The following is a 237,285-nucleotide window of genomic DNA, read 5'->3' as shown; positions in this document are numbered from 1 at the left end:
GAGACACACTCTCAGCCCTCCTGAAACCTCCTAGGCTGGAGGGTAAGATAGTCATGAATCACATAAACACACAAATAAAGGTAAAATCCCAACTGCATTAAGTGCTGTGTAGGAGAAATGCAGTGTGTTGAGAGTTTATAATGGTGAAATTTGACCTAGTCTGGGAGATTAGGCTTTCTTGATTAAGTGAAATTAGATCTAAAACCTTAAGGTTAAATGGGAATTAACTTGGTTGAGTATGGGCAGACAGAAAGAGGAAGTGTTCCATGCAGAGGAATCAGTAAGTGCAAAGGCCCTGTGGTGGGAGAGAGGAGGTTTCATTCAAGGAAGTAAAAGATAACCATGGCAGCTGGCATGGAGGACTAAGGGAAGTGAGGTGAGGGATGAGGGTGGGGACTGACCATTTAGGACCTTATCTCTCTCTCCCCTGTTATTTCTTTAGAAGAAGGAATACTCTTCTAGAGCAGCTTCTCCTTATAAGTCCTGCTCTAGTATATAGTGTAATATGTAATATTATGAAATACTATTTATTTTCTTGGCTTAACATTTCAGGTTTGCTTCATCATTCATACTCTGTGCTTTGGTCATAAATATTACTGTTAATCAGCTTCCTGCTCCACCTTCCAACCCCAAGAATTAGTGAGTTACTTCCCCCTTCATGCTGATACTTTCTTTATTCACACTTGTTCCTCATACTATCTGGTTTATAAGTTTTGTTTCAGTGACTTATTCTTTTATCCCTTAAAATTTCAAAAAGGATATATTTGCTTTGGATGGTAGTTTGGGAGTATCGATTTAGCTATTACATATGCTTATAATTCATGACCCAGCAATACCATTTTTAGGTTGTATATTCTACAGCAGTGATTTTCAAAGCATGGCCCTTGGACCGGCGTCATTAGCATTACCTGAGAACTTGTTAGAAATGCAAATGCTCAAGTCCCACCCAGATCTACTAAATCAGTGGTGCCCAGCAATCTGTGATTTTAAAACCCCACCAGCTGATACTGATACATGCTAAAGCTTGAAAAAAATCTACTCTAAAGAAATATCCGCATACATTGTATCAGGTAACTTTTGCTGTTAGAACAAGTATTTATTTAGCTCACAGGTCTCCAGGTTGGCAACTCTGGCTGGACCCAGCTAGGCAGTTCTGATTTCCTCTGGCTCAGTCACTGTCAGCAGTCCGCTGCTGGGATAGCTGGGGGCTGGCTGGCGTAGGATGCCCTCAGCTGACACAGCTCAACTCTGTTCGGTGTGGTCTCTCTTTCCCCAACAGCCTGGCCTGGGTTTGATCACCTGGTGGCTGGACAAAACTCCAAGGGATAGAAAGCAGAAGCATTCAAGGCCTCTTGAGGCCTAGGCTTGAAATTGGCACACTGACATGTCTGCTGCATTCTACTGGCTGAATTAAGCCCAAGGTCATCCTAGATTCAGGGGGAGGAAAAAGGACTTTACCTGTTGGTGGGAAGAGCTGCAAAATCAAATTGCGAAGTGTGTGGATACAGGGAGGGTGGAGATTGTGACTTTTTTTTTTGCCATCTTCTACACACATGCATATAGAAACAATACAAGGTTATTGCACCATTTTTGAGGATAACAAAACAATGAAAACAACCTAAATACCCTTCAGTAAGGGAATGGGCAGGTTGTGGCACATACATACCAAGGAATACTATGTATCCATTGAAACGAATAAGCTAGGTCTCTTTCTGGGTCAACTAGAAATAAAAAACTTTGTTTTTTGAATGAAAAAAAGGAAACTGAAGAGCAATTGGAAAGAATACCATTCATATATATATATATATATATATATATATGTATATATAAAATAAGCACCTCTATTTATTTATTTATTTAGGCTGCACCAGATCTTCGCTGTGGCATCTTTTAATTGCGGGATTTTAGTTGCGGGATCTTTTAATAGTTGCAGCATGCAGGCTTCTTAGTTGCGGCATGCATGTATAATCTAGTTCCCCGACCAGGGATCGAACTCCGGGCCCTGCATTGGGAGCACAGAGTCTTACCCACTGGGCCACCAGGCAAGTCCCTACCATTCATATATTCTTAAAACCTACACAATATTATATATTTCTGGTGGGTACATATAATACATTTATGAAAGTATTACAGGAAGTCTAGAAGTATATACATCTAACTTATACCAGTGATTACTCTTGGAGAGTGGGAAAGGAGGCAAGAATTCAAAGTGGTAGTCAGAGAGGATATTAGCTTTATCTGTTAGGCTCTCATTTAAAAAACACATTTATATGTATTCTGTGAAATTAAAAAATAAAACACAAATTTCGTAGGAAGCTCATTTCAGGATAAGTCTCTTCTTTGACATGTTCTTCCAGGTCGTTATGAGATTCTGTCATTCACTCAGTCACATTTAGTGAAGACTGCTGTGTTCTATGCACTGTACTAGTCGCCAGGAGCACTCAATCTTGCCAAGTTCCCATGATTTTAGTCTCTAAGTCCTTCATTTTCTGACCCTTGTCTTCAAGTCGTTAGCAAGAAATTCTAGGTTTTTTTCTTACTGCATCATGGAGTTCCATGTTTATCAGAGAAAAGAGCTGTGAATGGTGGGGCTTAACCAAATCTGGATCTGGGAAGATGCATACCTCCCAGCGAACCTTGTCATGATTAAATAGATAGATGTCATCTCTCAGGAGGGATCACATACTGTGTTAGCATTGCCATTTTCTTTTTTTTTTAAGTTAATTTCTTAATTTATTTACTTTTGGCTGCGTTGGGTCTTCGTTGCTGTGTGCTGGCCCTCTAGTTGCAGCAAGCGGGGGCCACTCTTCGTTGTGGTGCGCGGGCTTCTCTCGCTAAGGAGCACGGGCTCTAGGCATGCGGGCTTCAGTAGTTGTGGCACTTGGGCTCAGTAGATGTGGCTCACAGGCTCTAGAGTGCAGGCTCAGCAGTTGTGGCACATGGGCTTAGTTGCTCTGTGGCATGTGGGATCTTCCTGGACCAGGGCTCGAACCCATGTCCCCTGAATTGGCAGGCGGATTCTTAACTACTGCACCACCAGGGGAGTCCCAGCATTGTAATTCATTTTCATCCCATCCCTATACCCTCTTGCAAAACCTACTCCGAGAGCTTGCTCCAAAGCTTTTATTGAGCAAAGGATAGAAGTTCATACATACTTGTCACAAATGACTGGATGACAGGTAGACCCTTACTCAAGGTAGGCCAAATCAGTTTCTCTGTCCCAGAACTTTGTAACTGTGGTACAGAAATTCTGGACAGTCTTTCTTGAGTGGTTGTGCTGGTGGTATGTACCTCCATCCTCATCACTCTTACTCAACACAGTGCTAGAAATTCTAACCGGTACAATAAGGCAGGAAAGAAAGTAAAGGGTATACAGATTAGAAAGGAAGAGGTAAAACCATCCCTATATGCAGAGAATATGATTATCTAGGTAGAAAAATCCCAAAGGAATCTTAAAAACAAATAAAACCTCATAGAATTAATAAGTCCAACACGGTCATAGGCTATAAGAAAAGCATACAAATACTAATTGGATTTCTATATAATAGCATTTTGGACACCAAAATTTTAAGTGCAATACCATGTTTTATCACTCAAAAAAATCCCAAAAGTTTTAGGTGTAAATTTAACAAAGTACGTACAGGACTTGTATCCTGAAAACTACATAACAGTGATGAAAGAAATCAAATAAGATCTAAATAAATGGAGAGACCTACCATATTCAAGGATTGGAAGATTCAACATAGTACAGATGCCAATTCTCCCTAAACTGATAGATAAGTTTAACACAATTACTATAAAAAAAGCAAGATTTTTTTTGTAGATACAGGCAAGAATATATTAAAATTTATATGGAAAGACAAAGAAACCAGAATAGCTAAAACAATTTTGAAAAAGAAGAATAAAGTGGAAGAAATTAGTCTACCTGATTTCAAGGCATATTATATAGCATAGTAATCAAGACTGTGTGGTATTGACATAGAAAAAGACATATAGATCAATGGAATAGAATAGAGAACATAAAAAGAGACCAATACAAATATGTCCAACTTATTTTTGACAATTATGCAAAAGTAATTCAATGGAAGAAAACAGTCTTTTTAACAAATCATGTTGGAACAATAGGACACTCATAGGCAAAAAAAGCCTCAATCTAAGTCTCACGCATTATACAAAAGTTTACTCAAAATGGATTATACATTTAAATGTAAATGTAAAACTATAAAACTTTTAGGAAAAAACTTAGGAGAAAATCATTAGGGTCCAGGGCTACTGAAAGAGTCTATAGAATTGACACCAAAAGTATGATCCATAAAAGGAAAAATGAATAAATTGGACTCATTCAAAATTAAAAACTTGCTCTGAGAAAGACTCTGATAAGAGGATAAAAAGACAAGCTACAAAGTGGGAGAAAATATTTGCAAACCACATATCCAACAAAGGACTAGTATCTGGAATATTTAAAGAATTCTCAAACCTCGACAGTATAAAAACCAAACACCATGATTAGCACATGGCCAGAAGACATAAAGAGACATTTCACTGAAGAGAATATACAGATGGCAAATAAGCACCTGAAAAGATATTCAACGTCATTTCACTACAGAAACAAAAAGTAAAAGTACAATGGAACATTAATACACATCTATTGAAATGGCAAAAATAGAAAACAGTGACAATACCAAATGCTGGCAAGGACGCAGAGAAACTGAATTACTCATACATTGCTGGCAGAACTGTAAAATGGTACAGCCACTCTGAAAAATAGTTCGGCAGTTTCTTTAAAAAAAATAAATAAAACGTGCAACTACCATATGACCCAGTACTTGCAATTCTGAGCACTTAGACCAGAGAAATGAGGACTTATGTTCATACAAAAGCCTGTACACGAATATTTATACTAGATTTATTCATAATAGTCCAAACTGGAAGCAACTCAGATGTCCTTCAACGGGTGAATAGTTAAAAAAAATTGTGGTACATCCGTACTATGGAATACTATTCAGCAAAAAACGGGAATAAACTGTTGATACACACAACAACCTGGACGGATCTCTAGAGTATTATGGTGAGTGATAAAAGCAATTCCCACAGGCAGGTATGTGTATGATTCCATTCATTTAACATTCTTGAAATGACAAAATTATAGAAATGGAGAACAAATTAGTGTTTGCCAAGGGTTAAGGAGGTGGTAGGGGTGAGAGGGAAGTAGATGTTGCTTTAAAAAGGCAACATGAGGGATCCTTATGGTGATGGAACTTTTCTGTTTCTTGACTGTATCAATTGTCAGTATCCTGGTTGTGATTAATGTACCATAGTTTTGTAAGATGTTACCATGGGGAAACTGGAAAAGGAATACACAGGATCTTTCTGTCTTATTTCTTAGAACTGCATGTGAATCTACAATTACTTAAAATAAAAAAGCTTATTTAAAAGTAAAAGAAAAAAATTTTAAAAATTAAAGAAAAAGTAAAAGATGTGGTAGGAACCAGGGTGAGTATTCTAAAACTCAAATACAATCATATCTATCCCCTAATTGAAATGCTTTAAAGTTCCCTTTACCAATAGGAGAAAGTCCAGATGCCTGTGGTTAGGCATGTTGATATACTACTGAGAAAAACTATTTTTCCCCAGGGGAAAAAAAAATTCCACAAAGGAGTGAACCACATTATCTCCCCTGCCAAGAGGGTAGCCAGACCTCTGGGTCCTGAAGGTCTGGGCTTTCCTTACCTACCAGGGGGGTAGCTAACAACTATAACTAGTTGTTTGAGAGGTCTCAAGACCAATGAATTATATAAGCAGAGACAGTTTTGTCTTTCCTAGCTATCTAATTTGCTTGGCCAAATCCCTTTCCAACTGGGTAGAGGGGAACTTCAGTGACATCTCTTTCTGGTCCAAAACCTTTTCAGCAATATCTAGCTATTAAAATAGTGTATTTTCAAGGACATATTCAGTTGCTTTAGGTACTATTTCCTTGGCCAAGTTCATTTCAATGCCCCCTCTCCTAGAGGTGGGCAGGTGCCTCCCCCATGGAGGCCTTGGCAGGGCTTGAGTGGAAGCTGTGCAGGGAGGGGCGTCTGCTCCCTTTCTTTCATCTCCTGCTTCCCTTCCTTCCAGTCCCTCACACCCACACCCCCTATCAGGAGCAGGTGTGGGGAAAGGAAGCAGACTGGAGAATGGTGGTTGGTGCAGGTTCCAAGAGTATGGCCTTGAGTCTGGGCCATGCAGCTGGCAGAGCCTTGGAGAACCTGCTCCAGAAGGCATGACTGTGCATCCTGACCAGGAACCACCGAAGATCATGGCTTTGCAAAGCTCAGTGAGGCCAGGAGAGGCTAAGATGCACATGGAAATAAAGTTAAATGGCATAATCAGAATTTGAATTGGGGTTCACTCCACAGTCTGCCCACTTCCTTGCCTGGTTTTCCTGGGAATTTGTGCAAAGTAATTCAGGCAACAGAGTGTGCATTCCACATGAAAATTTGCAGAGGAAGGAAGGTCATAACCTCCGACAGCCTCCATCCCCCTGCCCAGCACTTCTGTGTACTGTCTTTTCAGCCTGTTTCTTTACCTCTATCTTCAAATAGAGACAAAATAGCCAGGGACAGTACTGTAGGATTTCAAAGCTGGTAGGCACATTAGATGTTACTTAGTGTGGTTTCTGTGAGATAGGGCATTTGGAAATGCACAGAGCTTTTTTTTTTTTTTGCTTATCATAATGTGGTGGTGGTGGGGGGGATGATTTTGAAAGTCCTCAATCTGTGAGACAGTTATGCTGACAAAGATTCTCTCCTTGACCAAACTCTAGCCAGCCTCTACTGAGCCCTCTTCTTGACAAGGCCTCAACTTTGACTGTAAAGACTTGAACTAACAGTTTCTAACCGTTCAAGGGCCCCCTGAAGTGTCTGTCTGAGAAAACCCAAGGCTGCCAAAATCAGGTACTGTTTGCTTCAGCAACACCGGATGATAGGGTCCCTACCTCCCAGTCTCTATGCGAGGGCAGGAGCCTAACTTCAATTAATAATTAATAAGCCTAACTTCAATCAATAAGCCAGTTAGCAAATTGAGATGGCTTTCATGTGGACTAACACCCTTGTCCAGCTTTTTGTAATTTTTACTTCCCTGACAGCTCCTTCCTACTTCCTACTTCAGCTCCTTACTATTCCCCCATTTTTACTTCCTACTTCAGCTCCTTCCTACTCCCCCATTCCCTCTGCACCAACAGAACTGGTGCTCAGCTCTCCCCCTACTGTCAGTAGTTTCTGAATAAATCTGTTTTCACCACTTTAACTTATGTCCAGCTGTGTTTATCTCTGACAGTTCACAAAAATTGTTCTGCCGAAAATACCACCCTTGAGAAACAGGGATCTTGTTTCCACAAGGTCTCATGGGTGTGTTCACTTTGTGATAATTCGTACACTTATGATTTGTGCCCTATTCTGTCTATATCTTATACTTTTTATACTTTAATGTAAAAGTTCATGTATAACAAAATAAAAACATGAAAAAATTGATTAAAAAGGATAAGTTAAGAAATAATCCCCAGCAACCACTGACACGTTTTCTGTCACTATGGATTCGTTTGCATCTTTTAGAATTTTATATTTATATATGAAGTCATATAGTATGTATGTAATCTTTTTTTTCTTTTTGACCTGGCTTCTTTCACTCAGCATAAGTATTTTGAAATTAATACACGCTAGTTCGTATATAAATAGTTTTTCTTTCCTTTTTACTGATGAGTAACATTGCATTGTATAGGTATACCACGTTTTGTTTATATACTTACCTGTTGATGGACATTTGGGTTACTTCCAGGTTTTGATTATTACAAATAGAGCTGCTACGAACATTCATATACAAGTTTTTGTGTGAACATAGGTTTTCATTTTTCTTGGATATACACCAAGCACCTGGAATTGCTGGGTCATACGATAACTCTGTTTAATCTTTTGAGTATCTGCCAGATTGTTTTCAAAGCAGCTACATCATTTTAATTTTCTACCAGCACAGTATGAGGGCTTCAATTTTTCCACATCCTTGCTAACACTGACTTTTTGATAATAGCCATCCTTGCAGGTGTGAAGCGGTATCTCATGTGGTTTTGCTTTGCATTTCCCTGATGGCGAATAATGTTGAGCTTATTGGCCATTTCTACGTCTTCTTTGGAGAAATGTCTATTCAATTCCTTTGCCCATTTATATAACATTCTTGAAATGACAAAATTATGGAAATGGAGAACAGATTAGTGGTTACAAGGCATTAGGGACTGGGGTGGGAGGAGGAGAAAAGAGAGGGGCGATGTTTTATAAAATGTCAATATTAAGGAAATTGATGGTGATGGTGATGGAGTTGTTCTTTATCTTGACTGTGGTGGTGAATACATGAACCTACACATGTGACTAAATTACATTAATTAAGTACACACACATTCAAATGAGTACAAGTAAAACTGGGGAAACCTGATTCTGATTGGTGGATTGATTTTATATCAATATCCTGGTTGTGGGCTTCCCTGGTGGCACAGTGGTTGAGAGTCCGCCTGCCGATGCAGGGGACACGGGTTTGTGCCCCGGTCCGGGAAGATCCCACATGCTGCGGAGAAGCTGGGCCCATGAGCCAATGCCGCTGAGCCTGCGCGTCCGGAGCCTGTGCTCCGCGATGGGAGAGACCACAACAGTGAGAGGCCCACGTACCGCAAAAGAAAAAAAAAAAAAATCCTGGTTGTGATATTATACTATGGTTTTGTAAGATGTTACCATTGGGGAAAACTGGATAAAGGATATATGGGATTTCTATGTACTATTTACCAGTACATGGGAATCTACAATTATCTCAAAAAATAAAAAGTTTAATTAAAAACTGCAATTTAAAAAACCCTTATGATCAATTCTTTAACAAGATGTAACATCCCTTTCTGTAACAACAGAAAGTCAAACTATGTGAGGCAAAAACTGATAGAACTGCAAGGAGAAATAGATGAATCTACTATCATAGTTGGAGACTTAAACAACTCTTCATCAGAAATAGATACAGCAGGAAGGACCTAGCTGAACTCAATAACACCATCAATCTACTGGATATAATGGACAACTCTAGACAACATCATCCAATCACAGCAGAATACATATTCTTTTCAAGCTCACAGGGAACATTCGCCCAGATAGACTACATTCTGGACCATAAAATACAAAACAAAACTCAACAAATTTAAGAATAGAATTCCTACAATGTCTGTGTTCAGACCCTAGTAGATTTAAACTAGAAATTAATAACAGACAGATAGTTGGAAAAATTCCCAACTACTTGGAGACTTAATAATACACTTCTAAATAACACATAGATCAAAGAAGAAATCTCAAGGGAGATTTAAAAAATTATTGAACTAAATGAAAATGGAAACACAGAATATCAAAATTTGTGGGATGCAGTGAAAGCAATGATTACAGGGAAATTTACAGCACTGAATGCATATATTAGATAAAAAGAAAGATGTAAAAATCAATCTTGTAAACTTCCATCTTAGGAAACTAGAAAAAGAGCAAATTAAATCCAAAGTAAGCAGAAAAAATCATAAAAATTCAAGCAAAAATCAATGAAATTGAAAACAAAATTAATAGGGAAAAAATCAATGAAACCAAAAGCTGGTTCTTTGAAAAGGAAAATAAAATTATCCTCTAACCAGGATAACTAAGAAAAAAAGGGAGAAGATGCAAATTACTAATATCAGAAATGAAAAAAGAGAGTTCACCACAGACCCCATGGACATTAAAAGGATAATCAAGGAATACTATGAACAACTCTATGCCCACAAATTTGATAATCTAGATGAAATGGACAAATTACTTGACGGACACAATCTGCCGAAACTCACACAAGAAGAAACAGACAGTCTGAGTAGGCCTATATATATATTAAAGAAATTGAATCAATAATTAATAACCTTCCAAAACAGAAAGCCAGGCTCAGATGGGTTCACTGGTGAATCCTAGCAAACATTTCAGGAAGAAATTACATCAATTCTCTACAATCTCTCTTAGAGGTTAGAAGCAGAGGGAATACTTCCTTATTCCATGAGGATAGCATTACCCTAATATCAAAACCAAATATATTACAAGAAAAGAAAACTGTGAACCAATATCTTTCATGAACAAATAAGCAAAAATCCTCAACAAAATATTAGCAAATTGAATCCAGCAATGTATAAAAAGAATAGTACACCATGGGCAAGTGGGATTTATCCCAGGTAAGGAAGGCTGCTTCAATGTTCGATTTAATGTAGTCTATCACATCAATAGGATAAAGAAGAAAAATCACATGATCGTATCAATAGATATAGAAGAAGCCTTTGACAAAATTCAACACCCATTCATGATCAAAAGCTCTCAGTTAACTAGCAATAGAGGAGAATTTCCTCAACTTGATAAAGAATATCTACAAAAATCCTACAACTAACATCTACTTAATGGTGAGGAACTCGAAGCTTTCCTGCTAAGATCAGGAACAAGGCAAAGATGTCCCCTCTCACTGCTTTTCACATTGTACTGCAAGTCCTAGCTAATGTAATAAAGCAAGAAAAAGAAATAAATCGTATACAGATTGGAAAGTAAGAAATAAAACTTTGTAAATTACATGATCATCTATATAGAAAATGTGAAGGAATCAACAACAACAAACTCCTGAATAAGCCATTATAGCAAAGTCACAAGATACAAGGTTAATATATAAAAGTTAATTGTTTTCCTACATACCAACAATGAATAAGTGAATTTGCAATTTAAAATATAATACCATTTGGATTTCATTTGTGCGTGTGTGTGTGTGTGTGTGTGTGTGTATCTATTATAGATTTTTGCTTTGTGGTTACCATGAAGTTTTTGTACAGTAGTCTATATATATGTGATTGTTTTAAGTTACTGATCTCTTAATTTCAAATGCATTTTAAAAACCCTGCATTTGTGCTGTCGATTCGTGTTTTTGATATCATATTTTATATTTAACTGTTTTGTGTATCCCTTAACTGCTTATTGTGGATATAGATGATTTTACTACTTTTGTCTTTTAATCTCCCTACTAGCTTTGTGTTTGGATGATTTCCTACCTTTTCTGTATGCTTGCCTTTACCAGTGAGTTTTTCATTTTCTAATTTTCTTATTTCTAGTTACGGAAGCAACCTAAGTGTCCATCAACAGATGAATGGATAAATAAGATGTGGTATACACACACACACACACACACACACACACACACACACACACACACACACACATAATGGAATACTACTCAGCCATAAAAAGGAACAAAATTTTGCCATATGCAGCAACATAGATGGAATTGGACGGCATTATGCTCAGTGAAGTAAGTCAGACAGAGAAAGACAAATCATGATATCACTTATATATGGAATATAAAAAATACAACAAACCAGTGAATATGACATAAAAGAAGCAGACTCACAGATATAGAGAACAAACTAGTGGCTACCAGTGGGGAGAGGGAAGGCGGAGGGGTAATATAGGGGTAGGGAAGTAAGAGGTACAAACTATTAGGTATAAAAGAAGCTACAAGGATATACTGAGCAACATGGGGAATATAGCCAATATTTTATAATATCTATAAATGGAGTATAACCTTTAAAAATTGTGAATTACTATATTCTACACCTGTTAACTTACATGATATTGTACAGCAACTATACTTCAATTAAAAAAAAAGTTAATCTAAAAAAAGTAATACCATTTACATTAGCACCCCCCAAAATGAAATAATTAGGTATAAATCTAACAAAATATGTACAAGATTTTTATGAGGAGAACTACAAAACTGATGAATGAAATTAAAGAACTAAATAAGTGGAGAGCTATTTCATGTTCATATATAGGAAGGTTCAATACTGTCAAGATGTCAGTTCTTTGCAACTTGATCTATAGATGCAATACAATCTCAATTAAAATCCAAGCAAGTTATTTTGTGGATATTAACAAACTGATTCTAAAGTTTATACGGAAAAGCAAAAGACTCAGAATAGCTAACACAATAATTAAGGAGAAGAAAAAAGTTGGAGGATTGACACTAACCGACTTCAGGAGTTGCTATAAAGCTAACATCAAATATTGGTGGAGATACATTTGGTAGATTACTCCTTTCTGCCCGTGGACGCCGCCGAGTAAGCATCGTTGACGTCTCTCCTCCCCCTCCACTGCCGTCATGTCTAAGTCAGAGTCTCCCAAAGAGCCCGAACAGCTGCGGAAGCTCTTCATCAGAGGTTTGAGCTTTGAAACAAGTGATGACAGTATGAGGAGCCACTGTGAGCAGTGGAGAATGCTCAAAGACTGTGTGGTAACGAGGGATCCAAACACCAGGTGCTCCAGAGGCTTCGGGTTTGTCACATATGCCACTGTGGAGGAGGTGGATTTGGCCATGAATACAAGGCCACACAAGGTGGATGGAAGAATGGTGGAACCAAAGAGGGCCGTCTCAAGAGAAGATTCTCAAAGACCTGGTGCCCACTTCACTGTGAAAAAGATTTCTGTTGGTGGCATTAAAGAAGACACTGAAGAACATCACCAAAGAGATTGTCTTGAACAGTATGGGAAAACTGAAGTGACTGAAATCATGACTAACTGAGGCAGTCGCAAAAAGAGAGGTTTTGTTTTTGGAACCTTTGATGACCACGACTCTGTAGACAAGATTGTCATGCAGAAATACCACACTGTGAATGGCTACAACTGTGAAGTAAGGAAAGCCCTATCTCAGCAAGAGACGGCTGGTGCCTCATCCAGCCAAAGAGGTCGAAGTGGTTCTGGAAACTTTGGTGGTGGTCATGGAGGAAACTTCAGTGGTCGAGGTGGCTTTGGTGGCAGCCGTGGTGCTGAGGGATATGGTGGCAGTGGGGATGGCTATAATGGATTTGGTAATGATGGAAGCAATTTTGGAGGTGGTGGAAGCTACAATGATTCTGGCAGTTACAACAATCAAACTCCAAATTTTGGACCCATGAAAGGAGGAAACTTTGGAGGCAGAAGTTCTGGCCCCTATGGTGGTGGAGGCCAATACTTTGCCAAACCCCGAAACCAAGGTGGCTTTGGTGGTTCCAGCAGCAGCAGTAGCTACGGCAGTGGCAGAAGGTTTTGATTACTGCCAGGAAACAAAGCTTAGCAGGAGAGGAGAGCCAGAGAAGTGACAGGGAAGCTACAGGTTACAAAAGATCTGTGAACTCAGCCAAGCACAGTGGTGGCAGGGCCTCGCTGCTACAAAGAAGACATGTTTTAGACAATACTCATGTGTATGGGCAAAAAAACTCGAGGACTGTATTTGTGACTAATTGTATAACAGGTTATTTTAGTTTCTCTTCTGTGGAAAGTGTAAAGCATTCCAACAAAGGGTTTTAATGTAGATTTTTTTTTTTTTGCACCCATGCTGTTGATTGCTAAATGTAATAGTCTGATCATGACATTGAATAAATGTGTCTTTAAAAAAAAAAAGTATTGGTGGAAAAAACAGACAGCTAGATCAGTGGAACAGAATAAAGAGCCTAGAATTTTTTGCAGATCTAGAATAAAAAAAATCTTAAAATTCATGTGGAAACATGAAGACCCTGAATAGGCAAAGCAATCTTGACAAAGAAAAATGGAGCTGGAGGAATCAGTCTCCCTGACTTCAGACTATAATACAAGGCTACAGTAATCAAAACAGTATGGTACTGGCACAAAGACAGACTTACAGATCAATGGAACAGGATAGAAAGTCCAGAAATACACCCACACACCTGTGGTCAGTTAATCTACGACAAAGGATCCAAGAATATACAATGGGGAAAGGACAGTCTCTTCAATAAGTGGTGCTGGGAAAACTGGCCAGCCACATACAAAAGAATGAAATTAGAACATTCTCTAACACCATACAGAAAAATAAACTAAAAATGGATTAAAGACCTAAATGTAAGACTGGATACTATAAAACTCTTAGAGGAAAACATAGGCAGAACACTCTTTGACATAAATCACAGCAATATCTTTTTAGATCCACCTCCTAGAGTAATAAAAATAAAAACAAAAATAAACAAATGGGACCTAATTAAACTTCAAAGCTTTTGCACAGCAAAGGAAATGAAAAGACAACCCACAGGACTTCCCTGGTGGTGCAGTGGTTAAGAATCCACCTGCCAATGCAGGGGACACGGGTTTGAGCCCTGGTCCAGGAAGATCCCACATGCCATGGAGCAACTAAGCCCGTGAGGCACAACTACTGAGCCTGCGCTCTAGAGCCCGCGTGCTGCAACTACTGAAGTCCGCATGCCTAGAGCCCGTGCTCCGCAACAAGAGAAGCCACTGCAATGAGAAGCCCGTGCACCGCAACGAAGAGTAGCCCCTGCTCGCTGCAACTAGAGAAAGCCCGTGCGGCAACAAAGACCCAACGCAGCCAAAAATAAATAATAATAAATAAAATATATTTTAAAAAAAGACAACCCACAGAATGGGAGAAAATATTTGCGAATGATGTGACTGACAAAGGATTAATCTCCAAAATATACAAACAACTGATGCAGCTCAATATCAAAAAAACAAAAAACCCAATAAAAAAATGGGCAGAAAATCTAAATAGACATTTCTCCAAGGAAGACATACAGATGGCCAAAAAGCACATGAAAAGATGTTCAATATTGCTAATTATCAGAGAAATGCAAATCAAAACTACAATGAGGTATCCCCTCACACTGGTCAGAATGGCCATCATCAAAAAGTCTACAAACAATAAATGCTGGAGCGGGTGTGAAGAGAAGGGAACCCTCCTACACTGTTGGTTGGAATGTAAATTGGTACAGCCACTATGGAGAACAGTATGGAGGTTCCTTAAAAAACTAAAAACAGAGCTACCACATGATCCAGCAGTCCCACTCCTGGTTATATATCTGGAGAAAACCATAATTCGAAAAGATACACACACCCTAGTGTTCATAGCATCATTATTTACAATAGTCAAGACATGGAAGCAACCTAAATAAATGTCCATTGACAGATGAATGGATAAAGAAGATGTGGTATATATGTATCATGGAATATTACTCAGCCATAACAAAGAATGTGATAATGCCATTTGCAGCAACATTGATGGACCTAAAGATGATCATACTAAGTGAAGTAAGTCAGACAGAGAAAGACAAATATCATGATATCACTTATATGTGGAATCTAAAAAAAAATGATATAAATGAACTTATTTAGAAAACAGAAACAGACTCACAGACTTAGAAAACAAACTTATGGTTACCAAAGGGGAAAGTTGGGGGAGGAGGGATAAATTAGGAGGTTGGGATTAACATATACACACTACTATATATAAAATAGATAACCGGGGACTTCCCTGGTGGTCCAGTGGTTAAGAATCTGCCTTCCAATGCAGGAGATATGGGTTCAATTCCTGTTTGGGGAACTAAGATCCTACATGCTGGGGGACAACTAAACCCATGCACTGCAACTAGAGAGAAGCACTTGGGCTGCAACTACTGAGCCCGTACACTCTGGAGCCCACATGCCGCAACTACTGAGCCCAAGCACTCTGGAGCCCGTGAGCCACAACTACAGAAGCCCATGTGCCACAACTACTGAGCTCTTGCGCTCTAGAGCCCATATGCCACAACTAGAGAAACCCGTGTGCTGCAACTAGAGAGAAGCCTGCAACAAAGAGCCCCACACACCACAACAAAGACCAAGTGCAGCCAATAAATAAATAAATAAACTAAAAAAAAGTAATATACATAAGGACATCTAATAACCTAAAAAAAAAGTACCACATAGAAAAGAATATATATAATAGATAACCAACAGGACATACTGTATAGCACAAGGAACTCTACTCAATACTCTGTAATAACCTATATGAGAAAAGAATCTGAAAAAGAATAGATATATGTATATATGTATAACTGAATCACCTTGCTGTACATCTGAAACTAACACAACATTGTAAATCAACTATACTCCAATAAAAAATAAAAATTAAATAAAAAAGAATAAAGAGCCCAGAAATAGACCCACATAAATATAGTCAACTGCTCTTTGACAGAGAAGAAAGGCAGTACAATGGCGCAAAGAGTCTCTTCAATAAACAGTGCTGGAACAACTGAACATTCACATACATACATACATAAACAGACAGACCTTACACCCTTTACAAACATTAACTCAAAACTACCTAAATGCAAAACTATAAACTCCTAGAAGAAAACATAGGAGAAAACCTAGATGATCTTGGGTATGGCAATGTCTTTTTAGGAACAACACCAAGGACATGATTTTTTTTTTTTTTTTTTTTTTTTTTTTGTGGTACATGGGCCTCTCACTGTTGTGGCCTCTCCCGTTGCGGAGCACAGGCTCCGGACGCGCAGGCTCAGCGGCCATGGCTCACGGGCCCAGCCGCTCCGCGGCATGTGGGATCTTCCTGGACCGGGGCACGAACCCGCGTCCCCTGCATCGGTAGGCGGACTCTCAACCACTGCGCCACCAGGGAAGCCCCAAGGACATGATTACATGAAAGAGTTTATTGATATGCTATACTTCATAAAAATTAAAACTGCTCTGTGAAAGACAGTATCAAGAGAATGAGACAAGCCACAGACTGGGAGAAAAAACTTGTGTAAGACACATCTGATAAAGGACTATTATCTAAAATATATAAAGAACTTTTAAAACTCAACAATAATAAAACAAACAACCCAATTATAAATGGGCCAAAGGCCTTAATAGACACCTCACCAAAGAAGATATACAGATGGCAAACAAGCATATGAAAAGATGATTCACATCATATGCTGTCAGGGAAATGCAAGTTAAAATGAGATCCCACTATACACCTATTAGAATGGTCAAAATCCTGACTACTGACAACACTAAATGCTGGCAAGGATATGGAGCAACAGGAACTCTCATCCTTTGCTGGTGGGAATGCAAAATGGCACAGCCACTTTGGAAGACAGTTTAGGAATTTATTATAAAACTAAACATACTTTTACCATATAATACAGCAATCACTCTCCTTGGTATCTACACAAAGGAGATGAAAACTTATACTCACACAAAAACCTGCACATGGATGTTTACAGAAGCTTTATTCATAGTTGCTAAAACTTGGAAGCAACCAAGATGTCCTTCAGTGGGTGAATGGATAAACTGTGGTACATCCAGACAATAGAAGATTATTCAGCAGTAAAATAAAAAATAAGCTATCAAGCCATGAAAGGACAAGGAGGAAACTTAAATGCATATTACTAAGTGAAAGAAGCCAGTTTGAAAAGGCTACATACAGTGTGATTTCAACTACAGGACATTCTGGAAAAGGAAAAACTAGAGACAGTTAAAAGATCAGTGGTCACCAGAGGTTAGGGGTGAAGGAGGGATAAATAGGTGGAGAACAGAGGATTTTTAGGGCAACGAAACTATTCTATATGACTATAAATTTGACCAAACACATAGAATGACCCTAAAGTGAACCCTAACATAAAGTGTGGACTCTGGGTGGTAATGATGCGTCAGTGTAGGTTCATCAGTTGTAACAAATGTACCACTCTGGTAGGGAATGGTGATAATGGGGGAGGCTATGCATGTGTGAAGCAGCGGATACAAGAGAAATCTCTGTACCTTTGTCTCACTATCGCTGGTAACTTTAAACTGCCCTAAAAAAATAGTCTATTTTAAAAGGTTTAGGGTGCAAATGAAATTGTGATGAGCACTGAAGTGAGTTCAAATCCCTGCTCTGGTACTAACTGTATAAAAACAACAACAGGGACTTCCCTGGTGGCACAGTGGTTAAGAATCCACCTGCCAATGCAGGGGACACAGGTTCGAGCACTGGTCTGGGAAGATCCCACATGCCGCGGAGCAACTAAGCCCGTGTGCCACAGCTACTGAGCCTGTGCTCAAGAGCCCGTGGGCCACAACTACTGAAGCCTGTGCACCAAAACTACTGAAGCCTGTGCTCTGCAACGAAGAGTAGCCCCCGCTCACCGCAATTAGAGAAAGCCCGTGTGCAGCAACGAAGATCCAAGGCTGCCAAATAAATAAATAAATAAATAAATAAACCCAACAACAACAAAAAACACCTTATCACCCTGAAAATATTTTCATGTCTTGTCTTGAATATGGTTATCGCACAACTTCCAAAGCCCAACTCAATTCCCGTCTCCTGCACGTAGACTTCTTTGATCAATATAAGGCCTAAATGCTCTCTCTTCTACCTCAGTCTTCTGTTTTCTAATTATTGTTTACGTTGTTTATTCTGGTTTAGACTGCAAAGCATTGAAGGCATAACTCTGTCTTACACATGTTTATGTCCCTCACATGCAAAGCACGGGATTTGTTTTGTGGTCTGATGGGTCTGAATTTGGGTGATGAGTTCCAAACCTCAGTTTCTTCGTCTATAAGTTAGGGTTAATAACAATAACATTGAAGGTTTGTTGTGAAAGATTAAATGTGCTTCAACCTGTAAAACGATAAAATATAAACCTTAGAAAGTGGACTGAGTAGGAGTAAAGATTAGAACTGTTTATTCCCCTCTAATATCATTTTTGGTGAAAGTAGAAAAGAAGCTGTCAACTACTGAAGCCCCTAGTTCTTTTCCTGCTACATATGAACTAATCTTTCAGCTTATGTTTGTATGGTTATTTTCCTCCAGCATCTCCTTCCCTCAAATTGTCAATTTAATTGTTTAGTCACTGCCTCAGTGATTAGAGACAAAATAGGAATTCAATTTCAATCATCTGAAGAGCCAGCCTATGCCTCTCCTGGACTGGGATTGATGGAAGTTTAGCAAATAGTCCTGTCTTGAAATGTCATAATGACTTTTTTAAAGAAAGTAATCAAGTCATACATGAATACATTCTCACTGTAGTAGTGGGAATCTTAAAGTCTTGGGAACTGGGACCAACCCTACAGCCATTCCATGCCCTTCCTCTACAGATCAACAGGAAGTCGGAAACATGGCTCAGGAGCTCTGTTGTTGCAGCTGACTGTGTCCCCCAAGGGCCTGATGGGTGTTCCCACTTCACTGCTGAGCAAGTTGTGCAGAAGGGATCCAGCGGAGGACCTCTCAGTCACGTGATTTCTCCAGTGGCCTTAGTAACAACAAGTCTCAGACAGATTTACCTCCTGGAGAAGTAGACAAGGGTTTTTTTTTTTGTAGGTCCACAAAGTAAAGGATGAGATCCCGGACTGCCGTAGGTATCTATTTCAGTCTCACAGCTCTAAACAATTTCCCGTTGCAGATGTTAAAATATCCAGAATCCATGGAGAACAGAACAGATGACATCACTCATCATGCCTCTGCTGCTCTGAGGGCTTTCTGCAATTCACAGGGTTTGACAACACCTGTATGGAGCAAGCCTGCCTGTGCTTACAGGCTGCGTTCAATTCACAGCAGCTTGTAAAACTTTCTATGGAGAGTCGTTACAGGGCCAGACTTTTATGCTGGGGATGCACAAACATGAACAAGCACCAGGGACTCTCATGAGCTCTCCATTAGTAGAGGCAACAGGCGCAGAGCCTCTGCACATGGTCGACAGGCTCCGTCCTGCACTCGGGTGCCTGCAGAAGGGCGAGTGAGCTGAGATCCAGCCTGTGCTCCTATTGCCAAGCTGTGTGTCTAGCTCTGGAAGAAGGGGTGCCTTTTTCCAATATGCACAAGTGAACAATGTGTGCTCCCCACAGCCCTGGTCTGAGGTACAGCCTTAGAACTCATTAATACAATAAGAAAAGTGCTGTAATAGAGGCAGCTATCAATAGCTATGAGAAGGAAGGAAAGAGTAGGTGACTCTTCGTAGGGAAGGAGTTAAGGGGAGTGACAGAGATTGAGGGACATTTCATGAGGGCCTTGGAAGAGGAACAGGAATTTGCTCGTAAGAATTAGTGAAAGAAAAGCAAACAGGCAGGGGAAATAGAGTGAGCAAAGATGCAGCGCTTGAAATAGAGTGAGCAAAGATGCAGCGCTTGACATTGCAACATCTGTTTCTAGAACAGGGAGTAGCTCAATCTGGCTGACGGAGGTAGGTCAGAAGGTAGGCAGAGCCAGATGGTGCCAGGCTTCTAAGCCACCCCGAGGTTGCTGGGCTGCAGCCCATAGGCTGGTGGTTCTCAAACTCTGGTGCGGTCTGAAACACGTGGAAAGTTTGTTACAAGTGTAGCTTCCTTGGCCCGAGTCCCGGGCATGGGTTCTGATTCAGTAGGTCTGGGGAGGGGTCCAAGAATGAACATTTAAAATGATTTTCCTATAGGATTTTGATATAGTGGTCAGAGGAGAAACAGTGCTTAGATAAAAGGGTGTTCAGAGGAGTTTAGGCAGCAGAGGGTTTGCTGGGCTCACTGGAGCAAAGATTGCCAGCTGCCAAGTGGAGAGTGGGACAGCTGGGGAAGTCTCCTTTGCCAGTGGGACAGCTGGGGAAGTCTCCTTTGCCAGTACGTGCTCTTAGAAAGCTATCTCAGAGCCCAGCCCTTAATTAACCTGCACCCCCCAAGCGCAAAGGTCAGGTAACAACTTAAAATGTGAAGAAAGCAGACATTAGGGACAAAGGCAAAGATTTCAGGCCCAGCTGTACCACCTGTGGGTTGGGTCACTTCATGCTAATAATTATTTCCCCTCTGAGTCTCTGTAAACCAACAGGACCTTGGAGGCCCCTGTCAGCCATATGGTATGAGGCTTTGATCCCTCCTAGTGAGAAGTTCATTGTATAAGAGGATGCTGGATAAGGCTGGAAAAAAAAAAAAAGACTCTAGTAGTGGAAGTTGCAACAGAGTCAGAGTTGTTTTGGGGAAGGAAAGTTCTTTTTTCCTGAAACCTTCTCAAGCCTCTCTGTGCCTCACGGCACCCAGCACAGTGCCCTGCACCTTGCAGGCACTCGACACATATGGCTTAATGATGAATAGCATCAGGGTGTCACAGTTGGCTCTTCAGGGCTGAGCACATCTGAAATGCCTCCTCTGTGCTTTATCCAGTCAATGATCAGCAGGCATTTCATATGGTGACCCTCCTATTATCCAAACTTATTAATTAGGGCTCTCAATTATCTGGGTGCTTTAAAATATTCTCAGGTAATGATAACAATAACCCTGGGAGGCTGTAACATTTAGGTGATTGGATAGGGGAAAGAAGTAAAGATTTAAAATATATATATATATATATATTCCTTTTTTAAAAAATTAATGTATTTATTTGGCTGCACCGCGTCTTAGTTGCGGCACACAGGATCTTCGTTGCCGCGTGCGGGATCTTTGTTGCAGCACGCGGGCTCTTTTCATTGCGGCATGTGGGATCTAGTTCCCTGACCAGGGATCAAACCAGGACCCCCTGCACTGGGAGTGCAGAGTCTTAGCCCCTGGACCACCAGGGAAGTCCCAGAAGTAAAGGTTTTTTTTTTTTTTTTTTTTTTTTGCGGTACGCGGGCCTCCCACTGCTGTGGCCTCTCCCGTTGCGGAGCACAGGCTCTGGACGCGCAGGCTCAGCGGCCATGGCTCACGGGCCCAGCCGCTCCGCGGCATGTGGGATCTTCCCAGACCGAGGCACAAACCCGTGTCCCCTGCATCGGCAGGCGGACTCTCAACCACTGCGCCACCAGGGAAGCCCCCAGAAGTAAAGGTTTTAAAAGGTGATGAAAACTTTTTCTTGGGCTTAAACAGTCATTACTATATGCAGATTTTGGCTTTAAACTTTGCCAAATGGAGGTAGGTATGTAGGTTATTTGAAAGTATAATACAAAGCATATACCAGAAGAAGCAGCCTTTGGTTTGCTGCAGAAATGGTGTTCCTTCCCATCCCAAATCCAAAGACAATTATAAATTTCCTTTGTTTATCAGTTTGCGAATTGGGAGAGCCTGCAACTAGGAGGCCGTTAGTCCAGAACACTGCAATAGGTATGTTAAGCTCACTAGTGGTCAAGGAAAGGTTAAGACCAGAGTGCGAGCTGTGACCAGGAAGCCCATGCATTTAGCAGATGCTCCTCAAGTGAGGCAGAGCTGTTGGTGTTCCACCCACAGTTCATGCCACCCCTGCCAGCTGTTAGTACCTGCATCCCTGTGTCTGAGGATTCTCTGGTGCCAGAAACTGTTCTGCGCATGAGTGCAGCAGTCAGGAGGTATTGGAGAATTAATTGCTGCCCACCCTCCCGCCCCCCAGAAAAGAAAGATTAGGTATACGCCCCAACTGCCTTGCCCCTTGGGTGGGATAACTGTCTCCCAGAGTTTCCCAGGGGGTTAAGCCCCAGATGAACCCAGTGGTAACTTACATGATCACATATCCTTCCTCCCCCTACATCACCTCTCCACTGGTATTTCCTGGGACCATCTCCCAGACAAACCACCTGTGCTGCCATCCTTGTCTCAGATACCATTTCTGGGGAAATCCCAACTAGACATCAGGTCACTGGGGGGGTGACACTGAGGTCATTGATTGGTAGTCAGGGTGCTAACAAAAGACAGGGCCACCATAGGGCTTGCAAAGCTACAGAGGAAGTAGCTGAAGAGTCCCACGTAAAAAAAGCTGAGCACGGGGAAGGCTCACGGCGGAGGTGGGACGTGGGAGGAAGAAGGGGTAACCTTGTTTGGATGCCTACTCTGGTCCTGATCCTGTGTTTGGTGTTAGACATACATTACCTCTATCAATCCGTATAGCCACACTATAAAGCAGGAAGATGTCACCTCTGTTTTACAGGTTAGGAAACCATGACTGAAGGAAGTTAAGTAACTTGTTGACAATCTGTGACTGTCAAGTGGCATGGAGAAGGGATTTGAACTCAGGCCTTTCTGGTGACAAAGTCTGTGCTCTATTCCCAAGAGCTCACCTAATAGCCCACACATAATGAGTAACTATCAGCAACCAGCGTGATCTCTACAAAGAAGAGCCAGTGGTGCCTCAGGTCAGGCCAGGCTTCCCAGGGTGGAAGGAAGGAACTTAGGGAAGTTGAGGTCAGCCATACTAGTTCTCAGCAGATCCAGAAATTTGTTCTATGCCTCTAACAGTGGTCTGGCCCAGGAGAACTGAATGAAAACAACTAAACTCTCCAGAGACTCATGTATGATCCAGGTATTAAACTGTTGATCAGATACTCATATTACCTATTGTATTAGTTTCCTACGGCTGCTGTAACAAATTTCCACAAACTTAGTGGCTTCAAACAACACAGATTTGGACCTAGAGATTATCTTACTAAATGAAGTAAGCCAGACAGAGAAAGACAAATATCGTTGTCTTATATGTGGAATCTAAAAAAAAAAAAAGTGATACAAATGAACTTATATACAGAACAGAAATAGACCCACAGACATAGAAAACAAACTTACAGTTACCAAAGGGAAAAGGGTGGGGGGAGGGATAAATTAGGAATTTGGGATTAACATATACACACTACTATATATAAATAGATAACCAACAAGGACCTGCTGTGTAGCACAGGCAACTATACTCAATATTTTGTAATAAACTCTAAGGGAAAAGAATCTGAAGAAAGAGACATATATGTATAACTGAATCACTTTGCTGTACACCTGAAACTAACACAACATTGTAAATTAACTATACTTCAATAAAAAGAAAATAAAAACAACAACCCCCCCCCATAGATTTATTATCTTGCAGTTCTGGAGTTCAGAAGCCTGAAGTCGGTTTCACTGGTCTAAAATCAAGGTGAGGGTATGCGTGCATTCCTTCTGGAGGCTCTAGAGGAGAATGTTTCCTTGACTCTTCCAGCTCCTAGAGACGTCCCTCATTCTTTGCGCCTTTCATCTATTTTCAGAGCCAGTAGCATTGCATCTTCCCATCTCTCTCTGACCCTGTGCTCCTGCCTCTCCCTTGAGATTACATTTGGTTTATCTAGATAATCCAGCATAATCTCCCCATCTCAAAATCCTTATTAATCACATCTGCAAAGTCCCTTTTGCCACATAAGGTAACATATTGACAAGTTCCAGGGATTTAAACGTGAACATCTGTGGGGGCCATCATTCAACCTACCACAGTGGGCCAGTTTTTCTCTCCACGTAAGGGAAGGCTCCACGTAAGCCTAGTCTATGACCAGAGGCTGTTTGGGGAACCTGAGACAAAGCCTCGTGGTGTGGATGGTCTCCACGGTCAGAGTCATCAGTCAACCATGAGCCAGCTGGGCACCACTCCTCCATCCAAAAAAAACAGGGAGTGGGAACTTCTGGTACTCAGGCCTCCCTTCTCATAGATGCCATGCACTTTCATCAGGTAGACCACACACTGATGGTCGGTTACTGATCTCTACTTATAGATTTCGCTGGCTCCCAACTCCCCGACCAGGCCTGTCTACAAATCATTTTTTACGGTTGCTTGATGGCACCTGTCTCACCCTGGGTCCCCATTAATTGTGCCCATTAACGTGGTCTGACAGACCATGTCACAAACCAGTCTCCAGAGCCAGCGTTTAACCCAGGTATGCCCAGGGCCTCACTGCTCCCTGCCCTCTCTCCTTATCTCTCTGACTTGACCATATACTCCAGACTCCAAAAACCTCTCTGCCCTTCCTCTGTGGTTCTGACAAGCTGTTAGGATTTCTTTTTTCCCTGGATTCTGTGCACAGATAATCTCATCCATTATGTGTTGATTTTTATGAGTAACCCTGTCTTGAAGTTTTGAGAAGAATTTACTTTACCTTCAAATGTACTGACCTTTTTAAAAAACAACAACTCTGATTCATAGTTGTATGTATTTTCCACTCAGTGTCTACCTCTCTGAAATTCATCCAAAGAATGTTCCATGAGAACCTGTTTATGTGCCAGGCACTGGGTTAAGGGTCCCGGGATACGACAGTGAGCAGCTGTGCCCCTGCTCTCACGGAGCCTGGAGACAAGTAGGGAAGATGGCTCTTAATCAAATAATCACACTCATGAGTATGTATTTAAAATGGAGGTAATTACTCTTAAGAAGCATGGTTAATGAAAACTTAAAGAGATCTGCCCAAGATAGGGGGGTCTCATGGGAAAGTTCCCTCGGAAATGCCATTGGAACTGTGATCACTGGGTGAAGTGGAGCGGAAAGGTTGGGGGAAGCATGGGAGGTTAATGCAGCTGCAGGCAGAGAGGGATGGACCGGGAGAAGGGTCAAGATGCAGAGGCAGGCAGGGGGCAAGGGAAGGGTTTTGAGTGTTAGCCTAATAAGAGCAAAAGGTTTTTAGCAAGGGGAGGGTGACACAATCAGGCTGGGGTGCTGAAACCATCGTTCTGGTTAGAGCACGGAGAATGGAGATTTTGTGGGGAGGGGAGGGCAGAACTGGAGCAGAGGGAGCACGGAGGAGGCTCTCAGGGTAACAGAGGCGAGACATGAAGGTGACTTGGCTAGCGTGGTGGCAGTGGAGGAGAGAAGGGGCTGCTTCCTTGGAGGTAAAACCCATCAGGGCATGGTGAATGTTTAACAGGGGCGGCAAAAGAGTGGAAGATTTCAGAGATGAAACCAAAAGCTTAGAGGCTTACATAAACTCCTATTAACTGAATTCGTGTTTACATTCAATTGCAATCACTTTTAAAATGACCGAAATGCTCGCTGTTGTGTATTTTACGACAGGCCTAATGAGAACAGCTGCATTCAGTGTGAGAGGGTTGCCCATCCTTATGAACCCCAGAAATGACCACAGTGGTGGCTTCTGGAAGAAGATGACCTACCCAAGTTCAGGTCCTTGGGAGGACAATATGGTTGACGATCAGAATCCCTCTAACAGGCTTCGTAGTAGGGGGAGAGGCTGTCTCTAAAACCACACCACCAGCCAGAGTGGGCTGACCTTAGACTGAGAGACTTACAGTAAATGAGAGAATTCTGGGAATTCAACCCCAAGAATGTTGGCCTCCTTCCCCACTTGTGACTGTCTTTTTGAACTGTAGGGTTTGGCAGTCATTCAAACCAAATAACTCTGGGGTGCAAAAGCAACGGAGTCCAAAACAATCTCTGGCTCATTGTTTCAGCTTAGATGTCTTTATTGGGCAGGTCTCTGAATCCTTTTCCTTTTCTCAGTTACAACAGATTCTCTGGGCTAATGAGAATCTGCATGAACATATTTTTCTCGATATGCTTTTCTATAACAAGGCATTTGGTTGCTTCACTGGGACAGAATTTCTAAGATTTCAAACTTGAGTCTCTGGTCCCAAGCATCCTGGTGGCACCACTTGGACGCTTCTAATTAAAGTCACTTGTTAAAGTGAGTGGGCTCTTTTGGAACATCCTGTCAGATTCTACTACTCAAGGGTCAGAGACCTGGCCTCCCAGCTTAGCAGAGGGGCAGTGGGGAGAGCAGTGTGTATCCTGGGACGAACCCTGAAGGCTCTCAAGCAGGAAGCATGGCCAGTGAACTCCGAACTGGGCCATTACATTCAATTACACATTATGAAAGGGGAAGGAATGAGGAAAACAAATTAATGCTTAATAACAATTGCATCCAACGCACATCTAACTCCGAAATCTCATAGCTGAGATCTATGTGCACCTGAGCCCTGACCGTCATCAAAACCCTACTTCATTATTAACAACTGTGATTCTCAACCTGCCCTTTGCATCATGGAGGTAGAGGTGTGGGAGATGAGGGTTTCAACAAACAAAGGTCTTAGGTAATGATCTCAATCATTGACACATGATAGGTGAGTCATCCAAGTCACTCCATTTGTACCTTCCCTGATCCTATAAGGCAAGCTATGGCCACTTCAGCTCTGTTCTGTCATCTGTTCTACCTGTCCAGCACATTCTTCCCCCCAACAAGGCACTCACCTCTGTTTCCGGTTGGAACCCAGTCCCTATTCCCTGTCAATGACCTGCTTGGTCAGTGCCTACACCTCCCACTGGGGATTGTGGGCAGCTACTTAGATCCTCATAGGCAATCTATCAAGTAGGAACTAATGTGTTCCCCATTTTACACTTGGAGAAATTAGTGCCCAGAAAGGTTAAGTGCTCCATATAAGACCACACAGCTCTGGATTTTACTGCTTTTGATTCTATCATCCAAAGACTCCAGTATTCTAATTTCAGCTGTTAAAAGAGCAAAAATTATTACCCACTTACTTGGATGGTGAGGATTAAAGAGATACAGATGCAAATTTAGTGAGACTAGTATAAATAAGACGAGTCATTGGGAGCCACTGAATAAATTGTGGGTATATTACCCCCAAGTGTTTTGTATTAATTCTGGCTGCCATGACAACATACAGTAGACTGAGTGACTTAAACAATAGAAATTTATTTACTCACAGTTTTGGAAGTTGGAAGTCTGAGATCATGATGCCAGCAAGGTTGGGTTCAGGTGAGACTCTTTTCTTGGCTAGATCACACGGTGGACCTCATGTTTCTCTTATAACTATACCAATCCTATAGCATCAGGGCTCCACCCTTATGACCTCAGGTAACCTTAATTATCTCCTAATGGGTTCTATCTCCAAATATAGCCACATTAGGGATTAGAGCTTCACTTTAGAAATTTGGGGGGACACAAGTCAGTCTATAACATGTTTCTAGAGAAATCACTAAATCTTGAAAAGAACACAAGTGTCATCTTTTTATTTGCACATTCCTTCCCAATAAATCCTTTCTCTGCTTAGTCTCCTTTCCTGAGGTAGTGAGGAGGGAGGGGCACCTTTTACCCTCAGGCTCCAGGAAAGCTTATCCAAACAGACTTTAATTGTTCCTTTCAAAGGTTTTTCCTGCCCTTAGGTTGGTCATCACACAAATGCCTCAGGGATTCCCAGAGAAAGCGCCCCAAATTCTAAGAATCTGGCTTCTACCTTGGATTCAACAATCTGTTGAATCCCGGCCAATCTTTCCATCTTAAGGAAAGGTAAACACTAACGGGGGGGGGGGGGGGGGTGGGGGGGTGGTGGGGTGGTGGGGGGGTGGTGGTGGTGTTGGTGGTGCTTTTCTTATCCCCAGAGCCATTTTACACTCAAAGTAAAAAGGATGCTAGAAAACAATCCCAAGTGCAGGCCTGAAGGCTCATCCCAGTGACAGCAATGGCCTCCAGAAGCATACTCCACGGTGTGAGGTCAAAGGGTTAGCTTCTCTCAGGAGAGATCAGAACTTCCCAGCTTGGGCCTAAGAGGCTTTTCTTATTAAGTTGTTAGAATCTGGGCTCACTGAGAAAAAAATCTTAAGAGGCCTTTAATCTAATACTTTCTAGAAGCTTAAAGTGCAGCTATGTCAGCAGGGCCCTCCTGTGAAAGGAAAGTTAGAACATTTTAGATCGTGAGGGACTTGAGTCACAGGTCAATCACAGTTAGGAATTTTCTAGAACGAGCTGGGCAGTTTCTCAGAGATCTGCACCATCAGGATGGGGTGAAGGGTGAGAACCTGTAGCAAGGAAGCCCCGTGGTCCGTCTACCTCAGGGCGTCCACTTTGGCTTCAGCTGGCAGACCAGAGGGTAAATCTCATCTCTGCTGCTCACCACGCTGTTACCAAGCTACCCTGTTAGACCCTCATTTTCCTCAGCACAACCCTGCGTGGGAGTGTTTCCTTAAAGTTTTTGGAGGGGCCTCCTTAATTTTGGACCCTAGGTGCCTCACTCCCCTCACCCTTGTTCTGCTCTGGTTACTAGTATCTGAATCACAGGGATCTGTGAAGATGAAATTACATAGTGTGTGCAAAGTGCCTGGCACAGGTGTGCATTCACTAAATGTTACGTTTTCTTTCTTGTCCTCCTTCTTAAAATATCATTTTAGGAGGGACTATCCCCTTACCTATCACCTTGCATCTGAATAATGATAACCAACATTTATTTAGCTCTCAGGTGCTGAGCACTGCGTTAACAGTAATGATCATCTGTTGTGTTTTTTCTATATGTCAGGTGCTTTACGTGCATTATTCTCAATAATGCACTCAAGAAGCTTATGAGGTAGAGGTTATTATCACCTCCAGTTTACAGATGAGGAATCTGAAGTGAGAGATTAAATAATTTGTTTAAGGTCTATTGCTAGTGAAGGATAGAACTTTGGCTCCGGGACCAGGCCCAAGAACAAAATTAGAGACTAAGACTGTTCTTGAAAGGGGAGAGAGAAGAATGAAAGAATGAAATGCTTTCTTAACCTTCTTTGGCAAAAACAGTTGCACCTTTACCTCCCAAGAGAATCGCTGTATTATGCTGTGGGATAGGTAGACATCCCACAGCATAGACTCTTATTTTACAGAGGAGCTGAGAGGGGTGAAATTTCTAGTGTAGGGGCACCTAAAATTTCTCAGCAGGTGGCTACGTGTCCATGTGTGTTTTCCACTGATGACAATGGTATTTTCAGGTCTGTGGGTTCATGAATATTATACCAGTCTCAACCACAGCCAAGGGCTGATTTTCTGCTCATGCTTATCTTTCTTGGGTCAGGAATTCTTCATGGTGGCATAGGTTCAGGTATGTATTATTCTGGATTTGTGGCTCTGTATGTATTTAATATGTTTTGTTTTTACAGCTGTGTAACAGTTATAAGCACAAGCAGTTTATACATAATTCCATGTTAGTATATATTTAAGTAGCATTCAAATAAAATTAATTTTAGTAAGTCTAGAGGGCTACAAGATATTTCCCTTTAAATGTACAAAACCACAAACCCCAAATAATTAAGAATGACATTATTTAAAGATGTTTTGTTAAACAAGTGATTTGCCACTAGTAACGTGATAATGATGCTGATGGTGAAACTTGAGGTTGCGAAAGGATAATTTTGAAAGAAGTTAAAATTGTGACTCATGCAAATATAAAATGAATGTGTGTCAAAGATTTTACTGAATTCATCAATTAATGAGGGAAACAGGAAGATATAAAGACCGGTGTAGAAAGTGTTTGAGAAGTTATGTACTTCTCAGTAATTTAGTAAAGGAATATTAGGATACAATTGCTGGGTTACATTCAAAACTGGTTAATGTCCTCTAAGGCAATAGATTAAAACCTTTGGAGTTACCTTTTCTACTGAGCAAAACTAATTTCTACTAGGCAAAAATCTATAAGCTAACAAATAATTTCTCTAAGTCTGGGAACTTTAACAAACAATGACTCCAATTAAGTACTTTACCCTAGTTCAGTGGTTCTAAATCTGGTCCATGAGACCCCTCAGTAATCCTGGAGAAGCTTTCATCACCATCATCATAATACTAAGACATTATCTTTTTCACTGTGTTAACACGTGTATTGATGGTGCAAAAGAAATGGTGGGTAGAACTGCTGTCACTTTCACACAAATCAAGGCAGTGGCACCAAACAGAACTAGTAGCCCCTGTATTCTTCATCACCATGCACTCATGGGAAAAAAAAAAAAAAAAAGCTTGTTTCACTTAAGAATGTCTTTGATGAAGCTGTAAAAATTATTTCCGTTAAATCTTGACCGTTGAGTATAAATCATTTTAATACTCGGTGTGATAAAATGGAAAATATACATGAGACATTCAAAATGCATCATGAACTCCTGAATTTTAATGTAACCAAATTTTGAAAAGCTCATCAATGTGGTTCTAGATTCTACCTTGCAATTGATGTTTAAGAAACTACCATTTGTCAAATTTTAGTGCAGTATCCAAGAAGAACACCCACAATTATCTAAAACGTCTATTAAAATACTCTTCCTTTTTTCCAACAACGTGTATGTGTGAGGTCACATTTTCTTCAAATGTCTGGGAGAGGGAAATTTCCGCCCCCCCCCCCGCCCCTCTTGATTTTTGTGGCTGGACTAATAATAATGTCGACACAAGACAGATTAAGAGGAACTTCCCTGGTGGTGCAGTGGTTAAGAATTCACCTGCCAATGCAGGGGACACGGGTTCGAGCCCTGGTCCGGGAAGATCCCACATATCGCAGAGCAGCTAAGCCCGTGAGCCACAACTACTGAGCCTGAGCTCTAGAGCCCGTGAGCCACAACTACTGAGCCCAAGTGCCACAACTACTGAAGCCCGCGCGCCTAGAGCCCGTGCTCTGCAACAAGAGAAGCCACCGCAATGAGATGCCCGCGCACCGCAATGAAGAGTAGCCCCTGCTATCCGCAACTAGAGAAAGACCGTGCGCAGCAATGAAGACCCAACGCAACCATAAATAAATAAATAAATAAATATTTTTTAAAAAGACAGATTAAGAGGAGAAAAAGAAACAATTCATGCGCACAGAGGTCTCATAAAATAGGAACAAAGAGGTGGTCAAAGCAGGCGGCTTTTATACTTTGTAGACAAAGAGACAATATATTTGTGAGGAATTGACAGGACAAAGAAACTTAGTTTTTGGGTGCTCAATTAGTAAAGAATATCAACAGAATTTGGGCTTGAGGTAGTAAATTAAAGAAACAACAAGGTTTGTTTATACAGGCTTCTCGGCCCCAATTCCCTGTCTGGTAATAAGGATGTCCTGCCTCCAGATGCAGGGAGTACACCTTTCACAGGAAAGATTTATTTCCTGCTTTCAGGGAAGCAGAAAAGAGTGTCCCTCTTGCACTGGCCATTTCCTAATTCAAAATAATCAATATGCCATTGTGGCATAATTTGGGGCGGCCCGCCCTGATCCCAACATAAACCAAAACAATATATCAAAATGGGTTGAAGACATAAGCAGACACAAGAACTTAGCTTTTATTTAGCCAGACACCAAATGGATTTGCAAAAATGTAAAACAATGCTACTCTTCTCACTAAAGTTTTGTTTTGCAAAATATATTTTCATTAAAAATGTTAGCTTTGTTAACATATAATGGGTTTATTATTGCCACTTAAAAATGAATTAGGAAATAAATTTCTCAGTTTTAGTTTCTAATACATAAATATTGATAGATACAACCCACACAAACAAAAGCTCCTTGGGATTCTCGATAATTTTAAAGATGTACATAGATCCTGAAACCAAAAAGATCATCTTTGGGCAGGCTGTCATGTGTGACACCTTTTTTGTATATCTTTTCTTGACAGCGTTCTTCTGTTTTGGGCATGCCTATACCCCAGGGGCTGGGTGATAACTCTGCCTACCCACCAGTTTTCTGGTTGAATGACTGGGTAAGTGATCGTCATACAGTGTTTTGTGATGTCCTTTGGTCTCTACTTGTTTACATGTTAAATCTATCTCTATTCTTTTTTCCTCTAGTTCTGACAATTCAAATAGCATTACTTGGCCCCCATCCTATCTAAACGCAGTGCCCATGTGGAAGCTGAAGCTGTGTTATGGTACTCAGTGGCTATACAGATGACCCAGAATCTGCAAACATTAATCTTATTTCCAATAGGCATCAAGTGAAAAGATAAAATGTGGAGGTCCTTACAGAGCACTCACACATGCCTGAGGGTGAGTCTGCAGGTCCCAGGTGGAGAAGCCCGACAGCGGCCCAGAGTCACTGGAAATCCTGCTGTTCTTACCACCTGTTGTGTGGCTACTGAGTAGCTTCTTAAGAGCTGTACCTAAATACCGTCTTAAGAGTTATTCTTATTTCTATGTTTTGGGGGCTCAGTCTGAAATGTCTTCTTCTCAGCTTCTTTCATCACTGAAAAACCAAAGATCTAAGTCCAGGTCCACCATTAGTTCTTCCTCCCAAAGTCTCCATCAGGCCCTTCATTAAGCCTTGTCTCCCTCTCACAGATGCCTCCTTGCTCTGGGTGCAGAGGTCCTGAGTCATCTGCCTTCAGCTGTCCCACACTCTGCCTTAATTAACCACCTTGCCATTAGGTTCTCCAACAGGGCATTGTGTGCTTCTCCCATGTTCTGGAAACACTCGTGTCTTACAAGACGAATCCAGGCAGCAGATAGTATCTTCATTTAGTACTCTGTCCAAAACCCAAGAAGGTGAGAGAGCGAGTTGGTACCCAACCTCCCTTTCAGAGGATGAGAACAGCCAGACCTGCCGCTGGAACCCACATCACAGCCAGGCCTGTAATGTGTAGTAGAGTGGATAGTCCTGAAATCGTTTACAGGTACTTGCCAGAACCCAGCCAATGAGAGTTTCAGTTTTGCTGAACTTTTAAACCAGTAATACAAATTGCAAATATTCTAGAAGGACTATTAGACCGGCAACATGAAAGTTAATTGGAATCCAACTGCTAGCGTCTAAAACTAGTCAGAAGGAATGTTCAGGCAAACAGAATCTGGTGTGATGTTTTTAGCTGCTGAGTGGGAGCCAGGCCTCTTAGCTTTGCTGTTTGGGTCAGTTCCCAAGGGAACTTGAGTGGAAAAAGCCCCCTCTAGTTTTCTCAGTTTTACGTTGCTCATTTGCTAGATGCCTTGCCTGAAAGAAGTGATGTGAAACTTGTGAACCAGAATCTTGGAAATGACTCTGGCAGTCTCAGATGGGAGAGACACTTTCAATTATGAAAGCTTTTTCTCAAAAAAAAAAAAAAAAATCAGATATCCTTTTCAGTATTTCACATTCTGGTTCAGATACTCAATAAAATGCACAAAAAATGACTTGAGACTTAATTTTGATAATTTCAAAATCAGTAGCAAAATATAAAGGGAAATGCTTTACTAAGTAAAAAAATTTTTAATTGTTAAAAATGTTAATGTAAGCAAAGGTTGATTTTAGACATATGGGGATGCTTAATTGTTCCCCATCCTGGCTTGTCCTTTATATAGCTAACTTTTTTTCTGGTAAGAAGGTAGACTGGGGGCTTCCCTGGTGGTGCAGTGGTTAAGAATGTGTCTGCCAATGTAGGGGACATGGGTTCGAGCCCTGGTCTGGGAAGATCCCACATGCTGCGGAGCAACTAAGCCTGTGCGCCACAACTACAGAGCCTCCGCTCTAGAGCCCGTGAGCCACAACTACTGAAGCCCATGTGCCTAGAGCCCATGCTCAGCAATGAGAAGCCCACGCACTGCAACGAAGAGTAGCCCCCGCTCACCACAACTAGAGAAAGCCCGCACGCAGCAATGAAGACCCAACGCAGCCAAAAATAAATAAATACATAAATTTAAAAATCTTTTTTTTTTGGAAGGTTCATGCCTAAATCATCAAATTTATTGCTCAAGGAGATTCCCAAATAGATACAGCCAAGCATTTCCTTAATAAAGCAAATGTGCTGAATTCATTTCTGGACCAAATTTCACTCTCTGGGGGAAATCAATTTCCTCAACTCTGAAACACTGTTTGATAAACTGTCTATGCTTTCAGGTTTTTTTGTTTTTTTTTTAACATCTTTATTGGAGTATAATTGCTTTACAATGGTGTGTTACTTTCTGTTTTATAACAAAGTGTATCAGTTATACATATACATATGTTCCCATATCTCTTGCATCTCCCTCCCTCCCACCCTCCCTATCCCACCCCTCTAAGTGGTCACAAACCACCTAGCTGATCTCCCTGTGCTACGCGGTTACTTCCCGCTAGCTATCTATTTTACGTTTGGTAGTGTATATATGTCCATACCACTCTCACACTTTGTCACAGCTTACCCTTCCCCCTCCCCATATCCTCAAGTCCATGCTCTAGTAGGTCTGTGTCTTTATTCCCATCTTACCCCTAGGTTCTTCATGACCTTTTATTTTTATTTTTTTCTTAAATTCCATATATATGTGTTAGCATACGGTATTTGTCTTTCTCTTTCTGACTTACTTCACTCTGTATGACAGACTTTAGGTCCATCCACCTCACTACAAATAACTCAATTTCGTTACTTTTTATGGCTGAGTAATATTCCATTGTGTGTATGTGCCACATCTTCTTTATCCATTCATTTGTGGATGGACACTTAGGTTGCTTCCATGTCCTGGCTATTGTAAACAGAGCTGCAACGAACATTTTGGTACATGAGTCTTTTTGAATTATGGTTTTCTCAGGGTATATGCCCAGTAGTGGGATTGCTGGGTCATATGGTAGTTCTATTTGTAGTTTTTTAAGGAACCTCTATACTGTTCTCCATAGTAGCTGTATCAATTTACATACGGGCACCTTATCTTTGATAAAGGAGGCAAGAATATACAGTGGAGAAAAGACAGCCTTTTCAATAAGTGGTGCTGGGAAAACTGGACAGGTACATGTAAAAGTATGAAATTAGAACACTCCCTAACACCATACACAAAAATAAACTCAAAATGGATTAAAGACCTAAATGTTAGGCCAGAAACTATCAAACTCTTAGAGGAAAACATAGGCAGAACACTCTATGACATAAATCACAGCAAGATCCTTTTTGACCCACCTCCTAGAGAAATGGAAATAAAAACAAAAATAAACAAATGGGACCTAATGAAACTTCAAAGCTTTTGCACAGCAAAGGAAACCATAAACAAGACAAAAAGACAACCCTCAGAATAGGAGAAAATATTTGCAAATGAAGCAACTGACAAAGGATTAATCTCCAAAATTTATAAGCAGCTCATGCAGCTCAATAACAAAAAACCAAACAACCCAATCCAAAAATGTGCAGAAGACCTAAATAGACACTCCTCCAAAGAAGATGTACAGACTGTCAACAAACACATGAAAGACTGCTCAACATCATTAATCATTAGAGAAATGCAAATCAAAACTACAATGAGATATCATCTCACACTGGTCAGAATGGCCATCATCAAAAAATCTAGAAAACATTTTTTAAAAAGAAAAAAAAAAAGAAGGTAGACCTGGGGACTTTCCTGGTGGTCCAGTGGTTAAGAATCCACCCCCGCAATGCAGGGACGTAGGTTCAATCACTTGTTAGGGAACTAAGATCCCATATGCCACGGGGCAACTAAGCCCACGTGCTCTAGATCCTGCGTGTCACAACTAGAGATCCCGTGTGCCGCAACTACTGAGCCCGTGTACCACAACTAGAGAGAAGCCTGTGGGCCGCAATGAAAGATCCCGCACGCTGCAATGAAGATCCCACATGCTGCAACTAAGACCCAATGCAGCCAAATAAATAAATATTTAAAAAAGAAGATAGATTGTAGAGAGAAAATATCTTATTTCATCTTAAAAGCAATTGTATGAAGCAGATATTATGATTGTCTTTGTTTTACAGATGAAGACAGATTCAAAGAAGCAAGGTCTTGCCTCTAGGTTCATGGCTCAGAAGCATCTCTGCACTCTGATTGGCGCCCTTCTACTTCTGCTAAGGGCTTATCCTTCCTGCATCTGAAATTGAAAGGTTGAAATTCTCTTACCCAGGCCACAGAAGGGGTCTGGGGAAGACAGTGGTGAAGATCTTGATGTTGGGGAGAAGCCTTGGCTGGAAAATGTGTGAACAGCAGGTGGCAGCAGTGTCCTTGGAGTTTGTGGTTGTCCCCTACAGTCCTTGGAAAGCAAGGTCAACAAGCACCAATTAAGGTGCTGATCCTAATGCCTGACCTCTGATCTTTGACCTGCCTCCCACCCCTCACCTACCTCCTGCTGAGCCAGGTGGACTGTCTGACTTCTAGTAGGGTGTTTCCCTTTCTCTCCCTGAGGAACTCAAAGGGGAGATTGGGAAAGATGACCCAGAAGTCATTTACAATGGAAACGCTCCCACTGAGATCATTAATATCATGTACAGTTGTGTGAACTTGGCATGTTACCCTCCCTGTTCCTTGATATGCTTTTCTGTAAAATGAGGATAATAATGGCCACCTGCCTTGAAGGCTCATTGAGCTGATTGAAGGAACATAATATATACAGAGCCTTAGAACAGCACAGTGAATATAACACATGCTCCTCATTCATATTATTCTTTATAGAGGGCTGTATCATTGCAGTGGGCTTTCATACATCAACATCTCACTCCATCCTTCCTCCACATTTTGACACGCAGATATTACACATTTAACAGAGAAGGACTCTTAGGTTGAGCCAGAGGAAGTAATATTAGCATGAGATGAGGAAGCCAGATTCCTCGGGGGTGTGGGACCACATGCAAGTTACTTAATGCTTTGGAGCCTCAATTTCTTTTTCTGTAAAATGGTGATAATATTACCTATCTTGGGTGTCGGTTGTGAGAACTAAATAAAACAGCATATACGAAGCCCTCTGGTATAGTTCCTCTTAGGTAGTTACACTTAAAATCATTAAAAGGATGTCTTAAAACATATAGGAAAGTGTTGAAATAAAATTCACGTTTTAAGGCAAGACAAGAAAAATTTAAACGTAAAACTTTTTCTCTGCCCTTTGGCTTCCTCCCTCCCCTCTAGTGTGCATTGTGCACCTGCACTACGTGTTAACCAGACTTCCCCGACAGCAGAAGTACCTACTCAACCATAAAGATCAATGTTTCTCCTTCTGGTGCCAGCTATGTAACTCCTTAGAAGATAACATCCCTTTCTCAATCCTGTAAGAGGTCACAGTGACCCACCACTCACCTTGTAGATGCAGACATCTTTGGTGAACTTTATGCACCATGTCAATATATCATCACTTAATGCAGAACAGACTGGTTAGACTACCTGGGGAGATACTGGGCCACAGCTAATGGAAGTTCTCAGCTTAAATACTTACTTATGATCTTATTCATGTTACCAGCTATATTACTTGTATTTTGCCTATTTTACAAGATTATTTCTTGCATTATCAAATATGTGACTGAGGCTCGGATAAAATTAATGATGATTAGATGACTTGAAATGATTGGCCAACTATATAGTTCTATATGATCAAGGATTGTAATGGTGTATCTCTTTATGGGAAGAAGCAACAAGAGGGAACCATTTCCTGGACCGTAACAGACTTTGGGCTACTGTTCACAGGGCCTGGTCCAGTAATAGCACATTGAGTGGCCTATCAATGAAATCCTCACCTATCCTGGGAATGAGCACCTCTAGCACCGCGGGACAAACTGGTCACCAAATGCCTCCCAAACCTTGGTTGAAATTAAGACCAAAAGGGAAGTGATTGTAAAATAAAGAATGTTGCCCACCATCTAGTTCTACACGAATCAAGTCATTAGCCACTGCAGTTGCTGACGTACAGTACACCCGAGAAAGGAATTCAGAGTGAAGATCTGGAATGAGGCACTCTGTGCTCTGGGAAATCTGGCAGAACGGGCCTTTAGATAGTTTGATATTTTAAGGAAAAATTTTTTATGACCTGGATTCTTGCATCTTCCCATACTTAGAAAAGTACTACGATCATCAATTAAGCTGTCTGTTTCTCGTGACTAGCAGCAACCTTCTACTGAGACGTGTGCTTGACTGCACATACCCTCTTCCCCCAAATCACATTACTGACCTCTCCCCTTACCTCTTCAGAGCAGTTTCTCAGAGTAGCCAGCTGCCTCCTGGGCTATAGTCCTCAGCTTGGCTCGAATAAAATTTTCCCTTTCTTTCTTAGATTGACCATTGATTAATTCTTTCCATTGACAAAAGTTATAAGGAAAAAAAAAAAAGTTATAAGGAAGGCAAGTAAAGTTACTCACGATCCGACCACCCAGAAATAACCCCGTTATTATCATGATGTGTTTTTTCTTCCCCCAGTGTTTGTACATAACATGGCTGAGATCACATCACATATGTACAAGTAAGCTGTCCCTAAGAAAGTGGCAGAGCTGGGCTGACACCCCAGGCAGGCTGGGTCCAGGTCCAGGCCTTCCTACGTAGCCATTTCCCTGCACTGCCCCTATAAAGTTCAAGCTTATATCATTTCAAGAAACTGACAAAAAAATATTTAAATGTTTCGAGTTTGAAAATAAAGCACGTAAAGAGACCAGAGTTAGCCAAAATAATCCTATCGTATAGTTAAAGGCTGGAATTTTGCCTGGAAAAGTAGTATTTCATGTGGAAAAAATGTTAATTTCTACTATGTCTGTGTAGTCAATATTTTAATTGTTAAAACATTACTGTTCAAGCTCATAAAATGAGCAAACTTGGTAAAACTAGTAAACTAGTCAGTTAACAAAGTGATTAAATCGACAAATGGAGTGAGTTGATTATGTTGCAGGTGGGGTTTTAGGGGGGTGCTGAGTTTTGGCAAATTGGCTTGCGTTTATTGGAGATGGAGTATTGCTTAATATATATACTTGTTGAGTGAATGAATACATGAATAAATGAATGAATGAATTTTGCCATAAAAGAAATAATCTTCCCCTCTAAAATTCAACGGCTGTACATGACGTCTGCATTTTAGGAGCCTTGAGGGTTGCCTGAGACAGAAATTCTGGTTCTGGGATCGCATGTACTCACTGCGTGCATACTCCTACTCCAAATACTCACTCATGGCCTAACTGGAGGCTTAGTGGGAGCCGGCGCTTCCTGTGGGCTCGGAGCTCAAGCCCACACACCTTGAGCTTGGAGTCAGAAGAATGAGGTTCCAATCTCGATCAGCTCATCCGTTGCTAGCCCCAGAACACTGGCCAGTCAGTTCACTCCCAAACTGTTTCCTCACCTGTAAAATGGGCATAATTCTGACACCTGCCCCACCTTGTTCCCAGCATCACAGGGCGCAGGGAAGTACTAGATGAATGTTAGTTCACGGCTGTGAAAACGATTAGACTTCAGGGTCTGAAGGGACCCTGGTGTGACGGAGGTAGCCCTGGGAAGGGGTGGGGTCTCCTTGGGGAAGGAGGGCCACTGCTCCCCTTTGCTCTTTGGCTGCTCCTTTCTGATCACTGACACCCATGATAGAGAGACACACAGACCCATTAAGCTGCCTTCCCCGGGTCACCTACCATGAGAAGCAAACACCAGCGGCCTTACAGCCAGCATCCCCTCACTGCTACTTCAGGGCTGAGATCCTCTGCCCAGAGCCACTGGTGGTGGGGTGATGGGGGGCCTGAGTCCTCCCATGGTTACCCCTGGGGCTCCTCAGGCTGGCCTCCCCCTTCTCCACCACTCACAGCTCTGCACCCAGCCTGCGAGGCTTCCAGTGGGGTATCTACTGGTCCCACCTTTGTGGCCTCACTGAAAGAAACATGCAGGCAAAGAAACCTGGCTGTGGAGGGCTGGGGCAGGGAGAGAACACAGCTGGGTGTGACGAGGAAGGGCATGGCACAACAGGAGCCCGGGAAAAGGACCAAGACAAAAAATGAGGGGGGGAGAGAGAAGTCTGGAGAGCACTTTTTATTTCTCCTCCCTTCTCTCAAGTGTAAGAGTGAAATCATTAAGGGGGAAAAAAGGAGAAGATGGCAATCAGTGTCGGCTTTTAGTGCTTGAGTGGGTGACAGTACATTCCAGCTGCCACCAGGACACCTACCACCGCTAAGCGATGCTACACGTCAGCCAGTCCAGGCCAGAGGCCCCCCAGTGGCTCCTTGCCTCATACCCAGGTCTCCTGACATGTGTAGGCTCCCTGCCACCAGCCAAGTAGTAAGTTATCACCTGCTCATTTTGGGTCACTTTCTCCTCCCTGAGTTACTTTAGCACTAGTGGAGACTTAATATAACAGTTCACTACACTTGTAAGGTGCTTCTTCCTTCCAGAGAGCTTTATGCTCACCATATCTAAAAGCTCATCTATCTGGATAAAGAAGAGGTGATACACACACACACACACACACACACACACACAGGAATACTACTCAGCCATAAAAAAGAATGAAATGTTGCCATGTGCAGCAACATAGATGGACTTGGAGGGCATTATGCTCAGTGTCAGACAAAGAAAGACAAATACTGTATGATATCACTTATATGTGGAATCTAAAAAATACAACAAACGAATGAATGTGACAGAAAAGAAGCAGATTCACAGATACAGATAACAAGCTACTGGTTACCAGTGTGGAGGAGGGGCATTAAAGGGATGGGCGAGTGAGAGGTACAAACTACTGGGTGTTAAGACACGCTACAAGGATGTATTGTACAACATGGGGAATATGGCCAATATTTTGTAAATGGAGGATAACCTTTCAAAATTGTATAAAAAATAAAAAATTTAAAAAATGATTTAAAAATGCATAACACATTGTATATAAAAGATAAAAAATAAAAATACAAATGAAAGCTTATACATCTGACTAGCCCTTCAGGGTTGAAAGGACTTGTGTACAGATGGACTCTGAATTGGAAGGCTCTGAGTTCACCTAATGCAGTTATTATCTGACATCAGCTGAGGCCCCCATCTCACTCCTCATAGATCTGGTTCAACTTGGCCTACACCCCAATTCCAGGACCTATGACCAGGGCTGGTTTCAGACCATAAAAAGCCCCAGGGCCTTTTAATTACGGAGTCCACATTCCACATCATATCAAACACATTAGCATATACCCACATTTCACATGAAATATAATATTTTTTGCTGTGGAAAAAATCAAAAAGGTTTTCTTAATTTTGCTTTGGAAATTATTTAGCTACCAGTTATTCACTGACTATATGACTGACTATGATTTGTGGGCTGTCATCACACACACACAGGAAATTTTATAGGGTGAGAGAATCAAACCGTCGCTTTCTTTTCAAATGTAAATAATTTATAAACACTAAATTGAAAAATGAATGAAGTTGACATAATTTTATGTCTTATGGATGCTTCATTAAAATGTATTACTTTCAATTTTATACTTTTTGTGTTTTAGATCCATTAATTTTTTTCTCATCTCACACGTTTTCACAGGCTTTTGAAAAAGCTGGTCTGCAAGAGGCCCTGTGCCAGCGGGGCCTACTGGCCAGACGGCCCTGACTGCTGTTGCTAAAAGCCCTTCCCAAGACTCTGACCCGTCCCTCACCTCACTTCTGGCATCTTCTGATTCTTTGCTCTTGCGTATCTGCTCATGCTTCGGTTTCAGCTGGTATCGAAACTGGTCACAGAGCTCAGCTCCTTCGTTGTTTCCTACAAAATATCCAACCACACTGAACATTTCATGAAGTGGGAGATGTGATAAATTCTGAGGGCCGTGGAGAGAGGTCACTCAAGTCCCTCGCAGCTTCCTGCCATCTGGTCGGCACTACCCTTTCCACCCCATGTCCACCCTCTCTCACCCCACATCCTCCAAGCTGCCTGTGCCAGCAGTGTGGCCACCCTGCCCAGGGCTGCTCTCCAGGGAGCCTAGGTCACACTGTCCCCTTCCCTTGTCTGGCTGCTTCTCTCTCAAACAGCAGACTTGCCAGGAATGCCTGCACTCTCCAGGTCCCTTGAATTCATCTAGTATTTTCACAATAACTTGTGAAAATCTCCTTTCACAAGTATTATCTGGTGCATCCATCCCCTGAGAGCACCTGGGCAGGAGCCCCTGCTGGCCACTTCCGGGATGGCGACCTCCCATCTCTCAGGTCAAGGCTTTTGCTTGCCTTTTTCACCGTTAGAAAGTAATTAGATCAATCTGAGCTCTGGCTTCATTGAAACTTTACTCCCGCTCATGGTCCTGCCTCTGGGTCCTCTGACCTTCAACACACCCCTGAAACAACATACCCCTGTCTCCCCAGGACAACTGAGGAGTCAGGTGGCAAAGTCCCAACTGAGACGTAGGCCTCTCGACTCCCAGTCCTGGGCTTTCTCAGGGTCTCTTTCCCTTCGACTGCCTTTTATTACTCAGCTTTCTTCCGGGAAGAAATGCAGTGTACTGTGAATCTCCTTCAGCAAATACAGACTCTTTGCTTGTTTGAGCAAACAGGGTCACAGAGGTGGGATGGAGCAGAGGGTGAAGGGGTGGGCAGCAGGGCCAACTTCTCTGTTAAATCATGGGAGGTGCAGTGCCCAGGGCACATGACACTTTAGGAGGCCCATGAATGTGTCTTAACTGCTTTTAAAATCAGAAGAAAAAAAAATTTTAGGTTGAAGAAAATGTTTTAATATATAATATTAATATATTTGTCTTCATACCAATGCAGACATAAAATAAAATTTAAACATTTTTTATGGAGGAAGGAGCCCCTAAAAGTCAGAATACCCAGGGTCCACAGCAGTTATAATGTGGTGCTGGTGGGCAGGGGTCTGTCTCCTCACTGAACTTGACAAGTGAAGTCCCTTTAAAGGGATGGTTGTGCTACTCGGGGGATGGAAAATCGGCACCTCCTGAATTATGAGTGACTGTCACTTCCACCAGGTGAACCAGATGAACTAATTAAAAAGGCTGATTCTGTCATCTGGGTCAGCATGGATTGGGTTCAACTGCCCAATCGTCTTGTAAAGCCATGGCCCACACTGTGGGGGAAGCGGGCTCAGCTTTCTCTGCCTGGGGGACGTCTGTCTTCTCCCTTGGACTTTCACTCCCGTTACAGCTCATCCCAGGGTTCCCTGAAGGACAGACGGGCAGTCCATCAGAAGGCCTTGGAGCCTTGCCTGGCCCGTCCTCAAACCAGCCACTCCCACTGGGCCCCTCCTCTCCTCCCTGAAGCTCATTAGCATTCTCAGCAGAAAAGTAGCAGAAAATGGCAAAAAAAAGAACTTGAACTTTGCACAGGCCAGTCCTGTGCTCCGATCCCAGCTCTACCACTTCCCAGCTGTGTGCTTTCTGAGCCTCAATTTTGTTTTCATTTAAAAAGGGGATAATATTACCTGTTCATATAGTTATTGCAAGCGTCAAATAAGAGAACCTGCGCGAAGTCCAAGGAACCAGTTGGAGCTTATGGTTGGCAGTCTGCGAGCAGAGTCTAGGGCATGTGTTTCGAAGCTGTATTTTTATACTTTCTGTAAAGAAATACTGATAGCTGCATCAAAGATGGTGCTTCCTCTGTCTGGCATATAGTAGTTCCTCTCACTCCTTTTTAATGACTTAGTCCCATCCATTAATAATCCGCCTTCATGGTTGTACCTGCCACCCACCTCCAAGCTAGTATGGTGGTATGTCCCAACTCCACGGGCACAGAAGCTCCCGCACTCGGGACCCTACGGGACCTTGCCCTGTATCTCTTTATCTGGCTACTCATTCAAATCTTTTTTATTTTTTTGCTGTGCCACGCCATGCGGCTTGTGGGATCTTAGTTCCCCCACCAGGCATTGAACCCAGGCCCCCCAGCTGTGAAAGCTCTGAGTCCTAACCACTGGATCACCAGGGAATTCCCTCATATCTTTATTATAACCTTTATAGTAAACTGATAACCATGAGTAAATATTTTCCTGTGTTCTGTGAGCCATCCTAGCAAAATTTTTAACCCAAGGAGGGGGTCGAGGAACTTCGATTTATAGCCAGGGGATGGTCAGAAGTAGGGGTGACAGCCTGGGACTTGGGATTGGCAAGTGGGAATTGTCCCCCTGGAGTGGGAACAGTCTTGTGGGACAGAGCCCTTAACCTGTGGGATCTAATGCTAACCCTAAGTACATAGTGCAGAACTGAACTGAATGGTAGGACACCCAGCTGGTGTCAGAGAATTGCTTGATGTGTGGAAAACCCATACATCTGGTGTCAGAAGTGTTGTGTGGTACTACTGGGATTTTATGACTCTTGACAAAGGCAAAGTCTCTTCACCTCAGGAAAAGATTGGGGATTCTTGGTTTAAAGGTATTTCTTGATATGTACCACATTACACTATGAAAACGGCAGATGGAAAAATTCACTGGGGGAGGCAGAGTGAAAGCCTGTAGCCTTCCATTAATTCTCCTCCATCCTGAAGGTGGACTTGACTTTCAAATTGCTCACCTGCAATCCGGAGGCTGGCTAGAAGGCTCCCATCCTGCCAGTGGCCTGTGAATTCTCATGCGGCAGTAAGGTGGGAAGGGAACACGGAGCTCCAAGACTAATACTGCTGAGAGCAACAGGATGCCTCCGGCAAATCCAGGAACCCTAGAATTCCAGAGAGCCAGGGGAAATCACAACTTTCAGGCTGGGATCAGACTTCATCAACTTTCCCGACTGGGAAGTGATGTCACACTTGAAAATCTCTGCGCTGCCAACTCAGCCTAAGTTCACATTCCTTCGAGCTGACCAGCTGCAAAACCAAAAGTTTGTGGAGAGAGTCCATGTGGGGCTATGGGGGTCAGAAGGACAGCCTCACACTTACTGCTAACCTTGAGGGTGGGGTGGGGGACAAGAGGAGAAATGCCAATTCTGGAATCCCTATCCTTGCCTGTTGCTGCCCACCCCTACTCCTTGCAGTATGGAAACCATTTAGCTGCAGACAGATGATTTCCCAGGCATATTGTTGGGAGTACCTAGAATAAATCACTTCCTCCTCCGGCCCTGAGATAACGGTCCCTCTCTTGTAGGGGCATAATTCAAGCAGTCTGCCTCCAGGCAGCCGAGACTGAGATTAAGCATGGAGTGCACCACCGCTGACGGCCTGAGCCCCAAGAATTATGAGCAGTGAAAAGACAAGATAAAGAGGAGGTGCCTCTGCGGTAACACAGTGCCTGCTTCAAACAAACCTGACTCCAAAACTCAGAGAGAGAACATTGTCATCTCTCCACACCTAAATAATTATTTAAGTAGAAATATAAAAAATCTTTAAACCATGATTTTATTCATAAGATTTCTACTTACACATAACTTTCTGGGAATCTATGTAGCTTCTAAAATGAGTGTCTCTTCCTCACTAAAATTAGGTTGTATCTAGTGATTTTGTAAAAAAATACTGGAACAAGCCAATAGGATAAGTGCTGGAGTACAAACAGCCTCCTCTGAGAGTAGGGAGTCAAACTTTTTCTGTAAAGGAGCCAAATAGTAAATATTTTAGACTTTGTGGACACTAAGTTTCTGTCATAGCCACTCAGCTCCACTATTGTAGCACAAAACAGCCACAGACATCACAGAACTGAATGGATGTGACTGTGTCCCAGTAAAACTTTAAACACTGACATTTGAGTTTTATATAATTTTCATATATCATGAACTATTATTCTTTTTCTGAGCTTTTCTCAACCATTAAAAAATTTTAAAGCCATTCTTAGCTCCAGGTTGTAAAAAAACAGGCAGTGGCTTGAATAGGGCCCACCAGAGATAGTCTGCCTGGTTTACAAAATCCCCAAGGAAAAAATGCAATGAAGGCAAAGTTTTGTTTTTGGTTAATGTAATCCTTTCCCTATGGGCCTGTTATTTTAAAGTAAGACAATGCGGGGGGGGTGTAAATTAGGAGTTTGAGATTAGCAGATACAAACTACTATGTATAAAATAGGTAAACAACAAGGTCCTATTGTATAGCACAGGGAACAATATTCAATATCCTGTGATAAACCATAATGGAAAAGAATATGAAAAAAGAATATATATGTGTATAACTGAATTACTTTGCTGTACGGCAGACACTAACACAACCTTGTAAATCAACTATATCTCAATTAAAAAAAAATTCCACTCCGGGGGAAAAAAAGAACCACTCAGGGCTTTCTCTGGTGGTAAAGGTACCCCTGCAACCCCACCCTGAACAAAACCAAACCTTCCCGCCTCCTCCATGAGAGCTGAAATCCCTTTAACTGGGGCACGTTCTGGAAGATGGCATATCAAATTAAAAGCCACAAGAAGGCTAAAAAAAGAAAAATATAGTAAGATAAGTGGGTAAGGAAAAGGAAAGTCAAAGGAACAAATTATCAACACAGGAATTTCAAGAAGAACAAGGGAAATAGTTTGAAGAAGGTCCCTCATTTGCCGCCTTGTAAACAACTACTGACTTTATTACCTTCAGGGAGAATAAGTTTCACTTCTAGTAAATTCAACAGACTTCTATTGGCCTCTATTATATTCCAGGAGCACACTAAGTACAGAGATGATGAAAAACAGCCCCTGCCCTCTGACAGGGGAGAACTGCAATTAGATAAGGAAAGGTCCTTTCCATTGAGTGATAAGATTCAATCATTCATTGAACAAAACATTTACTGAGCACCTGCTACTACATTCCAGGCCCTGGGTTAGGTGCTAGACATTCCAAGATAAATAGATTCTGGAGATGTTTATGGTAAGCACTATCTTCCTCGCTTTCACTTTGTTATCTTTATTTTCTTGAGGGACAAACAGGGGCACAGAGGGTCAAGCTGGCTGTCCCAGATGGAACATCAAAGAGGGAAACCAAAGAGTGACTGGTGTCTGCCTTAGCAGGGCTGGACTAGGCAGAGGTGAGTGAGGCCTCCAGGGTGCAAAAGCCAAGGAGGCCGGGCTTCCCTGGTGGCGCAGTGGTTAAGAATCCGCCTGCCAAGGCAGGGGACATGGGTTAGAGCCCTGGTCAGGGAAGATCCCACATGCCGCAGAGCAACTGAGTCCGTGTGCTACAACTACTGAGCCTGCGCTCTAGAGCCTGCAAGCCACAACTGCTGAAGCCCGTGTGCCACAACTACGGAAGCCCGTGCGCCTAGAGCCCATGCTCCGCAACAAGAAAAGCCACCGCAATGAGAAGTCCGCTCGCCGCAACTAGAGAAAGCCCACTTGCAGCAACGAAGACCCAACACAAAAGAAAGGAAGGAAGAAAATAATAAATTTAGAAGGAAAGAAAAGAAAAGAAAAGAAAAGCCAAGGAGGCCTTCATGTGCACGTACTTGCATGACCTCAAGAGTGGGCACCTCCTTGAATTTTCCACCCTAGCACTTGCCTCCCTGTAGCCCTGACTGGCGCCTTAGCTCCCTCGGTGCCTGCTGTGAGCCTGGGAGGGCTGGAGTCGGCACTTGTGAGTTTAGGTTACCTAAGATGCCCCAATTCCCTGGTGAGGAATTACTTCTTTCTCACTGTATCCAGTCTTGTGGAACTTCCCCAGGGCCTCATCCCCCCAGAGTCCAGGCTGGTGTGGGCATCACATGCTCCCTTCTGGACTGCGCCTCCTGGGCTGAATGAGTTGGTTCCTGTTTCTTCCCACCACCTACAGTCTCTCTGAGTAATGCCAACATTCCAGTACAAGTGACACCTCAGAGCCCTGCTACTCCAAGTGTGGTCCACGGACCCGCAGCACTGGCACTGCCTGGTGCTGGTGAGAAATGTAGAACCTCAGGCCTGCCCCAGACCATAGTCAGAATCTGCATTTTGACAAGGTCCCCAGGTGATTCTCGTGTGCCTGAAAGTGTGGGGAGCATTAATCCACACTTTGCATCCCCCCGCCCCTCCCGCCACGTATGGCCCTTGCTGCTGGCCGTGAGCTTCACAACACAGGGGCCTGGGAGAGGGAAATGCACCACTTGCTGAAACACAAGGAGGCTCAGGGCTGGCCCTGCCCTTCCCAGATGGGCCTCCCTCCCTGAGGAGTCCTCAGACACACTCATCTGGTGTTTTGTTAATGGTTGACTCTAAAACAAAAGAAAAACATTAGGCATTAATTTCAGAGAATGATGCCAGCACCACCAAGCCTCTCTCCAGAGATGCCCCTTCCCTTTAAAGTCTGGGGCAGTGGAGGCGGGAGATTCAGGAGGCTAATTCAAAGAGTAAAAGTGCCCTACAAGACCCCTTAGTCTTGGGCTAACATGGGATGGCGGTGGTTCTTTTTTAGAGACAGACAGCTGCTCTCTCCTCCTTTCAGAATGGGCCAGGAGTGGAGAAAGGGCATCAACAACCCTAATCTTTACTGGTAGCCTGCCACACACCAGACCTGGGACATATTTTCTGTTTTATTCTTTAATGCAACCATAAAGGACAGGCTTAGACAGAGGAGGAAACAAATTCAGAGAGGCCAAAACAACTTGCCTCAAATCATCCATCTGTTACCTGGGAAGAACCAGGGACTGAACCCAGGTTTTGTCCATGTTGCAGACTCACCAAAACATGTGAAATGTTAACACATAACCGTGGTCGGCCTTTGCCACATATGAGAGAAGTGGTGGAGGTGATGATGGCTCTAGGTGTGCACATGCGTGAACGTGTGTTGGGGGATGGTGGGCTGGGGTCCTCAGGAGAGTCAAGGGCAAGTGCACAAGTGAGAAGCTTGCAGAGGGGCCTAGCTCTTTGTGGTGGTGGGCCATGGCATCAATGAGATATACAGTCAGCTTAAGACTTCACACATTTGTTATTTAAAATAAAATAAGTGGGGCTTCCCTGGCGGCGCAGTGGTTGAGAGCCCGCCTGCCAACGCAGGAGACACGGGTTCGATCCCTGGTCTGGGAAGATCCCACATGCCACGGAGCAACTAAGCCTGTGTGCCACAACTACTGAGCCTGTGCCCTAGAGCCTTCAAACCACAGCTACTGAAGCCTGCGCGCCTAGAGCCCGTGCTCCGCAACAACAGAAGCCACCGCAATGAGAACCCGCACACAGCAACGAAGACCCAACGCAGCCATAAATAAATAAATAAATAAATTTAAAAAATAAAAATAAAAAAATAAAATAAGTGGAACAACAAGGACCTGCTGTATAGCATAGGAAACTATACTCAATAGTTTGTAATAACATATATGGGAAAAGAATCTGAAAAAAAAATATATGTATGTGTAACTGAATCACTTTGCTGTACACTTGAAACACAAAATCAACTATACTTCAATAAAACAAAAGAATGAAAAAAATAAGTGGAAGTAAGGATATTCAGATTTTTCCAATGATGATTTCATCAGTGCTTTTTTGGGGGGAAATATAAAATACTAAATTCTTCTTTTTTTCTCATTCTTTTGGGCTCTCCTGCTTTTGTTGATGCGCTCAGTACACACCCCTGTAGGACCCAACTTAACACCAGTTCTGAGGCTAAGGAACCCTCGCCCAGTTGTGTGGAGGTGGTGGTGACACCCTCCACCTGCAAGACCAGTGGTGTGCAGAGTAGTTAGGGAGGTAGGGAGACTGAAAACTCCCTAGAGTGAGTCGCTGCTCTAAGAATTTCTGGAGTGCCTGCTATCCTCATTCCTGGGCTCTGAGTCAAGAATGTAATTGAAGCCACAGGACAATGGAGTGTGAAAGGAAAGATGTTCCCTGGTGTCAGATACCCTGGCTAACCAGACCCAGAAGCACAGAGCAGGTGCTTGGCTTTTGTTCCTGGGTCCCTGCACCCGGCCCCACAGTCCAAAGCCTCTCTAGACAAAAGCCACAGCTCCTGCCTCCTCTGCATATCCAGGATCTGCGCCGACTGAGAAAAGTCTGCTTCCTCCTCCCGACCCCCTTGTTCCAAGGCTAGAGATACAGAGACAGGAGCCACATCTCAACAGGGGAAACCAGGAAGCAGGACCTCCGATGCTAAGGATTTCACCAAAGGAGGATGAGGATTTTGTCCTTGTCTGAAGAAAACTTTCCAGTACCCTAAGTAACCTTCTGGTGTCTGGGAATAGGATCACCAACCAGGTGAACTGGGTTTTCATAGTGTCACTGAGAAATCCCCAGGAGACCAAACCTCAGAGGCAAGCCCCATCACGCCCTGGTGGAGACACAGGACGTGTGCGCTGTCTTCTGGATGGCATGGGGGAGGTGACTCCCAGAGAGCTGGTGATGGTTGGTCCTTCTGTCTTGCAGGGTTTCCTTAAGCCCACCCCTCCCCACTGGAGAGGGGCTGTTCTTACCGTTCATCAACATTGGATCTTAGTGGGGTTTTTTGGCTGCACCGCGCAGCTTGCGGGATCTTAGCTCCCTGACCAGGGATTGAACCCACCTCCTCGGCAGTGAAAGCGTGGAGCCCTAACCACTGGACCACCAGGGAATTCCCTGGATTTTAGTTCTGAAGGGCAATGAAGCCTTGTCTCCTTGTGATTTCAGGGGGAAGATCTAAATCGGCTATCTGGCTCTGAACCATCCTGATGAAGCAACCAGATGAAAATCAGAGGCAACCTTGAAGGAGCAAAGACAGCACCATATGGCAGCCACCCAGGTGAGTATGGAAGAGACAGGGGCAGCCTTTTCTTTGAAGCCAGGGAAGGGTGGCTATAATGACTGATTGCAAAGACACAAGACTAAGGTGTGTTTAAATAACACCACAAAAAAGAAGCTATCCATCATTGAGAGTTTGCTGTGTCAGGCACTGTACTAAAAACTTTACAGGTAGCATCTTAATCATGCCCTGGATGCAGGTACTATTATTATCCCCATTATGCAGACAGAGCAGTTTAAGAGCTTACTCAAAGTCACACAACCAGTAAGTAGCAGAGTGACTTCCAAATTCTGGTCTTACTTCAAAACTTTTTTTTGTTTTGGTAGTTGTATTTGTTTTTATTTTTTGTAACACAAAAAGGGAGAGAGGAGGCAAAGGGGCAGGGCCCAGCAATGTGCCTGGAACAGCTTCTGAGGCATACGTTCTGAGGCATACATTCGTCCTGAGGCATATATTCCTCCAGATTTGTTTTGAAAAGGCAACTTCAGTCCATGTTTCTGGAAACTCTCCAGGCTGTCAACCTCAGTGCAAACAACTTAAAATAAAAATCTCTCATCTGTTCACCACACGGGGATCCAACACAAAATGCAAAGCAAACCTGTTTGGAAAACGCCTGCTCTTAAAACAAGAGTGAGCAAAGCCTGGGATTTTGACCTCTATCCTAGACCACATCCTTCGCAGTGCAGTTTAAATTTCTTTTATTGCTGCTTCTTCCCTCTATCACCGTTCATTACCAGTAGTTAAGGGTCTTCCCCAAATGGAGGCAAGAGTGACCCTGGGCAGTGCTTCTGAGCCCTCACAGCCATTATTCACTTTCATCAGTTGGGTCTAGACATGAGGTACAAGAAAGAGTGGCTGCCGTGAAAGCATCTCTTAAAGTTCAAGATTGTGTGTTTCTGTTGGTGGGAGGAGGAGGGGGGAGAAATGTGTGGAGCTAGATTCCTTAAAGGCCTCTATTTCAACCAGTGTGGGGAGACTGTCTTGTTTTGTTTCTTTTTAAGAACCCAAAGACTGGGGCTTCCCTGGTGGCGCAGTGGTTGAGAGTCCGCCTGCCGATGCAGGGGACATGGGTTCGTGCCCCAGTCTGGGAGGATCCCACATGCCGTGGAGGGGTTGGGCCCATGAGCCAAGGCCACTGAGCCTGCGCGTCTGGAGCCTGTGCTCCGCAACGGGAGAGGCCACAAGGGTGAGAGGCCCGTGTACCGCAAAAAAACAAAACAAAACAAACAAACAAAAAACCCAAAGACTGGAAATCAAATGGGCTATCCAGTCCAGGCTGGAGCAGGAATCACTACATAGTTAAACAGCTTAACACTATATTTAGGGTATGCCTGCACTTAAAATAAATAGTTTTTTTTTTAAGTGTATGTTTTCATTTCCTATGAGTCAGAAAATATCCAAATTACAAAGAATCTCATGTCAGTCCTACTTATGAGAGCAAGAAAATCTAGAAAGAATCCAAATTTTCAAAAATAGGAGAACAACAAATTACAGCACATTAACCAGTTGGAGTATCATACAATGATACCATGAAGACTAGGTTAGGAACATAGGAAGGTGCTTATGCAAATTTTTTGAACAAAAAATAAGGTTTTAAATACAAAGTCCTATATATATGCACAGGCAAAAGACATGGAAAATAATTTTTAAAGTGGTGGTGAGATTATAAGTGACCTTTTTCCTTATAGATTTTTTCTTATTTTTATAATCTTTTGTGACAAACTGGAAATGTATACAATTATATGTTGCCTTGTACCTTACGTGTACATTTGGCTTATTTACCTTGCAGTCCTATATCCAAATATGGCAAATAGATTTTCATTTGAGCTTGCAAATTGCTGCATGAAATTTACATATTCCTTTAAATACATAAATATGTATCTATTGCTGTTACACAAGCTGGAATTAATTCTTCGGGTTAGAGTCTTTTTAATCCAAATTTCATTATGCTACATTTATCAGTAATACTTTATCTATCTAGGGTAGGAATCCAAACTAGAAAAGTGAAAGGGAGCTGCCACCCCCCAGCAGTTCCTATCAATACAGCAGTGAAACTCCATTCTCTCAGCACACCACCTCGCTTTCCATCTTTCATGGAAGTCTGGAAGAAGGATTATCTGGAGACCCCCAGGGCTCCTAACCCATTAAGAAGGCTGGCTGAAGTCTGGCAACCCCAGAAGGTCAAATGACTCTTCTCTAAGGTCCACAGGAAAGAGCACTAGGGAGTCTTCCTATGGAAGAAATGAGTGTTTGTGGTGATTCTCATCCATCTGCTTTCCTAGGAAGCAAAGACTCCCTGCAGACCTCCCTTGTGGAGTAGGAAGCTGATTTTGAGATCTCAAAGAGTCCGTGTAATTATTTATTTATACTCTACTCCTTGCTCTGAAGATTGGGAGATGCTCTAGGATAAAAGCAAAGGTATAGTAGGACCAAAACATTTTTTAAAAAGTTAAATGGCATAAAACAAGAAATGGGAGCTGGGTATGAGGGAAGAATTTGTAGATTAAGTTCAGCAAAAGAAACTTACAATAAAAAACCAAAAAACTTGGTGGCCAGAGTAAATAGTACAACCAATGCATTTATAAACTAACAGAGCTCTTGTTTCTAAGGTTTGAGAGATAAGGGTGAGTCATGCATGCCTATGGCTGGAGTTCTCAAGAAAATTGCACAGCATGCCTAAGACTTTCCCACTGGCTTTAGGTGGTTAAAAATCTTCCAGGAAGCAGGGCACAATGCCTGTTTTCAATGCACTCCTGTATCATTTACTCTCATTTTGCCAGGCAATCATACCCTATTATTATTTCTTAATGTGTGTGCATTGCCTCCTCTAGATTATAGACTCCTTGAGGGCAAGAATTCTATTTTATACTTTTTCTATATTGTCCTCCATCCTCCAGTCCCTAAAATAATATAAATTCTTCTTAAATGGAAATGGAAATTCTTAGTCCTGTAGGCCAAATTACTTATAATCTTAATCTGCACATATTCTCTAGTTACTAGAAGACAACAGGGAAGCCCCTTCTATGTTTGAGTGAGCAGAATAAGAGATTAATGAAAAACTATAGCTGGAGGGGAAATAGAAAACATAAGCTGGAAACGAGAGACATTCCAGATAGGAGTTTTCAAGTAGAGGGTTAGGGATGGAAGAGATATGAACAGTTCTGCAAGGATTTGAGACCAGAGACACTTCGTGGAGTCACATTTTCTTTACACTGATTACATTCCTATTCCTAGGCAGATTATCTGCCTTGTTCCTTTTTAATTTCTTGGGAAGGTGCTAAGGCAGACAGGCCTGGAGTATCCTGGAAAAGGGTACTGTGTGAGAACAGAGCAGGAAGACACATCATGGGAATGGTGGTGACCAAGCTCAAGTAAGCCAGCAATCAATCACTTCCCTGCTGGGTCGTGAGATGCAGATATGCCAGCCACCCCTATGAAGCCATCACTCACCTTAAAATCAAAAATGAAAAACCCTACTGCCTGGGTGCTGGGTCACATTTCTAACAGGCTGATCACTGGGCTTTTAGCAACAATATTTAACCCTTTTGGGATACTGACAGGGCTCACTTTGGATAGCAGTGTCCTTGACCACAGCATGACTCAAGGAGTTACTTGGCAAACTGTTCTATCGTGAAACAGGTTTTCACAGAGGAAGTGGGCTTGGGATGGGGTGGGGGGTTAGTTCTGATGCAGGATGTGGTCAGCACATCAAAACCTGGCTCATCGGAAGGCCACAGGACTACATTATTCCACGGCATGTACCTGGGAATTTAATTTTCGACTTATGAATCTAAGCAACGAGAGTTCCACTGGAAAGGCAGCATTTCAAATTCCGAGTATCTCCTGAGTTGACAACAGATCAGGACTCACCATCATCAAGTGTACTCACCTCTCACCCCCATCCTCACGCAGCATCCACCCAGCGGAGCTGACTCCTTCATGCCTCCGGCCCAGCCATGTCCAGTCGGCCCCTCGGGAGACAGAACAGAGTTCTGTGTGTTCCTGGGCCACACACATGAAGGGCTTTGTACCTTTCCCGTCATTAGCTTTCCTCTGGAGACAGGGGATTCCGCGTGGCTCCTCAAGAATGAATGAATGAGGGCTGATCTGCCTTCACTTACATCTGCTGCAAGGGCTACCAGCAGGATCCCGTGTTCTGTTAGCTTCCACTCAGCAACGCATCCAAATGCAAGAAACGGAGCAACAGAAACTTATTTTCAAGGGCCAGTGTTTTGCTTAAATATGAAATGTGAATCTATGACTTTGAAACATTCTTCACCCCTGTGCACAGGTGATTAACCATGTGGCAACTGTTACTTGAGCATTTGTGTCTGGGCCAATCAACAAACGTACTGAGAATGCATTTTATGTGTGAGATACCACTGCAAAGCCATGAATGGTCTCTTTCATTTCAAAAGGAAAAAAGTTACCTTCAGTTTCCCTAAGGACCCAACGCAGGGAGAAAAAAAGGCTCAGGGCTAAGGAGCAGAAGAGGGGCTGGAGGCAGAGGCAGGGCGGAGGTGGGGAGACTACATACATCATCACCTCGTTTAGTTCTCTGCCTCAGAGGAAGTGCACAGGCAAACCACCATCTGCTTGAAGGATGGAGAAACTGCTGCACAAATGGTAAAATTAACCTGGGGTCACACAGTGAGTGGCGGAGGGCCTGAACCTGGCCCCTCTGGTTTCCAAGCCCCACACTGCACTGCCTGCCCTGAAGGGGAACTGGGGTTGAACTCAAGCAGATGGTGACCTTGAGCAAGCCACCCAACTCTCCAGCCTTGACGACGATAAGCCTCCTTCCGGCTCTCCGAATCAGCACTTCAGTTAAGGCACCAGCCTTGGCAGGCCCTGATAAGGCCTTGACTCGCCCCTTTGTTCTCCACGGCCTTGGTAACAGACGGAAAGAAAGCTCACAGGCAGCAGCAACCAGTCTTATCCTCAGGTGGATGCCTATTTGTCAAGAATTTGGCAAAAGTTGCATTCACATTAGTGAGCCTTCAACATAGCTTCATTGTTTGACACACAAAATTTATGAATTCTGTTGGAGGAATGTAGCTCTGAAAACCTCAGTGTCAAAAAGTGTATAAAATGGAAGGAACGTCTCTTGTACTGCCTGCCATTTCTATCAATTTCTTTCCAAACCCGTCTCCAATTTTGGAAATGATGGCTCCCTGAGCACCCCAGGGTTTCGATTGGAGTATTCAGATTTCTTTTCTGTCTGTACACGTGACAACAGATTTTTTTAAAAATCACATTTACAAATAGCGTTGACGAGGTGAAAACATGGTGAACACCGACTCAAATACTTGTTCAAGTGAAAAAGACCCTTTTTTCCTGAAGAAGAAAAATAAAAATCAGGCTGAAAGTATTAAAACTCTGGAGGATACACAGCAGCATACACAAAAATTAGATTTTGTTCTTGCCAGCGATAGCTCGAGGAGCAGTAAGAACTGTTATCTTCAATGCCAGTGTCAGAAAGTTCAGAATGTATCCACAAAAGTGCTCTTCTTTTTTCCTTAATAAGAGATCATAGAACTCTAATCACAAAATTATTTTTGGAAGATGCTTATATCCTTAACCTGTACCCTTTCTCTGTGGAGTTCCACAATGTTTTACACTGAACAAGGCAACGTCTCCAGCTGTTCATTCTGAAATCTGGGCCTGCTAAGTTTTGGCAACGAATTTAGAGTATGAATCTTGCTTTGTCTGTACTACACGGTTTTCTAAATGGTGACTGTATCAGCGTCCAGCCTCGGTGTTTGCACACTGAAGAGCCTTTACCGCTCTCCCGTGTTCGGAGGTGATCACACTGGGTCGGACCCAAGCTGTGCGCCCCTTGGGGACAGGGCGTTCTCCCTTTTCTATGTATCAGAACGATCAGGTAATAACAATTCTCCGAATTGGCATGATGCTATAGTAATCCATTGATTTTATCTGGTCCCTGGAACCCAGGGAGGAAGTGAGGCCTTAAACCACCCACTGGGGTCATGGTAGCTGCAAGCTGACTCAACCTCCAGCCTCCCAGCCTCCTCCTCTTCCAACTGTACCCATTGCCTCACCTGGTTCTACCCATGCCCAGGAGCTGCTTTGGAAGAAGAAACCAAACAGGGCTTTGGAGTCACACAGGCCTGACTTTGACGCCAGCCCACGCTCCTCAGGAGCTCTGGACCCGTGAGCAAGTTTCCTCAGCCTCTCTGAGCCTGTTTCTGTGTAAGTGAAATGGGACTGAGGTGAAGCTAAAATAACACCAGTAAGGAGCTCATGACAGGTTCTGGCACAGGGTATCTGAGAATAGTCCTGATAACAATCAATGCCACATGGGGCAGAGTTAGTGTTGTCCCAGCTTCCCCAAGTCTTCCGTGTTGGTCTCCATGGCACACGCGGCATGTTGAGGGCAGCAGCAGGAAGGGCCATCGAGCGTCCCCGACGTGCTGTGCTGTGGACTTATCACCTGGGTCACACATTCCAGTTCCACGATGATAACCTGTGAGCTAAGGGCCCATTTCATAGAAGGACGATCTCAGATTTAAGGACTCGACAGGCTAGGCAGCTAGGAAAAGTGAAGCCAGATCTGGCTCCCAGAGTGAAAAGATGCTGGGTGTAGGAGAGCTTTTTTTTTTTTTTTTGTAGGAGAGCTTTTGACTAGAGTGAGGCAGGGGGCATCTCTGTCTAGCTGAGGATGGGCAGGGAAGTGCCCAGGGCTGGTGAAGATGCAGGAAGGCTGAGACGTAGAGTTTATTTGCCTTGAGCAAAAGGACAGCTTTTTAGAGGTGGGAACTGTAACCTGGCCGCCAAGCTTCTCTTTGGGTCTACGGAGAGAAAATACTGGGTTGGCCAAAGGTTCGTTTTTTTTCTCGTAAGATGGCTGTAGTAGCACTTAGTTGTCTTTAACTTCATTCAAAACAATTTTGTTAGATTGTATGTGACAGCTGTCATATCAGCGTGCATTTAAAAAAACACTTATCACTTATCAAAATTGGTGACTTTTTGTGTAGCCATCTTAATATTGAAGATGGAAGAAAAAAAGCAACATTTTCAGCATATTATGCTTTATTATTTCAAGAAAGGTAAAAACGCAACGGAAATGCAAAAAAAGATTTGTGCAGTGTATGGAAAAGGTGCTGTGACTGATCGAACGTGTCAAAAGTGGTTTGCGAAGTTTCGTTCTGGAGATTTCTCGCTGGACCATGCTCCACAGTTGGGTAGACCAGTTGAAGTCGATAGCAATCAAATCGAGACATTAAGTAAGAACAATCAACGTTATACCACGCAGGAGATAGCCGACATACTCAAAATATCCAAATCAAGCATTGAAAATCATTTGCACCAGCTTGGTTATGTTAATCGCTTTGATGTTTGGGTTCCACGTAAGTTAAGGACAAAATACCTCCTTGACCTTATTTCCACATGCGATTCTCTACTGAAATGTAATGAAAACGTCCCGTTTTTAAAACAAATTGTGATGGGCAATGAAAACTGGATACTGTACAACAATGTGGAACGGAAGAGACCATGGGGCAAGCGAGATGAACCACCACCAACCACACCAAAGGCCGGTCTTCATCCAAAGAAGGTGATGTTGTGTAGATGGTGAGACTGGAAGGGAGTCCTCTTACGACCTCCTTCCGGAAAACTAAATGATTAATTCCAACAAGTACCGCTCCCAATTAGACCAACTGAAAGCGACACTCAACGGAAAGTGTCCAGAATTAGTCAACAGAAAACGCATAATGTTCCATCAGGATAACGCAAGACTGCACGTTTCTTTGATGTCCAGGCAAAAACTGTAACAGCTTGGCTGGGAAGTTCTGATTCATCCGCCGTGTTCACCAGACATTGAACCTTCGGATTTCCATTTATTTAGGTCTTTACAAAATTCTCTTAATGGAAAAAATTTCAATTCCCTGGAAGACTGTAAAAGGCATCTGGAACAGTTCTTTGCTCAAAAAGATACAAAGTTTTGGGAAGATGGAATTATGAAGTTGCCTGAAAAATGGCGGAAGGCAATGGAACAAAAGGGTGCATACACTGTTCAGTAAAGTTCTTGGTGAAAATGAAAAATGTCTTTTATTTTTAGTTAAAAAACCGAAGGCGGGCTTCCCTGGTGGCGCAGTGGTTGAGAATCTGCCTGCCTATGCAGGGGACACGGGTTCGAGCCCTGGTCTGGGAGGATCCCACATGCCGCGGAGCAACTAGGCCCGTGAGCCACAACTGCTGAGCCTGTGCGTCTGGAGCCTGTGCTCTGCGATGAGAGGCCGCGATAATGAGAGGCCCGCGCACTGCGATGAAGAGTGGCCCCCGCTTGCCACAACTAGAGAAAGCCCTTGCACAGAAACGAAGACCCAACACAGCAAAAATAAATAAATAAAAACTCTTACCCCCAACATCTTCTTTAAAAAAAAAACAACAAAAAAAAAAAACTGAAGGCATTTTCTGGCCAACCTAATACCTGATCAAAGGGTGTGGAAGAACAGCTACAGAGATACTGAATCCTTTTCAATGAAAATATCCACGCATCCAAATGAATTTATTTCCATTTTACTGTGTTCGCTTTTCATGGGAACGTCTTTTTTTCCTCTGTAGCACAAGCTTAGCCAACTAATACTGTAATCTGTTTTTGTAATGTTGTACAACTAATATTGTACAATGTTGTACTAATATTGTAATGTTTTTGTTTGTCTAACGTCTTTAAGACTGACCTGTGATGTTTTCAGTTTCCAAGTCCAATAAAAAGATGTATTGGAATTTAGAGCTCAACATGTGTTAGAAAGCAGAAAATCACCACGACCCTTTACTTCTACTCTGAAGTGGAATCACACTGCTAGCGACAACACATTCGGTGCATTGACCCACAGTTTGCTGATGTGTATGACTGCCACTACCAGAGACTTAGCTAAGAACTGAGGAAAAATCCCCAAACAAGTAGAGGCATGGCAAAAGGTCTACATGTATGTACATGCAGATATAACCCATAACCTGGAGAAAGGCTTGGACTTGGAAAGTGTCCTTTGCTGCTTGGCTGTAACTTTAACAGACAAAAGGGATGCTGGCTTGAGTGCTTCTGGGAGGATGACACGTGAAACCCAGTTTCCTCCTGGACATTGGGATATTAATTTGCTTTAAGAAACATGTGTGAGGGAAGGTAGGTCGATTACGCGATCTAAAGTTCACAAAGTAAAAGTACAAATGACAGGACCACCCCATTTAGAAAATGTCCTACAATGTGCATTTATTCCATATCATTATACAAGGTTTCCATACAGTTATAACTCTTAAGACAATGTTTTTTCTTCACCATTGTACGTGGTGCCTAAATCTTTCACTTGAACATGGTGGAAATCCACATCGCGTGCTATCCCACGAGCTGTAACGAACTGCAAATGTGCCAATTAAAAGAAAACAGAAGCCTTAGAAGAGCACGTTGGCTTACAAACCCTTGGCTTTAGTGAATTCTGCCAGACAGGATCCGTAGTCTCACCTCATCATTAAACCCAAGACAAAATAAATTAGTGTTGGACAGAATTCTAAATTGTACAATATTGAATGAAAGACCACAGTGGGACCTTTTGTTTAAAGTAGCACCAATCCACACCTGATTGTGTTTCCAACATTAATCTTCCTGTTCATGTATCATTGGCACTTTGAGTGAAAATCTTTCTGCTTCAGCAAGGATTCCTGGACTAAGCATACTGTGTTGCTACTCTCTACGAAGTGTGGCAACGTCAACTTGGGAAATGGCACATTTAAATCATTGTTGCCTTGACACGGGCTTGCCTGTGTGTGTGTCTTTCCCACCCCTGATCTAGCTGGTACTTTGTGGATGTATCTGTGACAGTGGTAAAAGTAAATAAAAATGCATTTAAGGAGTTTCATGGTAAGCATGGTGTTTAAAAACAAAACAAAACAAAAAACAAAAACAACATGAAAGAATGTGGTCGCAGCTAAGGAGGTTTTCACATGTTGTTTAACTCCAGTAAAGTCTGATCCAGCATCTGGTGCATACTAAGGTTTTCTTCTTTGGCATGAGCCACTTTCTCTGTGGTGGGATTAGAAAATTAAGTCATGAATAGCTGCGCTTTGGACACAGTGGTGGTTTGTACATTTAGGCAGGCAAACATCAATCACAAACACAGGATGAGATGATTAGGGCCAGGCATGCTCGTAAGACATTACTCATTTCCAGACAAGGACCTACGAAGGGGAAGCTGTCTTGGACCCGAAGGAACTACAGGCACAGCAGGTTCTCACAGAGTGGCCAGGTGAACCTCCACCAACAATCCACTGAGGACAAAATGCAGGTGGGGTTGGTGAAGGTTCACTGGTCATGTGCCGTGGGAACAGGGAGAGGTGCTTGCAGCACTGAAGTTAACAGCAGACGTTTCTGAGTTACAGGCAGTTAAGGTCTGAGAGTTGTGTTGTAACACAGTCTCACAGAAAACAAAGATGACGTAAATAGGCTTTCTGACAACTTTTTCAATGATTTATTTCTGTTACTCATTAAAAAAAAATTACCAACACGTTTCATGCACACTCCAGTAGGACATTCTTATTATTATTTTCACAGTGCTCTATTTATTATTAGCATGACATTCTCACCAGAATCCAACAACACTGTTAGATTGAATAAAAAGCATACCTTTCAGACAATCAGGGACTTCTGACATGAACTCCTGTTTTCAAAAGCTATTTTGCCCAAGCATAGGTAATCATATTTCAAACACTATACCAGATACTTAGAAGTTAGAAATATGAATATGTAATAGGAATATATATTATATATATCACATCCTATATATAATATATATATATACTTATACCCATACACACCCCTCTGCTTTGGCTTTCTAACTTAAAGCAAGACTCAGTTCTCTGTAGGAAATAGAAAACATTTTTTTGGTCCTCATTATGTATCAGCTCAAACAAGAGGACCTGCTCTTGCAAAGATGAGTGCTGAATTGATTATAAACATTGATCCATATACACAGATGTAATTTTACCATAAAAGTGGTTTGGGGATTAAAGAGAACTTAATTATTCCAGATATGAGAGGAAAATGCAGGCAAGGCCAGCCTTTCAACTGATTCATGTTCAATTCTGCAGAAAGGAATCGTTTTCAACCCTATTAGGTGAAGGTATGACAGTCTTAGATTTCCTGCCCATGGGCTGCGTTCCTAGAATTCAGCCCAGGTTCTCTCCCACTTAAGTTTAATCCTCATTCAGGGCCAGCTTTAGTTGGTTAGTTAGGCGGCGGTTTTGCTCAAGTTGCTGGTAGAGTTCATCTGTACAGGTCAGCAAGCAGGTTAGCAGAAGAGAAGAGGCAGAAGGAAGAGAGGTTAGCTGGAGTTGGTGAGAGGGAGCTCGCAGACAGAACACAGAGGTACCTCGGGCGCCAGTCACTTGCTGAACAGGTTACCCTTACCCTGTGGTCAGCTGTCCTGTGCCCAGGAAGGGCGGATGGAAAAGGCCTGGCAGACTTAGGGAGAGCCAGGATGCCTCTCTTGGCAGGACGGGAGGGAAAGAGAGCAGCAGGATTCGAGGAGGAGGACAGAGAGAGGGTATGTTCCTCATGCATCTCAGTAAAACCACTGTGTAAACCGGGCTGAATGCAGCTTCTGGAAACAGCCTCAGGAACAGGGGCAGGGCTGGAGGCGAGCCCACTCCTTGCTAGGGTTCAGCTGAGAGCTTCCTGCGAAACCTCAACCTGCCCATTTCTGCTCACCTCTCGCTGGAACCCCTTTCATCTCCACTCCCAGGGCTGGCTTTCCTTTCAGGTAGCACCAAGAGGGGCTACCGCCGCTGCATTAACAGCAGAACTGAGCTCCCTGTCCCTCCCCTAGTTGCTGTGATACAGGGTGCAAATTCTGAACTCTCGTCCAGCCTAGATACAGGGCGTGTTACCCTACTCAAACAGCAAAAGAACAAGCATTTATCTCCACTCAAAACTGACTTAAAATTTAACTGCTGACCTTCTGAAGAGGATGGCATTCTCTGGTGCTAGATGGACGTGTATAGAATGAATAAAATCTCAAACAGCCACATGGAGACCAGTGTGAAAAGCATTTTACACTCGGGCATGTAATCTGCTCACTTGGCAAGGAAGGCAGCCACTAGAGTCAGTCTGTATCCGGGGGTCCAGGGGATGCCCCAACAAGGACAAGAACCTGGCACTTACCATGAAAAGCTGGAGAATACATTATTGCTTCCAATGACGGTGACAACCTAGACCCACAAAACTCTAACTTAATGATCTTGAAAAGCGATAATCCTATGCCCCGGGGAAAAGAAAAAGGTTCCGTCTCTAGCCCCCAGGTCTGTGGGGAAATTGATCCAATTCTTATTTTAATTTTCTCTCATGTATGGTAGGAGATGGGGAATACGTTATATTCGTTGTGCTTTCTAGCTTGGAATATCTGCTGCGTTGTCTTCTTTGTCCATCCAAATTTTCTGAATATTCGAAACCCCAGTCAAATGCCACCTCCTCCAGGGAGCGCCCAGTCAGAATTACTGTCTCTATTCCTTGCTGACTCTAAATGCACACCATCTGTTAGTTCAGACTTGCTTCCCTCATCTATCTTCCCACAAGATAGCCAGCTCACTGAGGGCAAAGAACATTTCTGGTTCATCTCTTTACCACATCCTTCCTACCTTTCATGGTATCTTGCATGTTTGAGGGGTGCAAAATCTATACCCCACTAGCACATTCACACTATCGCGTGGGAGATACCACCAAAGGCAGGTAGGATGTCTTAGTCTGCTGAGCCAATGTACAGCCAAACTGGGATGGAAGAACTCTGGAGAAATCCCAGAGAATCTAGAGGGTCAATGTGAATGCAGCTTAAATGACAGCTGTCCCTACCACATCCTCCTTTGGACCTGCTCCACTTCAGCTGCCATGGAACTGGTGTGCCTGGAACACTTACATGTTTGCAAGTATTCTTCCCTCCTGTTCTACCTCCCCAATGTCTGGGATGTCTAGTGCCAAGCAATGCTTTTGGGGTTTGGTCCAACCAAGGCTCTTGCAGCAGCTGCCTCTACATATGGCCTGACCCTGTGAGCTAGAAGCCTGGGCCCCAACAATTTCTTGATAAAATCAAAAAGCTATTTATCCTCCTGTGCACCCATACCTTCTTGGGCTATTCCAGATTTGCCTTCCAATCCATCAGTTTCCCATTTCCCCTTGTAGAATATACTTATAGGAAGTGTGAAAATCTCCAGAAGGGCTTTCAAAAAACAGATGTGCCTCCAAAATTAACTGAACATCTGCTCAGCAGAACTTTCAGACTTGTCATTTTATCTATGGCAGAAAGCAGGGTTACTCAGAGAAGGGCCCACTTCTATTACTCTGAATTTTAAAAGAACAAGGCAGGAATCATAGTCAAAAGCAGGCCCAAGAAGCCTCAGGAAAAGATAAACAAGAAATTACTGAAGACTTTACACTCTCAAGGGAGAGACACTGTCTAAATTATAAATTTTTAAAAGTCCACTATACCATTATTAAATACACTTACCTCTTAAAAAGAGTGTTTTTACTCTCTTCTGAGGTTTTGTAGAGTGACTGACATTTTCAATTTGTCCAAATTTACTTGAATACAGGGGTATATAAACACTCTTAGGCTAAGAAAAACTATACACAAACAGATGAAGGTCACCCACATTTAAAACACAGGAGAAATATAGCCAGACTGTTGAGGATGGAGAAATATTGGGAATGAAGAAATAAAAGTCCACATCATTTTTAAGTTCTAATTTTGTGATGTGTTATAAAAAAATCACTTAATTGCTGGTTTTGAATTTATAAATATAACTGATAAACTATAACTGAACAATTTCTACTTTTTTTTTTTTTTTTTTTGCGGTACGCGGGCTTCTCACTGTTGTGGCCTCTCCCGTTGTGGAGCACAGGCTCCGGACGCGCAGGCTCAGCGGCCATGGCTCACGGGCCTAGCCACTCCGCGGCATGTGGGATCTTCCCGGACTGGGGCACGAACCCGTGACCCCTGCATCGGCAGGCAGACTCTCAACCACTGCGCCACCAGGGAAGCCCTCTACTATTTTTAAGGGGTAAAAAAAAAAGAACCAACTTTAATGGCTATGCTTTAAAGATGTTCACAAAAAAAAAAAAAAAGTTAATTACTACAAAGATTTACTGTAAGTACAACCCCTCCTAAAGAATACATGATGCACTTAAGAGTACAAAAATAAATCTTGACTTGAACATAATCGTATGTTCCTTAAACCTAAGAATGTCATTTCATGATCAAAATGAAGGTGACTGAGGAATGAATATACTTTTAAAAAGCTTTAACTGTTCTTTGTGCTGTAAAAGGATGATCAACGATAACCTCAACTTACACTGTTTGAATCCACATTCCTTTTCACCTTTTCTGATATGTAAGTTCCTAGCAATGTGGGGTGGCAGCCACACCCTCCCAAGCAGGACTATCTAAACACCAACACAGAGGGCTCACCACATCCCAACTAAACATCTGGCAGAGGAAGGCACTGCTCAAGGCAGATCTTCCGGCTCCAACAAGCAACATCCCCTGTGCAGAGGTTCTCAACCCGTACTACATACCAGAGCCATCTCAATCCCTAAAAAGACACACATGCCCAGGCCTCACTCTAACGCTTGCAAACCAAAACTCTGAGAGGGACCCAGACATGGGTATTTTTTTAAAAGTTCCGCAAGGAACTACTGTTTTAGAGTCTCTTGGTATTAATGTATGATGTTCAGAATCGGGGGGGGGAAGAGCAAAGCAGCAGCCAAAAATTAACCCTCATATGTGTGATGAAGATTTGGAGTTTTATTCAGTGTTGAAACTAAAATGTCAATAAATAAGAAGTAAAAAGAATAGCAAACAGAAATAGCTTACACAGTGTTTATTTTACACTGCAATGAGGAGCTTCTGTACAATAGGAAGCACAGTGTGTGCCTGGCCCTAAGGCAGGATGTGGAAAGAAAGAACCAGGGTCAGCTGGAGAACAGACAAACTGCAGAACTCAGAGAGGAGGGACATCCAGCTTGATGAAGGGGTCGTGCGAGAAGTGAAGCAAAGAGACTTATCTGCATGAAGAGAAAAGGTGGGAGAAAAAGGAAAAAAGTGGCACAACGGAAAACAGGGAAGCTAAACTAACAGATGAGAGGAGCATATGAAACACAGGTAAGAAGCAGACATGCAAAACCCGCTGCCAGCCGCCACCTACAGGACAATGTCAATCCTTGCCCACCAGTGTCTGGACCCGAGGCCAGCACAAGCCCCTTCTGGGGGAGTTTCATTGCAAAAGACCCATGAACAGAACTTAAAAACAGATTTTAAGCTAAACCCACCTTTCAGAATATTTAACCATACTTAATGCTAAAAGCTTTTCTCATAGAATCACCACATTTTAGCACTGAGAGACAGATGATCTGATCCATCCCCTCATTTACAAATGAGGGAAGAGAGGATGGAATTCTCTCTAGTTTCCATGGTGACAGTCATGTCTCAAGGGATAGTGTGGCGATTCTATAATCTATAAGGCAGAAGGCACTTGCCAACACTCTTCAAGCTACCATTTTTCTGCATGGGTAAAGGAATGACAGGTGGGCCAGGAAACTGAAATTTCCAGCTTACGTGGAATTCAGTGCCATCTTATGAGATTAAAAGGAAGCCTCTGTGAAACATTCCAGGTTAGAATTTAGAGGGGCAGATCCAGCTTAACATTCAGGTTTGGTTAGTAATATGTAAGTTAGTCGTGTATGCTCCAGGTTCGCATGAGATTAAGACTACCCTACTCCACTCTTACTGCCCAGCAGTAGTAAAAGCTGGGCCATTAACTCCCAAACTCATATAACACAATCTGTGTTTTATGTCCTATTTCTTTGACACAGGTTGTGGTGTTTGTATGTTAATTCTTTTATATAAACAGAAAATTAAAGGCTTGGCTACCCGGCAGAGGGTTCATTTCTGTCTAGAATCCTTAAAAGGAAAATGTGACTTTTTACAGCAACATTCTTTATGCTGTTCTGGATCAATTTCCCTTCTCTGAGAGCCTCAGTCATCTGACAGTGTTGGGTTCCTTAAATTTATTATTACTTTTACGAAAAATGTTCACATTGTATTTAACTGAATCTCAGGAAACCGCCTTTTGATATTTCTTGGGAAATTCCTGCACAATTGCGTGGCCTACCAATTCTACTTGAGCCTAGTTTAATTTCCTAAAAGGACAGTGCCCAAGTCACACATATTCCAGTTCACTGCTTCATGGGAACAATCTAGCTGAGACAATGTGAAATAAATGGATTCTGAAAGGAAAATGGTTTTGTATAGACAGACAATCTACTTGGCCTTTATGTTAGTAGAATGTGAAAAAACAATGACTATCCTAGATTATGCAAAGACAGTGAGCATAAAGGTGTAAAGATGGAGATTCTGGAGATACAGAAGGGAGTGGTGGCGAATTTATCATATTAGCATGAGGGCACGGGTGTGAGCAGGCAGGGTGGATGAACATTTACATGGAAGTCATATCGTTGAGAGCGTGGTCCAGCTCCTCGCTGATGGCTTTGTACTTCAGTTTCTGAGCGTACAGCTCGTCTATGACCAGGAAGTGGAAGGCAGAGGTGCAAGGACATGGAGAGTGATCAAGAGATGGAGGGTGAGTGAGGGTGGCATGGACACCATCCCGACACAGCAGCAAGAAAAGGGCAATGCATGAAGGAATTGGTGCCGCAGCAGGTGGCCAATGCAGGAGGCGTGCGTTTTGTTTTTAATAAAATTGAAACAAAAACAAAAACAAAAAGAACAAAACCCATTAGAAAATAAAACAAGAAACTCAATATGAAAATCATAACAAATACGGCAGGTATATCAGTAAACCATGTTAAACCCTGAACGAAACCACACAAGGCTGTCTCCTGGTTGGGAGAGGGGTAACAGAACATCTTTCTTTTATAGAGCTATAATTTCATTACACTGGAGTAGTCAGCCACCTGCCACTATAAACAGTGGAAAAAATATCCAAGGGCATTGTTTTGAAGAAACAATTTGTGACTACAGTCTGTAATCCTTATCTGGCTCCACCCTGAAACCACTGACTTCCGGACCAAACTAGACCACGGGGGTATGGATTTCTGGGCGTCATCCAGACTACTCCTGTGGTCTGCCCACTCAAGCTGCCCTGGCTGGTCCAGGAGGCTTGAAAAGCGAGGAGAGCCACGCTTTTTATGGTGTTGCTGTGCCAAGTCTGCAATTCAGTTCTTCTTCTGATGAAGGTTTCATACTCTGCTGCAATTTGGCAGATTGTTCTGCAACCATTTGTCATTTGCTCTTTTCCACCAGCTTGGTTATCATCTGCACCAACCTCCAGTCCCTTCTCTAGCCACTTCTGCCTTTGATGTATATATTTTATATATTTTTTTCTTTCTTTTTCACAGCCTCAGAGTTCAACATTTAGGATTTCTGAGAGACAGAGAGGGTGTCACTAAAATAAAACCTAAATATCTTAGTGGAGAAGTGCTGAAGTATAATGTCAAAGTGTAGTGCCTTATTACCCTCCATCCCCGTCAGGATACACAGCACATGCCAAGATGATTAGTAACTTAAAAAAAAAAAATCCAAACCCTTACACTGAATTCGCACTTGGGGGAAGATAAGTTGTGCCTAAAAACAAATCCATACCATCCTGGCAATAATGAGATACCACTTAAAGACAGAAAAGACACCAGTCATTCTCACCTATGACCACCTTACTCAGTGTGAGAAATAAACCTGCCACACTTCTGAAGAGTGTGCAGTAGAGCCGCTTGGCATCTGCTGTTACAAAAAGAGATGGGCCCCGTCTGGTGGCTAACGGTCATCTGGTGAACAGAGAGTTTAAGAGCCACGGAATGAAAACCCCAAAGGGCAGACAGGAAGAATGTGCAAGAGCAAAGAAGTGTATCAAGGAGGACGCAATGATTGGAAAATGACTTTGCCGGGTCACTACTCAGCCATAAGGATTAAGTTAAAAACAAAACTTAAGATCTTACCTTCTAAGTCATCAATGCTTTTCTCCAATTTAGTTACTGACCTCTCCGCAAACTCGGCCCGAGTCTCAGCCTGCAATAATTCAATTTATTTCAATCAGAATTGGGAAGTTTTAGGCTTCCAGTAGCTACAAATATAGAGAAACTAGAGAATGAAAATCAAGCCTGGCACCCAGGAATGGGGTCTGAGACCACCTGCCAGTCAGTCACCACAGTGAGAGGTGGCGAGCACAGCTCACTCTCCAAGACCACCCCTGAAAATCCCTGGATCATTCTAACTTGAAAATGAAAAAGCCCTGAACAGTGCCGTAAAAACAAACTCAATCCAGCTGGCTTTGTGCACAACACCCTTAATATTACCTCCTTCAGCTTGTCAGAAAGGACCTTGATCTCTTCCTCATATTTGTCTTCCTTCTGCGAGTACTGTAATTAGAAAGAATGTTCCAGATGTCAGGCCATAGTTCACCCTATACTGAGGTCTTCTAATACAACGAAAGTGTCAGCCCAGCCAACAGATGTTGAGGATCTCTTAGGAGGTAATGGAGCCTCTGATATCAAATGGCATACAACAATGCATTCTCTGTTTTCCTGCCTATTGTTTTACATGGGATAAGAACAAGATAACTTATCCATTTGGCAGTTGGTTTAAATTAAATTGTTACAGATGACTCACATACTCAAAATAAAATAGATTCTCCATTAAAAAAAAAAGAATCTGTTATTGATAATCATCAGGAAATTGCCTCAAAATGACGCCATTTGCTAAAGTGTCTAATGGATTACTCCTCTCCTTGGCAGGGCCCCAGAAGAGAAAAAGGGGGTGTCTCTAGAGCAGCTCTTAAAGATGCCTTTCCCCCACGCCGTGCTCCTGGCCTACCTTCTCAGCCTGAGCCTCCAGTGACTTCAAGTTGTTCGTCACAGTTTTCAACTCTTCTTCAAGCTCGGCACATTTGCTAACGTTTTCGATCAGAGGTAGAAAGGGTGGGAGACAAGCCAAAGGAAGGAGGAGAGAAAAAGGAGAGGGATGGGAAAAAATGAAAACCGAGTCCTAGAGAACAAAGGGCTGCCTTAAAGTAGCCAAATCATCAAGGTACTAAAACGCTCCATTTTGCCATGGACACTGCTCCCGACACAGCAGAAAGGCAGGGTGACAAAATCCAACAACCTCGAAGTGTGATAATTTGGCTTCTTTTTTGGCTGCACCAAAGAGCATTTATGAAGGAAAAACAAAGGAGTATAAAGGACCCAAAGAAAGCACTTAAAGCAAGGTATAAGATAGCAGAGGGTGTAGTGAAGGTGCAGTCGTTATAAAAATGAACCAGTAGGCATTGGAAGCTGAAAGACGCCTGGGTTGCAGTTAAACCTAAAACCCATCCATGAGCCATCAGTACCTTATCCTCTGCAGCCATTAATGCTTTCAAGGTCTGATCCATTATTCTTAATTGTTCTTCCAGCTGTCGAACTTGGCTGTTAGTGGACACAGGAAATGCACAAGGCCATTCTCAAAATCAGTGTGCAGGTAAGGCATGCAGTGATACACGCATTCATACATAGACACCCCACGCAAGTCCTCCGTGTTCCATACTCGTGGCTCATCCACGTCAAATGAGCACTTAAGGAGCCCGGAGCTGAAACAGGTAAATGTGCAGCTGCCAGAAGGTCATGCTGTTTAGTCACTGCTCCGCAGCACCCCACACACAGCCTCCTGGCGCCGGGCCCGCTTACCCTTCTGAGAGCTCAGCCCGCTCCTCTGCACGCTCCAGGTCACTCTCAATGATGACCAGCTTACGGGCCACCTGCAGCAGAACAAACACAAAACACACACACCATGGGGCTTCCAAGCTCTGAGGAGGGGTGTGGGGTGAGGACTGGATCCGTCAGCCCCTAGGAGTCCTTGCCTCCAAACAAGATGATCCTCTTTCCCGTGCACTGGAGAGAAGCGACTCTCCACCAGGCGTGCCCATGGAGAGGAGGCCAGAGGCTTCTGCTCACCAAGACCCAGCGTGGTTAGTTATGGGTGGGCTGGCTCATCTTTAGTCCTACCTAGGTGAGGCCTGTATAGTTACATAGCATCCAGACCAAGTGTGGAAGGAGGGAGAGAGATGAAGTTCACAATCTCCAAACTAGCAGTGTGATGAGACATACGCCTTTTATGCTGAAAAGGCGGGACTGCAAGACAAGACTGAAAATAAACCTGAGAACTCCATCCAGCTAGAGCTCTGTACCTCGACTTCCTCTGTGTGCAGCAGGCTACAAATGCCAACAGAAACAGCAAGAGAGGCTGACATGAGAAGCTGCTGAGGTGACTAATGAGGTCAGTGGAAGAAAGGACCAGAGAGAAGAGATCCTAGGAAGCATTTCAAAATTAGTGGGCATAGTGTAACCTGGAGATGGGAGATGATGATGACGAAGAGTCAGTGCTGTTTCAGGATAGCCATAGTACATTAAGGGAAAAACTAAAACCTTAACACAGTCATGTGGGCTCTGTTATCACACAGGAGGTTGCTTTCATGGGGCATGACCAGGAGGTGATTCACCTGTGAACCTTGAGGAGAGAGGAGGACAGACAGAAAGGCCTCCATGAATCTAGGGAGCAAGTGCATGGTCTGTGTCTCTACACTGAACTGGGCTGTGCCAGGTGAATCACACTAGGGAGAACTGCTTGTGTGGTGACAGCATGAGAGGTCCCTTCCACAAAACACAAGAGGCCCAACTCTCCCTTCTCCTGACCAGAGAACTTTTGTCCTGGTCTTTGTGTGTGTGTGTTTGGGGCGGGGGGTGGGAGGAGGCATGGGGGCACAAAAAAAGCTTTGGTCTTTCCCAGTGCAACTGATCCCCTAGCAGATCAAAATTGAGAACCGTTTTCTGGGGACAAAGGAACGCTGCTTCTCAAAACCACCCATTTCTGCTAAGGAAGCAGATGGTTTCACTGAAGAACGCAAGGCTGTACACTGCTCCCCCGCTCCTGGGCCCCCGCGGCTGGGAGTCCACAAGGCCTTGGGCCCCAGGATCTGACCTCTTCATACTTGCGGTCGGCATCCTCAGCGATGTGCTTGGCCTCTTTCAGCTGGATCTCCTGAATTTCCATTTTCTCCTCGTCCTTTTGAGCTCGGCTTTCAATGACTTTCATGCCTCTGAAAAGGATAACATGCAGGAAGGCCCAAGATTTAGAGGCGACCTCCACGAACTCACCCTGCACCACAGTGGTTTGTGAGGCTCCGTGTAACTGACAGACCGAAACAGAGCACAGAGCTACTTTTATCTTCCAAACCATGAAACAAGACTTTCTAGAGCTGAAGGCAGAAAAGACATACACTTCCCTCTCTCTGTTTATTGTGAATGAAAGGTTACACTTTTGGTACTGTTGACACTGTCCAGGCAGCTAATGTGAAATGAAAGGTACCATGTGAGGATCCTGTTTGAATGTGGGAGGCATGGGAAGGTCAACAAGCTTTACCTGCTATATAAATAATGGGACTTCTGCCCTTTTCTGGTGGGAAGCTTCAGCTTAAAAATGGACCAAAGTTAGAACGAAAGCAAACTTATCTTCATGTACTTCCCTCCCACAAAGAAAGTAGCTGTTCTTACCCCTTTAGCCACAAATGTAAGTATTAGATTGAAGCAAATGAAATTGCTGGTATTTGACCACATCGGACCTGCAAAAATGGCAATTTCATGTGGGTTGACCTATATTTTAGAGAAGAAACTGAATTTTGCCTATAATAAAACTCATAATAGAGGTGTTGAGAGGCAGGACCAACACCATCTTCTATGCTGATGTATACGTTTGGATCCTTCAGCATGGTGGTAAGTTTTAGAAAATGTTAATTGACCTATATTACAGATTTATGCAATAACAAATTATGTTAAAACGGGATTCGTTTACCAAAATCTAACTAGGCAGTAAGATAAATAAGTCACTTTTTTTTTTTTTTTAAATGAAGCACTACAGTGTATTTTAGGAGACCTGCATCTTGGCTCGGCCATAAATTCTCTTTGAGAGTTCGGGCAGGCCATACCAGTCTCTGAACCCTAGTCTTCTCATCTGTAAAACCAGGGGACTGGAGTAAATGATCTCTAAATACCTTTTTACTCCAATGTCTAACACTGCCAGACTGCCTTCCTTTCAGGTTCACTAACAAGTGTATTTCAGGAAGAAGCCAGCCACAAAACCATTGGTTATATGTACACTGTAAGAGATGATGAGTCATCTTTAAGAATTCCAAAACTCTTGATTAGAAAAGAATCAATAATCAACAGTGAATAATGAGCTGAAAACTTCAGCTAAAGAGCTTCTTTAATCCTAAAGTCTGAAATCATTCTTTATCCATGGTGGCAGGGGGCAGAAATGCACCTCAAAGACGGAGAAATGGACAAAATGACTGACTGCATGCACCTGCCCAGGTCACAGCGCAGAAACACACTGCCAGTGTCTGAGACATCACAATACTTTGTCATCCCTCGAAGGGCAGAACTCTCTCTAGTCTTGTGGAGTCTTTCTTGGAGTGCTTCCAAGTAATGTGAGTACAATAACTTGAACAGTTGAACATGAGAGAAAATGCCTGGTGGAATACACAATGGCTGATATGGCCCTGGTTTTCCTTTACTACCACAAGGCTGAATCTTGGGGTAATAAGTCAGGTAGAGCCAGGTCATAGTGGGAGCATGCTCAGCAGACATGCAGATCTCACTGTACTTACCTATGCACGTGTGTCTTATCGGCTTTACTAAGTCCAAAACAATTTACTTTTGTGGATCGTATTTCTGTTTTATCTGTGCTTTCTCTTCCTCTCATTTCTTGGGCTCTTTGACAACTGACAGCCCATACTGTATTTACCTCGGCCTAAGCCTCCTTGGTATATTTCATGTTTTTTAACATCTTTATTGGAGTATAATTGCTTTACAATGGTGTGTTACTTTCTGCTTTATAACAAAGTGAATCAGCTATACATACACATGTTCCCGTATCTCTTCCCTCTTGCGTCTCCCTCCCTCCCACCCTCCCTATCCCACCCCTCTAGGTGGTCACAAAGCACCGAGCTGATCTCCCTGTGCTATGCGGCTTCCTTGGTATATTTTTAAATAAAGTCATCTTTTTAAAAAAAATGCATAACTGCTCCATGGTCAGTAGGAATTAAAGAACCAAAACACATCCCTAAAACCTCCCGTTTACACGTCCATCTCCCTCGCTGGGTGGTGAGCTCTAAGAGAGCAGGAATGGCGTCTTTTTCTTATTTGTAACCTTGGGGTTTAAAACAGTGCTTTGCACAAAGGTGTCCCACTAATGTTAAATGAACAAAACCATTAGTTGCACCTGGATCAAGTCAGGAAATAGTGCCACCAAGGTACTGTAAAATTCTTAGAGGCCCAAGATCAGAGAAGCCCTCCCGTTCCACCAGGAGGAAAGGCTGTGCTAACAGGTGGGCTGGACGAGGGGTCCTCACCTCTCACTCTCGTCTGCTGCCTTCTCGGCCTCCTCCAGCTTCTGCAGAGCTGTTGCCAGACGCTCCTGGGCACGATCCAACTCTTCCTCAACCAGCTGGATGCGTCTGTTCAGAGAAGCTACGTCGGCTTCAGCCTGGATAGAGAGAGTGAAAGGCGTTTCAGTGTCGGAGAGAAAGTGAGGGTAGTGCCTTCAGGAGGGGCTGAAACACTGGTTCCAGATGGGAAGCCTGGGCCCTGTGGTGAGCCACCCTAAAGTGCGTTACAAGCCCTGGTCAACTCTGGAGTTGTCGGATACGTTCATCCATTGACATACCCAGTGAATGTCCACCTTGGGGTATATGCAGATCCACACACATCATCCTCATCGGACAAAGCAACCATCAGCAACACTCTCTCCCTTGGTTCTCTTCCTCCACGGATTTCAACACGCTGGCTTTACCTGCCTGTTAAGGGGGAGCTTCATCACAGCCACCTCACTCGGTGGGGCCTGAGGTGTGGACAGAGGCGATGGGACTTACCCAGGCTCAGTCACACAAGACGAGAGCAGCACAGCGAGGACTCGGACTCGGGAGTCTCAATTCTCCTTTCTGCTGATTGTGTTCTCAAAGGGGCTTTATTAAATATTTTAGGAACTAAAATATTTTTAAATTCAGTGGTTCTAAAATATACACCATACAGAGACACAGCAAAACCTAGCAAGCCCCCTGCCCTTCAGCACCCCTTTAGAATAACTGGTCACACTGGAAGAGGGCCAAGACAAATTTCCCAAGCGTTTGTGACATACGCCTACAGGAATTTCTCACAAGTCAAGGTTGCTACAAAAAGAGCTTCAAACTCCTTAGAAGAAAAGCAGTACAGATACTGTTTTTACTTGGTATCTGTCTCTGAAATAAGATGTTTCTTTTTGGGAGATACAATGGTTACCTACAGTTATGAGCATTTGTTACTATAAGCCTCAGCACACTTGCAAGCCTGGACCGGTCCATTACATACACTTGCACTGATGGCTGTTTAAACATTATGCACGTAAGTGAAAGACAGAATTTGTTAATCTGGTACTGTTTCCTCATCCACTCTGAATGTGTGCTTTTCCTGGGGTGATGGGGTTTTTAGGACACTTGGAAGTTTTCTAAAAACTACAACATGCACTTTGGGACTATGCTAGCTCTCTACCTACAGTCCTGTCTTCCTTACTCAACTGTAAGCTTCTTATGTGCAAGGAATCACAATTCACTGCACAGAGTATGGGCTCAGTAAAGGTCTACTGAACAAAATGAGTAAAACCAACCTAATTTAAACAAAAGCAACTTTTTTAGTTTCTGGACCCATGATACACAGTTTGAAATGCACATGTAGTTAGAGTCTACGATTATGGCCTTGAAGTAAAGGAACACGAGAACATTCTGCTCTTTGCTCATCTAGATTTGTAAAATTTTAAAAGTCAAGTTCTCTCTGGGAAAGAGAGGTGATTAGGGCATCTACAATCATGGTGAAGGACTTTTTATAAAAACATGCAAATACACTTTTATCGCTTCAAAAATTAACTATGGGGCTTCCCTGGTGGCGCAGTGGTTGAGAGTCCACCTGCTGATGCAGGGGACACGGGTTCGTGTCCTAGACCGGGAAGATGCCACATACCGCGGAGCGGCTGGGCCCGTGAGCCACGGCCACTAAGCCTGCGCGTCCAGAGCCTGTGCTCTGCAACAGGAGAGGCCACAACAGTGAGAGGTCCACGTACCCCCCCCCCCCCCACACACACAAAATTAACTATGTAGTAATAATTGGCTGTTGGAGGCAGGGAGCAGGGGAAAATGTGAAATGAATCTGAGGTCAGTTAACAGTTGCACTGGCCCACAAAGTAGATCACTGCAGGTACACAGCTAGTAATGGGCTCCACCAGGTCTGGCAGGTGAATGTTGGGAGTTTTTTGGAGGAGGGATGAGGGTAATAGGGATAACACATTTCTTAAGTATGGAAACTTTAGAAAGTTTCTGGTCCCATGTAAAAAAACAAAACAAAACGAAACCGGAAGGAGGTATACATTAAGGGTATACTTTGGGATCAGGTCAGATTTCTTTTCTATATTTTCCATTTCCAGTAAAATTCTATTCATTTCATGAATGGGGGAAAACAAGCAAGCAACCCTGAAAGCTGAAAACTAAAATGAAAAGCAAAACAAAAACCACCCTCCAAAACACCACCAACAAAAAAACCTCAGCAGAGTGTCTAGGTCATGTACTCAGAAGTATTTTTCCCCCTTTTCTTAAATATCCTTGTTATAGGTGCTGCAGCCAGAGAAATGTCAACAAGATTTTCAAAACAATTTCTGTAGCCACCACACTCTAAGCTTCCTGTTCTGTTTTCGATCTGGGCCCCAACCTCAAGGACTTTGGACTCACAGAGAGGAGACTGTTTATACTCCGGGGAAAGAACCCTCCAGGTGCCAGGCCAGTCCAGGTCCCTGGCCTCCCACACACCTGGGGCATCAGAGAGTAAGGAGACAGCACCCCATGTTCGTTCCTGCCTCTGCACGAAAGATCTCCCAACCTGAGAGGGACGCCCATCAATCCAAATCTTCCCTCTTCCCTCTTATTGCCTCCACTCTAACCGTTCTTTCCCTTAGCTCTGGATACTGTTTTATAAATGTCATTAACTCCTTTTCCCCAGGAGCATTTTGTAGAACCTACATTAGGGGTTGTGCCCTACGGAAATACCAGTCAATAGGCCTCGTATACGGCACCAGAACAACAACTGGTAATGGAGACCTGTTCTAGGAGCCAGGACAGGGGCAACACAGAGAACAGACCTGTGGGTGGTCCACAAAACGGGGTCTAAGATGTTTAGCTGGAGGGGTCCCTAGGCATTGTCCAGCAGTTCCCACAACTGGCTGGGTGTCCAAATTCACCAGGAGATGCATATTAAAAATACAAATTTCCGGGCTTTCCTGGTGGTTCAGTGGTTAAGAATCTACCTGCCAATGCAGGGGACATGGTTCGAGCCCTGGTCCGGGAAGATCCCACATGCCGCGGAGCAACTAAGCCCGTGCGCCACAACTACTGAGCCCGTGTGCCTAGAGCCCGTGCTCCGCAACAAGAGAAGCCACCACAATGAGAAGCCCATGCACAGCAACGAAGAGCAGCCCCCGCTGGCTGCAACTAGAGAAAGCCTGCGCGCAGCAACAAAGACCCAATGCAGCCAAAAATTTAAAAAAAGAAACAAAAACAAAACAAATTTCTAGGCCCCATCCCTAGAGATTCTGATTCAAGAGGTCAGAAAGGAGGACAGGAATCTGCACTATAAAAAAGCAACCCCCCCCCTACCCCACCCACCATCCAAAGAAGCTGGAAAATCCTGTGGGAACCACTCATCTAGTTCTTTGTAGAAGAGAAAATAGGAAGAGGGAGGGATCTTTGACATGTTCAGGTCACAGCCATCAGCGGCAGGTAAGACTAGCACCAAAGTCCCCTGGTCCTCAACGTGCTGGCATGCCTGCCTCCCTTCTCAAGGCCTCCTGGAGCCTCATGGAAGCCCTGGAACTGGTGGTTCTCACCTATGGAGTCTTTCTGCTTTCTGACGTCAGAGCAGCAGGTTCTCTACAGCCACCCTGACTCCAACCCGCTACCTGAAAAAAGGCCTTCAGCGAAAGAACCTAACCAGGACTAGAAAAACGGTTACTGTACTGAATATCATCCGCTAAACAAGTCCTCTCAATCCATTTGGAAAAAAGGTGTCGTATAAAATTGAAAACATCATCAAGTAACACCAGGGCGGTACCAGCTCACACAAGGACACAGAGCATTTGTTCTCAACCCCAGAAACCAACGCCTGCTGCCCCAGAGGTTTCAGAGCAGGATGGGCAAAGGTGCTTGTAGGTAACAGCCCAGATCTGAAAGCAGTGTCTGGGGTGTATCGATCTCTATATAAGCTTCCCCTGGGAAAAACCTGGGCTCTCACTGGCTTCTCAGGCCTCACCATACTGGTCTGATCACAACTTAGTTTGGTTCTCTAGAATTCAAGATATACTCAATTCCATAAATTAATTAAGGACACCCTTATTTTCACTTTTTTTTGGGTGGGGGCGGGGCGTGGATTATGCTCTATGTTCAAAAGGCCCACATCTCTCACCTGCACTAGCTTTTATCCCCGGTATGTATTCTCTGAGTTCTGAGGCTTATTTAGATATTTTCTAAGGTTCTTTCCATCACAGCACCTGGGCAGTTTACTTAAGACTTAACTGGCTGTTGCCTGTCAGTACAAACCCTACAGACACATGACCATCTGTTATTTAAAAAGCAGATATAAATAACAAGGCATTTGGGAAGGGTCAAGACCCCAGACACAAATTATTTCCAGGCATGGAAGTCACCCACGTGTACTGGGTTAGCTTCTAACGACAGCTCATGTGTTGACACTGCTGGTGACGTCTTTGGGATGCTAGTTTCTTTCATTTCAAAAGTGCTATTGGGTCCCAACATGTAATGAACTACTCAGAAAAGAGACTGCTATATTAGTAAAGGTTACCAACTGTCTTCCTGCAGATCTGTTGTTAAACAACCACCAGGCGCTCTACACGTGTGTCTTAGAGCTGCATGTGCCCCCCAATCCCTTCCACAAGGTACCAGCTACCTAAGAAACTACAATAGATATCAAGGCACGCCCACACAATATAGCAAAATGTTACTCCAAGTCTGACTTGAAAGAGAACTTTTACAGGGCCTAGATTTTCATGAAATCCAGGTGTTCTAGCCAATATAACTAAAGGCAATTTAAAAATAGCAATGATTTTTACTTTAAAAACAAGTATTTCTGTGAGGACAATTAAGAAGAAATAATTGTAGGAGAATAATAGTATATCCTAAAAATGAATCCTCTGGAATGTATGTTCAAAGTCCTACCTGAACTGGAGTACTGCATGGGATGATCAAAGGTCAGGCCTTTTTATTTCATGCGAACTGTAGATGTACAGAGAAAGTTCCACCCAGTTTACTGTGTAAGACCCAAGTCCCTATAGCCAAGTTAAGCTTCTGCCCTTATATGGTAAGGAAAGGGGAAAAAAACACGGATGACATTAAGGGGCACTCCCATGGATAAGAGTTAAAAACAATCTCTCTATTGCAGCAAAGCCTGTAACTCACGAGGCATTTTTGTGTAATGAGTGAGAAGGGATGTGAACAGGGTATTGTAGTGCCTTCGCCTTGCCTATACATGAAAGCAGAAAGCCAGAGTATATGTACACTCCAGCTACTGCCACCCTGGCGGGGGGGGGGGGGGCGATGGGGACACAAAATGCACTTTTAGATTCCTGTTTTCAGAAATATTTACCAACTCTAAGGAGGGGAGGGGCTGGGAATTTTTGTAAATTGGTTTTTCCTGTGATTTAATGAAGTTACCAATTAAGAACCTACAGGCTGCAACTGTTAAGTGCCCTTGTTTGCTGAGTACCATCCAGAAAGAAGGAAAGCAGACTGCCTTCTTCCTGCTCCCTCTTCGATAAGGACAAAAGACAAACAAAACCCTAGTGGGTCACAAGACCTGGAGTCAACCATTACACCAAGCAAAGTAGCCTCATTCCAAAATTTTGAAGGGTCCACACACCTTGGAAAAACAAACCAGTATAAAAAAAAGGGATGGTTGCTTTTTCCAAAGTTAAGTGCTGGTTGTAATAGGGCCAATTAACTACAGCCTGTCTGAATCTTTGAGAATGTGAATTAGGGCCAACTCTCCAAATATTTTTTGCAGTGGCTCATGACTTTGTCACTAAATTTTTATCCTTGCTGCCAAGAGAAACTGTGACTGCTAGCTTAACTCACAGCTATGCCTGACAACTACCAAGAAACCACCTTCAATTAGCTACCTTTAAGTTCCAGTTTCATAAGTTAGGAACACCTCTCAATCTGAAATTCTTTCTTCAGTGGTCTGACCCAGTCCTCAAGTTGCCGTCATAAAAAGTTCTGTGCCCATCCAATCATCCGGATGGACTATTTTCAAAAATCACTTAAAAATTTTTGAAGCTAAACCACTTTTAATATAAAGCTTTGAAAAGAACGAAAGCATTATCTTTACCCAACGGGCCCAAGAAGAGTACTGTCATAAAAACTAAGCCCAAAAGAGAAGGTGAGCAAAATAGTAACAATGTGCCCTTCATAAAATTTATCTTCTGTGTCTAATATCGATCACCAGGCCAACAGTCCATAAGAGGCTTTCCTGTACAGGACCACATATTCCCTTTCTTAGCAGGGGGAGGGGAGTTCTACTGACTTCCACCACTAATACTACTTCGACCCACCAAACATTCCTTCCAGCCTGCCTGTGTCCTCTCTCCGTTCAAGTTGAAAAAAGAAAAAAAAAATTGATTAGAAGCATTGAAGTGGAGTGTTCTAAGATGTAGTGAAATGAGCAGCCCATCTTTAAGACCCTTTGATAGCTGGTGAACTGAAAGCAAAGGAGCAATGAGCGATGCCGAGTGTGGAGCAGTTCTAATACCAGCTGATGCAAGGCACTTACTCTAGTGTGCTAAGCACCATTGCAACTTCCTTACACACACTTTTCATCCTCACAACAGGCAGGTACTACCATTACCCACATTTTACGGTCGAGGGACTGAGAAGTTAAATGATTCAAAACCTAGCGGCCTGGGCCCAGAGTTCTTGTTCTTATCCATCATGTTCTATTGGTTCTAATGGTTCAAGGACAACTGCGAGCCAGAGAGGGAGTCAGAATTCATTCATTGCCTGGCCAAATTGAGAGACATCCATGGGACCGCTGCTGTCTTGTCCTCTACAGAAAATGATCTTTTGCCTATTGATTTCCTGGTTCCTGCCTATTTTATCTGAAACTTCATCTAGTTAGGCCTTCCTTTCAAGAGGACCCATTTGCTTCTAAGTATTTTATGCAAAACAGGTCTCATAGCTTCTGCAGCCAGCCATAATGCCATTACATACACCTCTCAACTCAGAATACGCCTCTATTAAGCACAGAAGGACCCCACGTGAGCGCTTGTCATAAAATTCCCAAGGTGTTTGAGTATCCTGATTTAACACACACACACACACACACACACACACTCAAAAATCAACAAACAGCAAATGCCTTAACTACCTCTGAAATCCTGTTCCGGTGTGCTGGATGCATTTGCCTTAGTGGAAAGGAAGCCAGGTATTACACTCAACGTGGGGGAGGGGAAGCCGGCGGGAGAAAACACCCAATAATCGTAGCTATTTGGCCAACTTTTTCGAGACTCGGTAACAAAGGAACATCTACCTGTACAGGAGAACTTGGGAGGAGGGATGGTTAAGAAAGGGAAGGGCAAAGGGCCGCATACTAAGTCAGAACACGCGCTGTCAGTGTCTCAACCACCCCCAGAGAAACAGGCTTTCAAGAAACCAAGGCTAAACAGGGATGGGGGAGTTTAGCATCCCCGGGCCCCAAAGCCAGACAATGCCTCAGACGTGACCTGTTAGCGCCCTTCCCAAAAGAACGGATTTCCAAAAGAAGGGACCTCTTCCGTCCCCACTCTCCGAGTAAATAATACCAGCAGCGCAAAGGGCACATGCCGGGGGACCCGAGACGCCGGGCCGAACGCGAACACCCCAGACATAGAGTTCCTTCTGGGAAAGAGCTGCTTCCAGAACCTTCTCAACACCACTAACTCTCCCTCGGTTCTTTAGACCAGCGAGATGAAAAGGGCTGAAGTGAACGGGCAGCGCCCCTCCCCAGAGCCCGACACCTGCGGGCCCAGGTGCGCCCCGAGGCGGGGGGAGGGGTGGCGGGGGAAGGTGGGCTCCGGGGGGCCCTGCAGGGCTAGGTGGGGCCGACTGGGGAGAAGGCGCCTCCGGGGATGGGTGATGGGTGGGTCCCTTACGGTCTCCCTCAGCTTCCTCTCGTAGTCCAGCTCGCGCTGCAGGCTGCCCGCGCGCTCCTCCGCGGCGTCCGCCTGCTCCTGCAGGCTCCGAATCTTCCTCCGCACCGCCTCCAGCGAACTGCTCCCCGCCATTGCGCCGGGCGGCAGCGGGCCGGCAGGCTGGCGGACTGCCCCGGGAGAGGCCGGCTGCTGCGCTCCTGCCGCCGCTGCTGCTGCCGCACTCCGACAGCCCGGCCACCCCGCCCAGGCCGCGGCGCGCCACAGCAGCGCCCCCTGCGGCCCAGGCACAGCCCGGAAGTCGCGACCTCCTAGGCTGCGCAGGCGAACCGCAGGCGGGTGCGCGAGAGCCGGGGGCGGGCCCAGAGGGCGGGGCGGGGCGCGCGCCGCGGACCCCGGGAATTCTCCAACCGCGGGAGGCACCGCGCATGCTCGCGGCCGCGGGGCTGACAGGCGCTGCGCGCAGGCTGCCGGGGCACCCGGTGAGCGGGATGGTGGCCAACGCGCCGAGGGTGTTACTTCGACTCCCAGCGCCCCTCCCCTGCGCCGTGGGGAACCCGAGTAACGGATTTGGCTGCAAAGGGCGACGGTGCCGCCTGTTGGCGGCGGGAGCGCTCCGCTCGGGACTGCCAGTTTCCCATGCCCAGGAAGGAGAGAAGCCGAGCGAGGGGTTTGGGGCTTGAATGTACCCCCAAAGGGATTGTTCCTCGATGTAACGAACCCCAGAACACAAGATCCTAACCACAACTCTCCTTCCCTCCAAACTCATGAAGGGAAAACCACTAACGTATTGCATAGAGGTTAAACCTCCTAAATGCTGTCTCCCTAGGTTAGAATCTGGCTTTTGGTTCTCTCCTGGTTGTGTGACGGAAAACAACTTGACTTTATCTGTAAAAGCACGGTTAATAGTAGTACGTTTCTCATAGGATTGCTGTGAGGATTATGAAATGACAGAAAGCACTAAGCACAATACCTTGTACGTAGTTAAAATGATAGCTTTAGTTAATAAATACACAGGCACTGTCTGAAGAGTCAGGCTACGGCCTATAACCAGCTGTGGGACCTCAAGCCCGCCAGCCTATCTGGGACTTACTTTCCTTTCCACAAAAACAATCATCTCAAGGGTCCCTTCTAGTTACAACCTTCTCTGGTTTTAGATCAGCCTCTGAGATCTTCTGGAATCTGACCAATTCTGGGCCGGACTGAGATGTCTTAAAAGGCACACCAAGGAAGGCTACAGAACCCTATGAGAGGGTCTGGCTACAGCTGGATGAAAACCAAAGCGGACACAATCTTTGGGAACCACCCTCTGCCAATTCTCCCCTTCGGCTACGTTTTTAAATGTCTTCTAAGTCTCACAGCTTTCTTTCCTCACCTTTCCCACAGAAGGCCCTTCAAGTCAGTTCCTATGTGTTTAAGTGTGGGAATAATGAAGAAAAAGAAAACACACTTGACAACCCCCTCCTACGCCAAAGCCCTAATGAGGAAGCGCCTTGCTTTTCTGACTCATTTGCTATGGACTTTCTCACAGCCTCCCTCTGCTGAGACTCTCACAAAGCCCAGCATGGGCCCTCACATCCTGTAGGTGGAGCCTCTAGCTTTGTTTCCACACAGTTCATCTAGTCAGGAGGGAGGTCACAACTGCTTCCCTAAGAGTACAGACTGGGGGCCTCCAACTTTGAGGGTGGGAGAAGGGGGCATCTGGGAGCCTCCAGGAGAAGCAGAAACTGCTGGACAGGTGCAAATGCTCTAAGCAGCCAACTAGTGACTTAATGTCCTGCTTTTCAAACATCTGGGAAAGTCAGTTTCAGGTGAGTTCATTTTCACACTGATGTCATTATACAAGAGTTTAGGACAGTTGTTCTCAGCCTTGGCTGCACATTGGAATCACCTGGGTATTTAACAAATACTAATGCCTGCATTCCACTCCCAGAGATTCTAATTGGCCTGGGGTACAGCCTGGATTTTAAGTTTTAAAACCATCCTAGGTGATTGTTTAGGTAAGGTTGAGAATCACTGATTTAGAAAGCAAAGACCTACAGGGAATAAAGACTTACATACTGCAGATGTCAGAGACATCACAGTTATTGGGGAAGGGGTTGGGCCAGAGAGAAAATGGAGCGCTTGATCCCCTTCAGCCTCACTTATGTGGAGGGAAGACAAAAAATTCAAAACAAAACCATCAGAGATCCGACCTTGCAAGTTACAACCTTTCAAGCTAGGAAGAGCCCATTTCTGGAATAGGATCTGTAAAGTGTGTTGGTAAATTAATAGAAAAATGTTTTTAGTAGTAGAAAAATGTGAAAATGTTTTACATTGGTGAGTAATAGTGCAATGTCCTAATACAATTCTACCTCAGGAAGTTGACCTCTCTCCTACCTTTCTCTAGTGACATCTGTCTCTTCCTCCTCAAGTCTTCACTATTTTTACTAGCTAGGAATCACTCTAAATATAGCATTTCTTCACAAATGTCTTGCACATCCCTACAGATTCCAAACAACCTAAAATGTCTTAAAGGGGAAGATGATCAATATACTACCAAAAAAAAAAAAGTGTACCATATTAGGGATAATTTTCCAGTGGAAAGAAAAGAACACAGCTTCAAAAACCTCCCTCTCCTCCTGGCTCCGCCCTCCCCCACCGAGCTGGCTTTAAATATCCTCTTTGCCACTTCTGCCTCACCTCATTCCAATGCACCATTAAACAAGACTTTTCAATAAAGACATGATAGAACCACATAGTTACAATAATTATGATTTTTTTCCCCTTAAGATCGTAGTAGATTTTTCTCCTTCTCTTGCTTTCAGTCTTACTGGGCTATTTTCAAATTCTCTGCATTCTTTTCCTTATAAGGAATATCTCTCCTTGATCTATCAGCGGCTCTTTTGAAAAAGCTAAATAAACGTCCTGCTGGAGAATTTCGGGGAGACAGACATCCTCCATTTAACCATATACGGAGCAGACATCTGATCTACATTACACAAAACTGGCGCAGAGTTATATGCGTTTTTTTGGCTCTTTTTCTAAAGCCAGGTAGTTTGTAACTTAAATATTTTACCTAAATCAGTGTTTCCCTGAACCCCCTTTCCAGGGACCTTGCTTTTCACTGAAACTTTCTTTTTGTCAGATTCTAAATGTCCTGTGTCTGGATCCCTCATTTACAAAGCACACTCGGAGATTACATTTCGTGCCTTTCATGTCACAGAAAGCCTTACTGATTTCAAGACCCAGATCCTCCAGCAATTTACACTTTACTCTCATACAAAAAATTCTGCTGCTGCACTTGGTAGTTCAACTTTCTGGGCATAGGTTTCCCTGGTGCTCATACATTCTTGAAATAGTTACCAACTTCCCAACGAATTCTTTCCTAATTGGGCCTCTAGGCTTAATTAGCTTCTCGAACGGTGTGAAAAGAAGTCGGTCCTCTGGAAATCTAATGCTTGTCTTGACTCATGCAGCAGAAGAGGCAAGCTCTTCGGCTAAAAGGATTCCAGAGGGCAGTGGACAAAATGCTGGCAGAGCTTTTGTGGTGCGTGCATCATCCTTGAAACTATGTGGTGGTTGTCAGCGGCTGACAGGTTGGGGTGGGGTGAGCAGGAGAGTCGGGGGCAGCTAGCTCACTATACCATATAAAGCACTGAGCTATATATAACTCCCAGCTTACTTTCTGGATCTGGTGCCCTCAGACTGCAGACCCAAGCAAATATCGTCTTCCCAGGCAGATCTTAAGGGCTGGATTAAGCTTCCCTAGTGAGTAAGGAGGCCTCAAGTGTTTCTGTGGCCCACCATCAAGCTTAGCCTTCTAAGTAGCACCATGCCATTTTTTCAGTGCCATCTCTAGTCTGTGTCCTGACTAGACCCACCACCGAAAACCAGGCCTTGCCACCCACCAGAGATGGCAAAAGGAAAGACAGTGGAGAAAACTAGGCATTCTGTTTGCACAAACCTCGGTGATGACACCTCGGAGGTTTTCTGCCACCATGGAGCAGGGTTCACCTCCAGAGTCCAATTTCAGTTACTGTATTCTTCCAGCTTCTCACCCACCCCCCTCCACCCCCAGGGGTGGGGGAAAGAAGGAGAAAAAGAAAGAGGAATGGATGAAATAAAAATGAATGTGTGCAGTAGCAGTCGGAGGCAGCATCCAGTGCTCTGGGCCACGGCAGGCTGTGTGCGGGTTTCCAGCAAGAGGAGGTGACCCTCCTCCATTGCTCTCTGGCCCCTGTGGTGACCCCAGAGCGGCCACCAGGGCAGGAGGTGAGGGAGGCAGTGTGTGCGTGCACTTACGTCGGTGGCCTTTTTCTCCGCCAGCTCCAGCTTCTCCTGGGCATCTTTGAGAGCCTCGGAGTATTTGTCCAGTTCATCTTCGGTGCCCTTGAGTTTCTTTTGCAGCGACACCAGCTCATCTTCCAGCTGGGAGTTGGCCGTGGGGGACGGGGACGGGAGGGGGGGTGCAGCAGGCAGCGTGATCCCGCAGGGGAGGGGTGTGGGTGCACAGAGCCAGAAGGACAGGGACAGCGGGAGAGAGAAAGGGAAAGACAGGGAGGGAGAGAGAGAGAGACAGAGTTAGCCATTCGTGCGCCGCGCCGCGCGCCCAGGGTACCTTGGCGGCGGCCTCATCGGCGGCCAGGAGGCTGTCCTCTGCCTTGTGCAGCTCCTCCAGCACCCGGTCCCGCTCGTCCTCCGACGCCCGCAGCAGCTTCTCCTTGGCCGCTATGTCCTCCTCGAGCTGGGGGGCGGCGGCGGGCGGGCGCGGCCGGCCGGCACGGACCGGGTGTTACACACACACACACACACACACACACACACACACACACACACAAAACACGGGCACCGAGTTGGCTGGGGCCCTTCGGGTGTGAGGCGCCGCCGAGTTGGGGTTCAAGGGTCCCTAGGTAACCCTCCTCTGGCGCGGAGCCCACTCCGCACCCCACCCCAGCCCCCGGGGCGAGACTCCTGCGGAGGTCTCAGCGGGCTCAAGCCCACAACTTGGGGGTGCAGAAAAACGCCCCCGTCTCCCCGGCCCGCCGTACTCTCTAGTCTGTCCATCTTTGTTTTTAGGAATAAACTGTGTGACTGTCCCTCCCCCCTCCCTCGCGTCCCCCCTTCCCAGTTGAATGTTTTATACTCCCCAGTCAAAAAGTCCAGAAGAACTTCTAACACTTTCTGGACTTGATCCCCTTCAACCCTCCTCCTCTCCCCTGCCCCCGAATCCAAAACTGATTTCTCATCCTGAGAATCAAGTGCCTCTAGGACTTGAAGGGACTTCGCGGGCTCTGGGAACCAGAAAAGGGAAATAAGCGTCCCCAGACGAGAGAAAAAGTTAGAATAAGCCAGAGTCTCGTTCTTCCCTTCCCCCTTCTCAGACGCCCTGGAGTGGGGTGGCTCCCCGAGTCCTCGGAGTGAGGGGCCGGGAAGGGGTGCGAGGCCCGGGTCCCGGGGCTCGGGGGCCCCCGGCGGGCAGAGCGCGGGCGACCGGCCGGCGCAGGGCCGGAAAGGCGCAGGCAGACCTGCTTGCTCCTGTCCTCCGCCGCCTTCTTATCGGCCTCCGCCTGCTCCGCTCGATCCAAGGCGTTCTCCTTGTCGAGCTTGAGCATCTGCATCTTCTTCTTGATGGCGTCCATGGTGGCGGCGGCGAGCGGCCCTGGGGCTGCGGCGGCGGGAGCGGGGAGGCAAGAGCGTGGTGGGGAGGCCGATCCGGAGTGCGAGCGCACAGCCGCCTGCTGATCCCAGATATGTACTTTCCCAAGGGGGCGACCGCATTCCTCAAGACAGCCAATACTTTTTTGGAAAAGCTTTTTTCTCCTGCCCCCTTTTCCCCTCTCCTCCCTCCGCCCCCTGCGCCCTCCCCGCTGCTCCCGCGGGGGCCGCTCGCCCATTTGCTGCTGCCTGCCGGCCTCCCAGTTGACGGTGGATATGACTATATATGGGGACCCGAGCAGCCGAGGCGGCGGCCGGGCGAGGCCTCCCGCCTTCCAAACCTGCACTCCGGGGAGAGGGCACCGGGGCCTCGCGGGGTCCGAGCCGGGGCCGAGGTGCTAAGCTCTGCCCTCCGCCCTCCGCAACTCCTCCTCCCAGGGTCCATGCCCCGCCTTTAGGGTCCCCAGTCGAGCCGTCCTGAGTCACAGGAGGCCGGAGGAGAGGGGCAGGTAGTGGATGCTCGTCGCCCCCTTGAGCCGTCAGACCCGGGCGCGCTAAGCATCAGGCCCCGTACCCGGCGCCCGGGCCCGTGCGCTCCGGACACCCGCCCCGCGCTTCTCCCAGCAGCTCCCAGACTGCCGGGTATCGGCCTGGGCTCTCACGTTCTGGAAACTCAATTGGAGCAGAGAAAGGAAGAGTTGGGAGGAAGGCCTGGGGTGCTGCTCTTGAGAATTTCTCTGCTGGTACCGGTCAGAATGTCTGAGAATCTGTCTTATGCGGTGCCCTGTCCCCCAGAGGAGGGACAGTCGTATACTTTAGGGACATAGGACCCAGCTGACTCAGTTCTGCGTGTGCCTGTGTGCCATACTTCCGCAAAGGGTGGGGTGAGTTTGTTGGTGTGTAGGTGGGTGCATGTGAGTTTAAGGGGAAAGACCCTTGAGTTTAGACTCAGGCAACCTGGTCTTTGGTCTCTATCACCAGCAGCTCTGTGACCTTGACAAGTGACTTAGCCTCGGCACTGCAGTTCCCTCATCTTTAAATCCAGGCGTGTAGATGATCCCTGAGGTACTTCCATATCTAACTTTTAATAATTTTTCTTACACTGATTTTAGGGAGTTGGTCTCTTTCCATGTTAGGCATTCAGGTACTAGGTTGCCAAAACATGGGATAAATGTGACCCCTGCCAAGTCATTGCATCCACAGCTATAGCTCTGAGGAGGGGACAGACCCAGTTCTGTAGAGTAAGCTCTGCTTAGAGGCAGGAGGATTTCCCTATACCTCTTGCTCTTCCCAGCCCCCATTGGGGAAAAGCCTGCTCTTTTCAGAGCTTTGGTGGGAGGAGAAGAAAAGGGGCTGCCCCAAAGCCCTGCTTGAGACTGGCTGAGGCAGAGCTGGTGAGGGTCTTGTTAACAGTCCCCGCAGAATAATTCACAACCTGTACTACATGGATACCGAATATTCCCCGGACGGTATCTGAGCAGTTTAGGCAGGCCAAACAACTTGTAACTCCTTCAGAGAACGATCAAGTTCCTCTCCAGGATTTTATCAGGTTTCTTTCACTAACCCAACTGCCCAGGAGGGGAAAAAAAATACCCTGACCTGATGGTCAGAACATTAGATTTGTGTGCATAGGCACTGCATGGCACAGAAATTCACCAGGACCCTTTAATCACCAGATGTGAACCCAGCCACTGGGGCACTGACAAAGTTCAAGGCCTATGGGTGATATACAGATGCGTTGACCTCAGGGGGCTGACTCCCCAGCTTGGGGCTCAGCATAGGGGGCATGAATAGAGACCCCAGAGTTAGACCCTGGGATCAAAACCTGGCCTGGCCACCTCCTTGCAGGGTGGCCTTAACCATGTTATAACCTCTTTAAGCCTCAGTTTTCTCTTCTGTAAAATAGGTGTACAAAGTCTTCCCTCGTAGGATTGTTACAAGGATGAAAATGAGATAAAGAATGAAAAGCGTTTTGTCTAGCACATAGGAAATTGCTCAGTAAATTGTGGCTGCTTGGGTGGCAGAGGGCAAGTCACTTCTCCTCTCTGGGCCTTAGTTTTCTCATCTATAAAATGACACAACTGAACTAGAGAAACTCCTAGAGGGACCATATATTACCGACTTTTCTCCATTGTGCCAAACGTAGCAGAGGAACGCGCTAAAGTTTCCTTAAGTGAACTGGTATTAAAGACAATCCATTCAAACATACCACTGGTATGTATGCCAGGCAGGCACTAGGCTCCAGGATCCCCCAAATAAGACAGACACATCCATGCCATCCAGGTGTTCCAGCATAAGCAAGGTTATAAAAATCCAGAGGAAGAAATGGAAATGACTAGGTCAGAGTAGACAGATAAAAAATTCTCTGAAACGTGGTGGTTTTTAAACTGATTTTAGCGGAAGGATAGCAGTTAGATAGAGTGGAGGGTATTGTATGAGCCAAGGGAAGAAAAGAGAACGTTTGATGGTGGTCCAACAGTAGGTTCACTTGGGGGTGAACTGGGACGCGAGACTGGAAAGATAGATGGGGGGGGTATATGGTGAAGGGGCTTGAATTCCAGGTTCAGACGTTCAGGTCTTATTATGTAAACTGAAGCCATCCATTTCTCTTCCCCTCACTGCCCCTCTCACCTAGGGCTATGTTCAGAGGTCAAAGACTGTGGTGTCCAGTGTGGTAATGGAGCTGCACAAAGCTAATTTTTAAAATCCCTTGGTACCACATCCCTAGACTGGTGGGTTAACATAGCAGGTTAACTGGACTCAGTCATTTCCATTTCACTACTGTTGAGATTATGCCCCATGACTCTCAACCAGCCAGACTCACCCCAGCTTCATGGACTGCACCATCCATGACCTTTCTATTATCAAGGGCTAGGACCAGCAAAATATTGTGACTTAAACAACAATTTCTTCTGTACTGGGCAGATCTCCTGGTCCCTGGATAGCATCAAGAGGGGTGGGCTAGACAGCCATGGGATACAGTGTATATCCCTTTCCCCACCTGATTGGCTGTGACTTAAGGACAGATCCATAGGCTAACCAGGGACCTAGTGTTGTGGCCTGTCAGGCAGAGATGGACTGCGTCCCTCAGCTTCTCTTTCACTGTAGTTTGAACTAAGGAGCATGAAAAATATGAATCAATATCTGAGGCTGCTGAAAAAAAGGGGGGTGCAATCTTGGGCCAGAGATGCCTTGTATGAGGGTGATTAAGGCTATTCACAGATATTTGGGCTTTCTTCCCAGTCTTGGTAGGATTGCACATCCCCATCCAGTTAAGTTAGGTGTGGTCATTTGACTTTTTGTTTTTTCATTTGACTTGCTTTGGCCAAAGAAATGTGAAGCAAAGTGACTTATGGTGGCCACCATAATAATATATGCCTTACCATGTTCTTTTTCAAGGCTGTTGCTGTTCTGTCAGTCTGGGTTCCCAAGTGGCTGTGATAAGTAGACAACTCCCTCTCTCCCCAACTAACCCTTGGTGGACAGGTAGTATGAGTGAGATAAAAACTTTGCTATTTTAGGCCACCGAGATCTGGGGGCTATTTGTTACTGAAGCATTTCTAGCTTCTCCTGACTAATATACCACAATAGGCCATGTATCGTTTAAGTTATGAGGAAGCAGAGAAGTCTGGTTGTAGAGAAAGAGAATGGAGTAGACATATCAAGATAAACAGAAGCACCACTGAAAGAAATAGACTGGGAGACGATGACCAAATCTCAGTTCCAGGGGTCCTTATAATCACCCCCTTTCTTTCCTGAGGTTACATGAGAGAGTCTGTGTTCCTTGAAAGTTAAAAAACTGACCAAATCGTGGTGGTGTGGGAGCCTGCACGGGATCCTTGGTCCAGAGGTTCTGGGTGAACACCAAGAAAGTCCTTGGTATTTCCAGGAGATTTCTCCTGTGCTTGGTATTCAGTCATCTCCCCATAAATGTTTGTTGAATGACTGTTTCTTGGCTATTAACCATACAAGTAAGCAGGAGAAACAGTTTCTGGGAAGGAACCATAACAAAACTAGGCTCAAAAGACTTATTTCCACTCAAAATAGGGACTCTATGTTTTACTTTCTGAAGAATGAATGTAAGTATTGTGACAGGATAGGACAAAGGTTCCACAGATATTTATTGAACACCTTTTGTGTGCAAAGCATTTAACTAGAGTTTATGGGATCAGGAAAGGTGGGTAAGGACATGGATCTTTTCCTCCAGGGAAAGCATCTATGTATATTGCAGCGTAAAACCCTCTTTCTGGGGGTCATTTAATGTTTTTCCACCTATGTTACCATGGTCACAAATGCTGCCTGGGCCCCCCTATAGCTGTGAGGAACATATTGCAGGTTTTCTAGGAGAGCTTTAATGTTAAGTACACTGTCCTTTTCCTCCCATTAGAGTACCCATACTTATCAGACTACACTTCCCAATATTTGGTTAGAAAAGAGTCAACATGAGCACAGCTTACTAATGCGGCATCTTTAACAGAAAGACTCACTTGAATATGTACATCAGGGTCTGTTTGTTTAAAACAACAAAACAAAAACCTAATTACCTGATAGTCCCACATTGCTTAGCAGCAATGCCTCTCTACCTGTGTACCGTGACTCCCCCAGAGTGCACAGTGCTGACTCAAGCAATTAAGGGAAAGTGAAGAATCTGTAATTAAGTTGACAGACAATTGCTTCTTGCATTGGGTTTTGGAATGCAGCGTGTCATGTCCCATGGAACAAGATACAGCATGTTCTTCTCATACACAAGAGTGTTTTCTTTCTTGAGGGTTTGTGGTACCACCAACAAGAACCCGAGGAGAATATGCCCTGTTTCCAGGGAGGGTTTGGAGCTCTGAGAAAGGTCTTTAGGCCATTGTGAATGTCTTCCTTCACTGTTTAGTGACACACAGCCGGTCCTGATTCTGCAGCGAGGCCCCTGAGTACTCTTGCTACCTGGAGGGTTTGCACAGGCAAAATGGTTCTCCCAGTACAACAAAAGGCCATAAGTTTTCCTGCCTTACACCTTATCTTCTTTAAACAGCAGCAACTATGTATAGGTTTAATCGAGCCGACATGTGAAATTTAGCTGTCTCAAGAATAGCACTATTCCCTATGGATGTAAAGTTTAGCAGGCACCTTCAAGTTCTTTCTCTCTTCCTCACAACCTCTTATGACAGCATCAGGTTGAGTGCTATTATCCTCACTCTACAGATGAGAAAACCAAAGGTGGTGATGACTCAAGATCATCCAGCTGGGAGGTGGCTGTGCAGGAAGAAGGACGTGGATGCCCCAGCTCCCAGCAATGGTGCTCTTTTCATTAACCATGCCCAACCTGGTTTTATATGAATATTTGATTCCATATTTAAAAGCAACACATTATAAGGTGAAGAGGAGAGGAGAGGGGACCACCAGAGGTCTTTTCTACATATGAACATGGTTAAAAGGTGATAGTAGTGAGACTGGGACTGAAGGAGTGTCTCACCCTTCGTGGGCCAGCTCAGGACTGCAGCCCAGGCTCCTAAAGGCACCCTCATTCTCGGCTGATGGGAGAACCTGGTGAAAGAGGATGGCTGGGCCAACGCAACCTTGCCTACTCTCCTGTTTATGGCCCAAGATTGGACAAGAAGGACATCTCCACAGAGATAGGCAAGTACATTGATTTTGTTCGAAGGGAGAGTTTGACGTAATTGTGAGAGATCTACATCTCCTTCTTTCAAAACTTTTGGGTCAGCAAAGGAATGAGTCACCAGTCAATCCAGGCCGTATGTTTGGGGGAAAATGAAGACAAAATATGTGGTCAGGACGGCATCTAGTGCTTCCTCAAGCCATAGCCTGGGCAGACATGAAAGCATCTACAGGCTTCCGGAGACTTGAGCCAGCCTCAGGAGCCATATCGAAGCGTTGGAATGGTTTTAATCATTGCTTCCTGGCAATGCCTACATTCTTTTGTATTGGATGCCACCTATTCATTTTTATATTTTTATACTTGGTTCTCAAGTTTCCACTGATGTCCTTAACAGGAACATATGTGAAAGTGATCTCTGCAGCCTCCCAAGTGGTGAGCAGAGCTCCACGCTTACTCTGCACACCGTGAAACCTGATGAAAAATACCGTGGATGTGGACAACCCCGGTGCCTCCTGCTGGAACTGAGGTCTGCCTCCCACCCATCCAGGCTCTAGGAGGGCTGCTGAATTAGGTCAAGTCGAAACCGGGATTTCTAAAATTTTGTTACTGTGCCGATGTCCACCCACTGCCAACAACTTCGTTTTCAGTTGAGATGATTTGGTTTGGAGGCCTAGGGATGGATCTAGGATACTGAAAGTAGGCAGTGAACTTGCTTGTTTTTGTAAAGACCCCTTCTTGCCTGACTAGCAAAATCCTTCTCTCCAAGTGTTTTCTACTGGGACCCTGGCTTCTCCTTAAGAGAGCCTGTTCTCTTGATTTAGTAGAAATTGTTATTTCTCAGTAGAAATGCATCTTTGAGTATGTTTTCTCCAGAGGACTATTTCCACCTCAGTAACTTCAGTGGAGGAGGGAGCCAGACCTTTCTTGCTGCTTGAGGTGAAGGAAATTCTCTGTTCTTTTTCTAAGGTCCTGGCACTGAAGAAGGGAGCTCCGGCTGCCAGCCGAGTTCCAGAAGAGGCTGGGTATTTTTAGCATGGCCTTCTTTACTTCCCAGCACCTGCCATGATCTGTAACCCAAGGGGCTAATTAAATGCCAGTGAGATGACTGAGGACAAGGCAGCCTGAGCTAATGTCCTAAAATACCACTCAAGGGAGGCTTTTCTTGCGGGAGACATGGCATTACCAGCTCTGTTCCTTTTCTTGCTCCTCCCCAAGCTGTGGAGCTGCTACAGATCCTGACTGAGGTGTGTGTGACATCTGCCTTGGGAAGAGGTTGGAGAAAATCACGGGATCCGTGTACCTCCATGCCAGCCAGCTTAGTTCTGATGCTTTTACTCTTGGCTCCCAACTTTAATCCTTCCCTCTACTGTTCATGCCAAATGGAAGAAACAAGAGAATGTCTACACACATTTCCCTGTGTGTAGCAAAATCCTCTTTTGATATCTATGAAAATATGTGAAGATAAGAGACAAAACCTAGTTAATGTTCTAGATCAGATGGTGACAATGGGATGCAAACGTCTTTCTCACAGCAGATATAACTCATCGAATTCATTATCCCCTAAAGATGAAGCAAGTTGGAAATAGAAATAGGTTCTTAAGAAGCCTGATATGTTTGTGGAGGACAGTTGCAGCATGGGGCATGAAGAATAAAGGGAATGTTTTAGGATGTCTCTAATCCTGGAGTTTGATCTCAGCCCATACTACCCACCGCATTCCTTGGTGCCACTGTCAGACACACAATAATGAGCTGATAAATTCTAGGGCTAGCTCAGTGTGGAAGTTCTTATGTGCCTCTGCTGACTTGTCTGACTATTCTAAATTCTCCCAAAGCCTGTTCATAAAGTTAAGAGCTTATTTCAGAAGGAAGTGAACCAGAACTTAAATATTTAAATGAGTTTTGTCCCCGTTAAAGTGGTCAGTTTTCATTTAGTTGAGTGAAAAATGCAAGCAGTGAATCACACATACCATGATACAATTTAGTAAAACATGATATGTTTGATATATATAGTACATATGTATAATGTATATGGATATGCACAAACATAAAAAATTTTGGAAATTTGCACCTCAATCTGATAATTGAATTCACTTCCTCTGGGGAGAGAGGAGAGGGTTTAGGATTGGATATGGTGGTCAAAAAGGTGTGTAGCCATATCTTTAAGGTTTAGTTTGTATAAGTAGAATATTTTTATGAATTATACAATTAAAGTGTTAACAATTTTTTATTTTTCTTACTGTTGTTTTAAAATATATTCCTGAGTGGATCACAGAAAATTCCAGAAGTCTTATCACTGCCCAAGTCTTTCAGAAGAAGGAAAATCCACTTTGGCACGTACACAAGCCAAAGCCACACAGAAATTAAAAATCAATTAAAAAATGGGGAATTCCCTGGTGCTCCAGGGATTAGGACTTTGTGCTCCCACTACAGGGGGCGTGGGTTCCATCCTTGGTCAGGGAACTAAGCTCCCACATGCCATTCAGTGTGGCCAAAAAAAAAAAAAAAAAAAATCAATTAAAAAATAAAGTGGTCCAGCCCAGCATTCTGGCCTTCCATGAGATCCTTTATTTCTAAGCCACTGCTTGTGGCAAACTCAGTTTCAAGCTACCCCCTGGAACGGTTGTTAGTGCTATTTTACAAGCCACCTAATAAAATGAGTTTCATTTCTTTACCATTCTGTGTTTGGACCGAAAGCAACATGCCTTCAGCTCGATCACTAAACAAATTTGCCAAAACTGGTTCCTGGCAACTTAAGAATGTTCCAAAACACCAACCTACCTTCAAAGGATAAAGATTTGCCTCGTGAGGCAAAGTCAAAAGAATGTGCTACCAAGTCTAAGGGAATAGAGGCTCCAAATGTGGAGCTCAAAAATACTTTTGGAAAAAATGCAAATAAAAGGATATATAGCAAAATATTGACTATGGTTTCTTAGATGATGGAATTAGAAGAAAGTTCTGAAATGCTTTCTGTACTTTTCAAAGTTTCAAAAATGAACATGTTTTATTTTTATAATAATAATTTAAAAAATCAATGAATGTTCAGAGACTCCTTTAATAAAGGACTCTGGCAACGATGTTTCATATGTAAATATGAGACCCTTCAAAGGAACAATATGAAAGGAACAGGGCTTATAACTCTGAATTACCTGTTAGGTTCCTTGCCATATTCTGCATGTGTCCTATTTCACAATCACAGGCTATTTGTGTGCTTGTCTTAATGCCTCTTCTAGCAGGAACACTCCTTGAGTACTATCCCTCTTCCCCTAGCACCTGGCTTAGGACTTGCACTGAGTCCTAAGTAATAATGGCACAAGTAATAATAGCAGCAGACTCTTACTAGACTAGGTTGAACAGGACTTGAACTCAATTCAGACAGGCGCCAGAGTTTACCTTAACCACTAGACTATATCACCCCTGCAAATGCTTGATGACAGCAGACCCACAACACGTTTATCTTTTTATTTATTTTTTATACATCTTTATTGGAGTATAATTGCCTCACAACACTGTGTTAGTTTCTGTTGTACAACAAAGTGAATCAGCCGTATGCATACATATATCCCCCAATCCCCTCCCTCTTGAGCCTCCCTCCCACCCCTCTAGGTTGTTGCAAAGCACCGAGCTGATCTCCCTGTGCTATGCTGCTGCTTCCCACTAGCTAACACATGTTTATTGAGTGAACAAATGTTGCACGGGCGCATTAAAAAAAGTGCAGTCGCAATAATTTGTACTTTCACATCATTAACAGCAATAGGAAAGCCGGCAGTCAGCATCTTCCCAGCTAAAAGGATAGAAGACAAAGATCACTCTAGCCTGTTTTCACCTCTGCTCACTCTCCATCAGCCTTGCCATCTGCACAAGGATGGTGAACACATGGCTGCAAGTGATGTGCTTCCCCCAGGTGTGTGGTCAGTGGGAGAGCCATTACTCATGTCCTTCCGTCCTCTGAGGAAGCTGGCATGGCTTGTGACTTCTCAGTCTTCAGCCATATTCCTCCAATGCACAAATGCTGACGCTTCTTGCTCTCTGGATTCTTGTGGACTCAATGTGATTGCTTTTTGGTACCTGCTGAGCTGCTGGGCCTGGGAGCCTCGGAATTGCCAGAGACAAACAGAAGCCCCAAGAAGTCACAACTCACTCAGTGAGCACACCTGATCCGGGGCAAGCCCAGGACACATATGAGTTCTCTTGTTCAACCCAACAGCCAAGTGGGTCACATTTCAGAACTCAACACTGGGAGACAGACTGCCTTGTTTGGGGGTAAAAATGCCTTCTTGGGCTTTGGCATCACCTAGGCTAGAATCTGAATAGGGATGAAGGCCCTTTAATCTCTCCTAGCCTCAGTTTCTCCTTCTGCAAACTACAGACAAGAATACCCACCTCATAAAATTTTTTAGGAGGATGAAGTTTCATAAGAGAACCACTGTGTCGGTTGCTTCCCATTCAACAGTCATGTGTGGGAAAATGATCAGCAAGTCCTGTTTACTCCTCAAAACAAACAAGCTCACTTGTCTTTCTACCAGATATGTCATTAGTATAAACCACTGATGAATGAAAGAGGACATTTCTTGTATTTCACACAGAGGAATCAAGGGTACACACTTCTATTTGTACATTTTTTACGGAGTTGGAAAGTATTATTTGAAAAACATAGGCTTTGGAATTAGCCCAACCTGATTTTGTCATTTATTAGCTGTGTGACAGTAGCCAAGTCACTAAACCTCTCTGTGCATCAGTTTCTTCAACTGAAAAATGAGGATAATAGTTCCCACTTCATCAGGTTGTTGTGATAATTGAGCTGATTAATGAATGTAAACCACAGTGCCTGTCATGTAGAAAGTTTCAATAAATATTACTCCTCTAATTATTACGAATTTATCAAAAGGTCCAAGGCATGTGAACATGTACACATATGCGTCTTTGTGGGTCTCTGTCTAAAACATTAGCCCAAACACATTATTATCACACCATTTGGGGTTGTCTTCTAGGCAATGAGCTCTTTTCTCTACCCCAAACTCTTCTCAGAACGAGGCTGCTCTTCTGTGACTTGGCCCTCAGATTCCTGTTCTCTTCCAGGCCACTTTGGTTATTTAACCAGATATCTCTTGCATGAAAATGCTGGGGAGGTGGAACCTTGAACCCCTAGCAGAACCGTATCAGGTGGGCTCTGGGGGCAAGTCAAGACCTAATCCCTTTCTGTTTTATTTTTAAACTTCTTATTGACATACATACAGAGATGAACATATATCATATACATATGCTTCAACCCGATTTTCACAGACTCAGCAGCATCTATATTGGAAATCAGAACACTCCAGAAGCCCTTTTTTCCACCTTCCACATATTATCTCCCTAAGGGTAACCACTACCCTGTTTTTGAACTTTATATAAATCTGGTCCCTAATTTTGAGCAGCTCAGTGCCTATTTGCTTCTCCCTCAGATTTATACTATGATTAGGCTCCACCTGTTTTTGATCATTCATTCAAGCATCCAATAAACTTTTCAGTGGCGGCTATGTGCAAGGCACTGTTAATTGTTAATTACCTAAAGCAAGGAGGCAAAAGACGTTTGGTATCTTGGTGGGTGTTTTTTGCCATTGTCTTCACATGGGCCACCTCCTTGAGCTGTTTCTCTCTGGAATGAGGTCCAAGTTTCCCATATTCTTCTCTCTAGTCTGGCTTCCACTCGGCATGCTATCCAGGAAAGTGAGTCTTCCTGGGTAAAGATCCCAACAGAAACTGACCAGTGTATCAGATTTCCAATTCCAGGAGAGAGTATCTGACCGGCCTGGCTGGGTCCATGCTTGGTCATGTCGAATGTGGCTGGAGGGTTAGGGATACATGATGCTAAAAGGTTGTGGATCCACCCCTGAAAAGAGGGAGCGCTCCTGAGGAAGGCTGAGGGGCACGGCTTGAGGTTCTCAGGAGGGACTGTGGTCCACACTGGCCCCTTCCAGCTCTGATAGTCTATGATTTCTTTTTCTTCTCAGATGCAGATACTTGGACCCAACATCTAAACGGACTTAGTCACCCCCTGAATCCAAGTTGACCTGAAGCAATTAGATGACATGGCTCACGGAAGACTAGGACCAACGCTCCCCAAACTGCCCTTGCAGGGGCATTTCTGACTGCCCTCAGTGTCCAGCTACTCGGCATGGCGGCTCTTTCATCTGGCTCTGAGAATCAGCTGTGGTTTTATAGACTCCCATGCTCTTCAGTCTCTCCCCCTGAGGAGGGGTGTCCATCACAGCACAGACCTGGCCCCGAAAAACGAATGTCCTGGGTGCAGGGGCCGCCAACTGTTTATGATGATAATTATTACTGCAGAGCACTGGAGTTCCTGCCCAGATTCCAGAAGTCACCCACGTGCAGGAGCGTCTGCAATGGCACCCTGAATCCTGCATAACCTCATGGTCAGAGTAAAGAGCATAAAGCTGGATGTACGGTCCCAACTCTGCTTGTATCATGTGTGGGGGGTGGAGACAGAGGCAGGGAACTGTGCTAAAGTTTGCTTTACATACACGAGCCCATTTAATCCTTGCTACAAATCCAAGAGAGAGACGCTATTACTCCCATTTTTATGGATGTGCAAACTGAGGCAGAGAGTGGTGAAGTATAACACAAGCAAAGCCCAATATCATTTATAAAGTGCTTGCCTCCTTATTATCTCACTGCATCCTCAAGAAACCCCATTTTAGGGGCTTCCCTGGTGGCGCCGTGGTTAAGAATCCACCTGCCAATGCAGGGGACATGGGTTCGAGCCCTGGTCTGGAAAGATCCCACATGCCGCGGAGCAACTAAGCCTGTGTGCCACAACTACAGAGCCTGTGCACTAGAGCCTGTGAGCCACAACTGCTGAGCCCACATGCCACAACTACTGAAGCCCACACGCCTAGAGCCCATGCTCCACAGAGAAGCCACCGCAATGAGAAGCCCGCACGCAGCAATGAAGACCCAACACAGCCAAAAAAAAAAAAAAAGAAACCCCATTTTACAGATGAGTTGCTTATGGCTCAGTTTCCCAACTTTGCACAAGTCGTAAGTGGAGAAGGTTGGACACAGACTCAGAACACTGACTCCCATCCCTTAAGGCAAATCCGCAAATAACTGTAATAAGAAGCAGATGGAGAAGAATGCCTTTAGATGATCCAGGTGAAATTCTGTGGCGTTACCGAGACTGGTGAGCTCATATATACAGATGGAAGAAATTGAGAAAAGATTGAAGGAGGAGGCGATATTTTGATCTAGTTCTTAAGAGTAGGCGGGCAGTATTAGACAAGCATAATTGCAGGGAAGAACACTCCAGGAGAGCCCTACATGAGCCAAAGCCTGGGGAGGAGTGTCCAGAAAATAGTGGGAAGTCTTTTGATGTACTGGGGAGACTGGTGGGCAGAGTGGGGGATGAGACTGGAATACCAGGGTGCCTCTCACCTGGGCCATGGTAATTATCTCTGACAGGTTGGGGCAGATGGGATGGTGGGTCAACACCCCACAGGTAGAGCCTGTGACCTCAGAATCCCCTGAGCTTCCTTGGCTTCATTGGGTGCCTATGGTTAGGGACAAGGTGGGGGCGGCAGTTGGAGTGCCATATTATTTACAAGTGCTGGGGAGATTCAGCAACTTTCTAAAAGCAAGAACAATAAAACTTTTATAGACTGTTACAGAGTCAGTTGCCCTGTAAGGTAGAGTAAGATTGCGGGTGTGTGGGGGAAGTTTGCAGGTCAAGGAGGGTAGGGAGCAAGCTAGCGAGAGGTAACAGCTAAACATGGCTTCTCCTGGTCCCATGTATGTTTCCACCTCCAGAGGCATAGCTTGTGGGAAGACAGCATCTCTTCACTGAGCCTCAGATTCCTCATCTACAAAATGGGAGATCACAATACCTTCCACTCAGGGTTGCTGCAGGAATCCAGTGAGATGTACTGATGTGTCTTGGGACATTACTTTCACTGTTATTTTATACTATGATTAACCCTTTTCATGGGTGCATGCCTTTTCAACTAGAGAATAAAAGTCTTCAGGAGTAGGGGCCACGTCATCTATTTCTTTTCATCTTTGACAGTGCCAAACAAACATGCAACAAATTGTTTCAACAAACGAAATAGACAAATGTTTAGTGTAGTTTTTGGAAGTCTTACAATTTGTTCCTCAAATCGTGCTGAGCCAGATCTCAGGGAGCTGCAAGCAGCAAGGCGGGTTTCACACAGTCCTTCGATACTCGCACACCAAGCTGCATTGAGCCCCTGTTGTGTGAGTTCTATTCCGTGGACCTTCTGCTATAAAGGTGTAGATTATTTTAGAATCAAGAACATGGAAAGGTGATTACCAATTATCGATCAAGTTATGAAAAATGAGGGTCTTGATGCTGTGGGCTCATCAGCAGAAGAATAGAGTTAATTCTCCCTTGAGCCTCACTGGGTAGGACAGCCAGCCTTCCTGTCGCTGAGCCTTGCACATCTTCCCCTGGGGGATGGGGATGGGGTGGAGGGTTGATAAGGAACTGCTTCACTGTGTGTGTGTGATTCCAGGAGCAAGAGGAAAAGCATCTGGGCTGTTTTGGAAGATCCGGCTAAGAGGAAGGCTTGGTTGTCCTAGAGGAGACGGGGACAGGGGCTTGGGGTGGGGAGAGGATAGGAGACCTTCATTTCTTTCTTTTTTAAAAAAAATTTATCGGGGCTTCCCTGGCGGCGCAGTGGTTGAGAGTCCGCCTGCCGATGCAGGGGACACGGGTTTGTGCCCCGGTCTGGGAAGATCCCATATACCACGGAGCGGCTGGGCCCGTGAGCCATGGCCGCTGAGCCTGTGCGTCCAGAGCCTGTGCTCCGCAACGGGAGAGGCCACAGCAGTGAGAGGCCCGCGTGCCGCAAAAAAAAAAAAAAAAAAAAAATTATCTATCTATTTATTTATTTATTTTTGGCTGCGTTGGGTCTTCGTTGCTGCGTGCAGACTTTAGTTGTGGCGAGCGGGGGCTGCTTTTCGTTGCGCTGCGCAGGCTTCTCGTTGAGGTGGCTTCTCTTGTTGCGGAGCACAGGCTCTAGGTTGTGGGCTTCAGTAGTTGTGGCGTGTGGGCTCAGTAGTTGTGGCTCGTGGGCTCTAGAGTGCAGGCTCAGTAGTTGTGGCACACGGGCTTAGTTGCTCTGTGGCATGTGGGATCTTCCCAAACCAGGGCTCGAACCCATGTCCCCTGCATTGGCAGGCAGATTCTTAACCACTGCACCACCAGGGAAGTCTGAGACCTTCATTTCTGAGGGTGGCAGGACCCAGGGTGGGATGGTTGCTTGGATGCTTAAGGACCTTGGTACTTATGGAACTTTGGCTTCTGTCCCATGCCTGAGCTTGGCATGGTGATCATGGATATGTTTGTAGAGCATCCCACCTTTGAATGGACCCCACAAGCTTGGACCAGGGACCCCCAACAGTGACCACAACTAGACGACTTACTCATGGGTCATGAAAGCCCCAGGGAGAGGGCATAGGAGCCACCAAAAAATGACCAAAATGGGACTTTACACTGAGCTTGGTTTGTGAGGAATCAGAGCCCAATTTGATTTAGTTCAGAAACACTTCCAGTAATGACAATTCTTACAGCTCAAACAAGGCACAAAGACTTGTGCCAGTTAACAGCAATGAACATTGTGTAGAGAAATTGCTATAGAAAAACTCTCTTGGGACCTGAGCATTAAGAGTGGGAAAGAGAGTGCAAAAGTTGACATGAAGAACTCAGGGCCAATCTACCTAATATTTGGGTGATTTTTTGTAGGGGAGAGTTTACTTTCGGGAATAATGCCTAGAAAATTTGTGTCTGATAAATTTGAAAAAGAGGTGCCACAAAGCCACAAGCAGTCTCTAGAGTGGTAGGAGGGAGTTTGGATTGGAGCACGTCATTTCACATTGTGTTATCCTTTTTGTGGTTAGAGTATCAAGCTTTAGAAGGCAAAGATATTTTGGGAAGTGAGGCCTTTATTTTGGTTACTCTGTGTTTTGATTATCCCCAGAGCTCCTGGGCTAAGTACTTCTCTTGTCAATGAGTTTCTTGCCTTGACTCCTCATAGGAGTCTCACAAGCTGGTGTCATCACTGACTTTTCATTGTCATCTGTTTTGGGGACATTGTCTATTGCCCCAGAAGCCCACAGGCCACAAGAGGGAATAAAACTGTGAAGGTATGGTTAAGGAGAGACAGCTTCCCTTGAGATTTTGACATGGAAGGACTGTGTAAAAGGCCCCCTCATGGCAAATCAGGGTAAATTCAGACATAGGAACCACAAAACTTTGAGGTGAGTGTGGTGGGCTCTCTACCAGTGGGACGGGTGCCTGGCTAAGAAGGTCTAACTTCTGGGTGAGCGGAGAAGGGTGTTATGTAGGGAAGCAGCTCAAGGATGCTTTGCTAAGTTGAGGATGAAGAAGCATAGTGAGGGGGGAGGTCAAAAAAACCAAGGGGACCATAACAGGTGCCAAATCCAAAAGACAGCTGAGGTGGAAGAGGAGAGGAAGCAGAAAGGTGAGGGTGGAGTTGGGAAAAGAGACTGGGCTGAAGAGTCAGGACATTCTGTGAAGGAAAGCATGTTCTAAGGCACCCTTGGCACCCAGTGGCTGGTTCACTAGAGGAGAATGTTGATCCTAAACATTCACCCCAGAGTCCCTTGAGAATCTGTAGAAGTCATCTTCATGCCTGTCTGCTTTTCTTAACCATCCCGCTGCTTTGACTCTATTCTCTGACTGTCTGAATCCATCTATCTACTCGGCCCTTAATCCCAAAGTGGCCAGGGAGAAGGAAGCACAGAGAAACCGCAGGAGTCCACTTGGCCACCAACCAGTAACAATAACAAAAGAACAGTTTTGACGAAGGATCAGCGGTTGAAATAAGCAAACATTTCAACTCATGGTTTTATGTCTCCTTGCCTCCCTCTACTTTGAGGATAGAGATTTAACAGCTCATACCAGTTAGATCCCTCTCCCAAATTGCAGATGGATCTGATTTCTGCCCATTCCTCCCTCTACTTTACGAGACAGGGGCCTCTTTAACTGTCTCCTCTGCACACTGTACTCCGTTTTGGGCTCCTGGATCAAGCAAGACCTCAGACGGGGCAATGGCAGGATCTGGAGCTGCAGTTCTGTAGACGTGTGCTGAGTCAACTTGGCAGCTGGTCCTTCGATGGCCTTGCCCCACTCCTCAGCACCACCTAGCCTGAGCTCCAGGTGTAGGCTTCTGATTCACTCACCATTTCTACCTTGATTCCCTAAGCCTCCAAGACTGGGTTTCTTTATCTTTTTTTTTTTTTTTTTTTTTGCGGTACGCGGGCCTCTCACTGTTGTGGCCTCTCCCGTTGCAGAGCACAGGCTCCGGACGCGCAGGCTCAGCGGCCACGGCTCACGGGCCCAGCCGCTGCGCGGCATGTGGGATCTTCCCGGACCGGGGCACGAACCCGTGTCCCCTGCATCGGCAGGTGGACTCCACCAGGGAAGCCCAGGTTTCTTTATCTTGTCCCTCCTACTCCATCTTGCAGCCATGTCTTAGTCTGAAGTCTTGCCCTTGAATCCCAGTACCTGTCCTCTGTCATTCCCTCAAATTATACCTAATACTCCCCTCCCTCCAATACAGACCTTCTAGCCTGGATCTGCCTGACTAGCAGGGGGATGTCCACTGGTTACCCCCAAACCTCCCCTAGGCCAGTCCATCTCTCTGGACTTCTAGGATCACCTATTGCTGAGACCACCCTCCACCACCTGCCTTGCCTTGGTGGGTCTCTCTGTGTCTTGGCCAACCTTGTGTGATCTATTCCCTGCCCTCTAAGCCACTGTTATTCTCAGTGGTTCTAAAATCATTAATCCAACAGCCAACAAGTACTTATTTATGGAACACCATCTACACGATTGGTGCTGTAGGAGCAACGTCCCTCAGCCAAGTGACAATTGAGAGGCAACAAACTTCAGTTTGTAGTGATATGAGACCAAATGTGAAGTTATCTTCATTTACCCTTTTGGAAGAATTATTTGAGCAAGTATATTAGGTATCTATTGCTGCATAACAAATTACCTCAAAATGTAGTGGCTTAAAATAAGAAGAAATAAATCTCTCACAGTTTCTATGGGTCAGGTATTAAGAAGTAGTTTAGCCGGGCAACTATGGCTTGGGGCGTCTCATGAGGCTGTAGGCAAGATGTCAGCTGGACTGCAGTTATCTGAAGGCTCGTCTGGTGCTGAAGGACTTACTTCCAAAGTATTGGATGCAATTTGTTGCTCAGTGCTGAGAACACCACAGTTCTCCCCACAAGCCTTTATATGGCTTCGTAAGTGTCCCCATGACATGGTGGCTGGCTTCCTCCAGAGCAAGTAATCCAAGAGACCAAGGATGGAGCAGCAACGTCTTTTATGACCTAACCTTGGAAGCCACAGATATAAGTTCTACCATATTCGGTTGGTCACACAGGTCAGATTCAATGTGGTAGGGGAAACGTAAGGAAACAGATAATAGGAGTTGAGGATCATTGGGGACCATCTTGGAGACTGACCACCATGCCAAAGAACAATTCAGCTTAGGGGCCAGGAAGATTTTTATCTATTAAGAAGATAATATTTAAGGCTTTATCTCCAATGCTGGAACAGTGCCTAGCATATAGTAAGTACTCAGTAAACATTGAGCGAATGCATGATTGAGTGAACAGTATACATTACTTTCCGGAAGTACTCTGTAGTTTATAGAGTACTTTTCCAGATCTTATACAATTTGATTATCACCTCTGTGAGATAGATCAGGCTAGTATTATGAATCCTATTTATAGAAGTGTTCATATGTAGTGTTATTAATACTATTTTACTTCAGATATGTAAAGCATCACCTAAAGTCACACAGCCTGAATCTGATGCCCTTTCTCCCTGGGCTAGTCATACCACAGGATCATGGTGTAACCCCAGTTCACTGGGCTTTGTCCATCTCATTGGCTATGAGGTGGGTTTTTTGAAGTAGAGGTGAAATGACCCTTGGGAGGCTGAGCCAGTGCCGTTTTCTGGTTTACTGGGTGGATTTACTGCAAAGCTAGTGACACTTAAGGCTATTTACTTGCATTGGCCCTTCCAGGTCAATTCCAAACATTTTGGCAAGTAAGAACCACTTATCTGTGACCTCATGCAACAAACTGAAACAATTCCAGGAGACGGTAACCTGATGTTTAACAACATTTACAGTCGCTCATGACAATGCAGCTGCAAGCATTTGTGAAAACATCAGTGGGTTCTCAGAATAGGTGTCAAGTCCAGCTGATTTCCTTAATCTCATGGGAGAAATCTCTCTTCCATGATACCTGAAGTTGCTGACATTTTCAGTGTTTCCAACAGTTACATTTTTTCTTTTCAGGTTTGTCTCCTAGGTGGAATATTTTAAATATAGATACTAACTGAGGTTTTTCCTTATAGAAACTCATTTTTCTTTAGCTAAATAACTGAGAATATTCAGATAAAAATGAACTATGAAATCACTGAAAGGGACATACATTATTCTGATATCAAGAAACAAATTGTAACAAGAGAAATTTCAATGCCAAAAGCAGTAAGTAATTCATTAGGAAGAAGTACATTTTGAAGATAAGTAATAAATAGTGTCTTGGACTGCTGATAATTCCATCTCTAGGGAGGGGTTCATCTGGGTGGGTGGAGGTTCCCCCCAGAAGAAACATCCCATTCCCGGCCCAGGGTCTGTGGGCTGCAGTTCCTAACAGCTGTGGCCAGGCAGGGGACACCAAGTGAGCTTGGGCTTCTCCTGCAGGCTCATGACTGCCCAGCTCTTCCTATGCAACCCAGCCTCTCTCTAATGAGCCAGTTAGGAGTTCTTAGGCATTACCAAATAAAAAGAAACCCAGAAGAAACATTCAGTATTTATATAAAGTACATATTTTCTTCCCCTGACTACTCTATCCTCCTTCAGTTTCAGAAGAACCTTTGTCTCTAGATTAGTCCAGCTGAAGTTATTTTTCTTACCATCTGTAAGCGGGATTTTCCATTTTTCCAACAAGAAAATAACCCTTGGGCTAAAGGAACTGTGAAAATGTTTAGTCTCCAGAAAGGCATGAAGCCTCTCAGGGTGGCAGAATCCCTGCAGTTTTGGAGAGGGCCATTTTGTCATTGATGAAGTAGCCCCTCTTGCTGTTCCTCTGCACGCTCGGCATCAAATTTCTGGCCCACAAGTCACAAATAACTGTTCTTCAGGATGTCCTGGAGAGATTCATCAGGGTGAGTTGCTGCTGGAATGCACAATTATCCAACTAGGTGGTGTGGACCAAGAGAAGAGATACTGGCCTTGGAGCCTCGAGAGCTGGCTCTAGTCACAGTTTTCTTGTTACATGATCATGTGCAAGTCATTTCCTCTCCCTGTGTCTCAGTTTCCCCAACTGTAAAAAGACTGTGATGAACTGGCCTATCTCTCCTTTCTAGGCTTCGTGATTTATGAGTTACCCTGAAAGGGACCTAGTGAGGCCAGGATCAGGGCTGTCGGTACAATAACTTACATGAAATGAGTGATGAAGTAGGCCGTTCTCTGTGTATTCTTGAGGAGAAAAGAGCAGTTTTAAAGCATATATTTGTATTAGTGAACTGTGTTACACCAGGCCAATGGATGTGAGGGGATACTTGTTGGGGAGGAAGCAGGGATGGTGATGATCAAAGCAAAGTTGACAAAGCCCTGGTTCAGGAGGACAGTGCTAAAACTATCGGTCAAGGTAATCAGGAAGTCGGGTGAATAGTCAGAAGGCCAAGGTCAAAGCAAGACAAAGTGAGGAACTGAGCAGTATACACAGCAGCAGCTGAAATAGCTTGTAAGTGAGGCCCCTCCTGCCCCAGTCAGGGAGCCTTTTACATGCTTCCTGCTGAGCCAGGTGCTGAGGATGAGGCTCCACACTTGGACAACCCACTGTTTTCCAGCTCAAGAAGGGTTGTGGGGAGAAAAGTGAGTGTGGCTGGAGTGGGGAGTGAACCCATCCAATGTTTTTATGTGACTGAATATTTATGCAAATAAATATGCAAAACAATCTATTGAAATGAAAGATAAAATAAAAATTATAACAAATTCCTATCAACTTTGAAAATCAACATTACTAAGGTAAAATTGCTATTTAATCCCTTGAAAGTGCAATTAAATCTTTAAAAATATTTTTATGAAGGGGCTTCCCTGGTGGCGCAGTGGTTGAGAGTCCGCCTGCCGATGCAGGGGTAACGGGTTCGTGCCCCGGTCCGGGAAGATCCCACATGCCGCGGAGCGGCTAGGCCTGTGAGCCATGGCAGCTGAGCCTGCGCGTCCGGAGCCTGTGCTCCGCAACGGGAGTGGCCACAACAGTGAGAGGCCCGCATACCGCAAAAAAAAAAAAAATTTTATGAAAATAATAGTTTGATACCTGAAATAAAATGTGCAGGCTGAAAAATAAACAAAATGATTCTAGCTTCCAACGTCTATCTGTGGTCAACATAATTAATCTGATGCCTCTGGTATGTTATGGATAGGCCTGCAAATAAATTAAAAGTATTATGAGGGCTTCCCTGGTGACGTAGTGGTTAAGAATCCGCCTGCCAATGCAAGGGACACAGGTTCGAGCCCTGGTCCGGGAAGATCCTACATGCTGCGGAGCAACTAAGCCTGTGCGCCACAACTACTGAACTTGCGCTCTAGAGCCCGTGAGCCACAACTACTGAAGCCCATGCGCCTAGAGCCTGTGCTCCACGAGAAGCCACTGCAATGAGAAGCCTGCTCACCGCAACGAGAAAGCCCACGCGCAGCAGCGAAGACCCAACGCAGCCAAAAATAAATTAAATAAATAAATTTATTAAAAGAAAAATTTTTTTTAAAAGTATTCATTTGTTTACTATAGCAAAATATTCCCTGTATAACTGTTGTGAATACCGCACTGATAGTTAAAATTGAAGTATAATTGACATATTACTTTCAAGTGTACAATGAAGTGATTGAATATTTGTGTATGCATTTTTTAAAATTTTTATTTATTTATTTTTGGCTGCGTTGGGTCTTCGCTGCTGAGTGCGGGCTTTCTCTAGTTGCGGCGAGTGGGGGTACTCTTCACTGTGGTGCGCAGGCTTCTCATTGCAGTGGCTTCTCTTGTTGCGGAGCATGGGCTCTAGAGCGCAGGCTCAGTAGTTGTGGTGCACGGGCTTAGTTGCCCCGCGGCATGTGGGATCTTCCCCGACCAGGGCTCGAACCCGTGTCCCCTGCGTTGGCAGGCAGATTCTTAGCCACTGTGCCACCAGGGAAGTCCCGTGTATGCATTAATTTTTGAGTGCCTCCAGAACCACACACTGGAACATAGAGAGAAGCAAGACACAGACATTCAGCAAGACAAGGAGAGGCTACCTCACTCTGTATGAATCTGCGGCATTCACATCTAAGAGGAAGAATATAATAATGACTTTGCCTTGACTCTTAACTAAGTGTATCTGCTGCTCAAATCCTGCCCACCCTCTGAAGGGAGGGGTTCGTCTCCAGTACTGACAGCAGCACAGCCCACAAACCTTCGTGACTTGTGGACACAGTTTTCTTTTGATTCATAGACACAGGGCAAAGATGTGAAGTATTTCCCTGGGGCTTGAGTGGTGTTACTCATGAGAGTGGATGTTTAGGATTACCAGCTGTGCTGTGCCAATGCCGAGCCCTGGATCCCTAGGGACAGAAGCATTCTCATGTTCTTTAATACATTCGTTTACCTAGTATATGAGACCTGGTAAAGCAAGGACTCAGAGAGGGGGCGCCTTTTGCCTGGGTCTTGCCCAGGTGATGGATAACTTAGCCAAGAGATGCCAATGTGGATGGATGATGGCTAAAGATTACACATTCAAAATAGAAAAGAAACTGAATCATAGGTAAAGAAAGTTCCTTTGTGCAGCTTTCCCTAATCTCTCTTCCTCTCTTATATACAGAATGAACCACCATCCTTTGACTACTCCTATACATAGTTTTTAGTATTACAAATATCACCTTGTAATATATAATTTTTAAAATATGTTAATGTTTGTTTCCCTGGCTGGGTTGAAAACTTGAGAGTCAAGTTGGTATCTTAAGTGTCCCTGTGTTTCCTGCATGTAGCACAGTGACTGGTATAGCACAGGCATGTGGGCAGAAGAGGACCGTGTGTGGTAAGAGCTTGTGCTTTGGAGCCAGACGCTCCTGAATTTGAATCCTGGTCACACCACTTCCCAGTTGGGTAACTCTGGAAGTTTCTTAACACCCCTAAGCCTCTGTTTATTTATCTGAAAATGGGGATAGTGACGTTCCCATCTCCTATTGTTGTTCTGAGGCTTACTTATGAGAGTATGTGTGAAATGTTTAGCACAGCGTTCGTTGTTGTAGTTATTCCATTATTTATCTGAATGGAACCATCTCCTTGCTCTGCCTCATGGTGTTGCCATGCAGACACACCAGGCGGTGGGCACTGGGGCACTTGCAAGGCTATTGCCAGGAGGTGTTATTGTTTGGTCAATTTCTAAACTTAAACGGACACAGCATGTGGAATGCCTGCAGGTCTCTGAGCCGCCTGGGAGGGAGGAAGGATTAAGGAACCCATCTAAGCTAAAAGAGTCCTGGGACACATGAAACGTAGATCTTTGGTTGTCATTCTCCTCCTGGAGGGTGACACTCTCTGGCAAATATTTCCTGCACTCATGGCGTGGTGGTGACAGCCCTGTCCTGAAGCAGCTCCCAACAAAGGCTGAAGAGCCAGAGAGGAGGGTGTAACTTGAGACTTCGCTCCAGAAGGCCCGGAATCTCAGTGGAGATAGCACCAGCCTTTCAGCGCAGCAGACGTTCTGGAGCTCGGCTCCACCGCTGGGATGGCTTACAGGACAGGTCCTGCCTCTGCAGCCTGAAGAAAATGAACGGGCTGTCATGGGCTGGGGTGTTCCTATCTGTCAGCTGACTCTTAATCATCTGCACTGGCCCTGAGAGGCACCTCGGCTTTCCACTGCCCCACCGACCACAATATTTGCGATTTTGGGCCCTGGGAGGCAGGGTCTGCAGAGCCTGTGTTCTATGCCATCAGTGGAGCAGCCGCTCGACAAACATTTGTAAGCTCTGATTCATCTCCGGGCACTGGGCCAGGTGTGCAGAGGACAGGAAGAGTGTAAGAAGGTTCTTCATTCCACGGCTTACACTCTAGTTGGGAAAAGATATGGCTACTATTCAGCTGTTAATGTAACAAATATGCATCCTAAGTGTCAAATTACTGTTTTGGAGGGCAGGGGAAGGACCATAGAGTTGATTGGGGTGATCAACGAGGGAGTCTCAGAGCAAGTAAGGTTTCCTTCCACATTAAGCTGAATCCTTGGCCTTGCAGTTGCCCATCTATCTGCAGGGCCCACACAATCAGCATAGGTGCCACCCCTGCAGTTGCCAGGATTCGGGGGAGATGGAGGGGAGTCAGCATCTTACCCAGACTAGTTTGAGTGTGTCATTCTTCGAGCAGCCTGGGATGAGGTTTGCAGATCACTTCTCATGAACCCCTAGGCTCAGGGACAACACTTAGAAAAGGCAAAACACCATGGGGCAGCTCAAAGAAGAGAGTTCCTGCTGGGGTGGAAGCCACCTGTCAACACCCAACAGTGACTTGGCAGCCATGTGATGGAGCCACCTTGAAATCGCATCTTCCAGCCCCAGTCAAGCCTTCAGGTGACGCAGCCACAGCCAACATCCTGACGTCAGCAAAGACCCAAACCAGAACCACCAGCCTAAGCCACCCGTAGATTCCTCACCCACAGAAACTGTGAGAGATAAGGATTGTTTATTGTTTTAAGACACCAAGTTTTGGGGTAATCTGCTACACAGCAATAGATAACTAATGCAGGAGGGTAGACATCTATTGGGTTCATGTGTCAGGATTGGTGAGATTCCCCTTGACATTTCTACTCTCCATCCTCTTGGAAAGTCCTTCATCATGAGAGAGAGAAAGAGAGAAGCCACGGTGCCCCTCTGTCCTCTGCAGAGCTGGGAACAGAGAATAGACAACCCAGGCTGCCTCTTTGGTTCTCAGCTGTGCTAGCGGGCAATGCTTTGACCATTTCTACCAGGAGTCAGCAAACTTTTCCTTAGAAGGCCAGATAGTCAGTATTTTAGACTTCGCAAGCCATACACAATACCTCTGTTACAACTGCTCAGTTCTGCCCTTGTAGCACAAAAACAGCATTAGACAATATACAAATGAATGGGCATGGCTGAGTTCTAATACAGCTTTACTCAGAAAAGCAGGTGAGTGACTCATGGGCTGTAGTATTCTAATCCCAGGTTTATACAAAGAAAAAAACACAATACAGGAAGGTCTGTGGCCAGACAGGCTCAGAGGGCCAGAAGGACATTTCTCATAGAGGAGAGGCTGTTTATGAACTGCCTTACCCTGGGCCCCACTATTGCCTTACCCTTGCTGCAGGAGGCCAAGATATTTATCATCTCTTGCAAACAAAACTACACATGAAGAACATGTAAGGGAGCTTCAGGTTTACTGACAGTCTGGGCATCTGTTAGGTATGTTACCGAGTAAATGGCCACATCTGCTGGAAAAGCTCTTTTAGCCCCTGGAAGAACTGGGTGCCAGGCACTGCTCCGGTGGTTACTGTTTTCACACATAGTACCTCCCTTTTTTCTCATCTCCAATTATTGTTTTATAGCAAATTACCCCCAGACTCAATGGCTCACTCACATGGCTGGCAAGTTGGTTCCTCTCCACAAGGCTGCTTGAATGTCCTCACAACATGGTGACTGGCTTCCCCAATAGCTACCTATCGAGAAGACCAAGGAAGGAGCTCTAATGCCTCTGTGACCTGCTCTGGAAGTCACATGTCGCCATATCCTTTGCATTCTATTGTCCACCTAGGTCAGCCCTGATTCAATGGGAAAGGGACCATACGAGAGCAAGTATACCAGGAGGTAAGAATCACTGGGAACCATATTGGAGGCTGGGTAGAATGAGTGGGCGTCAGACTGACAGTAGCCGCTACAAAAGCTTGCCCACTTAAGTTTGGTGGTTGTGTGAGGAGGGGCAAATGGAAGAGACTCATCACCTGTTTGCTCAAATCTGTATAGGTGACTTGTTTTCCCAGGCCCTCAATATTGAGGGCATCAAGGCTTAGGTACCAATGGCTGTGGTTTTCAGCTACATTTGACCATAAGTTTTCATTATTGGGGTTCTAATACTACCATCCTTGATGCTCTGACATTCCTAAGAGTCTGCAGTAAATGTTTGTCTTTCTGTTTTGGATTCCCTGCATCTGAATACCTTCCTAGAGGAATTTCCCGTTGTGTGAGTCTTGGTAGGGGCAGGTTCCTGTCTGGTTTTTCAGCCTGTCAGTCTTTGATTTACCCTATGTCTCTCCCCAGTCCCTTTGCTATTTAAATTAGCTATTCAGTTTCTGTTACTTGAAACTGGGAATCCTGGCTGGTCCTGCATCTCCAGAAGTTACACTCAGAGGAAGGTCATTTGGTGCCAAAGTCACTACATCTCTGCTGTTATTGTAGTAACAGCTGACAGAGTAGAACATAGACCTCAGAGTCAGACAGACCTAGGTTTGAATTCCAGCCCTGCCACTGTAATGCAACAAGTTAACTTTCAACAAGTTATTTAACACCTCTCAACTTGAGTTCCTTTACTCTTAAAATGAGGAAACATTTAGCTTGCAAGATTGCTATGACGATTAGCACATAGCATTGTGCCTGACACATAGTAGGTGTTTAATGACTGTTCTTATATAGCAAATGATAATGGTGATATAACAAATGATAACTGCTCTTATATAACAATGGCAGCAATGATGGACACGTGCTGTGCTTCCTCCTTATGTAAATCCCTTTCAGGGTTTCTTGAAGAGGCAAAGTTACTACCACCTGATGACAGGTCTTTGGAACTTGAACTTCTCCATCTCTCAATAATAATTGCTCTTTAGAATTCTCAAGGGTGGCTCTTTAGAATTCTCAAGGGTGGTAGGGCCACCCTTGAGAATTCTCTAGATCCTTCCAGTAAAGAATTTGCTACACGTCCTCCAGGAACTAATCCAGAGCATGACTGAGAGATACCTCCAGTCCCATCTGCAGTGCTTTGCAAATGGAACTCTTTGTGGCCTGCCCTGAGACCCTAGAGCATCCAAGATGGGCATGCTACTTCAAGCCCTGTTGTGGTCCTTGCAATGTGGTCCCAGGTCATCCAGACTTTTGGCCTGGACCCCCAGATAGCTTTGAGGCTACTAGAGACACACTAGATGGAAAGGCACACTCTGAGATGCTCTGCTCTAGCAGGAGCTCTGTTTTCTCCCATGCCTTCTTTGAGCTGTGGAAGCTGTTCTACGGTGTTTCCCCATTTGTATCATGGCTGCTGAGTCAGTGCTGGTTGTTGACACATAGCTTCAGTCCCACCCCATGTGGGCCTCTCCACAGGTTGCTTGAGTGGTGCTGCAATGTGGTGCTGACTTCCCCAAGAGAAAGCACACAGTCATTTTTGTCCTCTTGGCTACCTATTGTCGAGGAAGGACTACACACAGTGTGAACACCTAGACGCAGGAGTCATATGGGCCCTTTTGGAGGCTGGATACCACACATCTCATCCCAAATAAGGGCGCTCATGGGTGGTAGAAAGTGTCCTGTACGCAGAGAACGAGATGGATGCTCTTACTGGTCTCTGCATGGTGGGATGGAGAAAACTGGGGGTTGGCAGTCAGGACCTGGGTGTCAGTGCTGGCTCTGCCCCTGGCCTCCTATGGGTCCTTGAATGAGTCATGTCCCCTAGTGGACCGGTAGTTTTCTTTTCTTTTTTTCTTTTTTTTTTTTTTTGCAGTACGCGGGCCTCTCATTGTTGTGGCCTCTCCCGTTGCGGAGCACAGGTTCCGGACACACAGGCTCAGCAGCCATGGCTCACGGGCCCAGCCGCTCTGCGGCATGTGGGATCTTCCCGGACCGGGGCACGAACCCGTGTCCACTGCATCGGCAGGTGGACTCTCAACCACTATACCACCAGGGAAGCCCTGGACCGGTTGTTTTCTTAACCACAGATAAGAAAGGCTTTTGAACTTGGGTCAGTGTGGCATAGGGGGCCAATCCCTACCACTTAGCTAGTTCCTTCATCTCTGTGGACTTCAATTTCCTCATCTGTAAAAGTGAGGATAAGAATACTACCTCCCTCCTAAGGTTGATGTGAGGAATAAATGAGCTGGGCTGTGTATTATGCTCACCACATAGAAGGTGCTCAGTAAATGTTTGCTGCCATTATTAGCAGCAGAAGTAGCAACATCACCTCTGGCTTTGAGGTCTCTGATTCCACAATCTGTTCTTAGCCCTGAGAACAAACGGCTTCTGTACCCTCCCTCCTCCTCCATCATTTCAGACTCTTGATGCCCTCTGTGGCTGGCTTTGGGCAGCTGCACTCAGGCCTCTGGGGTAGACTGGAGGTGTCTGTTTCCTTTCTCAGCATCTGGTGGTCAAGGCACTTGCAAAGCTGTTACAGCTGAAATCAGGAACCAAGCAACCAGAGCAGCCTCATGCTGAGAGCTGGGGCCAGTCCTTGGGACAACTGTGAATTATGTGATCACAGGGTGGCAGAGATGGAGTGGGTCTCAGACCTCATCTGGTCCCTGATCTGACCAGCCCAGCCCCAGCCTGTGGGGCCACCATCCCTCCTCTCAAGCCCTGTGTGAACAGCTGTCTGAAGACCCACCATTCATGCTTGAGGTCCATGGCAGCAGCCATCAGATGACTGCCGGCGTGAGCCCTGCCTGCCCGAACCCACCCTGTGGCAAAGCCACTGTGTGAAGGCTTCAGCTCCACTACTAGAGATCACATGGATGACATCATCCTATCCAAACCCATTCTACTCATCGGCCAGGAGCCAAGGCCTCTTCAGGTACCCTTTGGCTCCCGGACTCCATCCCCACACTGCTCTGTTCATTTGCTCAGCTGGCCTGCCCTGCCTCCCCCATCCCCTTCATCACCTCCTCTCCATGACCACAAACTCCTCTGTACCCTCACCCTTCTCCTGGGACACTCCCTTCTCTGTGCCGGCTGTCCTCTCAGCCCTGGGTTGCCATTCTCACATGCTCTCCTCAGGGTCGGAGGATAAGTCTGCAATCCTCCTGGCTCCCCAGGCCACACCTATACTCGCCTTCATCTTGTAAAACCCCCTGCTCCTTCAGACTCACACCATTCATCCCCCTCCCCATCCCTGATGCTTCCCTGGGCCTTCTGGTTAACCACTCGCTCACTGACCACCTTGGCTCCTGGGCTCCTGGAGTCCCTTCCACCCCAACTCCTTCCTGATTCCTGGGCCCTAAATCATGCATGAGGATAACTTTTCTAGGATCCCAATTTTGACCTCATTGCCAGGAACACTTGTGTACCTTAGCTACCCATTCTTTTCCCATCACCAAAAGGGCATAACCTCCCAAATTCCAAACCCAAGTATCTCGCTCTCTGGTCATCATTGCCTGTCCTTCCAGCTTACTTCCTCAAGCCCCCCTGTAACAATTCTTTGACCTCATGCTGAACCCATGCCTACTGGGCCCAGTTCTTCCCCACTACCCATCAGTGGCTTCACTTCCCTTTCTTTCTGTCTCAGATTCCATGGTCCTTCACTGGACTCACTCCCTTGAACACACCTCCAACTCCCTTGCTCCTCTTGGCCTCCTCTGCCCTTTACCCTCCTTGCAAAAGTGCCTGGCCTTAGTACAGGGCTCTTATGTTTGTAGAGCTTCTGAAGACACATGATTGTCTTTGGACACTTGGGTGGTCACATACGATGTAGGGTAGGGATTCATACTTCTGTCTTATGTACAAGGTACTAAGGCTCAAAGAGGCGAAGTGCCTTTTCTAGATTTGTCCAAAGCTGAGCCTCAAACCCATGTCTCCTGGCCCAAGTCCACCTCACCTCTCAAAGGCAGCCTTTCTAGAATAGGTTGGGATTTGGAGACTTGGTGATGAGGGTGTGAGTGGGAGCAGGGCACCTCAACAGAGGGGAAAGTGTTCCCTAGTGATGACGGGGACAGGGAAGGCGGTGGTCCAGAGGGAGTGGGACTGTGGTGGTCCTCACAGGCCCTGTACAGGCTGAGAAATTCTCTCAGAGGCTGTCTTGCAGAGGTGCATTGGTTGTGAAATGCAAAACCAGATGCCATTGGTAAAGCACACTGTCCGAAACAGCATTCCTCCAGCTTCCCAGCCTTCTGCAAATCCCATTTCTTTCCTTGTCAGGCCTCAAAGGCTGAGGGCCCTGCACTGGTCTGCACATCAAAGACACCACCAGCTTTCCTGGCACAGCTCTCAGAAGCTTTTAACCAGCCTCTGACAATAAAATCACTTTTAAATAAAAACCAAGACTCAAGATTCAGCAGAAAAGGGATTAACAGGATCAGTAGGGGGATGACATCATGCTATTTTTGTTGGCACTTCCCCAGCTCAAGTGTACGGAGTCTGGGTGTGGAGGGCGGATATATATATATTTTCTTTTCAACTGATTTGGCTGCTGTGAGTCTAGGTCTGGAAAATCTGGGGAGCTAGAGGGAGCTAGCAGGGCTCGGGGTGACTCTCCAGCAGCTCAGGGCATCCGCCCGCTCAAGGGGGTGAGCACACTGGGGTGGGCCTTCTGCTGTGTCATTTTCCTGGGGCCTCAGGCAATGGGAAAGGAAAGGGCCTATTTGGTGATCAGGCCCTGAACTTAGAGAAAGGTGCCCTCCAAGGTGGGCAAATGTCCTGGTACAACCAGTGGTGGAGACAGATTGACCTAGAGAACCAGGGCCTGGCCCATTCACGCACAGCCCTCTGGGTGATGAACTGGGCCACGCCCAGAATGACAGAGCACCCAGGGCCTTAGGGACCTCTTGCTCCACTGGTTGCCAAACTCAATCTTTTTTTTTTTTTTTTAGTTAAGGAGCTTGGACTTCAAGTGAGGCGCTACAAGTAGCCCATTGCATACCAAAGACTGGAAGAAGATGAGACTGGAAGAAGATGAGCTGTAAAGGCTTGGAGCCTCCTGGCTGCGCCGCCCGGGCTCCTGAGCTGCCTTGGAATCTAACACCAAACATACAAACTGAACATTTCTGATCATTCATTCAGTGGACACTAAGTCCTGGCCCAATTTCTGATCATTCGTTCAGTAAACACTTACTAAGTACCTGGCCCTTCTCCAGGTGGAGGGGGTACACTGGTGAGCAAAACCAGGCGCATTCCCCGCATTCCCCGCATTCCCTCACGGGGCTGATGTTTTGGTGTTGATTAATACACATTAAATAAACAATGACACAAATGAATGTAAACTCCCTCCTACACCAACACGTATGAAGAAACTGATTTCTGAAAGTGCCAGATGCTTAGCACTCCAGCCTCTGGACGACCAAACCTTTCCAACTCGGGCCCGCGTTCCCTCCCATCTAACCCCCAGCACCATGCACACCTCAATGCATTTTTCCAGGTTTAACTTGTGTTTTTCCACCTCCAGGGATGCCTCCTCTCCTCTTTCCTCCTTTCTCTCCACCAGGCATCTCCAGTACCCCTGGAAAGCCCTGGAACAGCCTCACGTGTCTGAGGTCTCCTCCTTTGGAGGTGACCTGCCAGCCCTCCTCAGCACCACTGCTGGGTCCGGGAAAGGGGGGAGCAGCCGGCATTGGCTGAGGAGCAAGAAACCCGGGCAGGATCCTCACCCTGCTGCCGAGACCTTAGATGAGTCACCCCATGTCACAGAGGAGCCCATGAACTCACCTCAAGTCCAGATTTGTTTGCTCCTCTCAGGTGTGCGCAGCTCCTTACCTTGGGGAAGTCCCTGAAGGCCAGGGTCCATTCTCTCCTTCTCTGTCTTCTCCCAGTGCCTCAAGCTGGTTTGGAGCCAAACATGACATTCGTCCATCGACTACACATCTTGTTGGGTGCTCCTGGGCCTGCGTCCCTCACTCGCTCACTGCTGCCTCCAGCTGCTCGGAGCTTTCTTCTCCTGGGAAGACTGAAGGTGCTCCTTCTGGGGTCTCGTTCACACTCCCGAACATTTGTTGAGCACCTGCTCACCAGATCCTGTGCTAGGGATGGTACTTTCTCTTCCCTTCCAAGAGTATAGGATCTAGGGGAGGAAGCAGGCAACTGAAGCAACCACGACAGTATTATGTGCAAGGCGGGGTCAGGGATGCCACCCAGACGTGGGGTCCCTTCCCTCTCCTTCCAGAAGGCAGCATCCTCAAATCTACAGGGGTGAGCAGAAGGGTGGGTTACCTGCCGGTCCTCTCAGGGCCTCCCATAGTATTGGCGGGTCTGCCTCCTGGAACCCTGAGTCACTGGGTGCTTGAGAGGCTACAGGTCCCTCTCCTCTGAGGCCAGTGAATAGATGAGTGTTCCTTTGCCACCCCATCTTACTGGGCTTCCTAAAACAGCCATGTCAGGCTGAACAAGGCATAAGCTGAGTTCTCTACTGAAGAGGTTGCGGCCACTTTGGAATTGTAACATAGGAGAAGAACAGTTCTATTTCTTATTAATTTGGACTTGCTCCTGAATTTTAAAGAAAAGGCACTTAAAGTCTCACAAGCGGAGGTCCCAGTGGCATTTGACCTGGTTCACCAAACCCTGAGCTTCTCCCACAGTTTAGCAAGGGTCCAGGTCTTCCCATCTCCACCCAGCTCCTTTGGAAACCTCTCCTCCTTGCCACTAGAAGTTTCTAACTCTCTGGATCCATCCTTTCCAGTCCTTGCTTCTGATACCCTGCCCTGGGACATCCATTCTAGAGTATTGCCCATTTAGCTCAGCCATCCTGTCCTCTCCAGTCCTTCTCATGGCCCCTCAGATCCTAGGGACCAGCAGGGACCAAGGAAGGAGAAGTTCCATGTCCTGTAGTCTATGGTCACCAGTGGATCTGGATTCCTCTCTTTGGATTTCTTCTCAACATTTCCATCAGTGTGAGCTGCATGCATGTGGGTTCTATGATCTAATAGTGCTACTAGGTTATGAATATACTCTTCTCCCCAAAACAGTAATTAATTTGGGGAGATAGTACTGTTTAAGCCACAGAAGAGAAATTTAGCTGTTCAGGGGTGCTGGACATAGCCCATGCTGGCTTGCAAGAGATGATTGTTAAGTCTTCAGGAACTTTGCAAGTCAGTTGTTAAACATTGCCATTATTAAAGAGTAAATTATATAAGCTTATAGCTAAATACATTCTATTAAAACCAAATTTAATAAATACTGAAAATTTGTTACTTCTTAATTGTTTTACGACACTTGACTATCATCTGTGTTCTTGAAGTTACATCTATGGCATCTATCTGGTGCTAACTTCATGGCAAATTATGGCCTAATACACGAGAACAGAACTCTATAGTCTGTGGAGTCAGAGAGATTTGGGTTCAAATCCTGGCCCATCGATGACCAGAAATGGTTTCTTTTTTTCACTTGAGTTTCCTCATCTCTGAAACAGGCTGGTAGCAATAGCACTTACCTCACAGGGTTATTGTGAAAATTAACGGATACAATTATAAGCCAGCTGACACCTGAGAGGAGAGGCAAGCTTCCCTTTGCCCCTCTGGATCCCGTACAGGACAAGGAGGCTGAAGCTGGCTCCTTCCCTGCTGGGTGCCACCCACAGGCGTGGCCCTTGACCCCATGTCACAGCTCCTGTCCTCACAGCTCTCGCCCGTCCCACCTCTTATCCCTCTAGCCCAGGGTGGCGATGGCTCCACACCACCCACCCTGGGACGCTGCAGTCTCCTCCAGACCCTGCCCACACTTTTGTAAACAGCCCCTTTCTTCAACTCTCCTCAAATGAAGTGACATGAGTGTTCAACCTGCTTCCAGTGGGGCCTGATGGAGAAACTTAGCACAGTACCTGGCTCCTCGGACATTCCCCGACAAATGGGAGTAATTATTCACATGAGAACAGAAAACTCTGTGCACTGTTAAAGGGACACCTGGGCATATTAATGCAGCAACACTCACTGATGCAGTGGGTACTTATCACATTATTTAAGTTTATTTTTCATTTATTATGAAGCACCCACCATGTGTCAGTCAGCAAGGTCTCTGGGGATTAACTTCTCAGCAGGGGGAGGGAGCTTGCTGGCATTTCCTCTCTCATGACAGCTACAAGCAAACTCTCAAGATGATGTACCAGTCAGAGCTCTCACCCAGAACTGAGGAGTCAGTCATTATCGGGAAAAGTGGGTTCCACTCACTGAGTGCTCTCTGGGGAGGACATACACACACAGGGATATGTGGCCTTCCTCTGGCCCGAACCTAGGTGTGAGATCATATGCCAAAGACTTGGGGCATTCCCTAAGGGGAGAGCCCTGGATGGGGGCTGAGGGCTGGGTTCTAGCCCCTGTTTAGCTGCTACCTTTCTGTGGGTTAACAGTGGTGACCTTGGTTTCTCTTCAGGACTTGGTTTCTTCCTCTGTAAACTGAGATGATTGGTGGATTAGTTTCCTCAGGCTGCTGCAACAAAGTACTGCAAACTGGGGTGGCTTAAAACAACAGGAATTTATTCTCCCACAGTTCTAGAGGCCAGAAGTCCCAAGTCAAGCTGTCAGCAGGGCTGTGCTCTCTCTGAAGTTTCTACAGGGAATCCAATCCTTCCTCGCTCTTTCAGCTCCTGGTGATTCCGGTTGTTCCTTGGCTTATGGTACCGTCATTCCAATCTCTGTATCTGTCTTCACATGGTCTTCTTCCCTCTGTGTATCCTCTTTCCTTCTTCTAAGGACACCAGTCGTTGGATTTAGGGTCCACCCTAATCCAGTATGATCTCATCTTGATCTTTAACCAATTACATTGCAAAGACTTTATTTCCAAATAAGGTAACATTCTGAGGTTCACGGTGGACATGAGTTTTGGGGGGACACCATTTAACCCACTATAGTTGTATCATAGGTTCTCAACAGTTCTTACCAGTTTTGGCCCTTTGGAAGTTGGTAGGTATGTAGGATTCCCTAGTCAGGCACCTCTCCTTTGCTGGGACTCCTTTGAAAAAGACTGGGTGAGGCAGGATGTCCTCTGAGTTCTGCGGAGGAGAATCAAGAATTATTGGGGGGGTGCGTGTAATTACCACCAGCAGCACTACTGCTATTCAACACCATATCACGTCCCTCTTCTTCTTCCCTCCCCCACTGTCACTACTTGTCACTACTACCCACTCCTCCTCTCCCTCTCCTTCCCCAGCTCTTACTACTGGCCTCTACGGAAGCCCGTCTCTGTGCAAGGCACTGGGCTGGGCACATCCATCATTTCTCGTCCTCCCAGTGGTGCGATGAAATTAGTAGTACTACCATCCCCACTCAAAGTTATAAAACTGAGCCTTCGTACAGCTAGGAAGTGGCAGAACGAGCATCTGCCCACAGGTCTGGCTGATCTGAAGCTCATGCTCTTGCCACACAACAGGATATTTTATTTTTTTAAATTTATTTATTTATTAAAAAAATTTTTATTGGAGTATAGTTGATTTACAATGTTGTATCACCTGGATATTTCAGCACCAGGGAAACATGACTCAGCTCTGCCTTTACTTGGATGATAACTTGTTTTCAAGGTGGACGATGCTTGTTTTCAAGGTGACGTTGTGAAACTGGCAAATTAGTGTACAAAATTTCCCTCTGAGTTGCCTGTTCTCATCTTTTCCTTCCTCCCCATACCCTCAACCCCCATGGTGGAGTCTAGGACCCTAAGGTCTCTTCCGGCCCCTTCAGTTTCTTAGATCCCTCCCTCCCGCTCAGGTAACAGTGTCTGATAACAGCATAAAATGCTGCCCTCACCTTACCCCCAACCCTCCAAGGGGCTCTGAATTTTCATTAGCATGTGGTCCTGTGTGTGTGGAAAGCCATTTTCTTCGCTCATTTTTCCTGCCCTTGTCCCTAATTCCTTCTAAGGGCATGGCTGGGCTCCGCCTATTTGACCAGGATGGACATTGCTGCTGCACTTTCACAGCTTTTATCATAAGAGTGTGTGGTCTGCACTTTTATTACATAGTAGTTCTTCTTTTTACAAAACTGAAATACATACTTTCGCCAAGTCCTAAACAGTAATACTTATGGAAACAGAGATTGTGTATATTTCATGGTTTTTCTAATACTTTAAGAACTTTGTTTCTTTGAACCCTAACGTCACCTCTGGTACTCAGTGGTGTTGGAGACACCTTTTGATGACTGATGAACTTAGTGGTGGAACTATGTCCTGCTGCCTGAATGAGGCATCCTCCAAGGATGCCGGGGTTTTTCTTGGGGGATCATATCAGTGACGATCAAGAGCAAAAGTTTGGGGGTTTATACACTGATGTGACTCTTTTGGAAATCAGTTGGTGATATGTATTAAGAGCCATATAACCTTTAACCTTATATTTCTAGAAAATAATTCCTGAGATAATAACTCCCAAAGCAGAAGAAAACTTGATTTCATAATTCCATTTATAATAGCAAACATTTGGACAGCAATCTAAGATTCCAATGACTGGGACAAATAAATCGTGGTGTGTCCTTCTTTACAGAATATTATGCAACTATTAAAATGATGCTTACTCTATAAAATTAAGTGAAAGAAGCAGTGCATACACACAGATATTAAATACATGGGACAATCATTACGATGTAAAATAAGATATGCATAAAGACTTGCAAGAGATATTGCTAGGTGTTAGCAAAGGTCTGTGGAGAGTGGGACTATAGATATTTCCCCTCTATTTTCTACCTTTTTATTATTTCCAAGTTTTAAAAAGTAAGCTTAAGGATGGGGGATTAAACCACTGATAAGATTATTTATGTATCTTTTATGTCCATGCTCTCAACAGGGGTACTGCCATTGCAGTGATGGCACAAGACATTCAGTTCAAACCGAAGTCTCCAAAAAGAAGATGAGGCATAACGCTGTGTATGAGTGTATGTCTGTGTGTGTGTGTGTTTGTGTGTGTGTGTGTGCGCGTGTGAATGTACGTCTGTGTACGTGTGTACAAGTGCGTGTATGAGTGTGTGCATGTAGGGGCATGTTACGTGAGTGCCTCCCAAGGAACACTACAGATCAACAGGGAGTCCTCAGGGAAGGGAGACCCAAACCCAGTCCCTGAGCGGATGGTCCCATCCCAGCCTGCACACCATGGCCCTAGCAGTGCTTGTAAACACATTGTCCTCTAAGAGCAATGCCCAGCCGGACATCTCAAATTACTTCCCAGGGCCAGGGGAGAGAGTGGAGAGATTCCCAGAGGTGGGGTGCATCTTTCTGGGTGTCTTCAGGACAGTCCTCTTGGCCATCAAGGTTCTGAATGGCCCTGGTCAACAAGTACCATGGGAGCCCTGAGGTAGGCACTGGGCTAGAAAATAGGCATTGAGATGACATGAACTAATGAGAACAGAATAACCGTAACAACCAAGTAGCTGCTCTTTAGTGAGTGCCTACAGTGCATGTGCAGAGAGTAAACGTGATATAAATTTTATCCCTTTTAATCTTCATAACCACCCTAAGAGAGAGGGTTATAGCCACTATTGTGTGGATGAGAAGACAGATTCAGAGAGGTTAAGTAATCTCCGCAGGGTCACACAGCTAGGACTCACATTCAGGTCTGGCTGACTCCAACACTCCAACTTTTTCAATGATGCTGCCCTGACTCCATGGAAGGGATCTAATGCTATTCGCCACCCCCCTCACCGCTTGCTTTACAGGTCTGTTGAAGTGTTGGGTAATTGTAGATGTGCTAATAAATCAAGCAGTGGCCTCTGGGGGATATACACCACAAGTGCTGCTTCCACTTGCTCAAGTCAAGTTCACTTTAGCCTCCTCTGGGCTGCCACAGTGCTCAGACATGGAGAATGCCAGGATCCATGGGAGGTGCTGAGATGCTGACGTGTACACACGTGATCTATTGTGGCCTCACAGGCCAGCTTACACGTACTCTATTAAACAATCATGTTTATTACCTTCATATTAATAAGAAGTATGGTTAGGAGCCCCCCTTTCTCCCTGGCTCCCCCTCACTCATCAGGTTTCAGCCTGCAGCACATACTTGTGGTTAAATATTTAACCCCTAAAGCAGAATAGAAATGATGATGACAGCTGTAATCCCAAACACAGACACACACACACACACACTCCTTCATGCCATAACAATTTGCTGAAAATGCTGACTTAACCATATTAACTTAATTGCTAGGTTGAAATAATGATAATGATAGTAATAATAACAGAATTGTTTTCAAATTGTTCTGAGCAATGTTGCAACATCAGCGGCCATACTCATTCCCCAAGAAAGAATTTGCATTTTAGGATTCAGTTCACATCAGGCAAATGGCTCCCCAGGAAGGTAAATGCAGTTTTTATTGAGGTTTTTCCTTGCCTAGAGTGAAATCTTACTTCTTTCTGTAAAAGCAGGTGAATGTCAATTTCTAGGCAGGGTTTGGGCCCAAAGTCCAAATTTGCAGACTTCCGGGGGCAGACTGTGAAATGAAATCTGCTAAAAATACTGGGCTCTGACTTAAAGTGTCCTCCTTCAGGGTGGCATTGCATTTTAACTGTGGTTTCAGTGGGGGCCATGACCTGGTAGGAATGTGGCTCTCTGGCTCTTCCCGACACAGAAATGGTGGGAGCTTCTGTGGTACAGCTCTGGAAACCAGAGTGGAGGGCTTCCCTCCAGCCATGGAAGGCAGACCACAGTCTGAAATGCTCCAGGTAATTAAAGACATAGGGTGGAGATTAAAATCCCAATGGTCTTTCAACAAAAACTTACCGAGTGCCTACTGTGTGTGGCTCTAGGCAGGTGAAGAAGACTAGAATGTAGCCCCTACTCTTTAGAGTTTATAGCTACTGAAAAGAAGAAACACGTACACCGTACAGCACTTGTGATCAAAAAGTGCTCCTGAAAAGAGATGCTGTGGGAGCCAAGCGTTAGCTGAGTCAATGACGATTGAACTGGTTCTTAACGTACGAAAAGAAGTTCACCAGATGAGGGTCAGGGTGCATAGGCGGTTGGAGGGTATGCAGGGGCGGAAGGCGTTCCAGACAGAGGCAACAGTGTAAGAGAAAGCAGGGAGGAATAAAAGGTATGTGACAGTAACATGTACACACTGTAATATAGAAAACAGATAACCAACAAGATCTACTGTATAGTACAGGGGACTCTACTCAGTATTTTGTAATAACCTATAAGGGAAAAGAATCTTAAAAAGAATAGAGATATATATGTACGTATAACTAAATCACTGTGCTATACACCTGAAACTAACACAATATTGTAAATCAACTATACAATTAAAAAAAAAAAAGGTATTTGAGAAATAATCTTCTCTAGCACTACTGTAACTCCACCTGCTCTAGTTTTCAAGGCTTCCGTCTGCTGTCTGAGCCCCAAGCTCTTGGCATATCGCTGTGCTATGGAGATGCCCGTGGGGTGGTAATGGAATTTATGTTGCTCTTTGCTATGTAATACTTTGCTGTTATTCAGTTATAAAATATTTTAAAATTTCCATGATCATTCTTCCTTTGACCCATTAATTATTTAGAAATCTACTTAGGAATTTTCTTAACACATGGGTTCTGTGTGGAAAGGTGTTGGTTACTGACTTATAATTTTATTGCACTGCACAGAGCATTAATTGTATATTATCAATTCTTTAGTGCCTTTGTGGCATATGGTACTGATTAATTCCTATAAGTTTTACTTGAAGAGCTATTTATTCTTTATTTATGAGATGCAAGGGTCATAAATTTAACCTGTAGTTCAAATCTTCTATATCCTTCCTAATTTTTGTTTGTTGGAACACTTTCTGAGAGAAGTGATTAAAGTCTACTACTGTGATGTGGATTGTCAGTATTTCCTTATAATGTTGTCAGTTTTTGCTTTATGTATTTTGAGGCTCTGTTATGAGTATAGGTTCAAGATAGTTATATTTTTTGGGTGAACTGTTCCCTTTATTAAGACCTGCTTTATTGCCAAGCTTCTGTCTTAAGGTCTATTTTGTTTTGAATTAATATTGCTAAATCAACTTTCTTTTAGTTAATACTTACCTGGTGTATTTTTTCCTAATCTTTTGCTTTCAACTGTCTTCTTTCTTTGTCTTTACATGTATATTTTGTGAATAGCTTTTAGCTAGATTCCAGTGCTTTGACCAGTGTCTAGAACATAGTAGATAATTATTGCTTGAATGAGTGAATGGAAAAAAAAAGTAAATCCAATCTGAAAATTTGTTCTTTAGCAGATGAGTTTAATCTGTTTATATTTCTTTTGTTTATTGATATATTTTAACTAACTTCTACCACTTTTTGTTTTCTAGTTACTTGTGTCTTTCCTTCTCTCTCTCTCTCTCTTTTTTGCTTTATTGTCTTCCACTGGATGGGTTAAATATGCTTTATTTCATTTCCCTTTCTTCTAGCTTCAGAATGATTCCTTTTCTCTTTAGTTGAACAATGGCACAATCACAATCACTGTTACCAAGAAGAAAATAGGGAACAAAAGAATAACAACTATATATTGGCTGTCCTGTGATGGGCATCATGCTAGACATTCACTGTGTCCTTTGATCAGCACAAAAGCCCTATAAGTTCAATATAAGTATCCACATTTTACAGACAGGAAAATGGAGACTCAGAATTAAGTAACCCGTCCAAGGCCCCACAGCCAGAGACCAGCAGATCTGGGACTGGAACCCATTCTGGGTGATCCTGAAGGTTATGCACTTGCCCCTGCGGGCCACACTGCTGAGAAAGGCCAACCTCAGATTGCTGCAGGACAGTTATTATGGTCTTTCTTAGTCCTCACAGCTGTATTCTGATCAGCAGACCTTGTTATCTCTGTGTCCCAGTGATAACTCAGAAATGGAAATAAATGAACACAGGCCCAGGTACAAGTTCTGAGCAAGAGAAAGTCAAAGGCTGAGAAGAAACAGCTCTTAAAACCCTCCAAAATGAAATCTTCCGTAAGCTGGATGACTCCTGTCAACGTTTTTAAAAATATCTCAGAATTGAGCACTTAGTTTGGGAATGCTTTCTCTTTTCCTAGTGGATAGTTGTCCACAGCCAGAGTCCCTTAATAAGCAGATATAAAGAACTGTCCTTCTTGCCACTATCTCAAAACACTGCTCTTTGAGTATCTGTTCTTTCTTCGAGTATTTGATTTCCTCCCTCTGGTAAGAAGGGCCACACAGTCAGTGTTGTAAGGGAAGTTAGGACGGAAGCTTCTGAGGCAGTATTGCATGCAGTGAGCCTTTGATGAGGTCACCCATGGAGGAGGGAGGTGCCATGAATCAGATTACCCACAAGCCCCCTAGCTCCCAGCGTCCGATTGCAGTAAACAATGCTCAGTGGAATGATAATCTTGGTGTTGAATGCCCCACTGATTTTGCAGGGGTACAGGTGCATCTTTGTCTGAAGGACTGGCAGTTCCTTTTCAGGATGAGAGCGTGAAAGAATGTGACCAAATTCCTGAAATACCTCTGAGGGATCACAGGCATGCCTAGTAACTGCACTGGTGCAGCCTGGGGCTGGCCAGAGGGCCTTACTGGGCCCTGCTTGGGATTTCATCTCCAGTGGCAGCACGTGAGCGAGACTGGCTTTTGAGAGGCATTTTTCAAAGTGCAGACCAGCTGAATCAGAATTGCCTGGTTGGGGAAAGGGAAGAAGGTGTGCTTTTTAAAATGCTAATCTGGGGCCCCATCCTAGACTTACTGGATCAGAATTCAATAGGGGACCACAGGAATGTGCATTTTCAAAAAGTGGCCCAGGTGATTGTGGCACTAAGTCTAAATTGTTCTTCAAGGGCTCTCTGCAGTGCCCGAAGCTTCCTGTGGGGTCACCGGGCTGGTGCGAGCAGGCTCGTGGGAAGTGGCCATGAGTCTGAAGCACCAGCTTTCCCTTTGGCTTTCTGTGTGACCCTGAGCCAGTCGCTTCATCACCCTGGGCTTCATTCTTTGCCTGTTATATAAGAGCCTCTAGAGCTTTTTAACGGAGGGACCAGGCCAGAACTAAGAACTCAGGTCTCCATTTTGACATATGAGTTTGAAGTGAGAGCAGGACTTCTGAAAGGAGATAATACTTACAGCTAATTTTTATTGTGTGCTTACCGTGTGCCAGGCACTGTTGGAGAAATTTATGTGTATGAGCTCATTTTCTTTTCCCCACAGCCCAAGGAGGTAGGTACTTTCCTATTCCCATTTTACAGATAAAAGAATTGAGGCAAAGAAAAGTTAAGGTGACATAGGAGGTGGAACTGGTTCCAAACTCAGACGGACTCCGGAGTCCTTGTCCTTAACAACAAGGATACACTGCTCTCAGCCATAAATGTTCTGCTGGCCATTGAAAACACCAGGCACAGCTAATAGGCCTGCTCATCAGACAAATGTGGCAGTGGTCTAAACAGAGGTGACAGGTGCAAAGATAGAGAAGTGTGGAAGGAGCACCAATAAACACCTGTGACTTACCAACCCAAGGTGACACAGCCTTACCCACTTCTACAGGATTGTAATTGTGACTCAGATGGTAAGAATTTATAGCATCATGACAGGTGGGAGGGGCATCTGGGCAGGAGCAAGGGCCCATCCTAAAGCCCGCCCCCCCCCCCACCCCCGCCACCTCCTGCCCAGCACACTCCGGGGATAACGGCTCTAACTATACCCTCTCCTTCATTGAGATCTGAGGGCACAGATAGGTCCCGGCTTGTTCCAAAGCTTCAAAGACGCATTCGGGAAGTTACAAAATGACCACGAAGCCACACCCTCTTCACAAGAGGAGACTTGGCTAGCACATAACACCAGGGCCTAATTTGGCCTCAGGCAGAGACTGGGCCAGGATTTGATCGTGGGTAAAGCAAGTCCCGGAAGAAGGTTCAGTTACAGTGAGTGCTGCTTCCTGTTCCTAGATGAGTGAGGGGCTGGATTTTCCGTGGAAGTGAAGAACATTGCTGGGGATGGATGTCATCCTGGGGCTTTCTCGTCCCTGCTGCTCTCCCCATGGGGAGGGAGGGATGCCTTGCATGGAACCCAGGGATCTCAGGGAGCCAGACCAACCTACTTTCCCACCCCCTTCCTCAGCCTTTGCATTCCAGCCACATCTGTGCCCTTTTACACCTTGCTGTCTTTCCTCTAATTTAAAAAAAAATTAGAATACCTCTTCTGGGACTTCCCTGGTGGCGCAGTGGTTAAGAATCTGCCTGCCAGTACAGGGGACACAGGTTCGTGCCCTGGTCTGGGAAGATGCCACATGTCGCGGAGCAACTAAGCCCATGCGCCACAACTACTGAGCCTGAGCTCTAGAGCCCGCGTGCCACAGCTACTGAAGCCCGCGTGCCTGGAGCCCGTGCTCCACCACAAGACAAGCCACTGCAATGAGAAGCCCGTGCACAGCAACGAAGAGTAGCCCCTGCTCGCTGCAACTAGAGAAAGCCGGCATGCAGCAAGGAAGACCCAACACAGCCAAAAATAGATGGATAAATAAATTTATAAAAAAAAAGAATACCTCTTCTTACTCTGGCAGTCTGACTGCACTTTCTCATCCTTCAAGAACTGGCTCAACTCCTCTGAGGAGCCTTCCAAGACTGCAACACTCACCTCCCCAGAAGAGTTTGCCTCTCCTCAGAGCTCCCATGGCAGCAGTGGTGGACCACTAGCACACACTTGTCACTTGGCATTGCTAATCGCTTCTCACATGTCTTTCCCACGGGACACCAAGCTTCCGAGCTTCTCCATGGAGAGAGGTCTGAATCACACTCGGAGAGAAGCTCTTGGTCATAGACTCACAATTTTGTGTTCTCAATGCCTGGTGAATGCTTAGGAGATGTGGTTCAATCAATGAACACCTGATTCAAGAACAGGGTCTGAATTTCTGGGAAAATGGGCCTGTAGTTTACAGGGACCTCAGGATTTTATCCTGGGTGTAGGGAAGAACAGATGCCTGGAGAGACTGACCAGATGCCGTGGAGCTCAGGACTCTAAACACGTGCAATTCTCAAAGAATTGCCAAACTCGGGTGCCTCTAGGCACCCCTGGCCCACCCTGCCATGGCCACGTCTTCTCCTGCGTCCCCAGTCGTGCAATCACTCACCGTCTTCTTGCCTGTGAGTCAAGGTCTCTCCCTTTGTTCCAGTCCTGGAAATCCCTCCACCTCTTCTAGGAAGCCTCTCTTGCTGAAATGGGATGGGGGAGACAATGTGAGCTTTCCCAAAGCTCCAAAGTGAAAGAGCCTTCCCCTCCCTGGCGTTTCAGATTAACTGGCAGAGCGAGTACAGGGAAGCCCAGAAGAGGCCAGGTTTTTCCTCTTAGCCCCATTGTAGCAGCTGAGTCCCTAAACTCTTCATTAGGACCACCTGGGCCATTTGTTAAATATACTGCTTCTCGGATCCCTTCCGGACCTGCTGAATCAGAATCTTCAGGGCAGTGGCCTGGAACCTCTATTTTTCACAAGTACCTTGGGTATTTTTGTTTTTTAAACACCAGACAAGTTAGAAAAACACTGTGTTAGAGTTTAGGTGCCAAACATAAATAAGCTTCTGTGAACTCATTATGTGAAAGTGCTATGTATTAATCATCTTCGTAGTGAAAATTTGTTGAGCACTTATCATGTGCTTGGCACGATTTTAAGCCATTTATATATATTAACACATTTATTCTCTATAACAACCCTGTAAGTAAGTACTATTATTATCTTCACTTAACAGATGAGGAAATTGAAGCACAGAGAAGTGAAGTAACTTACCCAGGGTCACCCAGCTGGGAAGTAGAGAGCCGGGATTAAAATCTAAGCAGACTGGATCCCGAGTTTATGCTCTTAACCTATGACACACAGAAGATTAGCATTACTAGAGCAGGGGCATGCTGCTACATGCTGTAGACGATGAGCAAACATTCACTGAAAGGAGAAATTGGAAACAGACATAATGGAATGTTTGATTTATTACCCTTTCCACTCAGAGACGGCCAGTCCCCTGCCATCAATAACTTGTTCACTTTTACAACATCCTAGGGGAGCAGCCCTGGAGTCAGCAGTGCTCTTTTGATTCTGCAGTTGAAGAAATCAGGCCAAGGAGGACCAATAGGCAGACTTCTGCGGGGACACCCACCTCCATCCAGCTGATGGCTGGGGAGTCTACCATCTAACGCTCTGCATCCACAGGCAGGGTTTCATCTGTGGGTCCTTTTTCCCATTACATCATTGACTTAAGGCCAGAGGGATCTAGTGCAATAACTACTTATGGAAATATGTAAATCAGATAACAGTAGTGATAACCAACCAATAGGATTACAGTCCTAAAGCTGGCTTCTGTCACCATAACATCTCACTCTCTGGCATCAGGTAAGCTGGACTGTATCGCTTTGGGACCTTTGGTCAGTGTCCCTGTCCACCTCCTCTCATGGCCCCTGGCAATCCAGATGAATTCCAGAACATGTTCCAGTTGCTGCAGGCTGGGGGAATCACCCCCGTCCTAGGAAAGCATCAAGGTCTTGGGGCAGGGCAGGCTCAGCTGCACAAAGGCCCATAATACCACGTGTCTGGGCAGAGACTGCAGGACTTCTTTTCCTTCTCTGGGTCACTGAGAAAATGCCCGAGGGGAGGTGAGAGGTGGGTGGGGCGGGGGGGAATGAGCTCCCCAGCTGGGCTGGCACCTGCTCTGCTCCAGGCCCCGGCCTCTGCTGGGCTGTGTACCTGGAGCCATTCTGGCCATGGGCAAGCAGCAGGATATGAATCTCTTCTAACTCCCCTGAGATATCTGAGGCAGGGGTGGGGAGAGAGAAGGTAGTCTCACCAGTGAGAGCTGACCTACCTTTGTACACCAGGCCCAGCCCTAACCCAGCAGATGGCTGCCTCTGTGGTGCGACTGAACAGAAACCCGAAGGCCCACTGCACCTTCGCTCTCTCTGTGCCTCATTTGTCACCGTTATGACCATTAAGTCCTCCCTGAGAAGGCCCCTTTTAAATGCATCCTTAGGATCTGAGAGTGAAGCTTTTCGTGGTGATGAACCCAGGAGCACATCTCAGCCCCCATGTTAGGTAGCTGGGATGGAGCAGATGTGGGTGCTCAGAATGGGACCAGCAGAAAGGAGCTGCAGGGATGCAGGAGGAAGGCAGGGGAAAGAGAAGTAAAGGAGCAGAATTAGAACTTCACAACTGGGTCCCTATACTGCCCCAACCTTTCTATCAGAACACTGGTTTATAACTCTGGTTGCACATTAGAATCAAGTGGGACACTTAAACGTACCCATGACTACCCCCTCCCACCAAAACCCAGCTTCTGACTTCAGTAGTCCAGGGCACACCTGGCACCAGTATTCTTTATGGCTCCCCAGGAGGTTCAGATGTAAGCCAGGGGTGCCCGCCGCCCCCTGCCTACCCCCACCTTGAGGGTGTCTGCCGGCCTCACACTCTGGCTGCTGCACCATTTACTCCTAGGCTAAAGGTGGGCCCAGCTTCAGTCTGTGGAAAAAAGCAATTTCTTCAGCTCTCTCTTAATTGCTGAGCTAAAGACCTCCACATGGGGCTTCCCTGGTGGCGCAGTGGTTGAGAGTCCTCCTGCCGATGCATGGGACACGGGTTCGTGCCCTGGTCCGGGAAGATCCCACATGCCGCGGAGCGGCTGGGCCCGTGAGCCATGGCCGCTGGGCCTGAGCATCTGGAGCCTGTGCTCCACAATGGGAGAGGCCACAACAGTGAGAGGCCCGCATACCGCAAAAAAAAAAAAAACAAAAAAACCCCTCCACATGGGGAGAATTTGCAGCCCTGAAGTTCTGTGAATCTAGCCTATGAGCTCCATGACGACAGGGACCACACCTGCCTTGTTTTCCTGGGACCTCAACACCTCTTAAGAATGGCTGTTTCTTATCAGAGTGCTAGGACAGCTACTCATGTATTCCTGAAATCTTTTGATTTGGGAAAGCTCATTGCTGCAAGTGATCCTTAACCTCCTCAATAGAAAAATGGGTTTAGCAACAATGAAGTTTACCTCACAGTGTCGTGAAGATCAAGTGGGGTTGGTATGTGAAAGAGTTTTGGAAAGTCTGATTCACCTGCAAAGTGTTTCATTGCCTCCTTGCTCTACCACATGAGCTCCTATTCATCCTTTAAACCCTTTTCAAATGTCACTGCTCTGTGAATTCTTCAGAAGATTAACCACACACCATACACATAACTCTATAAGGCACTTATCACTTTCTATTCAGTGTGATGTTAGTCAATGGCTACTGAGCTCTTCCTATGCCAGGCACTGGGCAAAAGGTTCGCTGCAATGATTTGATACTTGTTCATCCCCAGCACAAGAATCAGAGCTGCCGAAGGGCAGAGGCCATACAGTAAATCTATCTATTCCCCGCAACGTCTAGAAGGGTTTTGCTTCTGGGAACTTTTTAGCAACTAAGATTATGTGTTTCTCAGTCTTGAGTATCTCTTGGGTATTTACAGAAAAAGTGGGATTTTGGAGTTGGGAGGAGAAGAGAGAGCAAAGGGGATGGTGAGTGGAAACAGACGGTTTCAGGATGCAGGACAAGGGATGGAGGAAAAGTTACCTAGGCCACATAAGGTCACTTGAGCTGAAGAGTCAGGCTGCTTTGGAGTGAAGACATCACTGGCAGAGGGCCCAGACTATGTAGTCCCGTGAACTGAGGAGAAGATCAAGGAAGAACCAGTCAAGCTTGGAGGGAAGGTTAAATAAAGACAACCCCAAACTGGATCCTTCTGAAGGTTGAGTTTTTCTGCATCCTTGAGATCCCAAAGGAACCCAGTGGAGTGAGACAATGTCTCAGAATCATGAAACTGAAAGGCATCAACTTTAATTGGAAGAAACAATAAGTATCTTATTGTGTAGGGTAGCAGCAACAGAGTTTAATTGATTATAAGCCTTTGATTAGAACTTCTGATGGAAGAGGTTTCCAGCGAAACCAGTGTCAACACTGACAAAGACAGTTTCCAAAGTGCATGCCTCAGACATGAGCTCTGCAAGATGTTAATAGGAATTATGTCAGATAGGGACTCGTATGGTCAATCAGTTTGGGAAATGCTGGGTTATGCGAATTTAAACCCAAGTTTCTCTCTTTTTTCTCTTTTTAATCCCAGCTTGTCTCAGAATCTTAAAATGGGAATATACCTTGTGAATCTCCAAGAGGGATATGTAGTATTTTCTAAATTAGTTTTAACACAGGACTTCCCTTCTCTTCCTTTTTCTGTAGCACAATTCATAGCAATAGTGTTCCATAGAACAGACTTTGGGACACGCTGCTGTAAACTAATCTCACTTGTGCATATGGCAGCTGTACAAATCCTAAATAGAACATCAATGAATCAAATTCAAGAGTACATTAAAAAATTTCTCCAGGAAGGGCTTCCCTGGTGGCACAGTGGTTGAGAGTCCGCCTGCCGATGCAGGGGACATGGGTTCGTGCCCTGGTCTGGGAAGATCCCAACGGGAGAGGCCACAACAGTGAGAGACCCACATAACCGCAAAAAAAAAAAAAAAAAAAAAAAAAAAAAAAAAATTCTCCAGGATAAAGTAGGTGTGATCCTAGAAATATAAAGATACTTTAGTGCTAGGAAATTATAACGGTAATTTCTAATATTAACAAGTAAAGTAAGAAAAATATGATAATCTCAACATATTATGAAAATATATCTGAGAAGTTTCAATATCCAATCTCGATTTAAAAGACTAAAAACTGGGCTTCCCTGGTGGCGCAGTGGTTGAAAGTCCGCCTGCAGATGCAGGAGACATGGGTTCGTGCCCCGGTCCGGGAAGATCCCACATGCCGCGGAGCGGCTGGGCCCGTGAGCCATGGCCGCTGAGCCTGCACGCTGGAGCCTGTGCTCTGCAACGGAAGAGGCCACAACAGTGAGAGGCCCGCGTACCGCAAAAAAAAAAAAAAAAAAAAAAGACTAAAAACTAAGATTAGAAAAATAGTTCCTTAATCGATTGAAATAATCCATAGTAAATTAAGAAAAATCACTGATTTTACTGATATTATTTAACATGGTTCTTAAAGTTGTACAGTGACTCACAAAATTATACATATGAAGGAGAAGATAAAATTATTATTTGCAGATGGTATAATTATCTTCCTGGGAAAAGGAGGGAGTCAATTGATAAAGTATTAGAATTATTTAAAGAGTAAGGGTTAGATGCAGGATAAGTTTTCCAAGTCAATAATTCAAATCAGAAGCATGTAAAGAAGAAAGATCCCAATTTCCAACAAAAAATTAAAAATATTAAGAAACCTCAAAAAGAACATGTAGGACCCATCTGAAGGAAATCTTTTCACTTTACTGTAACATATTAAAGAAGATCTAGGTCTGACATACAATATTTCTGGACGGAAAATTCGAATGTTGTAAAAATGCCAATTTTACCCAATTAATTTATAAGTGCAATAAACTTGCAACCCAACAAGCAATGGCTTATTTATCACAATGAATCTAAAATTCACCAGGGGACTTCCCTGGTGGTACTGTGGTTAAGAATCCACCTGTCAATGCAGGGGACATGGGTTCGAGCCCTGGTCCGGGAAGATCCCACATGCCGCCGAACAACTAGGTCCGTGCATCACAACTACTGAGCCTGCGCTCTAGAGCCCACGAGTCACAACAACCAAGCTTCTGTGCCACAACTACTGAAGCACGCGTGCTTAGAGCCCGTGCTCCGCAACAAGAGAAGCCCCCCAATGAGAAGCCCGCACACCGCAACGAAGAGTAGCCCCCGCTCGCCGCAACTAGAGAAAAGCCCGTGTGCAGCAACAAAGAGTAGAAGCCCGCGTGCAGCAACAAAGACCTAATGCAACCAAAAATAAATAAATAAATAAATGTAAAATTCACCAGGAAAAAGAAAGAGTTAAGAGTAATTTTTAAAATGTTTTAAAAAAGTGATGATGGAGAATTCGAGCCATCAGGGATTAAAGTTGATCATAAAACAATAATAATGTCAGCACTGTGGTACTGAGGGAGAACTGGCAGTCACAGCAATGAAACAAGATAGCGTTGAAACAGGCCCTAGAATGTATATATGTATGATATATCCATGCATGCATATACACATACACATTAAGACAAAGAACTGGAAGGGAATAAAGAGTTAATGGAGGTTTGTCTGGGTGATTGGATTACAGGTTTTGACTTTCTTCTTTATATTTTTTGTACTTTTCAAATTTTGTGATGTACATGTGTCAATTATCTAATCATAAAACAATAAACCTTGTGTGGTGTGTGTGTGTGTGTGTGTGTGTGTGTGTGTGTGTGTGTGTGCATGTGCGCACAGGTGGACAGGTGCATGCTTAAAGAATGCACTCTCTTCAATATGGAAATCCCCTGGGACAGAGTCCCCTTTTTGCTGCCATGCCCAAATCTCTGTCTTTCTGGTGTGAGCAGCTTTGAGTGAGGAGGGGGTGGGACTGAGGAGCAGGGGTGAGGGTGACAGGGCCTCTGAAGGGAGGAAAGGGTGCAGAGCAGAGCCAGCAGGGGTGGTGGGGATGAAAGCTGCCAGCTTCGCAGTTTTGCCCGAAGCCAAGAATTATGAAGTCAAGAAAACAACAGAAAGTAGAGACCTATTTGTCTTGGCAGAGGAGCTTTGCTCTGAGGTTGTAACAGTGCCCTGAGAGTTAAGTGATGGCGAGTGGAGAAAGAGATCTTGACTTGATCTGCAAAAACTGTGCCCCGGGATTTCAATAAAGGCCCCAATTGAAAAGATTTGGTGGGATATTTGTAGAAAAGTTGGCCCTAAACCTGGGTGGGTGCTAGAGTTGCTGGTAAGTACCCGTGGTCACCTGCAACTTTCTGACTGAGGAATTGCTCTGAGAGCCATCAATGGGGGTGGAGAGATACTATAGAGACCCTTGTTACTATGGCAGCTGCTCAGAGGACCACCCTCCATCTGCCCGGGAATGGCACGCTATGCTGAGGCAGGACAGCTATGGAAGCAGATGGACCTGCCTTCAAAAGTCCTGCCTTATCCACTTGCTGGGTGACCTCGTGCAAGTTCCTGAAACTTTGCTGGCTGCAACGTCTCCCTCTGTGGAATAGAGACAGTCACCCCTATTCCCCTTTACCTCCCAACTGGGACTTTCTGTAACGTTAGTTAGGAATTCAAATTTGGGTCAGAGGGAAAGGAAGAAGAAAAATGAAAAGCCTAAGTAGCATTTGAGCAAAATTTCTCTCTGTGACCCCAAACAGACTTTGTTAAGTGCTGTAATTTCTGGAATGGCAGCCCTGGAGGTGGTGGCCAGGCAGTCATTTGAGGGTGGGAGTAGGTAAGAAGGGAACACTTGGGACACTGCTTCTGGATCACAGGACACTGGGCTATGCTGCCCTTTGGTTAGAGAACCACAGGCTTTCAGAATCAGTGGGGGAGGTCTCAGTCTAACAGTGAGAGAGGAGGAGCTCAATAACTGGCAGCCAAGATCATGCACTGAGTTAACGTAGATGCTTAGATGAGGCCCCAGCATCGGGCTCTTTCCTTGTCCACCCCGTGTGCCTTTGGTCTGGGAAAAATCACATTAAGATGCTGTCATCACAGTGTGGCTTCTTGTTCCTTTCTCTTGGTTGCCTGCGACTATTATTTTAAGTACCAAAGGAAACATTCATGAGAACTTTGAATCTTCCTTGATTTTAATTTTCTTTTGAAACACAATTTCAGGGAAATACCTAAGTCAAGACGGCTTTGTAGGACGATCCTTTCAGGATCTTCTGTTCTCAAATGCTGAGTAAAGACAGACTAGAAATAAGAGAAAACCAAAAAGGCACGGGAACACGTAGATGTAAAACATCCCAGTGTTCAATGAACAGCACAGGACACATGTATACACACTACTATATATAAAATAGGTAACCCACAGGGACCTACTGTTAAAGCACAGGGAACTACATTCAGTATCTTGTAATAACCTATAATGGAAAAGCATCTGAAAAGGAATCTATCTATCTATCTATCTATCTGAATCAATTTGCCGTACACTTGAAAGTACACCACAACATTGTAAATCAACTATACTTCAATAAGGAAAAAAAAAAACAGCACAGGACACAAACCTGTGAGTGGGGGTAGGTGAGGCTGGGGCATGGGGCTCTGGGTCTGAGAGCAGAAGAGGAAAACTGGCCATTTTGGCTCCTTTTGACATAATGGGGAGTAAAAGCACCCCAAGTCAGGTAGGGACAAAGCCAGGCCCCCTATGTGGGACCAGAGAGCACCCCCCTACCTGTGAAATGAGACTGAAGGGAAGCAATGGCCATGGCCTGGGCGGCCACCGGCCACAAGCTGCCGTCCAAGGGAGGGAGAAGGAAGCAGACCTGGCCAGGTGGGCAGGTCAAGGGCAATGCCAGCACCTTGCCAGAGTCTCTGCCCCCGAGAGAAGCCAGAATCATCAGTAGTAGACTTGGTCGTTAACTGGGGCCACTGGGTCAGAAAGGAGGCAACACCACGGCGACAGAGAGGGGGGAACAGAGAGGGAGGAAGAACGCACAGTGAAACACAGCAAGCTCCAACTCCAGAGCCACCTGCAAACCTCAATTCCAAACCAGGAGGCAAGGGTATGCCAGGAAAGACGGTCACCAAAATCAGCAAACAAGTGTTTCAAAGGGACATAAGGAGAAAGAAAGTTGAAAACCCAAGACATTTGTAAAACAAAAAGCAGGCAGACAGGAGGCAAGACCAGCTGGGTATGAAGAAAAACCAGCTACAAATTCTGCTAATGAAAATGTAGTTATTGATAAACTCAATAACTACTGTCAGGTTTAGTTGGGTACAGTTGAAGAAAGACTAAGACAGAAGAGAGCACCGAGGACCTCTCCCAGAGTGTCACGAAATATAGTTTTTTATTAAGATTTTATTTTTTAAATAAATTTGTTTATTCTATTTATTTATTTTTGGCTGCATTGGGTCTTTGTTGCTCTGTGTGGGCTTTCTCTAGTTGCGGCGAGCAGGGGCTACTCTTTGTTGCGGTGCCCAGGCTTCTCATTGCGGTGGCTTCTCTTGTTGCGGAGCACGGGCTCTAGGTGTGTGGGCTCCAGTAGTTGTGGCACATGGGCTCAGTAGTTGTGGCACGCAGGCTTCAGTAGTTGTGGCTCGTGGGCTCTAGAGCACAGGCTCAGTAGTTGTGGTGCACAGACTTAGTTGCTCTGTGGCAGGAAGGATCTTCCCGGACCAGGGATTGTACCCGTGTCCCCTGCATTGGAAGGTGGATTCTTAACCACTGTGCCACCAGGGAAGTCCCCACAAAACATTCTTAAAATGGGAAAGAGAATGTCTGAGATGTGTAGGCTTAACTGAGAAACGCTAATATATATACAACTGGATAGGAGTTTCAGAAGATGAGAACGGAGGAAATGGAAAAGAATTATTTGAGGAGATCATGGCTGAGAGTTTTCCAGATTTCAAATAAACACATACTGAGCAACACAACGCAGGGCTCCACCAGGTGGGCCTGCGGGGAAGCTCACCTCTTCCTTCAGTGGATGTTGTTACAGGCACTATCTCATCTAATGCTCACAGCCACCTTCTGGGACAGATGTGACAGTTCCTGTTTTCAGACGAGGAACCTGGGAGACCCAAGGGTGGGCAGGTTTGCCTGATGTAATTTGGTCACAAATGGTGGAGCTGATCTCAGGCAGAAATCTCCAAGTTGAGACAGGGTGACCAGCTTGTCTTGGTGTGCCCAGGACCGTCCTGGTTTTAGCACAGAAGGTGCCATGTGTAATGGAGCCCTTCAGTCCCAGGCAAACTGGGATAGTTGCTCACCCTAGGTTAAGTGCATGGACTTTGGAATTTGATAGACCTCAGGATGAGTTCCATTTCTTCACTTCCTGACTGTGTGTCCCTGCGCAAATTATTTAACCACTCTAAACCTCAGAGTATTATCTGTAAAATGGTAACAATAGAGCCAACGTGCAGATTAAATGGTGATTCACTTACAGCTCTTAGTCCTATACCTGGCACCTGGCAGGCACCCAATGAATGGTAGCTGTTGTTACTTATATCATTATGTGGACAAAAACGTTGCCTGCCATTCCGGTAAACAAGGGAAGTGTCCCACCACCTGCCACTGCAACCAGCCCTGATGGTGCACCCTGAAGGGAATTCAGGATGGAGAAAAACAGGATACTGGCCCTAGATAGTTAGGATGCTTATCAAAGGAATAATTTCAGTGAGCCCAGACTCTTGTATCTTCCCACACATAGAAAAGCATTAAAATCATTAACTTGAGATATTTGTTTTTGTCATTAGAAGTAATGTTTGGCTCTTCAACTACATCAAAAACTCCTACGTATCCTGGTTCCTCCCTTACCTCTTTGGAACAGTTTCTCAGAGCTATCTGAGAGGCTGATTCCCAGGCTGTAGTCCTCGGTAAGGTCTCCAAATAAAACAGAACTCTCAGCTTTTTATGTGTGTGTGTTTTTTTTCAGTTGACAATTACTACACAATTTGTATGTTTCCCACTATGATGCTCCACCTGTATAGAGCAGGGCCAGCTCCCAGAGGCCTTGGATGCCAGGATTAAGGGTATGGATGTCATCTTTTAGGCCAGCAGTCCTAAAATCTAACCGTACATCAGAATCAGTTGGGAGCTTTGTTTAAGACCTAGATACCTAGGACACATCGTCAAAAATTCTGATTCAGCATGTCTGGAGGAGGGCCTGCTGGTTCACAGCAAGAAGTCTCTGAAAATTGTTTATATACCACTGAAACTTTAGAAAACATTATAATCAGTGTGTTGGCCAGTTTTGCTGTCTATGAATGCTTTGAGTTGTGGCAGGCCTTAGCTGCGGTCAGATCCGCAAAGTTAACTCAAGGTTAAAGCCCTCTCTTAGCCAAGACAGGAGAAAAGGCCATTGTTTTGTTTTGTTTTGTTTTTGTCTTTCTTTTGTTTTGTTTCTTGAGGCTTGAGCTTGCAGGAGGGTGAAACTATGAAGCAGCTTGTTGAGGCCCCCAAAGATTTCTAATGAGTAGGGCAAATGCATGATTCTTGTTCCTCTGTCCCAGGGCTGTGCTTCCCAGACCACACTCCTGGCAGCTGTCCCAGGCTCCCACCTCTGCAGAGGAAGGCATTCCCTCCCCATGACCTCATCAGAATGCATCCCCGCCTCAGGCCTCCTCACCACCAATTCTTCATCAACACAGGCCCCTCCTGCAAACAGAGTGGGCACGGTACAGTCTGTGTTCTTTAACCCTGAATCTTCAAGATGGGGACCTGCTCCGGGGCGTGAATCATCCTCAGAAACAGTCTGGCTTACAGCAGGTTACTGAAGTGTTTGGAGATTGCAAAACAGCAAACAGTATACTTTTATGCAGAATATCTGTGAACATTTTCTTAAAGCAAATTAGCAGACCAAAAAAGCAAAATAATGCCTATTTCCACCCTTTGCCCTTCAAACTGACATAAACAAAAAGGAAATCATTAAATCAGACCTCAGGGCAATGAAGAGATAGTGCCTTATCTTGTTTTACCAAAAGGACTTACATAACTTTGAATAACTTCTTCTCTCATGGCACACTGGGCATTATTCAGGGAATGAACATCCTGCTAAATGATAGTTTAGAAATGCTGTATAAGTGAGAAAACTCCAAACTGGGAGGTAGAGAGATGTGGGTTTGTCACCAATGGGTCCAATGACCTTTGGCAAAGGCCATCTCTCTCTGGGTAGAGGTTCCTCCTCCATGAGAGGGGGTGGGGTGGAGTGGGAGGTGACTAAGGTAGGTGTTGGTGGGATTAGTTTAGAGTTGTGTGGTCCAGTGCAGTGGCCACTAGTCACAGGTGGTATTTAAATGTAAATTAACTAAAATTAAATAGAACTAAAAATTTAAATTTTCAGTTGCACCAGCCACATTTCAAGTGTTCAAAAGTCATATGAGGCTAGTGGCCACCATATTGGACAGTGCAGATAAAATATTTCCATCGTTGCACAAAGTTGTATTTGCAGCACTGGCCTAGATTGGAAAGTATGCAATTCCATTCTACCACTTTCTTCATATTGTGCCCCTGACAGACACTGCTAATCGATCACAGTATTCTTTCCCTCTGCATCCTGATGTGTCTTCATTATCTTTCTCAGAGATCCTGGAATATGGTGTGAGACAAATTTTGTGCTTCCAGGGACTAGATCTGAGTTCTTAACCTTTTCTGTCCTGTGGCCCCTTTGGCAGTCAAATGAAATCTATGGATTCCCCTCTCAGTAGAATGTTGTTAAATGCATGAGACAAAATACCAAGGATTACAGAAGAAACCAATTATGTTGATATAACTTTCAATATAATCGAAATAAAGAATAAATACTTGACATAATAATAGATATGCTTCTTTACTAATGCATCAAATGAGATCTGGTGGCAAGTAATTTTTTACTTATAATGTTATCATTTTGCTGTAATTTTGAAGTAATGTTGAAAATAAAAGATTATTTTGAGATTTTTGCAATATCTATAATGAGATATAAAAAATAAGTACGACTTCTTTGGTGAAAAAGTCACAGATAGTGCCAACACTATTGTGGGGTGTTACCTTTATTTGTAATTCAAGAAAATGCTAAATTTCAGTTAGTAATGAAAATAAAGATTTAAACCTTTTGTGTGCACTCATTGAATTCTATCCACAGATCCCTTAGAATTCCATGGACCCTGCTGAGGAGTCCCTGAACTAGGTGATCTGTGATGTCCCTTCCAGATTTGCCATTTTGTGGCCACACAAAATAAATTTCTCCAATTTGTTCATGCATGCATGGAGGGTCAATGTGCCAAGACTGCAGTCCTTAATCATGATCCCCCTTCTTCGAGAACATTCCATGTAGTTGGGAAGATATGGTGTGGGGTGATGGGGAGGTCTGTTAGGAATGGGGAGGAGAGGGGAGCAGGGAATGAAGAAGGGGATCAGGGGAATAATGGAGAAATCTCTGTCACCTCTGTCACCTCCTGTGGTGAAGATAGGAGGACAGGGGTTAATTGTCACTGCTGACTGCAGCTGACCACAAAGTCATTCCCTCCATGAAGAACGCAAAATTAATACCATGAACTCAACATGTGAAGCTAGAAAACCAAATGGTTAGCATCTGGAGATGACACCCCCTCTTCCTAGTGTCCTCCTCCCCAAAGGCCTTTTATGTCATGACCTTCAAGACTTTTTGGACCATTTGATATCTTTTTCAAAACAAATGGAATGACCATTAGTGAAAAAGGAGTTTCTACAAACACCAGTGACAGTGAGGAGATAACTATTTATAGCTTGGGCTCTAAAACCAACATATTCTCATTTCTTACGGTACCCGGAGCCAGATCTATGCCAGTGAAAATTAATTTACACAAGAATTTCTTTTCAGTTTATAAGAAACATGTGCCTGCTACTTTCTTCTGGGAATTCTGACAGATCACAAATTCAGTCAAACTTACAAAAATTAGCTGGCTGCAGCAGAAATACCCAAATCAAACCTGATTTCCCATTAATCAACATTTCATGATCTTGGAGCCGAGCAGGAAATCTATCTACAGTCTCTCCTCTGGCAGAATACGCTCCCATACCAGCCAAGGAAAGTCCGTCTCTTTCTCTGACAGGGAATGCATTATTTCATTCCTTCAGCCTTTTGTCATTCATTTACCGATTCATTCATTCATTCATTTTGCAAGTAAGTACTTTTAGTTACTGTGTTTGCAGCCCAGGATTAGACATTACAGGGATGAGAACTAACATTTATTGGGCACCTTCTGTGTGCCAGGCACAATAGGATATTTTTTCTCATCTGTTGCCATCTTTAATTCTCACAACCACCCTAAATTGTTGGAATTATTATCTAGTACTAGATATGAAGACCTCGAGGCTCAGAGAAGTAAAATAATTAACTAGTTAATTAATCAGCTACTAATAAGGAATTTCCTACTTAACTAATTCCTTAGAAAGGAAAAAAAAGTATGATTCTGATTCTCCAGGGGTCTAAATCCAGATGGGGAGACAGTACTGATACAGCTACAGTTAGAACTATTGATATGAGAAATAATAAAATAGCAATGCAAGATACATTGATTACGTTTTGAAATGAGAGAAGAGATAAGAAAGGTATAGGGATCACTGTGGTCTGGGATGGTCAGTGAAGGTAGGCTTACATCAAAGGATGGGAAAGACGAGGCTATTGGGAAGGGGATGAAAGAGGACATTCCACGGAGTGGGGTGGTGGTGAGCAAAGGTCCAGAATCAGAAATCAAATGTAGTTTGGAGGTGGGGTGGAGCATGCCATGAGGATACAGACCTGTTACAGTGAGGATATTTCTTAGCACAGTGCCTTATGTGTACTAGATAAATACTTGATGAAGGAACAACCAGATGCATAAGAGAATGGAAGAGTGTGTGGCTGGGAACAGGGCTGGCTAGATGCGGCCAGCCTGGGTTACAGAGGGCTTTGTCAGGCTGAGGAATAGTGTGTCCACTCCTGGGAACATAGTGAAATCCATTCCCCTGGAATCTAGACCACACAGGACTTTGGAGAGAGATTTGGTCTGGAGAGAAGGGGATCAGATGTTTATTCCTGATTCTTTATTTGTAAGGCATACCTTAGAGGCAAATATATTAACATCATGAAATCAAAACCCAATCTAACAAAGAGCTCAGGTAACCAAAAAAAAATTTTCTTAAGTATAATCATGTACAAGAAACCTAAACATCCCATGATAGAAGAGTGGTTAAGTAAATGATGAGGCAAGACTGGAGATAGGACGACCAGTTAAGAGCTGCTGAGAGCTGACAGTAAGGGATGGAGAAAAGTGAACGGATTTTAGAGATATATTGGAGGTAGAATCCCTAGGACATGGTGACTGATGAATGTGAGAGATGGAGAGAGTGGTGTCAGGGATAATTAATGCCTGTGTTTCTGGCTTGGGCAACTGAGTGGATAAAGGTGCTATTTACTGAGATGGGAGGACACTGGCGGAGCCGGTGGAAATGATAAATTCAGTTTTCAACACATTGAGCTTGAGACGTGACCAAAGATACTCATCACACAGTTGGTTATATAGGTCTGAAGCTCAGGAGAGACGTCTGAGCTAGAGACGTAGATTTAAAAAGCACTGGCTTATAGCTGGTAAATGAAGGTGCGGAGATGGACGGGGTTGCCCTGGCAACACGTGTAGAGTGAGAAGTGGTCTAGGACAGAGGCTTGAGGAACCCCAACATTTACGGGGTGGATAGAAGTAATGAACCCCAACATTTAAGGGGTGGATAGAAGAATGCCCAGAGTGGAGACGGATAAGGAGCAGTCAGGGAAGTAAGAGAAAAACCAGGGAAGGGAGATTTGTGGTCAACAGCATCAGATGGCGCTAAGAGGTCAGAAAAGAAAGGGACTTAGTGTCCACTGGATTTGGCAATGAGAAGGTCATGGGTGACTGTGGTAGGGACAACTCCCATGGAATAGTGGGGACTGAAGCCAGTTTAAGTGGTGTGAGGAGCGATCGGGAGGTGAGAAGTTTAGCCAAGCTGTTTAAGAAGCTAGACTGTGGAGGTGATAAGAGATATAAGGTAACAGCTGAAGGGAAACAGAGGATAAGGAAAGGTGGTGTTAGGATGGGACAGACATAAACACCTTTAAATGCTGTTAGGAGAAGAACCACTGGAAAGGACATGGAAAAGACCTGGAAGGACATATGCTGAAATGTTAACAGTGATTATCTGTAGATTCTGGAATCAAGAGACCTCTGAATGTCCGAAAACAGTCCAAATAGTATTCACTGCTGTTTTGGTATTATCTATTTTATTATTACAGAATGCTCTGAAATCCATCAATTTACACATAGCTTCACTCAAATATGCAGAGATTTGATGGATGGGAATATCCTGCTGCCTGACTACGCTGGAGAGCAGAGGAAGCATTTGCAATGATCAACACTGGTGGTAGCCAGCATCCAACATGGCCCCCGAGGATCTACATCTCCTGGTATTCAAGCCTTTGTATGAGCCCTTCCCACACTGAGTCGGGGCTGCCTGTGTGACTAAGATATATCGTACAAATGACAATTAGGACCAAGGATAGGCACTACCACTTCAGCCCTGGTCTCTTATATTGCTCGCTCTGGATGAAGCCAGCTGCTTTATCTTTTTTTTTTTTTTTTTGCGGTACGCGGGCCTCTCACTGTTGTGGCCTCTCCCATTGCGGAGCAACAGGCTCCGGACGCGCAGGCTCAGCGGCCATGGCTCACGGGCCCAGCCGCTCCGCGGCATGTGGGATCTTCCCGGACCGGGGCACGAACCCATGTCCCCTGCATCGGCAGGCAGACTCTCAACCACTGCGCCAACAGGGAAGTCCCAGCTGCTATATCTTAAAGACACTCAGGATGCCCCACAGAGAGGCCCACATGGAGGGAAAAGGCCCCTGGCCAAGAGCTAGCATCAACTCACCATCATAAGAGTGAGCCACTTTGGATGAGGATCCTCCAGTCCCAGTCAAGCCTTCAGGTACAGCTCCAGCTGACACTTGGACGGCAACTTCAGGAGAGACCCTGAGCCGGAGCCTCCAGCTGAGCTGTTCCCAAATTCCTGACGCACAGAAACTGTGAGAAATGTGAAATGATTATTGCTGTTTCAAGCTGTTACATTTTGGGGTGATTTGTCATGCAACAGTAAACGACTAATGCAGGCACCTTGCACACTTTATGGGGCCCATAGGAGGCTTTATTCACTAGACAACAGTCTGGATGCAACGGCATTTCAAAACAGATGTACTGATGTGTGTTAGGTGTGAATAATGGGCCACATGCTCAGACATCCTTCTGTGTGTGGAGCACCAACTCTCCTACCCCATCGCACATAAATGGACAATACTGGTTGTTTTGCAAATAATATTTAATACTTAAGTGTTGTACATGACTCAAATATGAGTCAAGAGTGTGTGAAGGCTTTGTGATGCTGTAGTTTCAGGATGTAATTTTGGTGCAAGTGGACTTGAACAGTTTCAAATTGTATAATTAATGATATTCCATTTCCATGACAACTACTAATTAATCCTGCCTGTTAGTGTGAACTTTTAGCCTGTGCGAGTTTAAGTCCTCCTAGCTGACATGGGAGAGCAAATTACCTCAGGCTTTCATTTTTTAATAAAATGACTGGCAGTGGAAGGAAGGAAGGGGTCGGGTAGGTGGTGGGGTGCTACTCCCTGGGAACCAGTGGACCACGAATTCAGCATCTGAGCTTATCAAATCCCCTGAGGTCAGGGGATAGCCCTTTTCCACCTGTTTTCTCATTGCTGGCACACTACTTGGCACATAATACTGGCTCATTAAATATTTGTTGAACAAATAGCAGTTGAATAAACCATAGTTCCATTCATCCTCCCCTCTCCCTCTCTGTACTCTTAGAATTTAACAGAAACTCTTTAGAAGGTTTCAACCTGTTCCACCTCTGCAGAAGCTCACTGAGGGAAAGCGTTTCACATGGGAGTGGAAGCATTTTTCCGGGGCCAAAGACAGTAGCAATCTCCCTTCCCCCTCCCACCTCCTCATGACCCGGGAAGTGAAACTGGAGGGTGTGGAACTGGAATCCTTCCACAGACCCCTCTCCTCTCTGTCAGCACAGTGCCTGGCACACAATGGGCCAGGCACACATCACTGACTGATTGAATAAGTGAAGCACCAGTGGGAAAGTCAGTCACCGATAGCCATGGTGGCAGTGTATCCAAGCAGGACCCTATGGAACCTTCCCAGAACAGCCTTCCTCACCCATGTCCTCTGCCTGCCTCAAAAACTGTAGCCTCCTACGCTTCCCTGAGTTCCAAAGCGTACATTTAATCAGAGAAGTTGAGAAAATGAAGAAAGAAAGGAGAACAAGCAAGGAAGGCAAAAATAAAAATAGTTTAGCCATTAAACAAAGTCAAGGACCTTTAGTTCCTCCTCAAGGGCTAGAGATAATATCCTGAGCCACGTCCTTTGAGCTGTTTTGCAGAGACTGAAACCCTCACCAGGTGGAAGAAGTTAACTGTAAGCTGACCACAAGCAGGGAGACCCCAGATGGGTTGGAACCAGAAAGTTGATGATGTTGACCCCTGATTACCTCACCATCAACCAATCAGAAGACTGTTCATGAACTGATCACGTACCCCCCAAACCCCTCCCTCACCCTGTCTTTAAAAACCCTTCCCTGAAAGTCTTTGGGGAGTTGGGGTCTTTTAAGCATTAGCCGCCCTGAACTCCTTGCTTGGTGCCTGCAATAAACACCGCACCGTCCTTCGCCACAACCCGGTCAGGAGATTGGCTTTACTGCATAGGCAAGTGGACCCAAGTTTGGTTTGGTAACAGCAGAGGCTTGGGGGGGGTGTCTGAAAATCTAGTGAAGAGTCTCATTCTCATCCAGATAGGCCCCCCTGGTTTCATTTTGTGGCCCAGGGGTAGAATGTGGCACCTGGAGACACTTTGGCTTCCCAAACAAGCTTTCCTCCTACTGTCCTTTGAAGGGAGGCAAATCTCCCTCAGGGCAGTTAACAGATTTGTGGCTGGCCCTGGTCACTGTGGTCACTTCCAGAAGGAAACAAAAATAGTTCTCCACTCCCACATCCTGACCAGTGTAGGGCAGGCAAGCCACTTGCCAAGCCAGACAAAGACATTCCTGGCTCCCTCTGGGGCATTCTTTGAGCTCATCACCTGGGCCTGATGACAAAAAGAGGAACTGTTGTTGTGGGACTTGAGGGCCAGGGGGCTTTGATGGGTGACAGGGAGGATCCAGGTCACCCTGCTGCGACCACCAGCAGCTCTTTAACTTCCATGATGATTTGTGGATCTGCCGGACAGATGGATGGCTGGAGATTGGCAGGAACACTTGTCCTGGATTTCGGTAGATTGGGGACACTAGGCAGCCTGTTGCTGGAATATTTGTAGCAAGAACACTTGTTTATGAAACGAGATACCTCTTAATAACCAGCTCTTCTTGCCTCTCCGTTTTTAAATGATGGAGGCAGCTGGTCCTGAGAGAGGACAGCATAACACAGGAATTAGAACAACTGTGTGTCCAGACCAGCCTAAAGGCTATGGATGAGTTGGGCAAAGCGTGTTTCTGATGTTCTCAGGTGCCCCTCTGGGGAGCATATTTTGAGCCCACAGATGCTTCTGTGCTCACTCCCTCCTCTGCTCTATCAAAATCTTCTCTCTATAAAGGCTCTGCTATCAGTCATGGACACTGCAGTGAGAATTAAAGTCATGCAAGGCTTTTCTCTGAATGTGCCTCTAATGAGTTAAAGTCTCATCTGTGAGTGGTGGTCTACTTTGGTCTATCAAAGGCCACAGTGCAAATCTTGATTAAATCAAAGAAATTCTGGTGCTGATACTTTAGAAAAAAGAAGTTAAACAGTTTTTACTTTTTCGAAGAACTTTCAAAGTACACTCATAAACTTTTCCACCTTCTTGTAAATTTGGGAAGTAAGCTGGATAATTATTTTTATCTTCATGTTGCACAGAAGAAACTGAGGCAGAGCCCTTAAATGATGTGCACAAACTCCAGGACGCGTCCATGGGCTGGCATTGGCATGAAAGGACTCAACTCAGGATGAACGTCTTTCCAGGGACTATACATTCCTATGTAGGCCAAAGACAGCTCCACACATTGGCTGTCTCTTCCATGTGCTAATTGCTTTATGACTAGCTATCACTTAATCCACATAACAGTCCTTGGAGGGGGGGATTTGGTCCCCCTTTCACAGATGTAGGCATGGGGGCTCAGAGAATTTAAGCAATTCATCCAATTTCTTACAGCCAGAACGTGGCAGCACTGAGATTTCAGTCCAAGTCTCTCTAACTCCTAGCTGTGCCTCCTGCTCTTAGCAGGTCATTTAGAGACTCCCCACATCTCTCTTAGTCCCCGAGCAGAGGGGGATGGGAACTGCACAAGAGGCTGTTGCTCCACCTCTGATGGGGGGAGGGCTCCTGGGGACCTTTTCAAGTCTCTGTGGAACAGCAAGTTCCCATGCATGTGAAGATCTGCTGAGCTGGATGTTAAAAAAAAAATGCACCGTTAGCTTTTTGAAGCCACATCACATTTTAGTGATTTATCATCCTATAAAGGCAGAGGAGGGCAAAAACAAAATATGGGAATAAGTGGTTTCCTATGGAGAGAAGGGACTAGCCCCTGCCGCGTTGTTTGTTTATATAGGAGGGCAGATGGAATTCCTCTCCTGAATGCCTCCGGCAAGGGTCTCCATCCTCTGAATTCCTCTTCTGTGCTATCACAAGACAGGGAGTCTCGTAAAATCAAGAAAGGGATTCAGTGACTTCTGCTTCACAACCCTCTCCCCACCACCAGAAGCCTATTGATTAGAAAGGAAAGGTAACAGCCCCTCTAGCAAAGCTACCCAGCAATTCTTTGAAATAGTCAGAGCTTCTCCCAGCCCATCAACTTTCATTTATAAAACACTTACCCAATGTCCATTTGTATGAGGTGTCATTTATATATTCACACACATAAATATATACATAGTATATACAACTCATCCTCATCATAACTAGCTAATACTTGGCGACACTTACTATGCCCTAAGCACTGCTCCAAGAAATTTACATGTAAGAACTCAACTCATCCTCATACTATCCCTATGAGATAGGTAATTTATGATGCCACATTTACAGATTTGGAAAATGAGGCACAGAGAAGTAAAATATCTTGGCCAGGGATATACATAGGTTTGAACCCAGTCCTCCTGAATGCAATGGATTGCTCTTACCCGTCGTTAAAAAGCACCTCCAAGAAGATCGGAAAGCCTGACTAACGGAAGTGTGGACAAATGTCTGGGGAGAGCAGAGCAGGGAGGGACCACCTGCCTGGGAGAGGCCCGTGGTGAGAGCAGTTTTCATTGAGGAAGGAGTCTGTGAACTGACAGCCTACCTCTGCTGATAAATTCTTTCCTGCCCTTATGGTCGATGGCTGCCCCTTATTCTCTCCATGGGAATGGAGTAACAACGAGGTTAGTATTAGCAGTAGTAGTAGCAGCAGCAGCAATGCAAGTGGCAATAATGATGCAATGCTTCATTTACCCAGCCCTGTGGCAGGGGTCCAGCGCTTTAGATCTGCAAATTTCCTTGATCACTGAAACCTAATCTTTTAAGGGCAACCTGTGTGTTAGCTGCAGTCTATGTTATGTTATCGAAGCCCCTCAACAATTCTGTGAGGTGGCTCTTGCTATTCCCATCGTGCCAATAAGGAAACTGAGGCTCAGAGGTGTTAACTTGCACACTTCAGTGGCCTGGTTAGGATGGAGTTGGGTTTGAATCCACGTCTGCATGAGTTTCCCACTTCCCCTTGCTACCATTTTAACAAAAATCTTTCTAAAATATGCTTCACCGGTACGTACTTTCCTTAGTAAACATGGAGCAACACAATCCAGCTTCTTCTTGGTGCTGCAAGGCCATCTATGAACACAAGCCACTGTCTGCAGTATGTGCTCGAGCACTAAGGAAGGACCTAGTAATTGGCTTGAGCCATCACTTACTTGGCCAGAACGGCTCGGTTGCCCATTACCTCCCCAGAGATCCTGCTAGGGATTATTAAGTTTTATGGGGTGATGGAGCTTTATAGCCCTATAAATAGCTCGGTCTGTCTTGTTCTCAGAGCTGTTGTTTTTTCAGATTCCCACCTTGTGACCTTTTTTGTTCTCTGTCATCACTTCTTGAAGCCAGTTGCCTGCACATCTATTTCCATGACTTCCACGCACTTCCCCATTTTCTGTTTGGAACTGAGTGTGGAGCAGAATCAAGATTGCCCATGGAAACCAAGGACTGTGGTTTTTTTTTTAAAAATTTTTTATATCTTTATTGGAGTATAATTGCTTCACAACATTGTGTTAGTTTCTGCTATACAACACAGTGAGTCAGCTATATGTATACATATATCCCCATATCCCCTCCCTCTTGAGTCTCCCTCCCACACTCCCTATCCCACCCCTCTAGGTCGTCACAAACCACTGTGCTGATCTCCCTGTGCTATGTGGCTGCTTCCCACTAGCTATCTATTTACATTTGGTAGCATATATATGTCAGTGCTACTCTCTCACCTCATCCCAGCTTCTCCTCCCCTCCACCCCGTGTCTTCAAGTTCATTCTCTACATCCGCATCTTTATTCCTGTCCTGCCACTGGTTCATCAGTACCATTTTTTTAGATTCCATATATGTGTGTTAGCATATGGTATTTGTTTTTCTCTTACTTCACTCTGTATGATAGACTCTAGGTCCATCCACCTCATTACAAATAACTCAATTTGTTCCTTTTTATGGCTGAGTAATATTCCATTGTATACACGTGCCACATCTTCTTTATCCATTCATCTGTTGATGTACATTTAGGTTGTTTCCATGAAGGACTGTGTTTAAAATGAAGTAAAATACAATCTGTGCCCATGGCAGAACCAGCCCTTTGATTGGGCTTCCCAGAGAGCTTCCTGATTTTTTTTTTTTTTTTTTTTTGCAGTATGTGGGCCTCTCGCTGCTGTGGCCTCTCCTGTTGCGGAGCACAGGCTCCGGACGCGCAGGCTCAGCGGCCATGGCTCACAGGCCCAGCCGCTCCGCGGCATGTGGGATCTTCCCAACCGGGGCACGAGTCTGTGTCCCCTGCATCGGCAGGCGGACTCTCAACCACTGCACCATCAGGGAAGCCCAAGCTTCCTGGTTTATAACACTGTGTCATTGGCACAGACAGTGACATTTCCACAGTTTGACAGGTCTGCAAACAGAAACTCAAGGATATGAACTGGCTTGCTTAGACTCACATGAACTCATGAACTGGGGTTTGAAATCAGATCATTTTAATGCCTAGCTTCCTGCTGTGCCCACTGGGTTGGTTGGCAGCGTGTAACAACGGTCAGATGCTTCTAGCCACTCATCTTTGGCTTCACTGGGACAGTGACTTATCTAGCAAGGTAGGGTTAAAAAGGTCCTTGGAATCAGGACTCATACACTTAAAGAACCCTCAGATAACTGTCTCAGCTCAAAAGCATCTCTCTCATGGACCCTGAAGCCACTCCATGAGACACTGATGGCCATTGGAAATGTTTTTATTGGGGGGAGGGGGAGGACAGTAAGCCACTAAGCTACTATAGCTCGTTAACACTTTAGCAATAATTAATTTATCATTCATTCATATGCCAGGTATCAAGTATCCTGGCCTTTAAGGTTCAAATGAAATACAGTAAGCTCAACCTCATTCCATGTGTGGTGGGAACCTCCCTCTCCCTCCTAATTTTTCCATGGATTCTGGTGGGGAAGGGAGCTTGAGCTTTTCCTCATCACCGTGGGCTGTGAGTGCCAGGATCTGATGAATTAATTCTGTGGATTCCCCATACCTGTCCTCTCTGGCTTCACTCCAGATGTGCAACACCGCTCCATTTCTTTGATTTCCCACAGAAAAAAATGATTCATACAAGGTTTCTATAAGTGCAGCATGTGTCACTGAAGATTGAGGATATGGTGAAACATGGTTCCATCACACCCTATAAACTCCAGATTCAAATATCAAATTCTTCTGCTCTTGAAAAAGTCCCTTGGCCATTTCTACTGACCTGGGTTCCTGCCATGTACACAGACTCTCTCCCTTCCTCTTTTCTCTCCTCTGTTCCCCTCAATTCTAGTTCATTTCTTACGCTAAGCAAATAATCCTGTTCTCTCTAACCTCTGTCTCATCAGATAACATTTCCTCGTCCACTGCACATTCAGCCATTCATTTATTCAACAAGGATTAAGCAATATTCACTATGAGGCGCCATGCCAGGCACAGCTGAAGATGCAAAGATGAATACGACATGGGTCCTGAGACCAAGGAGCTGATAATCTAGTAGAGGAGATAAGATACACACTGGATAACCAGAACATAAGGTAGAATGTGCTAAGAAGTTGAAGCATGTGGGGAGAGAGGCCATGCTGTAGGTGACCAATGAACAGGGTACAGGTGGACTTAGATCCTTCCTGGAAGGGGGAGGAAGAGGTCTGAAGCCTGAGGCAGCACAACCTGAGTGAAGTGCAATAGCTGAGAACCAAGGGAGCTGAGGGGTTGGGGGGAAGGACTTGAGAACCTGGGATTCTGCACCCAAAGAAGGGATCAGGGCACAGGAAGCCCTTAGAATGATATTTCTCCCTCCTACCTCCACCTCCATATCCTGACTCTCTTATCAGGCCGGGCTAGAGCTGGGTGAGAAGAGAAGTGGGCTCTCCCCAGGAAGCATGGGTTGGACGACTTGGACTCTCTGATAAGAGCAATGGCCAAGGTCATCATTCACAATTCTGTCCGTGTAACTATTAGAGGAAGCACCTGGCACACAGTAGGTGCCCAATGACTATGTGCTAAATGAATGAATGGAGGGTGAACAGGACTGAAAACGGCTGTTTGGGTTTGGTATAGGATATAATTTATCCTAGTGAAAAGACAGAAAGATATCAGAATTGGGGTCAGGGGTCATGAGATCTGGATTTTAGCTCTGGATTTAGTTCTCTTTTACTTTCTAGCTTGGGCAGGAGATCATTACCCACTCATTCATCCATTTGTTCAATGAGCAGTACCAGTATCCACTCCATGTCTAACTCTAGGCAACGAAAGCTGAATAAAGACTCAAGTGTTACGGTACAGACAGAAATATACCAAATGTTGAAATAATTGTATAAATTTTAGAAAAGAGAATTTTATAAATATTAGATATTTTACAAATATGAGGGAATCTCTGAGATCCCTCCCAGACTGTTGCAGGATTAGACAGGATAGAATGACTCTCTCAACCTCCCTTTGTCCAGCCTGTCTGGGCAGTCCAGCTTAAAACAGTATCTTTGGAGTGCGTTTAAATTATTTATACCCTGTGACGCTGGAAATAGTGAACTCTTGCTTCATTCTGACAAGTATCATTGCACTAAAGAGTAGGATGTAGAACACATGGGTCACACTGAAGGAAAAAACATCAACTAGGTTTCCTTTGATCCTGTCCACTAATAACCCCCAGGTGAGTTTAGGAGGAGCTCACACCTTGAAGTGAGAGGCAGGCTCCAGTCTGACCGCCAAGGAGAAGCGTGCATGCTGTGTGTGGACTGAGGGTGTAGAAAGCAAGCCAACTCATGTGCTGGGGTGAAATAAGAGCATTCACCGCTTATTCTAGAAATGTACCGGGACCCAGCTTCCATTTTTACTGCATAGGTGTATGTGTCTATATCATGTAGATTTGCATAGAGGAAAAGACTGAGTGGACATATAAAGTATGTTATTAATAATACCTGTCCCTTGAGTTCTTACTATGTATCAAGTGCTTTGTAAATATTATTTAAGTTGATCCTATAACAAACCTGTGTGGTGAAGTATTCTCTCTGTTTTACAGATGAGGAAAATGCGGATCAGGAGGTGGACTCGCTTGCCTGAGGTCCCAGCAGAGTGGCTAGTGGAGCTTGTCTATTGATGCTGAGCCCCGGCTGCCATGAACCACCACCTCAACAGTGGTGTGTATTAGTGACATTTAATTTCTGGGTGTGCGTGTGTGGGGTGGGGGGGTGGGTGGTTTTAAATGTTCTTCTTGATTATCCATATTTTCTAATTTTTTTCAATGAGTAAATATTGCCTTTGTAATAAGGAGAGAGCAAGAGCGTGATTGAAACATCTCTTCCCTTCTCCCATTCCTTTAGAACCATCCTAGGGGACAAATTCAACTTTTCCTGCATCCTTCCTCTCAACATTCCTGAAGGGCCAGCAGGGCCCAGGCCTCTGCCAGGAATCAGGAACCGAGAGTTCTCATCTGGAAAAAACAGTCTCATGGGGCCTCTTCTGTCACAGTGGTGGTGGTGGGGGTGTCACCTTTTCAGGTGAAAGAGTCAGAACACCCAAGGAATTGTGTCAATCAAGGAGGGTCAAGATGGGACAGCAACCACACTACTTCACTTAGTAAAAACATGTATGTAAGATTTTAAATAGCCAGATTTCAGTGTTAACCATCATTCCTATTTTTGAAAAGCCCAATGAAAATAGAAAAAAAATGTGACCAAGGGGAAAAGAAAATGAGAGCAGAGGTACAGAAGACCAGCCCTGAGGAAGGGAGGTGTGACCACAGGTGTAGAAGGAATCAGAGCAATTGTAGGCAAAGGAAGGTGTGACTACAGCAACAAATTTGAAAACTAGAAGAAATGGTGAAGCAAAAATAGATGCAATGAGATGAAAAACTTGAGTAGATCAATGCTGTAAACTAATACATAAAACCTGAAACAGTACAAAAACAAAAACTAAATAATCTAACTTGTGAATAGAGATACCAACATATTCTTACATATTGATATTTGGGATAAACCTTTGGATCAAAGTATATTATTCTTTTGTTACAATGCTAATGTTTTATTTAGACTTCTACTTCTATATTCATCAACAGATTAAAGGAAGAAAATGTGATCAGATCAATGGAGGTTGACAAGACATTCAGTAAAATTCAGCAGCCTTTCCTAATAAAAATCCTAAGAAGGGGCTTCCCTAGTGGCGCAGTGGGTGAGAGTCCGCCTGCCGATGCAGGAGACACAGATTCGTGCCCCAGTCTGGGAGGATCCCACATGCCGTGAAGTGGCTGGGCCCGTGAGCCATGGCCGCTGAGCCTGCGCGTCCGGAGCCTGTGCTCCGCAACGGGAGAGGCCACAGCAGTGAGAGGCCCACGTACTGAAAAAGTTCTTGGATAGAAAACTTAATATAATAAGAATGTAATACAATTCTAATTGGGATCTCAATGGTTCATATGTCTTCTGGAAAACAAGGCTAGAGGGCTTTACAGGGTATTAAAACATATCACAAAGTCTCTGCAATCAGAGCCAGAAGAGTACTGGCACAGGAATAGATGGATAGAACACAACAGAAAGCACCAGAAGAGTCACAATGTTTGTGACTGTAATATGTGACAAGGGTGACATTTTATTCCAGTTGCGAATGAATATTTCTGTAATAAATGATGATGGCATCACTGGCCATCCATGTGAAAGAAAATAAAGTTGAATCCTTCTCTTATACTGTATTTACAAATAAATTCTAGATCAATGAAAGGCCTAAATGTAAAAAATAAAACAAAAAATACTGAAATCTAGGAAAACATGTATAATGTAGGGAATAGCAATACCTTTCAAACTAAGACAATAAACCTAAAAGCTATAAATGAAAAATAGATGAATTACTACATTAAATTGCTATACTAAATTTGAAATAAATGTATGATACTATAAATAAGATAAAAAAGCAAATAAAGTTGGGGTCAGGGAATAGATGTGCATTGCATATGGCAGATAAAGGATGAAAATCTATAATAGAAAATGCTTATTAATTAAATTAAAAAGATAAGCAGCTCAATAGAAAAATTAAAGAGCAAATCCAAATTGACTGATAAACATATGAAAAGATGCTCAGCCTCGTTACCAATCTAGAAAATGCACAATTGTTACTTACATTGTTACACAAAGTAACAATGGGATATTGTTGGAATTGGGAGATGACGGGAATTTTTGCTCATATACTGCCAATGGAAATATAAGTTATCAACTTTTTTTTTTTTTTTTTTTGAGGAGACAGAAGCAATATGGCAACACCTATTACAAGTAAAAACACACATATCTTCTGACCCAGCAAGCTCACTGTTGGATGTGCATCTCATAGGAATAAAAGTATCAGAATGGAAGACTAGCCACAGGATAATATTAATTGCAGGGTGGCACAGTTATGTGAATGCTGTCCTTGGAGGTGTGTATAGCATACTGGCATTGACAGAAACACGCGTGCAGTGGCCAAACACGGGAAATCAGGCCATAGCCTCTTGGTGGACAAATGGCTGAGTGTATACGGTCCACACATACCATGGAATATTGGGCAACAATTAAAGGGAATGAGTTGGATCTATACCAACTGACTCAGAGGGACTTCCAGGAGGTATCAGGAAAAAGAAAGGCAAGGTGTGGAGAGATGTATACAGCAAAGTCTCAGTTTTTGTGAAATTAACTATGCTCCCAGTCCCCTCATGAAGAAAGGTACTTGAGGATGCATGCCAAGGAGGGAACCGGGGAGGTAAGTTCAACCAAACAAAACCAGATGACACCAAATCAGACCAGATCAGATCAGAGTAAACGAAACCAAACCAAACTAGATCAGAACAAACTAGACCAGACCAAACCAGGCCAAATCAAGATAGACCAGACCAGACCAAACCAAACTAAATCCAACTAAAACCAATCAAACCAGATCAGACCAGAACAAGCCAAGCCAAACCAAACCGAACTAAACCAGACCAGACTAAACCAGACTAAACCCGATTAAACCCAACCAAGTCAGTCAAGTCCAGAGCAGACCAAACTAAACCAGCTCAGACCAGACCAAACTAAACCAAACCTAAACAAAAACACACTGTCAAAGTGTCTCTGACTAAGCATCATGCGTGACATCCTTTTCATGTTAAGATATGTGTGTGTGAGTGTATCTGCATATAATGATGAATGAAATGATGGCTACTAAATTATTAGTGGTGATAGCTCAGTGTGTTGGGAATTCAGGCGATTTTTATTTTCCTTGAACTTCTTTGTGGTGTTCAATTAAAAAAATATAATATAGAGTATATATTATTTACCTAATTAGGAAAAAATTAGAGAGCTTCTCCACTGTCAAAAAATGATTTTTTTATACATCTTTATCGGAGTATAATTGCTTTACAATGTTGTGTTAGTTTCTGCTGTATAACAAAGGGAATCAGCTATATGCATACATATATCCCCATATCTCCTCCCTCTCGAGCCTCCCTCCCACCCTCCCTATCCCACCCCCTAGGTCGTCACAAAGCACTGAGCTGATCTCCCTGTGCTATGCAGCAGCTTCCGAAGAATGATTTTTGAAAAGAAGGAAAAGGGGGAATAAAAGAAATCTCTTCATTCTGCAAGTTAGTAGAGAGCTCTCCTCAGGGTCCTTCTGGCTTAAGTTAGGAGGGCACATCCATCCTAGAGCTTCTGGAACACAAGCAGGACTGCTGGCTGCTAAGCCCCCAAGGAGCCTTGTGCCCACAGTGAGTTTCTGGGCTCCAACCACATCGTGGTGCATCTTCTGCATCAATTTGGCTTCTGCTCTGGGCCTCTTCCCAGGAATTTCGGAGGAGAGAGAGGAGACTGCAGGGAACAGAGTGAGCTGGCGGGTCCCTCTCCAGGGCAGGAAACCCAGCCCTGCTGCGGTGCTCACAGAAACAAAAAGGAAAGTTTACTGTGGCACAGGGCTGAGTCACATTGATGGATAAGAAGGATCTCTAGTTACACTGGCGTGATTACTCAGGCTTTTCTCTCTGTGGGTCCCAGACTGTTCCGGAGTATGGCTTTCCAGGGAGGCCCATGGGATTGAGAAGAGAGTGGGCTCATGACTCTATTTTCAGTTGCCTAATATCTAAAACACAACCCAGGCTCTCGTCTCAATCCTTGCGGGCCAGACCTCTGGTGGAACTTTCTACAATCCCCGGCAGCTCTAACTAAGGGTGGAGGACATCCTTCACCCTCTTTCTCCCCACCGTGGTTGATGTTGGAAGGGAAAGAGTCCCATGGCCACAGCTCAGCATTGCCTCTCTTTTTTCATAGACAGCTTGGGTTTCTGTGGGCTCTCTTTGTTTTTCCCTCTGCCATTCTTTTTCTTGTATCCTCCTGACTGTGTCCTGGGGAAGAGTTAGATCTGACGGCTGAAATATGAAAACATGAACAAATCGCAAAGACAGACAGACAGACAGACAGACATGAGAACTAAGCTCAGGAAATGCCTCTTCCAGTATCTTTCTCAAGTACCCTTCTCAGCTTTGGAGGACATTGACCAAGTCCCCCACAGTGCCTTGCGCTAAATAGTTGTTCAATAAACACGTATTAGAGTAAGGTCTGTGTCTTCCCCATACTGTGTGTGAGAGGCCACATGTGGAGCCACCTGCCTCTCTCACATGTCAGCATGGGCTCGTTTAGCAGATTAACTCACAGATAAACCATCTGTTAGAAAAGGATGCCTTTGAGTCTCAGGGACTCCCCAGGTGCTGATGGAATAAGACAAGGGAAGATATATTTTGAAGCCTGGGACAGAGGGGAAGCCGAGTGGGAGAGGTAGATGCTACAGAGAAAGGTGGAAGGGAATGGAGTCAAGGAAAGGGGAAGAAAGTCATTCAAGAAAGTGTGGGAGACTCTGAAGCCAGCCAGTGATGATGGCAACAATAATAATACGATAATGGCCATTGGTGAGGTGCTTCCCAAGGCCTTGGGAGCTAAATCACTTCCCTCTCGCTCTGCAGGGGATGTTTGTGGGGTCACTTTTTACTTTTCAGTCCCCAAAGCCCGGGAAGGGATCACTGGGCCAGTGCCACATGTCCTCAGCCCAGGTTCTGGGCTGTCATGCCGGGAGGGCTGTGTCTTCCAGCAGGAGATTAGTGTGCTGGGTAGAGCAGGAGGAAGCCTCTAGGGAAGGCTGGGGCAGCAGAGTAGTCAGCTATTGCAAAACCAGACAAGTGGGCTGAGCCTGAGTCCCAATCCCTGGGCCAAGTCCTTTCACCGCGGCTCGGAGCCAGCCTGGGGAAATGAGTTCACTTGCTGGCTCCCATCCAGGTCTGATCGGCCTAGGATCAGGGTAGGTTCAGGATACTGCCTGGTTTCCTGCTCTGGGCATTCCTGCCGGCCCCCCATCCCCCAGTTGCCCCCAGCAGGGCCGACTGGCCTACAGGCCTGCAGAGGATCAGGCTCGCCTCCTCCAAGAAGCCTTCTGGGCTCCCTAGAGACAAGGTTTCCCCAACCTTCGGATCTCTGTCCATCTTGTCTTTGTGACCCAGGGTGAGCTGTTTCTGGGCAGGGCCTGACATCCATCCCTTTCCTGGTCTCCACAGCATTTGGCAAGTTGTTTCCTACACAGGGGGGTCCTTAGGGAACCAGCTTTGAGGTCAGATAGACTTGGGTGCAAATCCGGTCTCGGCCTCTAATCAGCTGTGTGACATGGGCCAGAGGCATTCTGTTAGCCTCAGTTTCCTTATCTATAAACTGGTGGTAAATATTTTTTAGGACAGTGTGAGGATTAAATTAAATAACACCTGTGAAGTTCTTCTAGCTCAGTGCCAGACATGTACAGGCTGGCCACCACATCTCAAACAGGTTCTATTAGTTTGTCATGTATGGTAATACAGTATTAATAAATCATTTATCATGTTTTTTTAACATATTTATTGGAGTATAATTAATGGAGTATAATTGCTTTACAATGATTTGTTAGTTTCTGCTTTATAACAAACTGAATCAGCTCTACATATACATATATCCCCATATCCCCTCCCTCTCACGTCTCCCTCCCTCCCACCCTCCCTATCCCACCCCTCTAGGTGGTCACAAACCACCGAGCTGATCTCCCTGTGCTATGCGGCTGCTTCCCACTAAGTATCTATTTACGTTTGGTAGTATATATAAGTCCATGCCACTCTCTCACTTCATCCCATCTTACCCTTCCTCTTCCCCGTGTCCTCAAGTCCATTCTCTACGTCTGCGTCTTTATTCCTGTCCTGCCCCAAAGTTCTTCATGACCTTTTTATTTTTTTTTAGATTCCATATATATGTGTTAGCATATGCTATTTGTTTTTCTCTTTCTGACTTACTTCACTCATTTATCATGCTTTTGCCCACATTTTCAGATGATGCACATCCTGTTGAAAGCCCTCCATCCGTGGTTGTCCACTCACAGTGGTAAGCAGGTGGGTGCCCCAATGCTTGCTACCTGGAGCCCAGATTTCCCTTGGTTGTTTCTCCTCAAGGCCACCTCAGCCTGCACCCCACTTCTAGCAAGGGCTGCCCCCCCCAGATCTGGCTTTTGGTGACTGAGGAGAGTGCCAGAGGCAGGCTATGGACCTGCCCCAGGGAAAAGCCAGTTCAGGGAATCGGCTGTCTTGTAGGGATTGGACACAGCACTCATTAGAGGCCAATGAAACACCTGTAACTTGACATGCTGCCTTGGGACCACAGGAATCAGCATTTGTACCTAATTGCTGTCTGCTTGCTTGCCACACAGAGAGGTTCTCCTGTTTAGGAGAATCAGGAAAGTGGGCAGCCTATTGGGCAGCACCAATCCAACCATCCTATAAATATTTATTGAGCACTTACTATAACCAGGATAATATGCTACAAGGGGTTGCATGGACACAGAGGTCTAAGAGATGGTCCCTGGCCTCAGGGAGCTGAATGCCTGTTTGGGGGGACAGGAGAAGGTGCCCAGAATAGCACAAGGTGAAGTTCGAAGAAGGAAAAGACAACCCAGACCTGAGGAATCTGGGGAGAGCTCCCCAGGGCAGGTGCCCAGGTCTAGCTTAATTCTCCATTCTTAGGTGGAAACATTACATTTGGGGTCATTTGAGAGGATACTGGTGGCGGGGCTGTCACTAATCTGAAAATGAGCTCCTCCTTTGGGCTTCTAGAGCAGGGGGTGGCAAATTTCCTCCATAATGGGCTAGATGTTCAGTACCGTCTTTCCTTCTCCTCTTCCGCCTGCTTTTTTTTTTTTTTTTTTTTGCATTACGCGGGCCTCTCGCTGTTGTGGCCTCTCCCGCTGCGGAGCACAGGCTCTGGACGCGCAGGCTCAGCGGCCATGGCTCACGGGCCCAGCCACTCCGCGGCACGTGGGATCTTCCCGGACCGGGGCACGAACCCGTGTCCCCTGCATCGGCAGGCAGACCCTCAACCACTGTGCCACCAGGGAAGCCCCCTCCTTCCTTTTATAATAACCCTTTTAACATGTAAAAACCATTCTTAGCTCATAGGCCATACAAAAACAGGCCAAAGGCCAGATTTGGCTTGCAGCAGTAATTTGCCAACCACTGTTCTGGAGAATTACCAGGAGCTTGATATCGTTATGAGCAACAAGAGTAATACCTTGGTCCCTGGTTTAGTGTGTAGGCACTACAGTCTGCACTTTCCCTAAATTATATGTAACTCTCACAACAGCCCAGTGAGCTAGGTACTATTATTATTTTGCCTTTTATAGGTGAGGAATTGAGGCTCAGAGAGGTTAAATAACTTCCTCAAGGGCACTCAGTGAAGAGGGGCAGACGCCGGATTTGAATCTAGGTCTCCTTGACTCAAGCACCCACTCTCTTAGCCGTGGTGTCACACAAGCCTCAGCACAGAGGCTGGGGTAGTGCTTTTCCTTCCCATGGCTCCCGGGAATATCCATGTGACTAAGGAATGAAAAAGTACAGGAAAAGTAGTCCAGAATTGAGGAGAAGAAAAGGTTGATAAGGAACCCAATCTGGCTTTCCAATGTTGTTCCTGTACTCCCAGGTCCTTTCACATCTGAAAACCTTCTTGTCCTGCCCCCCACTGCCCTCTCCCCTCAGCTTTGAAGAGGGCTCTTTTCAGGCACTTTTATTAGCTTCTGGGGCACTAATTAAACGAGAGTCTGGATTCATTCATTCATTATACACATGGCTCCACTCCAGCGAAGATCTGATGCATGTAAAAGGTCACATATGATCATTCTTTCCTCAAAAAGAGTGGGGCAAAAATTTACAAGCAGCTCATGCAGCTCAATAACAAAAAAACAAACAACCCAATCCAAAAATGGGCAGAAAAACTAAATAGACATTTCTCCAAAGAAGATATACAGACTGCCAACAAACACATGAAAGATTCCTCAACATCATTAATCATTAGAGAAATGCAAATCAAAACTACAATGAGATATCACCTCACACCAGTCAGAATGGCCATCATCAAAAAATCTAGAAACAATAAATGCTGGAGAGGGTGTGTAGAAAAGGGAACACTCCTGCACTGCTGGTGGGAATGTGAATTGGTACAGCCACTATGGAGAACAGTATGGAGGTTCCTTAAAAAACTATAAATAGAACTACCATATGACCCAGCAATCCCACTACTGGGCATATACCCTAAGAAAACCATAATTCAAAAAGAGTCATGTACCAAAATGTTCATTGCAGCTCTATTTACAATAGCCTGGAGATGGAGACAACCTAAGTGCCCATCATCGGATGAATGGATAAAGAAGATGTGGCACATATATACAATGGAATATTACTCAGCCATAAAAAGAAACAAAATTGAGCTATTTGTAATGAGGTGGATAGACCTAGAGTCTGTCATACAGAGTGAAGTAAGTCAGAAAGAGAAAGACAAATACCGTATGCTAACACATATATGTGGAATTTAAGAAAAAAAAATGTAATGAAGAACCTGGGGATAAGACAGGAATAAAGACACAGACCTACTGGAGAACGGACTTGAGGATATGGGGAGGGGGAAGGGTGAGCTGTGACAAAGCGAGAGAGAGGCATGGACATATATACACTACCAAACGTAAGGTAGATAGCTAGTGGGACGCAGCCGCATAGCACAGGGAGATCAGCTAGGTGCTTTGTGACCGCCTGGAGGGGTGGGATAGGGAGGGTGGGAGGGAGGGAGACGCAAGAGGGAAGAGATATGGGAACATATGTATATGTATAACTGATTCACTTTGTTATAAAGCAGAAACTAACACACCATTGTAAAGCAATTATACCCCAAGAAAGATGTTTAAAAAAAAAATAAAAGAGTGGGGCAAATAGCTACCAGCTCTGAGAACACACTTGACAAAATTTTTATCATTTTCCTTGCCATTGAATAAATTCAGAGAGGAAATTAAAATGCGGAGAAGAAAATAAATTCATTTGTTACCTTCTAGAAAGATTTACTTTGTAATTTTAAAAAAATGTAACAAAGATAAACACACACCCACACAACTGTCAGGCACAGCATGAAAGAAAGGGGTGATTTCTGGACTGTTTTCCCAGGGACAGGACCTGCCTCAGTAGGGACTTGATGGGCTCAGACTGCAGCATGTCAAGAAAACTCCAGAGCGTGTGATGTAATGTTTGCAACTTCTCAGCATAGAATAAGGAATCAAGAAGTGTCGGCTGTCATTAGTATCTCCATTAGCCCACTCAGTCGGCATGAGCTGAATTCGTGAACAGTTGCTGGAATCTTCCTGCTCTGGGAGGGTGACCGCAGCTGACTCCAGAGTCCTGGCTCCAGAGGCAGAAAAGAGAGCAGGGAGGACAGAAACACCACCAAGCTCACACTGGGGGGAAACTCATTTTTGAAAATGAGAAACAGACTAGGAAAGCTGTAATGCATCCACGGCAAGGCTGCTTCTCTGGGGAGTCCGAGGCCCAACAAGCCCATGGTTTGGGGTTACTTGGGGTCCCCCAACTCAGCAGTTCTCACAGAATGTCCTGCAGACCCTCAGGGATCCCTGAGACTCTTTCAGGGGGTCTGAGAGGCCCAGACAGTTTTCATGGTGATACCACGGCTGCACAACACTTGCACTGCTGGTGCAAAAGCAGAGGCGGGTGTGAAGGTGGGCACCTGGGCGTGAACCAGTCATCATCTTCATCAGAAAGAAAAGGAAAAAAAGAAAGAAAATGCCATACAGATGTAGAAAACAATCTTAAGGTTACCAAAGGGGAAATGGGGGTGGAGGGCTAAATTAGGAATTTGGGATTAACACAAAGATAAAAAGAAAGAAAATGCCAGTTACAGTTAGACATGTCCTTGATGAAGCAGTCCAACTATTAATTATATTAAATCTCAGCCCTTGAGGAGGTGTCTTTTTAATATTCTGGGTGATGAAATGGGATGTACGCTGCTGTGTACCCAAGTGAACATCTACAGGACAAACATTTGTGCCGCTTTTTGAGTTGCAAGCTGAACTAGCCACTTTTTTGTGGGACCCTGCTCAGAATGACTGATGTACAAACTCCAGTTCTTTACACTTGTATCTGGAACACAGATTCCTGAAGCTGGCTGAAGTGGATTTTCACTATTGGCCAAACTAGAGCAACAGGAACTGAATTTATTCTCTCACTTTAAACAACTTAAAAAAAAAAAGCCAGACAAAATATGGGAAATAATGGTCTTCAGATACTGGACAACAGACAGTGTAACCAAGCAGGACCCTATGAGGCCTTCCCAGAATAGACCCCCCCCCCATGTCCTTCACCTGCCTCTTGTCTGTAGAAAAACTTTAGCCAAAGAATAAATTTAATCAGAGAATTGAGAAAATGTGGAAAGAAAGGAAAACAGTCAAGCAAGCCAAAATAATAATACTTTAGCCATAAAACAAAGTCAAGGACCTTTAGTTCCTCCTCAAGGACTGTAGATAATATCCTGAGCCACATCCTTTGAGCTGTTTTGCCAAGAAGTTAACTGTCTGCTGTCCAAAAGCACGTAGACCCCAGACCTGTTGGAACCAGAAGGTTGATGATGCTGACTCCCAATTACCTCACCACTAACCAATCAGAAGAAGGTCCACGAGCTGATCACAAACCCCACAACCCCCTTCCTTCACCCTGTCCTTATAAACCTTTCTCTGAAAGCCTTCAGGGAGTTCAGGACTTTTAAGCACTAGCTGCCCGGGACTCCTTGCTTGGCATGTGCAATAAACGCTGCACTGTCCTTCGCCACAACCCGGTGTCAGCAGACTGGCTTTACTGCATGTGGGCAAGCGGACCCCAGTTTGGTTTGGTAACAACAGCTCGGGACAGTGATCCCTGAGAGAAGGGAGTCCCAGCTCACTGTCTGGAGAGCTTCCAGGCCACAGAGCGGCGAGGGCATGCACAGAGCAGCAGTCTCCCCGAATTGAGAAAACAAAGCTGCAGACTCAGAGGGGCCCAGGTGGCTAGGATGTGGAGCACAGAGCACAGGAGAGGAGAGAGCGCTGTGGAGGGTTGTTCTTGAGTCTCTGGTAAGCACTGAGATGGCCCTGAAGGGCTGGGCAGAGGACCTCTGCTCCTGCTAAAAGGATTCAAGGCAGCAGTGACTTTATGTAGATGAGGTTGCGAGGGGCACGGAGAGCGCCCTGAAATGACTCTTTACGTGTTTTTGTTCTTCGCCCCAGCACCTCTAACCTCTCAGCACCCAAATTAACCAACAGGACTGAGGCTCAGGAAAGGGAGGGGCGAGAGCAGAGGGTTCATTGAGGAGGGAGGCCTGCACCTTACACCCCAAAGCTGTGCATCAGCACAGGTATTCTGGAACTCACACTGGCCATCCTCACTTAGAGCCAGAGCGGGTGGATTTACTAGGAAGCTAGTGAGGCTGTAGAGTTCCTCGCTGACAAGTCCTGGGCGTGGTCCCCACTCACACTCCCACATCGTGTTTTTGTCAACTTTATCTTTCTTCAGAGGGGCTCCCAAATTATATAAGTTTCAGGATTCACAAAATCTGGATTCTCCTCTGGTAGAAGGAGGTTTTCCACCTCGATCCCTGTCTTTGGACTGTGTGATGCACTCTTCATGTAACATAAAATGTCCCATTGACAAGCCAGCTCATTGTTATTCATTCGTCTACTTAGCAAAGGTGCCCTGGACCAGCTCTTGGACACAGGGCTGAGCATGACAGCTATGGTCGCTGTCTTCATGGACCATTCAGTCTGACAGCGGAGAAGAGGGTTAGTAATCACCCGTGGTGATGTCACTGATCAGGTGGTGAGTGCAGTGAAGGGGTGTGGGGTGCTGTGAGCAAGGGCAGTGGGGCTCCCAAACTCTTCTGGAGGGTGGAGGTCCGGGGGCCTTCCCTGGAGCAGTGCCAGGCCAGGTGCATGGTGACTGCCGGGAGGGGTGACTTCCAGGCAGAATGGGCGCCGTGCAGCAAGGGCTGCGAGGGGGAGGAGTGCTGCCGGTATGAGGAGCTGAGGAAGGCTAACATGGGTGCCGGGGCATGGGTGGGGGTGGGGCTGGGATGCTCAGCAGGGCTCAGTCCCACAGGCTGCTGCCAGCTGGGGTTAAGGATTTTTACTTCTCAAGTATTTCTTTTCAGAAAGACCCAGGGCTGGGACCCGACTGCCTTGGCAGGGTTTCAGCCCAAATCATAGGCTCTCTGTATGATTCTTTATAATTCTGCTCTCATCAAAGTCAAAACTGCCTGCATCTGGGTGGCCACTCTCTCCAGGCCAAATTACAGACACTGATCTTGGAATGTCCAACGGCAACTCGCCGCTTCCACCACAGCCTCTGCAGGCTCAGCCAGAGCCCGGCCTGAAAGGGGAGCCAGAGCGAGCCAGGGACAGGGACAGGGTGTGGGCAGACGGATGGCGGCTACAGAGGTCACCTGGGTGACCACATCTCAGAGGAAGCCATCCGGGGTCTCACCTTGCCAGGGAATATTGGTACCCAGAGTAAACTGTCCGTAAGCCTCACCCTGCAGTGTTGCCTGTGTGTGAGTATACCCCTGCCACCGGGTCACGACTGTCCTTAAGCCATTTCCTAGGAGCCCACAAAACCTCTGGTCACCCCTTAGAGAGACACAGCCTGTGTCATGCAGTTAGGCTAACACACGGTTCTCTGGGATCAGCTTAGGGAAGGATGGATGTGGGAGGGTGTAGTGGGATCCAGCACTTAGCAGGGACCTGTCCGTTTTGTGCCAGGCACTGTGCTGCTGGGCGTTTGCTGTGTCGTCAATTCAATCCTCACCTGCACCTGGCAGATATTTGTGTCCCAGAATAAACTCGGGACTCTCGGTTTAAGCTTTAGCTTTCATTCATGAGGTGTTGCATTCAGAAATAACAATGGCCCTACATCCAAATATAAATGAAAAGCAATTTAAGTTGTTTCTGTTTTCTCTTGAAAAACATCTAAGGGGATTGTAACAATATATCCAAGAAGCATAACCAAACGTTTAGAATCCTGGGCTCGCACACATCTGCTCCCACCCACCTTGTGAGAGTAGAGTGGATGCTCCAAGGTCTCTCATTGTCCCATCTCAAAACACCCCCAGGCTCTCAGGGAGCGTCTCTCTATCTACTCCCCTTTACCCCTCAAGGTGGATGGTTCTTGGCTTCTCCCAGCAACAATCAATTTAGCATTCTCAGTCCACTCAAGGTCCACTTAATTCGATAGGCACAGCCTCCTACCTCTTTCCAAAGGTCTCCGCCCCAGAGCCACACAATTATGTTTTGTGAAGCCTTTGATGTTTAGAAGGAGGGAGAAGGGGGTCTTGTAACACTGGAATCATCATCTGGCCGGCAGGCCTGTGTACCCCCTGGAGTCTGGCTCCTATGGCCATGTCAGACCTGCAGGCTAAGTGACTGTGGGACGGGAGGGGACAGAGTCTGTCCATCTGGGGAGGGGCGGCAGGTGGCAGCTGGAGCAGCCTTCCCTACAGTCAAAGCATGCCGGCTGGCTGCAGTTTATGGGAGATAAGAGGTCCCACCTCTCTGAGGCCTCTGCTGAGTGAGCCAAGGGGATCAGTCCAGATAAAACAGGACAGAAAAATCCATGTCACTGATTCTTTTTCCACTGAGGATAAGAAGAAACAACCAGAATCCTTCCACAGCTGCCAGATGAGAGAGAGGGGCAGCTGCCTTTGGTGTGTCTCCCGTCCTGCTCTGATTGCCGTGTTTCCCCTCAATATGATGACGCCCTGGTGTCCGTGGTTTATCCCTGGCTGTGGTTCAATTTCTTTCTTTCTTCCACGCCAACCTGCTTACAAACACTCCTTGATCTCACTATCAATGTCTGCACATTAGACTCACCCGAGAAACTTTTACCGAAATGGCCCCCCAGTTGCAAGACCAATTAAATCCAAATGCCTAGGGTATGACTAGAGCATCAGCACTTTTAAAAAGCTCCCCCCCAAAGCTGGTCAGCCGCATGTAAATCAGTGAAGTTAGAACACTCACACCATTCACAAAAATAAACTCAAAATGACTTAAAGACTTAAATATAAGACATGACACCATGAAACTTCTAAAAGAAAACATAGGCAAAACATTCTCTGACATAAATTGTAGCAATGTTTTCTTAGGTTTATCTCCCAAGGCACAAGTAGAAATAAAAGCAAAAATAAACAAATGGGACCTAATCAAACTTATAAGCTTTTTCACAGCAAAGGAAACCATAAATAAAACGAAAAGACTAACTATGGAATGGGAGAAAATATTTGCAAACAATGTGGCCGACAAGGGCTTAATTTCCAAAATATACAAATAGCTCATACAACTCAATAACAAAAAAACCAAACAAACCAATCCAAAAATGGGCAGAAGACCTAAATAGACATTTCTCCAAAGAAGACACACAGATTGCCCAACAGGCACACAAAAAGATGCTCAACATTGCTAATTATGAGAGAAATGCAAATCAAAACTATAGTGAGGTATCACCTCACACCAGTCAGAATGGCCATCATCAACAAGTCTACAAATAACAAATGCTGGAGAGGGTGTGGAGAAAACGGAACCCTCCTACACTGTTGGTGGGAATGTAAATTGGTGCAGCCACTATGGAAAACAGTATGGAGGTTTCTTAAAAGACTAAAATTAGAGTTGCCATATGATCTAGCAATCCCACTCCTGGGCATATATCTGGAGAAAACTATAATTCAAAAAGATATATGTACCCCAATGTTTATAGCAGCACTATTTACAATAGCCAAGATATGGAAGCACCTAAGTGTCCATCCACAGATGAATGGATAAAGAAGATGTGGTACATATATACAATGGAATACTACTCAGCCATAAAAAAGAATGAAATAATGCCATTTGCAGCAATATGGACAGACCTAGAGATTATCATGCTAAGTGAAGTAAGTCGGACAGAGAAAGACAAATGTCATATGATATCACTTATATGTGGAATCTAAAAAAATGATACCAACAAACTCATGATACCAAACGAACTTCATGATACCAAATGAACTCATTTACAAAACAGAAATAGACTTACAGACATAGAAAACAAACTTATGGCTACCAAAGGGGAGAAGGACAGGGGAGGGATAAATTGGGAGTTTGGGATTAGCAGATATATACTACTGTATATATCGATAAAATAGATAAACAACAAGGTCCTACTGTATAGTACAAGGAACTATATTCAATATCTTGTAATAAACTATAATGGAAAAGAATCTGAAAAAGTATATATATATATATATATATATATATATATATATATATATATATATATAAACTGAATCACTTTGCTCTACACCAGAAACTAACACAAAATTGTATATCAGCTATACTGCAATAAAAACAAACAAGCAAACAAATGAACCAGGGTTGAGACCATGAGACCCAGAAGCAGTCAGGACTTGGAGGTTCCTTAGCACTCATCAGGAGCCCAGGCCACTGGGGCACACTCACAAGCTGGGGACCCAGCCCCTGGACATGGGGGGATTGCATCTTGCTCAGCAGAGGGTGCTGGCTGTGGTGTGGGCAGGAGCTGTAGGGTCTTGCAGCTCAGAGAGCAGCACTGAAGTCCAGGCTAATATGGCAGCTTTTCCTTCCCCACCTCCTTGCCCTCAGCATCCCGCTGCCTCCAGAAGGCCTGAGCAGGGAGAAGTGAGAAGAGAGGCCCGAGGGCTGCGTCTCCAGCTTTCCCAAGGAGCATTTCTGCTGCTCTGAGCTGGGTTCCAAACCCAAGGGAGTTTTTGCAAGTTATTAATCCCTATTAAATAGCCAGCCATTAATCTCAATTAACTTGATTGCTTAATTAGGCAGCGCAAAAAAAAGGAGGAAGACTGTCGAAATGAAAATAGCTCATGGCACACAGACAGGCTGCGTGGTCTTTGAGAACCAGCAGGAGTCGGGAGGTCCGAGTTCTGTTTGCCCTTTGGCCAAGACCTGAGGGGAGCAAGAGTTTGCAATGCTAAACCTCATGGACAGGCTGTTCCAGTTACAGGGCATTTGCTATGCAGATGAGCAAATTTCAGAGGATTGGAAAAATAATTTCAAACTTAAAACTGTACTGAATAGTCTATAATTTCTCTTTGCCACAAACTGCATTTCAGACTTGTGCCCTGTCATTACTATCCCATTATAAACATTGATCAGGATCACAGCAGTGTAAATGGGAATAATCGGCACTCAATAAATAGTTATTAAATAAAAATGTTTTCTAAGATCCTGAGCTGGGGTATCAGTGGTTTACTTTGCTGCTTTATATTAGTGCATGTTCACTGTAGCAAGTTTGAAAGATGCAGAAAAAGACAAGGAAGTTGACTTGAGATCACTCTTCTGAACAGCTTGTGTATATATTTCTAGTTCTCTTTTTCTATGTACATATACACAGTTTTCAAAGATAAAATCTCTAATATGAAAGTAAGTGGGATGCGCCTTTGGCTTGGAAGAGCTTTAGGCCTCTGTGGTAGACTGTTAGCCCAGCTCCCCCATACTGTGGGAGGACCCAACCTCCCACTGCTGTGAGTCTGATACTGATGGCTCACAGCTGTGTACTTCTGTGGAGACCTGCCCTTGACCAGATGGGAGCTGCCAACCCTGAAAACGCCTGGGAGGTTATCCAGGGAGGTTATGTCCTTCTCCCAAGGGCAGCCCACAGTCAATGACTGACTGATACTCCGTGTAAAAACCTGGCTCCCTTGCCTCAGGGCAGAAAAACTTTGTGGGGTCACTTATGTTCCAGAGCTGCCCTTGGGATCAGGCTGAGGTTAGGGTTCAACCTCTGTGCTTAGCTTCTTCCCCTGCCTCATCCTACACCATCTTACAAGTTTCTCTGGAGAGCACTTCTACAAGAAGTCTCTTTCAGCTCTAGCCCTCCAGGACCAAAACATGAGTCTAGGGCCTCGCTACTCAAAGTGCGGTCCATGGACCGGCAGCTTCAGCATCACCTGGGATCTTGTTAGGAATGCAGAGTCTCAAGCCTCATGCCAGACGTACTAAGTCTACATTTGCAATTGAACCAGACCCCAGGGGGATTTGTATGCACATTACAGTTTGAGAAGGCTGTCCCAGATTATCCTAGATTATCAGTGTTGGAGAGAAAGAAAGCTCTGAATAGAGCCCAGTGGAGGAAAGTGATTCTTCTGTGGCCTAACTTCCACTGGAGCCTGGGAGGTTGGATAAAGGGAGAATACTGTGTTAGAAGTTCTAAGGATTTGAGCTGCATCCCTGCAGACAGGGAGAGGAATACCTTTTGGAGGAAACTAGAGACAGTGGAAGCACACAAGGAGCTGGCAAAACCGAAGATTTATCCTAGGCAGGGAGGATGAGCGGTTCCTGGATAAGGAGGCCGCGGCATGTCATGCACAGTTTCTAATCCCTCCTCTTCCACCAAAAAGTTCATGGAAAGGCCTGGGGTGAGTCTCCCCGCTCTCTGAGCATCTGTCCTTTCATATATAACAAGGGATCTGGACACGTGATGTCTGAGATGCTCTGCCGATCACAACCTATATGGGTCTAAGAAAAACACAAAAAGTGGCCTCTAGAATTGCAATCACAAGCCTCAGGCAAAGCTGACAGACACATTAATTGAGAGAGGCAGTTGCTAGGATAAGGGGACCCCCAGGGCAAAATTTAGGACCTGTCAATCAGTTCTGTTTCACTGTATCAAAAATTTTTTTTACCGAAGAAGGGAAGGAAGGAAGGAAGGAAGGGATGGAGGGAGGGAGGAAGGAGAAAAGAAAGAAGGCTGAAATCAGAGTGGGTACTCTCCAGGAGGTACTTACAGGGATCTAGGGAAACAATGGAGAGAGCAGCAATTCTTCCAGCTTGTGGAATCAAATGGCATGGACAGAATGGGCCTGAAATCAAAGAAGAGTCAGTGTCAAGTCACATGGCCTCCTGCACAGCAGTGTGCCTCCCAGAGCTTGTGTAAAGCTTGGAGCTCAGTTGCACACCCTGGAGCCACATCTACCTGGTCAAATTCCAAATGGTGAATGAACAGGGCTGTTTCTGGACAAACTTGAACTGGCAAGGCTGTCTTCATACCCTCCTCAGCCATCCTCCTTCCTTTAGAATTATCCTTCTGTGCCTCAGATGCTCAGAGCTGCTTAGCAACCTCCCAAAGTGGTACCTGATCAAGGCTGGCCCCCTACAGACAAGGCCTATGTTCTAGAATTTTCCCAACTTTTAGGTTAGTTTCCTCTCTTGTACCATCCAATCTGGGAGCCACTAGTCACATGTGGCTATTTAAGTTTCAAATTTCAATTCATTAAAATTAAATGAAAGTACATTTCCTCAGTCACACTAGCCACATTTCCAGCACTCAATAGCCATGTGTGGCTAGTGGCCACCATATTGGACAGCACAGATAAAGGACATTTCCAGTGTCACATCAAGTTCTACCAGACAGTGCCGCTGGCCCCTTGCCTCATGACCTTAGCACTCAACTTTAAGATCCCCAGGCCTCCTTACAAAAATTTGGACGTAGGAAGGGTGAGCAGGAAATGGTTTGGGGGACCTTGTGCCCAGAGCTGTTTTAAACCCTTACTTTCAATTCCACTGTTTTGAAAAATTACAACTATTATGGTTAAGATTAGCAATGACCATTACAATGGACTGAATGCTTGTGTCCCCCCAAAATTTCTGTGTTGAAATCCTAACCCTCAGTGTAATTAGGAGGTGGGGCCTTCAGGAGGTGATTAGGTGATGAGGGTGGAGCCCTCATGAATAGGATTAGTGCCCTTATAAAAGAGATCCCAGAGAGTTCTCTCGCCCTCTTTCTGCCATATGAGGATACAATGAGAAGAGGGTCCTCGCCAGAATCCAACCATGCTTGTACTCTGATCTTATGCTCCAGCCTCCAGAACTGTGAGAAATAAACTTCCGTTGTTCATAAGCTACCCCATCTGTGATGCTTTGTGACAGCAGCCCAAGCAGACTAAGACAGCCATACAGCTGCTCTGAAAGCAATTGTGAGGCCATGCTGGGCATTTCATTCAGCATACTGGTGGAAGGTAGGCAACTCAGCTGATGAGGGGGTCAGGGGGCAAGGAGGGGAGGGGTACAGAGATTCTCAGAGCCAAAATGTTCAGAGAACGGCAGATGGTATCTGAAAGCACAATTACTTTTCCCTCTTGATGGATGCCTCATGGGACCCTTAAATATAGATTATTCAAACTAATTGTATTCAATGACACTTGCTCTCAAGTTTCTTGTTCTGATTTTGCTTTAATATGAGTTAAGATCCTTTCTGGTTTCCCACTTTCCTGGAATGTGCTGGGGAGAACACGTGGTACAGCAGAGAGAGGATGAACTTCAGCATGAGACAGCTTGACTTGAATCACCGCTTTGCCATGTGAGCTGTGAGATGGTGGGCAGGCTGTGTCAGCTCTCTGAACTTGCTGCCTCCCCTGAGGGATGAGTGCAGAAATACCTGTCTCACATTGCTGTGGTAAAGACTCAGCGAGGTAACGTCCACGAAATTGCCCGCACAACGTCTGACACGTGCCGGGAACTCAACAAATATTAGCCTCCCTCCTCTTATTCCCCTCCTGCTGAGCTTTTACAGCAACAGTGCTCTGTACTGCAACCCAAAATCAAACTCTTGCATTATTTCCTTCTTCCTCCAAAGGCTTTGAATCCAGTGGCTGGCCATTTCTTCTTTACCCACCAATATTTGGAAAGAGGAGGCATTCATCAGCAGCACCTCTCTTCTCTTTCCTGGCTGTGTCCACTTCTCTGCAAACTACCAACCCTTTATTTTGTGGCTGGGTTTTGTAATTCACAAGTTGGTGTGGGTATTTCTTGGAAATGGCACAGGGGTGATCTTCTCTGGGGGTTTATCAAAACTGCTGAATTCGGACTCTTTTTGCCAAAGCCCCTTCTATAGGATGTGGAGCAGATGGTGGGTTGGCAGACGCTGTCTTAGCAGGAGACAGGCGCCTACAAAACAAGGGCTCTGAGGAATATGTCAGAGAGAGGTGCCCAGGTCCCACAGGAGGGGACACTCAGCATAGACGGATGGGCTGGCTACAACGCAGCCCTCCCTGTCCCACCAGGTAAGGCTGCAGCTGCTCCACACACGATGGAACCCTTGTAATCAATCAAGGTGTCAATCCAGATGGCCTGTGACGGAGGGATGGGGGCCACAGGTGGGCAGGTGGGTAACGGAGCTCTGGCAGCCCTCTTCTGTGCATGGTTAATGCATGAGGTGATATTCAATCACCTCCAGTGCAGCAGGTGGGAGCAGGAGAGCAGCTAACTATGCAGAAAATTACCAGCCTAGAGACCACTGGAGTCAGGCTGTAGCTGTAACAGTGGTCCCACACTGGTCCCTAGTACGCTGTTTCCAGAGGTGGCTGAGGAGGACTTCCTGTGGACTGGATTAAGTAAGCCCACCTCTTTCCCTCAAGGAGAGAGAGAGAGACGGCACAAGGGCTTCTGTCTTTTGCCCTGAGTGATGGCGCGGGGGGATCACTTTCAATCCTGGACAACTTTGGAAAAGGCTGGCATGTGGGAGGGAAGTCAGCACAAGGAGCAGGGCCAGGCCAAGAACAGGACTGACAGGGGCACTGTTTTTGGCCAAGACTGGGGACCAGAACCCAGGGAGGGGGGAGAGGCAGCAGCCACAGTGGGGAGAAGTGCATTTCACCGAGAAGTAACTATGCTGACAAGAGCTGGTGGCCGTGCCTGCCTTTGAACAGGATGGCTGCCTTGGCCCTTGCATGGAGGCTGTCCATCCACCCATCCTGATCCGCAAGGGGCCCAGCTGATGCCTCCCCTCTGCCCTGAGCCCTCAACACAGGGGAGCAGGTCTGTGCTCTCAGGGCAGGTGGCAGCTCTCAGCCAGAGAGCCCATATTCTCAGGGTTCTTTCTGATTTATTCTCTGAGGTCAGAGCTAGGAGTGGTTGACAGACAGGGAGGGAACATTCTTCAAGGGCAGGAAACAGGGTGGGCAAAATTTCAGTGGCGAGGAAATGAATCATCTAAGTGTGGAGTCGCGTGCCATTTAGCGAGGCCTGGGCACGTCGACCAGATCAAAGTTCCTGTGTCTCAAACAAATTCCTTGTTACCACCCTCCCCGCAGGTCTCCTCCACCCCTCAGTCCTCCTGGCTTGAGAATGAACAAAGGGAACTCCCTCCTTTTAACCTTTTAGTAACTCCAGCCAAACCCTTTAAAGCCATCCTCTCCTCCTCTCAAGCCCCACATTCACGCCCTCAGAGCCTTGTTTCTCCTCCTTCAGGAATCCCACCATCTAATCTAAACCACCATCCGTTGTTCCCCAGCTGGTCTCCCTGCCTCCTGCGTGACCCCTTCCAATCCATCCTCCAAACTGCATCCCAAGTGATCTTCCAGAACATCTCTCCCCTTTTAAACCACCCCCCACCCCATGGTTCTCTACACTCTACAGGATAAAGCAAAAGCTTCTTTATCTGGCTTATAATGCCTTTTGTGATATTACCCCTTCTTAGTTTTCACATTCCTCTCACATCACTCCCCTCCCCCACTGCTGGCCCCCCCACACACACACCATCTAGCCCTTTATTTATTCATTTTATTAGTAACATTCATCAAATATGTATCGAGTGCTTACTACGTGCCAACCCCTGTTCTAGGTACTGGGAATACAGCAATGAACCAAACACATGATCTGCCCTCAGAGTGCTTACATTCTTTAGCAGGAGCGGGGGAAGCAGGACAAAAATCCGTAAATGGGCAAATACACACTATGTCAGATGATGATAAGGGCTAAGGAGAAGACAGAGCAGAGGAGGAAGATGGTTGGTAGAGGTTTCTAGTGCTCACCTATGCCCAATGCTCACCTATTCCAGGCTACGGCCCAGCAGGTTCACCCTCCCTCAGCACCCCCTGAAGTTAGATGGGGCTAACAGACTTGGGGTTGCCAAGGGGGAGGGGTTTGGGGAGGGATGGACTGGGAGGTTGGGGTTAGCAGCTGTAAGCTATTGTAAATGGAATGGATAAACAACAAGGTCCTCCTGTAGAGCACAGAGAACTATATTCAGTATCCTATGACTCCCCATAATGGAAAAGAATATAAAAGAAGAGTATATAGACGTATAACTGAATCACCTTGCTGTACAGAAGAAATTAACACAACATTGTAAATTAACTGTACTTCAATTTAAAAAAAAAGAAAGAAAAGGTTAGATGAGGCTACATGACTAGTTCTGATCAATGGGCTGTGAGCCTTAGTGACGTGGGCGTCAGTCTGGGGCTGAAGCATGTGTTGGGGTGAGGTCTTCCAGGGCTCACCTCCCCTGCAGCAGCCACCAAGGAGCCTATGTGTTCCAGTGGCTACAAGATGGCAGAGTTGCCACTTGGAGGACATTTGTGCTGCTAAGTTGGCCAGACCTGCAGTGGATCTTGGGGCAGAGATGATCAGGATCTGAGGTGGTGTCAGTGAGGATGGAGGGGTTAGGGGGCACGATCAGAAAGTTTAGGAAGTGGACCCCCAGCGTGTAGAATGAATTTAGGAGCTAAGAGTGAGAGAGGAGTCTGGGATGAGTCCCTGAAAGGGGGCCTGGGGGCCCGAGGGAGAGAAGATGAATTCAATATGGAGCATGTGGAATGTGAGGGGTTGTTTATGGCACCATATCATAGGTATTTGGATCTAGGGGTCGAGCACCCAGAAGAGTGGTCTGGTTGTACAGATGAGGGAATCCTTGAGAAGCAGATGGTACGTGAAGCAGTGGGAGTGTCCGAGATCACCCAGGGAGAGGGGCAGAGGGGGGAGGTAATGGGCAGAGGATCTCCTAGCATTAAAAGGGATTGGTAAGAGTCAAGGTCAGGGAGACTGAGAAAGAGTTGCCAGAGAGCTACACAAAGAGCAGGAAAGAACCATTTAGGACAGGCTTCTCAGACCTCAACGGACACACAAATCACCTGAGGGTTTCGCAAAAAGGCAGACCTGGCTGAGTAAGTCTGGGATGGAGCATAAGACTGCATTTCCATAAGGCTCCCAGGCAGGGCTAATGCTACTGGTCTGCAGACGGTGTTTTGAGAAGCAAGGGTGTAGGCGAACTCAAGGAAGAGACTTTTCAGAAGGACAAAGTGGTTGGTCATGGGATGTTTCTCTCCAATGATTGTTTGTCTCATGTAGGAGCAGAGAGTGAGGAGGACTGAGCCATCCTGGATGGAAGAATTCTGGGACAGGAAGTCCCTTCTCACAGTAACTAGGTCTACCTGGACCAGGTGATGCCATGGGTTCTGGGCTCCATCCTATGGATTTTGAAAGGCATGTTTTCTTCAGGTGGCCTTCCGGTGAGGTGTACACATCCACAGGGCCCTCAAGGAGAGCAGGAGTGTCCCCTCCACCGCTGGAGCAGGGCCAGGGCTGTCTGAGATGACCTCTAATAGATGCAGCTGGACGGCCATTCTCCAGCCCTTCCCTGACCCATTGATGAATCTGCACAGATGTTTCACACCGCACCTCTGCATAATGCAGTCACACCGACACCTGGCTCAGGGGCTTCCTCAGCTCTTGTAAAGAGCAGCTGGGGCACTTTGGAAGCTGGGGCACTTCTCTTACAGGACAACCCCACTTCTGAGAAAGACCCAGGATAGCCAGGTTGGACGGGGAACCCCCATTCCCCAAACTTCTCTGGCTCTCTCCAAGTGCACATCCCTCAGTAAGTCAGTTAGTGCTCTCCACAACTTTAGCCCTTAGGCTTACCTCCCACTATGTCTTCCCCAGTACCCTTTTCCATTCCCTCGGCTCCCCTTTCCTCCAGCCATGACAATCTACTCCGTCTCCCGAGAAGCCACCTTGAAATCTTGTGCGTCCTTTCTCCACTCCCCTCTCTGTCAACATTTCAAGGCCTGCCTCAAATTCTATCTCCTCAGGAAGTCTTCTCAGATTTCCCCATTAGGGTGAATCTCCCCGCCACCATTAGCCCTTCTGTTTTAGCATTTCTCAGAGGCTGCTTTTGTTAGTTGGCTGATTACATGTGTGTGTTTGCCCACCAGTTTTTGAACTTCTGGAGGTTGAAGACGCTGCCATATTCATCTCTGTCTCTGGGGCTGTTGCATATGGTTGCACAGGTTGGACACTGCACAAGAGCATCCAGCTTGGGTGGGGAGCAGGGGGTGGGGTATGGGGAGGGGGTTGTGGGATCTGATTTAGCCTGAGCTTTGCTCACCAAGCTGTGCTCCCTGGCAACGGCCTGCGTTGGCCCAAAGGAAGAGATGACTTTTTCTATTTCACACAAAGATGCTGTATAGGAGAGAAGGAGCCTAGTCTGTGCCCCTCTCAGCATTTTGCTTTGCAGGTGACACAGCCCAGTTCTTTACCATAAGTGCTGAATAGCAATTCAAGGCTATCGATGAACAGAGCTGATCATGCCCTCTTTTCTAGCTCTGCCTCTGCGGGCCCCTTGAGTGATTCACTTTGTTAATCTGAAGACACTGCATACTTCTCTGAAAGGATTTAAGAAAACTGTCCCACATCATGACCCCTTTCTGGAAAGGTCTCAGCCCCTCCCTCCTGAATAGCAGTCTGCCTCTCCCCTTCCTCAGGTGGGTCTCAGAGCCCCACCACATACCTGGGTGACTAGTGGAAGATTTTACTACCAGAATCATGTGAGGACTGGGGCTAGCTGAAAAAATGACTGTGCATTTCTTTCCCCCAGAGTGAAAATTGTCCATTTTCCCATTTCCACCCAATCCAGTCCTTGGCGTCATCACATCCATCCACTCTTTGCCCAGCCCGCAGGAGGGGAGATTGTTAACAGGAAATTCCTTTCAGGGATGTCCAGAGGCCACTTGCACCTCCACATAGGAAAGCCGAGGGAGCAAGAGCCAGCCTGGCTGTGCTTGGGGGCAGGAGAGAATGAGGAAGGTGGGTGAAGACAATAAGGCAGGTTGGCCTGTCATGGCCCGAGGCCCAGCTGCTTCTGAGGCCAAGAATCACTTAGGGGAGCTATTCCTGAAAAGAGCTAAGGGAGGGAGACACAAGAGGGAAGAGATATGGGAACATAGGTATATGTATAGCTGATTCACTTTGTTATAAAACAGAAACTAACACACCATTGTAAAGCAATTATACTCCAATAAAGATGTAAAAAAAAAAAAAAGAGCTGAGACTGGTTAGGGAGGTCTTGACCTTCCAGACTCCTAACCTTCTGCCTTTATCTTTGCGGCCCCTTCACTTTCCAGGCCCCGCATCTCTGCATGTCTTGGCTGGTCACCTTCCTTCTAAAAGTCTCTAGTCTTCTGGCTTCTGCAACGTGCCACCCCTGGTCTCTCTGGATCCCTTCCCTCCCAGGCCTCCTTTGTGCTTTCCCCTCCCGCTGCCCACCCTTGATCGCTGGTGGACCTCTAGCCTCACACAGCAGGCCTCCCTGGCTAGCCAACAGTGCAGCGGGGAGCCTCACAGCTCTTCTCTGCTTTGACAAATGTTTGCATGCACACACATAAGTGGCTTCTAAAAATCAAAATGGTTTCCTGCTATGTGTACTGGCTGTGTTTTTTTTTTTTTTTTTTTTTTACCATCTTTATTGGAGTATAATTGCTTTACAATGGTATGTTAGTTTCAGCTTCACAACAAAATTAATCAGTTATATATATACATATATTCCCATATCTCTTCCCGCTTGCGTCTCCCTCCCTCCCACCCTCCCTATCCCACCCCTCCAGGCGGTCACAAAGCACCGAGCTGATCTCCCTGTGCTATGCGGCTGCTTCCCACTAGCTATCTACCTTACGTTTGGTAGTGTATATATGTCCATGCCTCTTTATCGCTTTGTCACCGTTTACCCTTCCCCCTCCCCATAGTCTCAAGACTGGCTGTGTTCTTGATTTCACTTGATAGCACCATCATCCCCCTGTAGCAGAGGCAGAAGTCTAGAATCATCTTTGACGCTTCCTATTTCTCATGCTTTCCAATTTAACCTTCTAAATCATTCTGGAATTGCCCTTCTTGTCTATCTGGACTATCTCTGTCCACTCATCACCTCTTACCTGGACGATTATAATCATTTTCTAATTGGTCTTCCTATCTCTAGGTTGGTCTCTTTTAGATTAATCCTTTATACCATTAAGAAAAAAGATTTTGTTTTTGAGATAAAAGTCATATAATGTAAAACCCACCATTTAAACTATTTTAAAGTGTGCAATTCAGTGGGGTTTTTTTTTAATAGATCTTTATTGGAGTATAATTGCTTCACAATACTGTGTTAGTTTCAACAGAGTGAATCAGCCATATCCATACCTATATCCCCATACCCCCTCCCTCCTGCGTCTCCCTCTCACCCCCACCATCCCACCTCTCTAGGTCATCGCAAAGCACCGAGCTGGTCTCCCTGTGCTATGAGGCTGCTTCCCACTAGCTATCTATTTAACATTCGGTAGTGTATATATGTCGTTGCTACTCTTACTTCGCCCCAGTTTCCCCCTCCCCACCCCCGTGTCCTCAAGTCCATTCTCTATGTCTACGCCCTGCCACTAGGTCACTACATTCATCAGTACAATTTTTTTTTTAGATTCCATAGTGGTTTTTCTAATACATTTACAATGTTGTACAATCATCATCACTATCAAATTCCAGAATATTATACCACTGGTTTTTGAACTCCAAGCCTTAGTCTATTACTGGGGCGCTGTGAAGTCAATTTAGTAATTTTAAAAAATGAAGTCACCATAGAAGAGAATAGATCACAGAGCATTGCAAAGGTGAAAAGGTAACTACTGTTTCATGAAACTTTTGTTTCAGTTAGATGTTTTTGTATGTTCCAATGTGTGCACAAGAAACTGAAATGAATTTCTAACTGTGAGTCATGATTTAAAAATGGTGGGGGGGGGGAGTGGGAAAACCACCATGAGTCTACACTGCCTACCTAGAGCGATTGTAAATCATAAATCTGAGTATGTCACCCCCCTATCTAATGCTTGCCATTGGCTCCCTAGCTAAATCAGTTATTAAGAAATGTTTCTTAAGAGTCTACTATGTGCTAGTCACTGTTCTAGGTGCTGGGATACAGCAATAAACAGGGCAGACAAAAACACCTGCCCTGGTCCAGTTTAGAGTCCAGATGGGGGAAACATAATAAATAATAAACTCATACAGTGTGTTAAAAGGTGATAAGTGTTCTGAAAGAAAAAAATTGAACAGGGTAAGGGGGTTTAGACTGTGGAATGAGGGAAGGAAGCTAATGCAGTTTGGAAAAGGATGGTCAGGGCTGGCTTCACCAAGAAGTAACATTTCAACAAGACTCAAAGAAGGTGAAGGAGTGAGCCATGTAGATACCTGGGAAAACAGCATTTAGGATAGAAGGAAGAGGCAGTGCAAAGATCCTGGGGCAGAAGCTGCCTGGCTTGTTTGAGGGCTAGGGAGGAGGCTGTGAGAGTATGCAGGGGTATTGCAAGGAGATAAGGTCAGAGAGGCAGTTGGAAGCCAGGCCTTGCTTGGCCTATGGGCCATTGTAAGGGCTCCAGCTTTTACTGTGGGGGAAATGGAGCCATTGCAGAGTTCTGAATAGAGGAGTGACATGCTGTAGGCTACATTTTAAAAAGACCATCTACAGGATTCAAACTGCTTAGGTTGAAGTTTGAAGTCCTTTCTATTTTGGTCCTGACTATAGATCCAGACTATTTCTGGCCAAATCCATCAGCAATGCCAAAAAGCTCTCATTTTCTCCATGTACCATGATGCTTCCCACCCCTGGGACTTTGCCTCTGCTGTCCCCTCTGCCCAGAAGGGCCCTCCCCTTTGGCCTGGCTCACCTCTCCTCATCCTTCTGCTCTCAGCTCAGATGCTCCCCCCTGTCACAGCTCCGCCCTTTGTCTGGGTGTTGTACCCCCTATTCAACCCCCAGCACATTCCATGAATGTCTAGCACAGTTTACTTGATTGTACTGTGACTCATGTTACAGTATGCAGCTTGCTTTCATATCTCTGATTCCCCGGAGGCACAGGATCTTGCCTCTTGCATCTTTTCATCCCATTACCTAGAGCAGTGGTGCCCGTAGGTCAAGGATGTACTACAGGAGTGGTTGTTGAATCCGCTGTTGCTGATGAGAACTCAGCAAGGCCTAAACCAATGGCCCAAGGCCATGCAGCTCAATGCTACCCGCTCCTTGCCTGGTGCCCCTTCCACTACACCTTGAGGTTCCTTTCCTGGGGTTCTCTGAGGCGTTCCTGGGGGAGGTGGAGGTGCGATTCCCCAATGTCTCTGGAGGAATTTAATAGATGGGACAAGCTGAGTGCTGGAAGGGGTGGAGTGGGGAAGACGCTCAGAGAGGCGGCAGCCTGTCTAAGGTTACACCGTGCTCACTGGACTTGGGGCGTCCCCTTGCAGCATCTGGCTCTGCACTGCGATAAGCGTACCTGATACTTCCCAGGCCCAGCTGTATCTGTTCTCAGCAGCAGATCTCCTTTCACCCAAAGTGCTTCATCAACATTAGAACTGGAGAAGGGGGCGCCAGGCCGGCATCCCTGTGGCCCATGACACACACAAGGCTTTGGCATAAGTTGGGAACAAACTCGGGGACTCCCCTGAGACACCTGAGGGTTTCCTGCTCTGGGCTGCCCTGCCAGAGCTTGGGGATTAGTAGGGAAGGAAGCAGACCTCCCCTGTAAGCTCCCCTCTCCTGTGGTGAGAAAGACACACACAGTCATGGTGGGAGGGATAAATTAGGAGTTTGGGATTAACATATACACACTACTATATATAAAAAACAGGTAACCAACAAGCAACCTACTGTATAGCACAGAGAACTATATTCAATACCGTGTAATAAATATATATATATTTATATATATAAAACTGGATATATATTATATATAATTAACTATATTTATGTATAACTTATATATATATAAATATAACTGAATCACTGTGCTGTACACCTGAAACTAACACAACACTGTAAATCAACTATACTTTAATAAAAAAATTTAAAAAAGACAGACAGACAGACACACACACACACACACAAACACACAAGGACAGGGGCACCACTGAAAATGAAATAAAATGTTAGACACCGTTTCCCTCCTCATAGAATTTCCTTCCTTTTTTCCCCTGTCTTCCTATAGGCAACCAAGAATCACACTTTCTGGACACTATAAAGTCCCTCTTCCAATCATCTCTGCAGCCTAGTTCTTCCTTCCCAGGTCTGTTTCCTTATAAATATTCCAAGGTGAGGCTGCCAGCCGGTGATTTATTTACAAGGGGGTATCATTTCGTGCAGCTGTGTGTGGTGTCCAAGCAAAAGGCTGACTATATCTCTCACCAAACTCAGCCTTGTTATCTATTTCAGGTGAGACTGGGGTGATTCACTCCATCTCGAGTTTCCAAGCGAAAATGACTTCTGCCTTAAAAACGTTCAGAATGTAAAACAATGAAAAATGGTAAAGATGACAAGCCTAACAAGTGGCTATTCTGATGGGCACCACTAGGCCTAGTGCTTGAACAGTGTCGCAGGGGAGGCACTCAGGTGTGCACACACTAACGTGCCACCACCCTGGAGCCTCAGCCAAGGTTCCCTCCCCCAAAAGGGAACCTTACAAAAGAGGTGGAGGCAAGCTTACCGGCACAGACCCAGGCCAGTCTTGCTAAAGGGCTGCTTATCCCAAACCTTTCTAAGCTTCATTCCACCCCCACAACCTTCTGGGGATGAAAGACGCTAGCGATTTCCCAGAAGACGATGCCTATGCCCACATGCAGACCACTTCGGCCCGTGATTTCAGGAGATGCAGGAGAGTGAAGGGCAGCAGACATAAGGCAGCAGGTGTTGGAGGCAGCCAGAGGGGGCAGCAATTCTAGGGGTCAGGCGTGGCTGAGGTCTGGACCCTGACTTAGACTTGGCTACAGAGAGCAAACGAGAAGTCCTAAGCAGGAAAGATGCTTAAAGGTAGAGGAGCTGACATTCAGACGTCTTGCCGTAAAGAAACAATAAAGGGAAAGAAGCTAATGTTTATTGAACACTTTCTGTGTTCCAGTCACTGTGATATGTACCAGAGGGATATAAACGGGTGTGGTCCCTCACCCGAAGGAGCACAGGGTCTAGTGGGGCAGGCGGCCGAGTCCCAGCTACCATTAACTGCAATACAAGTCAGGGGGCATCAGGGAGCAGCAGTGCCAATGTCAAGCCCAGAGGCTGCAGGGGGCTGCGATGATGGATAGGCACCCTGGTTTCAGGGCCCTCATCACCAGGGCAGAGGGGTGGCTCCCCTCTCCAGTTAGGGGCTGGGTCACAAGGGCAGAGGCTGGACCCTGGACTCAAATGGGTGATGTCTCAGTGAAGGCTTTCAGTTTTCCTGAGGTCCCAGGCAGCCCCAGCCCCTCAGATCAGACATGAGGCAGGGTAATATCTTGTTTTCTGGCGTGGTGACTCAGCTGACCGAAATAACTCATGCTAGCAGCAGCTCTTTCTGTGTCTTGTGGGCTGGGCAGAGGCATTCTGGGAAGGCCAAAACTGCCAACCAGTGAAACATGAGGACTGCTCCATCTGACTCAGCCACAGCTAGGGCGGGGGAGGAGAGAGACAGAGACACAGAGAGAGAGACAGAGAGACAGACAGAGTGGGGCTTCTTCTAGCACTGAGGCTGGGGTGCCCCTCAGCTCTTGGCCCAGCAGCTGGGGAAGCTACAGGGTGGTGATGACCAGGGAAAATAGCTTACAAGTCCCAGGACTCAGAATATGCCCTCCGAGGCAGTGCCAGGCACACCTGCAAGGTGGTGGGGCCCCCTGCAAACGGACTCCTTCCCACGCCAGTTCGCGTGGCTGCTCCCAACTCGTGCAGGCTCCCAAAGCTCCCCTTCCCTTGGCTCCAGGATGACCCCGCACATTCTCTTCCCAGGATCCCCCTGTCTCGACTCTTGGGCACAAGGTCTGAATGTGCACCTAACAGAACCACGTCGCAGGTGTCCCTCTCCTAAGGCTGTCTCGTTGTGTGAGTTGGAATTTGCCAACGAGGAGGGATGCCATCCATCTCCCACGCTCATCCACATGCAGTCCACATACCAAGGCTCATTCATCCCCACTTCCTCCATTTAGAGTCAGCAGGGGAAGCTCATGTTTAAAAGTGGGTCTGGCACCCTGCTGGGTGCTTACCAACGTCCTTTCAACTAGACAATAATCCCATGACACAGATCTTGTTAAGTAGGTGAGAAAACCGAGCTCAAAGAGCATCAGTGATTTGCCCAAGACCACACAACTGGTTAGGGTGGAGCTGGAATTTGGGCCCAGTGTCTTCTGTGGCATCACACCCAGGTCACATCCACAGGCCTCCCTCTCAGAGTCTGACCACGGTGGGTGCTTAGAGCCTGGACAACTCATCTGAAAATGGGGATCATTTTATATTGGTTAAACGGAAGTCTTCTTATCCTATGTGATTGGGACTAGCAGTCGGCTGATTAATCAAAAAGTTTGGCCGAGCTGGAAAATCGTAAAACAGGACACATATAATCTTATTGTGATCTGGACCCATGGCCTTTTCTTTTAAAAAAAAAGCCCCCTGATGACAATCCTCTGTCTCACACGAGCCACACTCATAATTTTCACTTTCTGTTTTTATAAAGAGAGAACCTAAGTCACTTATGAAATAGTCTGAGTGCAGAATCCTAGATTCATACAAAGCTCTCCGTGTTTTACAGTTATCCCATCCATACTTTGTTTGAAAAGATTTTTTTTTTTTTTTTTTTTTTTTTGCGGTACGCGGGCCTCTCACTGTTGTGGCCTCTCCCATTGTGGCTCCGGACGCGCAGGCCCAGTGGCCATGGCTCACTGGCCCAGCCGCTCCGCGGCATGTGGGATCTTCCCGGACCGGGGCACGAACCCGCGTCCCCTGCATCGGCAGGCGGACTCTCAACCACTGCAGCACCAGGGAAGCCCTGAAAAGATTTTTTAGTGGTTCACCTTTGTCAAGTTTTTCTAAAGCAATGTGTTTGTCATAAAACAGCAATAGTTGTCTTTTGTTCCACTTCTCTCTTTTGGTTTATGTTCCTTTTGGTTAAATTAAATAACTACAGTGTTAAAGTGTCATAAATAGATCTGGGAACAAAAATAATTGATTCTTGGTAAACATTTGGTGGAAGCAGAAGTATGGAGGCAGGTAAGAGATGAGCTCGTAGCTGGAAGCATCAGTTGGTGTATTTAAGACAGAGGATTGGGGCTAGCTGACCTGGCCAGTCAGTTAAGGGGAGTTTGGTTAAGAGACTCTGCACAGGACTTGACAGAAGGGCTGAGGTGAGGACCAGCTGCAGATAGTAGGAGTGCGAGGATTTAGTGAAGCGGCACTCATAGATAAGCCGTCTTCATGATTATTGAGTCTTCCCTGGTGCTGCATCCCACGTGGACCTCTGCCCCTTATGACCTTTCTTTTCTGGGGAACATTCAAGAACTCCTGACCAGCCGTCAAGAGGCCCAGGTCTAGCTCCAGCTCTGCCTCTAAGTGCCTCTGTGGGTTTGGGTAAAAGACATTATCTCTTCACCTCTGTTTTCTTCTCTATAAACTGAAGGAATTATGTGAAATTGTCTTGGAAGGCTCTTCTGGCCCTGTTAGTTCTAAGCATCTCAGGATCAGGTTTCCTGCTCACTATTCTCCTTGGGGGTCTCAGTCACCCCCAGGGTCATGGCATGCTTCCCCCAAAACTGTAGCAACAGCCTCCTGTGTTGAGCACCAGACCCATGTTTCCTGTTGTTCACCCAGGTGCCCTGCAAGTGGGATGACCTGACCTCTCCTGGATGAACAGATGAGACATTTTAGACCTACTAAATACAACAGCATATTGTCAAACAAGAATTATTAAGAGAGTTTGGCTCTGGAGCAGAAAGGAGCCTCTTATAAGAACATAATATATGATAAAGGAAGTAACACAAAACTGGGGAAAGGAAGTGATGTTTGGTATTGGAAAAGTTGGGTAATGATTTGGGAGAAAAAATCATTTAGACTCCCATCTCAAACTATACACTAAAATAAATGGTGGGTTTTCTTAAATGTAGAACAAACTTCACCACAGAAAAATCAGGAGAAAATATAACTGAATGCTACCAAAGCCTTGAAGAGAGGTGTCTTTGAAAGCCATGGATAAACTCACAAAGGGAAAGAATAATTGGCTTCGTTATGTAAAAATAGGTAGAAGCAGTTTGTGTAATAAAGAAATAGGCAAATGGGAAACATTTCCAGCTAAGATGAAACATGAAGGGTTAACATATTTACACAGAACTCATACACATGGTTAAGAAAACCAGTAAGACACCCATCAACAAGTGGGCAGAAAACTCGGATATTATAAAAGTGGACACTCAACTGCTATGGTAAAAACTCCAACCTTTCTAGTAGTTATATGAATGAAAATTAAAATAGGAACAAATAAGCCACTAAGTTAAGCAGAACATAAAAAACTTAGCAATATTTAGTGCCGGTGAGGCTAGGACAAAATTGCCAGGTGGGAATTTTAATCCCAACCCTTTGGAAATTGATTTCACTTCAAGACATTTTCAAATGGCCTTATTCCCTTTGACCCAGCTTCTAGAAAAGCACCCTAAGAAGATGATGTTAAATACAGATACAGCTAGTTCTAATGAAGATATTCATCACAACACTTTTTATGAAAACATTATACATGTTACAGAAGAGGGCAGAGTTAAGCATTATGTAGTATAAAAACGCAATAAATGATTTTGCAGACATTAAAAGCATCAATACTACAGCAAGGTGGAAAGTGACATTGACGTAGCAAGTCAGTGAATCTCTCTGAGCTTCAAGTTTCTTATTAATAAAATGTGGGTAGTAATAATACCTTCCTCAGAAAACTATAATTTGAAAAGATACATGCACTCCAATGTTCATAGCAGCACTATTCACAATAGCCAAGACATGGAAGCAACCTAAATGTCCATCGACAGATGAATGGATAAAGAAGATGTGGTACATATATACAATGGAATATTACTCAGCCATAAAAAAGAATGAAATAATGCCATTTGTAGCAACATGGATGAACCCAGAGATTATCATACTAAGTGAAGTAAGCCAGACAAAGACAAATATCACATAATATCACTTATATGCAGAATCTAAAAAAAATGATACAAATGAACTTATTTACAAAACAGAAATAGACCCAAGGACATCAAAACAAACTTATGGTTACCAAAGAGGAAAGTGGGGAGAGGGATAAATTAGGAGTTTGGGGGTAACATGTACACACTACTATATATAAAATAGATAACCAACAAGGATCTACTATATAGCACAGGGAACTACAATCAACATTTTGTAATAACTTATAAGGGAAAAGAATCTGAAAAAAAAAAAAAAATATATATATATATATATATATATATATATCTGAATCACTTTGCTGTACACATTGAAACTAACCCAACATTGTAAATCAACTATACTTCAGTAAAAAAAAATAGTACCTTCCTCATACTACGTTGTGAGAACTGAGTGAAATAATGTGTGTTATGTGTTTAACACAACACCTGGGCTCTAGTAAGCATGCAATAAATGTTAGCTAATGTCATTATTTCCATAATTGCCAAATGTAGATAGTATAGAACTGGAATGGAATGTGAAAAACATGATAATAGTTATGTTAGCGTGGGGCTTATAGGTGATTTTTTTTCTCTATTTTCCAAACTTTCCATATTATTGATATATTTGGCTTATAATCATAACAGCTTTATTGAGGTTTAATTTATATATCATAAAATCTATCCATTTTAAGTATACAATTCAGTGATTTTTAATATATTACAGAGTTGTATGACATTACCACAACCCATCACCTGAAAAGATCCCTTGTGCAACTTCGTAGACCCTTCTTGTTTACACCTCAGCCCCAGGCAAGAGCTAATCTGCTTTTCTGCATCTACAGAATTACCTTTTCAGGACATTTCATACAGATGGAATTAGGTAATATATGGTCTTTTGTGTCTGGTTTATTTCAGTTTATAATTTATGGGAGTTCAAAAGAATAGTATGCCACTGTCATTGCAAAATAAAAACAAAACAGAAAGCAATGGTCGTTCCTTGGCATGGTTGTGCTTTATGTTTTACCCAAATTTCCAGTACCAGCCAGGGTCCTGGCAGGAAACAGATGCCCACTTTTAAGGGTCAACTGAAGAGAGTTTAATGAAGGCACTGTTACAGAGGGGCTGGTAAAGTTAAGGGACCCGACAGTGCAGCCTCCAAGGCCTCATATCAGACAGCAGCTAGTCCTACCTCGAAGCCTAAAGGGACAGAGGGAAGAGCAGTGGTACTGGAACCTGCAGAGAGCTGTAGGGGCCGGGGAGACCTGGCAGGGAGGGAGCTCGTGGACGGCAGGAATCAACATCCCAACCTCAAGCCCTGTCCTCCTTCTTGATCTGCTGCTGCTGCCTCCCATTGGCTAAACCCAGCGGGAAGGCAGCAGCTTGGGAGATCATAAAGGTCAGCCTCCAGGGCAAGAGCAGGGCAGAGAAAGGCTTAGAATGGGTATAGAGGGACCACAGAGACCCCAGCGCACACTTTTCCACCCGTGTTTCTTTCCGTCTCCATGTCCTCCAGCACCACGCATTTAATCCCACTGCAGTGCTTGGAAACCTTCCCCATGCCACCAACTCTGACCTTCTCTTGCCTTTTACAAGCTGGTGCCTGAGTCTGGGATGCTCTGCCTTCTTGCCGTCAAACTTTGCTCAGACACCTCCAAGGGGAGGGGCTGTTCTTACCTCTGTGCTCCACAATACAAGGTTCAGTCTTCTAGAAGAGCATTGGCATATTTTGCTGTAATTACCTGTTGTCATGACTCTATGTGACAGAAAGCCACCACATTTCCCTGCAGGGAAGTAGCTGTTTTATTCATGGTGCCTGGAATACCACCTGTCACATGGTAGGTGCCCAATTAATATTTGTCCAAATGAACAGTGCCCTCTAATTTCTTTTGCATTCCTCCCCCTCCATCCCATTAGCATCAACCCCAGTGCTGTCTACTGGCTCAGAGGATGCATTTTAGTAGGCTGGTGAGTGATGAATAATTTCAAATTTTAGAGTTGCTCTCTGAGATAAGACAAATTCATCTTGGCCTCTGACTTTAGGAATATGTAAGCAGCCTAATGAAGGTGGGAAGGTGCGAGTGTCACTTTTGTACAGATGCAAAGTGACTTCCTCACCATTTTAAGCAGCTCCAAGTGTTTTGTTTTCTCCAGGGCATCTATCCCAAAGGAAGGGAGCCTCTCTAACCTTTTTGCTCAGCACTGAATGGGGCTTGTCGTCTCTGGTTAGGGAGACAGTAACTATCCCTAAAGCAGACCTGACAGAGTGAAGCTAAGACAGAGAGTGAAGTGGCGTGAACCAGGCATTCACAGACAGCTGGTTAGAGCTCAGTCCAGAGGAGAAACCTACTTTTGAAACTGACACACATTTCTCCCACTTTGCTGGTTCTCAAGCTCCTGCAAAAATCTTCAAAGGAAAGAAAAAGAAAACAATTTTCATATTCAGGCTGAAATAGATGCCTCTGTGTGCAGCCTTGAGGCCAGTGGCATTTCCTGACTGGCCACTGCAGTGGGCATTCCATCAGGAGCTTTGTTCTCCAAATACTGTCCCTGGCAGGCAGGCTCTAGGCCACAACGCAGGCTAAAAAAACGCCGAATCCTGGGCCACAGGGCGAAGTTAGTTCTCTGGAAAGAGAAGAAGGGATGGCATTTGGGAGGGTAACTTCTGCCTCCCCAGAAAAATAGAGAATGAGTACAATGCTACCCAGATGACCATGAAAATGCCCCTTTCAGGAACAGTCCAGAGGGCAGGGTGGTGGAGCAAGAAAATGATCATTTGAGCAGACCCACGCTCAAGCCCTGGCTCTGACACTCATTCGCTGGGGGTCGGCGGGGCGGCGGGGGTTTGGTGTGTGAGGGTTCTTAGGAGTCCATTAAAACATAATATTCTGTTGGCTTCTTCCCTAACATAGTACAAAGGGTGTGGCTTTGGGATCACACAGACCTGAGTTTGGACGTGGGTTTTGTTATTTACTAGACTGTGCACTACCATTTTGCATAGGATTTTTAGCTGGGCACATAGTCACTGAGCTAACTGGTGCATTTCCCAGCCTACCTTATGGCTATGTATGATCATATGACTAAGTTCTGGGATCGTGAGTGGGAGTGAATGTGTAACTTACTCATCTGCCCTGAAAGTGAAGAAGCATGTCCTGCCCTTCCCCCTCCTGCCTTTTCCTGTTGTCTGGAAAGTAAACACGGGGTGGGGGGAGTCCATTTGGATCACACAAGTCCCCCAGGTGACTGGCAGAAGCAAACCCAATTCAGTTGGAGCAATGCAACTTCTATCCAGGCCTCAAAGAATTACACAGATAAAGTATCAAGGCACATATGTTCACAGTAAAAGACAAGACACAGACTGAGAAAAAATATGTGCAAATAACATACCTGAGAAAGGACTTTGTCTTAGTCCATTCAGGCTACTATAACAAAGTGCCATAGACTGGGTGACTAATAAACAAGTGAAATGTATTTCTTACAGTTCTGGAGACTGGAGTCCAAGATCAGGATGATAGCTTGGTTAGGTTCTGGTGACAGCTACTTTCTTGTATCCTCACATGGCAGAGAGAGGGCTAGGGAGCTCTCTGGGATCTCTTTATAAGGCCACTAATCCCATTCATGAGGACACCACCCTCATGACCTCCCAAGGGCCCCATCTCCTAATACCATCACACTGGGGATTAGGATTTCAACATATGAATTTGGGGGGGACAGAAACGTTCATTTCATAACAGACTTGTATGCAGAATAAACAAGGAACTCTTAACAATTCAATAATAAGAAGATAAACAACTCAATGAAAAATGGGCAAAAGATTTGAATAGACATTTCACCAAAGAAGATAAACAAATGGTTAATGCGTGCATGCAAAGATGCTCAGCATCATTAGTCATTAGGGAAATGCAAGTTAAAACCACAATGAAATACCATTTTACACCCATTGCAATGGTTAGAGTCACAGACAGACAACAACAAATATTGGCAGGGATGTGGAGAAATCAAAATCCTCATATATTACTACTGGTGGGAAGCTGCTTTGGAAAAATGTTTGGCAGTTTCTTAAAACTTAAACGTAAATTTGCCATATGACCCAGCAATTCCATTCTTAGGGATAATACCCAGGAGAAATGAAAACATATGTCCACATGAAGACTTACATAATGTTCATAGCATCATTAATCATAAAAGTGGAAACAAGTAATTAGTGACTGGATAAACCAAATGAGCTATGTTCATACCACGAAAGACTGAGTGGAATGCTGAGTGAAAGAAGCCAGACACAAAAGCACATATTACATAATTCCATGTATATGAAATGTCCAGAAAAGGCAAATTTTTAGAGATAGAAAGTAGACTAGTGGTTGCCTGGGAGTGAGAAAAGGAATTAACTATGAGTGGGTACAAGAGATCTTACTGGGATGATATAAAAGTTCTAAAACTGGATTATGATAATGGTTACATTACATTATACAACTCAGTAAAGTCACTAAAAAACACTGAATTGCACACTTAAAATGGGTGAATTTTATGATATATAAACTATACCTCAATAAAGTTATGGGACATGGAATTTTTGAACATTAAATTTTTCTTGTAAGAACAACAGCAAAAAAATGTTCAGATAAACATAAATCAAGAGAGAGTATCATCAACAGACTTTTTAAAAAGGAGTTTTAAATGACATAATTTAAGAAGAAAAATAATGTGGGAAGGAAGAATGGGGAAGGAGAAATGATGAGCAAATAAACACACTAGGAAGGGAAGGAAATGCATTAACTTGATCCAAGGCAACTATAGACGCCTATGGTAGTATTTGCAGATTCCATGATTGTTTTCTCAGAAAAAAAGAATTTATAAATAAATTGTTAGAATTAATGAGATTTTAGCAAAGCTAATGTATAAAAAGTCAACACACAAAATTCTATTATACTTCAACACACCACCAACAATGTAATTGAAAATGTAATTGAAATGATAAAATTTATAAGAGAAACAAAAAATGCAAAGTATAAATTTAACCAAACATGTGCAAGCTCTTTATGGAGAAAATTGCAACACTTTCCTGAAAGACATTAAAGAAAACTTAGCTGAATTAAGAACTAAATCATGTTCTTGGATAGGAAGATTTATTATTTATTATTATTTATTGTAAAGACATCGATTCTCCACAATGCAGTTTAATATAGTTCCAATAAAAATCCTAACAAGACCATTTGTGAAACTTGAAAAACCTATTCTAAACTTCATATTGAAGAGAAAAAGTCCAAGACTAGCTAAGACACTCTTGAAGAAGAGCAAAGTCCTGGGAATTATCCTGCCATATAGCAAGACTTATTAACATAAAGTATTTAAGATAGTGTGGTGCTAGAGCAGGAATGGATAAATAGATCAGTGGAGTGCAATAGAGAGATCAGAAACAGACCTAAACATATATGGAAATCTGAGTTATTACAAAACAAGTATTGCACATCAGTGGGGAAAAGGATGGACTATTCAATAAATGATGCTAGACATCTGTGATAAATGATCCATGGGGACTGGAGGGACACTGAATCCCTACCTCACACCATGTATAAAAGCAATTCCATGTGGGTTAAGCACTAAACAATGAAATGCAAATCTATATATGGGACCAGATCACATAAAAACCACACACACACGCACACACAGAGTACATGTAAAAACTGGTGAAGATTGAGTAAGGTCTGTCATCTAGCTAACAGTATTTACCAATGTGAAGTCTCTGAGTTTTTACACTGTACTACAGTTTTACATAAGATATCACATCTATGCACTATTTTTGAAACTTCCTGGAAGTTTATAACTATTTCAAAATTAAAAGGAAAAGTATAAAATGTTTAGAAGACAATATAGAATGTGTTAATGACCTCAAGGTGGAAAAGACTTTCATAGCCAAGACAGAAGATGCAGAAACCATAAAGAGAAAGATGAATAAATATGATTACACTAAAGTTAGAAACTTCTTCATGAAATGACATCCTTTATAAAGAGGATAAGAATATAAGAAAAGACATGTGACACACACATAATCGCCAAAGAATTAGCCTCCAGAACATAAAAATAACTATGCATCATCAAGAAAAAGAAAAACAATCCAATAGAAAGATGGGCAAAATGTACAACAGACGTTTTCAGAGAAGAAATACAAATAGCCCAGATGTGTGTGAAAAAAAATTCCCCAATCTACTTAGTAATCAGGGATGTGTCAAATAAAATCTCAATGAAATACCATTTTATACCCAACAGATTAGCAAAAATTAAAAAATCAGACAGTATTAAGTGTAAACAGGGCTGCAGAGCAACAGGAACTCACACATACTGAGGATGAAAGCATCCACTGTGGACAACTGGCAATAGCTACTAAAACTGAACACACACACATCACATGACCCAGCAGTGTGTGTGATAGGCAAAAGCTGGAAGCAACACAAATGTCCATCAATAGTTGAACAGATACATTGTAGTCTATTTACAGGATGGAATACTATGCAGCAATTAAAATGAACAGAACATAACTTTACAAGACAAAATGAATGAATCTCACAAACACAAGTTTAAAAGAAGGAAGCCAGACACTAAGGAATATATAGAGGATGACTCCGTTCCCAGAACAGGCCAAATTAAGCTATATTCTTTGCTTATGTATTCATAGAGGGTAAAACAAAAAGGAAGGCAAAAAAATTACTTCAAAAGTCAGCAGAGTGGTTAACCTGGGGGGTGAGTGTGGGTGGGATTTGCTTTTGATCAGGGAGGAGCAGACAGAGGGCTTCTGGGGTACTGGTAAATATTCTCAATCTAGTCCTGGGTGATGGTCTTATTGGTGTCTATTTGTAATTATTTCTTAGTTTGTATATGTGGTGTATGGACTTTTCTGTATGTACATCTCCCAGTGAAAGAGAGGGAAAAAGTAGAGCACATTCCACTCTACATTTCTTCCATTATAGCCTTTATCACTGGATTATAATTACTCATCGAACTATCAGTTGACCCATTACCATATAAGATACATGAAAGCAAGAACCACGTCTAATTGTCCTTATAACCTCGCTGAGCACTTAGGAAGCACTCAACAACTGCTCAGTGAGAGAACAGTAACCTGCTACTATCTGAAGTAAAGCCTGAGCTTGTGAAATGGCATCTGATTTCACAGCCTAACTTACTCTTCTGCCCAGAACTCAACCAGCAACCCTCACCTGCACACGGGGACTTTGACCATAGGGAAGCAGAGAACTGTGCAGAGAGGAGGGACACATCCAGTTGACGGCCAGGTCTCAACACGTCACAGAATGTTTGACAACTTGTGGAGGGAAATTACATCTCAGCTGGATGGCTCATGATTCAGGACCTTCTAGGTACTGATCCTCAGTGGATGGTCTGTGGAAAGAGCTGTTAGGGAAATGTGTCTGCATGGAGCCAGCTCCTGTCTAGGGAGGTCCCTGGAGAAACTTTAAACAATGACAACAGCCCTGGGTTTGTTTAAAACTTATGGTTCTCTGCTTATGACCCGATATCAAGCTACTGAACCCAGCTGCCTGGTAGATGATAGCAGTTTGCCTCCCTGACATGGGTTCCGGGGACAGAGGGATAAGGAGAGAGGTCAGGGAATCAGACAGTCTTTTGTTGCACAGGAAAATTGTGGTCTAGTGGTTCAGGCAGAAAGTCTGTATTTCTGCCTTCCTGCCTCCATAGGCTTGGAATGTGGTCGCTAACAAAGCCTGAGTCAATTTAACCCAGCCACGGTTGAGTCATGAAGTTCTAGGGAAGTTGGGGCTCATACATGAAACAGTCTGCAGGGGTACATATTTGGTGTTCAGTCATTCACTCAACAAGCATGCCTTGAGTGCCTACCATGGGCAGGTGCTGTGCTGGCACCAGGGATAGTGTCCAAAGGGGAAAGTCACATCACCTTTCCAGACTAGACTGCTATAGGTGCTGCTCAGGAAGGAGCAGATATGGTGGAATTGACTAGCAGTCTCAAGATACTGGTTCTAGAGGAGTCTCCTTGAGGATGGAAAGAAGGAGTTTTAGGACCAAGGAGAGGAAGCATCACATCGCCTGATTTCTCATGGTAAGCCCTGGAACAGGTTGGGGAATGTAAACGTTTATAGCACAAATTCTGGGATGACTGAACTATAAAGGGAGACACAGATGTTTGGGGAAAGACCCCCAACTTTTGAAGTTAGGTCAGGAAGAGCAATTGTTCTTTTTAAAGAGCTGTGCCTTGGTATCACTCTTAGAGACAGCATGTTGGCTAACAAAACATGAGCACTGCCCCTCTCCATGGCCCCAGCAGCATTTATGGAGCACAGCCTAATGCCCAATCAGTCCTTGGGTGGTGGGATGCAGGCTGAGCCCCTCCACCACTATAATACAGTGGGCTCATGCTGTAATGGGGCTACATAAAACACTGTGTCCTTTTTCTTAGAGTTCATCTGGGCATTTGTTTTTTTTTTTTTTACTTAGTCACTCCTGCCAAAGAATAGAAAATATTCAGTGATCCTATAAGAAGCATGTCTATTAACTTATATAAATATTGATACTGAGAGGTGACGGGCACGTACGGAGCTGTTTATAAGAATCATATACATTTCTGATTATTTATGTAGTTCACCTTCTCGAATTTAAACTTAGAATTCCCACTCCATGTAATGTTTTTTGAACAGTACGTAAAAGTGTGTGAAATTCAGGTATCCTCAACTGTATATATACTTAATCAAAGAATTTTGTGCATTCTGAATTCTTATTTGTTTAATTATGGATTTGAAAGTTTTAAGAAGTATAAAAATGGTTAAACTATGGTAGAAGCTTTGAGAAACCATGGAAGAAATATTAAACATCAATGGGGAGAGCAGATAGACCACAAGACTGACTTGAAACTCTACAATAGAGAAGAAAGACAAAGAACTTTGAAGAAAGAGCATAACCATTGGATTTGAGAAGACTGAAATGCTACGGGACTAAAAAAGAAAAAGAAATACCAGAGGCAGATACTGAACAAGCTGTAACCAATGTGGAAAACTTTAATACAGGATATTCATGTTAAGATGGTGAGCTGTGCAGTGGGGAGTACGCTGTGAATGCCTGTTAAAGATTTGGGCTTCACTTTCGCACAGTAAAGGAAACGATAAACAAAAAGACAGCCTATGGACTGGGAGAAAATATTTGCAAATGATGCGACCGACAAGGGATTGATTTCCAAAATATACAAACAACTCATACAGCTCAATATCAAAAAAACAAACAATCCAACCAAAAAATGGGCAGAAGACCTAAATAGACATTTCCCTAAAGAAGACATACAGATGGCCAACAGGCACAAGAAAAGATGCTCAACATCACTAATCATTAGAGAAATGCAAATCAAAACTACAATGAGGTTTCATCTCACACCTGTCAGAATGGCCATCATCAAAAATTCTACAAATAATTAATGCCGGAGAGGGTGTGCAGAAAAGGGGACCCTCCTACACTGTTAGTGGGAGTGTAAATTGGTGCAGCCACTGTGCAGAACAGTATGGAGGTTCCTTAAAAACCTAAAACTAGAGTTACCATATGATCCAGCAATCCCACTCCTAGGCATATAACCAGAAAAGTTGAAAACGTGAATTCAAAAAGATACATGCACCCCAATGTTCACAGAAGCACTATTTACAATAGCCAAGACAAGCAAAATAAATGTCCATTGGCAGACGAATGGATAAAGAAGATGTGATATATATATATATATATATATATATATATATATATTACTCAGCCATAAAAAAGAGTGAAATAATGGCATTTGCAGTTACATTGATGGACCTAGAAATTATCATAATAAGTAATTCAGACAGAGAAAGACAAATATCATATGATGTCACTCATATGTGGAATCTAAAAAAAAGATACAAATGAGCTTACTTACAAAACATAAATAGACTCACTGACATAGCAAACAAATTTATGGTTACCAAAGGGGAAAAGGGTGGGGGAGGGATAAATTAGGAATTTGGGATTAAAAGATACATACTACTACTAAGTATAAAATAGATAACCAACAAGGACCTACTGTATAGCACAGAGAACTATATTCAAAATGTTGTAATAACATATAATAGAAAAGAATCTGAAAAATCTTTATACATATATAAAGATTTGGGCTTCAGCCACAGCAGATATGGAAGCCATGGAGGGTATTGTCAGACCTGGGATTTTATAAGTAATCATGGCAGCACTGTAATGTCCAGTTCAGTGAAGAATGAGACTGGATTCAGGCCAGGCTGGAGAGGATCACAGCAGTCCAGGGAGACAGGATGAGTCTGCACCAAGGGAGGGACAGTGGGATGAAGAGAAGAGCCAGTCTGAGAAGCACGTTGGTGATAGACTGACAAAACCTAGTCACTTGCGTGATGGAGAAGGAGAGCCAGATCAGACCAGACCATGAATCTGGTGAGGATGAGTCCAGGGAATAGAGGTTACAGGCTGAGAGGCAGACCTGAGATGGATTCAACATTAGGCACACTGGGGTCTTTGTAGAAATGTCAAATGGATCACCCAGAGAGAACGCTAAAAGCAAGAAGGAACACTTAAGGGAAGGCAGAGGAAGAGACGACAGTGGAGGAGGTGGAGAGAGATCAGTTAGCCCAGGAAGGTTGCTCTTTCTTATAATCTTAGCAACGAAAACAACTCCCTTTCTTGAGGGCCTCCAGCATTCTAGGTCCTTAGCCTCTATGACTTCTTTTTACCCTGTCTCTGCATTACTGACCTTTCTGTGTCCTTTCCCATGTCGCTGTGGTGTGACTGTGGACTCCTGGCCCTGGTGGCAAGGTTAGCTCTGGGGCTACTTCCCTTGTTGCACACACAGGCCAGACTAGCAGTGACTCTTGGCTCAGGGGTGGACAGAATGGAATGACCCTCTGAATGACCCTTTGTGCCCTACCCAGCTTCTTTAAACAATTCAGCTCTAAAGGAATAATAGCCCCCGTCATGGGAATCTATAGTTTCCAGTGCCTCAAAATAGTCAACTTGGGGGGTGTTTCCAAGAGCCCTCCTCTGAAATAGTGCCTTGGGGCTCTCTCTTGGTCAAAAAAAAATGACCTTAGAAAGACATTTTCTCACTGTGCCTACAGAGTGGCCTTAGAACTCAAGACCACGCTTCTTATGGGAACAAAGCCAGGTAATGCTCAGGATCTAGTTAATGGAGTACAGTCTTTGCTGGGAGAGCACATTGTCCAGGTGTCAGCCCGTGGCTGGGGGCAGTGTTCACTGTAAGAACCTGGGCAAGCATTTACAAGAGCCTGCTCTGTGTCAGGTGCCATGCTGGGCCCTGGGGATGGGAAAAGGCCTCACCACTGATTGCTCCAAGGAGAGGAAAGACAAAGGCCCAGAATCTGTAAAGATAAGTGTAGCCCATCTTAGACAAGTCCTAGGGAGACAGATAGGGAGGCAAATCCATTACAGAGAAATGAAATAGGTTGTCAACCTTCCCTAAAACCCTCAATTTTCACACATTAAAAATAGGAACATCTCGAGGAGTTTTTTTATACTAATTAAAGGTAAATCAGAAGCTTCATCTCTGCTTAGATTTGAGGAACAACTTATATTAAATACTGTAGTAAATGAGAAGAATCAAAGGTTAACATGAAACTTACCACACTGAACTAAAGAGTTTGTATTTTTTTATTTGCCATCAATTCTATACGTTTAAGTCTTATTTAAAGTGGCATATGTTTATATAGTAAAAATCAATTTTAATTGTTTATTCTCTGCTATTTTGATATTTTAAATGATCTTACTACAAAAACACAATTTAGTAGCATCTTTGGATTATTTATCCAGACCTAAGGAAACCTATCTGTGAGATTTCAAGATTAGATGTGGGCACCATTATTCAGCCGGCAGAAGCTTATCCACATGACAAGAATTAAAAAAAAAATAGGCTACTATGAAAACATTAATGTATAAAATTATTATAATCACAACATTTTTATAATAGTGAGAAACTGAAAACAAGCTAAATGTACAACAGCAGGGAACTGAACGAATTCATCATGAATATAACTATACAAAGTAGTTCTACATTGTTGTTAAAAATTATGCTGTAAAGTAAATTTCTGGGGGTTTGGGTGTGAGGTTGGGTACACAAATCTTACCATTTCCCCCTCTTTCCTTAGGATTCTGGCCAATAGAAAAATCACTAGGCAAATGGGTATCAAAATAATAGCTTCATTTCTAACCAGGGAAGCACCAATAACCCCCAAGGCTCTCTTGTATCAGCATCTGGGAGAACAGGACTTAGAGTTGATGCCAAAGTAGAGCCTCCTTCTTCCCCTGGTTAGAGACCTAAGGACTTGTCTGTAGGAACAGCTGGACCCACACAATTATCTCCGAGTCCAGCTCCCCAGCTGGCATCATGGACTACAGGCCTGTCTCACATGCATAGTTACTGCAGGAAAAAAAAAGAGCATAGAAGAGGGAGGCACTGGGCTTTGCCCTGGCTGAGTTTACCAAATGGAGACAGGAAGCTAAGGAGAGGTCAAGTGAGCCCACCCTCAGGAGCTGGCCTTTAATGCTTTGACTCTGCCCACTAGCAAAATAGGGCCCAATGTTGAGCCTCACCAGAATAGTCACTTCTGCCCACTTGAGAAGAGTGGGTGAGTGTGGAGAGAGAAAACAGAAGGATGTGTTCCTTCCAACACTCTCTGGGGAGAGGAGAGTGGAGGGAGGTTCCCTCTTCTATTTGCTGTGGTAGAAATACAAAAAGAAGAGTGTTCCCCTTCCCCAATACATACAACATGGAAAGAATATTCATGACATATGATTATTGTTATTTATATTCTCATATATAAAATATAACATTTTAAATATATGTTCCTTATATATAATTTTTTTTTACCATTAGCATTCATTACTTTTTAAAAACAATTCACTTAAAAAAATACCAATACAAATAGTAACATTAGGGGAAGCTGGGTAAAGTTATGTACTAGAATTCTTCATATTTGAAACTATTTTGTAACTTTTAAATTATTTCAAAACAAAAAGTTAAAAAGATACTAGCCTTGCAAACACTATAAGATGATGGGAAAAGTGTTTGATGTCATAAACATCTTTCAGTAAACTGGGTTTACGTATGCTTTCCGTCCTAGCCAAGGTGGAGTAGTAGGAACTGAATTTACTCACCAACTTAAAATAACTAAAAACTGGATAAAATACATGAAACAATGGTTTTCAAGACATTGGACAACAAGCAAGGAAGGTCAGGGATCTCTGAGAGCTGGGAAACCAATGAGGGGAGCCTACAATTACCCCAGCTTATGGCAGAGAGAGTTTCTAGGCTCCAGCACAGGGAGAGGGGACCCACGTGGAGCCTCGGTGCTCTCCCCGAGTTGAGGAGATGGAGCTGGGAGTTTGGTGAGGCCAAGGTGACTAGGTTTCACAGGGCAGAGTACCAGAGGGGTGAAAGCTGCACAGAGAGAAAACTCCAGAGATCTACAGAGCAGTCAACCAAGTACCGAAAAGCACATTCAGATGAAAAATCTACCCAAGGTTGGAAAAAGAACCACCCTAAAGGATTAGAAGGAACAATTCTCAGAGGTCACACAGAACTGAAAATAGTGCTTGTTCCCACAAGCCAGATGGAAAAACTCATAACTCACAGGGCAATGGTAGAATACACAGGAAGGTTTTGCCTCAGTGGTAGGGAATAATTAACCCTAGGTGGAGTCCTCTAGATCCACCTAACAAATCATAAAAGCAAAACCCAAAAGCTGTTTCCAAGTATAATTACTGAACCATGTCCCAGAACAAAGCTCAAGAATGTTTATAGGAATCCAAAAATATCCAGTGCCCAAAAATGTCTGACATCAAAAAAAAAAAATTGTCAGGCATGCAAAGAAGTGGGAAAATAAGACCCACACTGAGGCAATAAATCAATCAACCCAAACTGAGCCATTCTTTAAAAACTGTGAATCACTATATTGTACACCTGTAACTTATATAATATTGCCCAGAAACTATACTTCAATAAAAATAAAGTGAGGACAAAAACACTTAAGGGTCTTCACTGGTGGCGCAGTGGTTAAGAATCCACCTGCCAATGCAGGAGACGTGGGTTTGAGCCCTGGTCCAGGAAGATCCCACATGCCGCGGAGCGGCTGGGCCCGTGCGCCACAACCACTGAGCCCGCATGCTACAACTACTGAAGCCCACGAGCCTAGAGCCCGTGCTCTGCAACACAAGAGGCCACCATGGTGAGAGGTCCGTGCACCGCAACCAAGAGTGGCCCCCACTTGCTGCAGCTAGAGAAAGCCTGCATGCAGCAATGAAGACCCAATACAGCCAAAAACAAATAAATAAATAAAATAAATTAAAAACAACAACAACAACACTTAATAAAAAACTGACCCAGAACTGACACAGATGCTAAAGTTAGCCAAGAAGGATATTGAAACAATTATTATAACTATTCTATATATTCAAGAAGCTAAAGAAAAGACTGAACATGTTAAAAGGTAACATGAAAGATATAAAAAAGACTCAAATCAAACTTCTAGAGATGAAAACTATGTCTGAGATTGGATTAATGAAAGATTAGATGTCACAGAAGGAAGAATAATGAACTTGAAGATTTCACAGTAGAAACGATCCAAAACTATCCAATAGAAAGAAGACAGAAAAAATAGTGGGAAATAAATGAACAGAGCATCAGTGAGCCACAAGACAACCTCAAACAGCCCAATATACGTGAAAGAGGAGTCTCTGAGGGAGAATGGGAGAAAGCTGGGAAACTGAAAAAGTTATTTGAAATGTTCCAAATTTGATGTTCCAAATTTGAACATTTGAACATTTGAAATGTTCCAAATTTGATGAAAACTATAAACTCACACGTCCAAGAAATGCAACAAACTCCAAGCACAGGAAACATGCATAAAGCTGCACCAAGGCATTGCCCAGTTAAATTGCTCAAAACCAATGATAAAGAGAAACTCTAAAAGCAACCAGAGAAAGAAGATGAGTTATGTATGGAGGAACAAAGATAAGAAGGTCAGCAGTTATTTTTCTTTGGAAACAATGCGAGAAGAGTGGAGCAGCCTCTTTTAAGGATTGAAGCTAAAAAAAAAAAAAAAAAAAAAAAACCTGTCAACCTAGAATTCTATACCTAGCAAAAATATTTTCCAAAACCAAAGGTGAAATAAAAACCTTTCAGGCATACAAAGCTGAAAGAATCCATCAACAGCAGAACTGCAGTATAAACAATGTTAAAGAAAGTTCTCTGGGCAAAAGGAAAATGACACAAGATGGAAATACAGATCTCAGCAAAGGAATGAACAATGCCAGATATGTTAACCTCATGGCTAAACAGTATAATTTTAAAAATTATTTAATTCTCCTTAAGTGACATTTGACTGTTTGGGGCAAAAATATTAACAGTGTATGATTTCATTCATATGTGGAATCTAAAAAAATACAAGACAACTGAACAAGCAAGACAAAATAAAAACTAACTCATAGATACAGAGAACAGATTGGTGGTTACCAGAGGGGAAGGGGGTTGAGGGGTGGGTGAAATGGGTGAAGGGGGTCAACTGTATGGTGATGGATGGGAACTAGACCTTTGGCACTAATCACTTTGTAGAGCATACAGATGTCAAATTATAATGTTGCACACCTGAAACTTATATAATGCCATATACTAATTGTACCTCAATAAAAAATAAAACAATAGGGCTTCCCCGGTGGCGCAGTGGTTGAGAGTCTGCCTGCTGATGCAGGGGACATGGGTTCGTACCCCGGTCCGGGAAGAGCCCACATGCCGCAGAGCGGCTGGGCCCGTGAGCCATGGCCACTGAGCCTGCGCGTTCGGAGCCTGTGCTCCACAACGGGAGAGGACACAACAGTGAGAGGCCCGCGTACCGCAAAATAAATAAATAAATTAATTAATTAATTTAATTAAATAAAACAATGTAGTGTGGAATTTATGAAATATGTAGAAGTAAAATGTGTGACAGTAGCGGAAAGGCCAGGAGTGGAGACACGGAGCCATTGTGTTGTAGAGTTCTCATACCTATATGAAGCGGTATACCTTCACTCAAAGGGGGGCGTGGTAAGTTAAGGAGTTTACCATGTGCTTTCTGTTGGGACTGTTAGCGGAGAAGATACAGGTCAGGAGCATCTGAGATCACGGCTGCTGGGGAGGGACCAGGGCAGAAGCTGGACACCCTGCCCCTGGTCAGGCAGTGCTGCAAGGCCAGGGGACGTAGGAGGAGGCCACAGCCAGCCACAAATAAACCACAATTTCTAAGACTCAGAACTGAACTTAAGAGCGGCAAGAGGGTCCTTCTCAGTATTCCCTCTCACTGGCTCTAAATTTAGCACTTCTGTGGAGTGTTCCAGAACATAACCAAATAAAATTACATATTCCCAGTGGATGCCACAGTTCATTTGACATTTTTGAGGCCAAATAATGTCACAGGGTAAGACATTCAGACTGAGGAATTGTTCTGTGAGACTGAGGAGGTGGAGAGAATAAACACAGTGAAAAGAAGGTATGATTCAAAGACCAACTCAAGGTCTGCATTGAAAAGGCCAGATTCCATGAAGTGAATTTTAACCAAGAGCAGGCTCCTAAACACGCAGTGAAATAACATACAGAAGCTCCCAGGCTCTCTTGGTATGCTAGGTTTTCTCCACGTGGAATAAAGCATCCAGCTGGGAGCACAGGAAAAAAGCCTTACCTCCATTCCACTGAGGAAGGGTCCAAGGCACACAGAGAATGATTTGCTCAAGGATATGCTCAAATATCAGAATCAGGTCTAAGGCTCGGGCTTCTTGCCTTGTGATTCAGAGTTCTAGCTATTTTCAAAGTGGTGAATCTTTGAAACTTTTTAATGAAGTATAATATGTAGGCAGAAAAGTGAACAAATAAAGGATCAGAAACTGATCACACCAACATAACTAGCACGTTTATCAAGAAAAAGAGTACTTCCAGCCCCAGAAGTCCTCTCCTGCTCCTTTCCAGTCACTATCCCCCCCGCAAGATGTACTATTCTGACATTTAAGCAACAGAATACTTTTGTCTGTGTTTGTACTTTCTAGAAATGGAAAAATAATTTTTTTTGCTTCTGTTTGCTTTAGCTCAGCATTTTTTAGTGAGGTTCATCCACATTTTTGCACATTCAGATAGACTGTTCATTCTCATTGCTGTACCATATCCCATTATTTGATTATGCCACAATTTACTCTTTCTACCCAATACCAAGGGCATTTGAGTAGTTCTTAGTACAGAGCTATTACAAAGAACTGCTGTCATGAAAATTCTTTCAGGTGCCCTTGATGAATATGTGTACAAAGTTCTGTTGGGTTCATGTTTAAGACTGGAATTGCTGAGTCTTCAGGTATGTACATGCTAAGTTTTAGTAAATTCTATAACTGTCAAATTTAAATTTTGCCTCTCATCATTTGAAAATCACCTAACTATAAAATTTTGCATCTGTTTACATCTGGACATCTGTCTTATATCACCAAGTAATTGTCTTCTCTGTTCATCTGGATCACTGGGGAGCAGCTCACGACTTGAACTTTTCTGTGTCTCCTTGGTGCTGGGTACTTGGGGCAGGTACACAGTATCTGTTATATAAATACTTTCTTATCCAAATGTACAAAGAAATGCATAGGCTTGGTTCTGCTTCCAAGAAAGAGTCACTGACTCAGACACACATGGGAGAGACACAAAACATCTTAATAGAAAGAATAACCAAGCCAAGATTGGTTTAAAAAACTTGAGCAGAGACCATGGTTCATAAATCTCTGCATCCGTCACAGTGCTGGATACTGTCTCACACAGAATAGGTGCTCAACTGTCTATCTGCCAAATGAATGAAATCAAGGTAGGAATGATGGTGAATTGCATTTATCACCTATAGCTCAAAGGCAAGTTCATTCCAAGACGGGAAAACGAGATGAATATAGAACTGCGTAAAAGTTGGAGGAAAACATGCATTAATCCAGCTTGTAGAAAACATTTCATATAAGGAAAGAAACTTAAGTGTTTTATTAATTTTCTGGCCACTCCCTCCAGAGACAGAGAAATCTTGGATCTCTTGCCCTGATCCTAAACAACGTAAAACTGAAGAGCAGACATGTTTGAGGGGCTGGAGGTTAAACTATTCCTCAATAACTGGATGCAGTGGGACAAGCAAGATTTGAATAGTTTCAATAACACCAAAGACAAGTGTCTCTCTCTAAGAGACCCCGACCTCGAAGACTCAAGGTGAGCCCTGGGGTGGTGGCTGATGGAGGGTCTGACCGCTGGCACAGGCTCTGGTTACTAGGAATTAAGGTTCAGCTTCTCTGTCTATGCAGCGACAATGTAAAGACAGGCTTAAGTCATAAGAAACTAAGATGGGATGGTGAGGTTTTTCTTGAAGGGTTTGCAGAGCAAAGGAGAGCTTTGAAAAGGGATCTGAACTTGACAGTGTCTTGAATCCCTCGACAGACCCTCAGGCCCCAGCAGGCGGAGAGCAAGTTACACAGACGTGCATTTCTGCTGAGGGCAGCACAAAGGAAGTGTCTTTCATTCACCTCAAAACCAGATAGAATGAAAAATGGACCTCTGTGAGGTATGCTCATGGCATGTTTTGACATCTCACAGGAAATCACATTTCTGCCAAGGAAAAGCCAAGAGTTTTTGGTTGGGACCCAAAGGACTCTTTCAAACTTCTCATTAGCAAGCCAGAGAGTAATGTGAGGGTTCTCACCCACTCTGTAAACCACAGCGTCTCCCTTTCCTTAAAATCAGAAAACCCCAGGAATATTTTCTAAATGGAGAAAGAACTCACAGAGGACTATCACAGCTGTCCTGAAGCCAGGATGAGAGGAGTGACCCCTTCTCAGGGCCACTGTTGGCAGGTGTGCCCAGCCCAGTCCCACTTGGGCTTGAGAGAGAAAGGAAAGGGGATGAGGGTGGGGATGTGGAGGGGGAGGGGTGATGGAGAGAAAGGAAGACTAGGAAAGAGCTAGGAAGGTCAGAGGCAGAGAAGAAAATGAATGTTTACTGAGCACCTACTCTGTGCCAGGCTTTTACATAAACTATCTCATTTGATCCCCAAAGCAACTCTACAAAGTAGGTACTATTATTCCTATTTATTATTATTAACTGCCTTTATTATTATAATTATTTTTACCTATTAATACTCCTTAATTCTCTTTTTGTTAACTTTTTACTTTATATTGGAGTATAGTTGATTAGCAATGTTATGTTAGTTTCGGGTATACAGCAAAGTGAATCAGTTATACATATGCATGTATCTATTCTTTTCCAAATTCTTTTCCCAATTAGGTTGTTACATAATATTGAGCAGAGTTCCCTGTGCTAAACAGTAGGTCCTCGTTGCTTATCCATTTTAAATATAGCAGTGTGTACATGTAAATCCCAAATTCCCTAACTATCCTCCCCCTGAGGGATATTATTCCTATTTTTACGGGCAAGGAAATTAAGGCTTGCCTAAAATCACACAGCTAGTCCCCTTCCCCTTGGGCCAATGGGCTACAGAGGGCTTTGCTCTGGCCCTCCTCTCGCCACGTTGCTCTCCAAGAGGTCAAGAGTCCCAGGGGCAGAGGATGTACTTCCCCAGAGCCTGTGTGCCTCCGCACCCCAGATGATGCTCCAGGTACCTGGAACCCAGGAATTCCCTGCCAGAGGGTCCTAAGCCTTCTTTCAAGGCCCACAGAGGTCTCTTCCCTGGATCCATACTCCTGAAGGGGTGCTGGGATATTGATGTGTGTACTCCCAGGCCTCAAGGGTGACAGAGGGGGTGCTGTTGGCAGGGGTGTGTGAGCTAGTTTGCACGCATGCACGTGAGGCCTCTGGTGATGCAGGACAGAGCTGGGGGTGGGGAGAGAGTGGGAAGAGAAGGAAGGGGCAGGCATGGACAGGGGAGGAGGCTGGAGACTGGGTCTTCTCATAGTATCAGAGCAGAAGTCCAAGGAGTCTGGGAATTCTAAATCAAAGCTAGCCTTCTAGGTAGTTATGAAGGTATGTTTGTCAAGGTGTAGGACAGAACTTGCATTTAACAGTTTGTTAAATATATATATATATATATATATTTTTTTTTTAACTCTTCAATATTGAGCCATACAGCAGGGCGGCCTTCATTTCTGCTCTCGCCTGGCTCCTGCGAGTGTTGGTGGGCTGCCTATAGTGGATAAAGAGGTACAGCTGGTGGGAACCGAGCGCTTCTCTGTCCAATGCCAAGGATGAATGCTTTTAATTGCCCCACGAAACCCGACACCACAGAGAAGTCAAGGACAGGAACAGAGCTGTTAAGTAATTTATGGAAATTTTCTTATTTTATAGAAATTATAATTTCTGACAGTTTCCCATCGCAGGTCCTGAACTGTTCTGAACATGCTGCCCTTGGAAAGCCACCCCCTCCTCTGGGCTCAGTTCCCTCCGCGGGGAAATGAAGGGCCTGGATGACCTCTAAGGGGTCATTCAACTTGAAGACACTAGGCGTCTGAAGAGTAATAAAACCTGTTTTCTAACTGTACTGGGGGATCTCAGCAATAACAGAAAATAATACTGTAAAGACTGCAATGGTGAAGACAATAAAATGAACGAATCACCTTGGACACCTGAAGGGCCTGGCTTTGGCCATCAATGTCTTGAAAGGGCAGGGGCCGGGGCAGCAGTAGGGAAACAGGGTGGGAAACTGAACACCTCCGAGCAATGGGAAACCAAAGGCACAGGGAAGCGTCTGGGGTGGCCAGTGGGGCCGGGACCTGGTAGCCTGTCGTGGTCCCGCCTGCTCCGTGTCTCTTGGAGGAGAGGGGGCAGGGGGCAGACCCTGGACAGGAGGTGAGTGCATTTGGGCCCCTGGGCAGCCAGAGCCCAGGCTGAGGGAAGGGAGGTGGCCAGGGCCCAGGTAGGGTGGGACCACAACGGGCTCACCGGGGGACTCCCAGGTATGGGTCCTGGGAGCAGTGTTCCTGCCTCTCGACCTCCATCACCCTGTTCTCTCTCTCTCTCCATGGAGAATCCTGCCTCACTCTTCCTTCAGTCCAGATGGCTGTTTCCTATCAGTTAGCCTGAAGAGGCCGCTTGCTGAGATCCTCTAGGGGCGGGGCTGTCTCCCTAGGGAGACGCATTGGTCTCTTGCCCCCTACTCTGAGCCACGGATCATCAACCTGCCCTCCCACAGACCCAGCGCTGAGGTTGGTGGTGGTTCTCCACACGCCTGGGTGCTGCTCCTCAGGTGCACTGGGGAGGGGATAACTTGGGAACTACAGGGCGGAAGGAGCTTGGGTTCTCAAGCCAGAGCATCTGGGGTTGATTTCCTGCTTCCTTACCTACTGGCTATGTGCTCTTGCGCAAGATTCTGAATCGTTCTGAACCTCAGTTTTTGTTGTCCATAAAGTGGAGATGATAATTTCCTGTCCTCTAGGGTTGTGATGAAGACAGGATAAGAAAATATATTCAAAGTGTCTAGTCTAGGGCCTAGTCCAAATGGAGATTCTTTAAATATTATTGCCTATCTCAAGCACAAACTGTAAAGGAAGGAAACCTTCCATCTCGAGTCCAGTCCTCCGCTCCTGAGAGGTTCCTTTGTAATTTCTTTGAACCGTGCAATTTAGCACCGAATTATACATGCATTTATTTCAGAACTTAATATTAAAGTCAATAACACCTTTAAAAAGTAAGTAACAACACGTGTACGGATTTCCTCTCTCCATACTCTCTCAACTCACTTATACTGTGGGCCTTCCCCAGAGCAATGAGATAAAAAGCGAGGGCGCTGGAATCTAGCGCTCTCTGCGGCCTCTAGATTAGGCTCTTGGTCTCCCAGAGGGTTCTTAGATCTCACCATCCATTTTCTTCCACTGAGCTTAAGCATCGAAGCATTATTTGTGGAGAAAGCCAGACAAATACACGGTGGGGGAGACAGGAAATCAGGATTTGTAGGTTGGGGAGAAACACTTCTGGCTCAAGTCAGCAGGACCTGGCCTTCTTTCAGGCAGCACCCACACTTCTGCTGCAAACTCTGCTAAGTCAGACCCTGCAAAACCCAGAGGACATGCGGGCAAAAGCCTTGGTTACAGCAGATACAGAGGCAGACTTGGGAAGGATCTGCTGTGTAGAGGTGCTGTTTGGCACGCTGTGGACCTCCAAAGTAAGACATACTGTACAGCCTGTGCGCTCAGTGGCCCAGTCCTGGGTAAGGTTGGGGTATGGGGGGCAGGGCAGGATAACAGGTGATAGGACAAACGAGATGAAACTGAGGCCGCTGGAACGGCTGTGGAGGTCATCCACTGCACAACCCCAGTTCCAGCCCCTAGACTGCCGAACCTGGGGATGGTGCGTGCCAAGGCTGGGCCATGCAGCAGCCCTCGGATAACTGCTGTGACTGAAATACACATAAAGGGATGGAGAAACATGAGTGAGAGGGCCATGGTGTCTGGCTCTGTGTGGGTGTGTAAAATGCAGAGAGAAGTATCAGTACTGATTCCATCAATACCTCCTCTAGACCTTCCTTCTGCGTCTCACTCTTCTTTTTTCTTTGCAAAAATTCCCACTTTTTGACAGTGCATCATAACGACTAAAATGATTCTTGGCCCCATAATTCTTTGACATGCACAAGACTTGGCAGACTCACAGGAAAATGAGGTCATTTTACAAAACCTTGTAATGTTTGGAACCTGTGCTTTCCATGGTGGGCAGCGAGGCCGGGGGGAGGGGCAGTAACCCGGACACAATCTCGTCAGTTGGAAGTGTCCAAGCCAGGAACCTCCCCTCCCTCGGGGAGGTGTGACGGACGGAGGCCTTTTACACCTGGGAACGGGTTTCACGCCATTGAGAGGAAGGCTTCGCGTCTCCCGGCTGGGAGAACGGCTGGGCCGGCCTGCTCTTCCCAGCTGCTTTGCACGTAAAATCTGAGCGAGCTTATTTTAGAAAGATATTTAACGCCGAATGCCGAATGCATGGCTCACACATACCTGGGAGCGGTGGCGGCCGGTCCATCACAGGAGGGAGAGCAATCAAAGTGTCCCGTAACGTTAGCCGCCCGGGGAGGGGCGAGGGCGCGGGGGGGTGGGGGGGGCCGGGAATAAGCTGAGAGCGCGCCGTGCTCATCCCACCCTCCAGAGTCACCAGTTCACATTCTCACAGCACAGCGGATTAGCAGCTGCAGGTTTCCTCCCCACCTACATGTCCCCTGAGGTCTGCGAGCCACCTTCTGCTAGGAAGGCCTTTGAGAGGCAGGGTTTGTCAGCACTGCAGAATACGCTGTGCTTATACCACAAACTGCTTCTTGATTAAAAAAAAAGAAGAAGAAATGACACGTCCCTGGGGTCTAATCCTTCTCTGTGTGAAGCCTGTCTTTCTGGTGCTGTCTTTCAAAGTAGCTCCCATATGTTTCTAGAGGTGAGCTGGGGGTGCAGGTGTGGTGCGTGCCGTGAAGACGCAAAAAGGAGGCCTCTTTTCGGTCTGTTCAAAGCTTTCCTGTTTGGGGGGTACAGAGGTCTGCCTGCCCAAGTGCAAATGGAGAGAGGAGAGTGGGGGCCAAGTGTGAGGGCTGGAGGGACTGACGACGCCAGGGTCTCGCTCTGGTTCCACCTCTTAACTGTTAGAAGCTCTGAGGTCCTCAGCCAAATCATCTAACTTGTCTGCTGTAGCTTTATTTTTTTGTCTGTTAACGTGGGGGATTGATATCTGCCTATCCCTTGAGGTCAAGGTATATAAGAGAAAGTACCCAACGGCACTGTGCAAACTAAAAGTGTGATAAGATTATCGTTATTTTGCTGCATAGTCAATATTGGACTATTCTTTCTTATGAGCCCTAATACTAATCAACAAGAGACACGTGAAAAGCCCAATCAATTCAACCAACTAATGTATATTAAGAAACTACCATGCGCTGGAAATTGTATTAGCCACTGAGAGTGGAAAGATGAATATTACATGATTTCTATTTTCATATTTACTGAATTTTAAGTCCTCTGTATGCACTTGTGGGCTGTATATTTATGAGTTAACGAACTAATGGACATTTCACTTCCATCTGCCTTGGGAATCCAGACGATACATAACCCCCCCCCCACACACACACACACACTCTCGTCCTCACTCCTTTCCAGAACTGTGACCCTATGGTTTCTGCTCCTCTGCTTGGTACAGAGGCCACCTCAGATCACAGTTGCCATGACACACAGCCTTGCAGTAAAAGAGGGTTCAGTGCTGTCACCATGTGAAGCCCTCCGGGCCTCCCAGGGTCATTGGTGTGGGTCAGCGGGAGAAAGAGAACTCAGCTGCGATCAGTCAGTCCTGGATTTGAGTCCGGACCCTGCTCCTTATTAGTTTAGTTAATTGCGTTCCCCTCAGCAAGACTGAGGCTGGGATTCTCTGCCTATGAGGCACACCCCCTTCAGCGCGCTCTCAGAGAATGACCAGAGGAGCTCCCAGTTCAGAACCCTTCTCCAACACTTGGACAGCTTCTTAACCTCACTTAGAACTAGAGGAGGTCATTCATTCACCCCACAAATATTCACTGGGCACCTCTATGTACCAGGCACTGCTCTCCCTATGGCAGACAGCAAGAACAAACCAGCAAGGGGCCTGCTCTCCTGGAGCTCATCCTCCAGCCTCTTCATCACACGGTTCTTCCCAAGAACACCAGGGGCCTTAAAATCTCAAACAAGCATATGGACTTGGCCCCGTTCTTCTGACCTAGAATAGTTGCTTGGGCTGCATTTTACCAACACTGCCTTATCTTAATTGCTCTCTGACATCTGGGAAAGAATTAAGTCATGATTTAGATCTTAATCTGTGCCCAAGGTTTGCTTTCCAAATGCAATGGTTACTTTCAAGTTGCCCCAAAAAGAGTGTCCGTGAGGGTCCTACAGACAGAAGGGTCTCATCCACAGCCGCCAGCACGTGGGAATTAAGAAGCGCATGGCCCATGGGTTCTTTTGGAGCCACATGGGGAGGGGCCTGGTCAGACGCTTCACCTGGAGCCAAGTGGTAGACCCTGAGATGGGGCCCAGGCGCTACAGCAAAGAGCTGGGTTTCCCTTAGATCTTGCTGTGTTCCAAAGTCCCCCTCTCAGCATCTCAGTGGCCTCATGTCCCAATGAGACTGTCACTGGCTCCACTGGCTGTGGGATTTTTAGGAGGACCAGATAAAGTAATGAAAGGGTTCCTTGAATAAACACACATGTGACATTTAACAATAACAAAAATGATACCATTTCAGGACCATCTCACCGCCTGTATGTTGATATCACATTACCCTCTTTAGCCTCACTTTTCCTTAAAACATTAGATTTTCCTTAGTAGAGAAAAAGGGACCTACACAGCAGTGTCTCTGGACCGAATGTAGCCCTGCATTTGCATCGATGAAAACAAGGAGAGCGGAGGGAGACAAAGGAAGCGTGTGTGGAGGGGCAGAGGGCAGACATGCAGGTTCGTTCCGTGTTATAGACAAATCATCAGGCTTCCTCGTGCAGGAATAAGGCGAGGCCAGTCAGGCCAGAAGTTGGTCTAGCCCTGCTGGGATGCGATGGGGTATTTGCATCCAGCCAGACAGGCCTGGAGGACAGACGACAGTACCCTTCATCATCCAAGGTAGTCACGGGACTGGCTCTCCTGAGACACACAGGGCCTGACCTCCTGTTGGAGCACGAAGGTCCACAGGGCCAGCCTGGGGTGAGCTAGTGGTGGTGGGGCTCTACCTCCCTCCAGGGCTCCTGGTGTCGAAAGAGAGGCCTGAGCCTCTAACATTTAACAAAGACAGTTCAGCCAAGGCCTTCTATGCTGGAGGCTGGGTCAGCTTCCCATGCTGAGCGCACGCCTGGAGCATCCTGCCTCACTCGCTTTCTACCTCTTCTGTTAGGGGCCCACGGGGTGAGGATCTGTGGTCTGAGGGTGCCAGAGGTAGAGAGAGCCTGCTGAGAGGCAACTAGCCACGAAAAGCAGCAAGTGTGCCATGGGTGGGTAGAAATCGAAAAGAAGGGGGCTAACGTTGAGTGATACTGTATCACGTACCTTATACGAGGGGCAGAAGAGGGTAAGGACTCTGCCTCCTGAGACTACCTGAGTTCAAATGCTGACTCTGCTACTCACTTGCTGTGGGGCATTGAGCAAATTACTTTACCTCTCTGGGCCTGGTTTCCTCCCCTGAAACGTGAGGAGAAGCAGTTGGGGACTTTTGTTGTGGGCATCAGAAGCACCCTCTTGTTCACTTAAACAAAGGGGGACTGAGGGGCTGGCTGTAGGTAGCTCACAGAGGAGGGGAACTGCTGTAGAAAGGGGGGCTCAGAAACATCAGGCCCCAGAGTTACTCCAGGGATCCCGGAAGCAGACCCAAACCCAGGTTGCATCCGCTGTGGGGATGAATCAGGCCCCTGAAGAATCCCAATCCTGTGCGACAGAGCCTGACCGGCCTTGCAGGGTCACATGGCCACCCTTTGGCTAAGAGAGGATGCGAGACAGCCCCGCCAACCTGCATAGAGTAGGACAGAGATTGTTCTCAGAACAGAGCTGGGCGCAGTACCAGAAGAAAGCGTGAATGGCTGCCAGGCCAAAAATATCAGAGAAATCCAACACAGTGGCCAATGACTCCCACCAATAGGGTTGTTGTGAGGAACAAAGGAGATCAAACAGTAAAGCGCTTAGCACAGTGCCTTGCTTGTTCTAAGAGGCCAACAAGGTTTAGCTGCCCTATTACTTACCTTAATCCTCAACAACTGTGAAGTATTGCCCCCGTTGTCCAGATGGGAAACTGCGACTCCAACCGGTAAAGAGTTACCCGAGGTTGCTGCGGTGCCGAGCAAGATTCTGACCCCAGCGCTCCCTGCAGAGGCAGCTGCACAAACTGCAAAGCCTTGTGTGAGATGAAAACGAGGGACACCCTGTTCAAAAAGCAGGGGGAAAAATACCATTAAAGGAACCAAAACATAAAGCTTTTTCTTTCCTTCCTGTGTCTCTCTCTAGAGTCTTGCTGTTTTTATTTGCTACTTAATGTCATTAAAAATTTTAATCATTAGCGTTAATTTTACTGGTCTTTAAATTGTGCAATATCAGTTTTCAATACACATAAGAGCATTTAACTTGTATGTGGAATCACCAGATCATCCTCAGCACAGGTGGTCGGCTAATCCACAGAAGTAACGTGAGTAAGAAAGGATATATAGAGTTGACTTCCTGTCCGTGTTTCTCAGAACATCATTGCCTTATTTCTGCATTGGAAGCAAGCTCTGATTTGATTGGAGAGTGTGGCCTCTTGGGGTTTTCAGTGTCACAGGCATAACACGCTTATCTCGTGCTCAGGTTGGGTCTCGCTGGATTCCCGTGCATCGTGGATCCCCTGGAATTCTGTGTTCACGGGGCACCACGAATGCCTTGTGCACGTGAAGCAGCTCGGAGACGCTGACACGCGTATTGCTGGGGTCTCCTGCATTTACTCATCTCTGCTTACGTGCATTCCCTGTCCTTTGGACTTCACTCGCAAAATACGAATTGAAAAATAAAATTACTAAGGATTTCAGGACAGTGACAGCAGAGCATTAAACCAAGGGTGAGGTCCTTCTGAACTGGCCCTGCTTGCCTCTGACCTCAGAGCCCTGGCTTTTAGAACACATGCACCCCTGACCCCAGGAGTCAAAAGCCTGTTTCTCCCCTGGGATTGCTTTTGCTGTATGAGAGAAACCCTGAGTTTTGCCAGTAGGGCTCCAAGAGCTGAAGGCACCCTGGGCTCAGGGGAAACCAAGCAGGTGGAGAAAAGTGTGCCCGGGAACCTCTCTGAACAGAGCGTGGGACCACAGGACTGGTGAACTCCCGCATGGGCTATGATGTCCATACCAAGCGGAGCACACTCAGGGACACACACAGGTCTGCAACTGGAACCCGCATTCTCTGAGTGCAAAGCTCAGATATATCTGCCCAGCTTCACCCAGCGAGAGGCTGAGGGGTGGAAAGCATAGCAATCCCACAGGTAGTGGTGTCATGAGCCTCTGGGCTGCAGGTGGCTCCCAGGTGAGCTCTCCAGGGAATATGAAACCCTCAGAATTGGTCTTGGGCCCAGAGCAGAGCCGGGTGCCCTGCCCGCTGGCCCCTCCTCCCCAGGAGCACCACTCCAGCTCTGTGGGCTGAGCTGCCGCCTCTCTTAGAGCATCAGGGCCACGCTGGCTCTGTCAGCTCAGAGAGGCTCAGCTGGGATGCCTCCCCAGGATCTGTAGGCCAGTTCTGGAAACTTCTCCCACACCCCACCTCTTTGGGATTTCCAGTGGGGAGCGGAGAATCTCCCCATCCCCACAAAGCTCCATCCCACCTCGGTGCTTCCTGGGGATTTTACTGGCAAGCCAGCCACTGGAGTGACCAGCAGGCCCCTTGGTGGGGATGGGAGGCTGCAGCAGGAGAGCAAAGAGCTGTTTCTCCTCTGACCTTAAAGGAAAGACAGCAAAGGGGACTGGGATTTATTTCCTGTTCCTAAGAAGCCAATAAAGACATTGATATTGTGCCTCAGTTTCTTACCTGCAAGACTGAGGAAATTTTCAGAGGAGGGAAAGGGAGGAATAAAATGTGGAGGCTGAGCTGTAACGGCTGTAATGCCCCTTGACAACCCCGGCTCTGCCACCCACAATCTCTACAATTTGTGTTAGCCCTGCACCAGCCCCCATGCCTGCCTCTGTAAGCGGGGGGCCGTGCCCGCAGCCTCTGTGAGGATTATGGTGACACGGGGCTGTTACGTGCCCAGGCAAGCCCTATAGTGGAGGTACTGCCTTGTCGCTGTTGTCCTAGGGGGTTTTCAGAAGCTCGCGAAAAGCAGATTTGCCTCCTTTTAAGCAGACGGAACTGATAGAGACAATAACCTTTGTCTCCACCAGTTTCAGTATTTATACCTGAAAGAAAGAGCCTTTTTATCAGAGAACAGGAAATAAGGTTTGACCTACAAATACTTCATTTTACCAACTGCCTCAGGGAAACTTCTTGGTCAACTCCCTCCCTTAAAAGCTTGTGGGAGCTCTGAGAGCTTCTCTCTCCATCCCTGGAGAGCCTTTGTCTGCCTGGCAGGAATAAGCCCTTTCCAGGCCTGCAGTAAATCACTGTTGGTCAAGGGGCTCAGCGGGAGGTGAGTTGCAGCCCTGCGGGTGGGCTGAGGAGGCATCTGCTGCCTCGGCTTTTTAGGACTGGGGGCACCTCATAAACACCCTCTGCCCACACAGAAATATCATATACCTGGCAAGTAAAGCCACGCTCCCTTGCTCCTTTCCTTTGTTCTAAAATGTGTGCTTTCATCAGTGTCTTATAGTTTTCTGCATACAGGTCTTTTGTCTCCTTAGGTAGGTTTAGTCCTAGGTATTTTATTCTTTTTGTTGCAGTGGTAAATGGGAGTGTTTCCTTAATTTCTCTTCCTGATTTTTCATCATTAGTGTATAGGAATGCAAGAGATTTCTGTGCATTAATTTTGTATCCTGCTACTTTACCAAATTCATTGATTAGCTCTAGTAGTGTTCTGGTAGCATCTTTAGGAATCTCTGTGTATGGTATCCTGTCATCTGCAAACAGTGACAGCTTTACTTCTTCTTTTCCGATTTGGATTCCTTTTATTTCTTTTTCTTCTCTGACTGCTGTGGCTAAAACTTCCACAACTATGTTGAACAATAGTGGTGAGAGTGGGCATCCTTGTCTTGTTCCTGATTTTAGAGGAAATGCTTTCAGATTTTCCACCATTGAGAACGATGTTGGCTGTGGGTTTGTCGTATATGGCCTTTATTATGTTAAGGTAAGTTCCCTCTATGCCTACTTTCTGGAGAGGTTTTATCATAAATGGGTGTTGAATTAGATATACCATGTTCTTGGACTGGAAGAATCAACATTGTGAAAATGACTCTACTACCCAAAGCAATCTACAGATTCAACGCAATCCCTATCAAACTACCAATGGCATTTTTCACAGAACTAGAACAAAAAATTTCACAATTTGTATGGAAACACAAAAGACCCTGAAGAGCCAAAGCAATATTGAGAAAAAAAACGGAGCTGGAGGAATCAGGCTGCCTGACTTCAGACTAAACTACAAAGCTACAGTAATCAAGACAGTATAGTACTGGCACAAAAACAGAAATATAGATCAATGGAACAGGATAGCCCAGAGATAAACCCACACACATATGATCACCTTATCTTTGATAAAGGAGGCAAGAATATACAATGGAGAAAAGACAGTCTCTTCAATAAGTGGTGCTGGGAAAACTGGACAGCTACATGTAAAAGAATGAAATTAGAACACTTGCTAACACCATACACAAAAAGAAAGTCAAAATGGATTAAAGACCTAAATGTAAGGCCAGACACTATAAAACTCTTAGAGGAAAACATAGGCAGAACACTCTACGACATAAATCACAGGAAGATCCTTTTTGACCCACCTCCTAGAGAAATGGAAATAAAAACAAAAATAAACAAATGGGACATAATGAAACTTAAAAGCTTTTGCATAGCAAAGGACACCATAAACAAGATGAAAAGACAACCCTCAGAAAGGGAGAAAATATCTGCAAACGAAGCAACTGAAAAAGGATTAATCTCCAAAATATACAAGCAGCTCAAGCAACTCAATATCAAAAAAACAACCAACCCAATCCAAAACTGGGCAGAAGATCTAAATAGACATTTCCCCAGAGAAGATATACAGATTGCCAACAAACACATGAAAGGATGCTCAACATCACTATCATTAGAGAAATGCAGATCAAACTACAATGAGGTATCACCTCACATCAGTCAGAATGGCCATCATCAAAAAATCTACAAACAGGGCTTCCCTGGTGGTGCAGTGGTTGAGAGTCTGCCTGCCAATGCAGGGGACATGGGTTCGAACCCTGGTCTGGGAAGGTCCCACGTGCCACGGAGCAACTAAGCCCATGCGCCACAGCTACTGAGCCTGAGTGCCTGGAGCCTGTGCTCCGCAACAAGAGAAGGCCACGACAGTGAGAGGCCCGCGCACTGCGATGAAGAGTGGCCCCCGCTCACCGCAACTAGAGAAAGCCTTCTCACAGAAACGAAGACCCAACACAGCCAAAAATAAATTAAAAAAAAAAAAATCTACAAACAATAACTGCTGGAGAGGGTGTGGAGAAAACGGAACCCTCTTGCACTGTTGGTGGGAATGTAAATTGATACAGCCACTATGGAGAACAGTATGGAAGTTCCTTAAAAAACTAAAAATAGAACTACCATATGACCCAGCAATCCCACTACTGGGCATGTACCCTGAGAAAACCATAATTCAAAATGAGTCATGTACCACCATGTTCATTGCAGCACTATTTACAATAGCCAGGACATGGAAGCAACCTAAGTGTCCATGGACAGACAAATGGATAAAGAAGGTGTGGCACATATATACAATGGAATATTCTTCAGCCATAAAAAGAAACAAAATTCAGTTATTTGTAGTGAGGTGGATGGACCTAGAGACTGTCATACAGAGTGAAATAAGTCAGAAAGGGAAAAACAAATACCGTATGTTAACACATATATATGGAATCTAAAAAAAAAAATGGTTATGAAGAACCTAGGGGCAGGACAGGAATAAAGACTCAGATGTAGAGAATGAACTTCAGGACACAGGGAGGAGGAAGCGGGGGTAAGCTGGGACGAAGTGAGAGTAGCATGGACATATATACACTACCAAATGTAAAACAGATAGCTAGTGGGAATTAGCCGCATGGCACAGGGAGATCAGCTCATGCTTTGTGACCACCTAGAGGGGTGGGACAGAGAGGGTGGGAGGGAGACGCAAGAGGGAGGGGTATGGGGATATATGTATATGTATAGCTGATTCACTTTGTTATAAAGCAGAAACTAACACACCATTGTAAAGCAATTATACTTCAATAAAGATGTTAAAAAAATAAATACATTAAATAAAATGTGTGCTTGGGGCCCAGAATATCTCCATTGGCCGGGCCTGTCTGACCAGTGTTCCTGGGGCAGGTCTGTGCCCTCCAACTGCTGCAGGAGCAGAATAGTATTTTGAGAGCTCCAATGTGGAACCATCTGCAGTGAAATCGCCTCTCTGTGTTGGGTCAGAAAGTAGACGAAGAAAAAACCCACTGTCAGGAGCACACGTCTGCATTTCTCGCTCAGAGCCTGGAAGCTGTACGGAGCTGGTGGGCTGCAGGGCTGGACCAGGTGTGGGGCATTGTCTGGCTAATGAAGTATTTAAGGGCTGCGTGCAGACCCTGCCCCCTGGGGCCCAGCAGCCCACAAGGCACTCTCATTAAGCTGACCCTGGAGGAGGGGGAATTGGTGGCTGCATTTTGGGCACAGGTGCAGCCAGAAAATCCCCTTTCCTTACAGGTGCTGGCCATTCCAGGTCAGTAAGGTCAGCTTATTACCCCTAAAAGAGAGGTCAGGGGAGGAGGTGCAGGCCGCGCCTGCCTCCCGGCCCCTCCTTACTCCACCCACAGCACACATGTCTTTTGGTAGGCTCTGGGGTGGGGAGCAAGCACTAGCATCAGAGAGCTGGCATCAGCAATGTGTCAAAAGAAGCAACCACAGCAGAGTAACAGGGTGTCTGGTTAACATTCCAACTCTTCCAGGAAGTCTTCCTTGACTTCTCCAGAGCAGATGGATTACTCCTTCTTGGAAACTCACACAGTATGGACAACCTGCACCATAAGTGTACCCCTGGTTAGGAACAAAGTCTGCCTGGCCCCAAATACCAGCTCTATGATTGACTAGATGGGTGACTTTGGGCAAGTTACTTCTTCTCTCTATTTCCTTCCTTTGCTTTCAGTCTGAGAAAAGTGAAGATGCCCACTGTGTAAAGTATTGTGGCAAGTACACTATTCAAGATACACAGAGTGCTTAGAACAAACCCTGGTGCAGAACAAGCCCTAGACAAGAGGCTGCTATTATAATCATATAACTTTTTTTGTGGTAAAGTATGCATAATATAAAATTTACCATTTTAGCCATTTTTAAGTGCTCAGTTCAGTGGCATTCAGTACGTTCATGTTGTTGTGCAACCATTGCCACTGTCCACCTCCAGAATCTTTTCACCATCTCAAACTGAAACTCAGTTTCATTAAACAATAATTCTTCGCTCCATCCTCTCCTCAGCTCCTGGTAACCTCTATTCTCCTTTCTGTCTCCAATCATAACTTTTGATATAAATATCTTATTTTCTTTATTCAACAAATAGTTATTAAACACATACTTTGCACCTGGAACTGAAGTAGAATCTGGGAACACGGATCAACACAGTCTATGCCCTTGTAGAGCTTTAACTCTAGTAGATTGACGTTGGTAATGAGCAAAAAATTGCACAAGACAATCTCAGACAGAGATGCATGCTATTGTTGAAAAAAAATATCCAGAACTTGGAAATAGGCAAAAGAGAGTACAGTACATCCTTTCAAAGACATACATGGGCTTTGTTTAACAATACTGCCCAAGATTATTTAATGCTCCAGAGGACACACCTATGTTTGACTTACCTATTTACCATTTGATCAGAACACAGACACTGGGAGTTACACATTAACTTGTAGATTTCCAGCCAGTAGAAAAGATTATCCCAAAGATTATGGTCTTACTGTCCTGTAGGACAGTAACCATGTTTGTATCTAACCTAGAAACCTTATAGTATAAGAGAGCTTGTAAATGAACCCACATTTATATGTGCAATTAATCTATGACAAAGGAGGCAAGAATATACAATACAATCAGGAAAAGACAGCTTTTTCAATAAGTGGTGCTGGGAAAACTGGACAACTACAAGTAAAAGAATCAAACTGGACTACCTTCTCACTCTATATACAAAAATAAATTTAAAATGGATTAAAGACTTAAAAGGTAAGACCTGAAACCATAAAACTTCTAGAAGAAAACGTAGGCAGTATACTCTTTGACATTGGTCTTAGCAATATGTTTTTGGATCTGTCTCCTCAGGTAAGGGAAACAAAAGCAAAAATAAACAAATGGGACTACATCAAAAGCTTTTGCAACAGCAAAGGAAACTATCAACAAAATGTAAAGGCTGCCTACCGAATGAGAGAAATTTGCCAACAGTATATTAGATAAGGGGCCAGTACACGAAATATACAAAGAACTCCTACAACTCAATATCAAAAAAACCCCAAACAACCAAATTAAAAATTGGGCAGAGGATCGGAATGGACATTTTCCCAAAGAAGACATATAGATGGCCAACAGGCACATGAAAAGATGCTCAACATCACTAATCATCAGGCAAATGTAAATCAAAAGCACAATAAGATATCAAGTCACACCTGTCAGAATGGCTGTTATCAAAACACAACAAATAACAAGTGTTGGTAGGGATGTGGAGAAAAGGGAACCTTTGTGCACTGCTGGTGGGAATGTAAATTTGTGCAGCCACTATGGAAAGAGTATGGAAATTCCTCATAAAATTAAAAATAGAACTACCATATGATCTGGAAATTCCATGCCTGGGTATTTATCTGAAGAAAATGAAAACACTAATTAGGAGAGATATATGCACCCCTATGTTCACTACAGCATTATTTACAATAGCCAAGATGTGGAAGCAACCTAAATGTCCATCAACAGATCAATGGATAAAGAAAATTGGTGTATATATGTGTGTGTGTGTGTGTGTGTGTGTGTGTGTGTGTGTGTATACACACACACAATGGAATATTACTCAGCCACAAGAAAGAATGAAATCTTGCCATTTGCAACAATGTGGATGGACCCAGAGAATATTATCCTAAGTGAAATAAGTCAGACAGAGAAAGACAAATATGGTATGATTTCACTTACATGTGGAATCTAAAAAACAGAACAAATGAACAAACATAACAAAACAGAAGGTCAGAGATACAAAGAACAAATAGGTAGTTGCCAGAGGGGAAGGGGGTAGGGGGAGGAGAGAAATAGGTGAGGGAGATTAAGAGGTACAAACTTCCAGTTGCTAAATAAATGAGTCACAGGTATGAAGTGTACAGTGGGGGGAATATAGTCAATAATTATGAATATCTTTTATGGTAACAGATAGTAACTAGACTTACCATAGTGATCATTTTGAAATGTATAGAAACACAGAATCACTATGCAGTATAACAGGAACTAACATAGTGTTGTAGGTCAATTATACTTCAAAAACAAACAAACTCATAGAAAAAGAGATCAGATCTGTGGTTTCCAAAGGTGGGGGTGGGGGGGTAGGGAACTGAATGGAGGTAACCAAAAGGTGTGTGGACAAAAAACTGCTGCCTGCCATCGCAGTAAAAGATGAGTGTTGCCCCCCATCAAACCATCAGCCACTGTGGCTAGCCCCGAGGGGAATTCAGGGTGGAGAAAAAGAGGCTACTGGCCTTAGAGAGTTAAGGTGCATATCAAGGAATAATTCCAATAAGCCCAGACTCTTGCATCTTCCCATACACAGAGAAGCACTAAAATCACTAACTTGAGATGTCTGTTTTTGTGACTAGCAGTAATCTTGCGATGTTCGACTACATGTTTTTTTCCCTGGCAAAAACTGTTATACGTCCTGTCTCCTCCCTTATCTCTTCGGGACAGTTCCTCAGAGCTTTCTGAGAGGCTGTATCCCAGGCTATATAGGGCCAGGGGTCAAGCTTTCTACCTCACTGGATTCCTCTCTCTGCCTATGTTTAGTTCAGGGAGGCTAAGTGATACTGGTTCATCTAGCCTGGTTACCCCAAACTACTCCAAGCCTGAAGCCCACTGTTTCTTCCACCAGACCTTTGTCTCAGCCCTGGTTGTGAGACTTTGGGGATGGGGAAGGGGATGCCCTTGAGAAAGGCATGGAGAGGGAGGGGCCAGCACTGGGCTGGCTGGTAGGAACCCAAAAGGGGAGTGGCCAGTGCATCCCAGGAAGTTCTCCCAAGGCCCAGAAGTTGGCCGCGGCCATCAGCGTGTTGGACTCAGAGGACTTGGTCATAGTCCTGCTGTAGGACCTCTCTGGTAAAATGCGAGCGATCCTTTCAGCTCTAAAACCCTCCAGGATTCCCTGAACATCCCCCAACACTGCCCTTCAAATCCCCCCTCTTGCACAGAAGTGAGTCCTCGCGACAGCGCTACTGAACAGCGCCCTCTAGTGGAACCTTGTGTTCCAGCCGTAACCCCTCTGGGGGCAGGGATGACGGGGGCCGCCTACGATAGGGGGCTTTTCCGTAGAGACCCAGACCACACTAGTCCTCGGAGCTCCTACTGTGTGCCAGGCACGATCAGCAGCTGTTAGGTACTGGCAGCAGTGCAAGAGCCCGGGCCACGCCTGTCTTGTTCACCACTGGGCCTCAGCACATCGTATTGCCAGCACATACTAAATATTCCTTACATGCTTTTTAAATGAATGAATGAAGAAACAAATAAGATGCAGTGGCTGGACCTTAATGAAACCAGTGTGGGGACTGGTCTGTGTTACTTCAGAGTGCTTGCATGAGCAGAAGTTAATTTGTGTCTTTTTAATTAAGCTCAAGCTAACAGGCAGCTGAGTACAGTGTTAAGCACAAGAATTCAGGAGTCAGACTGCCTGGGTTCAACTCCTGGCCACTTAACTCTATGATCTCGGATAAATTACTTATCCCTCTTCTGTTAAGACAGGGATACCTTATTGCATTGCCATGAGGTTAAAATAATTAAAATTTGTAAAGTACTTAAGAGAGTACCTTGCACATACTTTGCATTCTGTTAGTATTTAAAACAAAACAAAACAAAAACAAGGGAAACTTGCTAAACAAATGGAGTGATGCCCAACAGTGAAGTGGCTAAGTGATGATGTACTGAGCTGCCCATAACCAGAGGCATGGGAGGATGCATTAGCTCTTTAAGATAATCAATAACGACTATTATCTATTGAGCACTTAATGTCATCCAGCACTATGCTAAGTACTTTGCACTTATTATCCTATTTTGTTTTTACGATAACTCTGTGAGGCAGGTATTACGGTCACCTCATCATTTAACACAGGAAACAGAGGCTTTGTGACAAGTTGAGATTCCTCAGTGTGGAGCTGTTGATTCTGAGGTGAGTCATGCTCAGAATTCAGGGAACACCTGGACGCCCAAGGTAATGTGGGGCATGGGAACCATGAGGAAAAGGCAGGTGAGCAGTCTGTGGGCTGGAGGGAAGAGACTCCAGGACTGGCCAAAGCCCAGGGCTTGGTGATAAGAAGCCCTTTGTGTTGGGGCCCAAAGGCAGAGGAAGGGTGGTGGTGATGGGGAGGCTAAGGCAGCCTTCGTAGCAATCTATCAATCAGCCAACCAACCCACCAAGCCAGAGACACTCTTTATTTGGCAATGAAGGGAAGGGAGGGGTTGGCAGGTGGCTCCAAAGGCCCCGGGTGCAAGACAGCGTCTCAGCCTGTGCAGGAAGCTCTCCAAAGCAGGACAGTGTCCCTGCAGAGAAAGAGCTGGAAAATCCTGGAGGAGGGAACAGCCGGTAGATGGGATGAAACACACCAGTGGTGGGGTGGGCTCGGTTCCTTGGCAAAGAGACAAGCCTTTCACAGCAGTGGCAGGATGGAGGACATGAAGGGAGAGACACATCTAGAGGCGAAGAGGAAAGTTTTGCTTTTATGATGGAAAAAAAGGGGGGTTTCAGCTTTGTCTTTATAATAGAAAAGCTGAGATCATTAAGTCAAGGGCATGAGGGACTGAGTTTGGAGGCTTGAGAAAGGCAGGGTTGGTAATAAGCCTGAGTGGGGTGTCCTAGGAGAGCAAGAGAGGCAAAGAAATCTTGAGTCCCAGGAGGCTGAGCTGGGGAAGGAGGGAAATCAGGGATGCTCAGCAAGACAGTCATTAATATGTAGGGGAGGTGACTGCTAGCCCAATCTCACTGCTACTCAGGCCCCTCATTTTCCCATGAGAACCCCAAGACTGGGGGCTATAGGAGCTGTCTTATCCACCTAAGAGTAATTCTTTCTCCTTGTCCAGCCATGAGAGCCAATACCCAAGAGCGTGTGGAGCCCTCCCAATGGCCCCAAAGGGCTCCTTGGGCTTCAACATTTGGAATGCTCTCTACCCATCTCAGATATCCCATTCCTCCTCCACACTGACTCTCAGGAAGACATCGATGGCCAAACAGGGGCATGGCTGCAACCTCCAGACTGCTTTCTTGGATCGATGGGACACCTTGCTTCTAAAGCATTCCCCAGTTATCTCACAGGCCTCTAAGTGGGCATCAGATGAACACTGTGACTTCACTTTCCAGGTGGGAGAGTGGACTCTATCAGGTTCTGCATCATTTGCTAGTGGCATCAGGCTGTCAGCAGTTGTCTTGATATTAAGGCAAGAAGTGTCTGGTGCTGTGGTCTGTACCTCCCTCCACCCCTTACCCTGCAGGACCACTCCCATCATTATCCTCACTGTGGGGTTCCGGGTGGGCAGGGATGGCAAACATTTGAAACACACGTCTCATCGTGCCCTAATCTGGCACTAGGGGCAGACATCAATAATCTATCGTGTCGTGTTCTCAACACGGTGCTTCAGGCAGCAGCACAAAACAAGTGCAGCTGGAACTCCAGGTGAATCCTTTTTGTCATCCTGTTTGCAGGATGGGTAGCTCCAGCACCCTTCCTTCTATGTCTGTGAAGCGGGCTGGCCACAGGTCAAGCTGTGAAGGCGTGAGGTGTGGCTTTGCCTCTCAGCCCCTCTTCTGCCGCCCCATCGCCAGAGCTGGGTTTTCTCCCGAAGGGCACTTGTGCTCCCACCCACTCTCCTCAGGGTCCTGAGGAGCTAAGCAGGTAATGGGGTCACTGATTGGCCATGATGGGAGGATCAATGGGTTCCAATCACAGCCACATCCCCTCCACTGCCTTCATCTCTCTGAGGCTCTTCTATAAAGGAGACAAATTATGCCCACCTGTGGACCCTCGGCCCCAAGACTGAGGATCAGAATGGAAGTGAGCCCCTGTATGTGTAAGATTTCTAAATTGAAACGATCTTTACCAACCTAAGAAAACTTACTTTTAATCCCCAGCACCAACCCTCCCACACATCTTAACAGGGGGCTATGGGGGCACAACTTTCTGGTCTGAAAGGAGTAATCTGATAGTGGGATTTTTAACTGGCATAGATATTTGGGGACAAGTTGTACCTTGTGGCACCCTCAGATCCCATCTCATGCTGCCGCAGAACTCACACGTGTATGTATGGTGCTCAACAGGTGATAAATAAATAGTTGATAAAGGGCCTGGCACTTTCGCTTTAAGAGCACTCTGTTGCTATTTTAGTGGCATCTGCATGGCTATACCAGTGAGGCTTTGTCACCTTCCTACCTGGTAGACATTGCAAACTCCTTGCTTTCCCCCCCTTTCTAATCAAGGGCTAATGATGGAGGGTAGCTTGCTGGGCAGGGGACCATGGTGGATAGAAGGTCTGTCCAGGCTGAAAACACCTAAGTCTGGGATCATTTCGCCCATCTCTGCCACCAGGGCAGGGATAGCAGAGCCAAGCCAAGTCAAGGGGAGGGTTATTTTTAATCCCAAAGATGCAGCGTTTGAGAACAAACAGCCCCATCCCTGGAGCATCTGCCAAATGAGTGTGGGCCCGGAGGTGTCAGGCCGCGGCTGCTTCCCGGCTCACCAGGCCCCTCCAGAAACCAGAGCTGGGCAGCAGTGTGTATTTTTAAACAAGCTGACTTGCTGTGGCCTTTGAGGGCCACCAGGTCCTGTGAGGACAGAGTGGGAGCCCCACGCACCGTTACCTTTAAATCCAGTCGGGCCCTAACCCAAGATGGTGCCTAGCGTCCCCCGCCACCCATGTTCACATTGCCTGGAGCTCCCAACCTCTCCACCTGCTGCCTTGTTCCCATCCCAGCCCCAAAGTGCTGAAGGCCACTTGAGAGTACCATTTTCCCTTCTTTTATATTTTCCTCTTCCCTTCCTTTACTCTCTGTAACACAAATAACTCATACTCATTGTAGAAAAATTAGAAAATTGAGATGAACAAAAAAAAAAGAAAAATCCCTATCATCCCCCTGACCCTATCCCACTGTGGGTGAGGACCAGCATTTGTTAATACTTGGTGGATATTTTCCCTGACTTTTTTCTATGAATAGTTTTTACACATAAGGTATTTATATTTTCAAAACGTGAATCTCACCCAAGGCCTGGCACTGGGGAAACCAGGATGGCTCCTCATTCAGGAAGAATGCTGACATTCTCTCCCACTGAGGTCCACAGGCTCTGTGGCCGGGATTGTTAGGATGTCACAGGGAAATGTTTAGCCCCGTGCCTGTTCCATACAAGAGGCTCTCCTCTCCATACTCATCTTTCCCAGCAGGAATCATTTTGCCCGTGTCAGGCTTTGTTTGTGTGCTTAAGAAGGCAGGCTCTGGGCTTCCCTGGTGGCGCAGTGGTTGAGAATCTGCCTGCCTATGCAGGGGACACGGGTTCGAGCCCTGGTCTGGGAGGATCCCACATGCCGCGTAGCAACTAGGCCCGTGAGCCACAACTACTGAGCCTGCGCGTCTGGAGCCTGTGCTCCGCAACGAGAGGCTGCGATAGTGAGAGGCCCGCACACCGTGATGAAGAGTGGCCCCCGCTTGCCACAACTAGAGAAAGCCCTCGCACAGAAACGAAGACCCAAACACAGCCAAAAATAAATAAATTAATTAATAAACTCATACCCCCAACATCTTAAAAAAAAAAAAGGCGGCAGGCTCTGGAGTCAGGAAGCTTGAGTCTAAATCCTTGCTCTGCCTCTAAATAACTGTGTGAAGTTGGGCAAGTGGCTTAACTTCTTTGTGTCAGATTTCCTCATTTGTAAAACAGGGATGAAGAGAGGATACACATTACAGGTCTGGTGTGAGAATTCAGTGAGCTAATACTGAAGGTAGAGCGACCAGAAGAGAGGCTGGCACATAGTAACTGCTCAATAAACATTAGTTCTTATTCTACTATAATGGTTGTTTTTTCAACTCTGAGGGAGTACCTCCTATGTTTCAGGCACTAGCCAAGCTTCCTGTATGATGTTGGGCAAGTTAATTCACTGACGTCTTTCTTACTTCATTCAGATAGGGGCTCAAGGCAGTTGGGGAATGAGATGGGAAGTAATTTGGGGTGCTTGGCTACCAGGAGGTTTAACACATTTGCATTATGGGGTCACTGGAGCTCATTAACATATTGGAAAAATGTTAAAAGCCATGTTGCTTTCATTGGAGCTCTCACATACCCACCACTCCAGTTGTTGAAGGCTGATCATGAGTACATGGGGGTTCACCATGGTATTTGTGCCACTTTTATGTCTGTTTGAAAACTTCCATAATAAAAAGTTAATATGTATGTATATGTATACATATATGTATGTATGTGTATAATATACACATCCTGAAAAATCTACATCACTCTATTTACTTTCATACTTTTTCTGTATTGCTTTAATATATGTTTTAAAAATGTTTAAGGATCTTTTTTGTTAATCAAGACCATTAAAACCATTAAAAATGCTTCCCCCCTGAGACGCACTGGTGTTGACAGAAGCCACGGCTGGTCCATAACAGGGTCTTGACTCTGGGCTGGTCGTACTCCATTGCACTGATGACGTGCAGAATTCCCAGCTGACAGGTGATGGCGACAAAGGGCAGACACGCTCTGGCACCTGGTGCCAGGCTGCCCCCCTTCCTTTACCTTCCCTCCCAGTACTGGCTTCCAGCCCTTATTTTGGGTCACACTTGTCGCATCTTTATCAATGCCGAGTACTTGGTGTGCCCAATTAAAACTCTGAGAACAGAGGAATTGGAGGCTAGAGACACCCATCGGATCAATCATAGAACTTTCCACCTCAAGGTTAAGGGTCCCTGACGTCCGTCCCCTCCCTCTTCCAGGCCAGTCAGCAGGCTGCTCACCTCCTCCTTCTCCCTGCTTTTGGCACCCCTCCAGACTTTTGACAAAAACACAGATGTCACACCCTCTGTTGCTACAGAGGACCAAGCTCACCTTGCTTTTGTGATCATCCAGATGCTTCTGTGCTCATCCAGGTGCTTTGGCTGCTTTTGTTGCTACCACCGTTGTTATTGTGAATAAAGCTTCCAATTATTGGTTGATTATTGGGCATCCAACATTGTTCATCCATGGGCATGGCCTCATTTAATCCACACAACAGCCAACAAGGTAAATACTATCATCCCATTTTTCAGATGAAGACGTTGAAGCTTACATAGGCTGAGTCATCAGGATCACAGAGCTAATAAACGGAAAATGAAATCACAGGCTGATTCCAAAGCTCATGCTCTTAACACTATGCTAATTAGAGACTATTTTCCATCCCCAGAAAGAGGAGAGGGGTGTAAAAGAATGGCTAACTTTCCCTAGGCCTACAGTTCTCTTGTTGTTGTTTTTGCGGTACGCGGGCCTCTCACTGTTGTGGCCTCTCCCGTTGCGGAGCACAGGCTCCGGACGCGCAGGCTCAGCGGCCATGGCTCACGGGCCTAGCCGCTCCGCGGATCTTCCCGGACCGGGGCACGAACCCGTGTCCCCTGCATTGGCAGGCGGACTCTCAACCACTGCGCCACCAGGGAAGCCCTGTTGTTGTTTGTGTGTCTCGTAAATAGAGACCACCATAAAGTGGAACCCCTTGCTGTCTGGGCCATTCGTCTTCCATAAGGGGGCCCTCAAGGCGCGCGCTTGCTTGCGTGCGTGTGTGAGCGCGTGCCTACACGCACTTCTAAATGTAGAAGTCCACAGGTAGAGGACTGTCAGGTAAGACTCTGCCCTCAGCACACACGGCTCCTGCCTCACCTCTGACACTCATCAGCCCGTTCTCTTGAGCAACCCACTTCCCCTCTCTGGGCATGTTTCCTCACCTGTAAAATAGCGGTAACAAACCTTAGGTTACAGTCACCAAGCACATTCAATGAGATCCCAAGTGGCATGTGCCCAGCAGAGTGCCTAACTAAAGCAGAGCTCGAAAAAAAACGGTAGCCCTTCCGGCATGCCGCAGCACTGGAAGAAGCGTCCCCCAGGCGGGCGGGGAACTGGAGAGAAAATGGCGGGTGGGGGGCGGGGCCTAGCGTCAGCGCGTGCGCACGCCATGGGGGACGGCGCGCCGCAAGGCTCAGCCCTCCTGCTGGAAATTAACCCGTTGTTCTGAGGGCTTTGGCGTAAAGTTTGCCCTCCCTGCCTCGGTTTCCCCATCCCCTCGCCCAGGGTGCTGGCCGGCTCCCCCCACACTCTCCACCCTGCTCCTTCTTGTGCCCACCGCTCTCAGCTAAAAAGAAGATCCTGTTCCTTGCCCGCAACACAGGCCAGAGCCACGTGTGCTGGGCTACAGGTGGTCTGCGAGACCCTGGCGGGCTTCTGGTCCAAGAAATTTGGACACCTGTGCTGTGAACCACTTTCTCTTAGGAAACCTAGAATCAAGGGCCTTCCTGACGCCCTCTCCCTGCCAAGGATGCACGCGGCGCACGCGCGCGCACACACACACACACACACACACACACACACACACGCAGAGACAAACACGCAGACTCAAACACAGACACATACAGATGCACAGACTCAGGCACTGGCTCGCTCCCAACCCCCAGGCCCAGCCTAATGCCTGTCGGTCCCACCCCTGCAGCTCTGCCTCCTTGGTCTAATAAGGGTAGGTGAGAAAGGGTCCTGAGATTCCAGAGAGATTCGCATTGCGCTCCTTCTAAGGCCTTTCAGTCGAACGTTCAGCTCTGGGCAAGCGTCCGGGGCCAGGAACCCCAAGGCTGAGTCATGGGTTCCTCAGCCCCAAGTCTCATTTCTAGCCCAGTCCAGATCCCGGGCCTTTCAAAAAACTCACAGGTCGTCCCTCTGAGTCAGCAAAGGTTCCCACAGAAACTCCATTTGGTGTGGATTTAATCACAGGGTGTTTTTAAAGCCTCATCTGGAGGTAATTTGGAATTTAAATTACCAGGATGAGGATATTTTTACCAGAAGAAGGGCTTGGAATAGTTATATCCTGTCAGTTATTGATCAACCATTTCCAAAAGATTAAAAAAATAGTAAGACCTATTTTACCAAATATGTTAGAAAAATTCCCTCAGGATTTGGTCATTATTAGCGTAACTGATATAAATTGTTCCACAACACTTAGGAATGTGTTCCATGACACATTTCACGAATTTTCTAAATCAAATTAAATCATACTTAGACCCCCACCTACCAGGACCTCAGATAATTCAATCCCAGCCACTTTTCAGGGCCCTTCACTCTCCTTCCTCGCAGAACTCCGAGTACTTCAGGATTCCCGAAACTTGGCAAAGGGCACCAGGTCTGTGATGGTCACTGCTGAGTTGCCTATGGTCCAAGCCCTAGTAGACCAGTTAGAGGCTGCTGTTGCTGCCCACAGCAACATCTCCAAACCAAGGGCCCCCAGACATCTCTTCCCCCTTCTTAGGCCCTCCCCAAAGGCCCTGCCACCTCCAGAGTGCCTGGTGGAGGCCCAGCACTCAAGGGTCCTGCCAGCCTTTAATGACCTCTGGGCCCCAGGGCCCCTCCCCAGCCCTCTCCACCTCTAACAAGTAGTGCTAAGTCTCCAGACCCTTAGAAAATCTAAGGCCTCTAACTCTTCCCTGGGGCAAGAGAAGCCCAGCCCTCCAAAACACAGGGGCCTCTGGAGAGGAAGAGGGGAAAATACCTCACATTCTTTTCCAGTGAGCCTGCAGAAGAAAAACAGACATGGTTAATTTCTCAATCACAGTAGTCCCTGACTTAGGCAATAATTACCTGATTTACCTAGTAATCCACACTCTGTGGGGAGTAGATAGAGCTGTGGGCCCAAAACAGAAACAAAAACAAAAACCCTTCTTTAATAAAGGTTATGAAATCTCTTTGCTTCTGTAATTTTCAGGGTCTCTCTAGAATACTCCTGTTTGGACAGAGATGGGGTCAAACCACACAGACACCATCTAGTTGCTTGGTGTCCAGTAGCTTGCTCTTCTTCATGGAAGAACTGTACCCCATATGAGGACTGATGAGGTTGAGATAAGACGTGCCACTGAAACTCAAGTAAACATGGGCTAGCTTCGACTTGCACCCAACACCACATAACACAGTAGAGTTTGTGGTTAAGAGGAATGGCTGTGGAATCAAACAGACCAGAGTATGAGTTCTGGCTCCATCCCTTTTTGGCTGTGTGACTTCAGGCAAGTTACTTCACCTCTCTGAGACTCAATTTCTCTAAAATGGAGGTGATAAAGTGCCTCATAGGATTATGTGAAAGTTAAATGACAGCCAAGACACTGATGTAAGTTCATGCTGGGAGGAATACCCTCTGCTTCAAACATATAACAATGATATATGATACATAAAGAGAAAATTAAAATGATACAGCCACATTCAAAAAACACTATTAACATCTCTATAGACAAGGCTGCATTCTATATACCTCCTCTGAGGGTCTGTAGTGGGTCCCTTTGCTCATGGTGGTGATCAGCTTTCCATTCAGCCCCCTCCTCTACTCTTCCTGGAATCATTTCCTAAAATAAGCTGCCAACAAGCCCTTATCTCAGACTCTGCTTTGTGGGGGGAGTCTAGGCAAGCTCGAAAGGAAAATAACAATGAAGCAAAGAAAAGGGGTGGTAAACAGAAAACTAAATATGGCAGAAATAAGTTAAAATATATTAGTCATTATAATAAATGTAAACAGATAACCTATTAAAAGATAGACTTGCAGATTAGATAAAAAATGAACAAAGTTTATAAGAAGTATACCTAAAGCAAAACCACAAAGAAAGATTGAAAATAAAAAGTTAGAAAAAGATATACCCATCCAATGCAAACCAAAAATAAACGTGTGGTTATGGATTGAGTTGTGTCCCCCAAAACAATATGTTGAAGTTCTAACCCCCAGCCCCTCAGAATGTGACCTTATTTGGAAATAGTCATTGCAGATGTAATTAGTTAAGATGAGGTCATACTGGAGTAGGATGGATCCTTAATCCAATATGATTGGTGTCCTTATGAGAAGAGAGACACACAGACACATAGAAAGATGGCCATGTGGTTGTGGAGACCCAGATTGGAGTTATGCTGCCACAAGCCAAGGGATGTCAAGGGTTACCTGAAGCTGGAAGAGGCAAGGAAGGATCCTCTCCTACAGGATTAGGAGGGAGCACAGCCCTACTAATACCTTGTTACTGACATTTAGCCTCCAGAAACATGAGAAAATAAATTTCTGTGGTTTGAGTCACCCAGTTTGTGGTAATTTGTTATGGCAGCCTTGGGAAACTAATACACATGCCTAGCAATATTTCTATCAGACCAAATAAAATTTAAGCCTAAAGTATACATCATAAAAGCAACATCCCATCAAGATTATATAATGAGGGGCTTCCATGGTGGCACAGTGGTTAAGAATCCACCTGCCAGTGCAGGGAACATGGGTTCGAGCCCTGGTCCGGGAAGATCTCACATGCCAAGGAGCAACTAAGCCCATGCACCACAACTACTAAGCCTGCGTACCACAACTACTGACGCCCTCGCACCTAGAGCCCGTGCTCCACAACAAGAGAAGCCACCACAATGAGAAGCCTGTGCACCACAACAAACAGTAGCCCCCACTCGCCACAACTAGAGAAAGCCTGCGTGCAGAAATGAAGACCCAGCACAGCCAAAAAAAAAAAAAAAAAAAGAACATACAATGATTATGAATTTGTATGCACTTAACATGACTAAATTATAAAGAGAAGTTGATTAATTCATATTCTCAGTAGAATATTTTCAATATACTTTTATCAGGATCTGATGGATCAAGTAGATAAAAAAGGATAAAAGTTATGTAAGATAT

General features: G+C 45.0%; 1 protein-coding gene, 2 long non-coding RNA genes and 1 pseudogene across 28 annotated transcripts; 2 read left to right on the top strand and 2 right to left on the bottom strand.

Moving 5' to 3' along the window:
* The first annotated feature begins 12,204 nt into the window (after positions 1-12,204).
* Positions 12,205-13,461, top strand: LOC109552653 (heterogeneous nuclear ribonucleoprotein A1-like; annotated as a pseudogene).
* Positions 13,462-59,631: 46,170 nt separating this feature from the next.
* Positions 59,632-87,483, bottom strand: TPM1 (tropomyosin 1). Of its 26 annotated transcripts, none has more exons than XM_033851756.2 (10): positions 87,237-87,482; positions 86,330-86,455; positions 73,871-74,004; positions 71,443-71,560; positions 70,152-70,222; positions 69,818-69,893; positions 68,787-68,849; positions 68,430-68,499; positions 66,918-66,996; positions 59,632-60,455 (listed from the first exon to the last, which is right to left on the bottom strand). In XM_033851756.2, exons 1-10 carry the CDS (start codon positions 87,348-87,350, stop codon positions 60,422-60,424), a joined length of 885 nt encoding a protein of 294 aa, XP_033707647.1. In that variant the 5' UTR covers positions 87,351-87,482; the 3' UTR covers positions 59,632-60,421. The 26 variants fall into 26 exon arrangements, with proteins under 26 accessions (XP_033707647.1, XP_073657216.1, XP_033707645.1 ...); XM_073801115.1 differs by lacking the exon at positions 69,818-69,893 and adding an exon at positions 69,304-69,379 and having other exon boundaries at positions 87,237-87,476; XM_033851754.2 differs by lacking the exon at positions 86,330-86,455 and adding an exon at positions 86,014-86,139 and having other exon boundaries at positions 87,237-87,474.
* A 27,368-nt stretch (positions 87,484-114,851) lies between these two features.
* On the bottom strand, positions 114,852-237,079 carry LOC109552710 (uncharacterized). The gene is made up of 10 exons (XR_002179626.3): positions 234,661-237,079; positions 232,464-232,710; positions 217,239-217,418; positions 174,294-174,368; positions 147,240-147,391; positions 134,409-134,501; positions 131,608-131,684; positions 130,957-131,038; positions 121,840-121,951; positions 114,852-119,032 (listed from the first exon to the last, which is right to left on the bottom strand). It is a non-coding gene; the product is annotated as an uncharacterized lncRNA (long non-coding RNA).
* Positions 154,659-156,524, top strand: LOC141277858 (uncharacterized). The gene is made up of 3 exons (XR_012329723.1): positions 154,659-154,682; positions 156,164-156,281; positions 156,465-156,524. It is a non-coding gene; the product is annotated as an uncharacterized lncRNA (long non-coding RNA).
* Positions 237,080-237,285: the final 206 nt, after the last annotated feature.

This window comes from Tursiops truncatus, chromosome 2 (genome assembly GCF_011762595.2).
Source record: "Tursiops truncatus isolate mTurTru1 chromosome 2, mTurTru1.mat.Y, whole genome shotgun sequence".
NCBI classification, from domain to species: Eukaryota; Metazoa; Chordata; class Mammalia; order Artiodactyla; family Delphinidae; genus Tursiops; species Tursiops truncatus.
This window is presented reverse-complemented; position numbering and strand designations above follow the sequence as displayed.

Excerpts from the sequence above, each read along its gene's own strand:
- TPM1 (XM_073801119.1), bottom strand. The coding sequence starts at position 87,350 with ATGGACGCCATCAAGAAGAAGATGCAGATGCTCAAGCTCGACAAGGAG. Across the intron at positions 71,561-73,870 it reads GCAGCAGACGAGAGTGAGAG|AGGCATGAAAGTCATTGAAA; the intron begins GTGAGGACCCCT and ends TATCCTTTTCAG. Across the intron at positions 66,997-68,429 it reads AAGCATTGATGACTTAGAAG|ACGAGCTGTACGCTCAGAAA; the intron begins GTAAGATCTTAA and ends TCCTGGTCATAG.